General features: G+C 41.4%; 1 long non-coding RNA gene across 1 annotated transcript; it reads left to right on the top strand.

Annotated features, from left to right (window-relative positions):
* The first annotated feature begins 24,641 nt into the window (after positions 1-24,641).
* LOC147001035 (uncharacterized) lies at positions 24,642-189,104 on the top strand. The gene is made up of 6 exons (XR_015045355.1): positions 24,642-24,969; positions 50,849-51,028; positions 78,252-78,488; positions 88,942-89,038; positions 136,862-136,964; positions 189,033-189,104. It is a non-coding gene; the product is annotated as an uncharacterized LOC147001035 (long non-coding RNA).
* The last annotated feature ends 99,254 nt before the right edge of the window (positions 189,105-288,358 follow it).

Consider the following 288,358-nt stretch of genomic DNA (forward strand, 5'->3'; position numbering starts at 1 on the left):
AGACTGGGAGCTCCTACTTGTTTTCCTGGCCTGACTTTGGGTCCCAGCACCCATGTTTGGCTGGCTCGCAACTGCCTGGAATTCAAGCTTCAGGAGCTCTGATGGTTTCCTTGACCTTTGTGAGAGCCTGCACTCAATGCGCACATATTTAGGCACACACATACACCCAATCGAAAAGTAGCAAAATAAGTCGCACATTGCACAGGGCTGCATGGTTCTTTCCCCGTCTTGGATTCCTGCCGTGAGCGCAGGCTGAGACTATGTTTGTCAGTTGGTGGGTCAGACAAGTTACAGGTAACACACTATAAAAGTCTCAGTCTAGATTCTTATCTCTCTCCTCGGAACCAGACTGAGAGAAATGAAGCCACATGCTGGGTGGTGGGGCAGGCAGTCTTTGCTAAAGAAAAGGAGTTCCTGGTGACAAGGAGGAGACAGATAGGGGAGTCACAAAAGCTTTCCACCAAAAGCCTCATGTGTAAACTTAGGCCTGATAAAAATGGTATTTCTGAAATACTGAAAAGAGCCACTGAGGAATGGGAATGTGTTTGTTTTCTCAGTTAAGTGGGACTTCCCAGGGTGAGTCTGTAAAGGTTTGGTGGGTGATTACAGTTTAGTTAATTTATTAATTTTGGTCCTTTGAGAAGGGTCCCTAAGTAGCCTAGGCTGGAATTAGATGCTGAGGTTGACCTTTGTGCTCTCAAGTCCTCCATGCTGGCATCACAGGTATGCAGCACCACTCCCAGCTAGCTGAATGTATTTGGATGGAGCCTGGGTGCTGTATGTGCTTAGCTCTCTTGCGATATCCAGATGGGGAGTTTGAAGGCTGAGAGGATGCCTGTTGTGGAGGCAGCAGTGTTTCTGTGATACGGAGTAATCTAAGGATCTGAGTGACGAAATGCATTATTTTTAGAGGATGCTGCTTGAGCTACTCATGGAAGGGCTGGGGTAGGGAAATGCAAATATGACAGGATCCAGGTCAGCTTGGAGTTATCTGTCGTTGCCTGGGGGCTGGAAAAACTGGAAGGATAGATTACTCAATATGAACTTAAGCAAACCTACTTCTCCAGTTATGCCAAAAAGCTCTGCCAGGCTCACAAATCTCTCAGCCCACTTACTGAGTGTTGTAGGTTTTACAAGGAAGGTGATCTTGCTTAGAGATGTTATGAATTCAATTTTAGCTTGTGAATTTCCCTGATTCCCACCTCTTTACCTTGATTTACACTCTGTTAAGGTTTTAAGTAGGGAAACTGATATCTCTGCAAGAGTAAGAGGATGAAGTCACTTATCATGAAATTTCTTTAAACCTTTAATTATTGTAAACAAAATCCAGTTTCTTTGGAGGGTATAGTCATGTCTTCCTTTTGTGGCTGGTTGATTTGTAGTTTTTTGACTGTATGGGTTTGAGTCATGGTGTGACCTGAAAACCATAATGGGGTTATTTGACAAAGAAATGAGTACAATCCTTGGCCACACAACCGTTCTCAAACAAACAAACAAATAAATCATATTTAAGTAATGAACTAAATTAAAATTTTTTAGTACTTCAACAAGACTAGTCAGTTGGGCTGGTGAGATGGCTCATTGGTTAAGAGCACCCGACTGCTCTTCCAAAGGTCCAGAGTTCAAATCCCAGCAACCACATGGTGGCTCACAACCATCCGTAACGAGATCTGGCGCCCTCTCCTGGAGTGTCTGAAGGCAGCTACAGTGTACTTACATATAATAAATAAATCTTAAAAAAAAAAAAAAAAAAAAAAAAAGACTAGTCAGTCAGTGCTTGTTACAAACTGGAGTTTAAAGGTGGGATTCCCATGATCTCTTCCTTATGGTTCTTGCCTGTCGCTAGCCTGCTCAGAGCCCTGACCCCTCTTCAATAAAAGAAGTTTGGGGGCATATCAAACTCTTGCCAAACAGCAGGCATGTAGGAGAGACAGAGTTAGTGGATGAATTGTGAACAGTTGACCAGAGAGGCCACGTTTCTCCTGTATCTGCTGCCCAGGCAGGTATAGTCAGCCCCTAGGAAGGAGGCCTTGGCTGTTCTTTTAGAGACATAGCTCAGATGGCCTTCAACTTTGACATTCAACCTTTTCCCATAATGCCCTTCTTGTGTTGCTAACTCATTAATTAAGTCAGGATCTTATGTATCCTAGAGTGGCTCACTGGATAGTGATAAGATGGCCTTGAATGTCTGATCCCCGTAACTCCACTTCCTTTGTGGGGTTATAGGTGTGTACAAGCAGGCCTGGTTTGGTTTAGGCCAGGCTATGTTGAACCCAGGGCTTTGTACTAGTTGAGCACGGTACTAACTAAACTTAGTAAGTCACACCCACAGCCCTGGTGTCACTCTTTTAAACGCTCATGTTGTCTGAAGAAAGCTGTCTTCTTGAGCTTGTTCCTAAATTCTGGCAAAGGATCCATGAGTTAGCATCATGCCCTGAATACCCATGATTCCACTGGTGTTGGCACCTAGCTCATGTACCATTCTCAAAGGAAGATCTTTAAAAGTCAGCGTTTTGGGTTTTTGGTTTTTTTTTTTTTTAATTAAAAAAAAAATTGAAATAAAAATATGCTTGTTTTTTGCCCTGGATGGATGAACTGGCGTAGAGGCAAGGCCAGTCTTTGAAATCTATAGGTGTCCGGTTGCAGGAGCAACCCCACTGACCCCACCACATTAGTAATGGTCTGCAAGACTTGCTCTGCCAACAGGCCTGGCTGGGTGTGCACAGATGGTGCCAGGTGCAGAAAATGACTGCCCGGCCCTTCAATAAGGCCTAGGCTCTGGCTTCCACCTCCAGGGAACAGCCCAGACTGAGACTAGGTTGTTTGCAGACCTGGTCCTGCTTAATGTCTACAAAACCAGTCAGGGGGTGTTCCTCCCCCCATTACTTAAGTAATGCTTTATTGTCATAGTTAGGTCCTTCCTGAGCTGTTAGGCATCTGGGACTTTTACAGGGTCTTATGGCCTTGGGGTTGCTCCACAAGGGAATTTGAAACTAGTACTGATCTCATTCCAGGGAGCCAAGTATAATGCCCTGCTTGTTTTCCTAGAGCCATTTAGCATAAGGAAAATGTGAGTGTGTGCTCGGGGTGGGGGCAGGGAGGACTTTTCAGAGTCTGAGTAATCAACTTAACTCAGGGGTAAAATGAATTTTATTCTACCAGGCAGCACACATGGGCCTGGTCTTTCTCGCTACCCTGTTTCTGAGCTATCCAGGATACCCCAAGAGCTTACATAGTCAACACTCCTAGTGTGGGGTCAGGAATGGAAAGGATGACTGTGTTCCCCAAAGATGGGAAAGAAAAGGACCTCGTTAACATTCAGCCATTGGAAACTGTGAGCCCAGCTTCCTAATTAGCAGTTTTATTCTTTGAAAATTCAGCTTTCATTGCATCACCCTGAAGCTAAAGGAAAAATGCACAGGCCTGAAATATCTCTCCCTCAGCTGTAATTGAGCTAGTGGGAGATGTTCTGGAAAAGTCCTGATGTAGCATGGGATGGTGGTGTGGGTGCCTGTCATTGGAGAAGCAATAGTGGACCATCCTGGGTTCTGAGTTTTATTATTATTGTTGTTGTTGTTGTTTTTTGTTTTAAGGTTTTATTTTATTTTTAATCATGTGTCTTTGTGTTCTTGTGTGGATTTGAGATTGTGAGTGCAGTGATTGCTGAGGCCAATAGGGGGCACTAGACACCCTTGATCAGGAGTTAAAAATGGATGTGAACTCCTGATGTGGGTGTTGGGAACTGCATCCCAGAAGTCTGTAAGAGCAGCATGCTTTTACCTGTACCATCTTTCTGGTCCACTGCTTGGATTCTGTTTTGTCCTTTTTCTTTTTCTTTTCCTTTACTCTCCATGCTTCCCTCTCTGTTGGCTTTTATGTCTCCATCTAGGTTGGTATTGCCATTGTACCTTGCTCCTAACTTGGCCATGAATTTTTGGATTAGTGGGTGAAATAGCTTACTAAATGTTTTATTCTGGAGGAATTTCTATTGGAGGAGCCACAGTCATGAAACATGAGCATGTTTTTTAAGGATGTGACCTGACAAAGGTTTACAAAAGTTTCATTAAGTGAATATAGTTTCTTTTTCATCCTGATGATGTGAACACACAGATCCTGTGCCCACACGGCTGTGCTTTTGGAATTGGAATAAAGAAGCATGGTCTAGAAGGACGCAGAGGGAGGGGACCTTTCTGAGCTTGCTGGTGGTGGGGGTGGGCAATACACACTGAACTACAACATGGCTTGCTAGAAGTCTGGAGAGCGCACCAGAGGATAGATGTGTAGATTTCTTGGCTGAAAGTAAAACCCAGGCATGATAGGATCAATTAGATGTGGATCAATTAGATGGAGAGAGGGACGTCAAAGGTGACTCTAAGGATGGGGCCTAGCATCTGATAGATGGTGAGACACAGTGGAGGGGTGAAGATGAGAAACTTTGCCTGAAGCAATGTGCACCGGTCCACAAGTCCTGGGGTATTGGAGTATCTGCGGCAAACTTGGAGAATGTACCCTGAGGTAGACACATATTTGGTGATGAGGCCACCAAACTCAATAAGATTGTGGGAAAGAAAGGGCAGATCTCCAAGAACAGAACTAGAAGCACACGCATGTTCCTCCCCTCTCCAGCAAGTGAGCAACTCTGTGCATTTGCCAGGGAGAGATGAATAATAAAAACTAGCAGTTGATTGTGTCCAGACCACACTTGATGAGTATGAGGAGAATTCTCAGCAGTCTTTGGGAAGGTAGGAGCAAGTGCTTGATGGTAACCCAGCAGTGGGATTTTGTGAGGCTCTGGGCCGGTCTGCAGATGCTCTCTCATTTGAACTCAGTGCCAAAACAAACTAGAACATAGAAAGCTGGGGCTTGAAGTACACAAGCAAGCATCTGCCAGTCCATTTAATAGCAGGAGCAGGAGGAGGCCAGAGGGAACATGTATCAAGGCCAACGATGAAACCTGGTCAAGAGGCCACATCAAGCTGGCTTGGCAAGCAGGCCTGGTGGCCTGGTAATTATACTGGTGCCTGCCTTACGTGGGCCTTTTCCACTGGGTTTAAAAAAGACTTTCCTCTAACTACTGGGTCTTCAAGAAGTTGGGCCACTTCTGCCTGTGGTGGTGTTTCATGTGGAGTCTGCTCTGTGCAGTGTTTGCTGATTCAGTCATAACAGCCTGAGAGTCCTGTCCTGTCCTTACCACCTCCAGACAGAGCTAACAGGAAGTTTGTGAGGACATACCATTCTGGAAGAGACCATCATAAACCATGAATCTTCATGGCTAGACTAACGCATGTGCCCTTGACCAAATCCTTCTCTTTGGAAGCACCCTTGCCCCAGGCTTCTGTTAAATATTTTGGCATAAATATTAGGGAAGGGACTCAAATGAAAGAAAATTCGTCTGGGTTTATCTTCTTTTGAATACCACAGACTGTGTGGAATTCATCAAAGAAAAGAGGTTAAATTTGGCTTGTACTTCTAGTACAAGGTTGAGGGGCTGTGTCTGGAAATGGCCTTTTAAGTTTTATTGACTTAAAAAATTCTCTTTCTCCCTCTCTCCACCCCCATGTGTGCACAGCAATGCTGGTACATGTTACAGTATTTATCTGAAAGTCAGAGATGGCTTATGGGCAACATTTCTCTTCTTCTACCCTTGGGTTCTGGGACCAAACTCAGGTCTTGGTGGACGAGCACTTTTATCTGCTTAGTCATTTTATCACTACTGGTGAGTCTTGGGATATACAGATCATGAAAAGGTAGAAAGAGAAAAAAGAGGAAGGCACAAGAGAGAGGCAAACAGCAGTCATCACTTGGTGGGAGAGAAAACAAGAGAACAGGAAGGGTCCATTTCTCTTCTTTTATAGCAACTCACTCCTGTGGGAACTAATCCACTCCAAGAGGATAGTATTAGTACCTGTAGGCACTGGACATGACCTGATTACCTTCCACTAGACCCTGCCTACCTCTTAAAGGTACCACCACCTCTATTTATTTAATTTTAATTTTATGTGTACATGTGTGCCTGAGTACTTGGCTGTGCACTATGTGCATTCAGGAACCCTTGGAGGTCAGAAGAGGGCATAACATCCTCTGGTACTGGAGTTAAAGGAGGTTGTGAGCTTCCATGCGTATGCTGGGAACAAAATTTAGATCTTCTACAAGAGCAATAAGTGTTCTTAACTGCTGAGCCATCTCTCCAGCCCCATCCTACCTTGTTTCCACAGCATCATTCCAAGGACCAGAATAAGAAGCTTTGGGGGAGATAGACCACATCCAAACCATGGCAGATTAAATGGCAAGACTTAGACCTAGAAGCTGTTAACACTGGAGCTTCCTCTGAACCGTACTTTCTACATTAAACAAAACCCATATATATTTCATCATTTATTGTGTTTGGGGGTGGAGAGGAAAACTGTGTATGTGCCATGGGACTTGTATGAAGGTCAGACACCAACCTTCAGGAGTCTGTCCTTTGACTATGTGGGTTCCAGGGATGGTGCGTTCTTTTGCCCGCTGAATCATCCAGTCAGCCCTGGATTAGTACTCTTTATGACTAGAAGCCTCATTAAGCCTCAACATTTGCCAATAGTTCTTTTTAATTTTTTAAATGCATTCTAAGCATAGTAGTGACATTAGGGAATTGAGGCTGGAGAAGTGGCTCAGCAGTTAAGAGTGATTACTGCTCTTTCAGAGAACCTGCCTTCATTTCCTAACACCCACATAGGGTAGCTCACAGATGCCCACGATTCCAGCTCCAGGTGATACCCTTTTCTGGCCTCTGTAAGCACCAGACATGTACATGGTGCACATACAAATAGGCACACATGTACACACAAATTAAAAATAAGACTTAAAAAAAAATTAGGGGAGTCTCGGAAGGAGTTCCAGGGGCTAGAGAGATGGGTCAGAGGTTAAAAGCACTGGCTGCTCTTCCAGAGGTCCTGAGTTCAATTCTCAGCAACCACATGGTGGCTTACAACCATCTGTATTAGGACCTGATGCCTTCTTCTGGTATGTGTGTCTGATGACAATGACAGTGCACTCATATACATAAGATAAATAAGTAAATCTTTAAAAAATAAAAAGGGGCTGGTGAGATGGCTCAGTGGGTAAGAGCACCCGACTGCTCTTCCGAAGGTCCAGAGTTCAAATCCCAGCAACCACATGGTGGCTCACAACCATCTGTAACAAGATCTGGCACCCTCTTCTGGAGTGTCTGAAGACAGCTACAGTATACTTACACTTAATAAATAAATAAATCTTTAAAAAAAAACTAAAAATAAAAAATAAAAAGAATTTCAAACCTTTCCCCCACTTTATTCCTACTGTACTCAGCCCCAGAATCAGCATTGAAAAGACTGGTCTTCGTATCCTTTACCAACTTAAGTTCCAGTCTAAGTAGAAATCATGGTGGTTGTTAACAGTTTGGATAGATGGATGGATGGATGATGCTGAGACTTTATTTTGGGGCAGGGGATGTATGTCTAGAACATTTAAAATGCAGTGACATTAGTAAAAGATATCTTCTATATCCCTCCATTTTGAATACTCAATCTACTGAACAATACAATGCAAATCTCTTGTTGTTTTCTTTTTATTAAGAGTCTATGAGAGCTTCATTGCAATATATTCCTTTTTTTTTTAGATTTATTTATTTTATTTTATTATATGTGAGTACACTGTAGCTGTCTTCAGACACTCCAGAAGAGGGTGTCAGATCTTGTTACAGATGGTTGTGAGCCACCATGTGGTTGCTGGGATTTGAACTCAGGACCTTCAGAAGAGCAGTAGGTGCTCTTAACCACTGAGCCATCTCATCAGCCCTCATTGCAATATATTCCTAATCACACTTGGTCCAATTAAAATAAGTATTCATTTGTCTGAAGGCAATTATCATGCTATCGATAACCCAGAAGAATTCTCAATTCATCATGAACATCGTTATGAATATCATCATCTTTGGCTGTGAACTGACTGCTTGAATTCATTGAAATATAGAAATAACCCCAAATAACTAGAACGTAACCATTCGAGTGATTAGCCTTTCTTGCCTGAGCATCTCTTTGAGAACAAACTCATGTATTGCAAGAATATATATAAAGCTTTATATTGTGGGGCATCATTTCCTGAGAATTTCCTGGGATGTATGTACATTATGCCTAACATCCTGTGGTGCTGCTTTCTGCAGCTCTGTATATGAAGGGTAATGATTAAAAACATGAGTGCATGAAAATTTCTACCCCCCTCAAATTAAGACTAAATCATCTCCATTGTATGAGAACATGGGCTACCTGCTCTCCCAGAGTGTCAGTACTAACCACAGGGTGGGGGTGGGGATTACCTGGATAGTGTGTACTGCTGCTGCACACCCTGAGATTCCCTGACTCATTTCCTGCTGCGCGCCAGTCACAAGTCCTACACCATGAGTGGTTTTCTGATTACTCTGGAATGAGCTAGAGATTTGCTTTATCAGAATGCCTTATTCAGTATCAAGGCCTGATATCCTTTATTGCACTTGCTTTTGCCAGACTAATTTATATAATATATAGATTTTTTTTTGCTTCATCTTATATATATTTGCCACGTTTGGTTGTTATCTCTTGGAAGCCTATTGTTTTCTAATGAGAGATGAAAGAGAGTGGATTGGGGGTGGTGGGGGAGTGTGTTAGATGGGGAGGGACTGAGAGGAGGGGAAACTATAATCAGGGCATATGGTATGAGAAAACAGTTTGTTTTCAATAAAAGAAAAAAAATGAAAAATAATTAAAAACTGGAGAAAAAAATTTAGGGGTTGTAAAATCTAAAAATGAGTCCTATTGCTTTTGTAGAACAAGCAGTTGGTTCTGTATTTTGAAGTCACATAGGTGACTGTACTGTCTATGCATGGTATCCAAGCCAGTTTGGTTACTTGGCAAGTGATCAATCCTCCTCCCCAGCTGTGTGTTGCCTTCCTATGTGTGTATGCCTTGTATGTGTGGTACCCATGGAAGCTAGAATTAGATATCAGATCCCCTGAAACTGAAACTACAGGTAGTTGTGAGCCACTCATAGTGGTTGCTGGGAACTGAACTCTAATTTTCCGTTAGAACAGAAAGACACTTAACCACAGAGCCATTTCTCCAGTCTTACATGTGTCCGTTAGAGCATGTGTCTATATAAATAACAATAAAGTTGGTGTTACTCTTGGAAATTTACTACCATCCTTTTTTTTTTTTTTTTTTTTTTTTTTTGGTTTTTTTGAGACAGGGTTTCTCTGTATAGCCCTGGCTGTCCTGGAACTCACTCTGTAGACCAGGCTGGCCTCGAACTCAGAAATCTGCCTGCCTCTGCCTCCCAAGTGCTGGGATTAAAGGTGTGTGCCACCACGCCCGGCCTTACCACCATCCTTTTTTTCCCCCCCATTTTATTTATTTGCCATGAAAATGTATTTTCATCTAGTATAGTTCCCATGGACCAATTTTATGCACTTCCCATTCACCCTCAGCCTTTTTTGAAAGACATTTTTTTTTCCTATCTCAGACACTAATTATTAAAATTGCATGATTTGCCAGACAAACACAACTCAGTAGTGGTTGGTATTTGAGCAACAAATCAATGAGCAAATATTGATGCAACACACATGCCACATGAGCATGACACCATCTGGGGCTCTGAACATGATTTACACAGGAAGGCAGAGCGTGTCTGCCTTTAAATGGCTCCGAGTCTAGTTAGTAGAAGACGGGTGGAAGAGCAAGAATCATCTTGAACACTCCTAAACCAGATGTTGGCCTTGTAGCATCGCCGTCCATTCTTGCATCGTGTAATTGCCGAGTGCTTGCCATAAACAGGGAAGGGTGACAAGGACTGGGGCATGGGGACCATGACCTAGTTTGCAACCTCAGGGAGCTCATAGAACACGGGTTGTCTACACAGTAAGATGTAATGAACCATCTTATGTAAGGCAGAGATGAGTGAGGTAGTTACAGAGACTGCTTATGAATAAGCTGCAGGTGTTGGTATCTGACTGCTCTAGCAATACAGTTCAATGTTAGCAACTCATTCATTCATCTGCCTTTGGATGTCTGAGGTTGTTGGGTGGGTGATGCATATACAGCACTGGAATGAATTGGGTTAGATGTGAGAGATCTGTTTAGTGATGGTGATGGTGGTGGTAATGGTGGTGATGGTGATGATTATGATCATGATGGTAGTAGTGATACGGTCTCATGAAGCTCAGGCTGGCCTTGTTGCATAGCTGATGTTGACTTTGAACCCTTGTTCCTCCTTACTGCTTCAACTTCCTGGGTGCTCAGATTATAAGAACTTTTGCCTTCAATTTTTTTTTTAATTCACCTTCTCTTGTAGATGGTGTAATGCAATTATAGCGAATGTTAGTGTTGACATTGGCATCTGTAATTCTAAAGTTGAGCTTGAAATTACAGCTTGCCAGTTGTGCAGAATGGTGCAAGTAACAGAAAGTCTGTGGGTCTCCATGTAATTTCTATTAAGAACAGATTGTACGAAATCTTTATTCATTTCCCATGAGATGTGAGGGGACAAATGAGAGAATTCATTTAAGAGGAAAATACTGGGGGAGACACAGGCTTTATACAGGTATTAGTTATTAATATTCATAGGTATAGGAGATCGATTTTTGTTAAACATTAGTCTCACGATGCTTTCCTACTTTTGAAGATAATCATGGCTGCCCATCAATGGTGCGTTAGTAATGGTGTTTAATAGTAGCGAGATAGAGACGTATTGGCCGTGTCTCACAGCTTTTGAGATTGTTAATTGATAGAGATTGTATGTCAGCTTTGTCCTTCTAGATCTCGTGCAAATTATGCTTGACCTTAAGTTTACCACGTTGAAAGAAATATGTAAAAGCAGGCTGTTTTCATGCCTTATTTTTATCTCATTGAGTGAAATTTCAAATCAAGCAATAGCAGAAACGGTTGGTTCCTTGCTATTCATTTGTTTATCCATTTGGGCCTCTTTTGAATGTTCAGTGAAGGTTGGTGTGTTTATGGTTTGTTTCTGGCTGTCATCCTAGTGCCTGGACTGTGCATTGGCTAGTAAAAGCTTCCCTGTGGATTTTTCTGAAGTCAAGGACCATGGCGACCTTGTTGAAGTTTTCCATATGTTAGAATGCACTTAGAAATATTAGTAATTTAAAAACAATGAGCTTTAGTTTCTTCTTGTCTGGGAGGTGGAAAGAAAAGCAGAAACAATGACAGTTGTGAAGCATGTGGAATAGGGAAATTTTGTATGTGAAGGAAGACCTGGGGGAGGGGGATAGCTTCCCCAAGGAGAAGATGATAGTGGTGTTTGATACACTGCATTCTTCCTCTGGAGGAGGGGCATGTTTTAGAGGACTATGCTCTGAGTATAGCAGTCATCTTTTCATCAGATTAATTGTGACTACTTGAGGAGACCCATAGTTAACTAGTAATGTTAACTAGTAACTAGTAATGATGTGGGTAGGAGTTATTTGATTCTGAGATTCTGGCTGCTTCCTCATGCATCTCCCAGGTAGCTAGAAGCAATTCTGCCTTAACTAGATGTGGCCTCCTGATCTTGGAGGTGCTACAGTGTGTAGACTGTGGTGAGGCTAACAGTGTGTAGACTGTGGTGAGGCTAATTGAAGAGGAGACTATCCATGACATCTATCCATGCTGTGGTAAAACTTTCTGGTAGTGTGCTGTCATGGGATCATTAATGTTCCTGTGTGTAACTTGTTACCCAGGCTATGTAAGGAATCCCAGTAAACGTACTGGGTCTCTGAGTTGAACTTCAGTGGAAATGCACTTTGGTTTAGTGTCCGTACCTTGCTCTAGGAGGAGAGAGACGATGCCTGTTTATATCTCCCTAGGGAAAGAGTTTCTACAACAGGCTGTTGGAATGCTTAGTTCATAGAAGAAAATTTATTTTAGAGAACAGAAAAGTAATAGAAGCTGACAAAGAGCACCAGCTTGTTCTTTCATTATCACTATACAAGAAACATTCCTGTAGCAAGGTTGCCACTGTCTTCCCTTGCTACCTTCAGATCTGTGCAGTGGTGACTGGACACTGCTCCAGTAGTGTTTGTTCCCCTGAGTTATGTGTCTCTCTGAGAGTAGAAAGAACCTCCAAGCTTGTAATAGTAAATTTTCAGATACGTGGAATCTCAATGTGTGAAATCTATGGAAAGACTTTCAACTCTAACTACACGGTCCACCCGAGACAACCTTGAAATAAAAGAGGATGTTTTCTGTGACCCACAGAAGTTTAGAAAGGCCTTCCTTTCTTCTCTCATTCTTTCAAAGCCAGATGGTCTTTTAAAAATATCTGTTTCATCCTAAAAATCGGACCATTCTCACATCCTAACATCCTTTCCCTATTCAAGAATGACCTTTCAGTCAAAGAAAGGTAATTTTTAAAAATCAAAATGTGAATTGAGTTTTTCCGTGTTCCTTTCAATATTTTATTTTGATCTACTGGTGAGCTATGGTTATATAGTTTTGTTTTCTTTGCTCACAAAAGCAAAACAAAACAAAGCAGTAAGTGCTGTGTGGTGCCAGCCAGCTCCATTCCTAAATTCACAGCCCATTTACCATCAGTCATTGTAGAAATGTTGTCTTTTCAACATTGTATAATATTTTAGATGTTTTCCAGATTGAAAGGTGATCAAGTTATGTTTTCTTGTTTTCCCAGATACTTAAAACAAGGAGGTAGATTGAACTCAATATCCAAGTTAAAAAAAAATCAGCTCAAAGAGAGCTCAGAATTGCATAGCATAAATTTTCATTCCCAAGGAACCAGATGATACTTAATGCTCTTCATGTGGCTGGGCCCACCAAAGTGGCTTATTTCCCCAGCAGGATCTACACCATTGATTTTTGTAGAGTAAATCATAACAGCCTATTAACATCCCATTATGCTGAACGTAGCTCTAAGAGGGAGCATCTACAAGGTCAGAGATCAGTAGACTTAAGGATGCACTCTTCAAAAAAGGACTGAATGGAAAATGAATGTGTGGAGCTAGCTTTATGGGAGTGTCTTGTCTTAGAACTTCTATGTGGGGTGGGATGGGGTATGTCTTGAAAAGACAAACCAAGGCCCTGTATGACTTGGTGCCAATGGAATCAGGAAACAGTAGATTATGAGAATGTCCTATTCTCATCTAGTGCTTTCAGATTGGAGATACTCTTTGAGTAGAATTGCTTGTTGAGATTTGACAGCTGGGGAGTGGTGGTGCCTTGTGTGGATTCTAACAAAATAGAATTGGTCAAGCAGGGAGAGCTGGGATAGCACAGTAAACAACAGGAGGAAGGGCTCCTGCTGTTTTAGCTATTGTCTGGGGCCAAGGAGTGATTCTTAAGTGGTGCTGGATTGAGGGTGGCAGTTGAATAGTTAGGAGGTTTCTCAATAGGATCTGGAGGATCCTGCTAGGAAAAGTACCTCCAAATTTGAGAGTTTAGTTACATTAAGAGTAAAATTTACAAGACCATTGATGTTTACTGTGAGCCAAATACTGTACTAGGTCATGAGAGCCTTCTCTGAAGACACTGCTCCAGTGAATCTGCATCTAGAAGGCTCTGCTATCTATTAACCATAGGCTTCAGAACAGTTCTGTAAACATCTGAAATGAATTTAAAGTAGATCCAACCTTACTTCTTCAAGCATGGATTAGTCATTGTTTGGGTGGAAATTGAGCAAGAAGATAAGTATCTTAAGAATGCTATAGGAAGGAGTGGTCAAACAGAAGGCTTATCAGGGGAAAATGGGGTCTGTAAAATGGAGGGAAGAGATAATTTCCTGAAGAAAAGGTGCATCACCCCTGTCACCTGCCCAGGGAAGTCAGGGACAGATAAGCACAGCAAATGGATCCACAGGGATCCACACTTAATTGGTGACCTCTGGGGAACCTTTAGCAGTCCTGGGAGGGGGAAGTTTGTTTGCAGGGAGGGGGTTGGTGGGGAAGGAAGGAAGGAAGCAGGCTTCCCTTACAGAATTATTTGGGAGTAGGAGTAGGTTAGAGAAGGGAATTGGGGTGAGTTACAGAACAGTCAGTCAGTTTCTGATTGTACAGTCTCTAAAAGTTCTTAAGCCATTCTGCCCCTTAATTTCCTTGTCTCTAAAACAAAGAATGATATTACTTGAGGGAGATAGTACCACCATATGGAGTACATTCTTACCAGATCAAAATCTTAGAGCTATAGTGAACATGCAATGATGATTTAAAAGAGCAGTTACTTGTGTGTATTTGGGAGTGTGTGTGATTGTAAGAAAATATTTTTTCTATTAGCATATGAAATATTAGATGTCATAATGGTATTTTTGAACAAAATTTGTTTTGATTGATTCTCTTCTCCCATTTGTATTCTTCTCTAGTGTCCATGAAGAAATTCCTTTCCTTCTTACCTCCCTCCCTCTCTCCCTCCCTCCCTCCCTTCCTCTCTTCTTACTCCGACTCCCCCCACCCCTTCTTTGGCATGGCCTCATTCTGTAGCTCAAGCTGCCCTGGAACTTATTATGTAGTACAGTCTGGCCTTGGACTCACGACAATCCTTCCTCTGTGGCCTCCTGAGTGTTATGGTTCCAGGTATAGTCACCACTCCCAGGTTCTTTTTAAATTTATTTTTTATGACACTAAGTGCAAAATGTATCATCTTAATTATGCAATTCAGAGGTGCAAAGTGTCTTTGTATATCCAGTTTCAGAACACAGAATCTCTGAGAACAACTAAAGAACAATCCATAATCTCCCTTCCTCTTACTCTTGTCAACCTCCATTGTACTTCTGCCCCTGTGTTTGAGTACTTTAGTACTTCCTGTGAATCTGAAGCTTAGTGACTGGCTTATTCATCTCAGCATATTATCCTCAAGGTTCGTTGGTGTTGTAGAATATTATCAAAGTGTCTGTCCCATTTTGTTCATCCATGTGATAATGGGCATTTGGATTTCTTCCACATACTGGTGATTGTTGTTATAAGTGATACCCTGTGATCATGGATATACCTATAGCTATTCTCTTTATAGAGCAAATAATGGGTTTTCTCCTCTGTTGTATGACTGGTCATGGCTGATGTGAGTTGGAATTGCATTCAGAGAGAACAAAGATGACTAACGTTCTTCCTTTAGGACATAGACTTATGGTCCACAGGATTGCTGCCCTTACGGAATTATTTTCCAGTAAAGGATTAAAGGGTTTCTCTTTAATTTCCTTTTAAAACTTACATTCTAGAGGAATGGACCTCCTTACATTCTAGAGAATCTACCTAGAGTACCCGATACCTCCTTGCCATTGTATTGGGCTACAGAAACAATTTTCCATACTGTGCAGTTTATTTGCTTACATTATAAAGAGTTAAGGCAATGCAGGATTGGGGGACTCACTTTGTAAAAGCCCTGCTGTGAGTGACTTGCAAAGCCCAGGCTCAGGAATGGGCTGGAGATGGCATCTCCCCTGAGGATGCCTACACAGGTCCTGGTGTCTCCAGCTTTTGTCTTGTTTAACAATTACTCCTTCTTTTCCCATCATGGGATCATGAGACAAGAACAGCATTGGTCTTGTCTGATTCTTAAGTCTTTTTAAGCATGGCCATTTCTGTTCTTCTGTGGGGAAGAAGTTATACTTAAGCTGGCAGCGCCAAGACTGGAGTTCTTAACTTATGCAGCATCATCAGCCCAGGAGTCTGATTGACTGTGTTCCAAGGGTTTCTTCAGACCAAGAAGAGTTCTGCCTACAGACAGTTTGGTACCTCAAGAGTGCACAGTAGAGCCTTCAGTTACTCCTCCATCTTAAGCATTTACCAACTAAATCTTCCCAAGTTTTTCTTCAGTGGCTTGTCTTTGAATCAACTGGGTGAAGAAACAGATGCAGCATGTTCTTACTATATGTTTTTATTCTGGATTAAATGGGCGGGGGGGGGGGGGGTAGGTGTAGAGGAGCTGAACTTTATGATTACTATGAGTTTGAAGGAAGTGGCTATTCAGTGTTTGATGCAGATTTCCCAGGCCCAGCTGAGTGTACATTTTCTGGTCCACCCCATCACTTGGTTTTTGAAGACAGTTTTCTTGCTCTGCCCTTCCCTTCCCTTCCCTTCCCTTCCCTTCCCTTCCCTTCCCTTCCCTTCCCTTCCCTTCCCTTCCCTTCCCTTCCCTTCCCTTCCCTTCCCTTCCCTTCCCTTCCCTTCCCTTCCCTTCCCTTCCCTTCCCTTCCCTTCCCTTCCCTCCCCTCCCCTCCCCTCCCCTCCCCTCCCCTCCCCTCCCCTCCCCTCCCCTCCCCTCCCCTCCCCTCCCCTCCCCTCCCCTCCCCTCCCCTCCCCTCCCCTCCCCTCCCCTCCCCTCCCCTCCCCTCCCCTCCCCTCCCTCCCCTTTGTGTTTGTTTGTTTGTTTGTTTTTCCCAAGACAGGGTTTCTCCTTGTAGCCCTGGCTGTCCTGGAACTCACTCTGTAGACCAGGCTGGCCTGGAACTCAGAAATCCTCCTGTCTCTGCCTCCCAAGTGCTGGGATTAAAGGCGTGCACCACCACTGCCCGGCTCCTGCTATTTTCAGATCTCCTTCCCTAGTTACCATCTAAATGCTTTCAAACCTTTAAAAAAAAAAAAAACCTAGTTCTAGGGTTTCTTAAATACAGCATCGGATGCATAAAAAGTTCCAACTCACTGAAATCCTGTAAAGGATATGGCCTTGCTGCCTTCGGGACCTCCAAAATGCAACCTTATCAGATTTTCTCTACTATTTTTTGGGGGAACAGATGGCAACTGTCTAGTCCAAAGTTGAGAATTTGGGACTTCTACTAAGGCTGGCCTGACCACTGAACACAGAGCATCATATAGACTTCTTAGTGGAGGCTGTGCGAGCCTCTGATGCCCTGTGGTCCAAATGTCTGCCTCTTTAGTATTAAGACCCTAGACCCTAAACCCTATTTGGACATGGACTAAGATGGAAGCCTTACCCCAGCCTTTCTTCCTGTGGGACTGGTTGTTACTCTCCTCAAATGGTCAGTGCTGTTATATTTATAGGCTTTTAAATGTTGGACCAGCATCTAAACAGAAGGTTTTGTTTTTGTTTTTTTGTTTGTTTGTTTGTTTTGTTTTGTTTTTTTGTTTTTTTTAAGAATAGTAACATTTGAGAAATGGTGAATCCTAGACCTTGAAGCTAAGATGGACTGAAGAGCCCAGGATCCCCTGTCTCCCTTACCTGTCCAAATATCTGTGTTCTCTGAGATCAGTGGAGTGGCACTTTGTGTAAATGTCAATTTTCTTGATGGATGAGACTATACTAGCCTTACTCTCCCCCCCCCTTTCTTATTCTTGACATTTAATGAAAGAAGAAGAGAAGGAATGGGTGAAAAGAAACCCAGAAAACAGGAAGGCATTTCTCTTGGGGAAGGCAGAGTGGATATGGAGTCTTAAGTATCATGGATGGGGCATGGGAATGGAAAGGGGTGGAGTTTTAAGCAGGACAAGGAGATAAAACCTTGTGCTCGCTGGGCTAAGTGGCGCACGCCTTTAATCCCAGCACTTGGGAGGTAGAGGCAGGCGGATTTCTGAGTTCGAGGCCAGCCTTGTCTACAAAGTGAGTTCCAGGACAGCCAGGGCTACAGAGAAACCCTGTTTCAAAGAAACAAAAAAACAAAAACCCAAAAAACAAAAATCCTTGTGCTCTCTTCCATCAGCATGTGTGTGTGTGTGCGTGTGTGTGTGTGTGTGTGTGTGTGCGCTACTTTAACCCCACCGGTTGTACAGAATACCAAATCCCGAAGCTTTAAAAGCATACAGCATATGGCACACACCTCTACTGTAGAGGCTGATGGAGAACAATTGGTACAAATTTGAGATCAAGGTGGGCTGTGTAATGAGTACTGGGCCACAGAAGACACTATCTCAAGAATAGAAAAACAAGCCAAAAACTTCATGGTAGCATACATAACAGCAACAACAATATATGATACCCCATAAGGCAGTACACACAAGCACAAAACATATAACAACAATATACAAAACAACAGCATATGCACACTTGCACATGGGTGTACACACACACAACACCACCAACACACACAGTAAAGATTTATCTTTCTTGTTAGAAGCCAAGTCTTAGTGTTTTCTACTTACTAATAGGCTCATTTTCCATCTTTTCTTCTTGTCTGTCTGTGGATCATGGTGGCCAGCTTTTCCCCCTTTTACATTTCTACCTTTTCTACCATGGTTTGCCTGTTGGGCTGATTTAACTGTTGGAGGGGGCTCAGGTTCTATCTAGATCCTTATCTAAAGCAGGTTTACGAAGGATGTAATAGCAGGCATTCTATCAGAAGGTTTGAGCCTCAAGCCATGAAGTGATGGTAGGGCCTTGGGTACCTTGACAAGCCACCGAGAAGAGGTTATTTGGGGTGTTCCTGATATATCCTAGGCAGCTGATTAGAGAGTCATATTTATGCCAGGCTGTCACTGCAGTTCAGTAATGCAGACAGGTTTTATTGTGATGAAGAGTTTTCTCGTATCCGACCCCAGATGTTTTTATTAAATACGAGGGCTGAGTGGGTTGCACATGAGCTGCTCAGCGTTTCCATGTTCTTGGTTGTAGGCTCTCCAGTGTGAGAGGTGGACACAGTGTGACACAATCTCCCAGATGTGGCTCGCTTCAGCCAGGAAGGCAAAGAGACCCCCTAACTCTCGGGAATGAAAGAGCTTGGCAATTGGCTGTGGTCTAAGAACGTTGCCAGTTTAGTGGCTGGGTGTTCTATTTGTGTGTTCAGTTCAACTGCTTACTGACTTAGCGTTCATTTGGGCATGCTTGGTCAGTTGCTAAGTCTGACAGTCGGGAGACATTTGCTTAATGCAAACAAATACATTTAGGATCCTCCACTCCGTACCCCACCCCTCACTACATTCGCCATGTTCATTGGAATAAAAATTTTGGTATAGTCTGTAACACAGTGTCTCTCTCAAACCACAGGATATGACTCCTTTGGGATTTCATATCAGATATCCTACAGATTAAATATTTACATTATAATTCATAACAGTAGCAAAATTATAGTTATAAAGTAACAATGAAATAATTTTATGGTTTGGGGGGGGTCACCACAACATGACGAGCTATATTAAAAGGTCACAGCATTAGGAAGGTTGAGAACCACTGCTATAAAGCATAGGTAAGAATGCCACCTACTTATCTCTTTATTTGTTTAAGATAGGGTCTTACATAGCATAGGCTGTTCTAAAGCTTGCTATAGTTAGGGATGACTTTGAATACCTGATCTTTTTTTAGGCTTTGTTTATCTCAGAATCCTTGTGCATCTCTAGGTATAAATGAGGTGAATTTGTCATTAAAACACTTATCTGTAATAGGATGGGAAGACAGCTTTTTGTATCTTCTTGATTGATTATAAAATGAGAATGTGTGCATTTTTAGTATAGTTTCATGTTCCTATAGGAAGATAAACAAGCTCAGGTATTTCACACACACACACACACACACACACACACACAAACACACACAAAATTTAATTGTTAACTATCCTAGATGATAACACTGACTGTTTCTGATGGTGTTTCAGGAACTTGGAGCTTTTCTCAATTTTTTTCTGTCTGTGTTTGCCATCTAGAAATATGTCAACGGTACCAGAAAGGTGAACATTAAACAGTCACTTATAGTTAAACTTGACCTTCAGTGTTGGTCTTAATTATCAGAAGTACCTCTTTTTTGAGTTACAGTTGCAAACACTTATTTATTGAAACATACCTGAATTGAAGACAGCTTTTCTAAGAGGAGATGATTTTTAAAAAATGGCTCATTAGGATGATTAGAAAGCAACATTTCCTTTTTGACTGGTTTCTATCAGGAAAAGCAAGAGAGGGCTTGGTAATGTCTGTTCTCTGAATTGCTTTCTCTCTCCTCCCAGCTGGCCAGGTTCTTTCAATGTGGCATTGAAGCCTTGAGTTGTTGTGACTCAACAAATGGACAACAACAAATGTTCTGGCTTCTTATTGGTGTCAAGCCCAGGAAACTGGCAAATGAGATGAACAGGCCCAACACTGCTGCAAGTTTTCATGAGCCAAGTGTGCCGAAGGAGCGGGCAGCTGCTGGCTTAGTCCTTCAGCACAGGAAAGCCCCTCCTCAGCTTTGAATCTGTTACTGCCCCAGGTTGAGACATGTCAGCTGTAAGATTTGGGGAACCAAGGCCCTGGAGGAACAAATTGTCTCTTTTAACATTTCAACAACCAGAACCTTTGAAAACCAAATAGAGGAAGGCAGAGAGATGTTTACTTCCCCATATAATTTTCAAATCATTGACATAGTGGTAAAACAAATATGTATGTATGTATGTGTGTATGTATTTATGTTTGTTTGTATGTATGTATGTATGTATGTATACAACATTGATATAAAATATCCATCCACAGTCCATAATAGCCTTCCACAAACACTGTTCTGAATGGGTGATAGAGTTCGTATTGGTACCTCAGGTATAAATAGGTCCCTCATTTCCAGTTTGATTTTCATATAAATCTGAGTGAAAAATAGTCTTTCCTTCTGTCCTAATTCCATCTTGGTTTGGGTATCTGTTAGGGATTTCTTCTTACCTCTCTGTCCCCCAAACTTCTTTAAAAGCTTGGGATTCACAGTTGGGTGTGGTGGTAAGTGACCATAATCCAAGCACAGGGGAGGCCCAAGGAGTTACTAGACATGTGAGGCCAACCTGGACTAGTTAGTAAGTCCCAGACGATTCCAGAATCCATAGTGAGACCCTGTCTCCAAAACCCAACCAAAGAAACATTTGTGTTGGGAGACTGCTACATTCTAATTGAAACTGAGCATATGTGGTTCGCAGTTCAGTGAAGAATTTACTATGGGAATGAGCCATTTCCTGGAAAATCGACGAAACCGGCTTCTGATTTCCCTGTGGACAAGCAGTGACTGGTAGAAGGGACTTTGGACTTAGTTGGTCTCTTTGCTCGCTGTTTTGGATTCAGAGTCACTTTGTTTATAAATCTCTTCAAACTTTTGACATAAGGTCTCTGTAACTGTGACTGGGCTGACTCTTGATGGTATTTGCTGAGTATCTCAGGCTGAACCCCGACTTGCAGCAATCCTCCTGCCTTAGCCTCTATAGTGCTGGGGATTGCATTCTTGATGCCTGGCTAATCAACCTTTTGTGTGTGTGTGTGTGTGTGTGTGTGTGTGTGTGTGTGTGTGTGTGTGCTTGTATGTGTCAGAGGATCATTTCCATGGATCTTTTATTTAGACAGAAAAATGAAACCCGAATCTCCAACCATCATTTATAAATGCCACAAACTCCTAGGCTGTCATTTTGGTTGTGGAATGCTTTCTTCCTGGCTCTGCTGTGTGCTGGCTGCATGTGTGTCTGAAGGGCATGCATTTTAAAGGCAAAGCAGATGAAGGGTGTAATTTGGTGACATTCTGCTGACTGCACTTCTTGCTGTATGTCTCTTTTAGAGACTTCACTATTTTCCCCATGGTCAGTTATTTCTTAACCCAGCTCCAGGCAGACCTTACAATTTCTCCACTCTCTTGTCCATACAAATGGCTGAAAAGATAATATAAGACACAGGTTGTCTTCTGTTACCATTAGTGATTGTGTTTTTTGACCTATATGTAAATCAGTATTTAACAAAAGACAGCCCTCTAAAAGCCATTAAATAAATTGTCTTTCTTTTGGTCTATGTCCTGCATTGATTTCTGGCTTTCAGATAGAACTCTAGCATTTAACTACTACCTCTAACTTCCTGCCTTTTAATTTTGGAGATCAAATATGGCAGAGCTTTTCAGGTGGTCATGGGGACTTTTTCTGACCTCGAATGTGGTTGGCTGGTATTACATTAAAAGGAGGATAGTAGGGAGGAGGAGGAAGAGAAGGCAGAGTGAGAGGCAGAAGGGGAGGAGTAAAAGAAGGTGGAGAAGGAAGAGGGAGAGGAGGATAAAATAGAAGGGGAGGAGGTTGTCCTCTTGGCTGTTTTAGGTAGCATGAGCCCTTGGGATTTTGAAAAGATCATGTCACAGACCGACATGCAGCTGTCTGCCTCCATTTTTAGCTAACGGCATCTTCCTGGCCTTCACAGTTCAGTGGCTTGGGAATGCAGAGCCGGGGTAGGGTGCTCCGAGGCTCCAGATGCTTCAAGTCTGACAGACACCCTGTCTGTGGTATACGTTGCCTTGTTCTTGGGGTCTAGGATCAACATTCTCCTGACCTCCCATGGTGGTCAGGGCCATGTTTACCAAGACCGGTTTCTTTCCATTTGCGCAGTGTCAACACTGAAGGCCAAACAGCCCGAGTGTGATTTAAGTTCTAAGAAACCTGTCATCCAAATAGTAATTCACACCACAGGTGAAGCTGAAGTCACCGGGCAACGAGGCTGTGTGGGTGGAGTGTGCATGGGGAGGTAACTCTGTTAAGACATGTTATATCCACTTTAACAAAATATAGTGTTGATTAGCAGGACTGAGTGTGTGTGTGTGTGTGTGTGTGTGTGCTCACTTTTATATTCAGGGTAAGATGTTGTAATATATACATTTTATTTATTTATTGTGTATGTGTATGAGCATGTGTACCACAGGGAAGGGGTGGGGGTCAAAGGACAATTTATGGGAGCTGATATTTTCTTCCCTTACTTAGCTCTTGGGGATGTAGCTCAGGCTTACTGGCAGGTGCCATTAGCAGCTGAGACTTGTTCTTACTGTGTTTCCTTGACACACCCAGAAAGTCCAAGGACTTGTCTTTTCTGTGGTCTACTTAGGACTGTTAGGGTAGGACTGTTTTGTGTTGCAAGTTCAGCCGAGCTCAGTTCATTTCTATGTAGTCAGAGAGCTCTTTGCTCTACATTCTAGGACAGATAATCTTATTAGAAAGCTCTTTAAAGTCAATGATCATTAAAAAAAATACTTAAAAGGGATGGTAGCGCATCCTTTTATTAAAAGGGTATTTTAGTTTTATTATTCTATTAAAATGTACCACAATGGTTATTATTTAAAAGAGAGTTTTATCTTCAGCCTGTGATCACAGCTGTCAAAAAATGTGTCAAAGATGTGTCTTGACATTGTTTTTCAGATCTCTGTTCTCTGCCATTGTTGGCCCTAACCCTTGAAGTGGCCATTCTGTTGAAAAGCAAGTGAGAGACTTCTCTAACGCCTTCTTCTACTTAAGCCCCACACCCTGTCACCTTTTGTCTTTATCCGGTCTGAGCATTTGTTACAAAATCTTCCTGGAGAATGAGATGACCCGGAGTAGACTCTTTCTGAGGGTCTCCAGTCTCATCTAGTGCCTGGGAGACCATCATGCTAGTATGTCTTACCTACTGGGACCGAGCCATTTGCCAGACTGATGAAACTGCAGGCTGTTGGGAAGGACAGAGCTGATAATGAAGTTGAGTTGAACCTGCCTGAGATGGTTTCTGTTGCTCGCCTGCCCTCCCTCTGTGGGTATTTTCCTGGCAAAAGCCAGGCAGATGATGTTCTTATCTCTGCAGCTGAGGGGTTTTCAACTGTGGTTAAAAGTACAGAGAACACAGTTTTGATAAAAAGACTCTCCCAAAACAAGACCAGTTGTGTCTCAAGTGAGAAATCTACCCAAACATACAAACTGGTCACAAACAAAGGTGTTTACTTCCTTTAATAAGAAAACTTAGCTACTTAGACTATGGAGGGTCATTTTTTTTATTAATGCCCACAGCGTGTAGAAATGGGTAGAGACACGATCCTGGCAAAAAGAATAGCTTCTGGTGTTTCTCTTTAAGCTTGGTGGTAAGTTTTGACTTCTAGCTTTTTGTGAACCAGTGGTATGTTAGGATGTCCCATCAGTTATCTTTTTACTCCACAGGGTTGATGGCCTAACTCTGGCTTAACACTCATGTCGGTTGCACTAATTGAAGTCACATCCAAGTGGGTCAATGCACTGAACATATCTGATATAGAAGGTCCCAAATCCTGACTTTTTCTCAATGGTTTGCTGTATAAGGCTTGCCTCCAAATAGCTGAGGACCCTTATTTGGGAAGATACGTTATGATGGTTAAGTAACAGCACAGATGTAGTTAAGGCAGCAGTTTTCATCCTATGGGTCGAGATGCCTTTGGGAAGATCAAATGGACAAAGTGTCCGAGGTGCCTACTTAACAAATGTTTCCCAGGGGTTGCCTAAGAACATTGGAAGGCACAGATATTTGCATTCCCATTCGTAAGAGCATCAAAATTACAGTTATGAAGTAGTAACAAAGCTCATTTTATGGTTTGGAGTCACCACAGCATAAGGGATTGTATTAAAGGGTCGCAGCGTTGTGAAGGTTGAGAACCACTGGGTGAAGCAGTACTTTTAAGGCATGAAGATACCTTTCTTTAGGAATGGTCTGTCTTTCTTTCTTTCTTTCTTTCTTTCTTTCTTTCTTTCTTTCTTTCTTTCTTTCTTTCTCTCTCTCTCTCTCTCTCTCTCTCTCTCTCTCTCTCTCTCTCTTTCTTTCTTTCTTTCTGTTTTGTTTTTTTGAGACAGGGTTTCTCTGTGTAGCCCTGGCTGTCCTGGAACTCACTTTGTAGACCAGGCTGGCCTCGAACTCAGAAATCCGCCTGCCTCTGCCTCCCGAGTTCTGGGATTAAAGGCGTGCGCCACCACTCCTGGCTGGGCATGGTGATTCTAAGTCCCTGTGTCCTGTGCTCTGTTTCAGATGGGAATGAGTGATGGCCATCCAGTGACCAGCTGGATCTGACTGCCTTACAAGACGCATGTGTATGATTAAGAGAGAGACATGCGTGACTCCCAGATGTACCTCCTTCCTGCCCCACAGTGTTCCTGAAGGGAGTGAGTTATGGGGTAACTTATAACACAGCAGGCTCTTCCTCAAGATAGCTCTTGTCAAAACAGGAAGACGAAACTCGGGTTTCAATGAGGAGACCACAGCTTGGGATCCTGTCTGGATGTACAAGCAGAAACATCTTCATACTTTTCCATTTCTAACCGTCATGCCTCACCCCACCCTCCCAAGGCGACATCTGCTGAGAGGTTAGTATGTCCATCTTGTTAAAGTTTGCAAACACTGTTTAATTGTGTGCCTTCCTCCTGCACTCTCTCTTCTTTCACATAGGTTGTTATGTAGCTCAGGCTGGCCTCAACTGCTTAAGTAGTTAAGGATGACCTTGAATTTTGTATCCTTCTGCCTCTGCCCTCCAATACTGTTATTACAGCAGAGCACCAGCAGTCCTGGTTTTATGTGGGGCTGGGCATTGAACCCAGGGCTTCATGTATCAGTGAAACATTCCTTGAACCATTGCTTGCAACATCCCCAGCCCTCTGCCACACTTTTTGTTTCTCAAGATTTTTATGCTTCTGGGGGCAAAAAAGAAACCTGGGTGCTGAATTACAGAACAAAGCTTTTATTGACAAAGGCCAGAGACTTAACTAACTGATAAAGGACTGAGCAAGCGCTCTTCTGCATGGAATAGGACTTACCCCTCCGGTCCTTTGTTTCTTCCAGTCTTTCCATTCCAGTGGCATGTAGTTGCACCAGTATTGTGTTCCTAAAATAGGGGTGGTGGTGGTCTCAAGTGGGTATTTTCCCTCCTGGGCTAGGGTGCAGCTCAGTGGTAGATCTACTAAGCAACCCCAAGGCCTTGGGTTACATCTCCAGCAGTAATGGAAGGGCCCTGGACTTTCTTTCCTCTTTGTATTTAGCCTAAAGAATTTACCTGGCTTTGAGAGGGTTTTTGCTAGTGTGTGTGTGTGTGAGAGTGTGTGTGTGTGTGTGTGTGCGTATGTGCACATGTGCCCTTGTGCATGTGAGAAAGTGAGAGACAAAAATAGTCAGAGAAACAGACAGACAGACACATGCCGAGAGAGCAAGCAAATACAGAACATTTGGCAGTGTTCAAGTGAACTTGTTTCCTAACCTTGTGGAGGTTTTGTGCTTCACCTTCAACTCTAAATCCTAGCTGCGGTGTTTATTGCAAGAGTTATCCTCCACTTGAAGTGTCCGCATACCCTCGGATTGCCCTCAAAGGTCCCCCCCGCACTGTCTCAGGCGAGGGAGGGAGTCCTCTGAATGGTTCTCATTGATAACGTTAGATTCCTGAACCCTGAGTTTTGAAAACGGTATTTTTTTTTAAGGTTAAAAATACCGAGTTCACCTTTCACTTTGGAAGACCCCAGCATTTGGCAGTAACTTCTTGTGTGAGAGTGTGTGACAAGGACCGGGAAGAGAGCTCCCAGCTCTTCCTTCTCCACTCCCATCTGCCCCAGGGTGACCGCAACAGCTCCGTAAATTACTGCTGCCCTTTTGAACTGACCTCCAGGTTCAGGAGATGTAAATATTGATGGCCTTGACACAGCCCACCCCAGCCCTGGTATGCACTCTGCTCAGGATATGAAATCTCTCCAGCTAACTGAAGACAGGTGGGCACTGGATTCTCAGCCACCCATAATTCTGAGCCAACCTGCCCTATTCCTGTCTCTACTTTGGCACAAAGCAAAGAACTGACTCTCTCTCTCTCTCTCTCTCTCTTTCTCTCTCTCTCTCTCTTTCTCTCTCTTCAGGTGTGCATTCTCTCAGGTTTTTTTTTGTTGTTGTTGTTGTTTTTGTTTGTTTGTTTGTTTTTTTCGAGACAGAGTTTCTCTGTATAGCTCTGGCTGTCCTGGAACTCACTTTGTAGACGAGGCTGGCCTCGAAGTCAGAAATCCTTCTGCCTCTGCCTCCCGAGTGCTGGGATTAAAGGCGTGTGCCACTACGCCGGGCTATCCTCTCAGTTCTTTAGCCATCTTCATTGTATATTGGGCTCCTGTGAGTCTAGACCTTAATAAGTTGGCTCCTAGGACACATGTTATGTAAGAGAAAACTTCTAGATATCTTTAAAATTTGAAATCCAGGAAGCCAGCACTACCACCAGCATGGTGCTGTAGAATGGTTTAGGCCTTGCTTTAGCCTCTTTCTAGAATGGTGATCTTAGGCAAATTGTTTAGCATCTCTGTTTCAGTTTCTTTAATTATAAGATGAAAATCATCACAATACTTACCTTGCCTTATTATTCCCTTTGTTGTCGTTGTCATCATTGTTTCCTCCTCCTCCTCCTCCTCCCCCTCCCCCTTACCCCTTCTCCTCCTCCTCTTCCTCCCCATCATCATCATCATCATCTCCTTTGAGTAGAGGAAAGTTTCATGTGACCCAGGCTGGCCTCCAGTGCTTATATAGTTGAGGATGGCCTTGTACTCCTGATCCTCCACCTTGCAAGCAAGTAAGTGCTAGGATTTCAGGTGTGCACCACAAAGTGTAAATCCTTTTCACTCTAAAATTATTACTTAACTAGTTTTTTTTTAATCTGTGTGCTCATGCATTTGCCCTAGCATGTGAGACAGGTCCAGGGAGGTCAGAGGACAATTTGGGGAGTCATTTCTGTCCTTCCACCTCAGGTTCAAGTAATTAACGGTCTTGCTCAGTAAGAGCCTTTACCAGCTAGGCTGGCCTTCCTTTCTTTGTTTTTGAAAGGATTGAAGGGGAGCCATCCACTGTAGTAGTAAATATTTCTTTAATAAACACTAAGCTGTCAGGGCTCCTGTGTCCATGAGAGTAATACACAAGAGTGGTAATGCCCACAGCCTAGAACCATCCTCAATGAATGGATCCCGGCTCCTGGAGCTGATGCTTCATTACATAGAAATTGTTGGCACCGGGGTGGGGGTGGGGTGTATATAGTGCTGAGTTTTCAGAAAGGGTTTAATGAGTTTGATGTGCATTAAGAAGGGGAATATTGCAATACTTGCTTGGTTGAATTGCCAGGTATTATCAGTAGTCCTGGTTGATAAAGACCTGAGGGGCTGCAGACTGAGTCAGAGAGGCGCTTCTGTAGGGACTGGGATAGCATGCTACTTTTTCACTGAGAAACAAGGGCATGCGCAGACAGTACTCACCCATCTCTCTGTCAGAACATCTGTCTATGTATTACCTAAGCAGTTAGGCCCACCACGAAGGGGGGTTGGGGATTTAGAATGGAGAAGAAAAAGGGCTGAACAAGTTTGCAGAGAAAACCCCAACAGTTTTTCAAAGCAGACTTAGTAGCCAGTTGCTAAGCCCTGTGCTCTTGTCTTCTAGAAACAAAACCCAAAACCTGAAGCTGAAATAAGAAGCTGGATATGTTCCAGGGAAACCCAGCAGTCAGGCTTCCGAGTCTCAGATTCGAAAGGGGAAAAAGAAAAATCCATTTTGCAAAGTAACTTCTTACACTGATTGCTAGCTGTTAGTGTTTGACGGGCAGGTCCTGAAGCATTAACTGATTGAATTCTCCAGTCCTGCATGGTTATAATGGTGGCCTCCCTCTGCTGCTCTGTGCTTCTAAATTCGTGTGTGGATACAGGAGATACGCGCTCAGTGAGGAGGGGTGAGAAAGAGGTAGCATTTTAGTTGAAATATTGTTTATTGATTGCTTATGTTTTATAGCAGCTAATAAATTGTCCAGCTCCTGACACCCCGCCTTCCCTGACCCCTGTGCCCAATCCTCCCATTCTAGACATAGTGGGTCCACAGACACACTGTGGGATAGTGGTTGATGTTATCATTCTTTCTCACACCCCAGCATCCTGTCTCTTTCCCTTTGGCACTGGGGACTGCCTTATTTCTTTTCCTGTCTTCCATAAACTACTTTGAGGGCAAAGTAACTTAAGAGAGAAAGGGTTTATTATGCCCATGGTTCAAGGGCATAGTCTATCGTAGCAGGGAAGCAATGGCATCAGGAGTTAGAGGCAGCTGCTCACATCACATTTACAATTAAAAAAAAAGAAAAGCAGACGGTGATGAATGCCAGCTGCTGTTCAGCTGCCTTTCTCCAGCACAGCCCAGGGGCCCAGCCATGAGCTGTGCCACCCACAGTGAGCAGATCTTCTCATCCCTGTTAATGCCATCACACCAACCCCACAGGCTTCCTGTCTCCCAGGTGATGATGCTGCATCCTGTCAGGTTGGCAGTTGACACTAACCACCTCGGGACAGCCACAGTTTGTGCTTCCCTTGAGAGTGAGAGAATCGTCTAACTCTCCCACTGAACTGTCTTTGACTGCTTTGTTTTTAAACCTAGGAGTTCCCAGCTCCACAGCTCTGGTTTCAGGGAGCAGTGGACCCCTCTGTCTGGTTGGTACTTAGGTACTTAGCATCCCGCCTTCCACTCTGCACTCACATGCCTCTAGGCAAATGACCTCCTGCGGATGTGGGTGGCAAGCATTGGTAGAAATCAAGCTCTTTAGAGAAAACAGGGTTCTGGAAGGTAGAGGGTATTCAGCCCATCTGTGGCAGGGTACCACATGTATGCAGTGCTGGCTGGTCTGTGGCTGATGAAATGAGTGTGCTGAAGAAAAAGAGATGAGGTAGAGGAGGGACCATCAACCAAGACTTGGGATTTCATCTAAGACAAAAGGAAGAAATTAAAAGCATGGTGAAGATGAGGTATTTTCCAAGAGTAGCCCTTTACTTTCTATTGAACTCAAGGAACAATGCGTATTCATTCATTGGTAGGCAATTTAGGGTAATGGAATGTGGACAATTTCTGATTTCACCTCCTTGCCTCCTGTTGGGTCAGTGCTGCCTTTTGTTGTTTAAAAAAAAAATGGGTGGGGGGTGGGGTGGGGGTGGGGCGTGGGGGTGGGGGGCTAAGAAAGAAAGCAAGTGAAATGCTTTCCAGATCTGATAACTTCTGAGATCTCAGGAGAACACTCTGGCTCAGGTCCCAGGATGAGGTCACACCGTCTGCTGTTAAATTTATGTTGAGATGTCAACCACACCAAAGGCTGCCTGCCATGATCCCTCTGCTGTCGTCTATCAGGGTGGAAGGAATGGTTCTTGGGTCAGTTCTGTGTGTGCCCTGTGACTGCCCAGACCTGCTTAGAAGGGTAGCCTATTCACAGTGTAAAAGACATTAAGTATTCTTTTCTGTTGACTGCTGTACAACTTTTATGTCATGAAATTCAAATCTTTTATCTCCTCTACCTTGTAAAACCTTTATGCAAATGTTTTAATTTCTCCTTTACCTGGTGAAACCTTTTTTTTTTTTACACAAAGGCCCAGCTGCTTTCTCTAAACTTCAGTGACTGAAGTGGCTCACCCCTTCCCCTTCCCTCTTTCCTTCTTTTTCTTTGTTCTGATTCTTTTAAAACTAGCCAGCTGTGGAAGACTGTGAAGTCAGAGTCCAGCCAATGGGGGAAAGTCAGTTACTACCTGTGTTATAATGAAGACCAAGTGCAGTTCTTGTCCCTGTGTGGGTTGGGTCCTGGTCCACCTTTCTCAGGGACTCCTGTACAACTCATACAGCACTCAGCAGAAAAGTGGCCTTGTTGAGTGGCTGTCACTCTCTGCTTGTGTGTTCCTCTTTGTAAAACTGAGGCCACTCCGTTTCTAACAGTGAGCATTGTGGGTATTTTCTTTTTCAACTGATAGTTTTAAATTTGAGACATTTTTGATGGGGGTGTGACTGGCCTTGTGGATTGGGCCTTTTCTGTGATACTGAACATGGATGAACATGTCTGAATAGGCCTGGAGGCCTGGTAGGGTTGCTTCCATCAGTGTTGTTTTGTGATTGTCTGTGTATTTTGGGGAAAGACCTCTTCTTCTGGTTAACTATGCATTAATATGAAGCATTGAAGGCAAACTGCCGTACCCATGCCTTATGTATAATCAAAGCACAGAGTAGCTGGTGAGTGTTAGGCTTGGGGAGGGAAAGGGGAAGAAGAGTTTGAGAGAGAGAGAGAGAGAGAAGTGCTGAATGGAACTGCCCTTCTGGCAAGAGCTTTACTAGTGGGCAGGTGATGGGCAGCCCAGGAAAACAGAGGCTTCAGTCCTACCTAGCTGAGCAAGTTGTCTACTTTTAGGGTTTCTGAGGGTGTATGTGTACCTGTGTGTGTGTGTGTGTGTGTGTGTGTGTGTGTGTGTAAGCAGGCTTGGTTAATATTTGACCTATGCTATGTGACAGAGGTGAGGAAGCAGGGGTCATGTAACTCAGGCTAGATGTCCTGTATCATACCTTTCCCCTCTCGGTCAGAAAGTGGAGCTTGGTTAATGTGTAGCCTGTAAGAGATAGCTATTGTCAGGCTGCCTCTAGCCCCTCCTCCTCAGGAGGTGTGGGTGGATGGGGGTCAGGGGAGATAGGAATGTACCTATCTTGCTTCTAGATGTGTTTTCTGCTTAGGGCCTGGTTCTGATGATGTGGTAGCACAGTCCTGTCGTTACATCTAGTTGGAGAGCTGTGGTAGGAAGATTCCTTGAGTCCAGAAATTTGAATTGGTCTGGGCACCCTAGAAAGAGGCTATATTATTTATCCAACCAACCATACATATACATGTATGCATATACTACATATATGTATATGGTACCGATGTTCACAGAAACTAGCATTTATTGAGAGCTTATTTTACCCTTTACAGCATTCTAAAAGCCTATGAAATATTTTCAGCATATGCAGATTGGGCCACTAACTCTTGTATGGAGCTTAAGGAACAGAGAAGTAGACAGAGGCATGCACAGAAGATGAATATACCAGTCATGACACAATGGGCTGCAAGCTTAGTAGCAAACTGAATTTGTTAATGTGCTCCCTCCTAATACTTGCCCACAGAAATTCGAAGGGGAGGGGAGGGGAGGGGAGGGGAGGGGAGGGGAGGGGAGGGGAGGGGAGGAAGAGTGTTTGATGCGAACCAAGCTTGGAAATGTGTTACAAGAGGAGTGTGCTGACACTTTCATGGCTAATTCTCCAGTTGAATTAGGATCACAGGTGATCATGTTGAAAACAAGAGAAATCGAACTGTGTTAAAAGGAAGAATGAAACACGAATGAGAACAGGTTTGTCCAAGCACACGCACCATGTTGAATATACGCAGTGGTAACTAACCACCTCTGAGATGGTGAGGTTGGTAAGAAAAGGTAGCCTGGGTAACCATGAAGAATGATGTCATTTACGACTCCATAGCTAGTTTAATACCTTGGATATTAGTCCTTGGCTTCTGATGGGTAGAGGTCACTGGGAGGGTCCAGGTAGGCAGAGGAGGCAGTGGAAGAGTTTGCCATGACTGGAATGTGGCCATCATGAGCTACAGTTGGCTCTGTGAGCCATCTCCTGGGGGAGCCCATGGTATTGCTCATGGTCTTGGCGTGTGTGTGTGTGTGTGTGTGTGTGTGTGTGTGTGTGAAACCAGAGGGAAGAGCACAGACCCTTAGGGAAATAGGAAATGGCTAGGGACTTCAACTGTCCTTCAGTCTTGTATGTGTGGGGGAAGAGGAAGTCAGTGAGTGGCCTTTAGTGGAGTCCTAGGAGTTTCCTTACCCCTCTGGCTCCCTCTCCGTAAAACTCTTAAGCAAGTAAAATTGACCTTATTGGACTCTTTTGAAATTGAAATAGGTTCAAATAAAAGGCTAGTCTTGGTGCCTATAGTCATTCCAAAAGGGAGGTTCCTGATGTCATTGATGGAGTGAGATCAATGAGTGGCTTAAAGTATACAGTTTCTAGTTCACCTCACTTCATGGTGACCTAGCTACGAATCTCATCTCAGGGAGACTGAGATGAAACTTGGATAGAAAGGATACATACAATTGGAAAAGGAGTTAGTTGGTAATATCTAGGTTTGTTTGTCCATCTCTCTAGCCCAGGATTACCTTTAGAGCTGCTTCCCAAACATTTAGATGCTCTCTGCTGAGAAAAGCCAGCACAGCATTCAGAGATCTGCCCTTACAGAGTTAAGCATCCTGGCACACCATTGGCAGCAAGGAGGAGTTCTGTGATCTGTCTGCCCATTGGTAGATTCCTCTCTGCAAGCTGTCCTCATCGACCCAGAGTCCCAGCTAGGTGTTTAGCGTATTACCATGGGACTTTGTACTTTCCTTCTTAATAATTCTTTTTTCTTTTGTGACTGAATCCTACACTTTAAGCTGGTCTCACCAGAAACTTACTCTATAGTCAGTCCAGGCTTACCTCAAACTATTCATTATCCTGTCTTAGCCTTCCAGGTACTAGGATCACAGCTGTGTGCCACCATGTTCCACAGCTGTGTGCTACCATGCCCATTTCTTAAAATCCTATTTTATTTTCTTGAGGTACTGTCTCATGCAGCCAGGGCTTAACCTCAAACTCAGTATGTAGCTGGAGATAACATTGGACTCCCTGTCTCTACTTTTGGATATGGATTCTGTATCTGGTAAAAATAATCAAAAAAGAATCTCTGGTAGTATACAGTTTTGTTTGCTGATTGAGTATTGTCTAGCTCTACTGTAAGGTCTTTGAGAGTGTGTCTACTAATTTTTCTTCCTTTAAGTGATGTTTTACCATTAAATAAAAGTCTTTATGCTGACCATGGTGGCATACGCCTACCATCTCAGCTCTTGGGAGGTTGAAGTAGAAACTTTGCCAAAAGTCTGAAGCCAATCTTTGTACTACAGTGCAAGATCCTGTCTCCAAAGAAAACCAAACCCATTTTTATTTCAGTTTTGATGTACTAAGGCTATGTAGCAAGCATTCCACTGCCGGGCCCATCTCCAACCCCTTCTGTTAATCTCTTTGAACCTCAGTTTCCTTGTCTGTGAAACAGTGACTTAATAAAGAGGCAGGTCAGAGGTCAGCGGGTGCAGTAAGCACTTATGAATGCTAGTTACCGTGACAATAGATACAAGAACTTAATACACACTTGCTGTTCTTAGGACATTAAGGTAACAACAGCTCCTAGCTGCCCCTCACCAGCTCCTCAGTCCCCTATTAGTGAGCTGCCCCAACCCCTTTAGACTGACTGCCTCTGGGACACTTACCTTCTGCTAAAAGCCCATGAACCCAATCTCCAGGGCTTTGTATTGATCCCATCTAGTCCCGGGAGAATATGCTAATCATCTTTGCTAAGTGCTTTTGGCCAAAGGTGTAAAAAGCCTGATTCCATTTGGGTTGTAAAAAAGAAAACCGCTGAAATTTCTGCCATGGAATTTGTGATTATGGACTTTGCATCTTGAAAGGCAGTAGTATCTCAGATTTAATGATAAGCCATTTTCAGTGCAGTATTCATAATTTCTTTTTATGACCTCTCTGGTCGAAAGAACTGCAGTAGGGTATAGATTTCCGTAGTGTACTATTTAATTTCTATAAAAAATTATGCAAATCATTTCTTTCTTTCTGTATCAGCTGGTATGGCTTTTGGGGGCAAGGGTGTTTAAAGCTATTCATTTGCAAGAAGTAAAACTCTTAAAGAATGGTACTTAGGCTGTCAGCGTGCCTCAGTTTCTTCTTCAGTGAATATAACCCTGGCCAGCTGCATACCTCCCTGGAGCACTGGGATGAATAGCTCTGAACTTGTAAAGTACTTTAAATGTTTGGGATGAAAGGGTCCCTGTAAGTACAGGTCTTAGGAAGGTATTATATGTGGTCTTTTAAAACTGCCGTGCAGCCTGTTTGGCAGGAACGTTAATGCACTTTTGGGTTTAGAGTTGTAAGGATATACATTGAGGAGCCTCAGGCTTCATCTTGTGAGTTCTTGAGGCAATGTGTCTCCACTTGCTTCTCCACTGCAAAGGTTCTGTCTGCAGCGCAGGTACCTGCAAGTGTGCACATGTGGAGCCGCCCTGTAGATGACAGGCTGCCTGAGTGCTCTGGTGTTGAGAAAGCTCAGGCTGTTAGTGAGAGGAGGGGCCATGAGGTTCTCTTAGTACCCCTTGGGGCTGCTCTAATCATATATATGGTGAGGGAGGGAGGGAGAGAGGGAGGAAAGGAGAGAAACAGAACACAAACACATGTACTTTAAAACTGGAATGCCGAGGGAAAGTTTTGTCTCATGGTGACTTGTGGTCTGGATTTTTCAGTTAGTGGGCCCAGTGCCATCGGGGTTTTCCAGGGCTACCCTGAAACTCAGTTTCCCTGTCAGCCAACCTCACCTCTAATATTTGTGCTACCCAAAGCCGGAATATAAATGGAGACCCAGATACATCTAAATGTTGATAAATTGACAAGCTAAAGAACTACCAAACAAAGTATGCATGAAAATGCTGCTACGCGCTCAGAACTGTACCTTTACATGGAATGAAGGCCAGCTTTGAATTCTGAGTTTTCAGACTTGTAAGATCCCCTGAACTTCTAGATGGTGTGGCCAGATGAAGGGATGATTCTTCAAGTTTCTGTGTGATCTATATTCTACTCAATGGTCGGTAAAATGTATGTGTACACAAATACACACACACACACACAGAAAGAGAGAGAGAGAGAGAGAGAGAGAGAGAGAGAGAGAGAGAGAGAGAGAGAGAGAGAGAGAGAGTTGTTTATTTATTTGAATCTGAGGCAGGGTTTCATTCTTGAGCCCCAGTTGGCCTCAAACTTACTATGTAGGCCCGGGTGTTATCAAACTTCTGGTAGTTCTCCTGCCTTGGCCTCCTGAGTACTGGGATTGTGCCTCAGGGAGTTGTTTATTGAGGAGGAGATCTCTGTGGCCACTGTGCCTGAGGAAATTTCTTAATATGCTGATTCGTAAGCTCATTCAGGCTGGTGGAGTTGAGAACTTCTTGGTCCTAAGACCTGGCACCTGAGCCTGAAGAGGATCTAGGGTTTCTGGTGTGTGTGTGTGTGTGTGTGTGTGTGTGTGTGTGTGTTCTTAGCACACAGAGCTGTTGCCCGTAGCCAGGGTCAGCACTGACGATAGAACTGTATATAGGTTAGTAAAGAGTCTTCCTCCAAGTGCTAGGATCGTAGGTGTGCACCACCATGTGGGGTTTATGTGGTAGCCATGCTAAGTATTGAACCTAGGACTTCATACATGCTAGAAAAGTTCTGCAGATGACATTGAGCTGCATCTCTAGCTCATGAGCATTTTTTTAGAGAGTACATGCAACTATGCTTTCAGAAAGGTTAATATATAAAGTATAAAAAATGTTCTTAGCAGACTAGGTAAATCATGTCCACATTTATCAATGATGAGAGTACTTATTCACACAAATACCTGTGGATGAAATAAGTTCTTTCCCCTCTCCCTGACTCCTTCAGTGGAGTAGAGGCAAGTTGTCCCTGAACCCTGCTGTGCGTGTCCTTGTGGTCCAGCTGACTTCTCCTGATGATCTGTTCATGAAGAGACCAGTAGTAATTATTATCTCAGCTACCGGAAGGCTGCTGAGAAATACCAGGTGGGTCTGGATGTAAACTAATGGTGAAACCCCACAAGGAAAAAGTCACCTCCCCCTCTGCCTTTCTTCTCTTCAACTCAATGCATTTTAAAAGTCTTTTGGTTCTGATAAATACATGTTATTTGATCTCCTGTTAAAGGGCCTACCCTTCCTGGTTTGGGACAAATCCTTCCCTGAAGCAAAGAGACACCTTGGCTGTTGCCACCTCTTTGTGGTGGCAATTGTGTGTTAGTTTGTTTTGATAATCCAAAATGGAATAGAATTGCTGGATGGAGAGGTATAGCGAATATTTTTGATAATCGTGAACTTTTGCTGTTTGTAGAAGAGTCAGCCAGTTCTCATTAAAGTTTTCACAATCTGCTACTCCATGTTGGTTGTCTCTGTGAATATGGCTCTTCAATTATTCTGTTTTACTATACTTTTTTTATCTGCTATATTAACTGGAATCTACAGATACAGGTTAATTTTTGCCAGTAAGCTACACACTGTGGTGAAATCCTTAAAAAAAAAAAAGTAGAAAGAAGATTGCTGACCGGAATTTATGATTTTTGCTAATTAAAAAAAGGTAAAACAACCAATTTTGGGTTTCCTTTCGACCATGTTGATAGACGCTAAGCAGGTTGTTCAGGGCTCTGGGTCTTCTCTTTCTCTCCCTCTCCCCTTCCCTTTATTCATCTGGGATGGAGCCCAGGGCCTCATCATGCAAGGCAAGCAGTCTACCATGGAGCTGGATCCCTGGCCCTGGCTCCTTTTTTATTGTTGTTGGGTTTTTGTTTGTTTGTTTGTTTTTTGTTTTTTTTTTAGATAGTATTTCTCTGTATAGCCCCAGTGGCCGTCTAATCACATGCTTTGTAGACCAGGCTGGCCACAAACTCAGAGATCCACCTGCCTCTGCCTATTGAATGCCTCTCACATGCCACCATGACTGCCTGGTGGCTCTTTTTATTTTCTCTAACGTTATTATTATTATTAATGTTGTACTAACATTTCTTTTGAGTTTAAATTTCAGTGATGAATACCAGGCCCTTTGTTTGAAGCCGCAGAGTTTCTATAACCTAGCTCTGCATTGTATTTGTTTAAGAGCCTTGGTTTGTTACTTCTAAAGTCAGTGTGGTGGTAGGTGCTTTTATTCCCTACTAGGGCCAGGAGAAGCACTTAGGTTAGGATTCTGAGACTACCTTGAGCAATATAGTACAAGTCTAAAGATGAATGCAAGAATAAATGCACATGTCCTGATTATCAGTCAGTATTCTAGTTTAGTTAGCCTAGGTATGGCCTTTGGACACACACACACACTTTGCTCTTTTGCCTGCATGTATGCCTGTGAATCATGTATGTACCCAGTGTCCTCCCCGGCTAGAAGAAGGTGTCAGGTACCACAGGGCTAGACTTACAGTTTGTTGTGAATCATCATGTAGGTGCTGGGAATTTAGCCCAGGTTGTTCGGAAGAACAGCCAGGGTCCTTAACCACTGTGCCATCTCTCCAGCCCTTGGATATATATAGTTTATATACGTCCCCTTCAGTATTTTCTGTTGACCAGGAAGAATTGAGAACCACTGGTTGCTATCAGGTATTTGTATTGGAGAGGGTGTTATAGATCACTGAGAATTCAGGAAGGCTCTGGATTTTGTCTTCAGACTGCTGTAAATATACATTAACTGAAGAACTATATCTCACAGGTAAATAATATGCCACATATGTTCAATAAGCCTCAATTAAAAGGCCTCTGAACCAGAAATCCTTTTGGAGAGTTTTTTTTTTTTAAACAAATTTTACTAATCCACTCATCACTACAAAGAGGATGGCATTGCAATGATTGCTTATGTGCCTGGGGGAAAATTCCAATTGTTGGGGATCTCATAGACCTAAAATTGAGGGAACTGAGAAATCATGGCAATAAGAGAATCAGTCTCTCTCTTGTTCTCTTGATCTCTCACTCTTGTGCTCTCGCTTTCTCTCTCTCTCTCTCTCTCTCTCTCTCTCTCTCTCTCTCTCTCTCTCTCTCTCTCTCTCTCGCTGGTTTTGGCCTTATTTACTGAGATTTGACCTTTCTGATAAGTTTCTTGACTTCTCTGGAATGCAGAGTTGGGGATACTAATATTTGCCACCAGGTAATATTTGTTCAGAGATGTGAGAACCTGGGCCATTAGTTGACTGCAAGTGTGATCATTAACAGGACCCAGGAAAATGTTGCCAGAGATAATGACACCTTTGTTGTCACTGACACCCCACCCCACTCCATGGCACTGGAGGAAAAAAATGCTATTTGTTTTCCTATCAGGAAGGGAATTTGGCAATAATCAAGAGGCTGCATTCTTTCTAATAGCTTCTTCCTGTGCTTGAGAGGTTCTTTCTCCCATGGAAAGATAAAAACACTTGGCCGGGGATTAAGTTGTTCCATCTTCTGTCACTAAGTCCTTAAGTCCGAAGGAGCCTCTACGTCCTCCTGCCTTCTCTTTTGAAAGGTGTTTATTGTGTGGTGATCACTTAAGAAGGGAGAGGACAAGCAGAAACCACACCAGCGCTTTCCCAAGGAAGGAAGATTCTGCATCCTGTCCTTTGGAAAGCAGATAACTATATTTCTTATAGAGGATGATAGTGGTAGACAGTTGTAGATTCCACTTCCATAAACTGTACCGGGGATTTATGTAGATAGCTATGTGTTCATTGGTTGGATCGAGACTGGGTATTACAAGCAATTAAAACAAAACAAACAAACAAAAAAAAAACCCAAAAACCAAACCTGTTCCTGGATCGTCAAATGTTTTGTAATCAAATGTCTACCCTTTGTTTTTGGTTATACTCTCTTTGATTGCTGCTTTGTTCTGGCTGAAGCCTAGTCACTGCTAGCCTCCTTGTCACCTCCTTAGGATGGAGATGGCAGCGAGAGAAATGTTTGGCTGAGAAAGGATCCATGCTAGTTCTCTTGTAAAGCATTTCAAGTTATCCCTAACCTCCCAAACCTCTTGCCACATAAATACCTCTCCCTCTCTTTTTTTACTAAGGATGTTTGAGAAAACCACATGGAAACCTATTGTTTAATAACACACACACACACACACACACAAACACAGTTTAATTGGAGATAACCTTATACAGGGCTAACTCCTCCAAGAAGCCATGGACTGCAAAATAAAAAGCCTAGAGCCAGATGTGAGATACCTCCTCTTCATATATATATATGAAGAGGAGGTATCTCAAAAAGTATATATATATATATATATATATATACTTTTTTTTTTTTTGTCTCCTAGAACTTGATGGTAAGACCTTATTGCTGAAGAATCACACACTTTGGTTACAGGACATGAAAAAACAAATGATATTTTAACTGACTAGGAAGCTCCTCTTTGCTGACTAGCTCTCATAATCCTGGCCGGGGAAGTGGGAGAGAAAAAAGGCCATCAATAATCTTGCCTAGCTGTGAAGCCTGTGAACTACATTAATGACTAGTTTGGGAAGCTATGCTCAGGTGTGCAATAGTCTAGGCTTGAATGTTATGAAGGCAAGGAACCGCCTTCTGATCGGTTTTTAAAGGCTGCTCCACAGGAAATAATGCATTCCCGGTTCTGTAAATCTGGCCAAGAACCCAAGGTTGGGGAACTGACAGGCCACAGGGGTGAATCTATTACTGTTATCACTATTAAAGTGACAGAGTATGAAAATGCCCTCTAGATTAGTGTCTCTGTACCCATAAACTAGTGCAGCTGTTAAGTCTCATCACAGGCGTTTCTTTATGGAGCAGATGGTGTTTAAGGGAGAAACTCACAACTGGTAAAATAGAGAAAGTAAGCGTCAGTGAAGTGCTTAGCTACAAATGGGATGTCTGTATCCCTCTCATCTCCGAGGTCCCAGACTTTATCAGAAGAGAGGGAAGAAGGAGTTAAGAGCCAGAGGAAGGACTGGGCTAACACAGTGTCTTCTGGACCTGGACTATTGCACTCATGAACTAACTCACAGTTGCTGTAGCTGCCTGCACAAGATCCAACCAGTCAACATCCCAACACAGAGATGGGCTCGACAATACATGACTTCTTAGGGAGGGAGAATCGGTTTTCCGGTCTACAAATCGTGTTCCAGTGGGTGCCCATATACCCATGTGTGTATTGGTAGCACAAACTAGACTCAGTCAATTACTAAATGAGAAAAAATAAGAGGACACAAAATCGGGAGTAGGTAGTGAGCTGGGGTGGATCTGGAAAGAGGTAAGGGAGAAGCTGGTGATGGCTTTCATCAAAATATCTCATAAGCAGTTCTTAAAGAACGAATACAAATTTTTAAAAGAGATCATGTTGATAGGATTTTGTACAACAGCCTCTGGAGCGCAGACTGCTTTGCAATGGAGTATTTCCTCGTGTTTATGGGACCTGGATTTTGAAATGACCAAATTGGGCACATAGTATCTATCCAGAGGGAAGCAGGTGTTCTTTCCGTGTTGTCAGGAAGAGTGTAGCTCTGTCTGGGGTGGGTACCATAGGCCTGGTCCTGTTTGTCTTCTGGTCTCACTTCCTGTTGCTCTGTAGTTGACCTGGAACGGGCACCTGATACGACATCATCCGGGAATGCTGCTAGTGTGTGGGTTTTTTTTTTTTTTTCCACAGTAGATTTTTATAAGTTATTTTTCTCTTTCAAAACAGACAATTTTGGTTTATGTTGCATACCCTATAGGTATGTCTGGCTGTTTCTGATGAGTGAGCCATTGTCCTCCTGGTTACTTCCTTCCAAGAAAGTGTCTGTTGCTATGCTATGCATTTCAATCATCTTTATTAGACCACAGCCTGAAAACCTTTAGGGCAAGTCAGAGAGGCTCTATCGGCTGCCTTCTCGCAGTCCCTGGAAGACAGGCTGAACCAGATCCAGTAGTTGAGATTGCCGTGTTTTTCGAGATTCCTTTAGTGATTATCAAGCATTTTATTTAGAATCGTTTCTTAGGGGAGGGGAACAGTCTCCAGGTGTTGTCTTTCTCCCCAAGAGCATCTATCTTTTGGGGAAGCACCACTAGCAGGACCACTTTGCTTAATGAATGAATGAGACAGAGCAGCTCAGGTCAGGTCAGGCATATGGCGCTCCCAGACACTGTTCTTTTGTATCCTTGGCCCCTTGAAATCTTTCACAACCATAGAATATTTTTGTTAGGATGCGCACTACCACTGTGTACAGTTTCACATGTTTGCTGCTGTTGGCTCTTCTGGGTTCTAGCAGTGGGTGAATGCTTATTTTCTTACAGCTTTGGCCTGGTGCCTCTCTTACATCACTATTGGCTCTTGAGGAACGAGGCTCTGCCAGAGTCCCTTTGCTCTTTCCCCTCTACCACAGGTCCCTGCCAGCTGCTTTACACACTTAGACTGAGCTGCTTGGACTTGGATGCCCTAGAGTGAGTGCCAGACAGGAAGGCATTTCCCCCAGGTTCCTTGTAATATTTCCCTCTTTCTCTGGTTTTGATTTTTCACCTACTCTTTCACTATTAAAAATGAAAAACTTTCTTCTGTGTTTTATCTTAGAATGATCTGCCAGAGGAGGAGTTAATGGGTGGGCAGACACACACACACAGACACACACACAGATAGAGTGTGGGCGGTAAACAGGATGATGTGCCATGGTTTTGATTAGGATTTTGATTTGGGGGCTCAGTTTAGCAGTGGTTAGAACGCTGTGTAGGATGGACTGGACTGCAGGCAGGCTTGTTTATCAAGGTGTTCCCCACAGGTAGGGGAATTCTGTGTAGCTATTGACTTTTCTGGCAATTCTGTAGGAAAAATGTTGTGCAGGCTCTTTGAAATAATAGGCACTTTAGAATTAAGCATTAAATTAGTTTTCAGCCAGTGCTTACTAAGAAGCCTTTTTTTTTTTAATGATAAAAATGAAAGCTGTATCTCCAGTATTTGATTTCTTCTATCCCCTGGACTTCTGCAAAAGCTGGAAATCCCTGACTCCTAAACCTTTATCTTCATGTGTTAAAAAAATGAAATACTATTTTTTGCATGTCTCAGTGTGTGCACATGTATGTATATGCACTCCTGCCATTGTATTTATGTAGCTAGGACAAGTTGGGGGAGTGTGGTCTTTCCTTCCATTGTGTGCAGGCTGGAGATCAAACTCCAACTGTCAGGCTTGACAGTGGCTTGACTCCCTGGGCTAGCTCGCCAGCCCCTCCTTCATTCTTTTCAACTGTCTTAAAAGTGTCTCTTTGTCTGTATGGTACTGTGACAAGCCTCTATCTTCCTGTCTAGGCATAACATGTCAAACTTGACCATGCTCAAAGCTCCTCTTCCTTCTTTACACAGCCTCTTCCCCATGCCCAGGATCCTCCATTGCCTAAACAGGAAGGCAAACCCATGTGTCTTTATCCACACAACCAATCTTTTGTCATTTTCTTTAGTACATATCATTGGAAATAATATTTTTCTCTGTTTTCATGGTTATTATTTAGTTCATTTCTTTATTATTCCTTGCCAGGAATAAGAGGAGATACTGCCTGATCTCAGACTTAGGGTGTTTGAGCAAACATCTATCACTCTCCTACCTTGCCCCGAAGCCTTGAATATAGCTAGATCCTTGAGTTTTCCATGTCCTTTGGTACCCCACCCCTCCTCCTCACATGTGCCTTCACTTCTAGTGTTAGTAGGAAATCATGCCTTGCCATGCTCTCTCTATGACTGGACCAGTCCTATGTTGAACTCACCCCCTTCTCTTTTCTTAGGCATCTCCTGCCCACTTAAAAGCTAAGCCCAACTTTCTTTCCTATGGAGCTTTGTCAATTTGAATTTGTCTGTGGCCCCTTTGTGGTAGCAAACATCATATTAAACTGTAGTTATTTGTTTGTGTGCTTGTCTTCTCTGCAGAATTGGGTATTTCTCATAAGAGTGATGAGTGTATAATATATCTGGCACTCAGCAGACAGAAAAACGTTTGTTGAATGAATGGATTCGTGAGGATGATGGCCCTGGTTGTGAGATTTCCCCCTTATCTATTTATCTATCTATCTATCTATCTATCTATCTATCTATCTATCTATCTATCTATTTGCTTGCAGATCATGGTAAAAATTCTCAATTTTATGTATATTAGTAGTACAGTCATTATTTACTACTAGTCCTATTTTCCCTTTGCATTTAAAATGGCTATATTCCTAATGCTTGAAAACAAGAGTAGACTTTAATGTTTAAGTCTGGGGAGGGGTTAGGACAGTTGGAGTGGGAGTTTCCTGAGGGAATAAAAAAAAAAACCAAAAACCAAAAAAAAAAAAAAAAAAAAAAAAATCAAAAAACAAAAAAACAAATCCCCAAATCCCAGAAATACTGGTAATATCCACACTTAGTATTGAAATCAATCTTAACTAACTTCTTTATATATTTTAATTAAATATCGCAGTTCTGAATCCTAACTTTATGAAAGATGAGCTTTATATCTTCTAGATTAGAAAGCCTCATCTCCATTTCAGGAGTGTGAAAGTCGTTCATCTTTTAGAATCTGAGGACTTTCCAGTCATGATGTTGAAGCTCAACCACCGCACGGATGGACGGGGCAGACTGGTTCAGGTCAAGATGTCTAGAATCCCAGCACTGAGTTTCATTTTATTGTGTTGTTCTTTAATTAATAGCATTTTCAGTGAGTAGTAGTTCTAAGTCAATAGCCCTGGTATTATCATTCTTCTAAAAGTCCACTGTTTCCTCTTCCCATATAACATGACAGTCACGGAACAGGGTTCCATATCACGGAGCAGGCCGTAGGACTGGTCCATATGTGAATGGTCCCATGACATTTACTGTTGTATCAGTGGTCATATCTTTTCAGGCCTTGTCACACCTGCAGATCAGGGCATCTCACAGCCTTTGTCAGAGAAGCTGCTTCTTGCAGTAAAGGGCAATTAGCATAGAACCTTCAACTGAAAATCCCCTTTGCCCTCCCCCCCTCTCTCTGCTCACCAACCCACCCACTCCTGCTTCCTGGCCCTGGCATTCCTCTATACTGGTGCATAGAACCTTCACAGGACCAAGAGCCTCTCCTCCCGTTGATCGATGACTAGGCCACCCTCTGCTACGTATGCAGCTAGAGCTATGAGTCCCATCATGAGTTTTCTTTGATAGATGGTTTAGCCCAAGGGAGCTCTGGGGGGTACTGGTTACTTCATATTTTTGTTATTCCTAGGGGGCTGCAAACCCCTTCAACTCCTTGGGTACTTTCTCTAGCTCCTTCATTGGGGATCCTGTGCCATGTCCAATGGATGGGTGTGAGAAAGCCAGCATTCTTTAATGATGTTCACTGATACTCTTGCAACTAATTGGACAGGGACTAGGGCTGTAGAAATGGCTCAGAGGTTAAGAATGCTCTCAGTTCTTCCAGAAGCCCCAGGTTTAATTCCCCACACCCACTGTCTCTTACTCCAATTCTAGGGGACTCAATGTGTTCTTCTGACCTCAGTGGGCCCTGCATGCATGTGGTATACCAACATACACACAGGCAAGTTTGGCCACACAAACAAGGCTTGATTGGAAAACAGAAGAGAGTACGGATGATTCAAAGTTGGGTTGGAATGGAGCGAAGGGTGGAGAGGATGGTTATGGGAAGCATTGGGTGTGGATATATTCAAAATGTATTGCCCAAAATTCTCAGAGGAATAATAAAAAATAGTTTTAAACTAAACACAGCATTTAACACTTAGAAAGACAGTAGAATGTAAAATGATAGATAAACCAAGGAGATGTAGTCTTATTATAATGTTCCCATTTAGGACCTGACGAGGCATACATGTTGATTTTTAATTTCTGACCATGTGTAGACCTCTTGTTGGCATCTAGTTTAATCGTATCATCCCGTGACCTGAGAACATGTATGGTAGAATAAAAAATTTGTCGAGGTGGTTTGTTGCTGTTTTCTTGGAATTTTAGTTCTGACCTGTTTTGTTGAATATTTCTTTTACTGTAAAAAAAATTAATGCTTTTTGCTGGGGTTGGCTGGAGTGTACATACCAACTAGTTCCAGTTGGGTGTTTTGACAGTTCTCAGCTTATGTTTCTTCTTCTCTATTTTGGTTGTAGCTGTAGACTTGGTTGGTAGGCTTTAAAGAGAATTTTGTCCATGTATTTTAAACCATGTATAGGTACATTTATGTGTAGGATCTTCATCTCAGAATTTCTTTTTTAATTGGGTGATATTTCTACTTAATTCTGGGGATTTCATTTGTTCTAAAGTTGACCTTGTCTCTTATTGACACAGCTGTTTATTTCAATTTTTTTAAACTTAAAAATAATAATCTTTGTACTTCAGAATAGTTGTAGATTTCACATGTAAGTGCATGAGCAATACAGGGCATAATGTGGATTCCTTACCCAACAAAATCTGTTGGTAGTAACATGCAGCATGGCAGCATACCAGGTAATGACATTAATCAACAAATAACTGCTATTATTTAAATTTTCCACTTCTCAGGACTCTGTTGGCCTCTGTATCTCTCTTCTGGGTATGTCTATATTTGTATGCATGTAGTTGACAGGACTTTATTGGACAGATAGCCTTGTGTATCTGCTGCACCATTGAGGTCCAAAGCATCCCATTCTGTCACATCTCTTCCCTTGGTCTTTTATGACTCTGTCCATCTCACTCTCTCTCCCTGGATTCTGGTAACAAGTGATGTTTTCATTTCTGTGCTTTTCCCTTCCTGTAGTATAAACTGTGTTATAAGGCACCTGGCTGTTTAAGATTGCCTTTTCCCTCTGTGTCCTAGACTTAGCTGACTTGTGTGTTTTGATAACTTGTTCAGGACCATTGTTGAGTACTTTCCCAAGGCTTAGTTTCATGAGAATCATCTAAGCTGTTTTCTGGAGTAGCCGAATCACTTTATATCCCATCTGCAGGGTACATGTGATCCAGTGTGCTGCATAGTTTCCAGGACTTTTCACTATACTTTAACTGCTTTGATAGGTGGATTGCAACATCATGTTGTGGGTTTCGTTTGCATTTTGCTGATGGCTAATAATATTTACATGTGCTTGTTTACTCCCCGTATGTCTTCCACAGAAATGTCTGTTTATGTCTTTTGCTATTTTTTTCTGTATTCTATTGTGTTTATATTGTATCTTTATATTCATGTGAATTCTTTTAAACAATCTATCCATAAACCTACTTATAAATAGTATATAGTTATTTCTGTCTTAGTCTCGTGTGTGTGTGTTGTATGGTCAAGTGTAATGGAAGACAAAGAAGTAACTGAGGTAGAGATGTCCACTCTCCACAGTGTTAGCAGACCTGAGCTAAATAGCTTAGAGTTATTGCTTTGACAATCCCACAGACAGCCTCACCCCTGTCTGGCTTTGCTAACCTCTCCCTTTTAGCACTGTTTCCTGGGTTCTAGCTAGATTAGGTCTGCCTAGAGGCCTCTGCTGCTAGTTTATTTGTGGTTTGAGCTCCTAGGCCTTTCCTGATTTGTTATTCACATCCCTGAGTTTCCCAGTCATCATGTTTCTTCTGTTCAGGCTTGGTAGTTCTCTCTAATGGAGAGATAAGTAAAGTTGTTTATTACATCTGACTCAGAAACCAGAGTCTGACCTGCCCTAAGCGAACACAGGGGACAGCTGCTTCCTTCTTCTCTAAGGCAATCAACCAGCCATGGGTACCATCGTCATATTTATATGGTCATGAGCTCTACATGATTTTAGGCATGCTGAATTATGAAATATACATATATTTCATGTATGTATTCGATAACAATGGAGACATCTGTGAGGAAGCAGTAAACTAGAAACGGATATGACATATATCACACATACACAGTGACAGTTCAGGCAGTCTTTACCTCAGGGTCATTCTCCAGTTGTTATAGAATTGTCTTCTACTCAGGGATCATCGTTCAGTCTTTAATCTGCCATTCCTATTGCCAGGACCAATTCAAGGATGTGTGCACTTAATATTTGAGACAGAAATTTTATTTCTTCTGTTTTCATGTTTTACATTCTAGGCAATTAAGAGAGAGAAACCCCATCGTTATTCAGGTATTAGAAAACTAGGAATATTTTATCTATTTTTCAAAGGGAACCAAAGCAGAGAGTGTGTGCTTACGTCTTGAGTCATGGGTCATTCAAGAGTCCCAAGTATATCCAACAGAACGCGGTGGAATGCAGGGAACTGGGTTACAACCTTTAAAAAGACAGGAGGCATAAATGAATGGCAGAGGCAGGTACCCAGATGGTGCTCTGATTGCCAGTGGCTGAATGCATACTCCTGTGCCCAGCACTGGCCCATCAGCAGCCAGAGGAGACTGCAGCTCTTTGTTCTGCCACAGATGCCCGTGTCAAAAAGCACATGTCTCACACCATCTTCCAGTTTCATATAAGCACCTCTGTTCACTTAGAATCCTGTTGGCTAAGGAATCTGATACATACAGGTTCCAGGTTTCAAGCCCTGTACTGGTTAGAGTCTAGAAAAAAAAGAGGGGTCCTGGTTCTTATTATAAATGCATAGCTCAGGGCCATCTCTTCGTTTGGCTTTAATTGTATCATGTGTCTGGTAAACAAGATTCTGGGCTGCATGAGATGGAAATAGGTTTCATATTCATTTATAGTCAGTAGACTGTGGCACAGCGCTTGTGTTTGCATAGTGTTCTTTTCATGTAATGCTAACCTAAAGACCAGGCCCCCACCCCCTTTTGAATGGTTTTATTTGCCTCTGCTCAGTTCCAGTGTCACCAGCTGAAGAATGTGGACTTTTCCTCTTTAGTTCTTGAGCTAGGGAAATCTAAAACTATATTTCTTGGCTGGGGCGGGGGGTTGGTTGGTAAGACCTGAGTTTCTTTAAAAAAAAAAACAAAAACCCAGGTCTAGAGATTGTAACTGCAGTCCAGGAGAAGCAGAGATAGGAGGATACCTGGGCCTTGATGGCCAATCATCCTAGTTTGTTTGGATGAGCTCCAAGCCAATGAGAGGCCCTATCTCAAAAACAGTAGGCTGTACCCAAGGAATGGGAGCTAGGGTTGTCCTGTGAACTGTACACACACACACACACACACACACACACACACACACACATGCGCGCATACACACATCACCTATAGATACATGAACATACACCACATCCACACAATTTAAGACTCCTGGTCATTGTATCTAACAGGTGTCTGAGCAAAGTTTGATTTTGTAAAAGATGAGAACTTTGAAGGCATAACTACATGCAGGCCAGTCAGTTCCCTTCGGTGCAGAAGGCTGTTGTATGTAGTTTGTGCATTTCTTGTTAATGGAATCAGACCAGACGTTTCCATCTCATCTCCCCAGATGCAGGGGAGACAGATCAGAACAGTCTGTTAACATACAAAGGAAGGAGAAATCACCCTATTGCTTTTAAGAAGTTCCCTCAAAGGGCCATCTGTTGAACATTTGATTCCCAGTACTTGGTATTCTTAGGACATGGCAGATCCTTTAAGAGGAGGACCCTATTGGGAGGTGGTTAGGTCATGGAATGAACACAGCTTTGATGAGTATCTTGGGACCCCAGCCCCTTGCTCTCTTTCATTTACTGGCTGTTTCAGGGTGAGGAGCTTTCCCCATCATGTGACCCCACTGTGATATGCTGCCTTGCCATAGACTCCAAGCCCCCAAGCCAGCTTGCTGGACTGAAGTCTAGAAAACTGAGCCCAAAGGTACTTTGCCTCTTTTCAGATTACTTCATCTCAAGTATTTGTTACAGGCCAAGAAAGCTAACATGCCCATGTTCCCCCTGCCCTCCAGCTACTTAACTACTTGGGATGTTTTGCTGTGTTCTTCTCTGGTCTTTTCAAATCATTCTTTTAATGTTATGCGTAGCTTTGAGCAGATGATTGGAATTTCATTGGCGTTCTTTTTAATGCTCTGTATTTCACTAACTAGTTTTATGCTCTGATTCACATTCCTCTGTCATTGGACACTCCTGCTTCACCCTTATAAACAACCCTGTGTAGCATGCTGTGGTAAATGCTGTCACACCTGTAATGTAAAATTCTAGAATCTGTTAGGGTCAAGGAAACTCAGCGTTACTTTTCTTTTAAATTTAACCTTAAAGGAAGATGTGTGATTGATACTTAATTTTTTCATTTAGTCAGGGCTTAGGTTGTTTTTAGCACTTTAGCAAGCATCCTCAAGACTTCCTTGGGGAAGACAGAGTTTAAATTATACATATACAGAATATCATTGTATTAATATTCATTTGTGCCTCTCCTGTTTTCTTCTTTCCTTTCTGAACATCATGTTGGCCAAAGTCAAGATGTTACCATTTTAATTTTACTCATCAAATGATGTAGCTGGAGCAGGAAATGTCCTCCATGGGCTCCTGTATTGGGAGCTTGGTTGCCAGACAGCAGGTTTGAACATTATTGGATCACAGGGGTTCTCCCTTCATGAATCAATTAACCAATTGGTGGGCTAGCACTGTGCTGAGGTGGAGCCTAGTGGGAGGAGTCAGTGCCATCCAGCCGGTCTTGGGTCCAGTGTCTTATCCTGGCCTCTCTCTTCTCTCTCTCTTCTTATAGTTGGATTGCTTTCCCACACTGTGTTAGCTGTTTTGCCCCAGGTCCAAACAGTGTTATCCACCAAAGACAGGCTCAAGGCATGAGCCCAGAAGAATCCCTTTTCCTTTTAAATGTGTTTGCTACAGCATCAAAACACATAAAGATTGCACCGCCTAAATTCCAGTGGCATGATTTCAGATACTTAGTAGCTATGTCAGTGGCAATTGCTTAATTTCAGGTTTAGCTTTTGCCGAGAAGATGTGAAGATCGTTGTATGAGTCTCATGGGTGTGTATGCAATTACACTTTCCTTTTTAAGCCAAGAGAGGATTCTTTGGGCTCACATTTTGAGGTGACATAGCATGTTATGAGCAGGAAGGTCTATGGTAGAGTCCCTGGTAGCGGGATCTGCTGGATGTAGCTCTGTACATGTGGCCCTGGAAGCAGAGAACCATCAGGAAGCTGATGACTCAGTGGTTAAGAGTGTTTGCTCCTGTTCTTTCAGAGGACACACACACGGACGGACACACACACACACACACACACACACATACACACAACTTACAGAAAAAAGAAAGAAAACAAGGCCCAACCAGCCCCAGTGACCAGTTAGGTCAGAGCTCCTAAAGGTTCTATAACCCTCCTAATGCAGGGACATAGCCACAGACCTAGTGTTAAACACAGGAACCTGTGGGGACATTCCAAGGCACACTTCTGTATGTACCTTTGTGTCTCTTGTGTTCCACAGATATTTCCATCTTCTCTTTGGATGAACGTTTTCAAGTTTTTTCTTTCTTGCTACCTTTCACCCACTCCCTGCCTCATCGTTTTGTCCTGTAGCTGTAGGACTTGTGATGAGTAGGTTTCAGTGTACCCTAGTCAGATCCATCAGCCTTTTCTGTCACAGCCTGTCATTTGTATTCTCTGTATGATTTTTTTTAAATATAAAATTCTAAATGATAAGAGTGTGTCTCCTGTGTTATTTTTCTGGAAGCTTTGTAGGTTTATCATCACAATTAGACTTTCTGTCAGTCTGGAATTGGCTTCATGTATCCTAGGAAGTAAAGATTTTCCTTATAGATGGATAAAAATATAGAATCAAGGTTTCATTGTATGTAGCATATTAGCATCCTTTCTTAATTGCCTTTGCAAGGGTGTCCAACACCCTTTTCATAGTGCAACACAGTATTGCCATCTAAAAGTTGCTACTTGAGAACCACATCATTGAACTACCAATTTTCTTTTTTAAGAGTAAAATTATAGTTTTAAGTCAGTTGACACTTTTGTGTTGTGCTTCATTCATAGGTGTTTTTAAACACATGTGGCATGCAGGCTGCAGATTGGACACACTTGCTGACGCACTGTTTCTCAACCTGTGGGTCCAGGCCCCTTTGGGGGTGGAAGAATCTTTCTCACAGGGTTGCATAAAATCATCGGAAATCACAGATATTTACATTATGATTCATAACTGCAGCAAAATTACAGGTAAGTGGCAATGAAGATAATTTTTTGATGGGGGTCAGAACAACATGAAGAACTGTATGAAAAGGTTGCAGCTTTGGGAACGTTGAGAAGCACTGCTAGGGCATCACTGGTCAGGTCCATGCCCTGAATGCCTGTGCCTGTCTTTTAATTTAAGATTCTAGCGGGGATGTCCCGTTCATACCTGTAGACCAAACCCACTCAGTAGTACCACTTTCACATGACTTCCAGGGAATTTGTCATTCAGATCATGGCTCCATATATCAACAAGGGATACACATGGCTAGATTCTAGAACATTGCTCCAAAGCTCACTTTGTGTGATTGGCTTGTCATTATTTGAAAGGCAATTAAAAAAAATAAAACAAAAAACCTCAGCCACTGCCTGAATGTAGATAGATTAGCTAAATCCATATGTTATTTCTTCTTTTTACCAGGGGTTTAGTAGATGTACTGTCTGGGGTTGCTGTCAACTTGACACAGCTGCAGTCATCAGAGAGGAAGGAGCTTCAGTTGAGGAAATGCTTCCATGAGATCCAGGTGGAAGGCATTTTCTCAATTAGTGATCAAGAGGGGGAGGGTCCAGCGCTTTGTGGGTGGGCCATTGCTGGGCTGGTGGTCCTGGGATCTGTAAGAAAGCAGGCTGAGCAAGGCAGGGGAAGGAAGTCAGTAAACAGCACCCCTCCAATGGCTTCTGCATCAGCTTCTGCCTCCAGGTTCCTGCTTTGTTTGAGTTCCTGTCCTGACTTCCTTTGATGATGAACAGCAAGGTGTAAGTGTAAGCCGAATAAACAAACCCTTTTGTCCCGAGACTAAGACAGTAGAGCGAGCTTATAATTCCTTAATCTTATAATTCTTTAACGTGAAAGAGATCTAGGGAAGCTAGTGGGGCGAATTAGGGTTGGGTTTAAGCTGGGCATGGTTGCACATATCTGCAATCTCGGTACTCAGGAAGCCGAGACAGGAGGATTGCCTAGAGTTCCAGTCCAGAATGGGCTACAAAATGAGACTCTGTTTTACATCCCAAATGAAACAGGAGCAGATGTACACAAAGTAGCCGTTTAAAACCAGCCACTAGGCAGCTTTGAAAGTGGACTAAGAGGCCGAGGAGGTTTTATTTCAGGAAACTGATTTTAAAACCATCCATTTCCCCTCCGTATATGTGTATCCTGTAATTTTGCTTTTGAAACCTTCCAGTGAGCCTCTTTCACCAAAGAGCATTGGTGCATCATATTTTCTCACATCCCAAGATGAACTCCCAGGAAAAAGAATAAAGAATTGACTGAAATTTGCTACATTTAAAAAATAATGATGGAAAAGAAGATGAAAGACAGGGCACACAATGCTCTGAAGGGCTGAGGGCTCTCCTCTCTGCCCAACGTGGCCTGCGTGAGCTTGTACTTTTGCTAAAGCTTAACTAAATTGTTTAGACATCTCTAATGGCTGGGTATCCATCTACTGTACCTAGCTGATTCATGTGCTGATTTCCAAAGATCAGTCCTTTAATTACTTTGTATGAAGCGAGAGTGGCTAATTTTGTGCTAACAATTGCTGTGTGAGGTTCTCGGCAGCCTAGGGAGATAAAAAAATATCAATTTCCCCAAGAAAAGAGCTCTCCAGTCTGTGAAATACAGTGGAACTCAGTTCCATAACTGTTCCAGCTACAACACTGGCAATTTATGGAGCCATTTTTCCTTTTATTTTCTTCCACAAACCATCCAGCATGTTATGAAGACAGGGATATTACGGGCTTGAGAGAAGGAAGCAGAGGCTCAGGGATTTTGAGGACTTGGGCCCAGAGGCATTCAGTAAGAAAGCGGTAATAATAAGAGCCCCAGTGTGTGGAGTGTGCTGGGCTTTCTGAGTACTTTTAGAAGTGCTTTCCACATATTAAAAATTTAAATGTTCACATTAGTCCTGGGAGGGAGGCACTGCTATCATCACATTTTACTCCTGGGGACGCTGAGGCACAAATATGCTAACTAACATATTTGAGATCTTGGGAAGTGTGGAGCCCAGATGTACTTGGCCTAGGTTTTTTGTTTGTTTGTTTTTGTTTTGTTTTTTTTACAGTGATATAGTCCTTACCCATGCATTTGGCTTTTGGTTCAGGGCTCAAGATGCTCACAACAATGCCCCATAGCTGTGTAGCTCACAAGGATGAGTGTGGATGGAGTTGGGTAGCCCACTTGGTTCAGCGCTCAGGACCATTAGTGTATGTTTTAACCCCGTGTCTAACACCAAGAGAAGGGAGTGGGCTGATGCCTCTTGACCTGATCTGAATTCAGATCTAATTCCATTTCCACGACTTGTCTTTGTTCACTCCTCACTCCCACCGGCTCATTGCTGTTCCTGGGTCTCCCTCCCTGGGTCAGGCAGCCCTGTTCACTGTTACTATCCGCTCCTTTGGAGCTGTGTGTAGGTGGTACCTGTGACTGGCAATGCCCTTCTGAAACCCACAGAATTCATTGCTCCTGTTAAACATTCCCACAGGGCCCACATGGCTCTGTGGTTTCTGTATTCTCACACCTGAGTATGTGTGTTGATACTGTGTTCTCAAGCACTCTACATCAGATGCTTGAGGCAGCAGGTTCTTGGGTTTTTTCTTTTTCTTTTTGCTTTGTTTGTTTGTTTTTTGTTTTGTTTTTAATATGAGTACATGGTAGCTGTCTTCAGACACAGCAGAAGAGAGCATCAGATCCCATTACAGGTGGTTGTGAGCTACCATGAGATTCGCAAGGATTTGAACTCAGGACCCTTGGAAGAGCCGTCAGTGCTCTTAACCTCTGAGCCATCTCTCCATCCCTGTTTTGTTTTGTTTTAATGCTGTCTGTCTGTCTGTCTGTCTGTCTGTCTGTCTTTGTGTGAGTGTGTGCCATGATGTGTTTGTAGAGGTCAGACGACTTTTTTTTTTTTTAATTTATTTACATCCCAAACCCTGCTCCCCCTCCAGGCCCTTCCCTCACAGAGCCCCTCCCTTTCTCCTCTGAGTGTGTCTCCCCCTCCCCTCCACAGTCTCAGTCAAATTTGGCTCTTCAGAGGACAACTTTGTAAGATTCAGTTCTCTCCTTCTAGTCTGTATTCTGAGGCAAGGTCTCTATTGTTTCTGTGTTTGTGTGGGACAGTCCTCTAGTCTCTGTGTCCTATTTCATCCTATTTCACCATAGGGTGTCTGGGACTAGGACTGAAGACTGCCCCCATGGCACTAACTGTTGTACATGTGTTCTGGGGATGAACTCAGGTGGTCAGAGTTGTGGGGCAGGCATGCTTCGCCCACTGGCCCATTTAGTCAGCCTGAGGCAAACTTCCGTCCCCTTCATTTTCATACATTTCCACTTCTTTTATAGTCTAGCTTGGCTTCAGATGCATCTTCTTTCTGTGTTTACGTCCCCTGAGAGGAACTTTCCTATACCTAAGTGCTCAAGGCTGATTCTATGTGCACTGTGTGCATTCTGTCACACACAAGTCTCCTTCCTTGTCAGAGCCTTCCCAGAAGGCTGTTGTTCAGCATCCTTAGTTGCTCGTTTGTTTGTTTGTTTGTTTGTTTATTTATTTATTTTACTACACCTCTTTTTGTTGGTTTTGTTTTGTTGAGAAAGGGCTTCTCTGTGTAACAGCACTGGCTTAGGACTCAATTTGTAAACCAGGCTGACCTCTGGCTCACAGAGATCTGCCTGTCTCTGCCTCTTGAGTGCTGGGATTAAAGGTATGAGCCACCATGCCTGGCACAGTATACCCATTTTAAAATTGGCTTATTATATTGTCTGAATAATAGTATTTGTTTTTTTTTCCTTTCCTTTTTCTTTTCTTTTCTTTTTTCTTTTTCTATTTTCTTTTTGAGCTAGGCTGGTCTTGAACTCAGTTTGTAGTTGGCCTTGAACTTCTGAAGCTCTCCCCTCTGTCTCTTAGGAGTTGGGATTATAACCAGGTGCTGTCATGCCTAACTTAACATGTCACTGTTTTATTAGCATTGAAGTTACTTCTTAACAAAAAAGTACTTTGAGGAACATTGAGATTATTTTTCTTTTGAATCTATCCAGTTCTAAATACAAAAATCTACATACAATTTTCCTTTATTTTTAACAGTCATTTTATAACCTTTTGTTGAATTTCTAAAACTTTTTACTGTGAGTTTCTGTGGTTAATACATTATTTTTTTCCTTCTACATTTCTTTATTATTTGAGCCAAGCAAGACTCACAGTGAAGCCCAGATGGACTTGGAACTTACCTGCTTCAGACTGGCCTCAAGTTCATGGCAGTCCTCCTGCCTCAGCCTCCCAAGTATGAGATGAGAGGTGTGACCTTCCATACGTAGCCCTTCTACTAGATGTAGAATTATTTAGCACTTTATCTAAATTATATCTGAATTATTTAAGAATTTTCAATGATTTTGAATTTTTAATGTACATGAGACCCTAATTAACCTCTAGTTAATTCTACTAAATTTTAGATTATGTGAATCTATTGTGTAGACAGCTTACACTTTTTATGATTTTACCATTTTTACTATTATTACTGTTTACACGTTTTGTTATCTTATAATTGATACTTTCTACTATTTTTACTATTATTACTGTTCCTACTTATTACTTTATGCCATTGGATAGAACTTTTAGTACAATGTTCCCCAAGTTCACAGAGCTGTATCTGTTAAATTATGCATTCTGATACACTGCGGTACAAATCTACTTACCTTTATACTCATTTAGTAGTAAATGCAGCACATTTGAGGCATAATTCATTGGGTTTTAAAGATATATTTCTTTGTCCCTCCCTCCTCCCCTTCCTCCCTTCATTTTTTCCTGTCTGTCTTTCTTACTTTCCATTCTTCCCCCCTCCCTGTCTTCTGTAATTCATCCTCTTTAACAACTAAACCATGTACTGTCGCAGAGTATACTGTGTGTACAATTCCCCACTGGTAAGTTTTGCATCTGGAAACAGTGTTAAAATTTAATTTAGTCTACAAATTAAATGCAGTGTATACCACTGCACATGTATTTATAGATTTATATTATGGTTTAAGGAAACATTCTCCAAATAAGCCTCCCTCTCAGTCAGAAGATAAACTTCAAATGATATGTATATTGAATCACATACTAATAGAGGGACTCTTCGTGAGCTTGCCATCCAACCATGACCAATTAATGGCTCATTGAGTCTCGTATACCGTACACGCTCCCCTTCTGCAAATGGGATGTTTACAAGCCAGTCGCAGATATTATGACATTCATCCTGAAATATTTCATGGTTCATCTTAAGAATATAAGGTCTGCTTTTAGAAACTCAAAAATACCATTATGTTTTTAACAATTAGCAGCAATTCCTTAATTGTAGCACAGATACATAGTTCTCAAATGTCTGACTCAGTAAGAAAATTTCTTTACATCTTTGTTGTTTTAATACAGATGCAACTAACACCTCCTTGCAGCTACTTAATATGTCTTTTAGACTTTGATTAATCTGTGGGCCCCACCTCTCTCCACATTCATCTTTCAGTTTTTCTGTTGAAGAAAGCCTGTGATGAATTTTCCTTTTTTTTTAAAAATTTTTATTTAAGATTTGCTAATGACATCTTGTTGTTTTACTCATTTTATGTCCTGTAAACTGGCAGCTAGTTGTCAAGCTGTGCTGTCCAGTCAGATGCCCACTAGCCCTGTGGAACTCCTGTAAACTAAATACAAACCAAGGTGCAAATTGAGTTCCTTAGTGGCCCTGGGAGCATTTGGGCAGCTGAATGGCCACATGTGGCAGTGGGGACCCTTTGGATGGCATCATTATAGAGGCTTGATCTGGAGGCTGGCTGGGACCTCTGGTTTCTTTCTTTCTTCTTCCCATAGCAAGATCAATGTACTGGGGACATTGCAGTCTTCTATCTGTGAGAGGGAGGACCGTCCAGTATACAGCCGATCACAAATGGCTACCGAGTCTTTGCTGAGTTCTGGTCCAGGTCTTTCCCTGATGAGAATCTCCCTGCAACCTAAGCCAGTGCTCCCACAAAGGGAGTCAGAGAGGGGGCTGGGAGGGGAGCAAATAACAGTCTCCTGTAATCAGCATTTTATTACCATCCTCAGGAAGTAGGAATAGGAAAAAAAAAGTGGGTTGGAGCAAGGAAAGTTAATTATGTGAGGTTGTTTGACAGGAAATTACTAAATACAAACAGACAGAAGAAGCACATTTGAAAGCAGGGTAGGAAATCTCAAGTCACTCCACTGGGTGCTTTCAGACCCCAAAGCAAGTTCTGAAAATAGTAGATTAAACAAAAGCTATCTTATCTGGTAAAAGCATTTCAAAGGCAAAGGGGAATTTATATATTGGGCAGCTCGTCTTAAAATAAACCGATTTTGTTGATAGTACTGCAAATTTAATTGTGGGAAATCCCCTTCAGATGTCTAAATTTACTTTGTAAATGTTTTGAATTTATTTTGAGTTTGACATTTCAGCTCTGTGAAGGAAGGTGTGTGTGTGTCTGTGTGTATCTGTGTGTCTGTCTATTTATCTGTGTCTCTCTGTATGCATTGCATCTCTGTGTGTGTGTGTCTGTGTTTGTGTGTCTGTTCTTGAATCTCTGTCCGTCTCTGTGTGTATGTCTAGATGTAGATGTTTCTAAGTTTCTATGCCTATATGTATATGTCTATATGTTTATAGGTATGTTTATATACTTATATGTATGTCTGTATGTATATCTATGTGTATGTTTGTGTGTATGTGTGTGTTAGTGGGTGTGTCTCTGTGTGTGTGTGTATATATATATATGTGTGTGTTTGTGTGCTCATTTTACCCTGTAAAGTCATGCATATCTGAATTAAACGAAAACTATTTATATTTATGTTCCTTTGCAACATTTCAACATTCTTGTGAGCTTACTCCCCCCCCCCCCTTTTGGTTTTTCGAGACAAGGTTTCTCTGTGTAGCCCTGGCTGTCCTGAAACTCATTCTGTAGACCAGATTGGCCTTGAACTCAGAAATTCGCCTGCCTCTGCCTCCCAAGTGCTGGAATTAAAGGCATGCACCACCACTGCCTGGCTGTGAGCTTATTCCTAATTATAATTCCAAGGACACTGTATCAGCCAGCCACAAAGAACCAAGAAAGTGTTATCTAAACTATTTATTTTCAAACTTTATATATTTGAAATACTTTACTTTTTCTGTAATTATTAGCCTCATTTTATCTAGATGGCTGTGAAGTAAATGGACAACATTTTGATCATTGTTGCAGGTAAACGGTGTTTTCATTTAAAGGACTGAGTAACTGGGACATGGAACCTTCTAGCCTGATTTACATTTGGCCTTCTAAGGGTCAGCTTTTGGAATCTCAGATGGGAGGAAGAGAGAGGACTGCTGAATAAGCTGACCCTTTTAATGAAGGTTGTCATTTTTTAAAAACTAAAATTCTATATGCACGGACACGCACATATGGACATAATTATCTATGGTGTTTCTAAGCAAAAGATGAAGACAGCTTATTTTCTGAATCTTTAGAGTGGGATTCTTTCAAGGCATTTTTTTAATAGTTGAAATGAGTTATATCGTAGAAACTGGACGGCTGGAAAATTGCACAGTCTGTGGGTAAAGTTACACATTCCATGCTAGTTCAAAGAGACAGTAGTATTTTGAAAACATCAATGGAGCTCAAAGTCTGCATTCCTTTTGAGGGGCCAGCACCTGTGGGAGGAAGGCAGGCTGTTCCCATTTGACCTTCAGCTGGGTAGCAGGGAGAGGTACTTCAGAGATTGTAATGGTTATGTAGGGACCTTTCTATGTGCCAGTGTCTCCCGAATGCACCTGCCCAGCCCCTGTGGTCAGAGGGGGAAAACAAGGCGACAGGCAGAAATAGTCGAGGCATTCTTCCCACCCTTTGCTGCTGAGAGCTTGCATTGCAGACTGCTGAATCCCAAGGTGATAGATGGTGGGTGGAGGAGATGTGAAAGCTGCCACACAGCCCGCTGAGCAATCACGCTGCCATTTCCCAGGTCCTGGGAAAGCCCGGGCAGAGATATTAGCACACTTAGCCTGAGTCCTCTGTGAGTAGTCTTCAAGAATAAAGACTTCATTGATGTTACAGATGGATTCTCATCATGCATGAATAATTCCTGAGCGTGGAATTAGCTGCCTGGAGTGGTAATTCCCCTCCTTTAGACCACTCCTGTTACTCCAGCAGTTGCTTGTAGTTCCTGAAGAACTAAATGTGCAATTCAGTGGCTCTGCATGGAATATTCCTTCTGAATATGGTGTGAGTTAGCTCACAAAGTTGTCTGTGATTCATTGATTGTGCATTCTTTTGTTCCACAATCACTTCCGGGTTGTCTGTGATAAGGCAGGGCATGAGGTCAAGGTTGGAAATGAGTCGCTGGCCCTCATACAATGTACATGCTCAAATGTACATTCATAGACTCATACACAGGCACACAAACACTGGATGTGACGTTGAGGCTGGAAATGCATTCTTGCCCCTCCCCATGGACCTAGTAGCTTATAGTCATGGTGCCTTGTAATCCCCCATACGCTAGTTTTGTGAGAGCTGACAGGTTTTTTGGTTTTTTGTTTTCCCTTTGGTGGTAAAATGGTTCTAGGTATTTATTTATCTGTATCTATCTATTTGGTTTTGCCAGACAGGGTTTCTCGTTGTAGCACTGGCTGTCTTGGAACTCCCTCTTTAGACCAGGTTGGTCTCAGGCTCAGAGATCTGCCTGCCTCTGCTTCCTGAGTGCCAAGTGGTTTTACTTATTTATTCTTAACATTTATTTTTATAATGTGTGTGTGCGAGAAGAGGGAGGGAGGGACGGAGTGAGAGAGGGAGGGAAATGGATGTGTAGATACCAGTGGAAACCAGAAGAGGGTTGTTAGAGCTTCTGGCACTTGCCTGTTGGTATCCTTTATAGGTGCTGGGAACTGAACTCAGGTTCTCTGTGAGACCAGCAAATGCTCTTGTTCTTCTCTCCAGCTCTGGTTAAATATTTTTATTTCTGTGACCCAACTTTGTGCTCCTGTGAATTCCGGAGTATGGCTGGAGCAGTCAAACAGCTTAGCTGTTTATGGGAAAGTTAGAATCAGTGTTTTGATTCCCCGTGGGGCTGCTTTTCCTCAGTTTCTACCACTGTGTATCTTCACCCTCTTCCTGCCTCTCAGTTTCCTGAGACTTGGGAAAGCATGGATTTCCACAGATGTTGGAAAATCTTCAAACTGTGCCGAGCTATGGTCTTCAACACAGAGGAGCATTGTTCTGCTTGCTCCTTTGCTAACCCCAGCCCTGAGGCAACTATGGTGATTTTCCTTTGGCTTTCTGAACTTCAGAACTGTGGTTCAGATCTGTATGACTTAAGATGAGTCCTCCACATTCAGTTTTCCTGGTAATGTCATTGGTCTCAGCCACTGTGTCTGGTATCTGTTTTTGTAAACAAGCATCACATTAGAACATGGTCAGGTTTCTCTATGTCTTTAGCTATCTATGGGCTGTAGGATGCAGCTAACTCATCAGGGCACAGTCTGGCTTACAGAGTCCCAAATACTTGCTACCTAGCTCACCTTCATAGAAACATATAAACGCAATAGCCTTTCTCTCTGTCTGTCTCTCTCTTTCTTTCTTTCTCTCTTCACAGAAACATAAACTTAAAAGCCTTCCTCTGTGTGTGTGTGTGTCTGGATATATACTTTGAATTTTTAAAAGAATTATATATGAATACATGGTAGTGATCTTCAGACACACCAGAAAAGGGCATCAAATCCCAGTACAGATGGTTGTGAGCCACCATGAGGTTGCTGAGAATTGAACTCATGACCTCTGGAAGAGCAGTGAGTGCTCTTCACCTATGAACTATCTTTCCAGACATCATCACCATCACCATCTTCTTCTTCTTCTTCTTCTTCTTCTTCTTCTTCTTCTTCTTCTTCTTCTTCTTCTTCTTCTTCTTCTTCTCCTCCTCCTCCTCCTCCTCCTCCTCCTCCTCCTCCTTTTCCTCCTCCTCCTCCTCCTCCTCCTCTTCTTCTTCTTCTTCTTCTTCTTCTTCTTCTTCTTCTTCTTCTTCTTCTTCTTCTTCTTCTTCTCCTTCTCCTTCTCCTCCTCCTCCTTTTCCTCCTCCTCCTCTTCCTCTTCTTTCTTCTTCTTCTTCTTCTTCTTCTTCTTCTTCTTCTTCTTCTTCTTCTTCTTTCTTCTTCTTCTTTCTTCTTCTTTTTTTTTTTTTTTCAAAGACAGGGTTTCACTGTAAAACCCAGGCTAGCCATGAATTCATGGCAGTCCTCTTGCCTCATTCTCCCAGTAATGGAATTACAGCACTGTGCCCTACTCTAGATTTTAAGATATGTTGCAATATAATGCATGAACTTTCTTTTACAAACTAATAGTTTAGCCCCTTGCCCCTTAGTGTTAGTCTATGGTGTGTGTGTGTATCAAAGGTTGATATGAATGTCTTCTTCAATTGCTTTGGATCTTACATTTTGAGATAGAGTCTCCCACAGGACCTGGAATTCAATGATTCCCCTAGGCTGGCTGGCCAGCAGGTTCCATGGAGTCTCTGGTCCCCACTTCTGCAGTCCTGCGAGTAGAATACCCATAGTCCCTGGCTTTTCTTCCCACTGTGGATGCTGGAGCCCAAACTCAGCTTCTCGTGCTGGTATAGCAATGCACTTGACCAGCTGAGCTCTCTCTCCTGCCTCTTGTCTGAGGAAGGGGAGTTGTCAGTGTGCAATGCTCCTGATACCTGCCCTGTACAGAACAGGGTGTGGCAGTCAGACTCCCAGCCCTTTGCTGGAGTTCATGTCTGCTGGCTAGGTGCACAGTTGAGCACCCTGCATTGCTAATGAGGCATTGTTTTGTCTTACTGGGTGCCTGGTCCTGTGGACCTTGAGCTCTTGTCAGGGTGAAGTCGAAGGTTCCATCTGTGGAACGCGAGCCCAAACAGGCATCCATCCAGTGGCTCTTTGATTTAGGACTTGCCTCCAGAAATGTAAGAAATCAATTTCATTGTTTGTAAAGTACCCAATCTAGGGAATCTAAGGGCTTTTTTTTTTTTTTTTTTTTTTTTAGCAGTAACAGACTCTCACACTAGTGGTGTGTTTTTCCTTTGGCAGGGTGTTTGAAGCCTCTGAAGATGGTCTGTGAGTTATAGTCCAGAAAATGGTGACTGGTGGGTGGGCCCCAGTCAACACAGTCTGACCTTCCCTACCTCAGGGTGCTCCCTTAAGCTCTGGATTGTTGGCCAGTGGAAACACCAGGCAGGTAGGCAGCTTCCTCTGAAGGTCAGCTCAGTGCAGGGTTTGTCCCTCCCAGAGCAGTTGTTCACCATCCCCCTTCCCCCCTTCTCAGGCTTTCTTGTTTCCTGGCCCTGCCTTCCTTTCCTTGGTGGTGTCTACCTGTCCCTGTGGCACTTCATAGCACCCTTTCATTCTTCCCAAGGGATTTTTATAATTATTAGAGATAAAGACAGGAAGTCTGTAATGAAGTACCAACTCTCATGTGTGCCAGATTCTCTCTCCACCTCCCTCTCCCTCCACCTCCCCTCCCCCCTCCCCCAGACACAGAGACAGACAGACAGACAGACAGACATGCATCAAAGGGCAGCCTCAGAGTTGTGCTGATGAGGGCTCTTTTCCCAGGCCGCCCACATCCTGCCCACTGCAGTAGATAGACCAAGTGGGGCTCAGCACACTGTTCAGGGACACTGCTTTTGCTCAGGAATTCAGGACTCTGCCTGGCTGTATGGGAATGTTAGCTCACATCTGTTCATAAACAGCTCCAGGAGGCCCGGGTTAAATTACTACAGACCATGGCCAGCCCTTCCCCAGTAATCCTCTAAAGATGGCAGGTAAAGATAGACCGAGGAGGGGCAGGGCCTTGTCTAACAGCCCTGTATCAAATAGCCAGAGAGCTGGAGAGTCTGGTTGCTCCAGGAATACCCTAATCTTGATTGTATTGTTTTTCCTGTCCCAGAAGGGAGGGTTTACTCTGGGAGGTGGGAGGAGTGTCAGGGCTGGGGTTGCTGGCACCCTGTAAGGAAAACCCACAGACAGCTTGTTCCATTTGGAAGTCTCAGCAGAAATGGCCAGTGGACAGGCATGTCCCTGTTCCTAATCCTTCTTGCAACTGTGGGACACACACAGGCTGGCAAGTGTCCTGGAGCTGCAGGGGAGGGGCTGCTGACAGTAGGGAGGGAAACCGACTTTGGGCATTGTGGTGTTCTGGAATCATTATCCGAGTGCACACAGTGCAGGTGACCACAGGTGGGACAGGGGTGCATGTGTTCCCTCTCCTGTTGTGTTGGCCGCACTCAGAAATGTCCACAACAGCTCAGGGATTTATACTTCCTGTCCGGCCTCTCAGGGCTTCTGTGGATATACTTAGCAATTACAATACTGGTTTGGGAATTTCCCTAGGATGGGCCAGGACTTGTTTCCAAAATAACACCTTTCAAAGCAGCCAGAGCCTTTAAAAAATTAGATAATTGTGTGATATTTATAAAACGAATTACATTGTGTTAACAATGTCTGTGCAGATGGTTCCGAGGCTGCAGTAAATAACACCTTATGATTCATTAAGGGCAGCCAGAGAAAGGGCTTTCTAAAAGAGTTATTACTGCACAGCTGAGTCTTTACCCGCCCCCCCTCCGCCCCCCCCCCCCAAAGTAGTCAACTCTCAAAGTAGATAAGTACATTTGTGAGGCAGAATGATTAGCCATGGTGTGCAGGGGGTGGGGGTGGAGTGGGGAACACGGTCGGATTGTCCAGATTCATTCACTCACACACAAGTGTTGTAAACATGCTTAGCACTGCGTACCAAGAGTTAGAAAGATGATGTTGTGTCCCTCCTGCTGGTGAGGGAGGCAGATGTATAAACAGATAATTGTCTTAGAGTGAGTTAAGTGCTAACAGACGTGGGGAAGAAATGTCATAATGCTATGAGGGCTATCAGTTTACATTGGAGTTGGGGAGGGGGAACAGTAGCTCCTCCGAGGATGCCACATTTGAGAAATATGCGAGGAGGGAGAATTCTGTAAACAGAGAAATGGGCTTCCTTAGGATTCTCTTATTAACTTTGTAGTACCCCAGGACCTTTGCACATGTTCAAGTTGTCCTGTATCTATGGGGTGTGTGTGTGTGTGTGTGTGCTTGTGTGCAACGCAGTGGGTACGGAAGTCAGAAGATAATCTCTGGTGTTGGTTTTCACCATCCACCCTGTTTGAGGCAGGGTCTGTTCTGGTTTCCTGCAGCTGCATAGACCACACTAGCTGACCCACCCACTTCCAGGATTCTCCCAACCCTGTCTGCCAGGAGCTCTGGGATTATAGGCCCACACGACCATGGCCCACTTTCTTTGGGTTCTGGGAGTTGGAAGTCAGGCCCTCAGCCTTGTGTGTGAGTGTCTCCTCACTGAGCCACTTCCATCTTGTCCCTACTGGCTCCTGTTGTCACCTCATGTCCTGTCATCGGACTGGCTTACCTTTGCTGCTCCTAATCCACCTGCTTGGAAAACTTTTTTTTTTTTTTTTAAACCTGGTTCCACCTGACAGAAACCGGATGCTGTGTTAACTTCTTCTCAGGAGCTCCTGACTTCTCAGGCTCAAGATCAAGTCCCCTGCCTCACTCACCAGGTGCTTCTCCTTTCTATCATTAGCAGGAATACATTTTCCCTATTTGCATGCTTATTTGCATAATGTGCTTTTTCAACAGACAGAGCCTGCCTCTCTTTGTTCAACCTTTTTTTTTTTTCCTTCCAGATAAACATTTGTTAAATGCATTGGATGAAGGGCATTGCAGTTGTGTAAACAGCACCAGTCGGAGAATACCTAGTGGCTAGGTTTTGTGGTTTGAATCTCAAGTATTCCCACCATGTTTGTGCCTTAGATGCCTGTTGGATCCAACAGCATTGGATCAGCTAATGGCATTGATATTTCGAGACTGAGGGACCCTGAGGTTGTAGGACGTAGTTGGCATAAGTAACTCACTTGGGATGAACCTTTGAAGGCTGCACCTGCCTCTGGTTCTGTTCCTCCTTTTGGTCTTCTGTGATGAGAACAGCCACTGCAACCCTTCTGCACTGTCCCAGGTTGGGCTGTGTGCCATGCCTTTTCTCCGTGATGTACCTGCACTGTGAAACCGTGAGCCCCAAAGAAGTTTTTCCTCTCTCCGTTGCTCTGTCCCAGCACTGTAAGAGTAGCTAGTGCTCTAGGCATGCTGGATCTTGAGGTGTGTGGTTTGTAGAAGGATGAAGATTAACCTGTTGAAGATGCTTTGAAGATCTAAGTCTCTGTTTATATATTAACTCATTTAATATTTTTATGTATTAAGAGAAAGATCAAAGGTCTACCTCTTAATTACTAAATTATCGTTATCAGGTAATATAAGTTGATACGTGGTAATAAAGTATTATCAAAATTATTTGCCAGAGGCCTTTTGTCTTAGATATGTTCTTTTAAAATTGTAGTCTGGGCTGAGCAGGTCTAGGACTTCCCACTATGACAGAAGACCTGAGTGTGATCCCCAAGATCCAGAAGAAAGGAAAGAAATTGACCCCCACAAATTGTCCTTTGACGTTCACACACACCATGAAACATGTGTGCCAAAATACATATACACACACACACACACACAAATACAATTAAAAACTGTGGTCAGGATGCTGGATGCTGGCCTACTTAAATGCTCACTGTATAAACTTGAGGACCTGAGTTTGAATTTCCAGTATCCGTGACACACACACACACACTGCTAGCACTGGACATGTAGAGAGAATCCCTGCAGCATCTTGGCTGTCTGGTCTTCCAGAATCCATGAGCTTAACTTTCAGTGAGAGAAAACACGGATTAAAAAGTAGAATAATAAAGCAATAGAGAAAGGTGTCAGTATGCATTTGTTGCATGTATTCAAACACAGAGAGGAACATATGCATATATGCTGTGTACAGTTACACACGAACTGTGGTCATAGAGAAAATACACCACCTGTAATTGTCCAGCGGCAAGAGTTCTCATAAGGTTAACATGACACAGATCTTCGAAATCAAGAGGCTGATTTACACAGTTTGACCTGTCAGTGTTCTTATGTGCACTGCTTTGGAAATAAAAGAGGTTGGGACAGAAGATTCTATGTCCAACACTAAGAAGTTTCAGGCTGCCTGGAGAGTAAAGAGAAGGATCTTCACATAAGGTTATCTCCTAAATGCTTCCCCTTTGCCCTTGTTCTTGGCCAGGTGGTGGGGATGTGAAGCAAACAGGCTCCTGTCCTACCTCCAGGCTGGGCTGGAGTGTTTAGGCCAGAGTTTGCAGACTGCAGTGGGACAGGACCTCCTGTGTCTGACCTCAGCAGGGAGGCTGCTTCCTGAGAGTTCTCTCTGGCCTTCACTCAGGGGGTTGAGTGCAGCTTTCATGAGTCCAGTATTGCAAGAAGCAATCAAAGATGCAAACAACCTCCAGTGCATTTTCCTGGCCCTGGAGACTTTGGGACTGAATACCTGCTCTGTCACTTCTGAACTCGGTGTCCTAGTCAAGGTGAGTTAATTCCCGAGTCTAACTCCTTGATTTATAACGTGAGGATGTTAGTGCAAGCCCACTTTGATGGCAAGAAATGGCAACTTAGCCTGTTGTAGATCAGGTGCTTGATAAAAGAGAAAATCTTTGGGGGGGGGGGGAACGTTCAGTTTTGCTTAAGAAAGTCTATATTCATAGGGGCTAAAAAATAATGGAGACTTTGAGTGAAAGAAAATAATTCCGCAGCTGGGGGAAATGGCTTAGCCAATAAAGTCCTTGCTATATGAGGATGAGACCTGAATTTGGATTTTTATCACCCATACATAGAAAAGTCTGCTATGGCACTGGAGACTTGTAATCCAAAGGCTTGGTAGGCAGGAGGACCCAGGAGCTTCTATTTCAGTGAAAGAATCTGTCTTGAGACATTAAGTTGGAAAATGACAGAGGTCTGTGATGACCTCTGGCTTCCACAGACATGTGCACACATATGCGTGTGCACCCTTACACAGACATACATGAGTGCATGCCCACACATGTAGAGACAGAGGAAGAAGGAGGAGGGAGGGAGAGAATGAATAGTTGGTTAAACTGGATTTTGAGATGTAATATGACTTTCAAAAAATACCCTCTTGTTGATAAGTCAATATCCCAGAAACTAGAGGACAAGGCTTAATGTTTATAAAAATAGAGGACAAATAGAGGGGGTGGTGGTAGTGGTGACTAATCTTTTTTTTTTTAAAGATTAATTCATATATATAGGAATTTTTGTCTGCGTGTCCATCTGTACACCGGAAGATGGCATCAGACAGTTGTAAGCTGCCAGTGGGTGCTGGGAATTGAACTCAGACCCTCCGGAAGAGCAGTGAGTACTCTTAACCCCTGAGCCATCTGTCCTGCCCCACTTGGGCTATTTCTAACCTGCACAGGCAACATTGGTTCATATGCCCAATCTGTTCTGCTCATCAAGAGTGAGATTCAATCTAAAGAGTATATTTCAACTGTCTTGAGATTTTTATTAAATAAATTGTTTTATTTCTTAATAAGCTAGACCTTTCTAACTCAATACTCATGGATTTTGTTTCTGGAACTTGGAAGATTTTCTGTTTCTTTTTAAAAAGTACAGTGTGTGGTTTGAAATCATTGTAGCCTTCTGCAGAAGTTTAATTCTGTGGATATTTATGCAAAGTCTTTAATGTGTAGCCCCATTGAGCTATGTGACATAAACAGAGGATGAGAGTGCAGTCTAGATATTGTTGGGTCCTAGTGAGGTTCTGCAAAGTCCAACCAAACAAATGACAATCCTGCATAAGCTTTTTGGTGCTAAGAGCAGAGTTGGTTAAGATCCCTGCTCTGGTCCTAGACCTAGCATATCCTCTGGGATGTCATAAGAAAACATTAGGACATAAAATATATTTAAATAAATGTTTCTTTCTTTTTTGTTTTTTTTTTTTCACTTTGAACTTTTTTTAAATTTATTTTTTTATTAGGTATTTTCCTCGTTTACATTTTCAATGCTATCCCAAAAGTCCCCCATACCCACCCCCCCAATCCCCTACCCACCCACTCCCCCTTTTTGGCCCTGGGGTTCCCCTGTACTGGGGCATATAAAGTTTGCAAGTCCAATGGGCCTCTCTTTGCAGTGACGGCCGACTAGGCCATCTTTTGATACATATGCAGCTAGAGACAAGAGCTCCGGGGTACTGTGTGGTCTCTCTTCCCCCACCCTGGAACCTGCTTGCTCAAGGGTGGAGTTTCCTGCTCATTCGTTCTGCCACGCCCACTGCTGGACCCTGTCGCTTTGCTGCTTGGAGGCACACACATGTTCGTCCTGCTACTGGACCCCGAGTTACTTGGCGGGAAATTGGGTTCCCTCCCCCTTCCTTTATAACTAAATGTTGGAATTAGTAAAGAGGGGCCTTGAATATGAAATCGTCTTGGCTTCATTCTCCCCCCCCCCACCCATCTAGCTTCCTCTCTTTTCAGCTTGAACTGCCATCCTCAGTTAAACCATTCCCATTACAAACTGCGGGTCGGCCGCAACAGCACTGGTTAGTTCATATTGTTTGTTCCACCTATAGGGTTGCAGTTCCCTTTAGCTCCTTGGGTAATTTCTCTAGCTCCTCCATTGGGGGCCGTGTGGTCCATCCAATAGCTGACTGTGATCATCCACTTCTGTGTTTGCTAGGCCCCGGCATAGTCTCACAAGAGACAGCTATATCTGGGTCCTTTCAGCAAAATCTTGCTAGTGTATGCAATGGTGTCAGCGTTTGGAAGCCACACACCTATGGTCACTTGATCTTTGACAAGGGAGCTAAAACCATCCAGTGGAAAAAAGACAGCATTTTCAACAAATGGTGCTGGCACAACTGGCGGTTATCATGTAGAAAAGTGCAAATTGATCCATTTCTATCTCCTTGTACTAAGGTCAAATCTAAGTGGATTAAGGAACTCCACATAAAACCAGAGACACTGAAACTTACAGAGGAGAAATTAGGGAAAAGCCTCGAAGATATGGGTACAGGGGAAAAATTCCTGAATAGAACAGCAATGGCTTGTGCTGTAAGATCGAGAATCGATAAATGGGACCTCATAAAATTGCAAAGCTTCTGCAAGGCAAAAGACACCGTCAATAAGACAAAAAGGCCACCAACAGATTGGGAAAGGATCTTTACCTATCCCAAATCGGATAGGGGACTAATATCCAATATATATAAAGAACTCAAGAAGGTGGACTCCAGAAAATCAAATAACCCCATTAAAAAATGGGGCTCAGAGCTGAACAAAGAATTCTCATCTGAGGAATACCAAATGGCTGAGAAGCACCTGAAAAGTGTTCAACATCCTTAATCATCAGGGAAATGCAAATCAAAACAACTCTGAGATTCCACTTCACTCCAGTCAGAATGGCTAAGATCAAAAATTCAGGTGACAGCAGATGCTGGCGAGGATGTGGAGAAAGAGGAACACTCCTCCATTGTTGGTGGGATTGCAAGCTTGTACAACCACTCTGGAAATCAGTCTGGTGGTTCCTCAGAAAATTGGACATAGTACTACCGGAGGATCCCGCAATACCTCTCCTGGGCATATATCCAGAAGATTTCCCAACCGGTAAGAAGGACACATGCTCCACTATGTTCATAGCAGCCTTATTTATAATAGCCAGAAGCTGGAAAGAACCCAGATGCCCCTCAACAGAGGAATGGATACAGAAAATGTGGTACATTTACACAATGGAGTACTACTCAGGTATTAAAAAAATGAATTTATGAAATCCCTAGGCAAATGGATGGACCTGGAGGGCATCATCCTGAGTGAGGTAACCCAATCACAAAGGAACTCGCACAATATGTACTCACTGATAAGTGGATATTAGCCCAAAAACTTAAGATACCCATGATATAAGATACAATTTGCTAAACGCATGAAACTTAAGAACGAAGACCAAAGTGTGGACACTTTGCCCCTTCTTAGAAATGGGAACAAAACACCCATAGAAGGAGTTACAGAGACAAAATTTGGAGCTGTGACGAAAGGATGGACCATCTAGTAAATAAACGTTTCTTAAAGGAACTTAAAATGTCTTTTGAATAAAGACAGATTTAAATTTTTCATGCTACTTATTATTAGTATATTTGCATGAATGTGGATCTGTGCTTGTATGAATGAATGATGTGTGTACTGCGGTTCATGTGACATGAGGACAAGCTGTGGAATAGGCTCTTACCTTCTACAATGAGGATACTGTAAAGTGATCTCAGGTCTTCAGGCTTGGTGGCATGGGCCTTCAGCTTCTGTCTGGCTCAGGTTTTTGGTTCCTTTAACTGGATATTAACCCTTTGTAAGTATGCATATCTGGCTACTGTTTTCCAGTAGACGATCTCTTCATTCAGTTCAACAAGCTTTCTTTTTTTTTTTTTTTTTTTCTGGGATTGTTTTCTTTCCATTCACAATTTCTTCAGACATTCTGGTAGTAAGGACTTTTTTTTTTCTTTTCTAATCATATTTAAAGTAATGTATTTATTAATTCACACCACACACACCCAATTTCCCCTTTATTTTTAAAGGATATTTTTGGATATTCTTTAAAGGATATTTAAAGGATATTCTTTGTTTTAGTTCATTGAAAGTGTTTTTTTAAATATATAGTAGTAAGTATCCTGGTTGCTGTGTCCTCGAAGAGTCTGTTGGTCTTACTATTATTCAGAAGTAGTCGTTGCCACACATACTCCTGTGTGGCTATCTTAGATATCTTGTCCCCCCTCCCCCTGCAGTTGTATGTGTGTGTGGTTTTTGTTGTTGCTAGTATATTTATTTGGTTTGCTTTAGGGTGGGGAGCAGGGTTTGGATATTTGAGACAGAGTTTCTCAATGTAGCTCTGGCTGGCCTAGAACTAGCTTTGTCTTCCCAGCTGCCCTCAAACTCAGGAGATTTGCCTGTGTCTACCTTCTGATTGGATTGAAGGCATCCCTCAGTATGCCCAACTTCATTTTCCCCACAGTTTTAAGACTTCACTTAGTTTTCCAGCAGTTTTGTTGTGATACTCTGGGTATGAATTTTCTTGTTTCTCTCATACTCAAGGTGTTTATCACATTTTGAATTTGGCTTGATTTTTTTCCATTGACTCTGGTAGGCTGTCTGACATGATCTCCTCAGAGATTGCTTTAATTCCATTCTCTGCTTTGGGGTTCCTTTTCCTTGTGTTTGAAGCTGTGTTTCAGCACTGGTGAGATTACACAGTTGCTAGTGGAGGTTGGCTGCTAAGCCTGACAACTTGAGTTTAATCTCTGGGGCCCAAACTGTGGAAGGAGAGAACTGATGTTTGTAAGTTACCCTCTGACCTCCACATATGCATTGTGGTGTATGCATGTTCATACACCACAGACACACATATACACGCTCACACAAACAACACATATACACATCCACAATACTCACACACCACATACGAAGTATAATGAAAAGACAGTGTTCCATCAGTCATATCTTCTTTTTCTCTCTATGCTTTAATTTTTAGTGGATATTTTCTTCTGCAATATCATCTGCTTCACTTTCCTCTCCTCTTTACATGATATTCAGTAGTCCTCATCCTTTGACTGTGTTCCTACCAGGGCTTATATTTCAAATCACAGAATATGTCTTTGATAATCTCATACTATATTATTTGTAGTTTGTTGTTTGATTATGAAACATATTAGTCACAGTGACTCTAAAGTTCCCATTTATTAACTGCTATGTCTCAATTCCCTATGGGTCTGTTTCTGAATTTTCTCTGGATTTTTGGCTCGTTCTTATTTTTGTAAGCATAGTTGATTCTCACGACTACAGGGGTTATTTATTAAAAACACAGAGATAGTATTTAGCTGTGGCTGATGTTACTTTCCTCTGTAGAGGAACACTTTGATCCAGGCAGGGGTTAAATTGTCCCCAAGATGCCCTTCCATTTTCCCTGAGCCCTAGTCAGTTTCCAGCTTGGGCCCCTGGAGATCCTGCTGAAAGCTTGGGTTGTTACCAGGACCTCTTCCCTCTCGAAGGCCATGAACTCTTAGGTTTTTTTTTTTTTCCCTGTGTAGCTTTGTGAGGCTGGAATAAACCCTAGTCAGCTCTCAAGTTTTTCCACCGTTTGTGGTGGAATCATCAAATGGGTTAAACACAGGTCAAATGTCAGCTCTCCACAGTGTTGACCCTTAAAGTCAAGGAGCATGACAGCCCTCCGATGGCTGTGAGTAGAACCTATTTGGTCATTTGTTTCCTTTCCTGGTCACTTCAGTCTGTGGTGGGAAGACTGGTTTGATCTAATCTCATCTACTTTATAGGAACAGAATTTGAAGGACTTTAAAAATTCAGCCTACTCTAACATGCTCTGATCCTTAATGCAGTCCTCTCATAATTTGAATTAACACACTGTTGGCCACCCTGGTTGGCACCTGGCTTATTAGAAATTCTTGATGAAGCTCTTGGAGATTTCCTTCTACAGTTATAATAAAAACACCACAGCTATATCATGTATTCATGCTTGAGACACAGCTTATATGTTTTACTTATATGATTGTATTTAAGCTTTACAACAGACAGCTGATGTCAAACATTTCAATTATATTATCCAGGTGACTTATCTGTGGGTTTATTTAGTGAAAGAATTGTGTCTGTGTTAATTTATATCTAGACAGGGAGATGAATACTCAGGGAAACGGGTATGAAGAGGAGGGAACATTGGAGAGCAATTTGAAAGTGCAGAATTTAGAGTAGGGGATTTGGTGATCAACTACTTGTAGAATAAGGAAGAGAACAATCAATTTTGGTCACTTGTTTATTAGACAAAGAACTATCTTTTTTCCAGGTCAATGAGGAGTACACAATATTAGCAGTGAGCCCTCCTTCCAGGAGGGAATGGAAGTAAGGTGGGCATGATTAGATATTTTCCAAGATACATAAGCAAACACCTCCTTACCCCATATAGGGCACCAACAAGAGATCAGAGAAAATTTTCTATTCAAGTCTAATTTGGAGAGCCAGTGAGCTTAGTTAGGGTTATTTTCAGGAGCCTGGGTAAGCCCCCCACCCCCACCCCCTCACCCCCGTGCCCAGATTATATTGGCAACTTACAAGCAGTGCACTATGAAAGAAAATGTCTTCTCCTTAGCTATCAGTATCCTCTTATATGTCCTTAGAAGCAGGGCCAGGGCCTTAATTCTTCCATATCCTTGAGGAGAGTTGAGGTCTGCCTGCATTTGGGAGGGCAGAGTCCTCCTGGAGCCCCCTCCCCTGCTTCTTGATAGAGACCTTGGTGGGCCCAATCTTGTTCCAGTCAGCTGCCAGTAGTCTCAGCTGCAGACAGCTAGAGAGGGCAATAGCTGTGTTATACTATGGCACAGTATCCACCACCACCATGTTTTAAGGAGAGCGGAAGAGAAGACAGGGCAGTCTTGAAAAACAGCCTAAAAGTAGATGTGGCTGGCACACTCTCTTCCTTCTGCCCTGCCTAGTCTATGTGGATGGCTGACTAAGTGCCAGCCTTGCACCAAGCCTGTGGTTACATCCTTACTAACTTTTTTTTTAAAAAGTCCTGTGAGATAGTTCCTCTAATGGTCCCCGTTGTATAGTCTTGTCCATTCATCAGTAAATAAAGCCCTGTCCTTAATGGAGCGATGTGGTGAATCATCAAGTTGACGGTGAGCAATGCAGTCAGACCATCAAGGTCCCAGAACTGGGCTTTCGATTTTAACTTGAAGACAACTGACCCCCAAGGTGGGGTGTGAGTGCTGCGTGGGTGGGTATCACCACTGAGGATGGAGAGTGTGAAAGACAGGGAATAGGCAGGCTTACTCCATTAGGACACAGTACACAATAAACCCATTCATTAGCACAGAACCACTGGGAAGGGAAAAGGGAGGTAGATTTGAGATTTTCAGAGTGAGAAAGGTCAAAGTTTGATGATTGTGAAGAGAGAAAAAGCTAAGGAAGACATGTCCACCTGAGGCAGATGTGGTAACTGTCCCACCTGCTCTCCTGACTACAATAGACTAGTATCTCTCGTGACCCCAGTTTTCTGCTTCCTCTTAAGTGCTGGCTTATATAGCTTTGTGATTTCTTCTTTCTCTCTTTTATCCTCTGCCCTCCACCCTTCCTACTTTACTTTCTTTATTAAAAAGATTTTCTTTATGTGTACACACTAAGTATAGCATTGATCTTTTAAGGGTACACAAACCGATTTCTTCAATCTTCTGTTGCTCCCGGGCAATGAGTCTGCTGTGTTTTGCATGGTGACTATGAGCGAATAAAATGGGAACTCACGGATGTTGTGTCAGAAATAAGTAGAAGTTACTGCAGTCCAGAGTGACAGAATGGGCGACAGCTGTCGTTGGTTGTTGGAATCATGTGATTCTCTTCCCCTTTTTCTTAAAATCTACACGGTGAGATGGCTCAGTCAGCAAAGCGATTGTCTTGCAAGTTCAAGGGCTGATTTCAATTCCTGAACATGAAAAGAACTTCCTGTGGCACTGCTTATATATAAGTCCAGTTTTGGTGTGACAGAGATAGGAGGATTCCCCCAGGACTCACTGGCCAGCCAATCTAGCCAACTTTGCAAGTTCTAGGCCTCGAGAGGACCTCTTTCAAAACACAAGGTGGATAGCTCCTGAGGAATGACAGCCTAGCCTGTGCTTTAGTGTCCTTAAAAATGCATGCACACATGCACACAGAGACACACACAAATGCACATGTATTCGCATGAACACACACACAGCGGTATGTATACACACATACTTGCATGCATGCATGCATGCATGTGTGAACACTGTGGATTTTAGTATATTTTACTCCAAGGAAAATGGTCACCTGCACAGCTGTATATTTTGAGATGGTAATAATGGCAGAAAATAACATGTCATGTATTGAGCGGTTTTCTATTTCACATAAAAATGTTTCACTCTTTTTTTTTTTCTTTTGGCAGTTGATTTTAGTGCTATGTGCCCAAGTATCTGATTGAGAAGGGTTCTGCTTAACAAAGGTTCTGGTGAATTCTAGAATACCCACCTGCCTTCCCCCCCAAAAAACCTAGACAGTGGAAGGGGAGGAAAGAGAGGAATCCCTTTATGGAGGGACTCTGCTACTTTGTAGAGGGGAGTGTTAGAGAGGCCCTAGCAGTGACAGTTCCCTTGGGAAAGCAGACCAGAAAAGCTGGATTGCAACCAACCTGGGATTCAGAAGTGGAGCTGTGGAACAGAGGGGCAGCAAAGTTTATTCATTTAGTTGTAGATTGAGATGCTTTATACAAGGAAAGAAAGGACAGTAAAAACAGGTTGCTGCCTTATCTAGAATTGAACACGATGCACTCACAAATAATGTCTATGTGGTCATTAGCCAGTAGGCAGCCCTCCCCAGAGACTCATTGTGTAGTGGAGAGGTCATAGACCCCACGGTGCCACTTCTGTCAGCTTTTGGAGGGAGACTTGCACTCTGGCCACTGTGTGTCATTTGCCTATCTCTGCTAATGCAGCAGTGTTAACATGTGCTTAATTTTTTAAGCTCCGGGGACCAGGATGGAATTGATTCTATCTGCAACTTGGTGACAAGCACACTGTTGAGGAAAAATAAATATTTACTATTCCATTTATTAGTTCTTGGCCAGTCATAAATTAAAGCTATGGAACAGCTTAAGTAGCTTTTCCCAATCCCTGGGATTTATGGCTTCTTCGGTTATCAGTTGAATGAAGGTGGACACCAGCCATTCCCTAAGATGGTGGGGCTTAAGGGAGTTTAGCTTGTCCCTTCCATCTAGCTTTGAAATGTGATGTTGATAGGGGACTGGGGACCAGGCTGTTAGTCTGAATCCTCCCCTTTCCCTTAAGTAGGCTCCAAATTTTAGATTTCATGGATGAATAACTAAACTGAGCGAGCAATTTGGGACTGTACTACATAAAAATTTGTCAATAGTTGAGGATGACAGATAGCTCCCTTGTAACCAAGACCACCTGCAATTTTTTATACTCCCACAGTATAAGCCATTCTGAAGAGATAATCAATTCTCTCATGCAGTGACTTCAGCTCATCAAGGAGGCAAACACTTTTTGGGCAGTACTAGTAAAAAACAAAAAAGTGGTAGCATACAGTGCATGTAATCAGAACTTTGGAAACTTCAGGTCACCCGAGAAAGCTAGGCTTACCTTCTCTGCCCTGATCACAAGAAGTGCAGGAGGCCCCACTTCTGTAGGCAGGAGAGGACAGATCCTCATTGTCTCGCTCCCCACGTGCAGGCTAGAATTCTCTCTCTCTCTCTCTCTCTCTCTCTCTCTCTCTCTCTCTCTCTCTCTCTCTCTCTCTCTCTCTCTCCCTCCCTCCCTCTCTCCCCCTCTCTTTCATATGTGCATACACATAGATTTTTGATAGTAGTATTTAATATATTGGATTAATGTCCTCAGAGTTTTGATCTTCAGTGCAGTTGGAGGAAACTCACTTCACTTTCACTCAAATGGCATTTCAGGCTCTGTCACTACGACAACCTGGTAATAGCAACTTGTCCTTCAGCTGCTTTCTATGTTCCAGTGAATTAAAAAAATACACTTTAATTTTGAAACTGGAACTTTTAAACGGCATCAGGTTTTCACTAAAAACATGATTATGACTTAAATGGCTTTTATTAACAGTCAGTTAATCTTATTTCTTTTTCTCATCTGGTACAAATACCACGAGGAGTGTTACGTTCCTTTTTTAGGTGTGGCACACATTAGTCATGGATGCAACTTGAGTAGTTAGTGTGATTCAGATATAGACAAAAGCCATCCAAATAGTTCTGGAACTTTGAAAAAGGGTACAGGCAGTGTACTTCATGTGCTGGCACCAGGGACCGGACAGTGAGTATGACAAGGTCCCTGGCTTATGAGCTGACATCTCAGGGTGCATGTGAACAGCTGATGTCTGTCGATAGTCCAACCCTCTTCTTGCTTTTGGAACCACTGTTTCCATATTTTGTAAATGATTGTGAATGTGGTTGATGTAAGTCAATTTTTAAAATTATTTACTTATTTATTTTTAATGTACATTTGGTGTTTGGCCTACATGTATGTCTGTGTGAGCTCTGATACTGGAGTTGTAGACAGCTGTGAGCTGACATGTGGTTCTGGGAATGGAACTCTGTAAGAGCAGCCAATGTTCTTAACCACTGAGCCATCTCTTTGATAAAAAAAAAAGTAAAATTTTAAAAATATGGGTCAAAGGTCAAATGGGAAGATGAATGTCTGTCAGCAGTGAGGGAAAGTCTCAGCTTGATGGATGCTCCGATTTCTTAGAAACCACCAATTTTTCAATTTTAGTATAATATCAAACCAACACTATCCACAGCTATCTGAAAATGCTGTTGCCTGATTTCTCATTTTGGAACTTTGTATCACCATGAAAATAGATTTTCTTTATACACTTCTGCTGAGCAAGATATGGTGCCAGATTAATAACAGCCAGTAGAAAATTCAGCTGTCTTCTATTAAGCCAGACATTTTTCTTCCCACCAATAGAAAACAATGCCCTTCTTGTTACTAAATGTTTTGAGAAAATCTCATTATTTTTATGTTTGTAAAATATTATAAAATATTAGTTTTGCTTGTAATGGGTGATAGTTAAAAGGGAATTAAACTTTTTTGTGGGTGATACTTTAAAAAGATTTAAATTTTTTTTTTGTACTATATGTATGGGTGTTTTTCCTGCATGTATTGTCTATGGACCACTTGAGGCCAGAAGAGGGCATCAAATCCCTTGGAACTGGAATTACAGCTGTTTTTTTCCTGACACATGGGTGCTGGGAATCAAAGTGAAGTTTTCAGGGAGAATAACCAGTGCACGTAACCAATGAATCATTTCTACCGACCCCTCATGTACTATGTTTTCATGAATTAATATCCTTAAATTTTTCTAAGAGCTAATATTGCCTTATATAAATCTTGTGAGAAAAATCTCATAGGATGCATGAGCAGTTTTAAAATTTATTTAGTAAAAGTATCGTGGGATGAACTGCCTTACAGCCAGTCCTCTAAAGAAATTTCTCAACAAATCTGCCTTCCAATAGGTTGAAAGTACAGTCAGTGTTGGCATTGATGAGTTGTATGGAGTCCAGGATCCTTTTGGTCTGTGTGAGGTTAGGTTTTAGGAGGTACCCTTCGGTCTAATTCAGTGGTTCAGGATTAACACAGGGTTGGTTCAGTTCCAGGGGACAAAGACAAAGGCTGACAAAGACAGGGCCATTTTCTGTGTCCCATCTTCAATGTTCCATCCTATGTTCACAGAGTCCTCTAGGTTCTGGGTTCCTGACCTCAGCTACTGATGATGGAACATTTTACCACCATTACCTGATGCTCATTCGTTATGGAAATATAACTTGCAGCCCGCAATGTGCTCAAAGGCAATCAGAAGTGCTTATCTGACTCCTTGTCTACCTGGACATGAAGAACACAGCCCCTCCTGCTTGCTCTCCTACAGGAAGCCACACCACGCCAAGTCCTCAGTCTGGAAGTGTTCTCAAGGTCACATATGTAATCTTTTTCCCCTCCAAAGCCTGAATGTCCTTAGTATTCTCAGAGATAATAGCACTAAACCCATCGGTCATCATTTTCTTGTCCTCAATTTTCTTTTTCAGCTTCATGCAATTTTATTCCTGAGGCCCTGCGATCCCTTCCCATGGAGGCTTAAGTGGCCCCATTTAGAACCAATTTTCAGCTAATATTTGATGCATTCTTTCAAAATAACCCAACCATTTTTGCTCTAGAGGCTCTGTGCTTTGGATTACATAAAACTAGAGGCCTAGAAATGGAGCGAAATGATGGGCGTGGTGTGTGTGTTGGGATGTGTTTGTTTCATAGTTGGGGGGGGTGTACAAATAGAGAAATCTTTAGAAGCTAGTGTAAGACATTTGTTTCTATAGAGTTAATTTAAGGGTGTAGTTTAGTCATTAATGGAGAAAAAGGCATAGAGCTCTTTGTTTCTCATATCACACTCGGCCTTACGGGTGAGGGTGGGCTGCACGAGTCAGGAAGGCCTAGATTTTTGTGGAGATTGTTTCCTTCCAAAGTCGCTTGGGTGTCTTATCTCTGCCCCCACCCCCAGGACCTGTAAGCTGATCCAGCTCCTATGGGTCAGACACAAGAACCATGCAAAGCTTCTTTTTTAGAAAGAGATTTTTATTCCTGCCTGACAGGCTAGACCAAAGCTCATGAGTGACAATAGCTTTGTTTTTCTCTTTTAAAGGAGAAAGGCACGCAGTGCACCTGGTATTTCATTGAGTGATTGACAGACAGAGGTATTGGACTGTGTCCATGTATGTGTGCCTGTGCATACACAGTCTTAAACACACACACACACACACACACACACACACAACTGAGGAAGAGGGAAGAAAAGCATTTTAAACATGAAGCTTTTAAGTCCATAGCTTGGTTACCAGGAGCTATGATTTTAGAAGGATATATTTTTGACCTGCCTGAAGCCTTTATGTTTCCCTGGTCTGTTTTAAGTCTTAAATTTTTTTTTTTACCCACTGTTCCCCTTTCCACACAATTATTTGGTCTTTTGTTTGTCTGCTTGTATGTGTATGTGTGTGTGTGTGTAATACTTTATTTTATTTATTTATTTTTTTAATTAGGTATTTTCCTCAATTACATTTCCAATGCTATCCAAAAAGTCCCCAATACACTCCCCCCCCCCCAGTCCTCCACCCACCACCCCCTTGGCCCTGGCATTCCCCTGTACGGGGGCATATAAAGTTGGCAAGTCCAATGGGCCTCTCTTTCCAGTGATGGCCTACTAGGCCATCTTTTGATACAAATGCAGCTAGACTCAAGAGCTCTGGGGTACTGGTTAGTTCATAATAATGATCCACCTATGGGGTTGCAGATCCCTTTAGCTCCTTGGGTACTTTCTCTAGCTCCTCCATTGGGGGCCCTGTGATCCATCCAATAGGTGACTGTGAGCATCCACTTCTGTGTTTGCTAGGCCCCGGCATTGTCTCACAAGAGACAGCTATATCTGGGTCCTTTCAGCCAAATCTTGCTAGTGTATGCAATGGTGTCAGCGTTTGGAAGCTGATTATGGGATGGATCCCTGGATATGGCAGTCTTTAGATGGTCCATCCTTTCTTCACAGCTCCAAACTTTATCTCTGTAACTCTTTCCATGGGTGTTTTGTTCCCAATACCAAGAAGGTGCACAGTGTCCACACTTTGGTCTTCGTTCTTCTTGAGTTTCATGCGTTTAACAAATTGTATCTTATATCTTGGGTATCCTAAGTTTTTGGGCTAATATCCACTTATCAGTGAGTACATATTGTGTGAGTTCCTTTGTGAATATGTTACCTCACTCAGGATGATGCCCTCCAGATCCATCCATTTGCCTAGGAATTTCATAAATTCATTCCTTTTAATACCTGAGTAGTACTCCATTGTGTAAATGTACCACATTTTCTGTATCCATTCCTCTGTTGAGGGGCATCTGGGTTCTTTCCAGCTTCTGGCTATTATAAATAAGGCTGCTATGAACATAGTGGAGCATGTGCCCTTCTTACCGGTTGGAACATCTTCTGGATATATGCCCAGGAGAGGTATTGCTGGATCCTCTGGTAGTATTATGTCCAATTTTCTGAGGAACTGCCAAACTGATTTCCAGAGTGGTTGTACAAGCTTGCAATCCCACCAACAATGAAGGAGTGTTCCTCTTTCTCCACATCCTCGCCAGCATCTGCTGTCACCTGAATTTTTGATCTTAGCCATTCTGACTGGTGTGAGGTGGAATCTCAGGGTTGTTTTGATTTGCATTTCCCTGATGATTAAGGATGTTGAACATTTTTTCAGGTGCTTCTCTGCCATTCGGTATTCCTCAGGTGAGAATTCTTTGTTCAGTTCTGAGCCCCATTTTTTAACGGGGTTATTTGATTTTCTGGAGTCCACCTTCTTGAGTTCCTTGTATATATTGGATATTAGTCCCCTATCTGATTTAGGATAGGTAAAGATCCTTTCCCAATCTGTTGGTGGTCTTTTTGTCTTATTGACAGTGTCTTTTGCCTTGCAGAAGCTTTGCAACTTTATGAGGTCCCATTTATCGATTCTCGATCTTACAGCACAAGCCTTTGCTGTTGTATTCAGGAATTTTCCCCCTGTACCCATATCTTCGAGGCTTTTCCCTACTTTCTCCTCTATAAGTTTCAGTGTCTCTGGTTTTATGTGGAGTTCCTTAATCCACTTAGATTTGACCTTGGTACAAGGAGATAGGAATGGATCAATTCGCATTCTTCTACATGATAACCGCCAGTTGTGCCAGCACCATTTGTTGAAAATGCTGTCTTTTTTTCCACTGGATGGTTTTTGCTCCCTTGTCAAAGATCAAGTGACCATAGGTATGTGGGTTGATCTCAGGGTCTTCAATTGTGTTCCATTGGTCTAGTTGTCTGTCGTTATACCAGTACCATGCAGTTTTTATCACAATTGCTCTGTAGTACAGCTTTGGGTCAGGCATGGTGATTCCACCAGAGGTTCTTTTATCCTTGAGAAGAGTTTTTGCTATCCTAGGTTTTTTGTTGTTCCAGATGAATTTGCAGATTGCCCTTTCTAATTCATTGAAGAATTGAGTTGGAATTTTGATGGGGATTGCATTGAATCTGTAGATTGCTTTTGGTAAGATAGCCATTTTTACAATGTTGATCCTGCCAATCCATGAGCATGGGAGGTTTTTCCATCTTCTGAGATCTTCTTTAATTTCTTTCTTCAGGGACTTGAAGTTCTTGTCATACAGATCTTTCACTTCCTTAGTTAGAGTCACGCCAAGGTATTTTATATTGTTTGTGACTATTGAGAAGGATGTTGTTTCCCTAATTTCCTTCTCTGCCTGTTTATCCTTTGTGTACAGAAAGGCCATTGACTTGCTTGAGTTAATTTTATATCCAGCTACTTCACCGAAGCTATTTATCAGGCTTAGGAATTCTCTGGTGGAATTTTTAGGGTCACTTATGTATACTATCATATCATCTGCAAAAAGCGATATTTTGACTTCTTCTTTTCCGATTTGTATCCCCTTGATCTCCTTTTGTTGTCTAATTGCTCTGGCTAGGACTTCAAGTACAATGTTGAATAGGTAGGGAGAGAGTGGGCAGCCTTGTCTAGTCCCTGATTTTAGAGGGATTGCTTCCAGCTTCTCACCATTTACTTTGATGTTGGCTACTGGTTTGCTGTATATTGCTTTTATCATGGTTAGGTATGGGCCTTGAATTCCTGATCTTTCCAAGACTTTTATCATGAATGGGTGTTGGATTTTGTCAAATGCTTTTTCAGCATCTAACGAGATGATCATGTGGTTTTTGTCTTTGAGTGTGTTTATATAATGGATTACATTGATGGATTTTCGTATATTGAATCATCCTTGCATCCCTGGGATGAAACCTACTTGGTCAGGATGGATGATTGTTTTGATGTGTTCTTGGATTCGGTTAGCGAGAACTTTATTTAGGATTTTTGCATCAATATTCGTAAGGGAAATTGGTCTGAAGTTCTCTATTTTTGTTGGGTCTTTATGTGGTTTAGGTATCAGAGTAATTGTGGCTTCATAGAATGAGTTGGGTAGAGTACCTTCTGTTTCTATTTTGTGGAATAGTTTGTGAAGAACTGGGATTAGTTCTTCTTTGAAGGTTTGATAGAACTCTGCACTAAACCCATCTGGTCCTAGGCTTTTTTTGGTTGGGAGACTATTAATGACTGCTTCTATTTCTTTAGGGGATATGGGACTGTTTAGATCATTAACCTGATCTTGATTTAACTTTGGTACCTGGTATCTGTCTAGAAACTTGTCCATTTCATCCAGGTTCTCCAGTTTTGTTGAGTATACCTTTTGTAGAAGGATCTGATGGTGTTTTGGATTTCTTCAGGGTCTATTGTTATGTCTCCCTTTTCATTTCTGATTTTGTTAATTAGAATACTTTCCCTATGCCCTCTAGTGAGTCTGGCTAAGGGTTTATCTATCTTGTTGATTTTCTCAACAAACCAGCTCCTCGATTGGTTGATTCTTTGAATTGTTCTTCTTGTTTCCACTTGGTTGATTTCACCCCTGAGTTTGATTATTTCCTGCCGTCTACTCCTCTTGGGTGAATTTGCTTCCTTTCGTTCTAGAGCTTTTAGGTGTGTTGTCAAGCTGCTAATGTGTGCTCTCTCTAGTTTCTTTTTGGAGGCTCAGAGCTATGAGTTTTCCTCTTAGAAATGCTTTCAATGTGTCCCATAAGTTTGGGTATGTTGTGGCTTCATTTTCATTAAACTCCAGAAAGTCCTTAATTTCTTTCTTTATTCCTTCCTTGACCAAGGTATCATTGAGAAGAGTGTTGTTTAGTTTCCATGTGTGTGTTAGCTTTCTATTATTTATTTTGTTATTGAAGATCAGTCTTAGTCCATGGTGATCTGATAGGGTGCACGGGACAATCTCAATATTTTTGTATATGTTGAGGCTTGTTTTGTGACCAATTATGTGGTCAATTTTGGAGAAGGTACCGTGAGTTGCTGAGAAGAAGGTATATCCTTTTGTTTTAGGATAAAATGTTCTGTAGATATCTGTCAGATCCATTTGTTTCATAACCTCTGTTAGTTTCACTGTGTCCCTGTTTAGTTTCTGTTTCCATGATCTGTCCATTCGTGAAAGTGGTGTGTTGAAGTCTCCCACTATTATTGTGTGAGGTGCAATGTGTGCTTTTAGCTTTACTAATGTATCTTTAATGAATGAGGCTGCCCTTGTATTTGGAGCATAGATATTCAGAATTGATAGTTCCTCTTGGAGGATTTTACCTTTGATGAGAATGAAGTGCCCTTCCTTGTCTTTTTTGATGACTTTGGGTTGGAAGTCAATCTTATCAGATATTATAATGGCTACTCCAGCTTGTTTCTTTCTACCATTTGCTTGGAAAATTGTTTTTCAGCCTTTCATTCTGAGGTAGTGTCTATCTTTTTCTCTGAGATGAGTTTCCTGTAAGCAGAAAAATGTTGGGTCCTGTTTCTGTAGCCAGCCTGTTAGTCTATGTCTTTTTATTGGGGAGTTGAGTTTATTGATATTAAGAGATATTAGGGAGAAGTAATTGTTGCTTCCTTTTATTTTTGTTGTTAGAGTTGGTGTTCTGTTTTTGTGGCTGTCTTCTTTTAGGTTTGTTGAGGGATTACCTTTTTGCTTTTTCTATGACGTGGTTTCAGTCCTTGTATTGGTTTTTTTCTGTTATTATCCTTTGAAGTGCTGGATTCGTGGAAAGATGATGTGTGAATTTGGTTTTATCGTGGAATACTTTGGTTTCTCCATCTATGGTAATTGAGAGTTTGGCTGGGTATAGTAGCCTGGGCTGGAAATTGTGTTCTCTTAGTTTCTGTATAACATCTGTCCAGGCCCTTCTGGCTTTCATAGTCTAGGGTGAAAAATCCGGTGTAATTCTGATAGGCTTGCCTTTATATGTTACTTGACCTTTTTCCCTTACTGCTTTTAGTATTCTATCTTTATTTAGTGCATTTGTTGTTCTGATTATTATGTTTTGGAAGGAATTTCTTTTCTGGTCCAGTCTATTTGGAGTTCTGTAAGCTTCTTGTATGTTCATTGGCATCTCTTTCTTTAGGTTTGGGAAGTTTTCTTCTATAATTTTGTTGAAGATATTTGCTGGTCCTTTGAGTTGAAAATCTTCATTCTCATCTACTCCTATTATCTGTAGGTTTGATCTTCTCATTTTGTCCTGGATTTCCTGGATGTTTTGAGTTAGGATCTTTTTGGATTTTGTATTTTCTTTGATTGTCGTGCCGATGTTCTCTATGGAGTCTTCTGCACCTGAGATTCTCTCTTCCATCTCTTGTATTCTGTTGCTGATCTATGCTGATCTATGGTTCCAGATTTCTTTCCTACTGTTTCTATCTCCAGTGTTGCCTCAATTTGGGTTTTCTTCATTGTCTCTACTTCCCTTTTTAGGTCTTGGATGTTTTTATTCAATTCCATCACCTGTTTGGTCTGGTTTTCCTGCAATTCTTTAATGGATTTTTGTGCTTCCTCTTTAATGTCTTCTACCTGTTTAGCAGTGTTCTCTTGTATTTTTTTAAGTGTGTTATTAAAGTCCTTCTTGATGTCCTCTACCATCATCATGAGATATGCTTTTAGATCCGGGTCTAGCTTTTCCGGTGTGTTGGGGTGCCCTGGACTGGGCGAAGTGGGAGTGCTGTGTTCTGATGATGGTGAGTGGTCTTGGTTTCTGTTAGTAAGATTATTACGTTTACCTTTCGCCATCTGGTAATCTCTGGGGTTAGTTGTTATCATTGTAACTGTTTAAAGATTGGAGCAGACTCTGTGTTCCACTCACCAGAAGTCTCAAAATCCTGTGGCGGGTGTCGTGGGTAGCTGGCGGGTGTCAGCCAACCCTGTGCTCCAGCCACTCTGGTGCTGGTCAGACCAGAAGAGGCCTGTGGCCCCACTCAGGCCGGTGTTCTGCTTCCCTAACTAATACAGTCTCAGTCCCCGCGCTCAATTGGATTGGAGCAGAAGCTGTGTTCCACTCACCAGAAGTCTCAAGATCCTGTGGGGGGTGTTGTGGGTAGCTGGCGAGTGTCAGCCGACCCTGCGCCCCAACCACCCCTGTGCTGGTCTGGCTGGAAGAGGCTTTTGGCCCTACTCTGGCAGGATTTCTGCTTCCCCAACCAAAGCAGTCTCAGGTCCTGCACGATTGGACTGGAGCAGAAGCTGTGTTCCACTCACCAGAATTCTCAAGATCCAGTGGTGGGCGTCGTGGGTAGCTGGCGGGTATCCGCTGACCCTGCACTCTAGCCACCCTGGTGCTGGTTAGACCGGAAGAGGCTTGTCGTGTAATACTTTATTATAAGGTGAAACTTACCTCTCATCCCCATGCTGTTTGATTAAAATGGACCAACTTTGGTCCTGTGGGTGGGGTCTTGATGGAGTCTTTGGAGTTTCTTCTGGGTTGGAAGAGGAATTTGGGAATTAACTAGCGATTAAGAGTTTTAGTTGGCAGCATGGGAGTTGGTTGGGTTAGAGAGTTTGTATGAGCTAGAAACTGGGGTTCCCTCCTAGTGATTAGATGAGATACAATCCAAAAGAGCAGAGGCTTAAAGCTACCTTGGTGTTCCTTGCAAATGTATAGTGAGCTCCTTTATGTTGGAGTCTGTTCAGGAAGCCACAACAAAGTGCCCTAGGCTTGGGACAAGGGACTGGTATATTTCAGTCTTCTGGAGCCCAGAAGTCTAAGATGAGGGTACAACATGGTCTACCTCTGGTAGAGATATTCCTGTGGCTTGTAGTCTGCCAACCTCTTTGATCTTAACATGGTTGTGAGTGAGAGAGAGGGGCTCTTGGCACTAGCTCTGTATATGAGGACAGATTCCTCATGACCTAATTACTCCCAAAGCTCCCATCCCCCAGACACTAGCACATCTGTGGGATAGAATTTTTCAGCATTTGAATTTTAAACAGACAAGCATTCAGTCCACAGCCATGACTGTCCCAGACTTCAAGCTGCCCTCAATCCCTGCTGCTTGTAAGGATGGCTTAGAGGATTGTTATTAATGGCAGTGTCTCCCAGAGCCTGGGCATGCTGGCTTAAGGTTTTAATCTCAGCACTTCGAAGGCAGAGGCAAGGAGGTGTCTCACAACACCTGATTTCAAGCTTTACTGTAACATACTCTCAAAACCAGTACTGGTACAAAACCAGAAACAGACCAGTAAGGTGGTACAGAGAATACAGAGATGCCCCATTCATACGTTTTGCAAAGCTTTCAAACACTGAACAAAGAGATAAACAAGGCAGCAGAATGAAGGGACCTCATTTTGCACAGGATGGCCTTAGTGTCTCCTGCGTGTCCACACTCCAGTGCTGTGCTTCTCCAGTTCTGTGAAGAATGGCTTGGCGTCATTTTGAAGATGATATTAGGTGGCACCAGCATTTCCATGACCTAATTCTACCAGGCTTGCCAAATGGGAGGTCATTTTTCTGTTGTCTTCTTCATGTATTTCTTCTGTGTTGTAACGCTTACCTGTAGAGGTCTACAGAGGTAAAAGAGTGAGTCTTAAGTTTCTATGGGTTTGGGTGGGGCATCAGGGTGAATGCTAGCATTCCATCATCATGTTTCTGATTTTTAAGTCTATTATGTCCTCAGGGACCCTCCAGTTTAGTCAGCGGTACATCACATTTCATTTGTCTAGAGTGTTAAGCATTATGCATTTTTATTAATTCCCTGCTCCTTTCTGTGGGTGATTTGCAGAGACAAATTGAATTCTCTGTTATCCTAATAAATGCTGAGTTGTCAAGGATATATGAGCATTAACAAAGTATAAAATGAAGGGGACACCAATTGGCACTGGGAGGTGAGGTTTCAACCAGAGCCTACAAAAACGAGGCATGAGAGACTAACCAGAAAGAGGAGAATTTGGAATATATATTTTCTTTTTTTCAATAATGCGGAGTTTCGCAATCATCTGTTCAGGGAGCCTCCCAGTTGGCTTAAGACATTGAGGACCAAGTTCTCGGCACAAAGGACATTTATTTGGCCTAGAGGGACAGAAGGCAGGGATAAGGGACAAAGACAGGAGACAGAGGAAGATGGAGAAGGGGAAGGGAACAAGCAAGAGGAGAGAAAAGGGGGAAGGGAGAAGGGTAAAGGGGTATTTGTTCCAGACTAGAACAAAGGACTCTGGATAGTGAGGAGGCACACATGACCCATAGGCAAATGCCAGTTTATAAAGGTAAAATAGGAAACCCTGTGTGAGCATGAGGTATTTAATTTTTATTGGGCATGTCAGTTAGGTGATCCAAAGGGGGTGTCTGATTGCTGAGTTCAGTACCTTGATAGCTGGTCCTTGGCAGTCAGCCTTGGGAGGAGGAGGAAGTGACCAAATAAGGGAATGAACCTTGGTGGCCAGTTTTAGGAATCTAATGAGTTTTTGGCAAGGCAGAGGGAATGCAGGAGGGCAAAGCCTACCAGAGCCATGCCCACCATGCCCAATGTGCTCACTATGCTCGAGCTGGCCATAGCAGCAGCACCCACTGTGTCCATGGTTACAGGACTCAGGCATCAGAAACCCTGGCATCAGAGAATTTCAGAGACATCCTAACATGGACCCAGTTGCTGACACTGCCTAAACGGTGTTTCCTCTCCGGGATTGCATCTCCATTTACTCTCTAACCATGACTAGATAGCTTTCTAAATCCAGGACTACAGTTACAGTTTTCGAGAAGTGCCACAGAATGAGAATTAACCACTTAGGATTCTTCACAGCCCTTTGGTTTCAGGATTTCCACACATGTTTAGTGTTGCATGTAATGTCAACATTCACATCCAGTGTGATTCAGAACTCACCAGAATCCCTTGGTATAAACATATTCCCACTGTCATTTTTCACCTCTTTTCCTGTTATCTTTTTTAAATTTTTCTTATTTTAGAGGAGGTCTGGCGAGGTAGCCTAGGTTGGCCTTGAACTTGCAGTTGTACCTCAGCCTTTTAACTGCTTGGATTACAGGTGTGGCATTGGGATAAGGAATAAAGGAAGCTCTGTGTGAAAGGGATCTGTTCCACACAAGCCTTATAAATATTAGCCAGTGTCTGATATGTAAAAATCACACTTTAAAGGCCCAGTGTACTCTTGGATATCTTGGATCCTTATCCATGGACTGAAGAACACCTGCCTGAAAGTATTGAAGTGCATGATAAGTGGTACACACACACACACACACACACACACACACACATGCATGTGTGCATGCGGTCAGCCCATGTGTAGTTAGGCACACTAAAGATCACAACGAATAGGACAATTAAATTAGGAATTCTTTTAAGAATTCTGACCCACTCTACTGGCCAGAGCTACAGAAGGTTAGTGCATGTATGTGGCACGCTCCTGTTTCCTACACAATTCAATTGTAATTCTGAGACGCTGCCCCCTACCCCAGGAGATAATAAAACAGTGGCTTTTCCCCCCACAGGTGGAACCATCTCGGGAGGCTGAGCTCCGAGTGAGGATGCAGATGCTTTGACATGGTCAGCTTCAGACTCGGGATCTGTCGGTGTTAGCAGCTGAAGGTATAAGCTCATTCTGTTTATTTAAATATGAGTCAATTGTTTTCTGAAGCATGGGGATAAAAATATGTGTGCTTTGATATATACAATCCACTGAATAAGTTATTTTTGGTGCACATGTATAGCGCTAAATGTCAGTTCTAGGGCCACCTGATTGTTAGGCAGATGGTTTACAACTGAGCTACAACCCCAGCCCCCAAATTTGGTTTCTTTTGTTTTTTGTTTTTTGTCTTTTGTTTTTTGTTTTTTCAAATTTGGTTTCTTATGGTTGATAAAAATCATTGTAAAATACAAATTTAAAGAAAGAGGGAGACATTTATATGTTATAGTGAATGTAGGGAACTTAAATATTGCTGAAATTCACATAGTAAGTGTCTTCATATCCACTTATGATTTTTACAGGGCTTGTAATATTATAAAATAGAAGAAAAAGAAAGTAAGGGGTATCCCACTGCAGAACTGAAGAAGCTGAGAAACTATAAGAAAGCATTGGAAAATGTAAACATTGCTTTAAAAAGCAACAGGAAGTGAATGTAGATTTGCTCACACCCTAAGAATTCAAGGATCCAAGGGGCTGAGTGGGCGGGGGTCCCTTCTCAGACAGCCCAAGTAAATTGTTCTCTACTGTTGGACATGGAAAATATTTTTGTAAAGGGTGGAAGTGAGGAATTTCCAAGTGTGTTTTATTTTCCACTTTTCTTCTCTCCTTTTCTTCACTGGGATTGTTACTGACTTCCTGCATTCAGCTCTGGCTGTCTGCTGTTCCTTGTCAAGTCACTCAGCTAGCCAAAACAGCAGCTGTAGCTGGCTCCTTCCCTCCCCTCTCTTCTCATGCACTCGTCACCAGTGGCAAGCTAGCCACATCTCAGGTCCCATTCTTGGCTCCTCAATCCCTTTCCTCTTTTGTTTTTTAAAATAAAATAATCACAATTATTTATGTATGCATGTATGTTTGTATGTGTATATATATATGTACACATATATTTATATAAACATGTGTATATATGTACATATATTTATATGTATATATGTATGTATATATGAACAGATGTATGTATGTGTGTTTGTATGTGTACATGTGCATGTGTCACTGTGTGCATGTGGAGCTCAGTAGAAATCCTGATGAATTCTGTTGCTGTCTTCTGCTATGTGGGCCCTGGGGATCAGACTCAGATCTTCTGGCTTGGGACCCAGGTACCTTTACCTGCTCATCCTCCCCTTTCTATTTGCTGTTCACCAGCCTGGGTAGTTTTCTTTCTTCCTTTCCTGTTAATTACATTTTTTTTTTTTTTTTGCCTGCTAAGCACTTCTTCCTTTGAGTTTGACTTAAGAGAAAATTCATATGCCTTATAATTTTATCTTTCTTGAATGGTGCTTAAGATTGAACCCAGGGTCCTGTTCGTGCATGACAAGTACTCTCCCACTAAGCTAAACTTGGATTCCTCATGATTTTGAAGCTTTGAGTTCAGCGGGTCTCAGAATATTTACAAAGGTTCTGTGTAAATCATTAGAGCATTTCCCATCTCCTCAAATTGAAATGATGTAGTTGCTAATGCTTATTCTTCCTACCTACCTTCCTCCAATGTTAAATCATTCGTCTAGATTTCCTCTCCTTTAGACATTTCATAGAAGCAGGAATCCCACGACTTGTGACCTTTGTGTCTGGTGTTAAGACAGTGTGTGGTTTTCCAAGCTTGTTCCTGTCTGTCTGTTGCAGCATTGTGGGTACTTCCTTCCTTACTGAGTGGGCAACTGATTTTGGAGTGTGACACTGGTATCTTTTGGAGTTTGGGCCGTTCCGTTTATCATTTGAAGAGTACTTGAGAGGCCCCTACTTTGAAACCGTTCTGAGTATACTGCTACGAACATTCTCGTGCATGTCTGTGTGTACCTAAGTGTCAAGTCCATAGGTGATAGGGTGATTCTGTGCTAAATAGTTTAAGATGCTGTCAAACCGCTTTCTTCTTTGTGCGTGGGTGTGCATGCATGCGTGTATGCAGGTCATACTTGAGTGTCTTTCTCAGGAGCTATCAACCTTGTTTTCGAGACAGTCTCTTTCAGAGGCTCCCAACCTTCCACATGCCACAACCCTTTAATACAGCTCCTCAACCAGAAAATTACTTTTGTTGCTACTTTATAACTGTAATTTTGCTACCATTATGAATCGAAATGTAAATATTGTTGGAGGTTTGCCAAAGGAGTCAGGACCCACAGGTTGAGAATCACGGTGTTAGGCTAAATTGGCTGACCCCGGAGCCACAGGCATCTGCTTCTTCCTGCTTTCCTAGGGCTGGGATTACAAATGTATACCACAATACCCAGCTTTCTACATGCATTCTGAGGATTAAATTCAGGTCTCTCATTTGTAAAGCAAGTACTTTATTTATTGATGCACCTATCTCCCCAGCCATGTAGAACCTTCACTCTGGGGTCTTACCAGCTTATTTTCCCACTGTTGATGTATGGGGGATCAACTTGGTCTCTGCCTGCCCAGCACATGTGGTTGTCTATCATTGTTTTGGCCACCCTAGTGGATACAGAACCTGTGTGCCTTGGGGGGTGAGGTCACTTCTTCTAGGGAGCTCTACTTGAGCACCCTGCCTCTCCCTCTCCCATGCGCTCCTTTTACACGGTGTGCTTATCCTTGTGATGTCTCTCATAGCACTGAATTATAATTGTCTGTTAACTTTATATTCTCTATCAGGGTGTGAATGTGTTGTAGAGGGTACTAAAATATTTCCTGTGGCATCTCCCGCATTAACATAATGCCTCATATGGTTATTTTGGTCACATTCTTTTTTCCCCCTTTAGAGGTTAGGGGAGCTTATAGGTCCAGCCTTCAGAGACTCTGTTCTCACTCGATTCTTGGGGCAGCAGAATGACAGGACTCTTCAGACCAATGCATTTTTCTGATAATACCTTTTGTTAGGGGTGGACACAGAATGTCTTGCCTGTGCATTTGACTTCTAGGACATGATATTCTCTCTACTGTTGTGCTAAGATAGTACTGTTTCTACGTTTACCAGATGTTGTTTAAAAAAACCCAGCCTGGGTGACATTAAAAAGAAAAATCCAGTAACCATCATTATTTTAATATTTTCATTAGTGTAGAGTTGTTGTGCAAAGCGAGGGGGTTCATATTGATGATTTTGATGGATTTGATCACATGCTCTGACCATATTCACTTCCCCACTGCCCATCCCTTTACCTTTTTCCTGCATCTTATCGTTTTCTTCTCTTCTCCAATTAAGCCACCTTTTTAGTTCCATGTCACATGTATAGGTGTGTGTGTGTGTGTGTGTGTGTGTGTGTGAAACTCCAGCTCCACACAGAAGAAGCATGTAGTAATTAAATTTCTGGATCTGGCTTAGTGTCTTTTATATCATGATCTTTTAGTTTAATCCATTTTTTCTTAAAAATAACATGATTATGTCTGAACTAAACTTGGTTGTGTATATATAACACATTCTCCTTATGTGTACATCTAATGATGAACACCCAGGCTATCCTATTTGACTTTTTAAAGCAAGGCTGATTGAGAACTCTCCGTTCCTTTTCTAAAATAATGCCAGTTACATACACTAGACTCAGATGGTGTTAGATATGGTGTGGAGTCAAGGTTGGGGTCCTGAATAAAGTCTGTGGATTTGAGAAGTTCTGCTGAGTGCGGCCAGTTTTGTTAAAGATGTAGGAGACAATTGATTAACATCAGTGCTGAACAGATAGGAACTGGTACTGTAGAACAAAGCTGGATGCTGCTGAATCAAACATAATTAGAGACCTTAAATATAACACTGAATTACAAAGTATATCCGACTCCAGAATTGACTCATATTAAATTATAATGTGTATAAATATGGATCCAATGACATATTCAAATTAGTTCTTTTGAGTGATTCTTCCCCAAAATATTTGATCTTAGCATCAGCATTCGGATACTTTTCTCCCTGTTATTTTTCCTCCTCTGGAGGTTTGTCTTCAAATTTTTTCCTCCATGGAATGAAGCTATGATTAGATGAGAGAGCCCTCCCCTTACTCTGTGGTGTTTTCCGTGTCTTCTCTGAAGTGTCTCCAGTCTCTTTCCTCTGGTTTTACATGCTCCTGGAACACAGAGGAAGTGGGGGAGGAAGGATGGAGAGAAACAAATGGAAGTTGGACCCAGATCAGTGAGAGCGTATCGGGTGGGGCCAAGATGAACTTGGCAGCTGTTCTTCTCCTGTTTCGCACTTGAGCACGCCTGTATTGCTGCCTGGAATTCCTCTCACATTTCCCTCATTCCTCTAAGATTTTTCTTCAGCTTTGGTAACAAACGTTAGCTTTAAATAGGAGCCAGGAATGAATACTTAAAAAAACAAATAATGTGCAAACATGCATAGAATGGTTATGTTACTGTTCTGGTCTGGCTGGTAAGGGAGGGTATGGATGCTTTTAACACAGTGCCAAAGTGGGGCAGAGTTGTGTCATTTTGGCAAATTAGTCCTTAAGACTCTATCTTACTTCCTAGATAAAATAGATACGGTGTTTTCCTATGTCTAGAGTTTTCATATCAATGCATTTAATGGCACGTGGCATGAACAAATGCTAGTGGTTTAAAAATTGTTCTCTTTCAATTCTTGAAAAAAAAATAGCTCAATAACCTTACAGTAAATATGAGTATTCTTATGAAATATTCATTCAAATCAGCTATGTATTTTATTCTATTCCTCTTGAGCTAAGATAAAACTGGCAGCTATATATTTTTGGTTATCTATATATAAATATGGTAATAAAATAGGAAGACGATTTCAACATGTAAGTTTATATAGAAGCTATAGTATGATACCCTGTGATACTATATACTTGATAAAAGTCTATTGAAAGTGGTGAGAAAAGCAAGGAACCAGAATTACTTTACTTGTGGTATTTAGTTTATACAAGTAACTGAGGATTATTTTTAAGATACGTATACATGCGTGTACACACACACACACACACACAGTCAAACATGCACAATCCTATCCAAAGAGAAAAGGTGCCATATAACCTTCTTAAAAGTCTATTCCTATTATATGAAAGAAAACAAATCACTTTTAAATTAATCTAGGTTTTAAGTAGGTATAACAATTACCCATGTACCCTACCCCCTTCACTCACCCAGCTTGTCCCCAAATTGTCTTTCCCCCTTTTGTTGTTTGAGGTCCTCCTACTGTGTTGTCAGGCTGGCTTGGGACTTACTGTATAGAACAGGATGACCTTGGACTTGCAGCAGTCCTTCTGCCTCTGACTCGCAAATTCTGGGATGAGGGTTCACTTGCATCAAACATTGTGTTTAATATCCTTAGTACAATAATCAAGGCAAAATGCTGATATCATTAGTTTATACTTCTGAAGCCTACCCTGGCCATTTTTTTTATATTTATGTTTTGTTTGTATTGATTGATTGATTCTATAGCCCAAGGTGCTCTTAACATTGAGATCCTTTTACCGAATCCTCTTGAATGGTAATAACAGATCCGTGTTACCGTGTTACCCTTCTTAGATACAGTAAAGGAAGTCAACCCTGGAGCTTGCTCCCAGGGCTTTGTACTTGCTGGGATGGCTTCCATCATCTTCCTTCCCAGTGTTTTTTGTTTGTTTCAATTTTGAGACACCGTCTCATGTAGACGGTGTTTAGCTCCAACTTTCTATGTAGCAGAGCTGACTTTGAACTTTCCATTGTTATGCCTCTACCTCCCAAGTGCTGGGATTATGGGCATGTTGTTCTTCTTAGCTTGCTCTCAATTGAGTGTGCTTTATGGGAAATCAGGATGCTTGCTGCAAGACACTGTGAAGCCATACAGCCTTTGGGTTAATGGCAGCTCTGCCCCATGTCCTCCCGAGGACCTCACTGAGTATCTAGAGGGCCATTTCTTGATCTGTGGAAGGAATACTGTAATCTTGTGAAGTCACAAGAAAAGAACCCTTTCAGGAAATTGTTGCTTTTAGGCTTGCTATCTTCCCATGGATTTCATTGAAATCTCAGTTGAATATAATGTAGTGTGTGGTCACCTCTTATCCAGTAACAAGCAGCTGTTTTAAAATAATGCTGTGAATATGCCTGCCTGTCTCCATTATCCTGGAGCAGGCGCCTCTTCTCTACCCTTTTCTGGCTTAATAGACCCAATGCCATTATTACCACTTTGTACATTTGATTTCTCTTCTAGGTAGCATTAAGCACCTTTGGCTGCTAAGCCATCTCACAGCCCTGTTTTAAATAGTTAACTATATCATTTTATAAGTGTAGTATTAATTAGAGTCCTGGCCAATGCCCACTGCAAACCTAGGCTCATGCCATTGGCCATTAAAAACTACACAAAATTTGTCGTGTAGTTTACAAGGACATGGATTGGTCATCATTCCATTGCTATGATGACATGTCTGAAAGCATCACCATATGAAGAAGAAAGACTTACTTTGGCTTGCAACCTCACTTTTGTGAGGTCACTTTGGCTCATGAGGTCTCATTTCATGGACACTTCCCTGTTGCTTTGGGCTTATAACAGCAAAATGTATCATGGTGGGAGAGTGTGGTAGAAGACACCTTTTAACCTCACGATGGCTGGGAAACTAAGAAAGATAAGATGGGTAGGTGGTTGGGGTTCCCATTATCTGCTTGAAGGACAGCCTTCCAATGGGCTAACTTCCTCCTGTAAGCCCCACCTTTTAAAAATTTCACCCCATCTCATTTTGTTCTGGGGCAATTGACCTAGCTTTTACCACACAGGCTTCTGGAGGATTTTCTGTATCTAAACTTCCCCCATTATGTTGTGCTGGTACAATACTGCTGCCTGTTCCCTGTGGCCTTGGTAACTACAGAGAGCTAGGACCATGCAGTGCGACCCGAACACCACTCCTCCTCACCTTTCTTCTTGGGCGTGTCATAAAGGTGGAGTGAGCTCTTTGCCTTGCTGAGGGCCATTTGTCCTTTAACCCAGAAAGTGTTTAATTCTGAGAAAGCGGTGTCTTAGCCAAGCTAAACACTTTCTCAAAAGGTTCAATAGCTATGCTTTGGGAGAAGAATAAAGGTGCTCTCATGAGACAGAATTTAGTTATTTTGAGGACAGAAATTCTAGTGTGCTTTGTTTTTTGTGTATTGAATAAAACCTAGTGAGGACCACGCTGTCTTGCTCTGCTGTCCACCTTCACCTCTTGCCCTCTCAGCTTGCTAATCTATTGAAATCAGCCTGTATCTTTTCACACACATCCTCTCCTGTTTTCTCACTTCCTATTTTTATGAGAAACTAACTTTGCCGTGTTTAAGGTACTTTAAGACATCCCTCTGTTTCAAAATATCCCTGCATGCATTTATGCATGGAACCTCATTTCCTGCTTTCACTTTGGCCTCAGTCAGACAAGTCAAGGCTGAAGTTGGGGTGAAAAGTTCTCTCTCCGGAAGTGTAGTCAGTGCCCAGAGCAGCTCCTCATGCCCCTCCCTATGCCCGCTCCTGGATGTGACACTTTGGAAAAGGCAACCAAGGAAAGGCATCTGCTGTGGTCTCTTTGCTGTTGGCTCTTGATCTGTTTGTGATCCTGAGCCCTTGATGAATGCGTGATACTCACAACTGGTCCAGGGACTCACTATATACTTCTAAGTGTCTGCCTCAGGGTTTTAAGGTGGAAAGTTGTAACCTGCAATCATCGTAGTTGCCAGAGATCAACACTAAAAATGAAATAGGAAACAAGAAGAGAAGAACATAGAAGTGAGGTGCCTTTGGTGTGGTTAGAGGGTGTTATCTCATAAAAATTGTGTTTGGTGGCTCTATGTGCATGTACACCTGTATACCTATACTTTCCTAGGGCTCTGATTGCTTTTGCCTGAGTCCTTGTTGGTATGTATTTGACCCCTACCATCTTTGTTCAGGCTTCACCCAAATTGTCCATGCTTGTCACTGTATGCATTGTAAAACACATTGTTACTTTGTTGTAATTGCATTTTTAATTTATATGAGTTATGGATCCCATTTATTTCTTTGTACCGCTTCCTCTGGGCATTATATTTTCAGTTGCTCTTTATTGTGTATATATCAAATTCATTTTATTCAACTGCTCATGGTATAGTCTACATTTTATTCATATTCTCCCCCAGGGCCGAGAGTCACATTTTCTCTGTATCATCTTCCCAAAAATATGACTGCTACGAGATTTTTAGATACATCCCTTATTGGAGAACACCAAAGAGTGGGTATTTTGGATCTAAACTAATGCATTTACTGTATCTTAGGGTGCAAAGGCAGATGGTGGCATGCTCGCTGGGTAATTTAAGTTTTCTTAGACCCTTCATCAGTACACACCATGCCAGCTTGAGTGTTAAATACCCACTTTCCCCACCAGCTCAGGGCATTATTAAACCTCCTACTTTTCCCTCTTTCTAAGGTGAATGTATTTGTTTTAATTTGCTTTGATTATTGATGAGTGGTTTCCTTAGACGATAATTTCTTCTATAAATTTTCTTTCACATTTATTTAAAAAATTTCCACTGAAAGTGTTCTTATATTTTTTTCCTATTTATACATTGGTACCTTTTGTATACTCAGGGAGGCCTTGCATGACTCTTCCCCATGGCAAGTGTATCTTCTTTTGATTCTTCTCTGGGAACATTGGTAATTCTGTGTGTGTGTGTGTGTGTGTGTGTGTGTGTGTGTGTGTGTGTGTGTATGTGTGTATTTCTGCCAAGGCTTGCAGGAGGAGGTCAGAGGATAACCTTGGATGCCATCCCTTCTTTGAGACTAACTGGGAATGCCTGGCCAGCTGTGGATTTTCCTGTCAGTGCCCTCTGTCTCTCCTTTAGGAGTGCTGGGCTTTACAGAGTGAACTGCTTTTATGCAAGTTCTTGAGATTTGAATTCAAGTTCCCAAACTTGTGTGGCAAGTTCCTTTACCAACGGAGCCATCTTTCCAGCCCCATTATACTGTTTATTGAAAAGAACTCTCCAATTTTGATGCAATTGCGTTGCATTGCAGTGACTATCCATTGGTATTTCTTGTTCTGTTAAAATAAGAAATCCATGGTAGGTAGAACCAAGGTTCATTTTCCATAGGCAGCCCTGTTCTGAGTGTGTGGCTACTTTTGATTCTCTGATGGGTCCCTTTGTCTTTCTCCTCTTTCAGGTTCATGCTGTTTTGCCATGATAATGTTTTAGTTTAGTTTGTTTGTATACTTAAGTCTTACTTAATTTGTTATAGCAACAGAAAACTTATTAATTTAAGCATTCTTCTAATCTCTTAGAGCTAATACATGACAAAGCTAATAATACCTATAATCCATAAAGTAATGCTAAAATAGCCACAGAAAGTGAGGATTTAGGATTGAGTTCTATATTTTTTAATTGGATTTTGGTATCCATGAACTTTTCTTCTCCATGTATATCTTTAAATATTATTAATATGTTAAAATTTCTAATTTATAATCGAATTTTAATGCAAGTTTACATCCAAATGTTAGCTTTAAAACCACTGTCTCTCCATTTATTTCATCACATTCTATGATCCTTCTTTTATTATTTCCTTTTATTTATCTATTATGTATGTATGCATGTATGCATGCATGCATGTATGTATTTATTTACCAGGGATTCTCTGTGTAGTACTGGTTGTTCTGAACTCTCTCTGTAGACTTGGCTGGCCTCAAACACAGCCTGCCCTACCTCCTGAGTGCTGGAATTGAAGGCATGCTCCACCACTGCCCAGCTAGCTGTAAACCTTCTTTTAGCGTAGTCTTCAGAGAAAAGGAGATTGCTACATTTGGATGCTGAGTGTACAGTGGCTTGTGTTTTAAGGCTTGGTCCCTGTCTTGCATTGTTGGGAGGTGGTGACATTGTTGGATGGTATGGCTTCATAGGTGGTCTGTTATTAATGGGTTATGGAACCTCGGTCTCTCTGCTTCTTCTCTCACTTCTAGGCTATGATATTAACAGTTTTGCTCTGCCACACATCTCTACTATGATATGCTTCATTGCCACAAGCCAATAGTAATAGAGTTACCCTATCATGGTACTAGAACCCTCAACACTACAAGGACAAAAAAGAAACCAACACACACACACACACATACAAAACAAACAAACAAACAAACAAAAAACAATCTTTTCTCTTTATAAGTTGATCATTTCAGGCATTTTGTTACAGCAGCAAAAATATCAAATTACATATAATTTCTTCTAAAGATCTAGGGCTAATGTATGACATAGATGAATAATACCTGTAATTCAGAAAATGATTCTAAAAAAGCTATAGAAATTGAGAATTTAGTATTTCTCATGGAAATAGTATCCTTTGAGCATATAATTTCTTCTAAGAAATATCTTAAGGATAATGTCAGGTGCCTTAACATGTCATAAGTAAGCTCATTAATTATCATGATATAGGTAAAAATTAGTCATTTAAAATTCAGTTAGACTGTAAGAGAGTCTTGAGTTGAAATCTGGTTTTGTATTCTCAATCAATGGCTTTTGCTAACAAGCCATACCCTGTATCTATTTCTCTGTAATTGCTTGGCCTTTAATCTGTGGCCTCAGTCTAGTAATTAATAATAAGGTTTGCTTTAGATTCCTGTGAAATTGGATTCTCTTCTCTCTGAGGATCACACAGACCTGCCAAAGACATAGATAGATAGGAAAAGGATTCCGATCAGTGACTTATTGGGATGTGTATGTGTGTGTATGTGTGTGTGTGAGTGAGAGACACTCATTTGTATGTATGTGTGTAAGTTGAAGCCAGAGTTCAACACTGGGTGTCTCCATTGCCGCACAGCACCCTATTTTTGGAAGCAAAGTTCCTCAGTGAATGGGAGTCTGCTAATTAAGCCAGAGTGTCTGGCTACCATGATCCAAGATCCCACTGTCTTTGAATCCTGTGCCCTGGTTTTATAGGCATGACACCTACCACACCATACTTGTTCTGTGGTGCTGGAGATCCAAACCTAGGTGTGTTGCAGCTCAGAGAGACAGGTATCCTGGCAGTTGGAGGTCAAAGACTACCACAGAGTCATACTGCACAACAAACCTCATACATGAGATTCATTGTGGAAAACACAGAAAGGTGGTAGCCTCTGCGCAGGAGAGAAGCAGCAAAGAACTTAGTGGGAGGCAGGGAATATATATGGTTTCTTGGGCACAGAGTTTTCCAGGTGGACCTATTCAGCGTGTCCTGGGATTGGTGGGATTTTGTGGCCTGATTTTCAGGTGAGCTCAGAGATTGGTGGGATTTGTGATCTGATCTTGGGGTTTTTACTCTGTAGGGCAGAGCTTGGCCACCTGTGTTTGGAGGGGCTGGGTCCTTACACATTGCAGCAAGCACTTGATTGAGTGGGACATCTTCCTCACACTTGACACAGAATTGGGAGTCGTTTTGAGCAGTTACATCTCTACAGTCAATCTGTGCTTGTGGGAGACTTTCAAGTGTGTACACAGTGGAGTTTACACATACATGTGAGCACGCTGATGATTTTTTTGAATGCTGAGGATGGCCAGCCCACCCAGCTGGGATAGACAGGGTCTGTTCGTCCTTACCTGATCTTTGTGGAGACACCCAGTGGAGACACCCAGCCTACAGAGCCTGACAGGATGCAGCTCAGAGTCATCAGAGGTGGTTCTTCCATTCTGATACACATTTCTTTTTCTTCCCATAGGGCATGTTGAAATATTGGTTTTGCTGTCTTTAACCCACCTAATTTCCCCCCAGATAAGGTAATTTGGGACAGAGATGAGTACTCTTTCTTTTTCTAGGCAGACTGTCAAACCCATAGGGAATAATTATGAGACTAATTCTTCTGTTTTAATGACATCAATTGAATAACATCAGACAGTCAAAGCCTACATGATTTCACAGCATTTTAACACTGTGCATATGAATCTAAATAACATGGCATTTCACTTGTCATTTAGAGTATGTCTGTGTAGAAGGGCTATTAAGTTATAACTAGATTTTTAAAAATGTGTGTGTGTGTGTGTATACTTTTGTATCTCTGCAATTTTGTGCTTTTTGTAGTAGCAGTGGAAGTAGCTTCATGTATTTCCTGAGTGTCAGAAAGATACTGGTCCACACCAATAGCCAACAATGATACCCTTATCAGATGACACAGAGATGTTCCCCAGCTGACAAAGCAAGAGAGTCCTTCCCACCATCAACCTAAGGCTCAAGCATCTTCTCAGTTTTTTAAAATGAGGTCCATATTTCTACCTACCCATTAGTATTTCTTTACCCAGATGTTCCATGCACTATCTCACCTGAGTTTCAAAGCCAGACCATCTTTGAATTCTTGACTGTTTAGTTGTTGGCAGTACATTTATAGGTGTCGAGGCTAAGTTTTCCCAACATCTAAGCCTCGGGTGTGGTTTGATAGTCAGTATGGGTTTCTTATACTTTCCCCTTCTTCTACTCCTGACACTTTTTTTTTTTTTTTTGAGAGGAGGCTTCTTGTAGCATAGGATGCCCTTGAATTCCCTCTGTAGCCAAAGATGACCTTGAGCTTCAGATCCTTCTGCCTCTTCTTCTGGAGTCCTTGGACTGCAGGCACACATCGCCTGCCACTCCTTCACAGTACAGGCCTCATTAGTTGGTATAGGAGCTCCTACTTTACTGTCATCCTTCCACATGCCTGACCAAAGCATACCTGGATTCTAGGGTTAAATATGATCATTTGTCATCTGTCTACCTTGTGTGATAATCTAATTTCATTTTTGTTACTGTGATAAAATATGATGATAAAGAACTTAAATGAGAAAGGGTTTGTTTTGGCTTTGATTTCAAAGTACAGTCCATGATGGCGGGAAGTTGGGGCATCTGGAGCTTGGGGCAGTCAGTCCCATTATATCTGTATTTACAGGAGAACAATGCATGCCTGTGCTGCCTGACTTCCTTTCTGCCCTTACAGAGTTTGGGATCTCCTACCCAGGGAATGGTCTGTGCACAGAGGGAAGGTCTTCCCATATCCATTAGTGACAATCAAGATAATCCCCCATGAGCAGGCCCAGAGGGACACCTTCCAAAACCTCCAGATTGTATCAAGTTTACAAGCTACATTTAATTTCTATGGACCTGCCTTTTCCCTATTCATCAAGTTTAAGCAGGATCAAAGAACTTGAAGAATTCCTCAGAGAGTTAAGGGGAAAGCTAATGTGTGAGGTCAGTATAGCCTCTGGTCAGCAAAGGGTACTCAAATCCTACTTCCCCTTGTGTGTGTTGAATGTCAATTTCTTTATTTTTTCCAGAAACTTGGCCATCTCCTTCTTGCAATTGGTCTTGGGAATGTTTGGTTTTTTTGTTTGTTTGTTTTTTTTTTTTAATTCCATCTCAGATTTTACATTCCCCAGTTAGATAACTGAATATAGTCTGCATACTCTTGCAAACTCATGATTCAGCATTCTGTATATTCTGTATATTTTTGTCCTTTTCACTGACTTTACCTAACTTAAAACATGTCTTTTTCCCCATGGCTGCACCAGAATGTAAATTGTCTATGTTCAATGATTATGCCTATAGTCTTTGCTGCTCCAGGCTAGGATAAATGAAAGAGCCTCGGATACCTTCTTGAGACTTTGGTCTTGGGACTCAGCATTCATCTACACAGTTAGCAAGTCCTTGGCTTATTCAGTATCTATAACAGTCACAGCAAGAAACGGGGAGAATAATCTTGAAATGATGAAGGTTTAACTAAGAGGCAGGTATGATTTGAGTGTGAAGTGTGCCACATGGGCTCGTGTGTTCGAACACTTGCTCACCAGTAGGTGGCACTGTTTTTGGCATGTTGTGGAACCCTTAGGAGTCCTGTCCCATGCGTGGTAAAGGAAATGGGTTGCTAGGTAGTGTTTATAGAATTTCAGATTTATAGCCTGACCCTACTTCCTATCCTGTCCATGTTCATGGTCCACAGAGATGTAACAAGCCATGCTATGGGCTTCTAGCACTAGGGATGGAGCTCCAGCCATCATCCCTCCCACTCCTGTGATGGAATATATGTCTACAGACTGTGAGCCAAAATTAAATCCTCCTTTCCTTGAGTTGTTTTGTTAGGTATTTGGTCACAGTGAGAAGAGTAGCTAATATCAAGTACCACTGTTCTAGCATGGTCTGCTTCATGCTTCAGGGACTGTTGTGAAGAGTTCATAGCAGAATTTTCTTTTGTTTAGTCAGGCAGAACTTTCTTCGTTCCTTTTTAAATTGTCATTCCATTCTTGTCTTACCTTTCTTCAGTTAGAATCCCACTTCCTGTTTGTACCTCAGCCTTCACTGTTCATGGTCATGGCACAAATTTATGTTTATCATATTTATCAGTCCTGCTTCATGTGTTCATCGACTCAGCTTTGCTAAAGACCATGCCTGGTCCTGGTCCTGCGTCTCCCCAGTCTGCCTCTCGTGGGCATGCCTCCTCACCCAGCTGAGGAGCAATGGAAGATCCACTCCATCACATTACCAGTTTTTCCACTCAATGAACAGAGTACCACTTGTGTTTGTCTCCCATTTCAAATCCAGTGTATTAAACCACAGTGCAAGCATCACACTGCCCATGCTGCAGTCCAGACTGTCTTCCATATTTCTGAGAGCTCTTCTTCCATGATACTTTTGGGCTGCCATCTATTGAATTCACTACTCTGTCTGCATCTGTCTACATCACCAAGCTACTGAGAAAGTTCTCAGTGCTGCCTCAGCTTCTGTCCGATAAGCTGGGCATTTCTTAGTGTAGCATTTTAGGCTTGTCTCAGATGAGCAGTGTTCTGTTACCATCCATGATTCCCAAATGAATCCTTTTCTCTGGACAAAGTGTTCATCTACTGACTTCTAGTGTTTCATGACAACTGTGACTCTACTTCTGCCTTCTCACACTTCTGTGAACGTGTCCTCAACTTCTCCATGCAGATCTAGGCTGAACCCACTGTCTTCCCTGGTTTATAGTTTCTCAAATGAGAAGTTCCTTCACTGTTGCTCTTAGAACATACTACCCTTTCCCCTTGAGTCTTTATTTTGTGCTGTGATCCTCACTTGCCTGTCTTTCTTCCAGTGTTACTTATCTTTAGGGGAGTATGTTCTTCCAACACTAAATTGGAGAGTACCATAAAGAAAGAAATTTTGTTTTCTTGTTTTTCAAAACAAAATATTAAATCAGGTGAAATAACAGACATCTGTAATTCTGTATTTATTTATTCACTCTGTGTGTGTGTTCAGGTTTTAGCTGTCTGTTCTCTTCTACCATGAGTTTTGAGGATCAACTTAGGTGTTCAGGCTTTCCTAAGCTAATGACAGTAGCCTCCTGATAGGCTGGGGTATGAGGACTCCCTAAACTGAATTCCCTAAACTTGGGTGGAGCTCAACCCAGGCAACCACAGAGATAATTAGAAACATAAATTTATTGTGTTGTCCATTATAGTTGATATGATGCTGTTGCCCAGTTTTATGAGTATTGGTTACATACTGTTTAGGGGTAGTTTGCTTCTGTTATCTCACCAAATTTTGCCAATCACAAACTTTTTGACATAAAACACTTACTTAGCCAAGATAAATAGAAACTTAATGCATTCAGCTTCCAGTTATAGCATTCCGATGCTGAGACTTGAGTCTTTGGGCTGACACTCATCATGACCCAAAACATCTGAAGTTCAGGGAAAAATCTCATCAAAGGAGAACAAGCTTACAAATATAACCTGACCACATGGGAACCTCCTACTAAAGGAGAGGCGAGAGGAGGCTTAGAGAGGTGGACATTACCAGAGCACAGTACCATTATTTAAATTTTTCCCACTGAGATGAAGGGCCAGCCAATTCAGTTGGCCCAGGTAATTGGAAGCATTGAAAAATAGAAAATACCATATTGATAATAGCTGAAATATGTTTTAGCCAGTGGTTTTCTACATATTTTATGAGTCAGATTTATATGGGTGTAAGTTGTTGGGTTTGGGCAGCTTGTCTTCTGTGCTGTTTTATTTATTTTTATTTTTTATTTTTGAATCACCCTGTGGGAGAAATATTGGCTTTAGGCCAGGTCAAATGAAGTGTTAGATTTCTGCTGAGTGTACAAGGACAGGGAAGTGAATATAATTTCTGAGTAATCTGCTGAGAAGCTGGAGTAATAAAACCTCAATATTTAAATTAATTTTTAATCCTACAGAGTATATATCCCCTCTCTCTGTCCCTCTCTGTCTGTGTCTATACATGTATTCACTTTTCATAAAGGTTTCCTTTTTTTTTTTTTTAAATGAATTCAAATTACTGACCTGGATCACTTACTTAAATCTTAAATAAAACCTGAATCTAAATATAGTAATAAGAGATTATACTTGCTATGCAGTTTTTGAGTATACATCATAATTTGGTATAATTTTATTATTTCACTCAGTACCATATTCAATAAGCAAGCGTGTCACAAAACTCCTGAGTGCTGAGTAAGTATGGATATCCATTTTTGATGCAGTGTCCTAAGACAGGACGAGTCTTGGAATATAATTCTAAGAAATTTAGAGCAGTCAGTGTTGTCCTCTGAGCACTGAAGTGTCAAAGAACAAAATCAGGGATTAGACTAGATTGTCCCCAAGTCTGTCATAGATGGTTGTGTCCTTTGTTATTGTTGGTTTTGTTTTACAGAACTTACTGCTAAAGTTCACTTCTTGTTTCATCAGTTTCCCTTGCAAAACAAAGATGGTATCTAACCATGTGTAAGGAATAGAAACAGCCTGTTTCTAGGGACTAGAGTGACTGCTAAGATGCCCTGGTGTCCCTGAACACACCAGACTGATCAAAACCTCCCTCTTGTTCTGCTATAAAGACATTTTTTACAGACAGGGTTGATTATAGGATAGGGCCTGTCTGGACAGAGTCACATGATCTAACAGTATGGTGGTGATTTTTTTTTCAAACTTCTATTATATGTTATTATTAAAGACAGCCCTATGGCAGCAGAGGCAGGAAAGAACCAATGTATTGTTTGCTTTCTGAATGCACAACACTGCATCTGTGGTTGATTTAGTCAGTTTGATTAGCCCTGCTTTTCAGAGACAGAAACCAAGACTTAGCAAGGTTTAACCTTGTCATGGTCACAAAAAGGAGAGCAGTAGCACTCTGTCCAGGTGTGCCTGTTTGTCCATCAGTCCTTAGCTGCTTACACTGTGGCTGCTCATATCAAGCACACCCTTGCTGTCGCTCATGGGCTCCAGCACCCTGTCATTCATGCTGTACTATGCATGTGCTGAAGTTTACTACCAGATGTTTTCTGGTGTTGTGACTTAATTAAACGTTGAATAATAACGAAGGCACACATTGGTAGGATGTGTGAAAACAGTGTTTACACCTGACAGAATCATCTCACTGTTATGTCTATCAAGGTACAAGAATGCAAATTGTTACGTGCTAGACGGAGGTGCTTTCTACTGTCTCATTCTTAAAATCAAGGCCTGACAATGTCAACCGAGGGGAATGAAGAGTTTTTCAGTTGCATTTTTCCTTCCTTAACAGTCACAAAGCAGCCCTTTTCCCACTTTCAAACATTTTCTTCCTTCACTTTGTTTTAGTTCCTAATGTCACCCTTGGAACACTTCTTTAGGTTGGTGTCTCTTGTGACTCTTTATTGTGTTCATTGGGTCATTTCTTGCCTCCTTGATGAACCTGAAAGAAGTAGCTTTGGGAAGGGAGGATTTATTTGAACTCCCAATTTGAGAGGGGACAGTTCTCATGCTGGGAAGGCATCGAGGAGTTGGCGGTGGCCTGCAGATGAGAAGGTAGGAGCATAAGGCTGTTGTTTGAATCTTGGTTGGTCAGGAGTCAGGAAGTGCAGGCTAGAACTGGACTTGGCTGGTAGACTGGAGGAAGTGTTGAGACGTGAGCCTATGGGATATTTCATATTCCAACATAATATCATGGTATCTGCATGTATGATGTTGAGAGTCCACATATGTTTGGTCTGTTTTAAATTTTAAATCCTGATTTTTTTTGTTGCATCTTTGATTTTCAAATGATTTTGACCTATTAGGCTTCACTGGTGATTTGGGACAGTGCTGTGGATCAAATCTAGGATCCTTACAGATGCTATCAAATACTCCGATCTATACTTTCAGCCTGAAAAATGATTTTTAAAATTTTTCTGATTTTAATTTCTAGGGCTCCTTTGTCTAATATGGTAGTACCAATGGTGTATTATTGTTTGAGTTTGAAGTGGAATGCATTACCAAGAGAATAAAAGTTCAGATCATCATTTATCAGCATTCCATTTCAATGTCTAGCAAGCCATATGCTTGGGACAGCCAGGTGGAAAAGTTGAGCTATACAAAATTTCCCCCATTACAGAAAATTGTAATGGACAATGATGATTGCGTTAATTTTAATGATCTGCTTTCAATGATTTGTTTATTTTGCTTAAAACATTATGAATGGATTTTTCATACCTGGGAGTCAGATCCTATGGCTAGAAGAAGACCTGAAGATCTGGGAGTGCTCTGTCGTCTCTGGAAAATATGCAATAATGTTAGCCACTATTGTTTTCTATACTTCTGAGTCTGTATTATAGTATATACATATTCTAGTATACTATATATATATATTAGATCATGTATATATAGCATTTATAGTTGCATATACTCATTGAACCTCTGTATTGCTGCTTGAGTGCATCTTTGGTAAGTGAATCTGGTAAACAGCATCCACAAGCTCACACTAGTTTAGCACAGAGTGAACACCCAGGGCATCTCGAGTTACAGAATTGTTGTGTAAAGTCTCTTTGTAGTGAGGGTGTGGTCCTACAGAAAATCATCCTTGAAAGCCATGGGGAACTCAGCTGTTTGTCTGGTGGTTGTCTGTCCAGGTTCCTTAAGGCAGGGAATGGAGACAATGGTTCAGTGTTTTCTGGAAGCATTATTGAATGTATTCTGTCTCAAGTTTGGAATACTTTGTTTAACTAGATGTTTTTCTTCACAGTGAATACAGTTTCTTTGGTATGGAATTCAGTGCTCATTGCATCTTTAACATAAGTTATAAGCTTTCCGGATTATTAAAGCTGCTTCAAGGTACATATTCAAGTGCATATGCTTCCTTTAAAAAAAAACTACTCTTCTTAATCTGCATTGCTGATTTGTCATAAGTAGTAAGAAATAGGAAGTCGGGGGATGTGTGTGCTCAAACACAATGCAAGATGACCTATTCTCTAGAGCTGGGTGACTCAAGCCTATGTCATTTGCCCAGTTGTCTCTCCTATTTTCTTTTCCTTCTCCTTTGCTTTCTCTTTCTTTTCCCTCTTCCTCTTCCTCTTCCTTTCCATCTTCCTTCTCTTCATCTTCTTCTTCTTACCCCTTCTCCTCTTCCTTCTCTCTTTGCTGAGCAAACAGAGCTATGGTTTAAAGAAAGTTGCAATCAATGCAGTTGAAGGTATTAACAGGACATTGGTGACACTGTGAATCTGGAGGATGGTTTTATTTTCCATTATTGCTGGTTATATTTTTTAAAAGTATTTTGTGAAAACAAAAACAAACATTAAACTAGGGCTGGACAGACAGTTCGATGGGTAAAGCATTCGCTACACAAGTCCAATGACCCATACCATTCTTGGAACCAACAACAGGCTGACCGTGCTGGCTCTTTTCTATAGTTGCATTAGTCTTAGAGTGATATGGGAGATGAAGACAGGAGACTCTCCTGGAAGCATGTGGGTCAGTTAGCCTGGAGTGTGCAAAGTGACCTAAAGAAGAGAGGCCTGCCTCAAAGGTACAACAGAGCAATCGAACTCCCAGAAACTTTCTTCTGACTTCCACATATGCATATATTCATCTTAGCATTCAGACTCTTATAAACACACTTACCACACACACACACACACACACACACCCCACACACATACACATACAATTAAAAAAAATAAAAACAAATATTTTTTTTGTTACACCAATCTTAATTTAAAATTGTGCCTTATATGTATAAGGTTTAATATTAATCTATTCTTGTCATGTTAGAGATGAGGCCAGGCTAGTCTAAAGCTTTCTATGTAGTACAGGCTGGCCTTGAACTCACAATTTTCCTATGTTAGTCCCCAGAGTGCTGGGATTTCAGGCCTGTGCTAGGTCAGCCTTTTTGCCCTTTAGCATACTCTGGGTCTGGAATAAACACATCAGCTCCCAGAGCCTCCACAGCCTTTCTTCCTTGAGGTCTATTTATGGAAGAGATGAAAGCAGCGGTGGCTGGCTGGGTGTCTGCGTCCAGGGATGCAATCTCAGTCTCCCGTTTATCATCCTTCTGCATGCCATCTAGAGCTACCCAGGTTGGATGAGAACTGGAAAGCTCTGGACCTCAATCACAATGGGTGTCGGGGAGTCAGTCTGGCTGATGAGCATCAGTGATATTTGCTATCCAGAAACTTTTCACTCTTTAGATTATAACCTCATCCGCTCCGGTTGCCAGGCTTAGAGTTGGCTTTTCCAAAATTGCCAGATTGTTTAGATTGCATCTGTTTTATAGGCCAGTATACTTTGAAAATAGTTTGATGATTTTAGTTAATACAGTCATCATCTCTGTTTACTTTTCTCTTTGTGTAAGTGGTTCCCTAAGACCTGGGTAGCATCTGAAGCTGCTTTTTCCTAAGAAGAGGTGGAGGGTTTTATTTTGCAAGGTAGTACATTTTAGAGTCATCATTTTCTTCTTTTGAGACAGAGTTTCATGTAGACCAAGCTGACTTAATGTATACTCACGGATGGCCTGGAACTTCTAATTCCCTTGTCTCCTTGGAGATTGCAGGTATGTACCACCATGCTAGGGTTTTTGTAATACTGAGATTGAATCCAGGGCTTCATGCAAGATAGGCAAGTATCCTAACAACCCATCTATGTCCCTGCCTAAAGTGATACTTTCAAATAATTAATGAATGAATAAATAAATAAATAAACCAAGTGGAAGTTCAGAATTGAAAAGAAAATGGGAGAGAAAAATATTTCAAAGAAGCAGTTGGCCAAATATCAGGCAGAGGCACTTTTGTAATATTAAGGTTTATAGGTTTATTTGACTAAGTAGACGAGAAGATCAGCAAACACTGATTATGTATTCTTAAAATCGTTCTAGATAATTCTCTAGAAGTGAACATAGAGGAAGGGGGTAAAAAACAAAATGGGAAGCAATGTGAAAAGCTTGGTTTAAGAAATGTAAAGTCCTTTGTTCTCAGTCCCTGCTTGGCACTGTGGATTTGGGAGAAAACAGTATGTATTTCTATTTTTATTTCACTCGATTTTCTAATCTTTCATATTTGGCCAGCTCCTTTCTGAGAACATACTGTACACATGTTCTGATGCTGTCTGAAGGCCCTCTGAGATGCAGGAGGTGATTAAAAGCTCTCACTTCTACTGAAGTGGGTGGCCAGAGAGCTGGAGCTGAGCAGCTGCCATCCCCTTGCTGAACTTTTGTCATTTATAAATTATTTTCCTTGCCATCTGGAGGAAGAATGATGCCATGGCTCAGAGAACTCTTGGAGGGGTGTGCTGATACTTAGTGCTTATGCGCATGCTCTTTACCACATTCAGCTGTGACTTGAGGGCGTGAATCCGTGAGAGCTATTTCCCTCAGTGTGCTTTGAAAGACACCACCTCCATCTATCCCAACATATCCCCTCTCTCGCTCCCTTCCAGTAACTACATCCTGCCCATTCTTGGTTCCAGTAGAAAATATACCAATCCCAGAGTCTCCTTGAGGTTTCCTGTTTGATGACATAGTCAGAAAATCCTTCTCACGTTGCCCTTGAGTTACTGCCTGCAATGTGACATAGTCTTGGTTGGCAAAACCCAGCTTCCTCCCCCATTAAAGAAACAAAACAAAAATAATACAGGTCATAAACTCAAGGTCTAAAATACATTCATATAATATCAAAGGGAAAAAAGCTGGGGCAGCAGACTGGTTGGGAGTTTCATTAATCTGAAGCTTTGTGCTGGCAGCAAAGGCCTTGCCTGATGCTTCCAGTTCATATGGCCCAGGCTGCAGAGATGCCACACCAGCAGGAGGTATCTGAACTGTTCCAGCAGCTGCTGTCAGATAGCAGTTCATGGAAAAATACCACAAACCCTTGACTCCCCAAATGGGTAGTGTTGATTTAAGTTAGCTCCTCCCCATAGCGCCCTTGGTGCCAGCCTATTTACCTAATGAGTTTTGGCCTTTGATGTCCCTCACAGAAGCTGGGAACCAGAAAGCCAGTGAAAAGAGTCAGAACTAGAGATGAGGAGATGATTTAAAATGAGAAGAGCCAAAAGATGACATCTGACATAGAAAGTGGTATTTACAAAATTTCCAAACATTAGACACTGTAAGGGGAGTACTTTAGTTGCTATGATGTAGTTAGAAGGATGGAATAGTGACATAAAAGTCAAACCAAGATTACCCTGTTTGAAAGCCAGAGGGCATTCACACTTTCACAAGCTTACATATTATTGGCATAGGATGTGAAAGATATGTTTAAATATGGATTTCCTTTGCTACTTGGAGACCCTTCCCCTGCTTTGCTTTTGTGGTAGACTGCCATTATTCTCCATTTGGGTGGCTTGGAGGAACTATCTCTTGCCTTGGATCTTAGAGATCCTCCAGCCTGGTGGCACCTGGTCAGGATGAGAACAAGGGAAAGATCCCTCCTGAGATTTTCAAGTTCTGGATGTATGGGGTTCCATGACTCTCCATCTTTCTGTAGCACCAGACTTTGGGTTTAGCTCAGGGGGAATAGGGGAAAAAGAGGACATAGAACGAATGTTAGAACTTCATCAAGAAAGCTGTCAGTTATTTTTCTTTTCTTTTTTTTTTTTAACTGTAAGTAAATCAGTTTTTATTTAATAATTTCTTTTTTTTTACATATATATAATTTTATTTCAACTTACATAATAGTATATTTAGGTAAGTATTTCTTTTATTTTCTTTTTTTTTTGATTTTTAATATTTTTATTACATATTTTCCTCAATTACATTTCCAATGCTATCCCAAAAGTCCCCCATAGCGCCCCCCACTTCCCTACCCACCCATTCCCATTCTTTTGGCCCTGGCATTCCCCTATATTGGGGCATATAAAGTTTGCAAGTCCAATGGGCCTCTCTTTCCATTGATGGCCGACTAGGCCATCTTTCGATACATATGCAGCTAGAGACAAGAGCTCCGGGGTTCTGGTTAGTACATCATGTTGTTCCAACAATAGGGTTGCAGATCCCTTTAGCTCCTTGGGTACTTTCTCTAGCTTCTCCATTGGGAGCCCTGTGATACATCCAATAGCTGACTGTGAACATCCACTCCTGTGTTTGCTAGGCCCCGGCATCGTCTCACAAGAGACAGCTATATTTGGGTCCTTTCAGCAAAATCTTGCTAGTGTATGCAATGGTGTCAGGCACGACCAGATATCAACATCTAGAATTACAATCTTTCCAAGACAAGATGCCAAAACAAAAGTACATATACAATACAGGTAGGACAGTATGTCTATACTAGAGCCCAGCAATAATATTACAGCAGGACCAGAAAATTGTAAGACAGTTGAGTCAGAAGAAAAAGCCCTTAAAAGCTCATCCGGCCGGATCAGCACCGGGGTAGCTGGAGCGCAGGGTTGCCTGACACCCGACAGCTACCCACGACCCCCGCCGCAGGATTTTGGGACTGCTGGTGAGTGGAACACAGCTTCTGCTCCAGTCCAATCACGCGGGACCTGAGACTGCTCTGGTTGGGGAGAGAGAAATCCGGCCTACATAGGGCCACAACCCTCTTCCGGTCAGAAAAGCACCGGGGCAGCTGGGGCGCAGGGTCGGCTGACACTCGCCAGTTATTTTTCTAGTTCAGTGATAAAAATGCCATGACCAAGGTAACTTTTGAAGAGAAGGCTCTAATTTGGCTTATGGTTATGACCGTTCAAGTTCATGGTGGTGAAGAGAATGTATAGCTGAGTACTTACATCTGTGTGTGTGTGTGTGTGTGTGTGTGTGTGTGTGAGAGAGAGAGAGAGAGAGAGAGAGAGAGAGAGAGAGAGAGAGAGACAAAGACAGAGAGAGAGACAGAGAGACACACAGAGAGAAACAGAGAGAGACAGAGAGACAGACAGAGAGAGAGCATACCAGGACTAGTAGGAATCTTTTGAAACCTCAGGGATCACCCTGTGACATGTCTTCACCAAGGAAACAGTGTCCTTCTAATTCTTCACACACTGTCCACCAACCAGGGGTGAAGTATTCAAATATATACATTTGTGGGGCCATTCTCTACCAGATCATCACAAGAAAGAAAGGGCTCTTGTGAATTGGAATCCTGGGACAGCACTGTCATGTGTAGTTATTCAGGTCAGAAATAATCTTGAGTATGTCCACATTGAATTTCAAGCAAGACTATATATTTCACCTCTGCTTCCTTTGTGACTTGGGAGTCTATCATGACTCCAAGAAAGAAAACAAGCAGATAGTAGGTCATTTGTACTGACTGAGAACTTCCCCATAGTCCATCAGTGACTCTCATGGACTTATGAATGACAGCTCAGAATCCTGTATTTCACGATCCACAGATCTGTTCTCCTGGCCAGTGGTTTCCTGGCCAGTCTTTGAGCGCTGACTCTCAACATACATTCTCCCAAGCCATTTAGCCCTGTACTGTGAAAATGGACCACTGGTATGAGGAAGGACCTTAGCTATCACATCGGATCAGTGAGTCTTTTTACACAGATGGCCTGCGACCAGCTGAGGGCAAAGGGCGTGATCATTCTTTTTGTTCTGAATGTAGAGTGCAGCTTGGTGCAGGGAGATCATCTCAGAAATCATAGCAGGTTGTATGTTGCAAGACATCCATGGATGGAATGATCCCTTTATAGGCCCACTAGGCCCATGCCTGAAGTTATTTCCTAGATAATGCCTCCTAATTTTTTGTCAGTTTTCTTTTACCCTGTTACCTGTGCACCTGTAGTTTTTCCTATAGCAGGGTTTGGCTGAAATGTAAAGTCTGAAGAGCTGAGGCTTGAGGTTAAGTAAAAGCTCTGCTGGTTTGGGGCTTTGTCACATCCAAGGAGTTACCTCTTTGCAGCAAGTCTATGCTCCTTGCTTTGTTTTTGTTTTTTGTTTTTTTAAATGGGAAATAAAGGGCCAGCAAGATGGCTCAGCAGGAAAAGGCATTTACTGCCAAGGTCAAGCCTCCCGCTCTCCACCCATCGTGGAAGGAGAGAAGGGATTTCCTCTGGCTCCCATATGTGCACCATGGCACGAAGGCACTCCTATGTATCCACACTCAGTATCAATACAAGCATATATATTTAAGGGAAATAAAATGTCCTCATATTTTTGCTTAGTTGTTGTGAAGATTCCTGTGTGAGCCAGCATGTAGGGATGGATTCCCCTTCCCTAAGTAGGAAAAACTACTAGCTTTATTTGGCAATATGCAATATAATATAATAAATATTCATTTATGGAGGCAGAAGGATGGAAGACAAAGCCCCACGTCTGGGACCTCCTATAGGCTGGCACTGACCAGATGGTGACAGCACCCAGGCTCACCTGTTTATTAGCCTGACATGCCGCCCACGCATTCAGCACATGCCATTACATCATGAGCTTTAAGTTGTCAGGAGGGCCCTTCTCGGATTCCCCACTTAATCCTGAATCTATCATGTCCACTATAGTTGCTCCAGCTGCTAGCCTTGTCAAAGGAGGAAATGGGGTTTGCGCTGTCCCCATGGAACCAAACCTGTCTGGCAACACTGACGCTTGCTTTTCTAAGTTGTCACGGCCCATTCTTTTAACTCTCTGCCAAAGATATTGTCCAGGATGGACAGCCAAAGCACTGGTGTCGTGTGGGATGGGACTCTGCTTTTTTGTTTTTCTGTCCTGTTGTTTTGAAAGTAGGGACTTCCTTTGCCTCCTCTTTAGTGTCCTGGTACCAACTCTGATTCCACCAGGAATTCCTACAAAGCACAATTAGGAGTAGCCTCCCTTACCTGCCAGTAGCATTCACATTGAATTCTGATGGCTCCTCTCATTTTTGCTGAGAATGCTGTGACCGAAGTATGGGTTGTGCTTGCCACTAAACCATTACCATGTTAAAGTTTTCATGCTGAAAAGGCCATAGGGATGGGTTCTGATATGTGATCAATACATTAAAAAATATAGAGTGGCTTTCAGACCCATATATAAATAAAACCAACATTGTAGAAAGTTAGTAGGGTATTATTGGTATTATAATATTTTGTTTTGTGGATGACAAAATTACAGTGTTTCACTGTTGAACAATCTAGATTTAAAGAGATATTTGGGGGCTGGAGGTGTAACTCAGCCTGTTACTTGCTTGTTTGACACACACCTAGCCTTGGATTGTGTCACCAGAATCTCATCAATCAGACATGGAAGTGCACATATGTTATCCCAGCACTTAGGAGGTGGTAGCAAGATCAGAAGTTCAAGGTCATCTTTAGGTACATAGTGAGGTCAAAGCCAGCACCTATGTGAGAGCTTGCAAGTAGACAGATGGACAGATCGACAGGCAGGCAGGAGTGTGTAGGTACGCATGCGCGCGCGTACACACACACACACACACACACACACACACACACACACGAGGGGTTGTAGATAGAGACTGAGATTGATTTGGCGTTAAAAAGCCCAAAGCCCATTTGAAGTCAGCCTGGCCTATATAATGAGTTCTAGGCTCACCAGAGTTACATAGTGATATCCTGTCTACAACAAAAAGAAAAGCAAAACAAATGATCAGAACAACAACAACAAAAGCCCAAGGGCTCCTAACTGTATGGAGTTTTTGGTTTGTTAGATTCAATGTTAAGATGAACAAGATAGTTTGAAATTTGAAATTATTTTCTCGTAATGTTTTATTCTAAATATAATAATACTACTACAAATGTCTATTTAGTAAATAAATGCTGTATTTTTGCCATGTGTTGGATGTTTGACATATTAAATCTTATATAATATAATTGCTGTGTAAGGTAGGGTTTGCAGAGAGAATGCTGGGCCTTAGGCAGCCTCTGTGAATCATGGGCAGACTGAGCAAAATTTCTGTTTAGATCTCCTGGGGTAGACACAAGGCTCTTAACCATTCTATCATGGTGTGACTTAGAGTAGTGTTAGACACTTACATTTTAAATTGCTGCTATCTAGATGACTTGTGCTGAGTAACCTCTGACCTACACCTAGTAGTGGGGATGACAGACTATTGGTGTGCTGGAATATCTATACGCTCTTGATTCAAGGACATTTCCCAATGAAACAAAGAAGCGCCTTTCTTCACTGCTGGACGACATTGCCATGTTTGTTACAAATGGGTTGGTACATGAAGGCAAGCCCTACCATTGTGTCTGGAATTGGTCATAGAGGTGGGTTAATTTCTTCAGGCCAACTCTAAAACTTCGTTTGATGAAAATAAAAACTGTGATAATAGGATTTCATGATCCATCATAACAGAAGGTGTTGCCTCTTTTTCATGCAGTAAGAATTACTGTCATCTGGGCGTGGTGGTGCACGCCTTTAATCCCAGCACTTGGGAGGCAGAGGTAAGCAGATTTCTGAGTTCGAGGCCAGCCTGGTCTACAGAGTGAGTTCCAGGACAGCCAGGGCTACACAGAGAAACCCTGTCTCGAAAAACCAAAAAAAAAAAAAAAAGAAAAAAAAAAAGAAAAAAAGAAAAAGAATTACTGTCTAGAGGTCTGAGCATATGTAGGTTAGTGGTAGGGTATCTGCCTGGTGTACAGCAGGCTGTGTGTCTGATTCCCAATGTTAGCCACAGAAGAGAAAGAAAAGAACACCTTTCCAGGACAAAGAACTTTAAGCAACTTGAATCTTCTTATTACAACACCAATCCCAGATGCCATAAAATCCCTTAGGTAGAGTGTGCTCTGTTTTCCAAGGTTTGCTTTGACATTTCAACCATTTTAATGGGGAATGTATAATATGATGTATAATAAATGTATAATAATATAATGCCTAAAAAAGGTACAGTGGCAGACCTGGCTTGCTGGCTTGAGTTTGGAATTTTTATAAGAAAGCCCCAAAGAATCTTTGGCTGCTAGAATCAGAGTCTCAAAGGTGTAGCCCAAATTAACCTTGAGCTCTCAGCCATCCTACCTCTTCAGCTTCTTGAATGCTAAGATTAAAGGCATGAGCCACCATGTCTGGCCCAAAAACATCTTTGGGAAGTGGAATTTGGGAAGCCTTGTGGACACAGTGTTTGAATCAGTAGGTACACAATCAAGCCAGCATCCTCTGCTCCCATCTTGCTATAGCCTGCTGTCATTGAACAGTAGACTTAGGGCTGGATCCATGCAGTCTTGTATAAAAAGGTGATTACTAACTCTGAAACATTTGTGATGATTGTGGCTAAAACCAGAACATACAGCTTCCACAACACTCATGGAAACACCGTTTAAAGGTTTAAAACTCTGACCCAGAATTTTTTCCGTCTGAAAGCACTGCCAAGTCAAAAATGGAGACGAGCCCAAGGGAAAGGAGGTCCAGCAACTCGCACAAATTGGGATCCCTTTCAAGGGGAGCCCCCAAGGCCTGACACTATTACTGATACTGTGGTGTACTTACAAATAGGATCCTAGCATGACTGCCCTCCTAAAGGCCCAGCAAGCAGCTGAAAGTATCAGATACAGATAATTTCACCCAACTAGTGGACAGAAGCTGGTGACCCTTGTGGTTGAATTAGGGAAAATCTGGAAGAAGCTGAGGAGGGCAACCTATAGGAAGACCAGCAATCTCAACTAACCTGGCCCTCCGAGAATGCTTAGATATTGAGCCACCAACCAGGCAGCATACACCAGCTGATATAAGGCCTCCAACACATATACAACAGTGGACTGTATGATCTATGTTCAGTCAGGGAAGATGCACCTAACCCTCAAGAGACTGGAGGCTCCCAGCAATGGCGAGGTCTGGTGAGGGGGTTGGTGGGAGGTACGACATCCTCTTGGAGACAGGGGGAGGAGGTATGGCATATGGAATAGCTAGAGGATGGACCAGGAGGTGGATAAAAACTGGACTGTTTAAAAAAAAAAAAACTAAAGAAAAAAGTTTAAAAGTTAGACCTTTAATGTCCTCTTTACTGAGCTGTTGTGCCAAGCATTTGTGGAAATTTATGTCTCTTTAGTGCATGTTCATCCTCAAGCTGAAAAAATTTAAACCATTTTTTAGCTCTTCCTTCAAGGATCCTGTGTGGCTTTTGATTTACACAAATTATATTATGTAGGTCAAATCCTTGACTAGAAACTCATCTAAATAAGGTTTACCTCGGAATCCCGTGTTTAAACAGCACTGGCAAGAAATGTGCTTAGCTCGATGGTTTCCCCTAAAGGAAGATACTCAGCGCTGAGTATTTATTTTGTTCCAGTTTTCAGGACTTTTAGATTATCCCATTTTAGGAATAGAAAAGTGGGTTCTTTTGCTTGTTTCTCCTGTGATGTATTAGGAAATGTTTGGATAAAAAGGTTTATTTTTTTATTGCACATAACCTTTAACATAATAAATCTTGTGTCTAGACAGCCTATTTTGCTGGTCAGTTTCCCATAGCCTATGTTTTAATCTTCCTTATTGATCCTTTACTATCCCCTGTCCTTGATTTCCAGAGGTAAAGTAAGTGATGAGGATTTGTTTAAAAAAAAAAAAAGGTGTGACTCTTAACATATGAATATATTTATTTCACTGTCCTTTAGTCAACTCTTGGAGTGAAAAGAATACTCATGTTCCTAAAAATTAAATTGTTTATTCATTATCCCTTGAGAAATCATGTAACCTTCACCTAATTAAAAACATTTTTTTCTTTAGTTTGTCTTTCCTCACTCGGGTACTTCTGCAAATGACTGATATCTTGAATCAACTTAGACACCATGAGCATAGCTGGGCTAAATTATGCTATTATCAACTTTATTATTTTAATTCCAAATGTAGAACCATATGCTGTGAGCCATTAACCAAGTCTCTATAATTTAAGTGGAATTGAAATCATACACAGTGTTTTCTCTGACAATAGCAGAATTAAATTAGAAGTTAATAAAAGAAAGCCAAGAAGAAAATCCCTAACATTTAGAAATTAAACAATGCACTTCTAGATAACCCACGGGTCAAAGAAGAAAGCAAAAGGGAAATTAGAATGCATTTTGAAGTAATGATAATGTATATGCAGTGTATCAAAATCTGGGAGATAAAAGTCCTGACTCTCCTTTAGATGGCAATTTATTGTTCTCAGTGATTTTGTATTAGGAGAAAAAGTAAGACTTTAGAATCATGCAAATGTATTTGGTAACATTATGAAGTGATATTTGATAATCCTGGTCATATTGATGGATGCACGCCAGCCATCCCAGCATCTGGGAAGCTAAGACAAGCAATGCGCTAAGAGTTCAAGACTAACCTGGACCACATAGGGAGCTCTAGGCCATCCTGAGGTGCCACGTGAGACCCAGGCTCAGAACAGACAAACAGAAAAGATACGAAAGATCAAAATTGGATGTGTGGTTGTCCCTGAGAGAGGGAGGCTGGCCTAGGTGGAGCGACAGATGTCCCGTGACTCTTCATTTACTTAAAATGACTGTGTTCTATTGATGACTGTTCTAGATTGAATTGTGATCTTCTGAAAAAAAACTGTATATGTACATCTCAAATCCCAGGCACATCACAGTATGAGTATGACTAAGTTATCATGAGACTTTTAGGGTAATTAAGTTACTGTGAAGCCCTAATCCAATATGACAAGAGTTCTTCAAGTCTAACCTGAAGAAGAAGAGGCAATTAAGGGATAACTCTATACAAAGCAGTGAGACATCAGAAGACATCAGCACACTCTATAATCCCAGGAATCCAGCCTTCTGTGCTGTGATTTGAGGACCACCTGATGTAAGCCCTTTTCTTATAGCAGCCTGTTCCCGTTGGTTTCTTGTCAGTTTCACAACCTACAGTCACTTGGGAAGAAGAAACCTCAGTAGACAAAAGAATCCTGCTGTTGGCTCCTGGGCTAGCAAGTTGGGTATGGGGCATTTTCTTGATTAATGATTGATGTGGGTCCTCCTCACTGTGAGTGGTGCCACCACTGGGCAGATGGTGGTGAGCTATATTTTAAAGCAGGATATACAAACAAGAGGTACGAAACTGTTATGCAGTATTGCTCTGTAGCCTCTGAATCAGCTTCTGCCTCTAGGTACCTGCCTTGAGTTCCTGCACACTTCCTTGGATAATTGAAACATGATCTGAGATTTACAAGATAACTAACCCCTTTTATCTCCATGTTTGGTCATGGTGTTTTATCATGGCTATAGCAACCAGCCTTAGTAAACTAATACTTTGAATCAACTTAACTACCATGAGTGTACTTATACTAAATTATGGTGTTGGATATTTTGTTTATTATTTTAATTACAAATGTAACAGTGTATGCTTGAGATACTAAATCAGTCTCTGTGGTTCAGTTTGCATTAAAATCCTTCAAAATAACCAGGCAGTGGTGGTGCATGCCCTTAATCGTAGCACTTGGGAGGCAGAGGAAGGTAGATCTCTCTGAGTTTGAGATGAGCTTGTCTACGGAGAGATTTCCAGGACAGCCAGGGATGCACCAAAGAGATCCTGTCTTGAAAAACAAAAACAAAATAACAACAACCAAAAATATGCAAAACCCTCTGTCTGTCTGTGTGTCTGTATGCAGGACTTTGTGTGCATGCAGGACTGGAAGACAACCTTGGGTGTTATCCTCAAGAAAGCCAGTTGCTCCTTTTGATCAGTATCGCTCAATAGCCTTATCTGTTAGGCTACTCTGCCTATCTCTACCTCTCCAGCATTAGGAATACAAACACTTAGCATCATACTCAGCTTTTTCCTTTAACTTTCATCTCTGTCTGTCTATCTGTCTGTCCATATCTATCTATCTATCTATCTATCTATCTATCTATCTATCTATCTATCTATCATCTATCTATCTATCTATCCACCCATCCACCCATCCATCAGTACTGTGGTTTAAACTTGAATTCAATGCTTGCAGATCTGCTGCTATACCAAGTGATCATTTTCCCAGCCCTGAAAAGTATTTTATGAATTTTATGTATATGGTGTGCATATGTCTGGGTACCACACCTTGTGCTTGTCGGGTCTGAAGAGGACATTGGATTCCCAGAACAGGAGCTGCAGATGGTTGGGAGCCTCCATTTTGGTCTTGGGAATAGACCCTCTCCCCCCCCCCCATATTCTGCAAGATTAGCCACTGTGTTTAACTGAGGCATCTCTTTAGTCCCTGACAACTCATTTTAAAAGATATATATATATATATCTTTTAAAATATCTTTTAACATATATATATATATATATATATATATATATATATATATATCCTTAGCTGTGTCATGAGTAATGATTTTTGTATTTAATATTTTATAAGTTAGTTGCAAATGAATAAATGTGTAATGCCATAGTGAGTCTTTATGTCAAAGCATGTTGATGACATTTTCAGGATTCCAGTGTTAATGTTTAAACACATAGGAGTGGCTGTGTGTAAATATTTTAAATTCGGTAGACACTGTGATCACTTTTCTAATTGTCTATATCTCATTGTTGTGAAGTTTGAAGAAAAGGAAATCCTGCCTAAAATTTGTGTTTCTTGTTCCTGGCACGATAGTGCGAGCTGCTAACTGTTGCCAGGGCTGTCATTGATTATTGTGATTTTGTTGCAGTTTAGTTTTCTCGAAAGGTATAGAGTGGAAGAATCAATCTTATACTGTAGATGTCCAGAAACAGGGGTGAGTTAAATTGGTTGGGAATGTGGCTGTTTCATGTTGGCCTGAGGTTAAAACATTTCAAGTGGAATTGTGAGTATCCTCCTAGGGCCAGACTTATCTCTCCTCTGCCTCCAGTTCCAACAGAGTTTTCTGCCTTTGGGGACTGGGCAACGGCAGTGACAGATAATAGAAGACAGAGTTGTTATTCCAGGACAACGTTTGCCTTCAGTACCTCATGTGGGCTTCTCCCCAGAGGCAGTAGAAGAAGAATAGAGACGAGTTACTACTTTGGAGTCAGGCTTTTGACTCAACCTGATTTGAGGCTCTGTGTGTTACCCAGGCCTTGTATGTGGGCATACACATGCATACTTCTCTGTGAACACTGACTTAGAACATCTGTAAGCATTCATTTGCAGTTGAGGATGGCATTCGTGCCCAAATTGCTACCACATGAGAAATGAAAACGACGCGGAGTGCACTCCCTCACTGAGCAGTCAGAGTTAGGGAATCTCTCAGAAAGCATTGCCTTTTCACCTCATGTGAATTCTCCTTTCATGGTTTACCTCTTTCTCCACCTCCTATTCTCACTCCTGTCCTGTCCTGCAAAGTCGCCAGGTTTCTCCTCCCGTTTCTCTTTCTCTCCTTTTCTTTTTCCACGTTTTCCATAGGACCTAGATTTTATAACCAGAAACTTGGTCTTTGAATAAACAATTATATGGGCTTTTCCAGGAATTTCCATTTAAGTGATGAATGTCTGTGGAAGGTAAGATGTGGCTCTGTAGGGAGGATGGGCATGCTGTAGGACTTCTCCTGGTGCTAGTTGAGGTGCCAGGAGAGGGAGCAGGCATGTGTGGGGAGTGTGGTCTGCTAGTTCTCCATGCAGCAGAACATCTAAGAACTTGTCTACTAGACCATGTTAGCTTCTTGCTTTCAAACATGCTCTCAATTGTTACAAAGACAATTCATAGTCATGTCTATGCCATGAATGAAACTTTAGCCCCTGTGTTCACATTTCTGCTCATCTCCACGTCATCGTTTTTGTTCTTGGCTAATGATGGGCTTGTGAATGAGTGTGTTAGTCAAGCCAGAAAGACCTGTATGCATCATCATTTTCTGATATGCATACAAGCAGGCCTAGTTAACAATGGCTGCTGGTCCTGCATTCAGACAGTTTCCACTCTGCCTGGGACAGATCAGTTGTAGGAAAACCCAACCTGTTCTATTCAATAGTATTAGTTGTGTCGGTATCTTCAAGGCTTTTCCCTACTTTCTCCTCTATAAGTTTCAGTGTCTCTGGTTTTATGTGAAGTTCCTTGATCCACTTAGACTTGACCTTAGTACAAGGAGATAGGAATGGATCAATTCGCATTCTTCTACATGTTAACAACCAGTTGTGCCAGCACCATTTGTTGAAAATGCTGTCTTTCTTCCACTGGATGTTTTTAGCTCCCTTGTCGAAGATCAAGTGACCGTAGGTGTGTGGGTTCATTTCTGGGTCTTCAATTCTATTCCATTGGTCTATTTGTCTGTCACTATACCAGTACCACGCAGTTTTTATCACAATTGCTCTGTAGTAAAGCTTTAGGTCCGGCATGGTGATTCCACCAGAGGTTCTTTTATCCTTGAGAAGAGTTTTTGCTATCCTGGGTTTTTTGTTATTCCAGATGAATTTGCAGATTGCACTTTCTAATTCGTTGAAGAATTGATTTGGAATTTTGATGGGGATTGCATTGAATCTGTAGATTGCTTTTGGCAAGATAGCCATTTTTACAATGTTGATCCTGCCAATCCATGAGCATGGGAGATCTTTCCATCTTCTGAGATCTTCTATAATTTCTTTCTTCAGAGACTTGAAGTTTTTATTATACAGATCTTTCACTTCCTTAGTTAGAGTCACGCCAAGATATTTTATATTATTTGTGACTATTGAGAAGGGTGTTGTTTCCCTAATTTCTTTCTCAGCCTGTTTATTCTTTGTGTAGAGAAAGGCCATTGATTTGTTTGAGTTAATTTTATATCCAGCTACTTCACCGAAGCTGTTTATCAGGTTTAGGAGTTCTCTGGTGGAATTTTTAGGGTCCCTTATATATACTATCATATCATCTGCAAAAAGTGATATTTTGACTTCATCTTTTCCAATTTGTATCCCTTTGATCTCCTTTTGTTGTTGAATTGCTCTGGCTAGGACTTCAAGTACAATGTTGAATAGGTATGGAGAAAGTGGACAGCCTTGTCTAGTCCCTGATTTTAGAGGGATTGCTTCAAACACAGGAGTGGATGCTCACAGTCAGCTATTGGATGTATCACAGGGCTCCCAATGGAGAAGCTAGAGAAAGTACCCAAGGAGCTGAAGGGATCTGCAACCCTATAGTTGGAACAACATGATGAACTAACCAGTACCCTGGAGCTCTTGTCTCTAGCTGCATATGTATCGAAAGATGGCCTAGTCGGCCATCAATGGAAAGAGAGGCCCATTGGACTTGCAAACTTTATATGCCCCAATATAGGGGAATGCCAGGGCCAAAAGAATGGGAATGGGTGGGTTAGGGAAGTAGGGGGCGCTATGGGGGACTTTTGGGATAGCATTGGAAATGTAATTGAGGAAAATATGTAATAAAAAATATTAAAAAAAAAGTATTAGTTGTGTCGGCCTTGTAGCCTTTAGAGAATTTTTTTTTGTATAAATTTTGTTTCTGTAGTTGTTGTATAGGCATTCCCCACTTAAGCAGTTTATTCCTACTTATGTTTCCATGAATTTTGAAACCATGATAAACTTAAGTTAGCTCTCTATATTCACAGGCTTCCATCTGCATGTTCAACCAGCAGGTCAAAAATGCAGAGAAAATTTATGTCTGTGTTGAATTTCTGAAGACTTTTTTCCCCCTGTCATTCTTCCTTAAGCCTCACACTGTAACAGTGGCCCGTGAAGGCCATACATTGTGCTACATAGTATTAGTAATGTAGAGATGGGAGAAGGTACACAAGAGGGAGGAAATAAATTACATATGAATGCTATTCCACTTGGTATGAATTTTGGTGTCAGTGGGGGATTTTGAATGTATATATGTGTGTGTGTGTGTGTGTGTGTGTGTGTGTGTGTATAATGAAATGATGAGTGTGTATACTTTAAGTCAATATTATATGAATGTCCACTTCCTATTACTGTAATGGGATACTTGATGTTCAATACTTTGTAAAGACAAGGTTTATCTAGTGCACAATTCTGAAGGCTTCAAAAGCATATATCATTGACTTTGATGAGAACCTCATGTTAGGTAATATCATAGTGACATGCAAGAGAGGTTATTTAGAGAGACAGAAGTCAGAGAGTCACAGTCTCTGGTCTTGTGGCTTCCCATTTGATCCTACATATAAACGTCTTGAGACCTCTTACTATAGGACATTGAAGGCTATACTCTTGACCCATAGACCCTTGGGGCACACAACCAGGACATATGCAAGTTACAGTAATTATAATATGAGTAAATATACATTTTATTAATTACCTATTATACATAATGAGTTAATATTATGTTAAAATGAGCAAACTGTAGTACATTATTGGAATTTAGGGAATGATGGTGTGGTTTGTGGCATAGAATGCCTAGTCATAGTGATGGCTATATTGAAATGTCATGGAGGAAGGATTGCTAGAAGGAAACCAAATGTAAGAACTGGGTGCATGAGGAGGAAGATATAAGTGTCCTGTAAATGGTTTGGCTAAATGAAGTGGAACTGGAAAGCAATGCTACCCTTACCCTCCCTCAAACTTGATCTACTTCAAGTCGCCTGTATCGCTTGCTCTTTGAGTAGGTTATGAACCAATGGAAGAACCATCCAGAAAGACTTAGTATCTTTTCTCGGCATTACTTTTAGTAAAGAACTTATAAAATGATTCATTATGAACATTGGGGTCTGTGGCAAGGCATCATGAAGCAGATTCAGACCCATTCATCCAGCTGCTGGAGAGTCTGCAGGTCACTTTGGGGGTTATGCCAGCAAGTGAAGGAAACAGGTGTTAGTAAGTAGGGAAGTGAGACAGACAGACAGACAGAGAAGAAACCTTCATTCCACAGATTGAATGCCAAATTCATGTCTTCAGTTGCTAAGGTAGTGCTGTTTATTCTGTTTTAATTTGTTTACATTTAGTGTGTGCATGTGTGTGTGTGCGTGTGTGCATGGGTGGAGATTACTTCTCTTCCACTGTGTGGGTACTGGAGATCTGTCAAGCTTGGCAACAAGGGCCAAGTGTGTTGAACTATGTTGCCTGCCTGAACTGCCTATCTTTGTATCCAGAGAGCCAGCCTTATGTCAGGTTCAGATTAAGGGACTAATATCCCCCAGTTTCTTCTATGGTCAGCACATATTTACAGGAAAAGAAGTTAAGGTAAATGCCCTCAAGATCTCTTTTAGTTTAATAAAAGGTAAAATTGGTAAGGCCTTTAAAAATAGACTTGAAAAGTTGACCTATTGGTAGTTATCCTTGTATAGAACAAACAGGGATAAAACAATGATAGCATACAGGAAAGCACATTTTAACATTCTGGGCAAAACCTCCCTACAATATTCAGCCATATTTCTGAACATGTAGAATGTATTAGTGAGACTAAAATAAAATTGGAGAGTCTCATTTTCTTTATCAAATAATAGAATCCACAGTAAATTTTATTGAATTTTGCGTATGTTTCTGTATGTGGCTGTATGCATGCATACACATTTTATTACATATATGAGAACATGTTGTATCTTACATGTTATGCACATAGTAAGAGCTCTTTCAGAATGTGTTGTGGTACTAACTTCACATGAACCAAATTTCTCCCACTGCTGTGGAGGAGAACACAGATACGGACATTTAGACCTGTATCATCACTGAAAAAGGGACCAAGGCTACTGTGGACAGCCTCGACTTCAGCACACTGACTAGAAACTGGACTAAGTTTTCAGTTCACACCGTCGCTTCAATCTTACGTTATCATCTCAGTCAGCAAAATCCCACCCCTTCCTGAAGGACCAAGGCAGACAAGGATGTGGTGACTTTTGTTGTTTTCTTTTTCTTCACTAAACGATTAAAAGCACTGAACTTGAGCATGTTGAATTATCTGCCATCAGATTATAGCTGCCTAAGGAAAATGATACAAGAAAGTTTAGAGGACACACAAAAACATGCAAGATAGGGATATTGAGTATGAATCATAAAGACTAAGAAGGAGATTGGAAGGGACACATGATAAGAGATAGCAGAAAGTAGTCCTGAGTCTCAGAGCTTTCCTTAAATGACACCTTTTGTTGAATTAAATTGCATTTATTTGACAACAAAATAACTTTTTTGAATGTGTTATTTTAAGAGAGGATTTTAAAAATGATTAATAAGATAAAGTAAATTCCATCTGTCTTTTTTTTTCTACAAAGTGTAAACTAAGGATTTTAAACTTTAGGTTTATTATGTGGCTTCTTTCTGTTTTGTCCTGGGAAGCAGAGAAAGCCACAATGCATTCCATGTTCCAAGTGACTCTAGAGTATCAAAGTGTTAAAGCACATGCAGATTAACATACGGAGAACCTCTGCAAGGAAAGTGACAGTGTCACATCTGCCCGTGACTCCATAGATATGTCAATATGAGAATCAAAACTGTGATTGTTTCCTGGATTTCCCAGCTATAGTTATTGCTTGTCTAACATTGTCACTTCACTTCCCTGTAGGAGACAGAGGGGACTTAGGGCCTGCTAAGTTTTACTTCTAATGAGCTGGACCGTAAGGTCTTCTCAGTTCTCTTTTCAATAACAAATCTATGCAATGTCACAGAGTAGCATTAAAGAGAGAGCGGTGGAGGAAGTTTTGCATTGCAGCCACAGCTGTGTTGCATTAGCTCTATGGCAGCAAGGGTGCACCTCTTACTTAGATCCCAGGGATGCAGCAGTGTTGCTAGGGACTCAGGCTTTTTGCTCTTTCAGCTGTGTTTAACGAGCTTCTTGGGTATTAGCTGCCAACTTTCCACCATCCCAACAAGAACAGCTATTACTTTATCCTCACTTGTCGAATGAGAAAACTTAGCCCTGGACAAGGCCTTGGCTAGTAAAAGAGGCACATCCCTCACAGAAACAGAGCCAGCATTTGAACCTACGCAACTTGTTCAAGAGTTTTCTCAAGTGTTTTTGCAAGAACACATTTGGATGGTCATGGAGCTGTGTCCCTGAATGGTAATTACAATTTTGAAATGGTGCAGCTAACTGCTTTTATAGTGTCTTAGCCATTGTGTAGTGGCTGCATATTGGATGTTCTTTTCATCTGGAAAGTCTAGTTTTTTGGCACACCAGCCATCTACTAAGAACACTGCAATGCATATCCTACAATAATCTCAATTCTGAGCATTTTCAATGCCATTCTGTTCATTTATATTGCATTCTATCCTGGTCTCAAATCTAAGCATTTTGTTAGATATCATGCTAGTAAGTTGTTTCATATTCTGTCTAGGTGTAGAGCACTCTATTGGTGTATGGTGAAATTTTCTTTTAGGTCTTGAATTCTGCTGGAATGTGTGCACTTTCAGTTACCTGTGATTTTTTTTTCACTAATATTGGATGCTGCCAGGTTTCCTTGTTTCCTCCACAGGAAGCTATTCTCTAGTGGCTGTTACGTATTGCTTGTGAAGTGTCATTGCGTGCTTCTTAAAAGATAGGAACCATATGAACATGCTGGAGGGTGGTTACAGTGAGTCTTGTGCCTGTACTCATAACATCTCTGACTGGAGGGGTTGGCATGAAGAAGGCATGAACCCTATGATTGCACACATTGAAACCCAGGACTCTTACTTCTTTTAAAGAGCTCAGCATGTCGCTTACTCCATTCATACTTGCGTTCTTATTCTCAAGGGATCCATGTTTGGCGATCTGAGTTGATCATGGTCTTTAGGTTCCAGCCTAGGCTAGAAGCTTTTAAGACAATAAAAGTGCCCAGGTCAGTGTTGTTGTCAGCTTCTAATTTCACACTGAAAGTCAGGCAGGACATTCACACACCCTTTGGGTAGCTATAATACACATGGTCCAATTCATCTACTTGTAGATGTCCACATATGTGCTGGAGCAAAAAATGTTGTTTTAGGTACCGTATCAACACTAAGGCCTTAGAGAATGTTCTCAGCCAGGCCCTCACTTCATTGTTAGATGGAGAAACAGGTTTACAGACCTCAGTCAGGGGTTCTTAAGGTATTTCACTGTGGTCTTTTTCTCATGTGACTCCATTTACATAGAAATGGAAAATAGGTGTGCAATGTGAAGAGCACCCCTGATATGTGGTTGGTGCCACTAGTGCACAAATCAAACATATACCAATAAGAAATAACTAAGAAGTCGATCTTAACATGATTCTTTAGTCTATATATTATTTTACCATTTTAAAGATAAACACAATTTTTCACCTAATGAGATATCTGTGCTTCTTTAGTTTTGCATAATAACTTAAATCTTGAGGCTGAAGAGACGGCTCAATGGTGAATTAAGAGCACTCTTCAAGAGGACCTGCATTCAGTTCCCAGCCCCCACACTTACAACCATCAGTAATTTCAGTTCTACCCTCTTCTGGCCTTTGAGGACACACATGTGGTGCAGAGTCATACATGCAGACAAAACACCTAGACACATCATTGTTGTCGTCATCATCAATTACAACATTTTAAAAGAGAAATAAATCTTGGCTGAGCATTTGATACTGTAGGATGAGCATCTCCCACATTTTCCTGAGTTGGTTGGTACTTAGTTTTGCATTTATCAATGCCTGGTGCATCCCACATGAGTATGTAATCCTAATTTCCACAAATTGTTGGAAATTCTATCCTTATCCCAATTCAGAAGTCAGTGAGTGATTTTTACAAAAGTCATGTCGTACCTCAAATGTCAGTTTTACAAAAGGCTTATTCTATATTTAATTCTGTGTGTTTTATCATGGTTATATAAATTCTATATTTAATTCTGTGTTTTTGATGATGGTTATATATATGCTCAGCACCCTTAGTGGCTAGAGCCATTAGTTTCAATGGAGCTGGAGTTACAGGCAGTTATAAACTGCCTGATGTGTGTGCTGGGAATTGAACCAGGGTCCTCTGAGAGAACAATATGCACTCTTAGCTGAGCTATCACTCCCAACCCTCAAACATCAATCTTTCAAATAAAATGTTCTAGCATTGTCAAACCCAAAGGTGTATTAATTCGGTACTTACATGCTGAGAAGTGACAGTAGGAAGATATGGAAGTCTTTGGTTTTTTGACTTTTTTTTTTAAATAATTAAATCATTTTGTTTCTTTAAGATTAGGAAACTTTGTATGTTTATTAAAAAACACTAGTTCATAGCATTTAGTACATAGCATTCAGCTGTTTGGAATCTGGGCTGAGGTGTTTCAGGTAGCTTTTGTTGTCTGTGGTGTGCATAATCTAGAGTGAATATGTTTTGTGTATTCAGAGCAGAGACTTCAGTGAAGTCATGTGATACACCATATTACTAGAAACACCTTGGATTCTGGATTCATTTTTGAATGGTGTATATTCAGTACACTTAACTGTTACCAGACTTTTTATGACTCTCAAAATTAGTCGTCTAATCCCTTCTCAGGTCAAAGCCCATAGTTTATGAAGCTGTTACTTGACAAACAAGCCTGTTTTGTTTGTTTGTTGTTTGTCTTTACTTTCAAAGCATAGGAAAGCGGTTACCCCTTGGGATGAGGATAACTCTAAAACAAATGCAGTACCACAGTTTCATCTCATTATGGATAGAAGGTCCCATCTTTAGTTAACGCCCACTTCCTCTATACTCCAGAACCTCCCAGCATTACTCAGAGATTGGAGCAGTGACAGAAGAGAATGGATTTTAGACAGAATCTCTGGGTGGGGTCCTGTGATGCTCTCTGCTCCTTTGCTACCATGGTTTGATGTGGAGTACATATTTACTGGGAAGAGAAGATGTCTTTATGTGTAAGTCTCACTGGAATAGGGCAGCAGCTTTTATTTTAAATGCTGAAGGAAGAAACCTACTAAAATGGTTGGAGGTGGACTTTGAAGAATCAGTGAAATGCAGGAGACAGTAAAATGCATGTAATTAAACAAAGGGTAGGTGAGCTTCACTAGAGGCAAGATTTTCTGGATAAAGAATACTATGATATAAAACGTAGCATAAATGAGAACTGATGGTATTCTTGAATATTATTAAGTACAATTTGGAGTCACATTGCTTTTTTTTTTTTTTTTTAGTCTTTGAGAAAAGGTTTCTTGTAGCCTAGACCGGCCTTGAAGTCATTGTTTAACTAAAGATGTCCTTAACTTTTTGATCTTCCTCTCTCTGTCTTCGTAAACTGGGATTACAGGTATTCTTCATCATGCCCAATTTTATGCTGTGCTTTGGCTCAAAGCTCGGGGTGTAATAAGAGCTGGTCAGACACTCTACCAACTGAATCACACTCCTAGATCAGACTGTCAAATTATTTTGTCATTGTTATTGTTTTTAATTTAAATACAAGTATTTATGATACATGTATGGATGTGCATACATGCCTGCATGTATATGCACCACATTTGTGCCTGATTTCAGTTTGTGCTATCTCTTGTACTATAATATGGATTATTTCCATCCTAGGGTACACACAGACAGGTCCCAGGGTACTTGCTTTCTCCGTATCAGTGATTGGAGAGTATAGGCTCACACTGTGCTGTGCAGGGGGAGCAGAAAGCAATGTTTTAAAAGGTGACAGTAAGAGGCAGAAAGTAGGGCTTCAGGGCTTCAGGTTTTTTTTTTTTATCACTTAAATCTTCCTCCAGCTTTCTATGGACACAGTATAGGTCTGGGCAGCCTTAAAAGATGGACCAGTCTCAATTGTTCATGTCGTCTTGAAGGTGTTGCTAGGAACTCCCTAACAAACAAAACAGAACAAAAATAAAAACATGAAAGCTAAGCAGAGCAGTTGAAGTATGTTTTCCTTGTTGATTATATTGATCAACTATATTAATATTTTTCCCACTTTATATATAATGGTCCTTTATATATAACAATACATTTTATATATTAAATAACACTATAATAGGATTTGATAAGTTGTAACGTAAGATCAAAAGGGAAAAACCTGAAGATACAATACCCTCCCCTGGAACAAAGAATATTTTTAATCACTTTTTCTAACTAGGTAATTATGAAAAGTTTATTCAGTGGCCTCTCATTCCTATTGACAATGGTAATGGCATTAAAAAGCAAGTCAAACTTTTATGATCATTACCCAAAAGACCAGCACCTGCTGGATTATTTTGTAATACAAAGAGAATTGAGTTCACAGATCTACTACAGGGTGAAGGAGGAGCAGCAGCAGCCACCGCCTCCGCCAATCTACAACTATGAGTTGAAATTAGGAAAATAAAGGATTATATCATTCTTCATGACTTGTATGTCCTTTTGACCCCACCTCACCTTTACTTTTCTAAATTTTTAGACTTTAGCCACATATATACCTGCATTGTTTATCTTAACACTAGTTTTTCCAGAAATGTTACTATCAGTGGTATGTGGTAAGGGAGAAATTCCATAGCCACCTACATTTCCTCCAACATTGTCAATCATGGGACAGTACTGAAGGAAGGGTTGACTGGAACCTGGCATAGCCCATAAGGACATGATGTGATAGGGAGGGTCCCACTACTCTGGTAGATGTGCATAAGGCTTTGAATTATGTTCCCACCATCCTGCTCTGGAAAGCCCATTCCTAAGTTTGTTTGGGTAGAACCGTGTGGTATGTCTAATCCTTCTATTTTGTGTGGTCGACTTTCAGATCATCAAAGGACCATGGACATTTGTACCTAAGAATTGTTTCTTCCTCTCACCACATTTGAAAGAAATTAGATGGAAAAGAGTTCCATTTCAGAAGATGCTCAATTGCCTTCATTGTTTTTCCATGTCTACATTTAAGACTACTTTCTTCTCTACATTTTTAAATGCGAGTCAAAGAAATATGTCTTAGTTAAACCTAACAGAAAAAATAGATCGAGAGAAATTCTAGAAGAATTAGTAGGTTAATAAACTGTTAATTATAAATTCCTTAGTTCTAATCCATTCTTTACAAATATAGCTTAAAACCTTAAAAAACAAAGATTAAAATTTATTTTGGGAGAGGGATCAACTGTGTTATAGTTGAATTTTAGAACTTATAGTACAATTTCTATTCTTTGAGAAATTTATATAATTTTTAAACCATATTTACCCCTATTCCTCGCCTTAACTTTTCCCAGATCCACCTCTATCTTCCTAGTCACCCCACTCTGATGTCTTTTTTTTGTTTGTTTGTTTTAAATTTAAGAACTTACCAACTCCAATTTGTACTGTCCATGTACTTTTGGGTATGGGGTCATCCAATGGAATGTGCTCAACCTCCCCTTAAAGAAACATGACTCTCCCTCCTCCAAAAAGTAGCAACTATGCACAGTTCCATGGGTAGCTGTAGGGGGTCATAAGCCACGCCCTACTTCCTGTTAGAATGTTATCTGACTTGATTTTGTACAAGAAAACACAGCTAGTTCCTGTGTCCAAGGTGGTCCTTCCATGTCCAGAAGACAGCATTTTGTTCAGATTCATCCTAAGTCTGCCTCTTAAAATCTTTCTGTCCCTTCTTCTTTGATGGTCCCTGACTCTTGGGGAGGTGATGTGATCTACATGTATTATTTTAGCAGATCATTCCACAGTCATTTATTCTCTGCACCTTGACTAGTTATAAATTTCTGAGTTAATCGTCTACTACAAAAAGAATGTTCTCTGTTGTGGTCTTAGAGCTGGGCTAACCTATGTGTAGAATGAAATACAAGTTTAGAGGGTAACTTGGTATTATGTCAATTTAGCAAAACAAAGGCTTATCCCTGGGGCTTGTGAACTCCCCAACTATGAGTTGTTAACCAGATTTACAGTATTGGGTTTTCGTATGGAATGGGGCTTAAATTCAAATCAGAATGTGGTTGGTTACTTCCATAGTTTTTATGCCACTATTGCGCCTGTGAACATACCTTGCCATGCCTTTTATGTGGGGATAGGGATGACAAAGTAGGATGTTGGGGAGTAAGAATATGTAACCCTAAGGATGTTTAAAAGCAATTTAGGATATTTATATTCACATAAAAAGTTTAATTTGAGTGATTCTATTTAGATGGTTATGATCATCCCAGAAAGTCATAGATTATCATATAAAAAGCCCAGTGCTGATCTGGGATGTCTGCTCTCAGTTTGTTGCTTATAGGTGTCCCAGATTTCTCTTAAAACAGTGCAGCCTATTGCCTTTGCTCTTGTTTGTCCACCAAAACGTGAAAGTAAGACCCCATTTGTAAAGACAAGACACACATTAGTCTTAGGGCATGGGTCCCTCATGGGAGGCTCCCTTCTTACTGCTTCGCTCTCAGGTGCTTGCTATACAGGTCAATGGGAGGGCAAAATCCTAAACAGTCTATTCGGTTGTTAAACCTGTAAACTGTAAAACATCAAAATGTCTTTTAAAATGGTGTCATACTTGCCAAGTGCACGTCTCAGATTTCTCCTGTAATTCTCTGAAACAGATTTAGAGCAAAATGAGGGGAAATCGGAGGGAAAAAATAGGATGATAAACTCTGATTTAAATCCTGAATTTATCGAAATAATTATGCATTTAGTCTACATTTTAAGCAGATAATCATCAGTTTCAGGAGAACCATTTTAAAAACTAAGCTTTTTGGGAGTGGCTTTCCCCAGCCTTTCTTTAGCATGCTCATTCCTTTCCTTGGTCACCCTACATGGTCAAGATTTCTTTATATCAACATGGGATCTCTCTTTAAGCTGTCCTTAGAAAGTCATGTGTGCTGCCATTCTCTTTGGGTTTGTTTGTGTCTGGTCCTCTTGGAGATTTTCAAAATAATCAAAAAACACTTATGTCATAGACAGTGTTTACTGTCTTTAACAATAGTTTACTTTAAAAAATAAGTGGTGTGTTGGAACGTGTGTATGAGAACCAATATGGATAGTAGTAGCAGACTGAGTGTGAGACACTGTAGTCATCCTGCTTGGATCTAGATCCTGGCTCTGCCATGCTCTGTGTGTGTAGCCTTAGATGACTTGGGCTAGCCTTGCTTTATGTTTCTGTAAGATAAAATCGGTGATGATATTAACTGGTGTGTGTGTGTGTGTGTGTGTGTGTGTGTTTGTGTGGTTGAATTTATGAGCTTAAAATAGGATTATTTCATATATATTAAGTGTTGAAGTTATTATTTACCACATAAATTTGTGAAGAGCATTAAACCTTTATTTTGGGGTCATAGTTCTTTTAAAAAGAATTTTCAGTTTTCCTCTGTGACTTTGAGGAAATAAAGGCTGGGCTGTACTCTTTCATTTCCAACATAGCCATTGAGACATCTCACTTGGCATATAGGACCCAATTGGTCGATGTTTTCAGATGTTTGCAGAATCCGTATCATTTAACATCAATTACTACCAAGCTCCAGTTTGTCTGTCTATTTTGATGGTCTTAGAGATGCCTCTGGCTTCATATTATCTAATAGAAGCCTGAAGGCCACCAAGGAGATCATTTGGTTTGCTTTCTTAGCTTCAGAAATCTTGTAAGGCTTTGACATGCAGCCTTGCAGTGTGTGTGGTTCTGGTCCTACTATGAGCATGGATGATGTCCCTCTTATTATAGTTATTAGTGAGAAGGCATAAATCTCAGATCTTACAGACTCATTAAGGACTTTGCTCTTTCCTTCCCTTTCCTTCTTCCCTCCCTCTCTCCCTCCCTCCCTCTCTCCCTCCCTTCCTCTTTCCCTCCCCCCTCCTCCCTCCCTTCCTTCTCCCCTTTCTTTTTTGGACATAATGTCAACAAAACGATCTGATTTGTTAACCATAATTTTTGTACATAGTCAAAGTCTATAGAACTATTACTGCTGCCAGTGGCCTTGTAATGAACACTGGGATGCGTTTAAATGGCTTTTGGTAGCTGGATGTTTGTCTTTGGAGTGGGTCAAGAACTATCATTCCTGTATAAATCCAGTCTCATCTCTGGAGTGTATCCAACTTCATCGGTTTGGAAAATTTCCTGATAGTATGTTGCTAAAATCAAAAGCTATGCTGTATGGTCAAGAGATCTCTAAATGTCCTTAGCCTCTACCCCTGAAGTCTTTCTCTAAATGGGCTCTCTGAGCTTACCAGCTTATTCTGTCTACTTTGTCTGGATAAAGAGCTCCTAACCCACCTTGAATCTTACTGCTTACACATGGCCGTAGCCTCTGCCTCTGCCATGGTTCTGCCTCTGCCATCCTTGCCTCAAGTTGAAAGGTCTTTGGGAGATTTATTTCCCAAATTAACCTCTCTTTAGTTCATTCTCTTCCCATCCCCTTTCCCTTCTTCCCTTCCTGTCTTCCCTTCATTTTTCTCATCCTTCCCTGTTCTTTCCTGCTTTCTTCTCCTTCCACCCATTTCCTCCTTCCTTCCTTCACACCCCATGAATCTTTATTTTACTTTAATCCTTTGGAATTGACTGCATACTTTGCTTATATAGGTCCCTCCTAGTCTCTAATTTTCAACTCAAGCATTTCATCTCCCTCTTACATGTCCAGTGAAAGACTCATAACACTGTCCTCTATGTCTCTCATTTCTTGCCTTGTATGACTACTTAAACTCTCATGTGAGCATTCTATAACTTCTTGAATGCATAATCCAGCCCCCCTCTTCCAGAAAATCCTTTGGAAGGCTGAGGCCAAATTATCTCTGCTCAGTTAACTTCTTTAAAAATGCCACCATTATGCAAGTCTAGAGGTGATTCTAAATCCAGTCAAGTTGACATGATTGACAAGATTAGTTGTCATAGGGTTTGAATAAGTCTTTCCAACATGATTAGTACATCTTGTTTCCCTGAAAAATGTATCTTTATTAATTTTTCTCTGATTTTTAAATCTAAGTGATCCAGGTCTATGAACACGGATTTGGTTTTCTCCTTTAGAAATCTGTACTTGCTTCCCTAGTCACATCTATCTTAGCATCCTTGGTACCTTATGATTGTGATGCTTTCTTTACAACCAAGCCATTTCCTGAGGTCACAACTGAATACCTTGTCACCTGTCTTTAGTCCATAGGTGGTGGTTTTCATTGTCTTATCAACATGGTTTTTCTCTAGGAGGAGGAGGAGGAGGAGAAAGTAAGACAGAGGGGGACAAGAGGATCAAGAGGGCACGTGGCTGAGGAGGAGGAGAACAACAACAACAACAAGAAGCTTGGTGGTAAGATCCATCTGCCCCTGAGTGTTCCTTCCTTTTCTTTCTTTGTTTCTTTCCCCTAAAATACATTTTTACTTTATTGCATTGACAGATGGGTTCTCATGTTCTCAGGCTGGTCGTTAGCTTGCTAGGCTAGCTGAGGATGATTTTGAACTGCTGACTCCTCCCTTCAGCTACCAAGTGCTGTGATTGCATGCTTATCCATGTACAGTTTAAGCAGTGCTGTGGTTCAAACCCAGGCCTTTGTGCATGTCAGGCAAGTATTGTACCAACTGAGATACATCTTAGAAATGTCTAGGGCATTTGTTTGAAGCTAGAGGAGATGGGAAGTTTTTCTTATATGTGGGTGGTTAAGTGTAATTTAAATACAGCTTAAATATTACACTTTGAGTTTATTAAAATTTCAAGGTCCTTTTTCATAGTGATGAATCAGAAGGAAGATGATGAGAGAATTCATAGCAGATGAGTTGTTCAATATTCAAACATTTATGACACTCTGTAGAATTTCAGATCCTAACATACTGTAGCTGTCACTCCTGTCTACACATTATAATCTGCACAGCAAGAGACAGACTCTCTTTGTGTGTTCTACTGGACCCTTCCATTTGAGCTTAGTATTTCAAAGACTGTTGGCATTATGTATATCCTGTCCCAGATATGATCAGTTGTCCTTCCCGATTCCCAAATTGCCCCATTCTCCAAAGCCTTCTCTAGTCCATCTCCATGTTTCTGTCTTTACATTTGTCTTTTATCAGTTTCCCTTTGCTGGCTTGCTCCTCTCAGTTGGTTGGTACTCCTTCTTGTTTCCATCGTTGTGAAATGAGCCTAATCATGTTTGTTCACTTGTTGTCTTAAAGCATGTGCCAGCCTTTCTTAGCATTTCATAATCTGTGTGCTTTATTTCTAGAATATTCCAACTCCTGTGTTCTTAGTATCTCTGATTAGATGATCTAGCCCTAGTGCTAGGTCTTGAGCTAGCTCTGTTGAGATGGATCCATTTAAATATTTTCCATCTCTCTCACCACTTCTTCTCCTCTCATCCAACTTTCAGTCTAAGTGTAGCAACTGGTCTGTACCAGTAATCTAGTGTGCCCCTGATGACCTTTGAGCTTTTGTGTGTCTTTTGTTTTCACCACTACTCGGACCCAGGCCTTTTCTGTGCCGTCCTACTCTGGCCGTTGTTCAACACTCTTCCTGTTCATTTGTGTTAACCTGACTGGTTTTCGGTTGAGTTCCTATTTCTCAGATCTGAGGAGCTGTTCTGTTTGGTCTCAACTTAAGCTTCAATGTCTTGACAATTGGTATATTTTACTATCTGACCAAGACTGGTGATTGTTGATGGTAGCCCCTAAGATCACTCAGGAGATGACTCTTTGCTTATTTTGTATGTTAATTTTTTATAGCTATCTGACAAGTTAACATAGATCTGATTCAAGACCAAGATTATGATGCTGAGGCACTGCAAGTTGTCCTGGGCAAGAGCCCTTTCCCATCTTTCAGATCCCACTGGAAGCTGACAATGGTTAGTGTGTTGCTGAGTCATTTCAAATTCTTGCTCCTGTTGGGTCACTTTGCCTGTGTTTAGTTTGATCACCTACTGCCTGCCTCTTAAAAAAGCACTCTCATGGTATAACTTAGAACTATCTTCGTATCTCAAGATGGCTACATAAATCACACACACAAAGTCTTTACCAAAAAGCCACATTCTATGGAGAGGTGGATACTCAGATAAAATCTTTGCTGTCCACTCTGACTCTATTGAGTTAGGACCAACATGGTAGAAGGAGGAAATAGAGATTTTGCAAATTGTTTTCTGATCTTTTGTGTGCATGGAGAAAATGGGTACAGGTAGCAGGGTGAGGAGAGGGAGCAGTGGGCCCTGGCTTGAGACAAACATCAGATTGGTGGGGACCGAGTTGTGAAGGCCATTCTGGAGAAGTCAGAAATGTGGTAGGAATTGAGCTAGAGAAGACAGAGGGCAAGCCATGCTCACTTAGGATTCATCAATGGCCATTAGCTTCTAGGAGTGGCAGAAAGACTCACGTAAGAGGATAAAACATGACACTGCAAGCTGAGGCACTGCCACGGGGTTACCAGTGATCTCTTTTTATATTATACTGTGTGTGTGTTATTTTTCTTTCTTTTTTATTATTAGATATTTTCTTTATATACATTTCAAATATCAAATGCTGTCCTGAAAGTTCCCTATACTCTCCCTCCCCTACCCACCCATTCCCACTTCTTGGCCCTGGCATTCCCCTGTACTGGGGCATATAAAGTTTGTAAGACTAAGGGGCCTCTCTTCCCAGTGATGGCTGACTAGGCCATCTTCTGCTACATATGCAGCTAGAGACAGAAGCTCTGGGGATACTGGTTAGTTCATATTGTTGTTCCACCTATAGGGTTGCAGACCCCTTCAACTCCTTGGGTGCTTTCTCTAGCTTCTCCATTGGGGGCCTTGGGTTCCATCTTATAGATGACTGTGAGCATCCACTTCTAAATTTGCCAAGCACTGGCATGGCCTCATACAAGGCAGCTATACCAGGGTCCTTTCATCAAAATCTTGCTGGCATATGTAATAGTGTCTGGGTTTGGTAGCTGATTATGGGATGGATCCCTGAGTGGGGTAGTCTCTGGTTAGTCCATCCTTTCATCTTAGCTCCAAACTTTGTCTCTGTAACTCCTTTCATGGGTATTTTGTTCCAGATATTCAAATAACCCTATTAAAAATGGGGTATAGAGCTAAACAAAGAATTCTCAACTGAGGAATACCGAATGGCTCAGAAGCACCTGAAAAAAATGTTCAACATCCTTAATCATCAGGGAAATGCAAATTAAAACAACCTTGAGATTCTACCTTACACCAGTCAGAATGGCTAAGATAAAAAATTCAGGTGACAGCAGATGCTGGAGAGGATGTGGAGAAAGAGGAACACTCCTCCATTGCTGGTGGGATTGCAAGCTTGTACAACCACTCTGGAAGTCAGTCTGGAGGTTCCTCAGAAAATTGGACATAATACTATCAGAAGATCCAGCAATACCTCTCCTGGGCGTATACCCAGAAGAAGTTCTAACTGGTAAGAAGGACACATGCTCCACTATGTTCATGGCAGGCTTATTTATAATAGCCAGAAACTGGAAGAAACCCAGATGTCCCTCAACAGAAGAATGGATTCAGAAAATGTGGTACATTTACACAATGGAGTACTACTCAGCTATTAAAAACAATGAATTTATGAAATTCTTGGACAAATGGATGTATCTGGAGGATATCATCCTTAGTGAGGTAACCCAATCACAAAAGAAGTCATTAGATATTTACTCACTATTAAGTGGATATTAGCCCAGAAACATAGAACACCCAAGATAAAATTTGCAAAAACATAAGAAAATCAAGAAGAGGGAAGACCAATGGGTGTGTTATTTTTCAAGTCTCCTTTCAAAAAAAAAAAAAAAAATCTCCGGGCAGTGGTGGTGCACGCCTTTAATCCCAGCGCTTGGGAAGTAGAGGCAGGTGGATTTCCGAGTTCAAGGCCAGCCTGGTCTACAGAGTTCTAGGACAGCCAGGGCTACACAGAGAAACCCTGTCTCACGGGGGAAAAATAATCTCCTCATGTGGTATTCAATTTCTTACCTTACATTGAAGGCCTCACCGGCGGGCTCCACTGTTTCAGTTAACTAGGTTTTTCCTAAAACTGCACATATGATGACATGGGAGAACTACACATATGATGACATGGGGAACTGCCTTTTCTGTGTCCTAGTGAAATACTGCTGCTTGGCAAGTTTCAAATGTTCTGATGCTTCTCTTAGCCCCGCTCCCTTTCTAGGCAGAGTGAAAACCAATCCCTCCCACCCCCTGCGTTCACCCCAGCTTTCTTTTTATACTTGTCTCAAAATCCTACCAGATTGTCTTAATGTTTTAGTTTGTCAGGGCCTTTGCTAGGCTCTGAGTTTAATGAGAACAAGGACTTGGGTATTATTTATTGTTTTATCTTGGCTTGACACGTAGCTCCTAATAAAAATTTTTTTTCTGTATAATGTTCTTAATCAATTGATCAAAATGTTAGGTTTCAATAATTCTGAACATCTTTAGATATATGTTTATTTAACATCTTCATTCTAATTTCTTTGTAGACCCACAGGTAATCTGAGTATAGCAAGTACAGCGTTTGTTTCCAATATAGATTGATTAAACGGAAATGTCTTTTATACTTTATGTCTCTTCCCTTTCTTTGTTGGGGTGGTGGTGGGGATCACCCTTCCTCTTTGTTGTGGTTTGGCTATAATATGCTTCTCCGCCCCAGACTTATGTGTTTAAAGACTTGGCCCAAACTGATGGAGGATGTGGGACCTTTAGGAAGCGAAGCCAATCTGGAGGGAGTGGGTGGTGGAATGCCTTGTGAGTAGTGACAGGCAGGCCCTCCATCTCCCCCATTCTTGTCTGTTTGTCTGCTCTTCTCTCCTAATTTCCCCAGCCAGCTGAAGGGATGCCTCACTCTTCCCCTCCTCCAGGGCACAGTGATAGGTTGGATACCCTAGGACCCACTATGCCCACCATAAACCTGTTTTTCCTTAGGTTACTTCTCCTTAGGACTTGGTAGTAACATGGAAATCACCCCACACTCCAGACTACTAACTTTATTCTCTAAGAAACTTTTCTAAGCCAGAAGCGCTACTAGGAAGACACCATGTTTCTACTTGTCTCCCTGTCCATCTAGAGTTAAGCAAGAGTTTGGAATTTCATCTCTAAGTATTTTGTGTTGTATGTTGAAACAGGACTGTTTTTCTTTCCTTTTTTTTTTTTTTTAACCCTGGGTGTATTGTTTTGTCTCAAATAGATGTGAATTTCCGAGTTTTCTTCCCTATATAGTCCCTAGGAGCTGGGGACAGGATTGCCTGGCTTTCCCTGATGGCCAGTGTGTGCCTCCAGGGGTATGCTCTGTTGCATAGCTGGCTGGCATGTGTTTCCTGTTTCTGCAGCTGCAAGTCTTTCAGACTCTTGTAGAGAGAGCTGGTATTTTATTACATTGCATGTCTCATATTTATGAGAAACTCAAAGGGCTTTGAGGATTTTCTTTCAGTATCTAATCTTCTCAGGGCTCTCTGAGGTAGGTAGCAGGAAGTGTTATCTCCATTTTGCAGATGTTACAGCAGAGGCAAAGCCCGACCTGATGAAGGTTCCACAAAAAAAATCAAGACAACCAGAGCCTTTCAACCTCCATGCTAGAGATCTTGATGGCAGATGACTTAAATTTAATTTTTAACACCTCTGTCCATTTTGGGTTTGCATGAATTTTTATTGCTGCACCAAGCATTGCAGGTATAATGCTTATTTTTTTTCTTTAAATTTTTTATTACATTTTATTTATTGTGTGCCTGTGCACCTACATGCATATATATGCATGTCCTGACTCCCATTTGGAAATTACAGGATAAGTTTTAGAAGTCAGTTTCCCCATTACAACATATAGGTCCCAGGAATCAAACTTAGGTCATCAGGATTGTTGGCAAGCACCTATACCTGCTGAGCCATCTCTGAGGCCCTGCAATACTAATTTTTCTGTCTACTGTGTTCCTGCTGAAATTCCTCATTTATTGCTCATATACTAATAAGTATGCCTTTTATATGTGTTTGCTTATATAAATAAAAATATATACTCTTAAAATAACTTAAATGTCAGGTTCAGTCAGATGACTGGTTATTTGGTTCTGAGGACTCTATGCAAGTATATATGAAATACAGCCTTATGTCATAGCTGATAATCCAGAGCTTTCTTATATATCCAGCATCCTATGTGTATATTATGTGTAGACAAGAAAACACTAGAAGATGCCATCTGAAATATGAAATGTGTGTGTGTGTGTGTGTGTATACACAATGTACAGGGCATGGTGGTGTATGCCAGTGGTCTCAGCACTGTGGAGGCTGGAGGGCCTAGAGTTTAAAACCAGCCAGGACTACTATACACAAAAACCCCATGTCAGAAAAACAAAGCCACATCCCACATCCTTCAACACCCCACCCCCTCCCCAGTCACACAAGTAAGCAAATGGAAGAAGCAGTATGCACATGGATATCAGATACTGTCAGGCACGTGAAAGAAACATTTCCTTTGGGTAATTCTTTGCCAATGATGGCATCCTGAGGGAGAGCAGATACAGTCACATACATCCCCTGCCACCCCATTGCTAAGATTCTTTTAAAAATTCATTTAGAAATCAATTAATGAAGGTTTATAAATTTATAAAACTGCTAGTGCAGTTTTAAGTCACTGTCTGGTCTTTTATAAGGAGTGCTTGCAGGGGCTTTGTTTCTCTCTTCTGTCTGATTTGGCATGTCTCTCCTTCTTTCACCAAGTGGCAATAATTATGCTCTTGCTCCCAGAAGCCTAGGAACAGGGAGTCTCTGTGGCTTTGGAATTGACTGACCTAGGCTCTTCCTACTATGGGATGGTGAATAGGCAGGTTCAGCTGCTTTAGTGGAGTCGTTGCTGAGGCCTCTGGGTGATTTTCTAAAGCCTGAGAATGGCCACACCTAAATGGAGGTTGGGAATGGCAGTGGTCCTCCCACACCCCCGAGCTCTTCCCTCCATTCTCTGTATTTAAGAGTACCACCCAGCAGCAGTGGCTTTAGCCCTGAAACCATTTGGAACCGCTGGAAGAGAGGCCACCCAGTGCTTCTGTGAGCAGCTGGGGCTGCAGGTCTTCCATTGGCCACACAGGGAATGTTCCCACTTATCTACCCTGAGTATGGGTGGCCTCCATCCTTAGGCTAATGTGATTTCTCACTGTCTGGAGGTGGGTGCTATTGTCTTTTCCAGCTTGTTGTTTGACACTCTTTTCTGAGGCTCCCATCTTCTGATGAGTGGGAGCCGGGTGGGCATTTGCTTTATCAGCTAACTCCCTCTCACTTTAAGGGCTCTGGAGTTGGCTAAAGAGATGATGACAAACCTTCCCCGGCCAGTGGCCATGGATTAGACTGTAAGTAGAGAGAACTGCTTCCTCCAAGTCCACCCAGCCTGAGAAAGATCCTCACCCTGCTTCTTTGTAAGCTGCATTTCCTTCTGCATACGACACTCCCTCTTTATGTCCCCTGGGCTGAGCCACAGGCCTTAGTGTGGCTCGCATTTGATGTCGATAGGCAGAGTTCACACCTGGAGACTGCATGGTTGAACAAGTTGGGGGATGCCGGTTTTGTCTGTCCGCTAGCAAACTGCCATTTCTAATGAACATTTTATGAAGAGGCCTCCTTCTCGCACCTCCCTCGGTTGTGCTAAAAAAGCAATGAAAACATACGAAGAACTGGATTCATGGTGTGTGCACCTGGCCTCTTTGCGAGTCTCTGCAATATGTCACGCGAGTGATACATTTCTAAAGCGCAGACATCAGGCTTGTGCACAGCAGCAGTACAGAGATGCTGGGTTTTCTACCCGATGTGGATCGAAATCCTGGAGTTTTGCGAGATTTGGCAGGCTGAGGCTGGAGTTCAGCTTTCCTTTTAAAAGGACTTTTAAACCATGTCAGTGAGTTCTCAGGGTCAGAATGACAATCAGAAACTCAATTGCAGCAATATATTTTCAGGCAATAAAATAATGTTCTTGGTTTAGGGGGGCAAGTAGGGTTTTTACTAGCTAGGGAATAAGTGATAGTGTGCTAGACAGCATTCCTACTTGGTATCATGTGTGACAACTCCTAAGTAACAGGCACTAATTTGTGCATGGGGAAAACCCAGTGATACTGAGTCCCCTATTTTGTGCAAGTCAGCACTTGCCTTACTAATGAACTCTTGTAATTGATAACATTTGCACTTTCCTCACTGATATTTTAGATTTCAACCAAGATAACAAAAATAGTCCCTGTCTCCCCTTTTAATGTCATTAGTTCATGGAAATGCAACCAAAGAGATGGAAAACAAAATTTTCTCATGTTTTACAACACAGCTCCCCCCGGGCCCCTGAGCCTAATTTGTTCTTAATAATTTTCAAAAGAGACTTTGTCTTACAGCTCCCAGCAGTCTCTGGACTGTCTGAAAGCAAGCTGCAGCCTGGTACAGGAACCCTGCCAATTTTTAGGCAGTGGAAGCCTCTGGAAAAAGTAGATTATTTTCCTCTGCAGTAGGAATGATTTAAGTTTTAGATGTGTTGTGTGCATGTGTGGGTATGGTGTTCATTTGACACAGACATACGTAGCTCCTTCTCAGCTCCCTTGGTTCTGTCTGAGTTCGTTGTGTCTTGAGTGCAGAGTCCTGACAAACAGAGGCTGTGTCTGTGGAGACACTGGACATCCTGCCTAAGCTCCAGCTCTTGTTCCAGGCCTCAGGGGACACAGCCAGACTCGTTTTCCAGCTTGCCCTGCAGCCTCACAGCCCTCACAGATTGACACAGCTGCCTTTCTGTGTGTGTGTGCATATGTGTGTGTGTGTGTGTGTGTGTGTGTGTTTGTGTGTGTGTGTGTGTAGTCTTGCCTCCAGCCTCTCATGGTGTGGGGAGAGAGAGCCGGAAGAAGTGGGAGTGCGGAGATGAATTATTCAGCCCCTGCTAAATGCCAGGCTGTGTGCTGGGTGCCTCATGTCCATCTCACTGAAAAACAAGCCATTGATCATGAGGCATCCTAGACCTTCATACCACACTTTGGAGTCCGACCACTAAAATTTGAATTATAAATTGTGCCACAGTTTCTCCACTCATTAAAGTGTGTCTATTAACAGAACCAACTGCTATTGTTTATTTTTGGGTTAAATAAATTACACTCAGAATTGTATGAAGGCCAGAAGACAGCCTGTAATGCAGTGCTTTGTCAATAAAACGCACTGTGAAACAGAAGTGAATTCACTTTATCAGTTTAAGTAGCATGGAGGACAGCTGGGGCACGATTTGAACTTGGAGCTTAGAAGGGAGACCCTGTGGGCACACTCCATTTTCTTTCTAATTATATTCCACTTCGTGTCTTGTACGCACAGGTGATATTACCCAAGAACAAACCATTGTGTCATAGGAGTCTCATTTTACTTGATACTCTCCTTGCTCAGCAAACAGTCCAAGTCTGTTGGATGTGATTGGATCAAACGGGGTCTTCAGTTACCTCTGTGGAGTCATCATGGAATTACAACACAAAGGCTGTCCATGCAGGCTTGGGAATTGGCCTGGCCATCTTCATGGTAAATCTTTTTAGGATTGAATCAATGATCTTTTTTTTCTTTAATATTTTTTTTTAATTTAAAATTTTTTTAATGCTGCTCTCTAACGACTTAAAGAAGCACCTGGGGTTCAGAATCAGTGTTCTCTGTAGTGTTTACCCCAAGCATCAGACTCACTGCCTAGCACCTCAGGTTGTCCTTCCCCATACTTCTCCTGGTGGCAGGGACAGGGGGATGTGGTTGGAAGTTGACATCTTTTATCTGCCTTGCTCATTCTGTTGGCTTTCCACCGGCTTTTCTGTTCAAAGCTTACATACTGTCTCCTCTCAATTTTGTGGCGTTGGCTTGTACCTAAGTATGTGTTGCCAACCCTCATCTCTTAAGAAGTGCTGCTGCAGCTGTGGAACCTGTTTGCAGAGCTCTTCTTAGGTGTGAGAAACATTACATTTGGTCTCCAGTAAGGAAGAAACCAGAAAGGGCTCCGTTACTTTTCCCTCAGTCCCACCCAGTAGACCTATACATATCCAGTTGATTTTGGATGGGACTTTTCAATAATATTAAGATTTCTGTAAACTACAGTGGGATTTTGTCTAAGGACACGGGGTCTTTAGGGCAAGACAGAACTATTAATAGAATGTGCATGTGTATCGTCTATTTGTTTTCCAAATGGAAATGTTTCCTTGAGGTTTTGGCATGTTCTTTGATATGTTGAAAGATGAGAAAACATCATTTTAGAAGCTCAGTACTTATACCATATTAGGAAATTTACAGTGCCTCAGATTTCACATTTAATGTTTTAATTGCCTGGTTGGGTAATAGAAAAATGTCAAGCTTCTCTCTTTCATTTCTAGTTACCACCACTTATTTTCCCCTTTGCAGTCGTGGGCTGTTGCCAGCTTCGACTTCCTGCCCTGGTCTCAGCCTGGACTGTTTGCTGAGCGAGGAGAGTGTCACGTGACATCTGAAATGAGTATCATGCCGACTTCTGACACACTGGTTTACTCTTTGGTGATACCACACATGCAGTTGTTTCCTGTACTGCTTGTAAATATCCTGGACGCGCATCTGACACTGAGCTGTGTGTCTGAAACCTTTAAGTTGCCTTTGAACTGAGGATGCTGTTCTGCAAGTGGAATAAAGCAGCCAGGAAATCAAAGGCAGTGCTGCCATCTTGGTCTGAGGGTGGTGTTTGGGAGGCAAGCCTGTGCACTGTGAAAGAAGGCAGCCAGATGCAGCTAGCTGGAGGCATAGACCCCCATGGAGTGTGGGGGTGGGCGTGGACAGGAAGAATGGAGCATTATGGTCTGCAGTTGTTTATAGCTGGTGGTTTAAGGTCTCTTGAAAGATTGAACCCTCTTCAAAATAGGGTTGAAACTTGTTCTTACTATAGCTACTTTCCCAGGTGCAAACGATGATGAAAGACTTCCTTGAAGGAATTTGTTATGGATAGAATAATCTTATGCACAAATGTATTAGATGATGAGAACTAAATCGAGAGCACATTCTAGGAAGGTGCTCTGCTATTGGGCTATATCTCCATCCCTTCTATATGGTATCATGCACAGTCGCAGGATGTAGCTGGAAAAAAGTGCTCTTAGGGAAAATTACAGGCTCTATCCCTGGACAACTGAGAATGTGGATTACTTCCATGAATGGCTATCTCTAAATATTATTTCTGCTTATCAACTAAAGTCATTATTCTCATTCTCTCTCTCTCTCTCTCTCTCTCTCTCTCTCTCTCTCTCTCGTGTGTGTGTGTGTATGTGTGTGTGTGTGTGTGTGTGTGTGTGTTACTCTTCATCTTGCTGCACCAAAATGCTTACAAGTATCAAGTAACTGAGGGAGCGGCTTATTGGCTCTCATTTGGAAGGGTTTATGAATGAAGCAAGTGGTCACATTGCATCTGCAGTTGGGAATCAGCAAGTGATGGGTGTTCTTGCTTGGCTCACTTTCTCCTATTCACTCAGTTTTGGGCATGGCCAATGGGATGGTGCTGCCTATATACAGTATGGGCCCTTCCTCTTCAACTAACCTTTTCTGGAAATGCCCTTGGAGCTTCTCTTCTGTTTGTCTCTTAGTTGTATCTTACTTGGTTTAGATCCCATCAACTTGGCAGTAGAGATCAAGCAACATATAAGTAATTATTATTAGTTTTAAGAAAACACAGATCTTGATGGATTGCCCAGGCTGGCCATGAATGCCTGGACTCAAGTGATCCTCAGACTTGAGAGTCTCCACATAACTGGGACAGCAGGTTTAAGTAGCACCTACCTCTCAATTCTAACTTTTTCTAATTGGATATTTTATTTATTTACATTTCAAATGTTGTGCCCCATGTTTCCCCTCTGAAATGCTCCCACCCCACCCCATTCCCCCTCTCCCTGCCTCTATGAGCTTGCTCACCCACCTACCCACCCACCTAATCCCACCTCATCATCCTAGCACACCCCTACACTGGAGCATTGAGCCTCCACAGGACCAAGGGCCTCCCCTCCCATTGATGCCAGATAAGGATATCCTCTGCTACATATGCAGCTGGAGCCTTGGGTCCCTCCATACATACTCTTTGGTTGGTGGTTTAGTCCCTGGTAGCTCTGGGTGTGGGTGTGGGTGGTCGTCTGGTTAGCCGATATTTTAACTCTAACTTATAACTGTATGGCAATTCATGCTCATTATCAAAAGCTGGGGAAAATGTAATAAAGGAAAAGAAAAACAAACAAAAATAATCTCATAGTCATATAATTTAAGGAAGATTTTGGGTATCTCTCCTTTTAGTACTTATTTCTAGGAAAGGGGCAGGTATATGTGTAGACTGTTGTATATGTATGTACACACATACACACACTTCTGGTCTTTTTCCTTAAACAATACAATAAATACTATATTTTGTGTAGCTCACTGAATAGTGTGTGTGCATTTAGTATATGTGAACCTTTGGCTTTCATCCACAGCTCCAGAAAATGAAGGGGAAAATCAGCATTAAATCCAGGGGTCTCATTGTTCTTCCTGATATGCCTGTGTTGCAGTTCACATTGCCACTTCCAGATGGCTTTTGTGTTCTCTTCGTGGTAGTGTAGAGATGTTAGGATTGGCTTAATGTGTTACATTCTGTTTGGGCAGCCATACTTTTTCTGAATTTCTGGTTATTTCTACCTATATTGTGTTTTTGTTTTTTAGTTTTGGTTTTGTTTTGTTGGTTTTTTTGTTTTTTGTTTTTGTTTTTTGAGGAGTAGTCTATCTTTTGAAAGGTCCCTGAATATCTCAGAATGTTGCTTAGGAAAGTTGTACTCTCTAAACACTAGTATTTCAGATTGCCTGTCTTGCAGTACTGACCCTCCTTTTATGAAATCCTTCCTTAGTGTTGCGAAGATGAATCAGTGGTTAAGAGCTTGCGCCATGGTAACATGAGGGTCTATGTTCAAATCTCCTGAACCTGAATCAAAGCAAGATCAGATCCACAAGTGCCTACAGTCCCAACTCTCTACCAGAAGGTAGAAGACAGCACAATTCTTGGAAGCTTACAGGCCAGTTAGCCTAGGGAGGGAGGGAAGAAGGGAGGGAGGAAGGGAGAGAAAGAGAAAGAGAGTGTGCACCTTGTTTAGTAAGGTAGACTAGAAGGCAAGGGTTGACACTCATAGTTGACCTCTGACCTTCATTGATGAGCCCACATTTACACAAATGAATACACTAGTAGATGCACGCATACACTCCTAATTTTACAAGAAGAATACTTTCTCATTATTTTGTATTGTTTCTTTGTAATCCCTTTTATTTGGTTGGAACATATATTTTCATGTTTTCTCTGTCACTTGGATATTGTCTGGGATACTGTATGTTTTCTGTTTTCCCACTGAGGTTTAATGATGACTTCATTGATTTGTATAGCTTTTTATCAATTTTAACTCCTTGTTGTGGACATTTAAATGTTAAATATGTATTAATAAATGGCTTATATATAATGTCAATTTTCTTTGAGTTTTTCAATATGTATATAATCTTCTCTATTTTTCAGTCTGACAACACAGCCTTCAAAGTGGTTTTTCCCTCCCTCTGTCGATATCTTTCCCTAGATCCACAGTTTTTCCCAGCTGATCTTCCCAAATTCATGGCTGGTTCCATCCTTACCTGGCCATGTTCCTCCATTCTTCACTCTTCTTGCTATGAATTTAGCAAACTGTTTCCACATATGTGTGTATTTCTCTTCCACACGATAGCCTCTGAGCCTTTATTTCTCTGTATGTGCAGAGCTCACTGAGAAAGTTTTGCAATGTTTGTTATTGCTCCATACAATAGCAGTCCATTCTCAGAGAAGTTTGGAGTTTCTGTGGTGTATTATCTATGATCACCCTGGTGGTAATTTTTTCATGTTTCAGTTTCTTCCACCATTGGCAGGCATGAGGATCATTCGGAGTGCTCCTGTTACAAGCTACCTTCCATACTTTCCCCTGGTCAATATATGTGATATGGTTTTGCATAACCAATGTTATATGTTCATCTATCACTGAATCTTGAAGCTGAAGTTGTTTGTGTTGGTGTTTTAACTACTGTTACAGAATGCTGGAGAAAATGGACCTCGAAGGAAGAAAGGTTTACTTTCTCTAACAGTTGTAGAGATCTCTATTCATGGTCATTTGACCCTGCCACCTCATCATGGCAACACAGGGCAGAGGAAAGCTTGTCACATTATGGTAGACAAGAAGCAGAGAGTGGGAGAACGGGGTCTGTGTACCACTATCCCTTCCCTTTAAGATCATACCCAAGTGGTGTACCTTTCTTCCGTCTGGCCTCATCTTTTCAAGGTCCTGTCACCTCCCAATAGCAGCATCAGCTGGACACCATCAGCTCTTGAGGTTTTGAGGGGCCACTTAAGATCCAAAAGAATATAACACAATCATAAACTGAACAGAGAGCCAATCTTCTCACACAATTTTGTTTCTTGGCAGCTGGTTTGGTGTTATTTTCTGACTTTTAATACACTTCTTGGCTTTGGTCTTTAGTACCAAATCCCATGTTGGAACCCAGACTTGCCCCTGTTCTGACCCTCCAGATTGGGCTCCAATCATTGGGGGAGTTCCTCCGTGCACTTAGGAATAGAGGACCTCACATACAAGGAAAGAGGACAGTGATGGTAGGGTGATGAGAGGAACACAGGTGGCCAGAAGAAAAGGGATTAACACTGGCTTTATATGTACAGTGTGGTCTGTTACGGATCCCAGAGCATGGCGCATGTAGGTGTGTGCTCAAAGACAGAATGTCGAGCTGTCAGAGTGAGAAGAGTCAAAAGCACCAGTCCCAGTCTTCCGGAGTCCATGCTTAATCTACACAGCTTGAAATCTACAGGTCCTAAAATCTAAAACTTTGAAGGTTGGCACAGTGCTCCACCCCCTTTACGATTTCATATACTGGAAAATCTGAAAACTGGCACTCTGAACCATTCCTACACCCAAGCCCTTTCTAACTGAGATAGTCACTTTGTAGTCACCCTTATTAGAGATCATGAATGAGAAGCAATAGCTAACGATTTCTAGGTCCAGAATGGCCAGAACAAACTTAATTGATCTCTGAACACAGTCAGTCTGTGCTGTTTGTGGAAACCCACCATTTGTTTCTAGAGCATCTGTGCATCCTATGACTAAGTTATTCTGTGACTACTGCTGTCCATATATTGGTGAATCCTTTTATTAGCCTCCTACTGGGAAGTATCCAATATGGAGAGTCACAAATTTCCACTGAGCACTTTCCATCCACAGTCTCATTTGATGTCTCTTAATGACCCGGGGCAGGTGCCCCACCCATTTCAAACCAGAGATCCCAGGTTCTTGGTGCTGGAGTAAGTCTCCCGAAACTACATGACTTGGAGGCAGCAGAAGGCTCTGCTCATTCTCATGTGTTCATTCTTTCATTCCCTACTTTTTGGTACATCCCCACAGACTGCTCCAGCAGGCTAGTCCCCAAGTTGAGGAAAAGGTAGACCAGACACCATCTTATTCTAGCTAGATAGGAGTCAGAGGACAGAACATGAAGTTCTGTCTTGGGTGATGTATAATTTCTTTTTCCATTGTTGATAAAAGGCAAGTTAAAGGAAGAGACTTCATTCTTATTCATAATTAGAGGAGTATCCAATATGGTGAGTGGCAATGGCAAGTCTGGGGGTAGCCTGGTCCTGTAGCAATGACAAGTACTCCTTTGGCTTCCTCTTTTTCCCCCCATTTTATTTGATCTGGGGCCCTACCTAATGGCACAGTGCTGACCACATCAGGATAGGTCCTCTTCTGTTCAGCATCTGGAAACACTCTCCCAGACATACCCAGAGAGTGCTGGACACTCTTGAAGGACAAGGGAGCTTTAAAAATTTTCAGAGACAGGCTTCCTGAAAAGGAACAATGTCTTAGCTGAAATATTAAGGAATGGTTACATGCTGTGTGTAGGAAACTGTAAGTAAAGGGACCAGGTGAGAGAAAGAATAAACTTACTTGGAGTTTAAAGCTCCAAGTTTTCCATCTGGTGTAGTCAACCATGGTCTGAAAATATTGTTGTTGTGCAGTGAGGAATTAAGATCCTTTGAGATGGGAGGAGGGGGGAACTGAAGCAAAGAAAAGGAGAGAGAGAGAGAGAGAGAGAGAGAGATTCCTAAAAGTAATATTCTGAAATAAAATGTATTTGTTCTAATTTATCCATTATTGTTAATCTCTTACTATGCTAACTCAAAGTTAAATGTTGTCATAGGAATGTACATATAGGAACAGCTTGGTGTGTGCACAGAGTGTGTGTACTTATAGGAAAAGCATAGTGTATATACCGAATGGGTGTGTACAGATAGGAAAATCATAGTGTGTATACAGAGGGGTGTTCACAGATAGGAATAGCATGATGTGTGCACAGAGTAGAGGTGTACATACAGGAAAAGAATGGTATATGCACAGAGTGGGTGTGTCTAAATAGGAACAGAATGATGTTTGCACACAGTGGGTGCATACATATAGGAGCACCATGGTGTGTGCACACAGTGGGTGTATACATTTAGGAGGAGCATGGTGTGTGCACACAGTGGGCAAGCACATATAGGAACAGCGTGACGTGCACAGGGTTCAATATTGTGCATGGTTCACTATCATCTGGACTATTTGTGCTTATCTCAAGCTGATAAGGGGTTCTGTGGCAACCAAAATTCATTGAATTTGCCTGCATGTGCAGTGCCACTGTGAACTGCAGTGGCTGAAGCTACACAGGAGTAGCTGATGCAGTAATCAGACTCTGGGGTGGGCACATCCTAGGGCATCAGGAGGAGCTGTCTGAAAGGCAGAGGGTGGCCAGTCAGGTGTGGTGAGACACATTCCGTTGGTGCATTGGAAAGGACAGGCTGATCATGGCAGGGCCTGTCACAGTCTGCTGAAGCAGGACCTGTAACCCAAGTAGCAGGAGGAACTTTTATTCAGCCTGTGGAGTGACGCTGTGAAGGAATTGAAACCCTTTCAAGAGCAGAGCTAAAAACAGTGGGGGAGAGGAAGTGTAATTTGCTGTCTTCCAGTTTCCTTCAGATCCAGCCTGCTGCTGACCTGTTAACCATCTCAGAGCCTGGGCTCAACATAGACTGGGCATCCACACAAACCTAGGCAAGCTTTGATTTCATTAAAATTGTATGCCCTTTTCCCTTCTGTTAATCCAACTCTTGGGCCTGAAAAACGAGCTGCTTTTTTTTTTCTTCTTTAAGTTTTGAATAATTCTAGTGTTTACACAACTAAAATTTAGTATAAAATTTTAAATTCCTGAAATACAAAATGTAGCTCAGGATCCTTTCCTAGTAGCCTGAGAGTACAAATCAAACACACACTCAAAGGTAAGGCAAAGAGGCTTTCAGAAAGCGGAAATACTTCTGTTAAGCAGGCACCTAGTATCAAAGTGGGTCAAAATAGCTCAATGTGTGGACGGGCATAGCTGAATCTTTACTTACACACTTTCCCCTAGCCCTTTCTACCTAACACTTTCAAGAAACTCCCCTGAGAGATCATGCCATCTTCCAGCAAATGCTGGTGAGTGGACTTCAGTAGGCACTGATGGGAAAGAATCCAGTGCTAAGGGTGTGGGTGGACCTCATGCAGACCCAGGTCCGCCCAGTCACTCGGTAACCCTGAACTTGGCTGCCTCACTCTTTGCTGAGGTCCCTCAGGTGGCCTCATTGTTTTTATTACCATGGTAGAAAGAATACGTGAAGCCTTGCCTGGCTGGCAGTCTCGTTGCCATGGAAACCTCCATTCCACACACCTGATTCACACATCACGCTCTGCTAAATCCAGACAGAGGTCACAGACTGGCATTTGCCCTTTGTCTCCCCTTCTTGTGTTTTCCAGGCACTGAATGGATAGAAAGAGATGGGCAGTCAGCAGCCTTGCAAGAAAGCTTTCCCGTGAAGAAGTTTGTGAATTCCAGAAAAAAAAAAATAAAGACTGGTAGCTGTGAAGGGCAAAACGGGGGGAGGGGGGTTTGCTGGGGAAGACTGTGTACATCAGAGCTTCTCCTTGCAGGCAGCCTCTGTCCTGGGTTGCATCTGAAAGTGATTTTCTGGGTTCCCGGGTGAGCGTGGAAATGAGTCTAGCAGATTCCGGAGCTTTGGCTCCTTGGGGGGTTTTCTGTCCCATTTCACTGAGTTGCCTGATAACCTCAGCGCCAGGGTGTGTGCGTCAGGATTGCAATGTGGGCTGAGGCGCACATTAGCCACAGCTGTCTATTAAGAACCAAACGATCTGATGATCTGTCTCAGAGCCTGGTTTTTCTTTGTGTCATCTATAATATTTTAGAAGGCAGACGCCATCTGTAGGATGTTCTTTTTCAGGAAAGTTAATGTGTTTGAAGAAGGCTTCCAGTTTTCCTGGGATGGTGATTATTAGTTTTTGCTTGTGTTACTCATTTGATAGATTTAGAGAAAAAGAGATGATAAAAAAAAATCAGATCATTAACCTTTCTCTATGAGAATTTCTTCTCTGTGCTTTGATTCGTAGTCTTTTGATTCTTATTTGTTTAGGTAGCACAGGGCATTGAACATATTAGGCAAATGCTCAATTACTAAACCCTATCCCCAGTCCTTGATTTTTGTTCCTAAGGTTAGATTTTAAAGACAACTTTAAAGAGAATCAAAAAGGGCATTCACAGGACATGACATCAGTCGCCACACACTGGGGTTCAGGTATCCTATGTGATTTATGGGGTATCTCAGCAGAGTCATAGCAGGGGTCTCTGCGTGTGTTCATCTCTGCTGACTCACTTCCCTTTCCTCTCATTGGTTAATGCCCCTCCATTTTGGTCAGCCTCTGTTGTCAAAGTACCCTCTAGCTTCAGCAGTACACCGGACCTGGGTTTCAAATATCACTTCCCTATATCCTTGAGCACACTACTTTATTTTATTAAATTTGGTTTATTAGTGTGTGTAGGAAAATATTGCTGTGACAGTAATCATAAACTTTAGTGTCAATGCAGTGCTGCTCTGTATCCAGGATGAATCCTGTTATGCTAGATTATTCCAGAAACAGCATTTGCCTGAAGGAATACTCTCACCATCCAAATAATTGTCATTTTCCTGATTTTGCTTATGTGGGGATATGTGCAGCTTAGTAGGTGGATGGTGGGCTGAGAGCATAAAAAGTAGAGTGCGTATATACTTTCTCTTGTCTCTGTATATCCACTGGGTCCGTTTTAGGAATCTCATTGTAGGTTCATGTTGCATAATAAGGTTTCTCTTCTCAGAAGATAGTTCAGGTAGTGGCAGGTGTGGCTCTCCCATCTCATTCTCCAAAGTTGTGGAAGAATGTGGAGAGATTCTGACCCTGACCATCTTAGTCCTGCTTTGCCTTCTGCCGTCCTTCTCCTTCCTCTTTTTTCCTCTGTATTTCCACTTCCCTTCCTTCCCTTGATGTCTCTTCTTTCTTCTCTTCCTCTTATACTTATATGGTCCGTAATTTTGGCCACTGCAAGCTCTTTAAAATGTTCAGTGGCATTAAGTAGTTAACACTGTCATGTAACCAAACATTGTCCCTGTCCTCCCCATAACTGCATCTCTTTCACGACGGAAACTGTTAAAACACTAACTCCCATTCCCACTTGACCACCAGGGCCTGAGGCCAACCATTCTTCTCTTTGTCTCTGAAATTACACTAGATATAGAAGTTGAATGATGAGCCCTTTTGACTCTGTGTGCGTGTGTGCATGTGTGTGTGTGAATTATGTATATGTGTATGTGTGCCTGTGTGAGTATGCAGGAGCCCACAGAGGCCAGAAGATGGCGTTTTAATTCTGTGGGTATTACAAACACATGTGAGCAGCCCAGTGTGGCTGCTGAGAACTAAACCCAAGTCCTCTGCAGTAGCAACAAGCTACTTGTGTGAGTGCTTACCTGCGTGGTTTTATAAAAGAAGGATCATTGGAAATCCTTTTTTCATTCAAGTTGTTCTCTCATGTGGCATTTTAGCTGTCATAAATCTATAATCTGAAATTTTAATACTTGATCGAATGCATTGTTTATTAATTAATGTTTCTGTTTTTTCCTTGGTTACCATTTCACACAGTTACTATTGTCTTTTGATGAAGAAAGTTTTAAATTTTCTTTCATGAAGTGCAATTTGTCTATATTTGTTATTGCCAGTACTCAATTTAAAACCTTCATTTTCTGACAAGAAATAGCCAGTTGGGGCTTTGTCTACCCATGATTTGGTGATACCATTTAGATTGCCTTCATACATGTATATCTTTTGGGAACCTTTTCTTGTATAAGGTGTCCATACCACCCTTCAAATGCCCTTTAATTTATCTGTGTCTCCCTGTATTCCCTCCTTTTCCACTTCCCCTCCCAACTAGATCCTCGCATTCTTCCTCCATTCATCTATATCTATTCTATTTTCCTTTCCTAGGGAGACCTATCATCCACTGCACCCCACATGCCTCCGAGTCCCCTATTCTATATCTAACACCTGTGATTCTGCAGATTGTAGTTAGTTATCATTAAGCAGATACATAACATAAATGTCCTTCTGGGTCAGAGCTACCTCACACAGGATGATCTCTTAGTTCCACTCATTTTCCTGCGAATTTCATTACTTTATTTTCTTAACAGGTGAGTGATATTCCATTGTGTAAATATAGCATATTTTCTTTATTCATTAATTTCGTGAGGAAAATTGGCCTATAATTTTCTTTCTATGTCAGGTCGTTATGTGGTTTGAGTATCAGGGCATCTGTGGCTTCATAAGAAGAAATGAACTGGGCAATGTTTCATCTGTTTCTATTTTGCGGAATAATTTGAGGAGTATTGGCATTAACTTTTCTTTGAAAGCCTCATAGAATTCTGTATTAAATTCTGTATTAAATTAATTCTGTATTAAATTCTGTATTAAAGCTACATAGAATTCTGTATTAAAGCTATTCTGTATTAGCTTAAAAAGGGCCAGAGGCTCTTTTTGGGTGGGGGACATTTTTTTTTTTTTTACTGGTTCTATTTCACTAGGGCTTATTAATTGCTTGTCTGATCTAGGCTTAACTTTACTAAGTAGTATGTATCAAGAAAATTATCCATTTCTTTTAGATTTTCCAGTTTGATGAAGTCTAGGTTTTTAATGTGTATCCTATGATTCTCTGGATTTCCTGTTTCTGTTGCAATGTTCCTGTTTTCTTTACTAATTTTGTTATTTTGTGATTTTTTTATCTGCTATTTTGTCTGTTTTTCAATTTTATTGATTTTCTTGAAGAACTTTTTTTCATTGATTCTTGATATTGTTTGTTTGTCTGTCTCCATCTTATCCATTTTAGACCAAGTTCAATTATTTCTTGCCATCTGCTATTTTGGGGCTGTGAATGCTTCTTTTTTGTTCTAGAATTTTTAGGTGTGCTGTTAGGTGCCTACTTTGACATCTCTGCAAGTTTTAAAATTTTTTTATGTAGGCACTTAGAGCTACCAGCTTGCCTCTTAGAAGTGCCTTTATTGTGCCCTCTAAATTTAAGTATGTTGTGTGGTCATCTTTCAAATTTAGAAAGTCTTTAATTTCTTTATTTCTTTTTGGCCCATTTTTGATTCAGTAGTGAATTGTTCTGTTTTGGAGAAAGTTCTATGAGTCGCTGAGAAGAAGGTGTATTCTTTTGTGTTTGGGTAAAATGTTCTATAAATATTTGTTAGGTACATTAGATTCATCACTTCAGTTAGTTTCTCCCACATCTCTTTCTTTGGCTGTTGTCTAGATAACTTCCTTCCTTCCTTCCTTCCTTCCTTCCTTCCTTCCTTCCTTCCTTCCTTCCTTTTTCCTTCCTTTCTATGTTTAACGTTTTTTATCTTATGGGCTGAGGGGATTTTCTTTTCTGGTCCAGTCTGGTTGGTGTATTGTACTCTTCTTGCCCCTTGCTAGGCATCTCCTACTTTACGTTAGGGATTATTTTTTTCCTATGATTTTGTTGAAAACATTTTTACTGGACCTTTGAGGTGGGTTTCTTTTTTTTGTCCCCTATTCATATCATTATTATATTTGATTTTCTGGATGTTTTATTCCAGAAGATTTTTTTTTTTTAAGATTTTCATTTTCTCTGATAGGGGTATCCATTTGTGTCCATTTCTTCTGTCGTGTCTGCAGTGTCTCTCTTGCAGCTCTTGTATTCTGTTGGTGAGGCTTGCTTTCTGTTTCCTATTCCTAAGGTTTTCATTTCCATGTTCTTCTGGGTTTGGGTTTTCTTTAGTGATTCAGTTTCCACTTTTCAGATCTTGAACTGTTTCATCCATTTCTTCCTCTGCTTGTTTGTGTTTTTGTAGATTTCTGTAAGCGTTTTATTCATTTCTTCATCAAAGAACCTTTTTCATATCCATAAAGTCTATTTTAAGGGCTTTTTCTTCTGACTCAACTGTCTTACAATTTTCTGGTCCTGCTGTAATATTATTGCTGGGCTCTAGTATAGACATACTGTCCTACCTGTATTGTATATGTACTTTTGTTTTGGCATCTTGTCTTGGAAAGATTGTAATTCTAGATGTTGATATCTGGTCGTGCCTGTTTTGGGAGGCTGATTTGTTCCTCTTTTTCTGTTGACTTCTCTGATTCTTAGGAGGTGGTGGGGGCTTTGTAAGCACAAAGCCTATTGGGGAGATCTTTTGGGATCCTGCTAGGTGAAGTCACTGGATGTTTTGGATCAAATGTGTTTCTGAGTATTGGAGGTTGACAGTGAGGAAGAGGGAAGGGCTTTGGCAGTGGTGAGGGTTTCCTCAGGTAAGAGGAGAACAGTGTGTTCCCCCAGGATCTGCTTAGTCCTCGGGAATGGAACCAGAAAGTGAGGAGAGGTCACAACAGGTAATCTGTCATAGATCTAGGGGTGACACTAGGGCCTTGTTCTGGCCTCTTTGTTTCTTTGGCACACTTAGCTGGCAGGTCCCCAGGGATTTTCTGCTGGAGCTGGAAGCTGAGATAATAAGGATGTGTGGCAAGGAAGGTTGGAAGAGAAGATCAGTTATTCTTCACTGCAGATGGGGGCTTAGAGGAGGAGGAAGCCACAGCAGTGGCCTGCTACAGAGCTGTGGGGCGAGAGCAGGAGATTGGATTCAGAGGAAAGGAGGGAAAATAGGAGGATTTGCGGTTAGCTTACCTGTTTGCCTGGCCAGAGTGGCCTGTAAGTTCCCATGGAATGCCTGCTGGAGTTGGGGCTGGGGAAAAAATGGTAAGTGGCTTCTCCCAGAAGATTTCCTCAAGGAGAATCAAGTGTTTGGAAGGGAAGATCTGTGTGGTCTCCTGGAGGTGGGGGAATGAAAGGGAGGGAAGGCTGGGTTGGTGGTCAGCCTCAGAGCTGAGGAGGAGAATGGGGGATTGAATTAGACAAGAAGAGGGAGAGAGGAAGACTCTCAGTTCTGCTCCCTGCTTTCCTGGCTGGAACGCTGCTTTCATCCCCCACCCCTCCTGCCAAGCTTCCCAGTACCATATAGAATAAAGTGCCTGGAGCTATCATCATTTTCTCCTTTGCTTATTGCTGCTCTGGCAGTTCTAATTAATTAATTTAATTTATTTATTTTTAAAATAGGGTTTCGCTATGTTTCTTAGTCTGGATTCACACTTGACATCTTCCTGCCTGTCACTCTGAGTGCTAGCTCATGGGCCTGTAGCACTGTGTCTAGTTTGTTCCTCATCTGAAAGGAAGATTCTTTTCAGTCTTTTTGCCATTGGTTGCAGTGGTCTGTATAGGGTTTTAATTATGCTGTGGTGATTCCCTTTGCTGCCTGGTATATGGAGTGTTTTTATCAAGAAGGATATTGGATATTGATTTTTGGTTGTTATTTTATTCTGTATTACTTGTGGGGATCATGTAAAATTTTGTCCTTTTTTCCTATTAATGTCATATATTGTCATGATTGGTTTTAGTGTCTTGAACCATCCTCCATTCCTTTTCCTTTCACCGTGCGGCTGAGCTGAGTTTGGTAATATTTCATTAGGAATTTTTGGTTTTGTTTTTCTGCATCAATGTCCCTGAGAGACATTGAGCTATAGTTTTCTATTCTACTTCTATCTATATTTCTCTCTTCTTTCTATCTGTAGCCACCCTGTCTGGCTTTGGTGTCAGGGTAATATTTAGACAATGATTTAGGAGGTGTCTAAGTTTCCTTCCATTCTTCCTCCTTAAGTTTTTTGAAAAAAGTCCATAAAAGATTGGTATGATTTCATTCTTAGATGTCAGTAGAATATTGTTCATTAAAAATCTAGTGAGTGTATTAAAAGTAATCAGATATCGGAACTTTATATTTAGAATAAGAAGAAACTTAGCAGATATAGGCATTCCAGATTTGTTATTTGTAAGCTCGCTCCTTCCTTCTTTCCTTCTTTCCTTCTTTCCTTTCCTCCTTATTTTTAATTCTTTCTTCCTTCTTTCCTCTCTGATAATTCTTTGCAGTCAGTACTGTCTTGGTCTTCTGTTCTTCCAAATCCTTACTGCAGGACTGAAGGCTGAGTCTGGCCTGCATTATGTGGCCTGGCCAACTGCCTGTCACTCTCTCATGCTTTAGGAGTTCTGATAAGAATAGTAAGCATTTTCTCACAGCAGATGACTCAGAGCTAAATGTTCTTCCAGATACAAAAGTTGCTTCCCAAAACAGCTATGCTTCGTTTGTTTTCAACCATTTTGATCTCTACTTGTTCCATGTAGATGTAAAAATACTAATGCTGATCTTAGGTCAAGTTTTAAAGTCTTTTTCCCCTTTTATCCATCCATCTCTCTGCACTTACAGCACGCTCTGAACACTGTAGTCCAATGTAAATATAATACACACCACATGAATGATTTTAAAAAGAAGAAAAGAAACAGAGACAATCCATCTTAATGGTGTATTTTATTTAACCTAACATGTAAAATGCGATTTCAATATTTAATTAATAGAAATAATTAAAGAGATGATTTAATTTATTTTTCATACATATTTCTTGAAATCTACTGTGTATTTTAAACTGATGATATATCTCTATCATAAGTCCATAAGCTTGGACTGGCCATGTGTCAAGTGCTCAAAGGCCATGTGTCTAGTAGCTATTACATTGTAAAGTCTAGAACTAGTTTATTTGGTCCTGAGGATGTAATGTTCAAAAGAGGTCAGCTCCTTACCCCTGCCTAGTGGACAGGGCAGATCAATGAAACATTTAATACTGGTGTCGAGTACCTGAGGGGGAACTGAGCACAGAGGATTGGGAGCCCAGAAAATGGGCTCAGAGTCTGACCTGTGAGCCCAGGCCTCTGGCAACAGACACAGATTGTTTCACTAAATCTCATTTCTTTGAAGTTGTCCCCTGTGGGAGGCCACTGAGCTGGAGCTTGGCACAGATCCCAGTCTGTCAAACATTGACTTTTGGCTCATACAAGGAGAGCCATTGGCAAGTTCACATTTACTTACAGGCTCTGCTCTGGCCACAAGTCAATGGGTTGGGATTTCACCATCCCAAATGTGTCTGCCTTTCACTCTGGCTTGCCTTTTGGTCTCTAGGCCAAGCTCTTTCCTGTGCTGAGGACTGCTCTTCCACCAGCCATAGCACCTTGTTCCTCTTGTACAGCACCAAGGGAGGGCCTTGGAAGTGTAATGGTGGGGTAGGAAAGCAAAACAGCATGTAGGATTTCTTCCTAGCCACATAGGCAAGAAACTCAACCTAAATTCAATGGTCCACAGACAAAAGGAGCTATTACATATACTTAGACTTCCATAGTCTAAGTATATAGTCCAGTTTCATCCTGGAATCTGTCCCAAGAGCTCTCTGACCATTAGTGGAAAGATCAATATTTGGGCTACACGCCACCTTTCCTGTCCTTACCTGCTCACTGTATTTGCCCATCTTCTCTAGGAGTTACCGAGGCCTCTGATATAGATGGCATGGCTCACGGGGTTAAACAAGTCTGTGCCTCTTCCCCAGACTCCCTGCGTGGGGTATTGCTAGAGATATGTTTACAGACACCCAGCCAGGAAGTGCCAGGGAAGAGGAGGAGCTGTTTCCACTTAGCCTCCCACCTCTTCTTGGCTTTCCTTTCTGGCATCTCCCTACAGTCCAACGAGGGATGGGAATTTGGCAGGGTGAAAGTATCTCATTGTGCTTCCTCACCCCTCCGTCTTACCTCCCTCCCAAGACTTTTGCACTGTCCAGGTCATTTACCACACAGAGCTTGCAATTTCCTTTCTTAGTGCTGATGTGGAAGAGGTTGGGAAATGTAATCCTGTCCAGGAGATGAGTGATGCATAGGAAAACAGGGTCAAATGAGGTCAGGGTCCAATGAGGTCCCCAGCTAGGATTTTACCAATTCTCCCAGGCAGCAATATGAAGGCCAGCCATGCTGCTCTGATAAGGGGGAGAGGATGGGAACTCTACCTCGCACACCTTTCTTTGTTGATATTAGAGTTAAGGTAGATAGGGAGACTCTGGAAGTCTAAGTATATGTAATAGTTCTTTTTGTCTGTGGACCATTGAATTTAGGTTGAGTTTCGTGCCTATGTAGCTAAGAGGTATTTGACAGGAACAGGGGCTACTTATCAGTGAATTTACAATAGAATAAAATGATACTCTCTTGCCCAACAACCATTAATTGACAATAGTCCCTTGTAGAGGGATCTTGTCTCATGGGCCTCTTTCCTGTCCATGGTGAAATGCTGACATTCTCAATCTTGAGTGTGTCTTATGCAGATTACCAAAGATGAAGGCAGTTCATGAGTTGCATCATATCCAGGAGATGTCTTTATGCAGCATGTCTCCCTATTCTCTGTTCTCTCCCTGACATTATTTTCACCTCATTCTCCTGTGATGTTCTCTGAACCATGGAGGAAGTGACAACTGTCCCATTTGGTGATGAGCACTGCATCACTACTTATTCTTGTCACTTATAGGTGACAAGATATTGAACACTGTCTACTGTGGTAAGCAGCTTCTCTGACTAATATTAAGAACAGTACTAGCCTATGGCTATAAGATAGAATATTTAGAGGGATTTGACAACAAGACAATTTAGCCGAAAAGATGGTAGTAGGTCCCCTGTTATGGCCTATGGTGGCCAAGGCCATGGACTCTCGACAAAATTGACAGAAACAGGCATAAGGTCCTTCCTGTAAAACAGGCCTCAAATCCAGTGGGGGTTGGGGGTCGGGTAAAACTGATTGGTTGTCCTTATAACGGTCATGCCACTATTGCATCAGAGGGCACAGAATTGCTTATCAGTTAAGATTGACAACTGGGTCAAATCGTTGATGACTCCCTGACCCCCAGCAGTCTATATAGCTACTTCTGACACTATGAAGATGAGGTTCTTAGGAAGAAGCTTCTAGCTGAGCTGTAGTTTGTTTTCTCTGAGTATGGGGTATCTTCAGCATTAGAGCCTTACTGTCAAGGTCCAGGTAGCAACACAGATCTGGGGCAATAACCTTTTAGGATCTCATTGGCCATAGGGAGGTGTTCCACAAGTAGCACTGGGGATTTTATTTAATAACCTACAGCTTCCAGGAAGAGCCTTAGTACCCACTCTTATTTCCTTTCAGTTTTTTAAATCATTTTTTGTATGTGCATGTGTGTGTGTACCTGAGTACACGTGTATGCAGGAGCCTGCAGAAGTGAAAAGAGAGATTCACTTTTCCTGTACTGGAGTTTCAGACAGGTAGGTATGTGCTGTTTGATGTGGGTGCTGTGCTGGGTCCTCAGTACCCCGCCAGAGCAGTGAACACACGACATCACTGAGCCATCTCCCTGGTCTTTTTTTTCAGGTTATCTGTTTAATAACCATATAAAATAGTGGGTTCTTCTATATGGTATGTATCTGTCTATATATCTATATCTACCTATCTTTAGTTTTATTACTCCTTCTTCTTCCATATCCTTCTAGCCTCCTCCCAGCTTGGCTTTTTCTATCTCGCCCAGTGCCCACTCCCTTTCATCTCTGATGGATTTTATTATCACTTCTCTCTGTAATAGCTCCTTTTTGTCTTTCTGTCCTTTACCATCAGTCAGTGATAATGATAAACTTATGACTAAAAAAGAAAAAAAAATCTATAGATAGGATCCGCACACAAGGGAGGCCATGTGGCATTTGTCTCTGTGGACCTAGGTTACATCATTGGAGATAACTGTCCGTATCTATCAATTTCTCCTGCAAATTTCGTAGCTTTAGTCTTCTTTACCACTGAATAAATTTCCATTGTATATAACACGTACCTTTTCCTGGAGACAAGTAAAAGATCGTTATGATGGATGGAGCCGGTGGCTGTATGCATTTTGACACCCAAATATTTTATGAATTGCTCAATTTTTCAAAATGAGTTGAGTGATATTTTGAGTTCCGTCAACAGATCAATAAGCAAAACAGAGATAGCTGGGCTTTGACACCAGTGTGGTCAGGCATTTACTGGCAGAGACCTCCTGTGCAGCACAATTGTCACCCTGGGCTTCAGTCTTGGCTCCATTGTTAATCAACACCATGCGAGTTACTCAACCTTCCTCACCCTCCCTACAGTCTGTAAAATTGCAGTGACACATTTATATTCATGGGTAAAATTGTTCATGGAAGGCATTTAGTCCATAGTGCCGCACAAATATTAAATTCAGAGGGAGCATTAATTGCTATTATTATCATTTCAGCTGAAAATGCTGTTCTGTTGGCAATAAATAGCTGCTGCTTTGTTTAGTTCTACCAGCTACAAAGCAATACATCAGTGCATTGATTGCACAATGCTTGCTTAACCTCTTTGGAAAGCTTTTTCTTTATATTTTGTCTGTGCATCACTACAGGCTGCCAGCTTAGGTGTTTCTCTGTGTCTGCTTTTTTCTGTGTGTCTCCATGTCTGTCTGTACTCCCTCGTGTGTGTGTGTGTGTGTGTGTGTGTGTGTGTGTGTGTATGTGTGTGTGTAGCCTAGTAATAGCCAAGAGATGGAACTGTCATCATAGTCTTTCCCCATAGCAAGCAAAACCCCCACAAAATTAAAGCTAGGAAAAGTTACATAATTGTTACATAAGTTACATAATTGGTTTGTATGGACAAAAGGGTGTGACGATATAAAGGTTCCTGTAGCTTCTGCTGTTCTTTGGTCCAAGATGTTGAGTAAAGATTTAGAGTTCCTACTGAGAAACTGCTCTTTAGTAGACTGCTGCTGTTGGCTTCAAAGTAAGTAAATGGGTCAGAAGTGCAAGTGGGGGAGAACTTGAGGTTTCATGAAGGAAGGTCATTATTAATGTTTCCATGGCCTTAGGAGTTTAGAGGTTGGGAGTTTAAGAAAGAGTGCTGGTTATAGGGACAAAAAGCCCACAAACATTTAGATGTGGTCAAAGGTTTGTTTCTCCATTTTTAATTTGAATCTGAAAATATGAGGTGAGGCTTCTGAATTGAGCAGCACAAGGGTCATTTCCTACCAGTCTCAATGGCCAATGCCTGTTCATAAAGGCACAGATTTAGAAAGGCCACAGGTCCTTCCCATGTTCTAATGATCCACAATTTTAATTAATTAATTAATTAATTAATTAATTATAGGCCTGGCTTCTGGAACTCACTCTTTAGACCAGGCTAGCCTCAAACACATAGAGATTCACTTGCCTCTGCCTTCAAAGTGCTAGGATTAAAGGTGTGTACCACCACTGCCCGACTACAATTTTTTTTCCGGGGGGAGGGGTAGGTAAAAAAATGCTAGGACCTTAGATTTAAAAACCTTTCTTTCAAAAATATTTCTTGAATTCCTAAATTAGAGAATTGGCAGCAATTGTGAACTGTGCTGTCCTTCCCCACCCCCATCGGCTGACCTTGTGTCCATTTTCTTCGTATTGTATAGGGAGTGACGCTATACTAATTTAGTTGGAAGGTAGGATGTACTTCCCACTGGTGGTTTGGCCCTTTTGAGCCTAAAACAAAGATAGATAAAACATTAGCATCTCCACAGTGTCCCCTAAAAGAGTGCTCTATCCATAATGCTAAGGATTCAACCCAAAGCCTAGTTCATTCTAGAATTGCAAGCATTATGCATTGTGTAATTCTTCAAGCACCGAGACACATCCTCAGCCTGCCCACATTTGTTTTTATTTCTAGCCACCTTTTTTTCCTAGAGATCCAAAAGATGTTATAAAGATAATTCGACTATCTCTATCATGGTTTAGGATATAAAGAGTTTGCGATGGTATATTATCGTAATACCCACCATTCAAGCACCTCGCTGCTCTTTAGAGAAATGAAGAGCAATAAGAATATGAACAGTTTCTTACGTGAGTATACAGGGCATAGAGCTCTTGAGATTTGGAATGTCAGATTTAAATCTAGTTCCTCCTGTTGTATACTATGCTGTGGGGAATGTTTGAAACTGTTGGCGTTCACTTTTTCTCCCTATCCCTGCTTCTTGAGATTATTGTATCAGATAAGCTGTGATGAGTGACAGTTGTCATCTGAGGGACACTTTCTGTCACATGACACTAAATAGACAGGAGGAGGAAGTGCATTGGATTAGTGGCCCGAGTAAATATTTGACATCATTCACTCCTAAATTATCAAGAGGAGCCTGGAAACCCACAATCTTCATTGTCTGACCTCTATCAACTATAATTGCACCAAGGCCCCCAAATTGCTATTGGTAAAGCAAAAATCAATAAAAGCAAAATCCAAAACCATATCCTCCTTGAGCAGCGGTTTTCATTCGTAGTGGTCAGTTGGGAGAGATTAACCTCACGTTGACCTGGAAAGCTCATTCAGGGAGGGCTTTGGTTTTTCTTTATCCTTTCTGGGAATGTCAGAGTCCCAGCTTCCTTCCTGGTAAACTGTGGGAGCTATGAACTTCTTCCTTCCCACTGCTAGCCTTTCTCACAGTCACACACTAGGAAACAGTATTTGGAAATCTAGAAGAAGAAATGGCAACGGGACAATTTCCTTCAATGCAGAGAGTTAAGCACCTTTGCAAAGCTCTGTTTTAAGCTTTCTTTCACTCTCTGACTGGAATTCAAAGAAGGACAGTCCTTCAGTTGTTTCACCTTCATCCCCTATTCTAAGTCACATTGCCTATGGAGGGGGGGTGCTTATGTTTTGCTTTTTGTTTCTGTGGATTTTGTTTGTCTGTTTTCCTATTTCTTCATTAAAGAAGAAGTTGAGCATCTGTGTTCTGTCAGTCACCCTGTGCTCAAACCAGGGTGCCGGACAGTCATTTTTTTCAGCTAGTCACACCAGAGCCCAGCAGTTTGCCCTAAAAAAATAGCTAAAGCCTCCTCTCTCTTAGGCCTTGCTTGTGCCCTTGCCCTGACACTTGCCATGTCAGGATCCTTGATTAATTATGAAGATTCATCAACATCTAACCAGGAAGGAAGGAAATTGAGTTCTTCATCAAAGTCCATCTGAAACCCAACAGTAGTGATTACATACTTGTCATCCCAGCGGTTGGGAGACTGAGGCAGCAAGATGCAAGTTCAAGGACAACCTGGACTGTATAGTGAGACAATGTCATGAAACAAGAACCTGCTTTGTTCCAGTGACTGAATGGGAATTTTAATCACAAATAAGTTGACAGATTTGGTCTTTGCTGCAGAGTAAAGTTGTAAATTTGGTATGGTAGCCTTAAATCCCTTCTTTACAAATCAGAATTCAGACTAACTCATGAAGACCATCTTTATATATTGTGATTTGTGCCTAACTGTATAATGTAGATATCTATAGCTCCTCCATTAGATGTAACACTGTTTGAATCTTGTATTGCCCAAAGAATATCATGTTATTCACGACTGACCATCCCTCTTAACATAACTGGTATTCAAACACAGCTAATTTTTCACCACTGAGTAATCTGCCCCACCCAGTGGAGGAGAGAGGTCAAGGCTGGCTGGCTCATGTAGTCAACTGCAGATCTGCAGTGAGGCAGATTTGGTATCAGATCTTTTCCTAGGTCTTTGGATCTATGTAACTGCAAAATCAATTTAGTTCATGATCAGGTATTACTTTAGAATATTTTGCAGGCTCTAGAAATGTAATTGTCTAGTCAGAATGTTCTAGGCCTTCTCTGATGGAGGGTTTGAATTACTGATCTTCCAAAGTCTGTCTTGCAACTAAACTAAGCACCCAGATCCTTCCAATAACAGGTGCTTTTGTTGGGAGTCTATGGAATCCTCTTCAGTAGAATGTAGAGAATACCCAGGTGCTTTGAAAGACAACACAACTCCAGTTAGAAGGTGGAAGTGTTCCCTTAGATAAACTTAAGTGAAGGTCTATTCCTCAGACAGATGAACAGTGAGCCAGACTCCCTTTCTTCTTGTTTTATGATAAACATTTGCAAGCCAACAGTTGGTTCTGATGAACCATCCAGGGAGCCATTAAATGCATGAGCTTTTCATTGGTTGGGAACCAGCTGAATCAAGCTGTTTATAACCGTGTGTACCTTTCCAATACAAACAGCAGTTCTGGAGTCAATCATTTTTTATGTTAGCTTACATATAGCATCACATAAAAGCCTTCTCTTTTTATTTCATGTCATCCAGATCATTAGGCATTTATATTTCCCGGTGAAGGTGGGTGATCTAGGCTGTCCTTTTTCACTGCAAATTGACATAAGCCAGAGTTTCTATATTTTATACCAGTCAACGGATAGCACTAATACTAATGTCACAAACAGGCCTCAAATTTAGGGAGTGGTATTTTAAAGCTGTTCTAACTTTCAACCTTTAAAAAGAAACAACAACAACAAAAAAACCTTTGTCTCTCTCCTTCCCCAGCATCCACGGCCTCTTTTGTGTGTGTGTGTGTGTGTGTGTGTGTGTGTGTGTATCTGTTTGTCTCACTGTGTGTCTGTATATTGACTAGAGGGTAAAATTAGGTGTCATTCTTTGCTTGCAATCTACCTTCTGTATTTGTTTATATTTATGTCATGCACTCTTACTGGCCTGGATTTCACCAGGTAGGCTGGGCTGAATGTCCAGTGCTTGCTGTCTCCCAAAAAGTCTACCATGTCTACTACCTAGATATCATGAACTGAACCTTTTGAAACTGTGAACCAAAATAAATCCTTTCTCCTTTAAATTTCCACCAGGTATTTTCATCATAGTAATGCAGAAAATCACACTTGTTTTCTTGGTCTTATTTAGTTCTCCTGATATAAAAGGTGAATCATTGTCTTCAGAGTCTATATACTGTTTCTATAGTGAAGAACACAGGCACCATAGTATGGCTTTATTTCACTATATTCAAACATATGGGAAAGAGATAGCTCTCTTTGCAGCTGACTTAATGCTGAGTGTCCCAGTGTGTTTGAGGTATTTGCATTTCAAGATAACATGGTTTATCTGTGTATTAGATATTCTCATATGTAGAAGGTTTATCAAAAATATGTTTTAATGGTAATTGTGGTGTGACTGAATCTTTTGCATAAATGTAGAAGTAGGCCCAGTGGCAGGTTGGCTAGCTCAAAGCATAGACTAGTTAGGACTGTGTTGTGTTCCTGTTACATGTGCTCCAAAGCATTGCCTGTTTGTGTACTTGCAATGTATAGTAAAGCTAATGGGAATTCAGTGAGTGTAATTCCCATCTGTGATTTCCTTACATGAATATAGATATAAAATCCATGTTAGGGAAGGTTCCACAGTGACTCAGCACATTATCAGAGTGTAAATGTGACTCACATTTTTCTACAAACTGTGCTTCAGATTTTGGGGTTTGTCCCAGGTTAGCATTATGTGGTGAAATGCTCTGGTAATGCTGACCAGACACAGGGAGCCATGGCTGACCATCAGTCATGTAATTATGAGAGGAAACAGACTGTAGCCCATATGTTGAGTATTAGGTGCCTGGTCACCTAAGGATTCTGCTTTTTGACAGTGAGTTTGTGACCCCAACCTCCTGTATTGTCTGAGGCATGGTTTCTTGCTTGTTCTTAATTCTTGAGTATAGTGATCCACCAGACCATGGGCTTCCAGAGATTTTCCTGTACCTGCCTCCCATCTTGTCATCAGTGTTCTGGCACCACTACATCTAACTTTCCATGGGTTCTGGGGATTCAAACTCAGATGGCCAGGCTTAAAGGGCAAGCGCTTTACTCAGTGAGCTATCTCCCAGTTTGGATCATCTTTTGATACTGCCTTCTAGACCCCCAATGCACTGAATCCTTTCATGGAGAAGCATCTCTCGTCTTCAAAACTGCCTTCCTTGTGTAATCAAAGCTAGGGCATGTATGAAGGTGATGGTATAAGTGGCATTTCCTGTCATCTACAGATATGCTGTGTGTACTTCTGTCTGCACACTTAGTATACACTGCTCAACAGAGCAGGCACCTTCATGGTCCCATTCAGGAGGTGAACCAGACACAGCAGGATAGATCACTCACCAAAGTTATGAACCTAGTGGGGTTTGAAGACCAGAACCATTGGCTCCATTACCACCTTGCAATACTACTCAGTGTGCCAAGTTAGTAGCCCAGGGCTCCTTGAGAACTTTGACTTGGGCTTTAGTTGGCATAGGAAGTATTTTTAGGAGTACATATCTGCTTATAAACTTGTACTTTTTCATGAATTTTAAGTAGTATGCCTTGGTTTTAGGACTATAGTTATAAACTAGAACTGGGAGGATCGTTAGAGGATAGGAAAGTGTTTCAGTGGTTTGGTCATTTAGAATAGTCTGTCAAAGTCCTCTGGGTGTCCTTCAGAATTTCAGCTGGGCGTAGTGACCCTGAATTTGTGGAGAAAGGGAGAGGATTTTGTGTTTGTATATAGTGTTCTGTTGGCCTTCAGCTAGAACCACCCTTAATGAAAAAGCAAATCTCGGGAAAGCTGGGAAAGCTGAGTTAAAGGAAATACCAAGTCAGTAGATTACCAAGGCTCAAGTTTCATGCCTATGATTTATTACGGTCTTGATCCTTGTCCTAACTTACATGAAGCAGTTTATTATTTACTGATTAGAAATTTAAGCTTTTTAATGTAATATTTGAAACAATTCTGTCTTTAGAGTTGTTTTATGTGTAACAATTAGAGGGATGTGTGTGTGTGTGTGTGTGTAAAAGATTCTTTTCATTTCAGCCCTGTTCTTTGGAACTGTTTTTTGTTGTTGTTGTTGTTGATGTTTGTTTGTTTGTTTTCTCATTCCCTTGCACTTGTTTAGCAGAAACTCTCAGAGCCGCTATGAGCCGAACCTGAAGGCATTTGGTTTCAGGTGGGTTAGTCTCCACAACGTATAAAAAGTGCAGTGTGATGGTGGTGGTTACGATTAATATTTGAGCTTAATATTCTCGTTAATCAACAGGAAGTTTGGGTAGGTACACGAGGCTAGAGATGACCAAGAGACAGCAAGGCTGGAATACCAAAGAGACAGGAAAGTGATATATCTCACCGCTAGGTTAGTAAGGCATCCCTATGGCCAGCTGTTTGACATGAAGAAGATGCTGCTGTTCAGAGCCCTTGCATGCTTTTATTTAAGTGTTGCGGGTGGGATGTGCTGAGATGTGGTGAGTACTGTTCTTCTTCTCCTCTTGCTCCTTGCTGTGTCTCCTCCTCCTACATTCTTCTTGTTCTTTGGAACAGTTGTTTCTGGTTTGTTCCACAGAAACTTACTGAGCAGCTATGAGCCAGATCTGGAGATTTCTCTTTCTCCTTCAGTGTTTCCTGTTTGGCTTGATACATTCAAATTTGCCTAGCTATATTCCTATAGAGGGAACAGGAGTAACCAAAGCCACATCCAGTGCATACCCAGTGCAGTATGCTTTCCTGTACTATTTTCTGATATTGCTTCTTGATCGTTCTCCATGAAATTCTATAGCTATTTTGTTCCATTCAAACATTTCTTTCCTTGTTGCCTAAGAACCCATCAATCACTGCTTCTCCCGGTTTTTTTTTTTTTGTTGTTGTTTTTTTTTTTTTTTTTGTGTGTGTGTGTGTGTGTGTGTGTGTGTGTGTGTGTGTGTGTGTGAGCTATCCTTCTTTATAAATATGGCAGCCCATTGCTAGTACTTGTTGGCTTAGTACCTGAAATGTACTAATTTGGGGTTTTTACTGGGACGGCAAAATATGCACATTTAACTAACTTGTAACTCCCAGGAGAGTCTTAAAGCTGCCTGTGACAAGATGTTAAATAGTTTGTGTCTGTGAGAAACTTTGCAGATGGCTCTGTATGAAGGGCATGGTATATGTTTTGACTTACTGCTTCTTCAATTATGTTCTGTAATTGAATTCAGTTGAATTTTCCATGATCTCAAGGGAAATGGTTTTCCCATTGTTAATCACAGATCTCCTCAACTGCAGTGAGGTCTGTAACTAACAAGGATCAACTGGGTAGAGTTCACTTATATTTTCATGTATGTTTACATTTGTGTGGTGTGTATGTATATATGAATATGTTCATGAGTGAGTATGAATGTGTGCATGTGTGTGTGTGTAGTATGTCAGAATGTGTTAGTACTGGTATCTCTGTGTTCATAGAGATCAGAGAGGAAGATGTCAGATACCTTGCTCTATTATTCTCTGCTCTGCTCCCTTGTGAAAGGGTCTTTCAATGAACATGGAGCTAGCCTAGCAGTCAGTAAGCTATGGTGGTCCTTCTGTTTGTGCCCTATATAGCAGTAGAGGTGTGTGTGTGTGTGTGTGTGTGTGTGTATCCATATCCAGCTTTATAGCTTCTGGAGATTTGAACTCAGATCTTCATGCTTGTATAGCAATAATTCTTCATTTTTAATCACTGAGGCATCTTTCTTATCCCAAATTTACTTATATCTATAAGAGAAACTTTGTGCACACATATTTGTTGAGAAACAAATGTCCCAGTACTGGCTAGTATAATTAAAGTGTCTGTCTGTCTGTCTAGTGTGTGTGTGCATGTGTTGCATGTTTCTCTGCTGTGTCTGTGTATGTGCATGTGAGTTCAGGCGCTCACAGAGTCCGGCAGTGTCTGATTTCCCCTGGAGCTGGACTTGGCTTAACTGATGTGGATGCTAGAAATCAAACTCGGGTCTTCTGGAAGTAGGGCTTATACTCTTAACCACTGAGCTATCTCTTTCAGCCCTACTTAAGCAATTGAATTCTAATTCCCAACTTTGCTTACCAAATTAGATAGTCATACAAACATGATTATGTAAGATAAAAGAGTGTGGTGTAAACATTATGTAAGTATGATAGCATAAATAAATACACACAGGTACGGCTGAACACACTGTTCCAATTCTAGATGATGATTTAGAGATATTATGATTAACTTCATATTTATCCTAAGGTCATTCACCTGAGGAGAAAGCACATTATTCTTGGCATACACAAAGAGCCCACATTTGGTTCTATAATTCATTCAGTGACTTAAACTTTTATAATTTATTCACTAAACCTAAGAAGCAATGTAGTGTTCCATAATGAGTGAATTTAGTGGTGTGAGTAAAATCAATGCTCGAAGGATCTGTCATTATTCAAAATGAGCTGTGGGACCGTGGCTGTGGATTTGGTGAGCCTTTTTTCCTTCTGCCTGCCTGTTGTCTTTTAGTCTCCTTCAAGCATCCTTCTTACCCTAACCCTCTGTGATGTAAGGAGAGCACTTGCAGCGAAGGAGTCTTCAGGGTGTTAATATATTACATTCAGGGTGAGAATTCTCTTCAGCATAACAACATGGATTATTTAAGCCATTTCTCGATTTCTGCCCAGGCCTGAAACCAGCCTCAGTGCCTTTTATCAAACCTTGTTGATCTCCGTGTGTTTTCTTCTGTGGATCGCACCGGGCAGGATCTTAGTTTTTCAATACATTCCTGTGGGTACAAGTGTATTGGCTGGAAGATGTTTCCTTAATTTACCCAGTTTAATAAAAATGATTTGTGCTCTTGCTCATAGTTTGGCACCTTTCAGAGAACAGAAATGGCCGGCGCCATGTGGTATTCCCTGTACCAGACTGCTGAGCCGTTCTCTCCATGCCACTAAGAGAAGCAGCATTGGGAACACGTGCAGGGTGAGGCGCCCCAGTCCCTGCTCTTCTTTAAACTGCATTTGCACAATCTCACAAGCGAACTTGCCAAGTTCAGTTTATGTCCTGGTCACCTCAGAAGGAACATTTGGAGTAAGAGTGCATGTCCAAAGTCTCCTGAGAGATTTTCTTCTGCTCTAAAGACACATCCCAGCCCATTACCCATGCAGCCCATGGTGAACAGAGTTCTTTGTACTTTGTGGATGATGTGGAGTTGAAATCTTCCACAAAACAGCAGCTGCATGGAACCTGCACCGAGCATCACAGCTGTTTCTTCTGACAGGGCAGGACATGTTCTGTGCATGCTGGGGAATGACATCTCTGTCTTGGTCTAGACAGCACCTCCTTTCTTCTTTCTTCTTCCCAGACGCTCTTGAACCAAGTGTGACTACCAAGAGGAATCCAGGGAAACCTAAGATGTTGTGCATGAAGCTCTTCCTGCAAAGCGCGCGCGCGCACACACACACACACACACACACACACAGAGCAGATCAAGGTTGGCAGAGAGTTAAGCACGTGAGCAGGCACATCATTGTGAAAGGAACAGCTACAGGAAGGGACCTTTGGCAGCTCCATCTGTTTGGCAAGACTGGGACATGACCTGAGCTTACACTGAATTACCTCACGGCAAATTATTTTTTCACCAGGCACTGTAAATGTTTTGATGACTCCACCCCACTGAGTGCTGTGCAGAGGACAGATGATACATCAAAGACCTGCTAATTAATCTCCAGGTGTGGTTGGCTCTCTGCTTTTAGGAAAGAGTTAAACCCTCAGATCAGATCCCTCCTCAGACTCTTTTATTTCAAGCTGGTGGAAGACTTATATAGAGTTGGGGTTTTTTTTTTTTTTTTTTTTGTTGTTGTTGTTTTAACTAGAGTCAATTGACTCAACACTGCTTCTCTGGTGTTTGTATTTGTGGGTGTGCTTGTGTGGGCATAGCTCTGTGACAGGTGGCCAGGATAAAGGTTTATTTTCTTTTAAAATATAAACTGCAGAGGTGGAGGCAGGCAGATCATTAGAGCTCACTGACCTGCCAGCCTAGCCCAGTGGTGAGCTCCAGGTTCACTGAGAGACCTTGGCTCAAAACAAGACAAAACAAAAATGTGGAGATTGGATGAGGATGGCATGACACCCTATATTGACATGTAGCTTTTTACATGTGTATGCATCAGAGTACCCATGGAACATACATACACACACGCGCGTGTGCGTGCACGCACACCCACACACACACACACAGATAAACTCTATGTTAACTTCTTTTAGGTTTGTATACGTCCAAACAAACAACCTTTTGGTGATTCATTAAGACTCTGTTATTTATCTTTTCTTTGTGGCTATTTTGGCAATGAATCACCCACTGAGGTCTCATGCAGTTTGGTGTTCTATGGTCTGCTGGATTCCATACTGATCCCATTTTAAACTTCTGTCTGTTGCTGTCCTCTACGTTTATGTTAAATGTAAGGAGAAGACATTTTAATAGCAGCAAGATGTTAGGGTTTGAATATGGAACACTTCTCTTCTCTGCCACACATGTGTTAAAGGTTAGGTCTTTAGAAGGTGACACTGTTTGGAAAAGATCTGGAGACTTTAGGAGGTGGGGTATGACTTGAGGAAGAAGGCCACCTGGAAAAGAGTCTTTGAAGGTATCTTCTGCTTTCCTATCTCCATCTCTCTATTTTCTATAAGATTGAGAATGAAGAGGGTTCTGTGTTACGCATTCCCACTGCTGCAGTGTTCTTGCCAAGTGTGTGTTACTAAGCAGGTACGGACAGAGTCCTCTGAAACCTGGAGCCAAAATAAACGTTTCTTCCTAGTTGTTTGTGTCAGATGTTTGCCTACTCAGTGATAAGAAAAGTATACAGACCTTAGTTGGAATCTCTTTCACCTCAATGACTGCAAAGCCATAGAGCTGAGACTGAGAGATGTTGCCAAAGTGCTTGTCACAAAAGCGTGGGGTTGTGAGTTCCCAGCCCTCCAGAGCCCATCTTTAAAAAGGCCTAACAAAGCAATACATGTTTACAATGGCGCTGGGGAGGCAGAGGACCACTTAGACTCGTTGGCTCTCCAGTAGAATTGAATACGTGAGCTCCAGGTTCAGTGAGAGATTCAGTCTCAAAAAACCAAGTGGAGAACAATAGAGAAAGACACCTAGAGCTATGATCTCTACACATATTTGTACACACAAAACCTACCCCCAGTCACATGTACATTTATGCACATACAGACCATTAAAGATCCCCTCCCCCCAAGGGAGGTTTTATTCCTGCAACAATTAACTCTCTGAAGGGTTTCCCTATCCCAGAACTGGATGTTTGGGGGATCATTGTATATTGGGGGTGGAGTCCTGTGTCCTGTAGACCCTTTCATATCAGCCTGGCCTCAGACTGTGAGATACTAACTTCCAGGTTACAGAAACATTCTTGGATTGATTCAGCTAATGGACAAGGGAGCAAAGACCTGTGAAAATGAAGGAAGGAGCCGTTGTCCTTGTTAGTTTAATACCTTCATGCTTTCCAGGGAAGCGAATCCAGAGGCTTTGGAATCTGCCAGGCAAATTCCAACCCATCTACCAATTCTCTGTTCATTACTGATGGGAATTTGAATTTACTTTAGCGTTAGACATCAATCAGAGTCACTGAGAACAAGTATTGACTTTGATGTCATTGTGAATAAAGGCTTCCCAGCTGTTTATATAGCAGGCAGGACTGCCTGTGAAGGGGATACCAGTGGAGGGTTATTTTTACGGTTCTGCTGTTTCAGTGGGAAGAGGTTGTTTGGAAGACAAGATTTAAATGTGACTCCTTATAAGATTTAAATAGCCGAGCCATGACTGGACTGAGAAAACACCACACTATAATTTAGCCATTTTTGTGAATGAAAGGTCAGTTCCATGACTGAATCCCAAGTTGCACTGAGTTCACTGTCTCTGATAGTGCTCAGATCTGTCCAGTTATCGCCTGCATTCAAATCGGTTTGAAGCCCATCTCCTCTGCTCTGACTCTTTCTCCATGTTTCCCTGGGCCTCTGGTGTAGGATGTTTGTGCTGGCAGACAAGTAGAATCCTGTCACAACTGAGACTTCACTTGAAAGGCCTACTTGTCTCTATTTCAAAATTTCCTTTTTGCGCTCTCTTCTCTCCTCACGTGAGCTTGCACACTTGCCAAATGTGTTCTGGCTGCTGCTTTCTGTCTCTTTCGGGCTTTCCGTTCCTCCTGCCCTTGTTGTTTCTTGCCTCTCTGGCCATAGAAACTGTCAGGTACCTGGGTAACAGCATCTTTCTAGTTTGGAACTGGGCTCTGTTACACCTCTCTTTAACTATCTCTGCCTGAATCTGTCTTCCTCTTTCTTTTTCTCACCCTGTTTCTGTGTCTCTCTCTGTGTGTCTCTTTCTTTCTCTCTATGTCTCTGCCTCTCTCCCTCCCCCTGCCCCCTCCCTGCCTCTCCCTCTCCCTCTCCCCCTCTCTTCCCCTCTCCCCCTCTCCCCCTCTCTCCCTCCCTCCCCTCTCATGCTTAGTGAACTTCACAGCAAATGAAGGTGAACCGTAGCCACATTGTTACTATACAGCCAACTCTAAGGAACAGATTGGGCTGAGCTTTGAACAGCTGGGGCTGGGGGTGAGTCCCCCACTCCTCTAGGAGGAGTCCCAGAACTGCCAAGTCATCAAACTTGAAGGGGAAAGGGAAGGAGAAAGGCTGTGGGGTTAGTGGTTCCTCCTACAGGTATGTTTGGTTTTGCAATCTACTTTTTTTGTTTCCAAATGTTCGCTGGTTTGTGGATCTGACAGAGACTGGATTAATTGATTTCAAGAACTGCTGTGTCTGCTATAGACTGAACCACTCAGAGGCTGAACTGTGATTTTATTGTTCATTTGCAAGCACGAAAATGTTATCGGATAAGTGTTTTTGTTAAAATGTGTGGTGCTTTCTCACCCATTGCAACTGCTGGTTATTTAAAGGAGAATTTGATACACAAATGAATCTAAATTCAACAACACTCTGTTAGAACTCTTATGGGCTTTTGGTGGGTACAATAAATGAGAAATACGTGGGCCAGGGAAGGTAACATAGAGTGGGTGCCCCAGGGAACACAAGCCACCCTTGAAATGTGTTGTATTTGTCCATTCAGTAGGTGTGGTACATGTGTGCATGTGCACTTGTGTTCTCATGTGTGCATGTGTGTCCTTCAATAACTTGCTCTAAGTTAAGTTTTTTATATAAAAGTTGCTTTACAGTTTTGATCTCACACTTGCTGCAGCTTTCCATTTTCATTGTAGGCCAAGGTTGGGTGACAGCCACTCCACACCCGTCCCGGATGGACAGGGCAAGGGTTTTTTCATGATACTCTTTCACATTGTTTTCCAAGATGAGTTCCTCCAGGAGAAGAATAAAGGATTTTCCATTGGGAAGAATCAGATTTGAGCTTAGCTTTGCTATGTCTATTTTGAGACATGTCTATTTTGAGAATTTGCTTACTGTTCAGATTCAGTTTCTTCCTGTGCAATTGGAATGTACTTGTTTACTTCATGCCATTTTTGGAAGAAGTAATATTAAGTAAAATAAAACATTGAATGTTCCTAAAATACCAATGTACACATAGACATCTCTGTGCATATATACACTTCATTTTAATTTCTGTGTTTCATAGATGAATTGATGCCAATCTTTTCTTTTTTCTTTTTGTTGTGCTATGTATTAAACCCAGGACTCAATGCAGCAAGGCAGGCACTCTACTACTGAGCCATACCTTAGATCCACTATAGATTCTAGATAGGCTCTACCTCTGAGCCATAACCCCAGCACCTCAGATAGTAGTCAGGCACTCTATAGTTGAGCCACCCTCCTAAATCCCAACTAATGGATTCAGACAGGCAGATCCTTTACTGTAGAGCCATGCCTTCAGTCCCTCCCTGACAGATCCTAGGCAAACACTATACCACTGCACTATGCGCATAATTCCTCAATAGTGTACTCTGGACAAACTACCATTGAGCCCTATGCCTAGTCTGATGCCACCCCTTTACTGGCCTACTGAAGGGGTTACAAGCATTTTTGAACATACCTATTGCCCAAGACAATGTCTTGACTCTAGGGCATGTCCCCCACATTTCTGTTTTGGTCTTTCAATATGGTGTTCTTTTGGGAATTATCCAGTAGAAACAGATGTCAAAGAGAAAGGTGGGGAGAGAACTAAAAATCTTATAGTTTAGTTCATATTAAGTATGCTCCATTAAAAAAGCAAGCAAACAAACAAAAACAACAACAAAGAAACAAAGTCAGAACTTTGCAATTTGGTATCTAAACTCCTGAACATTGTTTCCATTTGCCTATCCCCCATCATCCTGGATACCCTTAAAATGGGGTTGATAGTAACTACAGACTTAAAGGTATTCATAACCTTCATGTATTGAAGTTATAGAAGTGAGAACCCCAAATAATAATTTTCTTAAATGTAGAAGTTACATTTATTTTATTCAGCTTGAAAAACTGCATCCAAGATGTATCCTCTTTGTGCACACAAACTTTTTAAATTTCAAAGGACATTCATTGTCTATATAGATATTCTCTGTAATATCTGACTCTCGTCCTCTGTCAGAATGTTTTAAAAATGGACACTACATCAGGTGGCACATAGACTTTCCTGTTACTGTAGATGTGACTAAGAAGGGCTGGGACTGGTAGTGAGGCTCAGTAAGTAGAGTCCTTGCCCAGTATGCCCAAAGACCTTGGTTTAAGCCCAGCAGGTTCTAGAGTACGCATGATGGCCAGTGTACCAGAGTCAGAGGCAGCAGAATTAGAAGTTCAAGGGAATTCTTTGCTATGGAGGAAATTCAAAGCCAGCCTGGCTACATGATACCCTGGAGAAAGATGAGGAAGGAAAGGGAGATGGAGACAGAGAGGACAGAGAAAGAGAGAAAGGTGATTCCTCCTATTTTAATTTTTTAAGATTTTATTTCTTTTTATGTTTATGTGTGCTTGCATGAATGCCTATATTTATGTACCTTAAATATGCAGTGCCTGCAGAGGCCATAAGGTGGCACTGGTTCCTCTGGGACCGGAGTTATCAACAGTTTGTTAGCTCCCTTGTAGGTGCTGAAGATTCAACCCTGGTCTTCTGAAAGAGCCCATTCATCTCTCCAACCCTTCCTGAAAGGATGCGTTTCCTTTAGACATAGGTGTTTTACTGGAATGTATTCCATGGTTACAAGATGGTGAAAGATACCAGAGCCACTTCATTCCTATGCTTTCGAAGGTGAATAGAAAGTACGGGTGTATTTCAGTGAAATGTTCTCTAATAGAAAGTACAGTGGCCAGACCCCAAGACCAGTAGGGAGAAAAATACTCAAAAAGGATAAAAGTGACTTGCGATTTGCTCTGGTGTAGAGTTCAAAACAAAATCAGATTTTGCAGGTAGCATGAACACTTTTGAAACAAGATGGGAGAAAGTCTCACAATGTAGGGTGGAAGAGGAGAGTAAACATTGTTTTGGACCAAAGAAATTATGAATGAATAGAGAGAGGCCAATGGACCTTACAGCTGAGCCACCCCATGATCTGGCTATGGGGATTGTTTGAGTACCTTCTATGTCCACCTCATATTGTTTCTGAGCTCAGTGATAAAAGAGGGGAAATTCGGGAAGAAAAAGAGGCTTTGAGAAGGGCAAGCCTTTTGTTGGGATCACGATGGCACATTTCAGTCTAAGAAGTCATCTAGCTTGGTTCTCTGACATGATCACATTTTGTTTCTGTCACTCAGAAATACCCATTCCACACCGAGCTGAACCTAGCCATTCCACTGTGGCTTCTACTTTGGTAGCATATGCAGGTATTTTCTGCTTTATTTCCTTTGGCATTGGTCTTGCCTCTTCTCCTCCTCCTCTTCTCTGTCTCTAAAATCATGGTTACGGCCCCAAATCTCTCAGTAGAGGAACAGATGGAAGTGCAAGAAAAGTGGAGACATCGAAGCTACTCGGAGCTTCTGGGGTCATCTTCTGGGAACCTTGACAGCACACCCAGCTTCCTTGAGTGGTTTCCATGCAGACTACCAAGTAGCTTTACTGTTGACGATGCATACATTTGTTTTCAAAATAAGAGGCCTTTACGAAAAGGTCAAAAATTACTTACAGTGTGGGGAGAGGGAGGTGTTACTGTAGCCTGCCCTTAGTGTTTGCTAAAGGCCATCCAGTGTGCTCTAATAGAAACTTCCTCTCTTCCAGAGTCCAAATGATTCCGTAAGTATTGTTGTTGTTTGGGAAAATATGAAATATTTAGTCAATAAAAAGCAAAGCCTCCAGGCAAAGCTGGGAATAGTGACGTCAGTGACCTACTCACTGGAGGTGTGTGTGTGTGTGTGCGCGCACACATGTTTTTCACTTTCGGTGTTGTTTCAGAGTGAAAGCAACAGATGCTTCCTTCCCAGGCTTCTTGTTTCCTGGTTTTCAAAGCCTCTCTGTTTGTTTGGTTTTATTTTAAGGTCCAGTGTTCCTTAGTCCTTCTGAGAGGATGGGGAAGCCTGTCAGGCTATATGTGCCCCCCCTCTCTCTCTCACTAACCCACTCTTCTGTGTGTGATACCAAGTGGAAGTGTGAGGCACCACAAACTGCTTTGAGCAGAGCCCACTTCCCTTTGCCCGCAGAGTGCAAAGCACTTATACCAACATCAATCAAGGGAAACCCACAGGCTGAGCTCACACCGTTGAAGCAGGTGTGTGAGTGAGGCAGGCACACAGGATCGTGGCAATGCCCTGGCACCGTGCCCACAAATGGCAGTTACGATGGTGTGTGGGCTGTGGCTGCTGCACCCTGCAGAGCCCCCCTCCCTCATTCCCCCAAGTTTGCTCTTCTTCTGAAACACAATGAGTGGGTCCCCTACCCTTGAGTTAGCCTCCTCTGCCATTTCAGCTTTCATTCAAATTTATAAAGCAGAAGTTCTAAGGAAATATTAATTTGTTTTCTTTCTGTAGTACCTTCTGGAAAGACCCCTTTAAAATTATTCATCAAGCAAACCACTGATTTACTGAGATAAATGAAGCAAAGGTTTAAAAATGTGTTTGTTTGTGCTTGGTAGCCTGAGGTGGGAGGACCACAAGACTGAGGCCAGCCTAAGTAACCAGTGGAGACTCTGGCTCAAAATGAAAAAAAAGTAAAATCAAATAAGTGAGGACTAGGAGACCTGTTCGGTGGCAGCACGTTTGCCGAGCTGGCCTGAGACCCTGGACTCATTCCTCAGTATAACAAAACAGAAATAAGTCCATCATCCGTACATGCATAGCACATACCAAGTGCTTACATATATGACCTGTGACCATCTTCACGTGTGCATATGTATATATGCTTGTAGGTAGATTATGTGTGATACTTAAATACACAGGTGTCTATGCATACACACATATAACCTCAAACCAGGTTTAAAATCAAACTTCTACAGGTTGTGCAATAAAGAGAATATGAGAATCTAAGACAATTACACAGTGGAGATGATTTTTAAAAAGGTGGAACAAACACATGTGTGATCCAAGTGACAGTGACCTGGTCTAATCCAGGTGACAGCGGCCTGGTATAATATAGTGGCTCATGGAAATTTCTGTAAAAGTTTCCTGTCATTCCCCCCCCACCCACCCAATTTTTTATTAGGTATTTCCTTCATTTACATTTCAAATGCTATCCCAAAAGTCCCCCATACTCTCCCCCACTCTCCTACCCACCCACTCCCACTTCTTTGCCCTGGTGTTCCCCTGTACCGAGGCATATAAAGTTTGCAAAACCAAGGGGCCTCTCTTCCTAATGATGGCCAACTAGGTCATCTTCTGCTACATATGCAGCTAGAGACACAAGCTCCAGGGGGTACTGGTTAGTTCATATTGTTGTTCCACCTATAGGGTTGTAGACCCCTTTAGCTCCTTGGGTACTTTCTCTAGCTCCTCCATTGGGGGCCCTGTGTTCCATCTTATAAATGACTGTGAGCATCCACTTCTGTATTTGCCAGGCACTGGCAAAGCCTCACAAGAGACAGCTATATCATGGTCCTTTCAGCAAAATCTTGCTGGTGTACGCAATGGTGTCTGCGTTTGGAGACTGATTATGGGATGGATCCCCGGGTGCGGCAGTCTCTAGATGGTCCATCCTTTCATCTCAGCTCCAAACTTTGTCTCCTGTCATTTTAATAAAAAGTAAAAGTTGGAACTTTTGTGGTAGACACCACTGTCCCTGTCTCTGCTTACTGAAGCCAAAGTCATCCCTACTGTGCCCTTCCATACCGTGGCTGATGGTGAGACCTTGGGCCACGTCTCTTTTAAGCTGTTTGCAAAGTTCCAAATAGCAGAGAACTTTCTTGTTCTGAGCACTGGAGCAATAGGATTTGGATATAAGGGTTCCCCCACTCACCGAATTATTCCCGGATTCATGTACCAGGGTGATGACGTCACAGGCCATAAAGGCACTGGCGGCAGGTCCATCTAAAGGGAGGAATTTGAGGATGAGAGCTTCATCCTGAAGCATACAGGTTCTGGCATCTTGCTTATGGTAAATGCTGGGCCAAACACAAATGGTTCAGTTTTCTGTCTGCAGTGCCAAGACTGAGTGGCCTGACGGGAAGCACATGGTCTCTGGGAAGGTGAAAGAAGGCATGAGCGTCATGGAAACTGTGGAGCGTTTTGGGTCCAGGAATGGCAAGACCAGCAAGAAGATCACTGTTTCTGACTGTGGATGACTCTAATTCTTTGGACTTGTGGGCTTCTTACCCACCATAACAGTCTCTATATATCTCAGAAGAGTGCCCCCACCCCATCTGCTCTCAGTATCCTGAAATCTCTGCTCCCTCTGAAGTTCTTGGGGTTCCATATTTTCCTTATTCCCCATCTAGCTAGAATGCAGAATTAAGTTTATGATTATGAATAAATGCTAAATAAGAAAAAATGATAGGTCTTTAGAGATAGCTCAGCAATTAATAGGACTGGCTACTCTTCCAGAGGTGCCAGGTTTAATTCCAGCACCCACATGGCAGCTTACAAAAGTCTATAAGACCTCTTCCAGGGGAATCAACTACCTCACACATATAGGTCAAGCACTAATGTACATAAAATAAAAATAAATATTATTTTAAAAAGTGAAGGATGGAAATGGCACCCTTAGTACATTCTGCGCCTTTACAAAGTTGTTAGTTTCCAATGCTCCTGTGTGTGCTGTCAGTCATGTTACCTGCTTTCACCTGCTGCTTCATGTTCTGATGTATGTGATTTGTATCAATATATGTCCCCAGTCACTCTTTGAATGCTCAAACTGGCTAAGTTGTGGAATACAGAACAAACTCAAGGTCATTGTGTGTGCAGGAGAAAATAGACTGTTAGGGGAGACATATGCTTTATCTGGAGATAATTGTCAATGCATAAAATCAAAAGCTGTAGTATATGCATATGCGTAATGCCTGCCAACGCACATTCGTGTCAACCCTGTGGTAGCACATGCAAGAGACTTAACTATAAAATTGCTTTATCAGGAAGTTTTTTCTAATGGGTTTCTGTTACAAATGTCTAAAAAGTGCCAGGGTGATCACATGTATTTTAGCAATAATGTATAGTGAAACACCATGTTTCACATGGTATGTTAACATGGAATAAATTTCATACAATTGTGGTTTTTTCTTACATTTATTCATTTGTGCATTTGTTTTATGTGAATGTGGGCATATACATACTTGGAGTACTTATTTGGATTCCAGAGGGCAAGTTGTGGGTGTTGGTTTTCTCCTTCTACCATGTGGGTTCCAGGTATTGAACTCAGATTGTCAGGCTCGGTCACAAGTAGCTCGACCCACTGATCAGTCTTTTCAGCTTTGCTCTGTTTTCCTGAATCCAGTACACCCTGTGTGTATGGATTTCTTTACATGTAGGTATTAGGAACCATTTGGGAGTCTATGTAAACCTGAAAGTTGCTATTGCAATATTATTTAATGTTATTTTTCCCTATATATTCCTAACAATGTAATAGTAGCCATTTAGTAACTGTACTAAATACAGAAAAGTGCCAACATGAGATTAATCTATTATCAGTATATTCTTTACGTGTTACCTAGGAATATTCATCAAGGTTTGAGAAAGAGCCTCCTTTTCCTCCTTCCTCCCCTCCTTCCCTCTTTGCTTTCTTCTTTTGTTTCTTGATATAACTTTTTAAGAGACAGTGTCATTAGCTGTTGATTGATAAATTTAGCAGACTTTTGTCTACGTGTTGATGCTTGGTACTGCCAAGGGCCCATCAGATGTGCTCTTCCTGTGCAAATTGTTGAATCAGTTCACCATCAGTGTGGTTTTATTGCATAGGGCTAACACTATTGATAGGAAAACAATCCGGGTCCATGAGAAGGAAGGTTTAACAGCACCATTTTGTTTTATCTTTTCTCAGGAGTGTTTTATGTGCTCTGTCTTGTCTCCCATGGTTAACTTTTCCTGTAGTGTTGGTAGTTGACAACTCCAGTTGTCTGGAAACCTGAAAGCAAATATGGAAGCCATTGGGGTAGACCTGACACTGTTAATGAAAACTTTAAAGAATGCTTAAAAGTTGATCCACAAGAGCTTTCAAAAGTTGACCTTGCCTTATTTTGTGGGCTTTGTGCTATGAAACTCAATCTCAGTTTAATGTTCAGCAGGTGTTCTAAGGAGAGTCCCTACAAGAACTAAGACTACAGTATGATGAATACAGTATCCACCCATCTGGGAGGGTGAGATGAGACATCAATAGAACTCTGGGGTTCTGATTGTTTCATGGTATGACAGGAAAGGTTCAGGCTGAGGTAGGGATGGCTATGCAGTAATGACATGTTTCTGCTGTCCAGACTCTTTTTTTTTTCCTTAAATGATCTTGGAAATGAAACATCGTAATGACTTCTCAACCTAACAGCCTCATGTGCTGCATGAGATTGAAAGTTTAAAATTCTAGTCAGAATCAACCATGTTTTCAAAATGAAGACATTCTTTCACGAGTGCAGTTATAAAAATAGCAAAAATTCTTGAAAAGAAGCATTTGTTCTGGGTCAGCCTGAGTTTGCCAAATTCTCTCCCCCCACCCCCCACCCCCCGTCTGTTTCCATCCTCCAGTGAATCCAGAGAGTGAGCCCGTCCCCAACTCCTGCAGCCTTGCTGTGATTTCATGGGAAAATTGGTCTTCACTGTGGCCTTTTCCTGTCCTCCTCTCCTGTTAAGGCAGATATGGTGCCATTAAGTAATTGCCTTGGGACAATCTGAAATATAAACAGGGAGAAAAAGAGTCTATGCTGTTCTTGAGGCAGGAGTGGTAAAAACACTAATTCAAGCAACCACTTGCCCTTCAAATCTAAAAAAGAAAGCTTGGGAGTAGAGCGGGCTGTAGAACAATGTGTCTTTGGGCAGACTAATCTAATCACACACAGAAGCAGCCTGCTTTCTAACTTGCTGGACTACCTCCACCCTATAGTCTCCCGTGGAACAATGGATTAAGTACAGTATTTAGAGCGATTTGTTGAATCTTACTGTCTGATTTTGGCAAGTGCCAAGGAAACACAGAATATATCTTGGATGTCTTGAGCCTTCCTGGGAGGAGGCTGGAGTTTCCCCAGAGAGGCCACTTCCCACGGTGGAAAACTGGCTCAGTAGATAGCTCTGTAGGAATGTATACTTTAGAGTGCACTTAGCATGCTTCAGGATTCTGCAGCAACCATAACTGGTCTTAGATAGCTCAGGATCTCCAGAGGTCCAGTTTCTAATTTCCCTTATGTCAGTGTAGTCATTGCCTCCTGAAGGGCTGCAAACTTACAACCCACTTTTCCTGTTACATTGTGGGCCAAGTTCCTAGCATTAAAATATCCAGTTTGTGTATCAGAAGAGTGTGTGTGTGTGTGTGTGTGTGTGTGTGTGTGTGTGTGTGTAGAGGAGAGAGGGCTGGCCATGAACTCCCTATATAACTGAGTATGACCTTAAACTGCTGATCTTTTGCCTTCTCCATCTGAAGACTGTGAATACACATATGTCCCACCCTTCTCAATTCATGCGGTGTTGGGGGATTTAACCAGGACATCACTGCATGCTGGGCAATCACTCTACCAACCGAGCTTCATCTCCCGACAGACTTCTGTCGTATTTGTAATTATCATGTGAGGTCATTAGTAAACCCACAACCCACTGAAATTTTCTCATGCCCCTTCCCCCCTCCCTTTATTATGGTCCTTCAGAAATCACTTCCGAAAGCATTTAATCTTTCATAGTGTGCAGTACTTGTAACAATAGTACATTTCATTTTGAAATCTCCATGCATGTTTCTCATGCTTTCAAACACCTCATACTTAGGTTTCTTCTCTGCCCACCCTTCTTCCTCCCAGTAACCCCTTTCCTTTCCCTCAGTAGCACCCTTCTACTTTCAAGTCTGTTTTTTAAGCTTAGATACTACACATGATGGGGCGGGGGAGGGGGGGGAAGGACATGTAGTAGTTGTTTTTGTGAGTTGGGCTTATTTCACCTAATACAAAAATCTCCAATCCCACTCATTTTCCTACAAATAACAAATATTCATTCTAATTTTTCTGTATAAATAAAACTCAATTCTATATAGATACATTTTTATTATGTATTCATTTGCTGGCAGAATCTAGGCTGTTTAAATAACTTGGTTCTATGACTGTAGTTACAGAAAACATCCATGTGCACTGTATGTGTCTCTGTCTTGTGTCCATGTAGAGTCCTTGAGTTATATACCTAGAAGGTGTATTACTGTGGCGTGTAATAATTCTGTGTTTACTTTAGTTTCTTTAAGGTCTTCCATACTGATTTCTATTGTAGTCAGACTAATTTCCATTCTCATCAATGGTATATAAGGGTCTTCTCCAGTCACTTCCTACATCCTTTCTATGTTTCCTTGATAGTGGCATCTATATTGAAAATAAAGATAAAACATTTCGAGAGTCATGTTATAACCCTGTACTTAAAAACATGGCTAAAATATATATCATTATTGGGAGAACAAAACAGGTCAATTCCTTTCAGCTTTATGCATCTGACATACAATAGATTTTATTAAAACAGAATAAAAAATCTTATCAGGGTATTACCTCACATCTTGTTGCATGGTTCTTTAATGTGAATCAAGTTCTACATCTGGCTTATGTAGTTAAGAAGTTATTTATCCATGATGTTGCATGGCTTTAATCCCAGCACTCAGTATGCAGAGGCAGGGGCAGGCAGATCCTTGAGCTTAAGGACAATGTGGTCTACAAAGAGTGCTCTAGGACTGCCAGAGCAACACAGTGAAGCCCTACCTCGAGAAACAAAACGGAAGTTATTTAATCTGTTTTTGCTGTATCTATAGGATGTTGGTGGAAACATGAAGCTCAGAGGGATTTCTAGACTATGTTTGTACTGATTGGCAGGAGAGTGACAGTAGTCACAGTGTGCACCTGTCTGGCTCTCAGCAGGGTTTCCTTCCTATGAATGCTTTCGAGACTCATGGACCAACAGTAACTTGCTCCTGTTAGCTAAGATCTGCATTTTATTTTGATTTTTCTACTTTCGTTAGTTTTCAGGATGTGTTCCGGAGTCTCGTGAGTAGCACATGGCAGTTGTTGTCACCTTGGGCTGAGCCGTGAAGAATCTCACCCTCCCTTGTTGGGGATGAACTCCGGGGTTCTAAGGAGAGGTCAGCAGGTATTTCACAGACTGTTCCTGTTGGGGGATTTGTCTGATACTCTTCTCCTGATTAGACTGGGCTCTACATTCCCCCAAGGATGAGTATGGAGGCAAACACTGTTTTCTTTCTTTTTGTTTTAAATGATGTTTGTATTTATTCTTTGAGAACTTCATACAATGTATTTTGTTTATACTTTTCCCTCGTTCAATTTCTCCCTGGCCTCCACCATAACCCTCGCCAACCAAATTCACAGTCTTTCTCTCTCTTAAAACCAAGCCAAATCAACAAAAGCATGGAGAATGTTTTGTGTTGGCTACTACCCCTGAGCATGGGGCCTGCCATGAAAGTGTGGTTGATATAGGCATTGTCACTCTACTGAAGAAAACTGATTTCCCTTCTGTAAGGAACTTTCATTACAAATCACTTTTTGATGGTGGTGGTGGTAGGGTCACTTTGTATGCAGTTCCTCTCCTCCATGCTAGAATTTTGTCTACCTTGAGTTTCTGTAGGTCTTGTGTATGTGATGTCACTGCCTCTGAGTTCATATTAGAAGCAGCATCTTATCTACTTCATGCACATACTGTTAACCTTGATACTGTTACTCTAGATGTTAGCCATCATCACCCAGCTGAAGCCCTATGGTCATGTTTTTCTATTGTGAAGTCCCTATTTCTCTCTCTCTTTTTCCATGCTGAAAATCTTTGGAAGGAAGTCACTGCACTCGCTCATTACAGTGGTTGGCAGGCTTAAATGAGATGTTGAATCCATTGGCTCCAAACCCAGTGCTTCAGAAACTCTCACTAACATTAGTTATCTCTGTAGCTGCTACTCATGCACTAATCCCTTTCAAGAAGTAAACACCGGTTTTCCTGAGCACTGCTTCCTCATAGTTCAAAAGTCTCTCATCAGTATTAATTAAAAAATAAAAATGAAAACAGTGTATCAAGCCCTTCCACATGAGCTGACTGTAGACAGAGATTTTCTAGGATTCTCTATGATCACCCTAGTGTCAGCAGACTGCTAGACTGGTATCATCTTCCTGCACGTGATCCTTGAGATGGAATCAGCCATTGTGGATGGCGATGCAGGCATGGAGACCAGGGGAAAGCAATTTAGGAATGGGATCTGTGTTATGGTGATATATATGTATTTTGGTCAGGTTTGACAACTTTTGGATGCAGCTTCGGTTTCTTAGGATAAACTCTCTTTAGCACTCGTCTCTGAAATGGTTCAAGGCAGCACAGTTGTTGCCAGAGGAGCTCGCTGAGCTTGGATAGTAACACTCAGTCCTGTCTGTTGGAATAAATAAAGAACAGCTGGTCTCTTTTACAAATACCGTTGGCATGAATTTTTTATTTAAGTCTCTTAGTATATCTAGTAAACAGCCATATCTAACATGAAGAAAAGGCTCCCAAGTCTCCTTCCAAGAAATTCCCTTCACTCCGAGTTCTCCATTTATGAGTTCAGGGTGTAGGGCAGGGTTAATGACCAGAGAAGGAATGTTGGGGAAAGTAGTTGGGAGCTAGAGAAAGTAGGCTCCTCTTCTGCCTCCTCTCCCATTTAAACCTCAGCTTCTCTCTAAGACAACACATTTTTTTTTCAGACTATTTCTTGGGAAAAGGAGACTCAGAAAGGCACCTTTTGGCCATTCTCCATGTACTAGGTAGAGAGAGATTTATTCATATTAACATGATTCTCTGTACCCAGACTGCTTACTGGGAGAAAATTTCTATTCACTGTAATGGGTAGACAGTTGCAGAAAAGTCTCTTAGTCCCTTTTGAATGGCAAGTAATGACATTTGTCTTCATGTCCTAATAAGCTTAGTAGAGACTGAACACCCTTCATTTTGTTGTAGAAAACAAGAGATGTGTCCAAAGAACATAGCTAATGTTGTTCTCCTCCTCCTCCTCTTCCTCCTTTTTCTTCTTTTTGAGATAGGGTCTTGCTTACACTTAGGCTAGCTGCCAATTCAATCCTCCTGCTTCGGCACCTGCTCCCCATCACCCCAAGTCCTTTGGAACTGTAGCTCTGTATCACTACCCTTGGCAGTTAACATTCTTTTAAATAAGCAGAATGTTATCATTCTTTTAAATAGCAGAATGAGATGTTCTGTACCTGCTCAGTTAACTCACAGTGTTAAGTAGTAAAGACAAGCACTGAGCAGGCTGCAAGCCTGTATAGCAGATGTAGGTTCATGGTGTGTGTGTGTGTGTGTGTGTGTGTGTGTGTGTGTGTGTGTGTGAGTGTAAGACAGGATCTTAATGGCTAATCTCAGCTGTCAACTTGTGATTTAGACCCACTGTGGAAATCAATTTATGTCTACAAGGCTCCTTCGTAAAAAGTTGAACAGAGCTTAGAAGACCCACCTGAATGTGGCTGCACCGTCCCGTGGGTTGAGGAAACAGGAGAAAATGAGCTAAGCATGTCATGGTGGGTGCCATGTGACCAGTTGCCTCAAGCTTCTACCACCATGCCATCCTTGCCACCACGGACTATATGCTCAAACTATGAATGTAGATAAGCCCTTCTTTCTATACAGGGCTGGTTTTGTATGTTTTGTCGTGGCAATGAGTAAATTGATTAGCACGGGGCCCATAGCTAGGAGTGATGGCTCACATCCATAATTCAAGCCATTGTACATCCCTGGGGCCACTGAGGATGCGCACAGACATATTGAGAGCCCTCATCGGAGATGCTTAATGGTGTTGCACTTTTTCTGTGGAGGGCAACATGGCTGTGAGTGGCCTCAGATGGTGAGGTCCTAGCTAGCTCTTCTCAGCTAACACCTATGTTAGAGTTCCCCTTCCTTACTCCTCCCTTTCAGACTACATCAGTGGGAACACATGGTGGGTGGCCAGATTGGTGAACAGTGTGTTGTGGAAAGACCAAGACCTCCTGGCCCAGATTCTTTGAGTCAGAGAAGCTGGAAGTGAGCTCAGTTATTCTGTCCCAAGGTTCATGTAACCATTATCCAGCCTGTTCTAAGAGTGACCATTTCTATCTCTGCAGAGATGTAGTCTGGGAGGCCTGGAGTCCCATGAGATGAAGCAGAGATGTGTCCGTTTATGATGGTGGACATAGTAGGGAGTCTGTACACAGATTAAGAATGAAATGATTAAGGGTAGGGTATATACACATACTGCACACACATGTGAAATTCGTCCCAAATAACCATCTGACAGACTTTAATACCAAACTACTGACTGAGTGCCAACAAGAGTATCTTGAAGCACACAATGCTTAATTTATATTTAGGGAATTTCCGTTGCTTGTCACAGGGCTTGTAAAATTTAAACAGAAAAGAAGAGCAGCCTCAGAGAAGGTGGGTGGGGAGTGTAGAGGCCTAGGCTGTGGCTGCCAGTATTCCTTTAATGTAAAGCCACCTGAAGCCTTTTTGTTGAATAGTAAAGTAATTCCCACATGGTTTCCGCTCTTTCAAAGTCAGACCTCAGAAGTGCTGTCTGCTGTAGCCTTGGCCTCTGCTTGCCTCTTTGTCAGCTGATGCTTCCTGTCTGCTTGCTGATAGGAAGTGTAACCAAAACACACTGCTGCAGGGGAGTTCCCAGGCTGGGCTGCCTCCTCCCAACCTGGAAGAGAGGGCCACCTCGCTCCCCCAGGGGCACATGTTTCTCTGGGAGAGACTGTCCCAGTGCAGAGCCCACTCTGAAAGTGGCCACATGCTTTCTTTACTGTGAGCACATTCTAGGCACTTCTCAGTTTAGTTAGTTTTCCCCTCATCTAAAGTCTCAATTACAATAAACTTTATCCCTCTGAGGAAAATACTTTTTTGTTGTTTTTGTTTTTTGTTTTTGTTTTCCTTTGAAAGTTTGAGAAATGCTCAAAGGTCCTTAGAAGGGCAAATGCTTAGTAAATAGTAAAACCTGTGTGGCTTTCTCTGATCATTTGTACTTTCCTTACACAAATTCTACCTATGACCCAGTCTGTCCCTCACCCCTTAGAATTTATTCTTCCCTGTGTTGATGGAGTTCATGATAAACCCAGGAAACCAGTTAACAAATATAGTCCAACTGTGCACTGTTTGCTTTCCCTCCAGAACGGTGTGTCATGAGTTTGTATTAAGTGTTTATGCCATGTCCTACTGTTAATGTCCTTAAAATACCATGAGGTGATGAAGTCACCTAGGTGGTCAGAGGACTAGGATCTTGGCTCTCTCCATTGCTTGTCTAACTTTTAGAGCTATTTGTCCATTTTCAAAATGAGATCGGTGGTGCTCATCTTTCTATTTGAGTTTTAGGTTGTATATATATATATATATATATATATTTTCTTCCCACTCAAGTCACTTAAATCTTGGGAAGTCTTTCAGAGGTACAATAGGGCATACACAGAGAATATCATTTTGCCCTGACCAGTAAAGATGCTTTTGAGGCACTGCAGTCAGTCCCTGGCTTTTAGAGTGGACCAGACGAGTTTGAGAGCTCTGCACTTTGTAACACTCCCACAAGTTCCCTTGGCACCGTCATTAAATAGCCTAGTTTCCTTGTACTGTCAAATGAGAAAGAACATGTTGAGAACAGAGCCAACCTCAAGAAGAACCTGTGGCCAAAGGGTTTTCATGAGCCTCAGAAATCACTTATGGGAAACCCTATCAGGAGGAAATTATCTTATCTGCTTGAAAATTAGATGACAGATTTTGTCTCTTATATAATCTGTCCCCAAGAGGTGTTTCCTGTGTATTTCTAGAAGTTCCTTGTCTAAGATGCTAATTCAGAGCCTAGGACTCTTCTTGATTCTTAATTGTCAGTTACTTACACCATGGCTTTGAGTCAAATGGGAACAGAAGAAGCAGCCATGATCCCAGCACTAACCTATAGAAATGTCTCTGTGGTTTCAAATCTGCAACACCAAATTTGAATGCTCACATCACTGGTTGAAGTTATAATTGTTGTGGGTGTGAGTGAGCGAGTGCATGTCCTGGGTGTGTAGGTATGGGTAGGTGGGTGGGTGGAGCATTTGTGCATGAACGCACGTGGAGTTCACAGCACAGCTTTGTGAAACTGGTTCTCTCCTTTGACCATTCTGTGGGTTTCAGTTCCGGGGGATTGAACTCAGCTCATGAAGCTTTTTGTCAGGACATTTTAATCACAACACCGGGAATGAAATGAAGTAATGATCTGTGTAATTTATGAGTGAAAGATAGCCTTTCCTCCTTTGAGGTTGTCCTGTTTAATTACTACTGTGCTTCTCTTGATAACTCATGGACATGTTATATATAGCATTGCAAAAGGCACTGTTTCCTCCTTCTCTTCTCCCTCTCTTGATTTTTTTCCAACTTTTGATAATTCAAGACTATATGGATGTACCCTGCACAATCATGTCTGAATATTTCTACACTTCTTCCATTAAGCGATCACTAGTGTGTAGTATACTGGGTGCTCTACAGGTACTTCTCAGTTTACTGTGTAACTATGTTTTGATACATACAAAAATGATGTAAGGCAAAACAAACAAACAAATGACTTTAAACCACCCAACCTCCTTAGCATCATAACTTATCCACACAGTGCTCTGAGAGTATGTGTGGTTCACCCTAGCGATGATGGTGGTCAGCAGAAGTATCAGCGGGGGGGGATGGTTTGTTGTCATTGCTCAAGACAACATCAAAGTCATATAGCCCAATAAACAGTAGAATTCAAAGTTGGAAGTATGATTTTTACTGATTATATATTGCCTTCATGAGATCCTAAAGTAATGAAAACACAAGTTAGACCATCATACACACAAGGGATTATTATTGATAATGCTGTTGGTTAGAGGCAGGGTAGTATTTGTTTTGCTGTTGAGTTAAAAAATTATTTACAGACAGCTGCTCTTACATGGTAGGGAATGAAAGTGCACCTTTTCTGTTGTTGGTCTTCAGTTATAATATAAATGTAGCATTTCTCCCTCTCCTCTTCTCTCTCCAAACCCTCTCATATATGACTTAAAACTTGAATTGGAAAGCCGAGGGTTTTGTTTATAGCCTTGACCTTTTATGTAAATGTTTGTTTCTGTGTCTTGTTTAGAAGTTAATGTGATTTAGAATGGCAGACTACATTTAAAGACTTCACATTCTCACCCATGGCTTCACAATAATATACAGAATTTGACAATTTCATTCAAGGAGAACAATAGTTGGTCCTGATCCCTATATCTAAGTTTCCATACTAAAATCTGTCTTTGAGTTGAAATGTAGCTGTCTGTGTTTTGGATCAAGAAAACACAGGTAGAAGTGCTACACCATGTAGAATTACTTAATATTGGCAGTCAGCTTTTAACCAGTAAAAGTTTTATTTCTTGCAAGAACTAATTCAGAACATATAACTGCATATGACTCTTGCTATTGTGACTGGAGCTGTTAAGATAGTTTTCAGAATTAGAAACTAGAATACAGGTCTGGAGAGGTGGCTCAGAGTTTAAGAGCACTGGATGCTCTTACGGAAGACCCTGGTTCAATTCCCAGAACCCATATGCTAGCTCACAGCCATCTATCTGTAACTCCAGTTCCAGGAGATTTGACATGTTCCTCTGTCCACCAAGGACAGTAAGACTGCATATGTTAGCACTTAGGTAAAATAACCATATACAGAAAATAAAATGAAAGATAATAAAAAACAAACTAGGGTACAAACAATAAATACTCCATTGTTGGGCATTGGACTACATTGCACGCAGCTATATTTATAGTTTTTCATACTTACATTTTAAACTCAATAGATTAAAAAGTAGCTACCTTTCTTTGATTAGATAAAACCAGCTATAGCTCCAAAGAAAGCATTAAACACTCTATTGGTGGTCAGAACCCAAAGTGAAAGCATTGTCCGTAATAAAATGATATTGCCACATCTCCATGTATTATTATCTCCACTAGGTAGAATAGACATGGATAGTAGGAGGACTGGAGACAAAGCTAATCCAGTTTGTCATTTTAAGTAAAAGTAGAATTCTTTGTTTATATCCAGTGTAGATGTGCTAAATTATCTATCTATCTATCTATCTATCTATCTATCTATCTATCTATCTATGTATCATGCATCTATTATCAGTTTTCTCTGATTAAAGCAGTAATATTCTCCCAAACGTTGTATGAATACATCTCTGGGCCATATGACATTTTCTCATCTCAGGATTCATAGGCCAACGTTTTGCTAAGTTACCCAGTAGCTTTTCTTTCCTTATTGATGACAGTACATGACAGTGAATTCTCCCCTAGCTTTCAATCCAGCTCCAGTGATGAGGAGCATCTCTGAATTATTCCAGGACAAAGCAAATGTTTCTTCGCTACAGGAGGTATATGACCAGATAGAGCACCGAGAGATCAAGCAGAAAGCTTGTCCTGGGAATGCTCCTTCAGTCAGAGCTCTTAGGCAAGTTCTGTCTCCTACATGGCCCTGTCTGCTTTGTCAGCAGCCCTGCTATCTTGATCTTTATCAGGCTCCTGCTGCCGATGTCTACATTGTATTTACATTGGCTGCCTTTAATGATCATAAATAGGAAAGACATGGGCCAAGAGTGTAGTCAAGAATGCCTGCTTTGTCATTATAGGAGGTTACCACATCTCTGATGTATGGTGGGGCATGTCTTGGTTTTACCAAGCCATGCTCTTTAATTATTATTTATTTATTTTTTCTCTTATATGTATGCTTTGTCTCAGTGGATGTCTATGTACCATGTACATGCCAGGTGCCCATGAAGACCAGAAAAGGGGGTCATAATATCCTCTGCAACTGGAATTACAAATGGTTGTGGGTCTCCACGTGGGTGCTGGGAATTGAAGTTGAGTCCTCTGTCAGATCATCCAGTGCTTTTCTGAGTCATGTCTCCAGCCCCAGGTTCTCTAGTATCTATTTTCCTAAACCCTTCCACTTTAAAATAATTTTTTTGAAATATAAGATGTTAAAAATTAGGGTAATTTTTCTTAAAAATTTTTTTTCTCCAAATTGTGTTCTAAGGAGTCTCAGGGAGAAAGATGCTTCTGGTGCCCTGGAAGAGAAAGGCAAGGGAGGCAAAGGCAGAAAACCTGGACTGCCAGAAAGGAGAACAGAATGCAGCAGAGGCCTGTGTCTATGCAATAAAGATTTTTACAGTTCCTATTAGGAAAAAAAAGTCTTATGGTCACATTCTGAAAAACAGTGGTCTATGCAATCTTAAATTCTGCAATATCCTTCTTCCTCTCATATTCTAGTTGGACAATTGATTTGCTGTCATCTTCTATAACCCATTTCCTCAAACCATTTCAAAGTGAATTTTGGCCTGAGCAGATTTCTTTCATTCGTCTGTCATGCCCTCTCACTATTTTGTATCCTTTGTTACCTAGAAGCCATATGGTTAGATTTAGATTTTTGAATAGTTGAGTAACTATAGGTAGGAAGGAAGGAAGGGAGAATGGTCATGTGTGTATTTATCTGTTTGTTCCTATCATGTATTTTTAAACTATATGAATACACACAGACACACACATACACACACACACACACACACACACACACACACACACACACACACACCACTCATGCTAGGAGCCATATAAAGCAGCTTCGGTTCTTCTTTTTCATGCATGGGGGTGGGGTGGGGGGTGGGGAAGCAGCAATACTTACCAGTCATTTTTATATACTTTGGAGGCCAAGCTGGATTCTAGATGCTAACAATATAACAAAAAGCAAAAATGCAGGCTCCTCATGGGTTTTGTTTTGTGATGAAAGAAAATGAATAAAGACCAAAATAAAATGTGTAGTGTGTCATTGATGATACACATATCAGTGAGTGCAGTGCCAGATAGCAGAGGAGCTGGCCATCTTGTCAATATCCATGTGCAGAGTTACAAGCAGGCGATGCAGTGAATCTGGGAGCTTTCTCTTTAGGGCAGTGGTTCTCAACCTCCCTAATGCTTCAACCCTTTAATACAGCTTCTCATGTTGTGGTGACCTCCCAATCATAAGATTATTTTATTGCTACTTCATAACTGTAATGCTGCTACTATGATCTGACATTTGACCCCTGTGTGGAGTTGCGAACCACGGATTGGGGACCACTGATCTAGGGCCAACAAGGGAAAGGACTTGGGAGAAACAGTAATTTGCCGTGGTAGTAGAATAGTAAGGAGTGAGGGTCATACGGAAGGTTGACAGCTGGTTGCTATGATGGAGGAACCATGGGAAAAATACTGGCTTTTACTTTCTTTTAAAAATGATTCTATTTGTGCATGTGTTGCGTGTGTGTGCATGCACACACATGTGTGAGTAAGTGCCCATGGAGGTGCAAAGATATCAGAACCCCTGAAGTTGGAGTTATAGGCAGTTATGATCTTTCAGGTATAGGTGCTGGGATTGAAACTTGCACTAGAAGTAAACACCGTTACCTACTGACCTACTAAACTTGAACTAGCAGCAAACCCCATTACCTACTGACCTATCTTTCCACCCCTTGACTTCATTTTCTTTAACTACAGCAATGTGGCAAGTGACTGGATAACTAGACAAATGTCACCAATTGACCACTCTTGATGTTGGCTACAGAGCAAGCATAGGAAAACTTTTCCTGTAAAAGTCCAGATAGTACATATTTTATGTCTGACCAGCCATATCATGTCAGTGACAACTACTCAGAACTGCTATCTGCCATTCTGCTATTTTGGAATAAAAGCAACTGTTCCAATAAAATTACTTCAAAAGAAACCAAACTGGATGCAGGCTGGATTTGGTTTACATGCCATGGTTGGCCAATCTCCTGACCTAGGCCACTTGGTTTTCAGTTGTGGCTATGAGGGGTAGCTCCCACTTCCGCATCTACTATCTTATACCATACTCAGTGGAAGCTGCCATTTATTCATAATTTTTATGTATATCATTTATCTGTGCAGATCATTTGTTATTGCCTTGGAGCAATAGACAATGTAATTAATGAGTATTTATTGGCTGCTATTCAAAGGACATGTTGTTGCCAGGAGAAATAGAGTTTTCTGTATCACTTTAGGTAGTGTATATCCAGGCTAATAAGGATAGTCTCCCTGTGATAGTCATTCCAAACCCAGTTAGACCTAGTTTCTAACTTAATCTCCTCTCTGATAGACATGCCTCTACTGCCTAATTGAAATGTAGTATGGACTTCAATAACAGCAAGAAATTTGATTTTCTGTCAGACACATAAAGTCCTTTTTTAAAAAAATAAATGAAAGTTGGGGCTGGGGTGCAGCTCAGTTGGTTGAGTGTTTGCCCAGGATCCATGAAGCCCATAGCTCCATCTCCAGTAGCAAATAAACTGGTCCTGGTGACACATTGGAATAATCCCAGAACTCAGTTTTAGAGGCTGTGCCAGAGACACAATGCCATCCTCAGCTACATCGTGAACTTGAGGCCATCCTGGAAGAAATTTAGAAACAAATGCGATAAAAACATCTTATTTACACTGTTACATCAATAATATTACCCATAGAAAATTGCTGAAATACTGGACTTCTTGTTTTATATGGAATATTTGAATTTTGGCATATGATTTATATGCCACATATTCTCCCTTGGTGTCCATGACTTGTGTCTCCCCTGGATCATAAGATTTGCAGGCTCAAAATTTAGCCGTCCTAGCTGATAAATCCCCTTCTGTCACTCTGGTAACACCAGCAACCGTTTTAAAGGTAACCTGTGAAATTAATTTCCTCTTCCTTTAATCAAACCACAGGTATAGGCCACTTTAGAATATTGCCATTTAGTTCACCATAGCATGAGAGAAGCGATCACTTCCTCTACTTAGTGTAGTTTTTTTCTTCATTCCTGTTTTCTCCATTTGTATAGCTCATGTACTTACTAAATAGTGGATTGCAAAGAAACTTTAAGGCCAGTGAGATATATCAGTTGGCAAAGGTAATTACCAAGAAGCTTGGTGACCTGAGTTCAAAACTAGAAACCATACCATGGAATGAGAGAACCAATTCCCACAAGATTAACTTAGACTTCCATATATCCATTGTAGCATGTGCATTTACTTACACACACACACACACACACACACACACACACACACACACACACACACACACATACACACACACAAATACTTAAAAAGGAAAAGCTACAACTAATAAAATGTCAAAATCAAATTGCTAGGCAGGCCACTATTTTCCACTCCCAAACTGACAAGGCTTTCAGAGCCATTTAGCTTAACTTTGAAGGACATGAGTCATACTTTCTCTCCCAGCAAGCAAAGACCTTTTCTGAATGAATCCACTCAGAGCTGGTGACTCTTTAAGCCCCACTGTAGCTTGGCGATACTCGTTCTTCACCAGATATAAGTAAGTACATTTACCCGGCTATCACCAGCTCTGCTAGACATAAATTACCAGGTATTTACATAAGAAAGGAAATCATAAAAATTGCAGCCGTAAACACATTTGAATGATGAGTTTTTATGGGCGCTTGAGAAGATAAAATTGGGATTAGTTAGGGAAGCAGAAACCAGCCTGAGTAGGGCCACAGGCCTCACCCGGCCGGATCAGCGCCAGGGTAGTGGGAGCGCAGGGTTGCCTGACACCCGCCAGCTACCCACGACCCCCGCCGCAGGATTTTGGGACTGCTGGTGAGTGGAACACAGCTTCTGCTCCAGTCCAATCACGCGGGACCTGAGACTGCTCTGGTTGGGGAGAGAGAAATCCGGCCCACACAGGGCCACAACCCTCTTCCGGTCAGAAAAGCACCTGAGCAGCTGGGGCGCAGGGTCTGCTGACACTCGCCAACTGCCCACAACACCCGCCACAGGATCTTAAGACTTCTGGTGAGGGGAGCACAGCTTCTGCTCCAATCCAATCGCGCGGGACCTGAGACTGCATTAGTTAGGGAAGCAGAAACCGGCCTGAGTAGGGCCACAGGCCTCACCCGGCCGGATCAGCGCCAGGGTAGCGGGAGCGCAGGGTTGCCTGACACCCGCCAGCTACCCACGACCCCCGCCGCAGGATTTTGGGACTGCTGGTGAGTGGAACACAGCTTCTGCTCCAGTCCAATCACGCGGGACCTGAGACTGCTCTGGTTGGGGAGAGAGAAATCCGGCCCACACAGGGCCACAACCCTCTTCCGGTCAGAAAAGCACCTGAGCAGCTGGGGCGCAGGGTCTGCTGACACTCGCCAACTGCCCACAACACCCGCCACAGGATCTTAAGACTTCTGGTGAGGGGAGCACAGCTTCTGCTCCAACCCAATCGCGCGGGACCTGAGACTGCATTAGCTAGGGAAGCAGAAACCGGCCTGAGTAGGACCACAGGCCTCATCCGGCTGGATCAGCGCCGGGGTAGCGGGAGCGCAGGGTTGCCTGACACCCGCCAGCTACCCACGACCCCCGCCGCAGGATTTTGGGACTGCTGGTGAGTGGAACAGAGCTTCTGCTCCAATCCAATTGCGCAGGACCTGAGACTGCATTAGTTAGGGAAGCAGAAACCGGCCTGAGTAGGGCCACAGACCTCACCCGGCCGGATCAGCGCCAGGGTAGCGGGAGCGCAGGGTTGCCTGACACCCGCCAGCTACCCACGACCCCCGCCGCAGGATTTTGGGACTGCTGGTGAGTGGAACACAGCTTCTGCTCCAGTCCAATCACGCGGGACCTGAGACTGCTCTGGTGGGGAAGAGAGAAATCCGGCCCACACAGGGCCACAAGCCTCTTCCGGTCAGAAAAGCACCTGAGCAGCTGGGGCGCAGGGTCTGCTGACACTCGCCAACTGCCCACAACACCCGCCACAGGATCTTAAGACTTCTGGTGAGGGGAGCACAGCTTCTGCTCCAATCCAATTGCGCGGGACCTGAGACTGCATTAGTTAGGGAAGCAGAAACCAGCCTGAGTAGGGCCACAGGCCTCACCCGGCCGGATCAGCGCCAGGGTAGCGGGAGCGCAGGGTTGCCTGACACCCGCCAGCTACCCACGACCCCCGCCGCAGGATTTTGGGACTGCTGGTGAGTGGAACACAGCTTCTGCTCCAATCTTTAAATAGTGACAACGATAACAACTAACCCCAGAGATTACCAGATGGCGAAAGGTAAACGTAATAATCTTACTAACAGAAACCAAGACCACTCACCATCATCAGAACCCAGCACCCCCACTTCACCCAGTCCAGGGCACCCCAACACACCGGAAAAGCTAGACACGGATTTAAAAGCATATCTCCTGATGATGATAGAGGACTTCAAGAAGGACGTTAATAACACACTTAAAGAAATGCAGGAGAACACTGCTAAAAAGGAAGAAGACAATAAAGAGGAAGCACAAAAATCCCTTAAAGAATTGCAGGAGAACACTGCTAAAGAGTTACAAATCCTTAAAGAAAAACATGATAACATAATCAAACAGGTAGAAGTCCTTACAGAAAAACAGGAAAACACATCCAAACAGATGATGGAAATGAACAAAACCATACTAGACCTAAAAAGGGAAGTAGACACAATAAAGAAAACCCAAAATGAGGCAACACTGGAGATAGAAACCCTAGGAAAGAAATCTGGAACCATAGATGCAAGCATCAGCAACAGAATACAAGAGATGGAAGAGAGAATCTCAGGTGCAGAAGATTCCATAGAGAACATCGGCACAACAATCAAGGAAAATGGAAAATGCAAAAAGATCCTAACTCAAAACATCCAAGAAATACAGGACATAATGAGAAGACCAAACCTACGGATAATAGGAGTGGATGAGAATGAAGATTTTCAACTCAAAGGACCAGCAAACATCTTCAACAAAATTATAGAAGAAAACTTCCCAAATCTAAAGAAAGAGATGCCCATGAACATACAAGAAGCCTACAGAACTCCAAATAGACTGGATCAGAAAAGAAATACCTCCCGACACATAATAATCAGAGCAACAAATGCTCTAAATAAAGATAGAATACTAAAAGCAGTAAGAGAAAAAGGCCAAGTAACATATAAAGGCAAGCCTATCAGAATTACACCAGATTTTTCACCAGAGACTATGAAAGCCAGAAGATCCTGGACAGATGTTATACAGACACTAAAAGAACACAAATTCCAGCCCAGGCTACTATACCCAGCCAAACTCTCAATTAACATAGATGGAGAAACCAAAGTATTCCACGACAAAACCAAATTCACACATTATCTCTCCACGAATCCAGCCCTTCAAAGGATAATAACAGAAAAAAACCAATACAAGGACAGGAACCACGCCCTAGAAACAACAAGAAGGTAATCCCTCAACAAACCTAAAAGAAGACAGCCACAAGAACAAAATGCCAACTTTAACATCAAAAATAACAGGAAACACCAATTTCTTTTCCTTAATATCTCTTAATATCAATGGACTCAACTCCCCGATAAAAAGACATAGACTAACAAACTGGCTACACAAACAAGACCCAACATTTTGCTGCTTACAGGAAACTCATCTCAGAGAAAAGGATAGACACTACCTCAGAATGAAAGGCTGGAAAACAATTCTCCAAGCAAATGGCATGAAGAAACAAGCTGGAGTAGCCATTCTAATATCTGATAAGATTGACTTCCAACCCAAAGTCATTAAAAAAGACAGGGAGGGACACTTCATACTCATCAAAGGTAAAATCCTCCAAGAGGAACTATCAATCCTGAATATCTATGCTCCAAATACAAAGGCAGCCACATTCATTAAAGAAACTTTAGTAAATCTCAAAGCACACATTGCACCTCATACAATAATAGTGGGAGACTTCAACACACCACTTTCACCAATGGACAGATCATGGAAACAGAAACTAAACAGGGACACAGTGAAACTAAGAGAAATTATGAATCAAATGGATCTGGCAGATATCTACAGAACATTCTATCCTAAAACAAAAGGATATACCTTCTTCTCAGCACCTCATGGTACCTTCTCCAAAATTGACCACATAATTGGTCACAAAACAGGCCTCAACAGATATAAAAATATTGAAATTGTCCCATGCATCCTATCAGATCACCATGGACTAAGGCTGATCTTCAATAACAAAATAAATAATAGAAAGCCAACCTTCACGTGGAAACTGAACAACACTCTTCTCAATGATACCTTGGTCAAGGAAGGAATAAAGAAAGAAATTAAGGACTTTTTAGAGTTCAATGAAAATGAAGCCACAACATACCCAAACTTATGGGACGCAATGAAAGCATTTTTAAGAGGAAAACTCATAGCTCTGAGTGCCTCCAAAAGGAAACTAGAGAGAGCACACATTAGCAGCTTGACAACACACCTAAAAGCACTAGAACAAAAGGAAGCAAATTCACCCAAGAGGAGTAGACGGCAGGAAATAATCAAACTCAGGGGTGAAATCAACCAAGTGGAAACAAGAAGAACAATTCAAAGAATCAACCAATCAAGGAGCTGGTTCTTTGAGAAAATCAACAAGATAGATAAACCCTTAGCCAGACTCACTAGAGGGCACAGGGAAAGCATCCTAATTAACAAAATCAGAAATGAAAAAGGAGACATAACAACAGATCCTGAAGACATCCAAAACACCATCAGATCCTTCTACCAAAGGCTATACTCAACAAAACTGGAGAACCTGGATGAAATGGACAAGTTCCTAGACAGATACCAGGTACCAAAGTTGAATCAAGATCAGGTTAATGATCTAAACAGCCCTATATCCCCCAAAGAAATAGAAGCAGTCATTAATAGTCTCCCAACTAAAAAAAGCCCAGGACCAGATGGGTTTAGTGCAGAGTTCTATCAGACCTTCAAAGAAGATCTAATCCCAGTTCTTCACAAACTATTCCACAAAATAGAAACAGAAGGTACTCTACCCAACTCATTCTATGAAGCCACAATTACTCTGATACCTAAACCACAAAAAGACCCAACAAAGATAGAAAACTTCAGACCAATATCCCTTATGAATATTGATGCAAAAATCCTCAATAAAGTTCTTGCTAACCGAATCCAAGAACACATCAAAACAATCATCCATCCTGACCAAGTAGGTTTCATCCCAGGGATGCAGGGATGGTTCAATATACGGAAATCCATCAACGTAATCCAGTATATAAACAAACTCAAAGATAAAAACCACATGGTCATCTCCTTAGATGCGGAAAAAGCATTTGACAAGATCCAACACCCATTCATGATAAAAGTCTTGGAAAGATCAGGAATTCAAGGCCCATACCTAAACATGATAAAAGCAATCTACAGCAAACCAGTAGCCAACATCAAAGTAAATGGTGAGAAGCTTGAAGCAATCCCTCTAAAATCAGGGACTAGACAAGGCTGTCCACTTTCTCCATACCTATTCAACATTGTACTTGAAGTCCTAGCCAGAGCAATTCGACAACAAAAGGAGATCAAAGGGATACAAATTGGAAAAGAGGAAGTCAAAATATCACTGTTTGCAGATGATATGATAGTATATATAAGTGACCCTAAAAATTCCACCAGAGAACTCCTAAGCCTGATAAACAGCTTCGGTGAAGTAGCTGGATATAAAATTAACTCAAACAAATCAATGGCCTTTCTCTACACAAAGAATAAACAGGCTGAGAAAGAAATTAGGGAAACAACACCCTTCTCAATAGTCACAAATAATATAAAATATCTTGGCGTGACTCTAACTAAGGAAGTGAAAGATCTGTATAATAAAAACTTCAAGTCTCTGAAGAAAGAAATTATAGAAGATCTCAGAAGATGGAAAGATCTCCCATGCTCATGGATTGGCAGGATCAACATTGTAAAAATGGCTATCTTGCCAAAAGCAATCTACAGATTCAATGCAATCCCCATCAAAATTCCAAATCAATTCTTCAACGAATTAGAAAGTGCAATCTGCAAATTCATCTGGAATAACAAAAAACCTAGGATAGCAAAAACTCTTCTCAAGGATAAAAGAACCTCTGGTGGAATCACCATGCCGGACCTAAAGCTCTACTACAGAGCAATTGTGATAAAAACTGCATGGTACTGGTATAGTGACAGACAAATAGACCAATGGAATAGAATTGAAGACCCAGAAATGAACCCACACACCTATGGTCACTTGATCTTCGACAAGGGAGCTAAAAACATCCAGTGGAAGAAAGACAGCATTTTCAACAAATGGTGCTGGCACAACTGGTTGTTAACATGTAGAAGAATGCGAATCGATCCATTCCTATCTCCTTGTACTAAGGTCAAGTCTAAGTGGATCAAGGAACTTCACATAAAACCAGAGACACTGAAACTTATAGAGGAGAAAGTGGGGAAAAGCCTTGAAGATATGGGCACAGGGGAAAAATTCCTGAATAGAACAGTAATGGCTTGTGCTGTAAGATCGAGAATTGACAAGTGGGACCTCATGAAACTACAAAGCTTCTGCAAGGCTAAAGACACCATCAATAAGACAAAAAAACCACCAACAGATTGGGAAAGGATCTTCACCTATCCTAAATCAGATAAGGGACTAATATCCAATATATATAAAGAACTCAAGAAGGTGGACTCCAGAAAGTCAAATAACCCCATTAAAAAATGGGGCTCAGAACTGAACAAAGAATTCTCACCTGAGGAATACCGAATGGCAGAGAAGCACCTGAAAAAATGTTCAACATCCTTAATCATCAGGGAAATGCAAATCAAAACAACCCTGAGATTCCACCTCACACCAGTCAGAATGGCTAAGATCAAAAATTCAGGTGACAGCAGATGCTGGCGAGGATGTGGAGAAAGAGGAACACTCCTCCATTGTTGGTGGGATTGCAAGCTTGTACAACCACTCTGGAAATCAGTCTGGCGGTTCCTCAGAAAATTGGACATAGTACTACCGGAGGATCCAGCAATACCTCTCCTGGGCATATATCCAGAAGATGTCCCAACCGGTAAAAAGGACACATGCTCCACTATGTTCATAGCAGCCCTATTTATAATAGCCAGAAGCTGGAAAGAACCCAGATGTCCCTCAACAGAGGAATGGATACAGAAAATGTGGTACATTTACACAATGGAGTACTACTCAGCTATTAAAAAGAATGAATTTATGAAATTCCTAGCCAAATGGATGGACCTGGAGGGCATCATCTTGAGTGAAGTAACACAATCACAAAAGAACTCACACAATATGTATTCATTGATAAGTGGATATTAGCCCAAAACTTAGGATACCCAAGATATAAGATACAATTTGATAAACGCATGAAACTCAAGAAGAATGAAGACCAAAGTGTGGACACTGTGCACCTTCTTAGAATTGGGAACAAAACACCCAGGGAAGGAGCTACAGAGACAAAGTTCGTAGCTGTGATGAAAGGATGGACCATTTAGAGACTGCTGTATCCAGGGATCCGTCCCATAATCAGCTTCTAAACGCTGACACCATTGCATACACTAGCAAGATCTTGCTGAAAGGACCCTAATATAGCTGTCTCTTGTGAGACGATGCCGGGGCCTAGCAAACACAGGAGTGGATGTTCACAGTCAGCTATTGGATGTATCACAGGGCTCCCAATGGAGAAGCTAGAGAAAGTACCCAAGGAGCTAAAGGGATCTGCAACCCTATTGTTGGAACAACATGATGTACTAACCGGAACCCTGGAGCTCTTGTCTCTAGCTGCATATGTATCGAAAGATGGCCTAGTCGGCCATCAATGGAAAGAGAGGCCCATTGGACTTGCAAACTTTATATGCCCCAATATAGGGGAATGCCAGGGCCAAAAGAATGGGAATGGGTGGGTAGGGAAGTGGGGGGCGCTATGGGGGACTTTTGGGATAGTATTGGAAATGTAATTGAGGAAATTATGTAATAAAAATATTAAAAAAAAAAAAAAAAAAAAAAAAAAAAAAAAAAAAAGAGAAGATAAAATTGGGAAGTTGGGACATAGCAGGACCACAAATAAGTACCTGTTCAGTCGTTAGACCACAAATTCTGAGAATCTGATGCAAGAGGTGATTGGTAACCACTAGTAAAATCTATGTAATTATAGATTTTATAGCTGTAACCAATCCCATAAGGAGATCAGGCATGGGTATATCTTTGAAGGATATTCATACACAGGTCCTTGCTCAATCATTTTGAAGCACAAGGAAGGATTTTAAATAGTGACTGTTATGAAGGAAGGGGCTGTTTCTTTTCCCTTCTCAGTCTTTGTAGATTTGTGGATGCTTCCATTTGTCCCTAAGCCAAGTGAGGTCTACTTTTTAAAGGAGGCAACTTGGCTGATGCCAGCATAGGAGGGACAGCTTGCTTTTATGGTGTTTCGAGAGATGGAACACTTGAAGTCAGTAAAATGGGAAAACAAATTGGTCTTATTTACAGCCACATATTATAACAGCAGCAAGAAGTAACCCTTAGCCATCACCTCCTGGGTAGCTACTGGTTGAAGTGCTTTATGGGAAACTCATTTCATTCTCACGATGTGTGAGGGGGATTGCTCTTTTCCTCATTAATGTTTGAGTCATTTGCCCAGGGCCATCCAGCTAATAAGTAGTGAATCTGGGATTTCAGCCTAAGCTTTCTGGTGCCATGGTTTCTTTCCTTCATCTGTACACTAAGTAACTGTCAGTGTATATAAGGAATAGATGCTGGGAAAATGTCTTAACAACTTAATTACTATTAAGCACATAACAAATTTGAAGGAGCATGAAGTCCTTTAGAAAATCCTTAAGGAAAATGCCATATAACAGAGCACTGTGCAACTAAAACTTAGTTCTAAAAAATAGATTTCTTTTTCCTAATATCAGCTTTACTGTGAATAGAGATTATTTGTAGGGAAAACAAAGCTTAAAACCAGTGTTAAGCTGTTTTAGAAATATATACAGGAAAAATCAATAGAGGGTTGGAATATTGTATAGCAGGATATATAATCTAATACATAGTTCAGCATTGAATCTTTGCCACAGACACACTCATGTTAGAGGTGAGGATTTCAAGCATATAGAGACACTCAGAAATCCTCAAATATGCTCATTTTGAACTATTCTTGGCTCTCCCACCAAAGTAACTACAAACTTTTTATTTTGGGCGTTGATTCTGCCTTTGACCCTCTGGGCTCTGGTTTTACTTCTAGTCTAAGAGTTTCCTGTGTTTGTGCAGAGAGTAGACCAGTAGGTCTCTGAATTTGTGCTGCGTAAGTACACAATATTAATGTGAGTTCTACCCAGTAAAACCCTATGCCCATCTGATTTCTTGGACGTTGTTTTAAGCAAACATGCTAGGGTAGTGTTCTGCTCAGAGTGCTGTTTTTTCTTACTGATCTCTCTGGAGTCTTATGGGAGCTAATGGCTTCCACCCACTTGAGATTTTGCCCATCATATTATATCTTTCTTCCAAGGAACAAAAATAGAACCCCCCCCCTTTTTTTGACAGCATGGGAGACATTCTCTTGCTGCAGCTCTCCAGGAAAAAAAAAATCCCCTAATCTAAGTAGACAAACTCTTGCTGGGGATAAAAAAAAAAAAAAAAAGACTAAATGCATGTATAAACTCCAAGGAAAGCATTCTTGTTTTGTGAAGTCTTCCCTTGTGGCAAGTGTTAGGGACTTTACATACACTGATAGCAAGCAGTTAAGTTTATGGAAAGAATGAACAGCTATGAACAGCTGGACACACTGTCAAAACTGAGTGCTTTCAGCCTAACTTTTTCCCCAAGCCCTGTGTCTAGAGAAAGTTGGAGCTCTGTTAATTGACATTTTAAAGATGAGTGAGAAACATGGGTGATTGGAGTTGATTTCCTAAAAGAAGTTCTGGATCGTGAGTTTGATGTGGTAAGTTCAAAAGCAGAAAACAAATTAGCAATCATGTTGGGAACATTGGTCCTGTGCTCACCATTCTCATGTGGGGCTCACATGAATCAAGATCAATGTACAATTGGTTTGCCTGTGAGCCTGATGCCATGGCGTTTGGTTTTGTTTTATTTCATTTTTGACTCATGGTCTAAACCTGTTACACAACAAAGTCTCTCATCTTGAGAAATAATTATGAGCTGCCATTTCAGGGTTACCAGGGACACATAAAAAAAGCAAAGGTCCTTGGGTGTTTGTTTTCAACCTCAGATCAAATCAAACTGGGGTATTATTTTGGCAGCTCGTGAAGCACAAATGTGATTTTCTTTATAATGTTCTTTTATTTCTTAATTGACAGCACCGTCTCAATTATTATGAATAAACCCCTCAAGTCCATATATGATAACACATCACTACTGAAGAAATAAATACAGCCAATGAGTTATTAATACACTTGTGAGCTCTAGGCAAACACGTTGTATAAATAAGAGGTTGAGACAAACATTAGTCACTGTTCTTATCTGCGGTTCATATTAAATGTTCCTTGCTGCATTGTCTGATAAGGGGCCTTTTAAGAATTCATTAATGGCATATCTAAAATTGAGCTTGTCTGGTTGTGGAGGTGTGCACCTTTACTATCAGTACTTGGGAAGCAATACAGGCAGATCTCTATGAGTTGGAAGCCATCCTGGGCTACTTAGTGAGTTTTAGACCAGCCAGAGCAAGAAACCCTACTCCAAATTAATCAATCAACTTATTAATTAAAAATTTTACTTGACCCTCCTAGTTTTAGAAAGCTACCATGTCTTCTAAGAGAAGGTACTTGTTTATTTCATAAAGTCCAGTTATTGAAATGATTTCTCAGTTATAATTGTTTGGCTGCTATATATGCTTCCATAGGTTTCATTGGTAGCAAAAACTTGACAGCTAAACTTGATATTTTTACTTGATATATGCTTGGATATGTAGATGATTTCTGCCAATCTTAAATTCTGACAAGTAATGTTATTATAAATGGGAGACGTAATATAAATATTTTCACAGTGTCTGGGACACAATGATTGGTAAAAGATGTTATGGGTGTACACACAGAATACTTTCTGTTTATCCATTCATCCTCCAGTGGAAAGTTGAGTCTGCCTCTGTCTGTTGTGAATAGTGCTCCTGTTACTGTGTGGTACAAGTATCTGCTGTGGCCTCTTTCTCCACTTGTATCTGGCATAACCCATCCCCACCCCCACTTTGCCTCTGCCAGTAGAATCCTTGAATTCTATGACAATTATGAGATTTCTTTCTTAAGTTTCTTTGAGCTGTCTTCATATTACTTCCTTCATTTTAACATCCCTACCAACATGGAATAGAGTTCCCATTCTTCTACATCCTCCCCAGTAGTTGTTATAACATCCACTGGTGGTAGATATAAGAGGATATTGCATTGAGGGTTTTATTTGCATTTCCTCCATGACCAGAGGCATCAAGCATATTTTACATGTTCTAAGCATTTATGTATTTCCCAGAAAGTCTGCGTTTCCTCATTTTAAGTCATTTTTGTTTTAAAGTTGTAGTGTGTGTTTATGTGCGGGTGTGTGCGCGTGTGTGTTCGTGTCCTGTATATGCCTTTTCTAGGGTATGAGGTTTGCACCTGTATTTTTTCCCATTCTGCCTTTTTACTGTTGGCAGTATCCATTGATGCACAAAACATTTTAATTTTCACATTAACTTACTTTTATGTGTTATTTATTTTCAATATTGTGTCAAAGTGTTGCAAACCTGGCTTCCTTTATAAAATAGGCATGCCCTTCCTGGTTAGCTTGATCAATTCTAGCAACAACAGAAAAGGAGATGGCAATGATTATATGCAAAAAACTCTCAGAAAATAAAGGAAGATGATGTAGTCTTTATGAAACAGTTATAATTCACACACACGTAAAAGAATGAGAACATTTCAAAAAGTAGACATTCTAACAAAATGCCATGAAAAAAAATTCACAGTATGATAATGTGTCACAGTCAGGCTGGAATTGTCCTTAGAACATGAAGTAACCCTTGAAAATTCATCAATGCAGTTTAGCAAACGTATAATACATTGAGAAAAATATGATGTAAACAACACATAAAAACTGTCAACCACAAATATTTTGGAGACAATATCTCATGTATCTCACGCAAGCTTAAGACTCTCTAAGTCTTAGGAACCACCTTGAAGTAGTGGACATTTTGCCTTTTCCTCCCAAGTGCTGTACCATTCCTTTTTTTTTTTTTTCCCTTTGCTGTGCTGAGGATTGAACCCAGAGGTTTGTGCATACTAAGATGCCTCTTTACCAATTGAACTACTCATTTAGTACATGATTTTATAATAAAGTATGAAATAATTAGGAGTAGCAGAGACCTTTAGTTTGATAAAGTGAAACCAAATAACTTACAGCTAGCCTCATAATAGGGAACGGGACATATTCTCCCTGGAAGTGACACTGGGAAGGACGGCGACACTCTGATCCTTCAAAGAGTATTTCTTAGAGATCACAGCTAGTGTAATAAGAAAAGTATGTTAAGTAAAAATACTGATTGGAAGAAGAACAGTAAAGCTACTGTTGCAGTTGTTGTTTGTGGGTGACATGTTTAAATGTATAACCTTTCCTAAAGCACTTATGAAACTTAAGATTCAATAAGGTGAACAAGACTGTAGGATGTACTGGTGGTATGGAAATACAATGTATTTTACATGGTAATACCAAGAAGACAAATGATAAATTTTCATGTATAGTAGCATGGTAAAACAAAAATTTCTAGAAATACCTTTAACAAAACACATGTGAAAACATCCACATGAAATAAATTATTGTTGACAATTATTAAAATGATCTTATATGGAAAATGATGCTGCATGGAGATTGGCTTGTGAGGATTTTAGATTCATCCATAGAGTCAGTGTAATCCCAGCTGAAGCTCCACCAGGGTTTGGTTGTTTGGACATTCTTTGGGTAAATTAGATATAAAATGAACAAGACAATTTAGAAAGTGCTAGAATATCACAGTACCCTTGACACAGAGCAGAGTTGGAGGAATTATACTGTGTGCCTTTCAGACTTCTGAGGAAGTTGTGAAAACCAAAACTGTGACTCTTGACCAGAGATGCAAACCCCAAATAGATCCTAAGCTGTCAAGGGAGAAGGGATAATGTTTATAAATAATTGGAACACAGTCCCCTACCTCACACCACTCCAAAAATTTAAATTGAAATAAGTTACAAACTTAAAAATAAGAACTGACTTTATACAGTTTTCAGAAAGAAACACAGGAGAAGATCCTTACAGTTTGGGGGACAGCCAAAAGGTGGTTCACAGAAAGTAAACCTGACAAATATTGGCAAATTAGACATGATGACATTGGAAAACTTCAACTAATGAAGTCACTGCTCAGAAACCAACCAGCTATATATTTGGCAAGGATTAGTGTTCATAATATGTGAATTATTTCCATTGCCCAATAGTAGAATAACAACCCAGTTTAAAAAAATGGGTAAAAATCTTGGTCTGATACTTCTCAATGGAAAATACAGAAATATATGGTAAGCACGTGAAGTGTGCTTAAAAGTGCACAAAGCTCTCCATCAGTCATCAAGGATGCAGATGAGACCATGATGAGAGTCCCACTGAAAGGGCTCTGTGTGGAAAGTCTAACCCAGAAAGGATGGTAGTGCTGCAGGGTTTCCTACCTTTTTCATGCATTTGTATGTTCACGGGACTACTGTAGATGAAACCCCAGAAGTTTCTTCTAAAATTGATATGTATCTATTTTGAGACTGACAAGTTTACTTCATGTTCCTATGTTACTTTCCAAAGAAATACATGCCTGTTGTGTGCCGAGAAACTTGTTTGAGAATGCTTGCAGCACTTTTACTTTGGGCATTTCAAAGTAGAAATAGCCTTCAGTGTCCATCATGATCACACCACACACACACACACACACACACACACACACACAGAGAGAGAGAGAGAGAGAGAGAGAGAGAGAGAGAGAGAGAGAGAGAGAGAGAGAGAGACCCCAGCATCTGTTACAGAAACTGGAACTCACAAAGTGGGATAGACTGGCTGGCCAGTAAGCTTTAGGCATCCCTTCAGTACTAAAATTACAGATGCATGCTCCTGCCAGTTTTTGTATAGATGCTGATGATTTGAACTGAACTCCTTATGTTTGCACTTTTAAAGACTGGCTGTCTCCCCACTTTATGCATTGGGAATTTTACATGCGAAACTATCCACATTTTGACAACGTGAGCCTGAGTCTGTTGGATGAGAATGTAGGGTTTGGATGTTCAGACTGGACCTCTAGTCCATCAAGGTCAGGCCTTCACTGTTCATGTGGTTCTGTACAGCATCCCCTAACTTCCAGTTGCTATCCTTGGATCTTGCCTCCTTCTTTAGCATGAGGATTAATATGAGGTAGATATCAGTGCTGAAGCCAAAAAAATGATCAAATGCCCCCTTTTCAGTTTCATGGGGAAAAGCTTTGCTTGAGGTTACAGATCTCCATGAAGATGAAGTCAAGCCATGCCACAAAGTTCTCTTCAGTCTGTGTACACGGTCAAACCTGCTGTGCTTTGCTTACCATTGGGAGCCCCGGTTTTCATTTAGTGTGTTGTTCATGTTTAATCCATCGTCTTCAAAGTTCATAATCCAACTTTTCTTTACAGTTCTGTAAAATTCCATTTTTAAGATGTGCATTTTTATGATCTGTTTGTTTCTTGATTGACATCTAGGATGAGTTTGTTTCTTTGTTGTTGAGAATGAGGGGGGGGGAGAGAGAGAGAGAGAGAGAGAGAGAGAGAGAGAGAGAGAGAGAGAGAGAGAGAGAGAACATGTCTAGATGCTAGAGTGGCTCATAGAGTATGATACTTAATGTTGGTTGTCAGTTTGACTGGATCTCGAATCAACTAAGTCTCTCCTCTGATGCATCTGTCAGAGTTTAGGAGGTACTCTCTCCAGATACCCAGAAGTCAAAGAGCAGACCTCTACCCCTTTATGTCTATTTACCTCTACCCCTTGCCTGTGAGCACGTTTATCTTCTTGCTGCTGTGACTGCTGCTGAGACCATTGTCCACTGACTCCTATGAGAAGCAGATTCTTTACCCTTCCATGGTGAAGACCAGTACCTCCAAGCTTTCAGTGACAGGTTGAGACTGCAATACAGAAGGAAGAAAGTACTTAGAACACACATACACACTCTCTCTCTTGCTCTCTCTCTATATCTATCTATCTATCTATCTATCTATCTATCTATCTATATATATATGTATAAACATATATATATATATACACACATATACATATGTGTGTGTCTGTATATATATACACATATACACATATACACATATACACATATACACATATACACATATACACATATACACATATACACATATACACATATACACATATACATATATACATATATACATATATACATACACACAGATATAAGATCCTTATATTAAAAAGTGTGTTGTATTAGAAATATTAATGCTTTTCCACCTTCAGTTCATATTGTGGCTTTTTCTTGAAAATTAGTATTTTTCTATACCTTTGTATACTAAATGATTTGGGATGTTTTTATTGACCCTATGAATATTCGTTGTATGGAGCTGATAGGGAGATTCCTATTATACTAGTATGGAGAATGCCCCCCCCCTTTTTTTTTAGCAGTCAAGACACTTGCTTTAGGCTGCTCAGTCTCAGTTTGTGGCTCTCTAACCTTGCTATCCTGGATGGGCTCTCCTGCACATGTATAAATTTAGGGTTTAGAATGATATATATGTATACACACACATCTCTCTCTCTCTCTCTCTCTCTCTCTCTCTCTCTCTCTCTCTTCACCTATTCATCTATCTATCTATCTATCTATCTATCTATCTATCTATCTATCTAGAGAGAAGGCTAGATTCTCTGTTCCCCTCCTGACACTTTGGGGACTGGTTGATGTACACCTAGCTGAGGATTCCATCTGATACATATGAGATTCATTCTCAGAATTATGGATCCATCCCATAATTTTCAAAGATTATTCTCAAATATTGGGTCATTCCAAGCTCCTCTTGGTGGTTCCTCTTGGTGTGTTTTGTAGTTTTGTGGCATCTCCAGGTGCCTCACCAATTTGCATAAGAAAAAAATGTGAATGTATGAGTACACTGGAGAGGGGACACAGTGGTTAAGAGTTACAGAGACAAAGTTTGGAGCTGAGACGAAAGGATGGACCATCTAGAGACTGCCATATCCGGGAATCCATCCCATAATCAGCCTCCAAAAGCAGACACCATTGCATACGCCAGCAAGATTTTGCTGAAAGGACCCAGATAGAGCTGTCTCTTGTGAGACTATGCCGGGGACTAACAAACACAGAAGTGGATGCTCACAGTCAGCTATTGGGTGGATCACAGGGCCCCCAATGGAGGAGCTAGAGAAAGTATCCAAGGAGCTGAAGGGATCTGCAATCCTATAGGTAGAACAACAATATGAACTAGCCAATACCCCCACGGAGCTCATGTCTCTAGCTGCATATAAATCAGAAGATGGCCTAGTCGGCCATCAGTGAAAAGAGAGGCCCATTGGTCGTGCAAACTTTATATGCCTCAGTACAGGGGAACGCCAGGGCCAAGAAGTGGGAGTGGGTGGGTGGGGGAGCGTGTGGGGGACTTTTGGGATAGCATTGGAAATGTAAAAGAAATAAATACCCAATTAAAAAAAAAGAGTTAAGAGCACTAGCTGCCCTTCCAGAGGACCTGGGTTTAGTTCATAGCATCCACATGGCAGCTCACAACTATTCATAACTCCAGCTTCAGGGGATCCAACACTGTCACACAGACACACATGCCAGGCAAATACTAATGCACATAAAATAGAAACAAATAAATCATAAAAAATTGTTTTAAAGAAAAGAAAAAGTGAGGCAGGAAACTCATTGCTCTGTGTCTCTTTTCTAAGTTTTGACTCCTCTGTCATCTGCCTGTTTCTGCGATATATCTAGTGGTCTTTTTCTCAGACACACAGATTTTTATTAATTTAAAATCTTTGATATCTTTAATTTATTCTTTGACAATTTCACTCACATAAGCACTGTTTCCTGATCATACCCACCTACACCTCTCCTCTCTCACTCCTCTATTCCCCCCACCCCTGTAGTCCTGCCCTTTTAAAATTAATGCAATACATTAAGTTCTGTTGATGTTGCTTGCAGGACTGTTGAGTGACCTTGTTTGCTTTATCTTGTGTTGTATAAAGAACCATAACTGAGGGTTGTGAGTCTAAAAGCCATGCCATGTCCAGAGGACACCATTTCATAATTTTCTCCATTGTCTGTCTCTTCACATTCTTTCCAATCCTCTGTTCTTTGATGTTCTTAGAACCTTGGAAGGGGGTTGAGAACAGCACTGATTTATAGGTATAAACATATTTAGAGGGTAGTTTATCAGCATATCCATTTAGCAAAACAATGCTAGCATGTTTTCCTGTAAAGCCTAGAGACATGGGCTTTTGGCCAGAATTGCAGTACTAGGCATGAATTGCCTTATCTGGAGAAGGCTTCAAATTCAGTAAGTAGTACCCCATAACCTTCATGCCACCATTGAGCCAGTTCTTGCCTGGCAAGCATTTGGAATTCACTGCTGGGTGGCACCATAGTTCGCTTTCTCCTCCTGCCTGGCACCTTCTGCTGCTATGAAACCACACAGAAACCTTTCTTTAGAGCATCCAGTTCTAGTCTCTGTGAGACATGAACCACAGGAAGGTTCTTCTAGCACAATTGAAGTGTAGTCATACTGAACTATAAGAAAATTGCCTACAGGTCAAGGTCTACAGTCTGTTTTCCAAAGTTAACCAGGTCACTGTGACAGAGGGAGTGTTCCTTGGATGAGCAGGTATTCAGAGAAGGGCAAAAGTTACTGTAAATCATTTCCATTTTACACACATATCACATGCACAGAGTTAAAGACGGTAGCTGTGGTACTGATTTACCTTAGGGTGTAGATTCTGATTACACTTTCACTTACTATTTCAGAGGCTTTGAGTATGCTGGTGTGTCTTCCTTCCCTCTTAATATTATTTGTTTTTACAGTTCTCAGTATTGAACCCAGGGTGTTCCTAATGCTAGCTAAACTCTCTTGCTTGTTCCGCTTGGTCTGCAATTCTGCCCTTCCACTTAATAAGAGAAATAAAAGCTGACTTTATATGAAATACTGGAAGCCGTCAGAATCAAACTGTATATTGACAAAACTGATATTGCTGCAACATTTATCTAGTCCTTGGAGACTGTGGTGATTCAAATATGTTTTAGTTAGAAAAAAAAACTAACTTAAAAGTTAATAGTGACAGTGTTACTGTTTACAAAGTACATGTTTGGTCACTGACAACTTCTTTATGCAATTGGGTTTATGTAAAGATAAGATAGAAAAGTCAAAGATAAACTACTATTTCTGAAGGATGTGAGTCTTGAAAGTGGTGTAGTACTTCTCTTCCTTCAGGATAATCAGGGGCCAGTGTTAGCTTTGCTTTTCTGTATTTGGGGAGAAGTAGTAACCATTGCTTCTCAAGGAAGTGAAGAGCGGGGGCAGCACGGTCATTTGACGTAACAATGAAGTTAAATTGTTCTTTAAGAAATGAAGGATGTATGCTGTGAGATAAAGACCGAGATTGAGAGTTCCCATAGACTTCAGATACCCTCTGACCCTGAACTCGGTTAAGTTGCTTAAATATGACTTAGATAAGAAGCACATTACAGCTCTGATGAAAGAATTGCCTCATGGGTACTTTCCAAACAGTGATTATTCTTGTTTGACCCTTGAAATTATGGATACAAAAATAGCAGGTTTCTGAAATCACTTGTAAAATGTTGCCCCATTTTATTAGATGATTTTGTTACATAGTTATGAGATTTTTTTTAAAAAATCTGATCATTTCTATCACAGCACACTCAATGTGTTATCATTGTGAAATCAACGCATAAATTTTGCATTCAGAGAAATTACAATTTAGTGGCGTTCTCATATGTATGCATTTTTTTCACAATTCAAGATGTAAAATGATTTCCATTGTCCTTGAAAGGCCTCCTTTCCTTTCTGTTCAGTTCACTGACCTTCATCTCCCTGAGCTAACTTGCTCTGATTGGCAAGTCAAGTAGCTTGCTCTCAAAGTTCAGATGCATGGAATCACTCAGAGTGCTCTTGCTGTAGCATCTTTTGCTAGATAGATCTCTATGTGTTAGAGATCTTTTTTCCTCCCATCGCTGGGAGTGCTCAGTTGAGTCAATAGGCCTTGTCTTTTCTTCTAAATGCAGAAAAGCCATATTTGTTTGTACCACATAAACTGTAAAGAAAAGTTAAAAAATTTAAAAGTATGAAATATAAGACAATAAAAACACACCTCACATGCAAACTCTGTGTGTTTTATGAACAGTTTGAGGCAATCATTTCGACTGCAGGCCCATTTACAGGCTTCCAGGTTATTTCTTCTCCTGACTGCTCACATAAATGTTCCCATGAACTGAATCACCATAAAGACACAGCCCATCTATGTCTTCCTCTGTCTCTCTCAACATCCAGCCCTTTGCTTGGTCCAGTGGTATAGCTTGTATATTGAATGCGCCAAGTATCTGCCTTTTGTCTTGGGTATGGATGTGCCTAGTGAAAAGTTTGTTGTTTGTTTGTTTGTTTGTTTTTCCTGTGCTATGGAAACAAAACACATGCTTTGCTTTAGCAAAAAAGTTTGCAGTTCCCTTTTTGTCATAAGGCTTTTGTTTAATACATGAGCTGACTTATCCCAATTTCCTGTTTATATAGAATAGGATCACGAAGAAAATGCACATCATCAGAAACTTACAAAGGATTTCTGTTTTATTCATTTAATAACATTGTTAAAATTCACTGACGTGTCATTGAGAAAAACAACTTCGAGTGACGATAATATCCACATGTTCACGCACTCACTCTTACATCATTGTCTTTGGGTAGACAAGTCTGTAACTCAGTGTGTGGAAGACAAGCACCATTTATTTTCATGGTGGCAAAAGAGGCGATATCTGTTTTATACAATTAAAAGGCCTTGGATTTGTGTATAATTTTCATTACTCTTGGGATTTCTGTGTTGAACCAAAGGTCATTATTCTAATCATCTCAGACTGTCTTTCCCCCCCTAATAGATCTTTGCAAAGCCCATCTGTCTGCAGCTTGTGGTATAACCTTTCTTGATAGGGGCAGGATGGCAGATGGACAGCAGATGGGAGTTTTGCCCTGTTTTGTGGTTCAGAGCTTGGCCCAGGCATGAGCTGTCAGGGACTGTCAGTTTGTCCTCTCAGCTTGTGGGCTTCATCACTGCATTTGGCATTTAGCTGCAGCCTGAATTAATGCGGAGCTGGGCCAGTTATCAGCCATTGTGAGTAGTTAATGGTGATGACTATCCATTTATGAGGAGGCACCTAGTGAGTCTATAAAAAGAACTTGGTGGGAAATGTTCTTGCCACTTCATTGTGTGCTGGATCTTCAGGACCCCAGAGTCAGCTGTTTGCCAACATCATAGCCGCATAATTAGGGAAATACCACAGTCATATGGGTACTTTGCTTTTCCTCCAGGGTGATTCACTTTCTCCAGAGTTTTGTACATAGAATCATGTGGGAAAGCAGAATAGAAGGTGGCCAGACAGTGGTCGGAGGTGTGTTCTTGTTTAACTTTTTGGACATTTTCATATTCTGGAATTCTTCAATGCATTGCCCAATGAAATGGACTATTGATAATATCCTGGCTATAGCAAATGTAATTGCTACATGACCACAGCATTACAAGGTAGTTCCTGGGATAGTTAGTATTTCTTGAAGGGGAAAGAGTGTCTGTCAAAAATATGATTTCGCTTTTCCTGCACAGCTTTTAAAATTTATTTATTTTATATGTGCGCTTCAATTTTCTGCTTGGCAGGTGACACTTTATCGTAGATAGAATCCAGATTGAAGTAAACAGATGCATCTGGAGAATCTCTGTAATGGAGGCTAAGCGCTGGCAGTGACCGTGAATAAAAGACAATCAGGGGTCAGGATTGAAGCTGGGATTTTGTCATTTTGATTTGTTCATTTTCTTTCTCTCTGAGTTTTGGCACATTTATATTTGATACTCGGTGGCGCTCCATCTCAGTTTTGGCTAAGAACTAAGGAAGTTTATGTAAGCAATATGTAACTACAAATGTCTAAAACAATATCCCCAAAAGGTTGAATCCCCACAATGCCAGTCACCATCCACTTACCATGCCATTGAATTCAGCTGAAGTACTGAGCTTTGGTATGTAATTGAACTTTTGCTGTTTCAACATGTAGCTTTTCTTAGTTCTGAGGGGGTCGGGATTTTTTTTTCAATAAGTAACTAATTACAGTGCTCCAAATGATATAAGTAGCACTGGACCATTGTGTTCAAATGCATTATATTTGCATTTCATTGCATTGATTATAAACAAATATATTATAGATAGAATCTCTCTACATAAAATTTAAAGGTAATATATATGATAAATATATATCATAAGGTAACATGTGATAAATGTATGATATATATATATATATATATATATATACATACATACATGCGCGCGCACACACACACACACACACACACACACACACACACATATGAGAGACCTTTACATTCTATACTATAAGTCTTAGAAGATAGTCTATCTAAATTCTGAGTAACTCCTACACCATGGATTCCCATCTATCCCACACTTCATCGAGGTATTTTTTTAAAATCTGTGTTTCAGTTTTCTTCCATAAGTTAAAAGATTTATATTTTTAATTGGGCTTGTATTCACAAGCGAGATAATGTGTGTACATTTGTCTTATTTTAGTTTTAACTGTTCACTTGTTTACTGCTTAGAAATCTGACAGGTAGCCCAAGCTCCCCCTCCCCCTTCTTTTTTCAGTCTTGGTAGTATACCTGCGGCTTCCTTGAAACCATCTTATCTATTCTTTCTTTTAAAGGAATCTTAGAAAGGGAAAGGAACTTGTCAATGGTGTGTGCAGAAGAGCCTAGAGAGCTGCTCCCCACCCCTAGTAACTATCAACATGGGACCTGCTAACATAATTTCAACCTGAGATGTGCCTAGGATATAGTCAAGTATATTCTTTGTTGGCTTGAATAGTGGCCACGTGAAGCTGTCTTCCTGTGACTGCTGGAGCACTCCGGTCCTAGTTAGCTAACTCCCCTTAGCCATGGAGTGAAGGGATATGATGAGCTTACGGTTTGAAGCAGCACCCGTGACCTTACACTAAGAGAGAAGCTCTGCTTTGCCCCACACTAGCTTCTTTGCTCAGTCTTGTTCTTCAGCCTCTTCAGATCTTAAAAGCAAGATTAGAAGCTATGGCCTCTTCCAGAGAAAATATAAATGATCTTACATTGAACATTCTCCATAAACAGCTAACGTTTCGAGTTTAATCATCCTCAGGATTATAGTCTGCTTATGGATTACAAAGCACTTAATCTCATGTTTTAGCTCTTAGGGTTTTTTAAATTCCTCATTAGGAAAGTGGTGAGGAAATCTAAGTCACTGAGGAAAGGAATCCAAGCTCAGCACACAGGGGTTTCACCCACTGCTTCATTCTCATAGTAGCGACCACTGGACTCACAAATGCAAACTGGGAACCTGCATGGCTTCAAGAGGTTTACATTCTTGAAAAAATATTATTTATTCATTATTTTATTTTTTGGTAGGTGGTGGTGGTGGCTGTAATAGTGCTCTCTCTCTCTCTCTCTCTCTCTCTCTCTCTCTCTCTCTCTCCCTCTCTCTCTGTGTGTGTGTGTGTGTCCTCTCACATCTCACATGCTTGGAGACCAGATGGCCCATTGGTTTAGAACACTGTCTTCTCTTGCAGAAGATCTGGGTTGGAAAGGGCAGGATATGACTCCAGTTTCAAGGGATCCAATGCCTTCTGGTCTAGTTCACTGCTTGCATGTGATGCACACAGGTATAAACTGACAAGATTCCTACATATATATATAAATTTTTTAATCTTTTCAAAAATGAAATGGATGAAAATCTGGGGTCACATGACTCCTTGAACCCGAAAGAGAGAAGAGGCATAAAAGAAGGATCCAAAAGTCAACAGCACAGATAGTTAATGTGGGCAAGTTCTGCTGCCTCTGGGTGGTGAGGATGGGCCTGCCCTACCCTAGCAGGACCACATGTCCAAACACTCTGCTACGGAGGCTTCCACCAGAATATTGCTAAACTGATAAAGCTCACGTATGGATGAACAGGAGGAAGTCAGAGGAAAACTCCATTGTGTAGGTAAAAGCTTGTAGGCTTCACTCAACCCAGGCAGGATGTACATTCAAAAGAGACACCCGTACTTCAGTGTTTATTATGGTACTGTTTGCAATAGCTATGAAATCAAATCAGTCTGGGTGTTCATCAATAGGTTAATGGGTTAGAAACAAGAACCATGTTATGTATACACAATGGAATTTTTCACACATTAAAAATACGACTTTTTGCAGATGTAATAGGAGCTGGTTGTGTCAAGTAAAATAAACCAGACTCAGATATATAGTTGTGTGTGCATGTGTGTGGAGTGTGTGTTGAGGAGAAATCTTAACTGGAGAGGGTACCTATAACTTTAATTTTTCCAAATGCCTATTTTAAAAATATTTTTTACTGCTTATTTTATTTACATTTCAAATGTTATTCCCTTCCCGGTTTCCCCTCCAAAAACCCCCTATCCCAACCACCCTCCCCCACTTCTATGCAGGTGCTCTCCCACCTACTCACCTGCTCCTGCTTTACCACCCTAGCATCCCCCTATGTTGGGGCATCGAGCCTTCACAGGACCAAGGACCTTCTCTCTCATTGTTGCCAGATAAGGCCATGCTCTGCTACATATTGCAGCTGGAGCCAAGGGTCCCACCATGTGTATTTTTTGGTTGGTGGTTTAGTCCCTGGAAGCTCTGGGGGAGTCTGATTGGTTGATATTGTTGTTCTTCCTATGGGGTTGCAAACCCTTTCACCTCTTTCAGTCCTTCCTCTAACTCCTCCATTGGGGTCCCTGTGCTCAGTCCAGTGGTTAACTGTGCACATCTGTATTTATCAGGCACCTGGCGGAGCCTCTCAGGAGACAGATATATCATGCTTCTGTCAGCAAGCACTTTTTGGGATCAGTGGTAGTGACTATGTTTGGTGGCTGCGTATGGGATGACTCTCCAGATGGGACAGTCTCTGGATGGCCTTTCCTTTCATCTTTGCTCCACTCTTTGTCCCTGTATTTCCTTAAGACAGAAGTAATTCTGGGTTAATGTTTTGAGAAGGGTATGTGGCCCCATCCCTCAACCAGGGGCTATGCCTAACCACTCTATATGGTCTCTACAGGTTTTCTCTCTCCTTTGTTGGGTATTTCAGCTAATGTCATCACCGTTGATTCATTGATTCCTGGGAGCCTCTTGCTTTCCTGGTGCTTGGAACTTTTTGTTGGCTACCCAGTTCCCCATCCCCCATTGCTACACATCTCTTTTTAATTTCCTAACCCTCTGTACCTCCCCCGCATCTCCTCTCACACTGGATCTAGCCCTCCTTTTATTCCTTTCCCTCTCCTGCCCTTCCTTCCAAGTCCCTCCCACCCTTCTTAGGTGGTTTAATCTCCCTTTTAGCTCACCATCCACCAGAGGTAGTGGGAAATAAAGGATTTGGAGGTGGGGGTGGTGGACCTATTTAGAAAGGTTCTTTGGAGCCATTCTTGTCTGTGTTGTTTGGTAATCGGCAGTTCAGTTCACAGGTTAGCAGGCAGCACAATCCACTCACAAACAGTTCACGGCTACACCAGCAGTCCAAATCAGTAGAGTCGAGTTAGAAAATGGTGGTAACAGGACCTAGCAGAGACAGCCAGGCTTCAGCCTTGGCTTCAGTCAGCAAGAGGGACCAGCAGGAACACCAGGAGACATTCTTGTCTGTGCCCCTCCCAGCACAGTGTAGAACAGTGAAGGCTCAAAACTCACAAGTATTGCACAGCCAGCTTGCTCTATAAAAGCTCAGCTTATGTCACTGTTCATCAAACTTTGTTTCTACTCTCCAAACATCCTGTGTCCATGGGTCTTGCCTCAGCACGTGTGTCTGTCTCAGCTGACATCACTTTGCCAATCAGGCTGAGTCCTTGGAAGCAGCAGGAAACTGCAGCACACCACCAGAAGATTTTTGGTGCTTTCTCTTTATGGAGTTGTGACAAATGCAGCTCAACTATGCAATGTAAGGTGAACATGCATGTTGTTAGTACAGAATCCTTCATCACATGCCCTTTCACATGTACTTGCTGTAGCAGAATATCCTCTCTCCTGTGTCTTTATCAGTGAAACATTCCTTCATGCATTTGCCTTAGCCTTTCACATCTGTGTCCACTTTAACAAAATATTCCTTCACATGTTTGCCCCAGCAAAATGTCATCCAATCACCTATCTCAAGAACCCCTAATTTCTACTTCAGGGACCAGAAAATGTACTGGAATGTGCCTGCCATAAAAGCAGAAAGGGAGAGGGGACCACATAGTGAATGGGGGAATGTACTGGGAATGCCAAATAGGATGACAGAAACATATACCATAACAAAATTTATTGCATTGTCTCCCATTTAAATATCATTTTAAAAAAGAATAAGAGCAAACGTGGTGTTGTGTCCCTGTAGTTTTATCACTGGGGAGGCTTTTGAACTTTTACTTCAAGGCCAGCTTGGGGTATATGGGAAGAGCTGTGGAGGAAAAGAACCACTGTCCTGCCTCCACAGTATTCCTTGTTCTATGGGTAGAACCTGTAAACCCACAAAGAGGAACAAGAAACTTTGGGTTTTTCTTTTCAGGGTATTGGTGTAAACTTTTACATTTTGAAGAAGCTATAAAGTTCTGTCCTTAATCCCATTGCCCAGATGACAAGTGACCATCACTAGTGTGATTCCCAGTTTTCAGCCTGGAGACTAAGTCCAGAGATGTGAAAGAACTGTCCCCAAATCTCACAGCCAGTGAATAGGAAACCAGAGTTTTGTGCCCAGGTAATCTGTTGGCAGAATCCTCCTAACTTTGTGCAGTACTACAGGGGTAGGAGTGTGAGCATGTTGAAAGAATTGATGCAAAGCAGAAGAGTGGGCTCTTGGGATATTGATGGAAATGCCTACAGAAGTATGTGGTTTAGGAATCGAGGGTCATGCAGTTAAGATCACATTTAACAGGGTTGTTGAACAGGGACAGAAGATGTCAACTGGATTTAGACAATTATCTGTGACTTAAGTAGTAAGCAATTCCACTAGAATCATGATATTGAAGCCTGAATCCATTGGATACAGGGATACAGAAATGAGTGTAGAGTTAAGAAGATGCATCAGTAAAATAATCTTCACTTTCTGCTAAGTGTTTGAGTGCAAAGGGAACTGGTGCATCAGGTAAGATTGTTACAAAGTTGAGAAAGTATATGTGTGTGCATCTAATATATATGTGTGGATATATGTGCATGCTTGTTCAAGTGCATTTATGCGTATGTGTATATATGTCTGTCTTGCACCAAAGGTTTATGCCAGGCATCTTCCTTGATCACTCTCCATCTTTTTTTTTTTTTTTTTTTTGTAGCATCTCTGACTGTATCTGGAGTTCACTCCTTCTGCCTTCCTTGCTACCCAGTACTCCTTCTGCCTTCCTTGCTACCCAGTGAGCCTCAGGCATCTGCCCAACTGTGCTTCCTAAATATTGAGAAAACAGATAGGTGTTATATTTTATGCCTTACTCTTTTTCTTTTCTTTTTGAAGACATGATCTAGTTGTTTTATTTTTAGTTATTTGTGTGTGTATGTGTGATGAGGTATATACATGTGAATGCAGATGACTGTGGAGGCCAGAGGTGCTGGCTCCTCAGGATCTGGAGTTACAGGCACTGTGGCCTGCCCAACAATATACAGGTCCTCTCTGAGTCCAGTACATGCTCTTCACCATTAAGCATCTCTCCAGGTCTCTGGTGCCCGACTTTTAACACAGATGCTGGCAATCTGATCATAGAGCCCCATACTTGTCCAGCAAGCAGTTTACAATCATCTGAGCTCCAGGGGTGTGTTATATGGATAAGGTAGTTTATAAGACATGGTGAAGAATCTGGTAGGATGAGAAAAGTTCTTCATTAATAGAGAGCAAAGCAAATAAAGAAGATGGCCTAAGGAAGCTTGTATCTCTGATGTGCTTTATGGAGGTTTTCTGAAAGTACAATATTCGTGTCTTGTGAGTTGCTTATGGTACTTTAACAGATACACAACTTACTCCTTTCTAATACACTCCTTATGTGGGTTAAAGCATACTGTATTTACAAGTGCATTATTAATCTCACATTCTGACTGTAGATTTGTGTGTGTGTTTGTGTGTGTGTGTGTGTGTGTGTGTGTCAGCCAGGAATAAGTTGCTTCCTGTTTGTGGATGTGTGTTGATACACATGTGTCAGGATGTTTCAGCTGTTTGGTGACGCTGAAAGAAGCAACTGTCACTCTAATGTAAAACCTGTAGCAGACACAGCTCAATCAGCCCATTTTAACTTGACAGAGCTGAAAATGGCTTGAAAAAGAGAGCCTGAAGAACTAGGTTGAAACCCTAGCCAGTGAGCGTTTCTGGCTTCCTCCTGACTTCTCTAGATCTATTACATGGTCTAAAGGAAACTGAGGAGCATGTGAATGTCTGAGTCTGTAGCAACATCGCCTCCGGTAGTTGAAGCTTCCAGACAGCAAATGCGTGGAGAGAATATACTTAATAATGCATACATGTATCTAAGTTACCATCAACATCTTACTGTGTGTGGTGTATGAGTGCTTGGGGAGTCCAGAGGACAATGTCAGGTGGGCGTGACTTCCCTAATGTTGGAACTGGAAACTTGAGTCCTTTGGAAGAGTAGCAAACACATCTAACCTCTCACCATCTCTCTAGTGTTTCCCTACTGAAAGCCATTGAAGCATCCTATCTTTCCTTACATTTCAGCATCCCTGAGTGTGTGAGTGAGATTGTCTTCACAGGCCCATTTCCATACACCTTATGTTAGATTTCCACCATCATTACTGATACATCTCTTAATAGATATCCTCTATGTTTTTATGTTGCATTTGTGGTTTGTGCTATGCATGCCCTGGTGTCTTTGGTGAGGCCAGAGGATATCTCACAGGAATTGCTTCTCTCCTTCTACCATGTGCACCCAGGGCATCAGCCCCAGAACATTAGACTTGGTGGTGAGCACCTTGGCTTGCTAAGCCACTTTTGCAGCTGTCATGTGTTATTTTTTGACTTGGGTTGATTTGAACTCTAAACAAATGATTCACCTTTGTTTATGCCTACATGTCAAATACTAATACCTACTGGAAAAGTGATGGTTTCATTTGGAAATTGAATTGTCATTTGGAACTGTGGGTTGGCAGTCCTACTGGGTCAATGAAAGAACTTGGCCATGTTCACTGGCCATACTTGGCCTCATTTTTGCCATGTGTTTGCCAGATGCAGAAGCCGGTTCATTGCCAGAGGGCACAGAATTGTGGAGAAAAGGCTTGGAACTTGTGCCGTTGAACACACTGCATATCCTTCCTCTGCTGTTTTGGCTAGAGAAGTTTCCTTGTAGGTGTCAGGATAGTAATGAGAGAATGGAGCCTCCCTTTGGCGTCTCTTGGGCACAGAAGGAGTGTGAGTGAGAGTATGTAAATGTGTTTTTATTCGTGTATATACGTATGTATTTGTGTAAAGGCCAGAGGTCACCTGAATTCCCCTTTCATTTTTCTCCACCTTGTGTCTCACTGAACTTAGGGTTCATCAACTCAGTTAGGCTGACTGGCCAGAAAGTGCCACAGATCTGCCTGTCTCCATCCCTCCTTTTCCCCAGTCCTGGAGTTACAGACCCAGGCTGCAGTAGCTGAATTTTATGTACGTGTTGGGATCTGAGTTCAGGTTCTCCTGCCCGTGCAGAAGGAACTTTACCAGCTGAGCCAGTTCCACAGAATTTTCCAGAATGCTTCCTTGAAGCACACTGGAGAACATGGCTGCAAACAAAGGAAGATTCAAAAATGTGATCTCTACTGTGAAAAACAGTTTTGAGTGTGAGCAGCTGAACCAATGAGTTGGATAACACACACAGTCTTTGTTAAGGGCTTCTGAGTGTCCCAGGAAAGTCATTACTCAAAATGGAGAACCATGAAAGTGTCTGTATTTGTCTCAAGATAGACTCGTATGCAAAGGGTTCCAGAATTTTTGACAAATCAATCCCACAGTTAAGGGTCATATATTTATAGCTGATCAAACCCCAAGATGAATAGAGATGTCAAAATCTTGAGCATATTGGATGTTTACACATGAATAAGCAAGATGGCAGACATTGTTTTCAAGTAGACTTTTTACTTTTTTAAGCATTTGCATGTTTTTGGTTCAGCTTGTAATTTCCATATAACATTTTTTCATGTTTACATTAGCATGTAATTAGCATATATATAATTCCATGGTGGGTTATATAAATGTCTATGCTCCCCAAGAGGAAAAATGTCTGTGGGTTTTTATTTCCTTTTCTAAAATATATCTAAACTATGTTGGTATTGGGGGAATAATTGTATTTTTCTTTTTAATTAGAATTAATAGTTTAAGTGATGCAGCAGCCTATGAAGTTCGACTTCTAAATTAAAGAACTTCATGTTTCAGGAAAGGTATTTAGTTTCAGGACTTGCAGGAATAGACTTGAAATATTAATGTTAATTTATCTTTTACAACATTTGGCACTCTAAGTACTGTAGCTACTCTTTAGCTAGAGAGTCAAATATTTTAATGAAGTTTACCAATTTTATTTTTTAATGCTGTGTGTATATATGAGAGTGTGTGTTGAATTAAAAAAGAGAAATACCATTTCAGTGGATACCCCACCTTTCACCTGATAGGATGAAGGTAAGGAATGACGGTGTGTGTGTGTGTGTGTGTGTGTGTGTGTATTTGTTCAAAGGCTTTTCAAACACACACACTACATTGCCTTTGCAATTCATTTTTGGATATCTCATTTCAGTGGATCATTAATACTATAAATTAATACTGATGGTAGGAATGCATGGTTTCTCCCCCGACCCCAAACTTTTTTTATTAAATACTGAACAGTGTGTGCTGGCATGGTGGTACATGCCTTTAATCCCAGTACTCAGGAAGCAGAGGCATTGGCAAAGATTTCCGTGAATGTGAAGCCAGCCTGGTCTACACAGTGAATCCAGGCCAGGCTACAAGAAGATACTGTTGAAAACAACAATAACAACAAAATAATGAACAGATTATGAACATTTACCATGTGAACACATAAATTCTTTAATACTGTCCTAAGATGCAGAACAGAACCAATTCCTGCTGCTTCAAAGGGGAGCTGTTTGTAGCAAATGGGGATGGTTTGCAAACCAAGCAGTGGTAACACCTGAGCTAGTGTGGAAAAAAGGTAGCTCCCATGGCTTCCGTGTCACTGGGTACTATTTATGATTTATAATTTTATCATAATGGGATTTTGTGTTGATACCACTTTCTTCATCATATCTCTGCATATGTCATTGGATGACTGAATCATGAAAAAAGTGACTTGGGCACCTTGAGAATCCAGTATTTAGAATCTCACACTGAACTTCCCTAGATGCAATTGTATTTGCCTTTCTTGCCATTGTATTGTTACTTAATTGAAGTAGAGACAATTATCAGTTAACTTTCCCATCCCTGATGTAGTATTTGTTATAAGAGAATGTTGGAAATATTCAATAAATGTTAGTTGAACAATGAAGGCATTGAATGAGAAAGTATACTCTAGTGGGGGTGGTGTCTCTTGCTTCTTCTTCATGTGTGTTTGTGCATTTGAGTAAGCTCAGTTAATTCACACTGAGGACAGGAAGTCACAGACGTTGTCTGGGTACTTATATATTGCCAGTGAGAAGAACTCTGAAGTAGCAATGCAAATTGTTGAGCTTTAATTTTGTTCTGACCTCTAAGGAGTTGTGTTTAAGTGAAAATAATTTATCAACCTCAAGCCTCTACTTTTTTCATGTTCCAAATTAATTAATCTATGCCATATAATTGTTAGTCTCCAGAGCAGTGGCTCTCAATGTATAGGTCGAGACTCCTTTGGCAAATGTCTATCTCCAAAGATATTGGCATGATGATTCACCACAGTAGCAAAATTATAGTTATAAAGTAACAATGAAAATAATTTTATGGTTGAGGGGGGTCATCATAACATGAGGAACTGTATTAAAGGTTTGCAGCATTAGGAAGGTTGAGAACCATTGATCTAGAATAATATTTCCTCCTTTATTCTAGAAGTTCTTGATACCTTCCATAGTCCTATAATATCCACCCAATTTAAGAAGGTTAGATTTGAACTATTTCACAGTGTTTTTAATCTTTTTTCCTACAAATTTTGCAACCTTGGGGCTGGGTGGACCAGCCTTTGTTGCTTGAAGAAAAGGATAGGTACAATCTACATTCTAGGATGAATGTGTTCTTTCACGTGACAGAGAGGCTCCTATAAAAGGCTTTAAGACTAGGAGACATCTTTCAGATGTAATCACCTGTGCTGCTCTTTCAAAGGATCTAGGATAGGTTCCCAGTACCCAGGTAACTCAAAATTACCTGTAACTCCATCTCCAGGGAATCTGATGTCTTCTTCTGGACTCTGTGGACAGTACTTACTACGTAGAGACTTAAGTCAACTCCCTCCAAAAGGGGGATATTTAGTCTGGGGAGGTGACTTAGCCATTCAAAGCACTTGATACTCTTCTAAAGGACCTATGTCCATTCCCCAGAACTCTCACGGCAGTTCATAACCCTCTGAAACCTTTTTCTGGCCTAAAGAGGCTCTTAAGTGTGCATATCCTGCACAGATCTATATTGTACTGGCTAGTTTTGTGTCAATTTGACACAGCTGGAGTTATCACAGAGAAAGGAGCCTCCATTGAGTAAATGCCTCCATGAGATCCAGCTGTAAGACATTTTCTCAATTAGTGATCAAGTGGGGAGGGCCCCGTGTGGGTGGTTACCATCTCTGGGCTGGTGGTCTTGGGTTCTATAAAAAAGCAAGCTGAGCAAGCCAGGGAAAGCAAGTCAGTAAGAAACATCCCTCCATGCGCTCTGCATCAGCTCCTGCTTCCTGACCCGCTTGAGTTCCAGTCCTGACTTCCTTAAGTGATGAACAGCAATGTGGAAATGTAAGCTGAATAAACCCTTTCCTCCCCAACTTGCTTTTTGGTCATGATGTTTGTGCAGGAATACAAACCCTGACTAAGACAAATATGCAGGCAAAACATCCATACACATTAAAATGTAAAACAAACAGATAAACTAGAACAAAGCCCAAGGAGCCTGTAAATTGTGGATCTTTGGGGAGCACTCCAAATATAAGCTAGGGTAAAGGATGAGAAAGAAAACCCAAGCAGGGGAGACTGTCCCTTCCTTCCACTGTAGAACTTTACAGAAATACTTTTAAATGGTTCTCTAAAGCATCTTGGTACAGGCTACAGAGGCCAAAAAGGGACTATTATGAAAAGCCCTCTCCCTGCATATATGATATTGCTGTTAGGTTGGTGGTTTTGTGGGAGTGGGTGTGCCTCTGACTCTTTTGCCTGCTTTTGAGACTCCTTTCCTCCTGTTGGGTTGCCTAATGCAGCCTCTATACAATTGGTTTTTATCTCCTGGAAGCCTGCTCCTTTCTGAAAGGAAGTGGAGGGAGAGAGAGAGAGGGTGTAGGAGAGGAGAGGTAGAGTGGGTGATGGGAGTAGTAGAAGCGGTGGTTGGTATATGTTGTATGAGAGAAGAACCTATTTTCAATTAAAAAAAAAAAAACCCGGTCCATTCACTCCTTCTTCCAGTTGGTTCATGTCTCAGAGTCAGCCCAGATGTGGTGTTAGACTGAGAGAGGATCAAGTGAGTATATGTGGAAGATCTGCACAGACTCTATGGAGGGTCTCTGTAGCAAAAGCATTGGGAATCTGAGGCAGAGTCTACCGCGTGCCACTCTCAGACTGAAGCCTTCTTATTGTTCCTAAGAGTTCGGATGAGGAGTGTAGTCAGTAAAAGGGGATAAACAGAAGCAGTTTTCCTGTTCCTTTGTGGGGAGGGCTATTGCAGCCACCGTCTAAGAATGTGTAGTGAAGGCACAGGCCACTGTCAAAGGCAGGATGAACTGTGTCTTATTCCAACTGCAGCTGCCCACCCAGGATGGGCATTGACTGGAACAGATGCTTCGCTCTTCCTCACAGTGCTGCTTACACTTCCTCTTGAGATGGTGCCAGGAGCACATCAAGAGGCAGCCGCAGGGAGAGAATGGCTGGCCTCTAAACCAAAAGCCTTCCTTGCCATTGACTTTAGGTTTGCTACTCTCTGTTGCACCTAAGTTAGAAGAAGCAAACGCATAGTTCGTACTTCCTTTTATATGTTCACCACCATGTGAGAATGAAGAGCTTTGAGCAATGTGAAGTCAATTACGTGATGGGAAAAAAAACAATAAAAAAATGCTTCTTGCACATCTGTGTTATAATGAGAACATTTCAAATCAACCACACTAGTCTGGCTTCCTGTTTGTTTATAACTTACATATGTATAGTGTTCTCATTTATAATTTATGTATTTTTAACATTTTATGGTACACACTGCTCACTGTACCTTCTCCTCTCTCCTTACAGAAAAGTAACACCAAACCCTTTATGTTTGTATTTCAGGTGAAACATGGAAGCCCTCTCCAGGATGCAGCAGGTAGCTGAGGAGAAAACGAAGAATGGACAGCCCAGAGCTTAGAGCTTCCTCCCATGCTCAGGATTTACCACCAATGCCATTACATCAGCCTCTTCTTGTATGCCTCTGGAAACCACATGTGTCCTCTGTTTGTAATGGTTTGGCTATGGTTGCTGGCCCCTCTTGGACATTGTTTTCAGAACTTAAAGAAACATTGCTTTAAAGATTTATTAGAACATATTTAAAATAAAACCATCTTCTCATTTAGTATGCAATTGATTCTTCCCATTTCCTCAGTCAAAACTCATTGATCAAATTTAATTGAGAAATCCAGACATGTATATAGCATATTGGGGTTATTCCCACTCTCCCCCATATTCTCTTATCTTCCTTCCAGCCCTGACACCCTCAGTCCTCCCTATGGGCCTATTCACACACTCATGTCTTTTTGTTTTATGAACCATTGATTTTAACCAGGGCCATCTGTGTTATCATGGCTTTAGAATTATCTACTGGAGCTGGTTGGCTCAAAATAGACAAAGACTTTCCCTTCCCCCAAAGTCCATCATAGCTAGGAATTCAGTCCCACCGGTCCCCTCCCCAATCCATGATTGACTGTTAGAAAGCCCAGTTTTATACAGGCCCAGTGTAGATACCCATAGCTACCGTGAGATCACACCTGAAAATGTAAAGCCCTTTTCCCTGTCTTCCATTTCCACTTCTGTGTTCCCTGAACCCTAGATGGGATAGTATGAATGTTCTGACAATCCGACCAAGTGGTAGTATATGTGTTCACTTAGATAAAACAAAGACAATACCAATAGAAAATGTATTATAAGCCCTGCACATGCTAAAAATATATGTAGCAAATAACATTATTGTATGAATTCAGGGTCATTGCTCTATGTCAATGTCAGTGGCGTATCAGTTCCAAAGGATATATATCACTGTTAAGTTAGAAATAATCCACTCTTGCTTGTTGTACAGTGCATTTGTCCAGATAGCCTACAAAAATGTAAAAAAAAAAAAAATCAGAGTATAAAGAATATAAAGTGAATGTGCTCTGTAAGACAATTGCAAACCTTTTATGGTATCTCGTAGTACAATAGAGACTATCTCATCTCTGGCTATTTATTCAGCTTTAACACTGTAGGGAGGGATGGCTTGTCCTTTTGACTTAGACCCCTTGAAGAGCTGGGAAGCGTGCCTTTGCTACTTTTATCAAATCCAGCTATGGAAAATTAGCAATCAATACATGCCTGTAGTTGAGATCTTAGATAGATGGATGTTGTTATAATTACAAAATAGGCTATAATATTAGGTTAAGAGATTTCCCTTTTTGTATGTTTGCATAACTACATGTTACCTTTCAATGTAAGCTTTTTTATTCACATTATTAAGTCTAATTGAGTTAAGATACCAGGCAGGGTAGTGGAAAGAGATCTGCTAGATTGTCTTAAATAGCATTTTCTATTGCTGGTGTGTTCCGTAATTAGCCAGCATTGTAGATAACTCAATATATGTTCTCTAAGTGGTGCATATCAGAGAAAGTTTCTCTATCTTGTTTAAGAATATTTTCCCCTTTTGTGGTACACTGGATCATACAGAGCCTTGACCTGTCATGCAACTTACTATCTAAGAGGTTTCCTTTAGGGTATTGAGAATAGATTGGTCTTTTATATAATACTTTTAAAATCAGACTAAACCATGACTAGAATACTGTGGATTTGCATCTTAAATTATTCTGCAGTTCCTTTTATGTCTGTATGATTGGGGTTTTAATACTCAGGAATGTCTCTAGCCCAGTGGTTCTCAAGCTTTGGGTTACAACCCTTTTGGGGGGTTACATAGCTGATATCCTGCATATCAGATATTTACATTGTGATTAATAACAGTAGCAAAATTATAGTTATGAAGGAGCAATGAAGTAATTTTATGGTTGAGGGGGTCACCACAACAAGAGGAACTATATTAAAAACTTGTATTTTTAGGAAGGTTGAGAACCACAGTTCTAGCCCATATCCATTAATTGTCAAGAACAAAAGGCTATACAGTAAGTAAGCCCATATTTTTGTGTTCTTGTAGTGGAAATCCTTTTTATTGTGCATTTTATATTTGCCATCATTGGACACAAACATCACTTTTTAAAAGTGTTAAAATTACATCCATGACTTGTAATGTTAGAAAAATGTCTGCAGCATGTATACCATTTAAAATGATTTCTTGGAGTACTTGGAAGAGGGCTCTGTTGCTGTGGTACTACCTCCCAATCACAAGTATCTGAGTTCATATAATAGATATCTACCTAAAAGTCAGGTTCCATAGTTGGAGTCTTTAATTCCAGTGTTGAATTGGGTAGACACATGCAGATCCGTGGAACACATTGGTTGGCCAGGCTTGAGGAGTCCATAAACTCAAGATTCAATAAGAAGTCCTATCTCAAAAATAGGATGGAAAACACTCAAAGGAGACATCTGATGTTGGCCTTTCGCCTCATACACATGTACAGACATTTACACATACATGTATATACATCACACACAGAGACAGACAGAGAGACAGCGAGAGATAGAGACAGAGAAAGACAGAGAGAATATAAGTTTTCCTGGTATTTGTTACTACATTGGGAGACCACTTCTGATAAGAAGCCCAATTGATTGAACAGTTTTCCCAATTATTTGTTCAGTAACTCCATATGCTTAGGCTTCACATCTCACTCTTTTTCTACTGATAATGATTGCATGGTGCAACCTATATTTAAAAAGGCCTTTACCAGTGTTTAATAATTAAGAAAGTCCCTGTATTTCACACAAGTTGTTTGTAATCAGCTTAGGACCGAAACAGTGTATAACATTACTCATTTCTAGGAGACCTGTGAACACCTTGTGAAAAAGAGTACAGGGCAGACAGGAAGCATGCACTTGGTGTGAGAGCTTCCTAGTGGCTTTGTTAGGAGGGCCTTTGTATTCTTTTTATGTATTTATGTGTGATTTTGTATTATATGTGATTATTTTTCCTGATTCCTCCATTTCCACTTCCCTCCTGCATTACTGACATTTTTCCCTTTTATTTTTTGACATTTTTATGCCAAGAGAATGGTGTTAACTAGATATTAACTACACATAGCAGTATTCTCTGACTGTATGAGTGGAGTAGCCTTTAAATAGTTCTTCATTTGGATCTAAAAAGTAATATTTACTGAAAACTTTCTCTAGTTCATGTAATTTGTTAAAAGAATTATAGGCACCTCAGATTTTGGCGAACGTGTGTTCTCTGATGAGGAAGTGACTGTCCCTCTCTGTGTCATTTCCTAGTTCTGAAACCTTGTTGACACCAAGCTCCTTTGTGAAGGAGTCAACATAAAGGTCTTTGATAATGTCCCTGACTCATTATTAGTAGACACTGTATGTCTGGCTGGCACTTTTTCCCCTGTGTGGTAAAGTCAGCCTCATGTGGTGTTGCACAACTTTCCCTAACTCCTGTGCGTCAATGAGAATCAAAGGACTCCTTACAATGAAAAACAAAAGCTTGTCTTGGAGTCCCCACATGAGCAATCCCTGAGCAAGACATGGGACTTAGATTCTACAGTCAATGCTCATCGTCATTCTTTGTGCGAACTTGTCTTTTGTAAAAGTATTCTGAAATTTTTATTTTGTTTTTTTTTGGGGGGGGGAGGGGAGGTGCAGGGACAGATCTTGAAATTTTGTTATTCACTTTACATCCTGATCTCACCACCCTTCTCTCCGCCCATTCCCACTCTTACAAGTCCCTCCACCCAGTATCCCCATAGCCTTCAGAGAAGTGGAAGCTCCCCTTAGGTGCCACACCACCCTGGAACCCCCAGTTGGCAGCATAGACCGAAGCACATCTCATACTTGAGGCTCAATGAGGTAGTCCAGTTAGGGGAAAGAAACCTAATAGCAGGCAGCTGAGCCAGAGATAGCATCTTCTCCAATTGTTAGTGGACCCACATGAGGACCAGGCTGCACATCTGCCACAAATATATAGGTGGCCTAGGTTTAGCCCTTGAATGATGCTCTTTGGTTGGTGGTTCAGTCTCTGTGAGCTTCACCCCCTAAAAAAATCTTTACTGTAGGGACTCATTACCTATGGTTTGATTTCTCTCCGTGAGGGAACATTTGGAAACACATTGGATCAGGTTAATTTTGTAGGGAAGGCACTGGGTAGTCTGGTAGAAGTCCTATTCAGGCACTTAGCAGGAGGAGCACTTGTTTCATCCATTATCTAATCTCTGAGATGGAAATAACTATTTTCCTCACCGGAATGGTAATCTGTTAAAAAAAAAAAAAGCCATGGTAGAGCATAGACTCCAATTCAGAAAAAAAAGGTTCTACTGTTCCCTTGGTTTGTTTGAAAAGATTTATTTTTATTTGGTTTATATATATGTGTTTGTATTTGACACTCTGTAGGTACCTGTACAGATTAGAAGAAAGCATGAAATTCCCTGGAGCTGGGATTATATAAAATAGTGTGCCACTCTGAATCGTTGCTGGCAACCAAATTCAGCTTCTCTTGAGCTTCTCTTACCCACTGAGCCATCTCTCTTCTCCCATGGGCTCCTATTCTTAGGGGCTGGAAGAGTTCATGTCTATTGCTTGTGAGAAGGTCAAAGTGATGGTGGGACCTTTCAAAGTTTATACTATTGTGATCTCAAGGGAACTCTTATGACATTTGGCCAGCATGATATTTTGCACCATTGCTTTGCCTCTGCATGGATGTCATGCTATATGGAAAAATCTTTGTCCCTTTTACTGTGGAAATAAAAATGTTCCTGAATTTGAGCATCCTGCCACTCCTTTGGTAGTGTGTGGCTATTATGCTCTGAGTAATTTGCTTTCTCCAGCTGTTCCTGTCGCTCAGCTCCCCCTGTTTTCATTCCTCTCCTTAATGAGTGGGAAGAACAATGGTGTTTTTGACGGACACACACAAAATTTTCTTTACAAAGGGGAAAGTGTCTATGTCAAAAAAAGGGGGAGGGTGATTTATTTTAAGATGTGGAGATGTGTAGAGCAGTGTAGAAAACTATAAATAAAACCTAATGTTGGAAATGAAATGATTGTGGGGAGGACAATCCCTTTTATAACAAAATCTAATTTAGTGAAAGTGAACATGCATCCTTAGGGATGCCTTGCCTGGTCTCCATCCATCATTTCCAAACTGGTTTTGCTATCAAAACATGACTTACCAGCCTTCCTATATGGTCCAAGGTCTCCTTCACCCCAATAATTCAGCTAATGAACATTGAACAGCCAAGAACTATGTTGAGAAGAGATCCTTTTTGAAAGTTGCTATCATTAAGGTATAAGCCATATGGACTCAAGGGGTGGCAAAGCCCTGAGCAGTGTCTTGTTCATTAAGACAGACATATTTATATGAACGGTAATGATGACAGTATATCAGAGTCTACATGGTTTGAAGCAGAGTGTAGATGCAATTTGATGACGTTGACAGCCCAGCTGTAATTATGTAAATAGCACCTAGTTTTACTCTGCATCTCTCATCTCTGTGTGTATAAGGAAGAGAGAGGGTTATAGAAAATAAGTTAGTGCTAGGCAAGAGCATTCGGCTATTTATTTGTAGCTAGGACAGTATCCCGAAGCTTACATTTCTCTTGAGTTATGCTTTTATCCACCATCCCGTGGGTCTCCCAGAGGGAATATGCAAATACGTGTTCGTTGTTCAACCTGCAGCCTGTGGCAGGAATCCCAGGGTAGCTATGAATGCAGCCCGATGCATTATTAGATGACAAGGACATATCTTAGTGTCTCCTGAGAGAACCTTGGTGAAGATGCTGCATGTGCAGGAAGACTACAGCCCCCTTGCTGTTCCTGCTCGAGCTCTTCCGCTTCAGACCTTTCTGTTTGGGTTTTCCCTTATTAAGACTAATACTTTCTACTTTCCTTTTGAACACATCATCTTAAAATTGTCCTGCACGAGGACGATTCCTATGTCTAGCTACCTGTCAAGCTTTCCATCACAATGTGAAAGCATTTGATTGGTGTATTTGAAGTAAGACAGATGTCAACGGGAGTGTCACCTTGATTGATGCTAATTATGAGCCTATAATGGTTCCTCTGCTTTGGCCACTGCCTCTGCAGATTGTGATTTTTTTATGGGTAAAATAACTGCTGCTCAACAGCTTAATCATAAGTTCTGGCCTATCTTTCTTCAGTGCTTCTGTGTTCAGTCGTGTAATCCCGGAAACATACATTATCTTCGTTAAAAGCAAGGTGCAATGTTCATAAGAGTGATTAATGCATCTCTGAGGAGCCTGAAGTGTCTTTGTTGTATTCACAACTTCGGTTGTGATCACTGTGCTTTCTGGGGATTGAAGCTACCTGCAATGTTATGTATGTTATCTGGGGATCGTTGAAGATTTCCATATCGTTTCTACTTAGCACATTAACATTGTAAAATGAGCCTAAAGCTACTATGTTAGAAACACAGGATTTGTGACCTGAAGATGCCATCAGTATGTGGCAGTCACACCAGCAAAATGAAAATCAAGTTAAATTACAGGAGGGCCTTCCTTCTTGGGAGAATCTTGTTAAATAGATTTGAGGTCACTAGCTTTGAAATATCTGCTGATTAAACTGCAGTTCTTCCTGGCTGCATTTTCACAAGGCTAATATATGCTGAGCCTTTAAGCTTTTTACTCAAGCCCGGAGATGAAAGTTTTAAATAACAGAAAATACATCTAGCAACATACATATTTATGTGACAGTCAAGGTATGGATAATTTGCTTATGTAAATACAGTCCCATATATATGACACACAATAACACTTCCTTGAAACGCCCCGTTTTACTTCAGAGTACCTAGCTACAAACTAAAAGGCTGTTCTGCTGTCTTATGAGTTTGCCTCTGTACCCTTTCAGTGCACAGAATCTCATACATATTTAACACAGTACTCTGATGCTTTATAAAAACAGTGCTGACCACTGAGAAACGTGTTGTTGAACTAACATGAATATGCACCTCTATAATCTCTCTTGTTTATTTTTATTTTATATGAAGTAAGCTAGATAGAACATCAGACTTCCAAAGGAAAGCACTGAGGTACCCTTATACTTTCTTGTTGGTTTGCTGTTCAGCAACGCTGATAAGCACACTATATTAGCTCTAACTCCTACACAAAACTGCTCTCTAATTTCATTTTTGAATCATGCTCATTTTCAAATAAGAAGCGCCAGATTGCATTATAGAAAGGCAATTACTCTCCAATTGGTCCTGGCGTATAAGAGGGAACCACAGGCTTCCTCCAAGGCCAAGTTTGGGAATCTGGTTCTCTAGAAATAGCATCTACTACATATTTCTGGTAGTACAGTTATGCCATTTTTGATTAGAAAATGCCTACGTAGTAATTTTCTTTTTGGACACTTGGAAAGAGATATTAAGCTATATAGTGTTTTTAGAGGACTTTTCAGTCTATAATACTATATTAGAAAACCCTTAATGCATCTTTAGGGTACTTGCAATAATCATTTAGTGCATTGTCTTTTGTTATTGTCATAACACAGATTTAAGGGAATTGTTGGAAATGTTAGTTTTCCTATGTCCTGGTATAGTAACCAGTAGATATCACAGGTGACAACCACAGATGCCACTTTCATCACATGATCAGAGTGATAGAGTGGAAACTGTATATAGGGCTTAACCTGTCTCACAAGGAATGTCATGATAACTTTAATTTTTCCAAAACCTATTTTTAACGATGGTTCTTAAAGACTTTAACCTCCCTTTTAGCCCACCACCCACCAGAGGTAGTGGAAAAGATAGCACACAGGAAGTGGACCTGTTTAGGAATGCTTCTTTGGAGAAAATCCCACCTATGTCTGGAAATTAGCAGATCAGCTCACAGGTTAGCAGCTCAATCCACTAGTTAAACACTTCAAGGATACGTCAGCAATCTAGTTAATTAGAGATGGGATAGCAAAGATGCATCAGCAGCAGTGGTAGAGAAAGAAAGCCAGGCCTCAGCCTTGGCTCAAGTCAGCAGGAGGGACCAGGGTGAAGGGCAGCGAAGATCAGCGAAGACGTGAGACCCACAAGTGTTGCACAACTAGTTCTAGAAGTAAGCCTAGCTCAGCCTCTGTCACTGTCCACCGAGTCCTGTTTATACTCTCTCCAAACATTACTTGTCCTCCACGGGTCTTGCCTCAGCACGTGCATCCAGTCAGCTTGAATCCTCGGAATCTGCAAGAAACTGCAGCACACCACCAGAGGGTTTTTTTGTTGCTGTTGTTTTTTGTTTTTTTGGGGTTTTTTTTTTGGCATGTTTCTCTCTATGGAGTCCTAACAAATGCAGCTCAACTATGCAATACAAGGTGGATCAATACATGCATGTCATTAGCAAAGAATCCTTCAACACATTTTTTTTTCATGTGCTTGCTTTAGCAGAACATCCTTTCTTCTGTGTCTGCTTCAGCTAAACATTCCTTCACGAGTCTGACTTAGTCTTTCACCTGTGTCCATTTCAGGAAAACACTCCTTCATGTGTTTGCCCCAGCAAAACACCATCCAAACTGACTCTCCAAAGAGCCCTTAAGTTTCCACATCACATCATTCTTTTGGTGTTTTGCTCAAGCTTGTAAACATAGCTGTGGAAAACAAAGGTGTTAGAAAGCTTGAGACTAATATGGGGGACAAGACCAAATGAACTTTCTTTTGCCTGGGAAGAATATTACTTTGAGAACTTGTGGAAGTACTTGGTGTTTGGGTGACCTATACTGTTGTTAATACTCCACTAAACCCATACAAACCCTCCTGTCTCTGTCCATGCATTGCCATCATGGCAATTTGAGGATAAACATCATCTGAAATGATGATGGAGACATGGCTCAATCAGTATAGATATTGCTTCCTAAGTGTAAGAATCTAAATCCCTCCCCACATTGCGGAAAAATATCAAGCTTGGTGGTTAGGACTTGTAATCTCAGTGCTGTGTGCTGTGGAGATGGTCACAAACAGAACTCCAGACGCTTACTGGGTATCCAGTCTAGCATGCTTGTGGTAAACTCTAGGCTAATGAGCGACCCTGTCTTAATGGAGGTAGACCATGCCTGAAGAATGACACTTGGTTTTGTCTTCTGACTTACACACACACACACACACATGCATGTGAGTGTGAAAAAATAAGAAATGTCAGGAAGGGACTCTTCCATTGGTGCCACAGGAGTCTAGGCACTAGAATCTCATCGTGTGTGATCCCATGATAAGAACTGCAAATTGCTCGATTAGAGGATGCGTTAGATGTGTTGTTTAGTCTCTCTTGCTATGTGATTAGTTTCTTTTGTAGTTTTTATAAATTAACATTGGCTCCTGTATTCAACAGGACTCTCTATCCCCACCCCTGAGGACTCTGTTTAGAAATGCAGGTTAATTCTCCAAGGCTTTCAAAAGCATTTCTGCCTCATGCTACTAATTAAGATAAGCTTATCACTTTAAGTTATACCAGGAATGCAATTAGAGCTTCTAGTGAGAACTGTAGCAATCAATTTTATACAAATTATTCAGACCTGGTAAGGTAGAATACAGTTTTAATAGGACAAGTGAACATACTGTGATTTATCAGATATGATGTGGATTCAAAAACCACCTGAACGCAGCATTTGTAACCCATCATGTGGCCGGAGTCACTGGGAAGTCAGTTCTCAGCTTTTCATTGGGGGGGAGTTCATCAAACACCTTCCATTTTCCATTGTTCAGTGACCGTGATTTGGGATTTGAGAGGGATTTTTGTTTTTAGATTTGAATGGTGTCAGACATGAGAAAGTCATCCGTAGAATACAAAGCACAGATTAACAATTCCCTGCTTTTGTCTACTTAGGTGCGTGCTGTGAAGCAGCCCACAGGCCCTTGCTGTCTTTCTTTCTTTTGTGTGGCCCTTGGAGTCCAGGTGACCAGCTGACAGCATAATTAACTAATTTTCTGCGTTGTCCATTACTGCTGAGAGTATGGAGTGTTATGTCTCATCTGCCAACTGTCAGTAATTACTTATTCATTGAATGGAAACCTGCTTCCTGAGGAAGCATGCGGACTGTGAGGCCGAATGGCTCCCTAGGAGGCTGTACGTCTTCCTCCTGAGATCACCTGCAGGTCATCCTTAACTCCCCACTACAGCATAGAAATAAACTACAACACTCCTGGGTTTTCTTTTCTTAGACATCTTAAGGATGCTTTACATTTTCCCCACATTCGCTGTTTTCATGTGACATAACTGTTCCTTATTTTTATTTTTTAAAGTGTGTGTGTGTGTGTGTGTGTGTGTGTGTGTGCCCATGTATGGGCAGGCATCTAGAGGCCAGAAATGCCATCAACTTCCTTTGTGACAGGGATTCTTGTTGGCCTGGAACTCACCGACTACAAGTGCCTACCACCAGGCCTGGCTTTTTTTTTTTTTTTTTTTTTTTCTGGATTCTGAGTATTTAACTTGGGTTCTCTTGCTTGGGAGGCATGTTTCTGATACGCCATCTCCTCAGCCCCCTGGTTCTCATTGTCCCTTGTGCCTCTATTCTTCAGATTACAATTGCTTACTTTGAATTGCTTACTTTGTATATTTACTAAGTCTTCATTGTGTGCCATGCATTGTGCTAGGTATTGGGCATACTCCCAAATTTCCTACTCCCCATTATTAGGCGTATACCATCACTTCTTACCCAGTTGACCTTAAAATTCCCTTTAGTCCAATCTCTTCCATATCTTTCTCTGTATCTACTTTTCCCTGTAACTGATGACTTTCTTCTTTTCTGTCTCATAGAAAGGATGATGATTCCTCCATAAATTTGCCCTGATTATATATATATATTTTACTTATTTAGTTTTTTCTTCTTTGCTTTATTTTAATCTTACTTATTAGTCTGTGCATTTCTTTCAAACAGTGAGCATTCCTACGTCTCACTCCCAGCCATCCATTACTAATAGGCAGTGATGCTTTGGTTGTCTTATGGTGCTTATTCAAACTTCCCAGATTGCTGTTTCTTGAGAATGTGTCCTTTAGGATTCTTTCTTATCTTATTACAGTGATCTGTTTCAGGACCATCAGACCTATGATGATAAATAATCAACATTTACTTGAACATTTAGTTTAAATGAACAGAAATTAACCAGAGATAATTTCTCATTCTCCTTAGCCTGTTCTATTATTTGGTGAGAGAGAAAAGCTTGAGACAGGATTTCATGTAGCCCAGGCTAGCCTTAAACTTGCTATGTAGCTTAAGCTGCCCTTGAAGTTCTGATCCTCTGGCATCTACTTTCACAGGGCACTACTACATTGACCTCCTCTTAGCTTCCTAATAGCATATCACATTACTGTCTTTTTCATGCTTCTAGAATTTTTCAGGTTGATTGAATATGTAGTATTGTTCATATTCACTCTTGTTATTCATTCTGTTTCTTTTGCAGTAATAGTTGCTCAGGTTTTCCCTTCTGGTTTTCTTCTTTATATTAGGACCTCTCCCTCCTCTTCCTCTTCTCCCTTCCTCCTCCTTTATTCTTTCCTTGTGGAAGTTTTTATATTTTTAAATATTTGTTTATTTTATGTGTATTTTTTTCTGTGTGTATGTGCACTACATGTATATCTTGTGTCTATGGAAGTCAGGAGAAGGCATCCGATCCCCTGAAACTAGAGTCACACGTGATTGTAAGCCACCGTGTAGGTGCTGGGAACAGAATCTGGATTCTCTTCAAGAGTAACACGTGTTCTTAACCACTGAGCCATCTTAGGCACATCTTATGAGAACAGATTGCAAAGGTGAACTGGGGGTGCCTGATCCAACAGATATGCTGTATGTGTATATGTGTATTTGTAACATTTGTGATTCTCAAAGTTTGTTAAAGACCAAAACATGGTCAAGCTTCATTTGCTGGATGATGACAGCCTCGTCTAGGGTGTCCCACTCCATACACATTCTTGTTTCTGAGCTGTGTTCCCTCATGCCGAGGTGTTAATCCTGATTCCCCTTCTTACTGCCATGCTTTTCTATGGCTACTTATATCCTTCATTTTCCTGGTATGATTCATATAATTAGCCCATCATAATTCTGCCCTCTTTCTCAAAGTCCTTGTCCAACGTGCTCAATATTCCAGACATATATTTTGATATATGCTACAATGTTAACATCTGCTGCTACCCTGTCCTACATTTAATATTCTTCAATATATTTTCTCTCTTCTCTTGCAAGTTCAATTCAAGGTTAATGGTCATTTGATTTTTCAAAGCTAACAACAGAATTCTCTTTTGATCATTCTTCTGCAGTCTATGGAGAGTTTGGACCCTTTACCATTCTTCAGATGTATGATGCTGCTGCTTTCTTTCCATGAGATGACCCCTACTTGGTCTCTACTAGTGATTCTTTTTCATCTTCTAGGGCCATCTTACAACACCAACCCATCAGTGAATTGCTTTCTGACCCCAGGAAGAGTGCCTCTTGGATCCCATTGTGTTCTTAAACTTCGTTGATTTATTGAGGATGGTCCTGTGTCTTAATTTTATTCTTTTGACTCTACCATATGACATGCAGAGGATGGAAACTTTTTTTTTTTAAATCCATGCCTACTTGGTTCTCAGCACAGTGCTTCAATAGCTCTTGTTGGAGGGCAATATGCTCCCAACTTCAACTGTAGAACATTTTGGGAAAGTCAAATAATGAAATTAATCATCTAGAGCCCCCTTTTGTGACCAATTCTTGTTGGTCACAATCACAGTATTAGTTATTAATTTCCCAGCCTGAACTATTCTGAACATATCACCAGAGTGTCACAAGTGCTGGAATGTATGCTGTATACCAAAAGATCTGGATACTATATGAACAACCTACTTGAACACATAGTGTATTTTCTATGGTACACTTCTTGAAAAGACAGTTGACCATGCTGATAAGAGTTTGAGCCAGGTAAAATGTGACTTCAGATTTTCCCAATGATTTGGTACTATACTTTGAACTTTGTAAGCAGTTTTACCTGTCCTATAAAGACTGCTCTCCTCTCACTTCCCTTCTTCCTGTTTGTTATTCTTTTTTCTTGCCTTAGCTAAGACAACAGTGAACCAAAGCAATTGATCTCTCTCCTTCCTAAATTTCACATGGCCACACTTGAATAAAAGTGGCTCATCATTACCTCCTTTCTGAGACCTTACTAGATTTATTAGGAAATTTTTTAGCAATTCTCATCATAGTAAAATATATTTTTGTTCTCTATCTTATAATCCTTTTCTTTTCTAATGAGAAAACTAGGTTACAGAGAAATTAATTAATTCTTGTGGAGATTTTATTAGAGAACCTTAAGTAATTATCATACAAACTTATAGAAGCTTCTAGAAAAAAAAAAAAACAAAGCTCTGGTGCTTACTGATGTGTGTGAATGACTCAGCTTTGCCTCAGTGGGAGCAGTACTTAGGGACTGTAAAGTCACCATAGTGTCCTCGTGTTCTTCGTGTTCTTCACCAGTCTGTCCTTCTTATGCCTCTGTTTACTGTAGAGAAAGACCACAGAGATTCTTGTTCAGATGTTTATGGAAAATCTAGAAAGGAACATGAAATTCTTAAGGAGTTCATAGGAATAGCATTTTGTGTAGGGAGGGCCTTTGATGTGTTAGGCAAGTGCTCTGCCATTGAGCTACAACCTTTGAATTTTTTCCTGATTCTTGTTTCTTTATTGATAAAGGTTATTTTGTTGGTTTCTTTTGTATTGTTTTGGTTTGGTTTTTGTTTTGTGAGACGGAGTTTCTCAATGTAGCCCTGGCTGTCCTGGAACTTGCACTGTAGACCATGCTGGCCTCAGCTCACAGAAATGCACCTGCCTCTGCCTCCTGAATGCTGGGATTAAAGTTGTGTACCACAACTTGCTCGGTTCAATAAACGTTGTTCTCACAATACAGGAGAGGGGTGTGTGTTCTATGAGGTGACTCTGTAGGTAAGGAGGGTGCTTGTCACCAAGTCATATTCCTTTAATCCAAATGATAGAAGGAGAGACCTGACTCACAGGGGTTTCCCTTTGACCTTGTCATCCACAGTATAACACATAGACATGCTTGCCAGAACAAATAGATAATTAATAAAGAAATGTTATTTAAACAATGCACTGATTCTTGTATTTTTAGGTAGCTAATGGGGTGATAGACATTCTGGGGAATGTTGTTACATTTCCTGAATCCCTAAAGATTCATTTTCCTTTTCATATATGGTATTCACATCTAGGTTTTCCTAAAGAACATTTAAATCCAAGTTACTCTACTTGTTCTTGAGATAAGGCATAAAGTCTGTTCCAATGTTAAGGAGATTCATATTAAAAGCATCCAAATTAATTTTTTTGGAGGGGGTCATGCTTTATAACACCTACCCCTAATTCCCAGCTCTAGGTAAGTAGAGACAGGAAGATCACAGGTTGGAGGGCAGCTCTAGCTTGAAATACAGAGTGAGACCCCGACTTAAGAACCTAAAACCAGAAGAAGTTATTTCTGTATCTTGTCCTCACCGTTCATGACTCGTCTCAAGAGTCTATGCTTTGTTCTCAAGCCCATTTGACTTATCTTAATTTTAAGTACATCTAATGCATTTTTCTTGTAAAAGCACAAAGGTTAGCTTTCTAAAACACTGTTACGCAACAAGCTGCATATTCGAGCTTCCTGGAAGGAATTTTAGAAGTTTAGATTACTATTTCCTGGAATGGTCTATGAATCCAGAGGGAGGTGTTGCCACCTGTGTTCATGTCTATGGAATACTTACATATCCTTAATTATTGAGTATCACATATCATAGTAAGCATATTATCCATTGATCTTCTCATTGCAAGTAGTGATTTGCACCTTTAAGAGGTTTCGAGCAAAAGCTACTTTAAATGCTCCTTTTAACAATATTTCATTTCAAGACAGGTAGATCAAGGCCTCTGCTCCTGTCCTTAAAGTTGGCTTTCTTCAGAATTCAAAGTACCGTGCTCTCGGTTCACTGTGGTTCTTTGTGCCACAGTGTCTCTTGGATTTCTGCTCGCAGCTCCTCTGTATATACTCAGTGTCTTATCTTCTATCTTCCTGATGCTACCAGATGAGACTGCAGTTAAGCCCCACACCTGCTTGCTGAGTTCCAGAAGCAATCCATGGGCATCAGTTATTTATTTTCCTGCACATGTCCAGTCTTCATCTTGCAAGGACAGTGCCGGCTGACGGACACCTGCTTCTCTAAGCTTTATCTTTGTAAAAGAATTTTCTTTTGTATCTCATTGTTAAAAAACATTGTACTTTCAACCTATACATGTATGTATTGTATATTGAGTGTATTCATCCCATGATACTCTGCCCTATCTTTTCTCACCCTTTCTCCTACTAATACACACACACACACACACACACACACACACACACACACACACACAGTGCATCCAAATTCCTCTCACTCCCACCCTTTCCTATCTACCTCCCACCCTTATCCACTTTCCACTTTTCCCTGAAAGTTCCTTTTTTGTTTTCTTTTTTAACTCATCAACATTAACTAAGCCATCTGTGTTATCAGGGGCTTAGAACCATTCATTGGAACCTCTTAGGCTCACCATTAGTCATCAAACTGTAAAAAGAAACTGACTCCTTCTATATCAGACTCTATCAGTAGTCAGTATTTAAGTAAAGACAGGCTTAAAGACGTCTACATGATGTTCTCAATCTGTGAGCCTGGTGAGGATGCCTACAGTAATAATTTGGCTAAAATGAAGCCTGTAGAATTCAATAAATTCCCCTACAAATTAAAGATGCTTTGCTGTGAGTACCTCTCAAAAGTAATTTTTCTATAAATAACTGGTTGGAAAGATAACAGAGTTCCTAAATTCTAATCAAGATGGTCTTTGGAAAAAACGTGAGAGACAGAACTGAAAAAGTAGCTGTAATTTGCTAATCAGTAACATAATCAGAGTTTATCCCATTTTGAAAAAGACTATAAATATAAGCAGTGACTAAGAAGGTATAGAAATGAGTCTCAGGGCAATGTTATTGGTGCCCATGTGATGACAGTCTTGTGGAGAGTTGCTAGGTTCCTTGCATACAAACTTGAGCTTTACCAAAATAATTCTTCAAATAATTGTCTTCAGCAATCTCTTAAATCAGTAGGACTTTCGAGAGGTATTGCATACTGCTGCATTAAAAAATGTATTCTTCATTTATTTACTGTTTATGGGTGGTTTGTCTACATGCATGTCTGTATACAATATGGATGCCCAGTGCCTTTGGAGATCAGAAGAGGACATCAGATCCCCTGGGACTGGAGTTACAGATAGCGGTAAAGCATAATGGTCGGTTCTAGGAATCAAATCCAGGTCCTCTACAGGAGCAGTAAGTGATATTAACCACTGAGTCATCTCACCCACTCCTATTATTGCATTTTGAAGTATTTACATTTACAAAGTGGGGAACTAAATCGGCAGATTGTTTATTATCAAGCAATTCACCTGTAGATCTAGACTTTGTAAGTATGTGCCAGTGTTTCCAAGACCACCATCTTGGGACTGGAAAGACTAATCAGCAGTTAAGGACACCGGTTCCACTTCCAAAAGACACGTTTGATTCCCAGCACCCATATTGTGGCTCCAAACCATCTGTAACTCCAGTTATCAGAGATCTAATGCCCAGTTCTGCCTCTCATGGGAGCTACACACACACACACACACACACTGTTTATTTATTTATATATATGATGCACAGACACGGTAAACACTCATACACATAAATGAAAGACCACAGTTTTCCTATGTAGTCTGATTTTCTTTTACTTAGATCTTCTGAGAATTCACATAACATGTAGCATCCAATTTCTTTCTTCCACTTTGCAGACAATTCTTGAATACATACTCATAGCCCCTCAAAGATATTGGCCTATTTTTGTTCCCATCTACATGTTTAAGTACATCTCACCAATCTGAGCTATAGCATGAATGAAGTGCAAATAGTCACTGATCAAAGAGCAGAAGTGCCTGGTTGAATTTACAATGGCTCATCTTGTCTTAAGTGAATAGATTGATGTTTCTCTTTCACTTTGGCTTTCCATGCTTGCTGAGTAAGAGAGATTTAATTGGTTTGCTAAGAACAGGTGTCTGTCTGCTTGAAGATGTTCTTTTTTATATAAAATCCAATGGCATCTGTATGCACTTCTGTATTTGTGAGAGGGATTAATGTGTCCCTGGATATAAGAATATAAAGCATTACATTAAAATTTAATTAAATATGACTCAAATGTATATTGATAAAAACAACATCAGTGACCAGACCCACAAGTACACTGAAACAAATAGTCAAAGTCAGAGTGACTTTTAGAGGGTTGTTTGTTTTTGTAAGAGGTTGAACACAATTTGTTTAACCAGTTTCTGTTTGTTAAACATTTTTACTGTGTAGAAAGTGGGTGATGTGTGCAAAGAACTTCATGTGTTCTGTTATATTTTACTTTGGATTAATTAAATATCTGTTTCATCTAGTTCTTGTAAAGCTAAAACTAATCCTTATATATAAGGTACTCAAAGCCATGATGAGCACATATCATGCTTCTTGAATGTACAGCTGTGGTTATTTACTTCTATGTGAATCTTGTATTTGAGTCTACTGTATATTCTGCAATCTATGAACATCTTCACCATCAGCTCTACTGATACAGAATTCTGACTCAGTTTCCCACACCAAGTGCACCATGCTCTGGTGCTTCATCTCTAGTAAAAGAAAATGAATCTGACCTCTCTGGGGGAAGCAGATGAAGTTCTGAATGAGTTTGTGTTGTTGTCATGTGCAAAGTCATGTCTAGGACCCAAAGCCTCCCCAGGGTCAGGCTCAGGAAAAAGACAAATCCTTCCCTTGATTAATGAGCAGATGTGCGTATAGACATCCCAACTACAGCTTCCTCCTCTTGCATGTTTACAGCCTGAGACTGCTTCTCTGTAGAGTCCACTGACTGAGATTAGCTGAAATCCTTCCTCCTACAGCTCTTTACCTCTATACCTCCTCCTAGAGCTCTATACCTGCCTCCTCAATTCACATATTTAAAATAAATGATCCAAGATTGCAGACAGTTGCTAGTGTGTCTCCATCAGAGTGCATGGCCCATTCAGTCTGCCCCCCCCCCTCTGTGTGTGTGTGTGTGTGTGTGTTCTTTTTCATTTCCCCATCACTGCAGTCAGGTCATCTGAAAAGCCATGCAGACATAGGACCTCTCTTATTGTCTTATCTTTGAATAGACTGTCAGCCTTAGTTAGGGTTTGTATTGCTGTGAAGAGACACCATGAGCACAACTCTTATAAAGGAAAACATTTAATTCAGCTGGCTTACAGTTTCAGAGGTTTAGTCCATTATCATAGCAGAGCATAGTAGCATGCAGGCAGATGTGTTGCTGGAGAGGAGCTGAGTGTTCTATATCTGGATCCATAGCACTGTGTGCTAAGTAGACTGTGTAACACTGGCCATACTTATGGTTATAATACCACAAAGCCGCCTTCACAGTGACACACTTCCCCTGACAAGGCTATACCTATTTGAACAAAGCCACACCTCTTAATAGTGCTACTCCCTGTGGACCAAGCATTCAAACACATGAGTCTATGGGAGCCATTCCTATTTAAACCCCTACACCACCATTCTTTCATTTTCACAAGTCAGAAAGATAGATGCCACACACATGCTCCAAAACCACAGTCATGATCCTTCTTTCTCTCACTTTCAGTTTGCCACCACAGTCATTTAGTTAGGTCAACTAAATTTCCATTAAGATTCTTCCATTTCTCAGCAGTTCCATTGTCACTAACATCATGTAAACCAGGAATTCTGCTAGCTGATATCTGGAGTTCCATAAGAGATGGCCCTATTTTTATTATATCTACTCATCACCCCCAGCAAGTCCCCTGCTGTCACTACGACACTTACTTCAAAGGGTGGCCTAATCTCTCTTTGTACCAAAACTTTCCATCTTTTCCTCTTATTTTAACATTACACCTATGTTTAGATCCACCAGACCTGGCCTGTGGGGTTTACTATAATGCCCGTTGCTTAGATATGTCTGTTATCTTTATATGTATATTGGTACCTTGCTCTCTCAAATTGGGAGATCACTGTACATGGTAGGAATTTCTCCCACTGTCCTACTTACATGTGAATTTGTATGCACTTACTAAATATTACCTCAAACCTCTCTTCTTCCCAAACGCTTTTTGCTCTAGTTAGCTTCAGTGGTCAACTTGAGTTATCAAAGGAAATTTCAATTGGACTATAGACCAATTTATATGGCAATAGTCAAATTAGCCTGTGATTGTATTTGTGAGAGACTCTCTTGATTGACAAACAATTGACATGGAAAGAAGTCCATTATGGGTGGCATCATCACTAGACAGATCGGCCTGAGGTGGATAAGAAAGGTAGCTGAACATGAGCTAGTGGGTGAACCAGAGGACAAGCCAGCAGGCAACTTTTATCCATGCTTTTGAGAAAAACAACTTCCTTGAGTTACTGTTCTGACTTCCCTCAATGATAGATTATGATATGGAAGTATGAGCCAAATGAATCCTTTCCTTTCTACATTGCATTTTGCCATGTTTATCTCAGTGACAGAAAATCAAACTAAGATACATGTGTTTTCTTCCATTGTGCTATTACCCTACAGAGTATATTATCCACATTTTGTGTTGTGTTGATCATTCTCTGGAAGGATTAGAGCTCAAGAAAGCTGTTATGTTCATGAGTACAGTTTATTGCATAGAAAGGGCACACATGCAAATCAACAAAAGGAATGCATAGTGAATGATGGAGCTGAGGAAGAGTAGAGTGGCTGTAAATGTAAATGTCTCTTTTATTTCCCCAGATGAAGGGATGAGATGAGAGCCATAGCCAAGGAGCACAGAGCGTTTCTTTATACTAACTGTGGTGGTTTGAATATGCTTGCCCCAGGGAATGGCACAATTAGGAAGTGTAACCTTGTTGGAGTAGATGTGACCTTTTTGGAGGAAGTGTGTCACTGTGGGGGTGGGCTTTGAGATCCTCCTCTGAGCTACCCATGAGACAGTCTTCTCCTGACCATGTATGCATAGATGCTGCCATGCTTTCTGCCATTTTGACAATGTACTGAACCTCTGATACTGTAAGCCAGCTCTAGTTAAATGTTTTCTCAATATAAAAATTGCCTTGTTCATGGTGTCTCTTCATAGCAATGGAAACCCTAAAATACTAAGTATCCCTAGGCCTAGGCCTGGAAGCTTCTAGCCTCTGTACACTCCAATCTTCCAAGCTGACTGATTCAGTCTAGCTTCTTTCGACTTCTGACTGAAATGTTCTACTTGGCTTCATAATAACTTTAGTGATATGTTCTAATCTTCTGGCTCCTTCTCATTCTATGATCCATTTTGTCTTCACCTGTGTCTAGCTTGTTCCCTTTCTGCAAACTGTCTTTGTAAAACTGTTCTGGTAAAATTGCCACACACAAGGGCCATCCACCACACCACCCCTTATTTTCTGTCTTGGTGCTCTTAAGTAGCCTTTCTTCCTCTGCTGTTCTTGTGTGAGTTGGGCATATCCTATCTCTGACTCATTCTGTGAAATCTTTCTCTGATTCATCATTTTGTCTGCTCCTCAATTAGATATCACTTTCAAACATGGTTGCTTCCTTTTAGAAACTAACCTTACCTCCATTGTTAGGGATTAAAAGTGTATACTAAAGGCATGTCTGTATTTTAACCAGATCATACTGTAATTCAGGGCATGTCTGCATTCTAGCCAAATAATATGTTTGGATGTGATCCCTTGACAAAGCAGCCATGTTGCTGGATTAAAATTCCTCTACAAGTAGAAGCTTATTGACTTAGTCAGGGTTTTTATTCCTGCACAAACATCATGACCAAGATGCAAGTTGGGGAGGAAAGGGTTTATTCGGCTTACACTTCCACATTGCTGTTCATCACCAAGGTAGTCAGGACTGGAACTCAAGCAAGTCAGGAAGGAGGAGCTGATGCAGAGGCCATGGAGGAATGTTCTTACTGGCTTGCTTCCCCTGGCTTGCTCAGCCTGCTCTCTTATAGAACCCAAGACTTCCAGCGCAGAGATGGTCCCACCCACAAGTGGCCTTTCCCCCTTGATCACTAATTGAGAAAATGACTTACAGTTGGATCTCATGGAGGCATTTCCCCAACTGAACTTCTTTCTCTGTGATAACTCCAGCTGTGTCAAGTTGACACAAAACTAGCCAGTACACTTATAGTTACAAGTCCCATTACAACCTCAAGGACATCCTTTGTTCCCTTCTTAGCAAAATTTGTGCCTTGAAAGTGTTACAAACCAAGGAATGTCAAGGAACCTTGGTGACCATCAACTTTATTGGAGGCTAGACACACAGACAATAAACATATTAACTATTCAGCAGTGACCAGAGATGAAACTTGCATAGGATGGTCCAATGTCTCAGGCATAAGAAAACAGGTATTTCCCCATAAATCACCTTTGAGTGTAAACTATATAAAGTGGCATATAGCCTCACGTACACAACACTTTTATCTCAGCCTGCTGCTCATACATCACCTCAGAGCTAGCCAACACGATCCTGTGACCTTGGCAATATAAGAGCCTAGGCATGTATGTAAAGTTACATTTCTTGCCTAAATTTCATTGTTGCTATTTGCTTCATTAATGTCTTTCTTCCTAGAGTATAGGAGAGCAATGTTCTTTTCCCAATCTGTTGGTTGCTGTTTTGTCTTATAGACAGTGTCTTTTGCCTTATAGAAGCTTTGTAATTTTAGTCCTATTTGTCAATTCTTGATTGTAGAACATAAGCTATTAGTGTTCTGTTCAGGGAATTTTCCCCGTGCTCATGTTCTTGAGGCTCTTTCCCACTTTCTTTTCAGTTAGTTTCAGTGTATCTGGTTTTATGGAAAGGTCCTTGATCTACTTGGACTTAAGCTTTGTACAAGGATATAAGAATGGATTGATTTTCATTCTTCTACATGCTAACCACCAGTTGAAACAGCACCATTTGTTGAAAATGCTATCTTTTCTCCACTAGATGGTTTTAGCTCCTTTGTCAAAGATGAAGTGACAAAGTTGTGTCAGTTCATTTCTGGGTCTTCAATTTTATTCCATTGATCTACCTGCCTGTCACTGTACCAATACCATGCAGTTTTTATCACAATTGCTCTGTAGTACAGCTTAAGATCAGGGATGGTGATTTGGCCAGAAGTTCTTTTATTGTTGAGAATATTTTTCGCTATCCTAGGAGGGCTAATATCCAATATATACAAAGAATTCAAGAAGTTAGACTTCAGAGAACCAAATAACCCTATTTAAAAAAGGGAGCTAAACAAAGAATTCTCAGCTGAAGAGTACTGAATGGCTGAGAAGCACCTAAAGAAATGTTCAACATCCTTCATCATCAGAGAAATGCAGATCAAAAGGACCCTGAGATTCCACCTCACACCAGTCAGAATGGCTAAGATCAAAATCTCAGGTGGCAGCAGATGCTGGTGAGGATGTGGAGACAGAGGAACACTCCTCCATTGCTGGTGGGATTGCAAGCATGTACAGTCACTCTGGAAATCAGTTTGGTGGTTCCTCAGCAAATTGGACGTAGTATTACCTGAGGACCCAGCAATACCACTCTTGGTCATATACCCAGAAGATGTTCCAACATGTCATAAGAATACATGCTCCACTGTGTTCATGGCAGCCTTATTTATAATAACCAGAAGCTGAAAAGAACCCAGATGTCCCTCAACAGCGGAATGGATACAGAAAATGTGGTACATTTACACAATGGAGTACTACACAGCTATTAAAAACAGTGAATTTATGAAATTTTTAGGCAAATGGATGGAAATAGAAAATATCATCAGATAGAGCTGTCTCTTGTGAGACTATGCCAGGGCCTAGCAAACACAGAAGTGGATGCTCATAGTCAGCTATTGGATGGATCACAGGGCCCCCAATGGAGGAGCTAGAGAAAGTACCCAAGGAGCTAAAGGGATCTGCAATCCTATAGGTGGAACAACAATATGAACTAACCAGTACGCCCCTGGAGCTCGTGTCTCTAGCTGCATATGAATCAGAAAATGGCCTAGTCGGCCATCAGTGGAAAGAAAGGCCCATTGGTTGTGCAAACTTTATATGCCTCAGTACAGGGGAATGCCAGGGCCAAGAAGTGGGAGTGGGTGGGTGGGGGACTTTTGGGATAGCATTGGAAATGTAAATGAAATAAATACCCAATTAAAAAAAAAGAAAATATCATCCTGAGTGAGGTAACCCAATCACAAAAGAACACACATGGTATACACTCACTGATAAATGGATATTAGCACAGAAGCTCAGAATACCCAAGATACAATTTACAGACCACCTGAAGCTCAAGAAAAAGTAAGACCAAAGTGTGGGTGCTTTGGTCCTTCTTAGAAGGGGAAACAAAATACTCCTGGGAAGAGATACAGAGACAAAGTGTGGAGCAGATATTGAAGAAAAGGCCATCCAGAGACTGCCCTACCTGGGGATCCATCCCATATACAATCACCAAACCCAGACACTTTTGTGGATGCCAACAAGAGCTTGCTGACAGGAGCCTGATATAGCTGTCTCCTGAAAGTCTTTGCCAGTGCATGATAAATACAGAGGTGGATGCTCTCTGCCAACCATTGGACTGAGCACAGGGTCTCCAGTGGAGGAGCTAGAGAAAAGACCCAAGGAGCTGAAGGGGTTTGTAGCCCTATAGGAGGAACAACAATATGAGCCAACCAATTACCCCCTCCCCCCACCCAGGGCTTCCAGGGACTAAATCACCAATGAAAGAGTACACATGGAGGGACCCATGGCTCCAGTCATATATGTAGCAGAGGATAGCCTAGTCAGTCATCAATGGGAGAAGAGGCCCTTTATCTTGTGAAGGCTTGATGTCCCAGTGTGAGGGAATTCCAGGACCAGGAAGTGGGAGTGGGTGGATTGGTGAGCAGGGGGAGTGGAGCGGGGGTAAGGGGTTTTTGGAGGGGAACCCAGGAAAGGAGATAACATTTGAAATGTAATTAAAGAAAATATCTAATTAAAAAAGTTAAAATAATAATAATAAAAAAGGAGCAAAGTTGGTAAAGTGCTTTGTTCATTATGATGTACCTAGATCTTGGTATGGTTCCTGGCTGTCTTAGTTAGGGTTACTATTGCTGTGATGAAACACGGTAATCAAAAGCAAGTTGGTTAGGAAAGAATTTATTTAGCGTATGCCTTCACATCATAGACCATGACTGAAGTGTAGACAGGAGCTCAAACAAGGCAGGAACCTGGAAGCAAATGCTAATGAAGAGACCATAGAGGGTACTACCTAATGGCTTCCTCAGCCTACATTCTTATAGCACCAGCTCAGGAGTAGCACCCCCACAATGGACGTGGCCCTCCCCCAAACATCAATTAAGAAAACACCCAATAGATGGATCTTAGGGAGGAATTTTCTCAATTGAGGTTCTCTCTTTTCAGATGACTCTAGCTTATGTCAAGTTGATACAAAACTAGCCAGCACAATGACAGATAAGAGGTACTGTCTAAATATTTGTCAAATCAATGAATAAATGAATAAAATTTACTCATCTCTGTCTAGTTTCCGTCATATTTATAGTAAGTTCTTTTAAAAGTAGAATTTTGATGTATTCTCTGAAAACTTCATACATGTACAGAATGCACCATGACTGTTCCCCTCCCGTTTCCTCTTCCAGTTCTTTCTAGGATCCTCTACATACCTCCCTCCCATCTTTATGTTTGCTTTATGTATTTTTCTCAAGCTGCTTTTATATACTTTATTTTGGAATTTTAGCATGTATTTACTTATCCTGTTACTGATTTCGCATTGTGCTAAAAGATACCTAACAAGCTTGATGTTTTTATTTATTCAATTTAAACTTCATTTCATTTTTAAATTAGCATATAAGTGATAGGTTTCCTTGTGTTATTTCATACATACTACATTTTGATTAATCCCGCTTCTTTTCCTACCTCCTTGACCCCCAGTCCCTACTATACATTTCCTTCCCTTGTATTCTTTCTCTCATCTTCACATCACATACCACACCCATATCTATCACCCTCCCACACATTCCCATAATGCCTCTTTCTTTCTGTTTTATAGGGTCCATAAAACATGAGATTATGAAATTTGCCAGAAAATGGATGGAACTGGAAATATTGTGTCAACTGAAGTATTCCAGCCTCAGAAAGGCAACTATTACATGTTCTTTCTCATATGTGGTCCCTAGCCTCTAACTGATATTATGTATATCATATATATATGCATATATATGCATATATGTGTGAATGTGGGTATGTCTTTATTTATGTATTTATGTGAAAATGAGTGTAGATAGAGGTCCATATGCATTTATTTTATTTAGTTTTTTCTTTTGCTTCTCAGCTCTTTCCCAACTCTTCACATTCCCACCTAGCCAACTCCACACTCCTTTTCTCTGTTTCTTTAAAAAACAAACAGGCAGCCGGGTGGTGGTGGAACACACCTTTAATCCCAGCACTTGGGAGGCAGAGGGGGGCAGATTTCTGAGTTCAAGGCCAGCCTGGTCCACAGAGTGAGTTCCAGGACAGCCAGGGCTACACAGAAAAACCCTATCTGGAAAAAAACCAAACAAACAAGCAAACAATACAAAAATTACAGATTTTTAAAAATGAAGGAAAAAACACACAGGAAACACACCCAAATGTACAAAGAAAATCCATAAAATCTACAAAATTGGAAGACATACTATATAAGAAAAAAAACAGCAAGAAAATAAAAACAAAGGAATATATGGCTGAAGAGTTTACAAAACCACAACTGAGCTCATTTTGTGTTGTCCGTCTACTTTATGGGGGGCCCTTTAATTGTGGTTAATTACCCAGAGAGACTCCAGTGGAGAAAACTGTTTCTTGGCAAGCAGATGTCAGTTGCAGATAGCTTCTTGGTTAGGGATGGGAGCTCATGTCCCCTTCTCAGCCCTAGTACCCTGTCTGGCTTGAAACTGTGGATATCCTGTGCATGCTGCCACAGTCTCTGTGAGTTCATATTTGCATCAGTCCTGTTGTGTCTGGAAGGCACTGTTTTCTTGGAGTCACCTTTCCGCTCTGGCTCTTACAATCTTTTCACCTCCTCTTCCTCATAGCTCCCTGAGCCCTGAGGGGAGGGGTTTAATGAAGACATCCCATTTAGGACTGAGTGTTCCAAACTTTCTCAGTCTCTGCACATTACCCAGGTTTGGGGTCTTTGTGTCAGTTCCCATCTGACAAGAGGAAGCTTCTCTTAAGTGAGTTGCTGATCACTGGGTATAGTGAGATGTAATTAGGAGACATTTTATTTACGTGGTCTTTTAGTAGAACAGTAGTAGCTGATTGTCCTCTAACCAGTCTTGGGGTTATACTTACAGTTAACGTAGCTTCTGAATAAACTGCAGTAGGCTCCCAAAGCCCCTGCTGTGTCCCTCTACTGATTACACCTCCACACCTTCAAGTGTGACTCTTCTGCTATTTACGTTTTTTATTACATTTATTAATTTCTGGTACTTGTGTATAGAAACTCATTGTAGTCCACCAGGCTGTCCCTCAGATTTATGATGTACCAGAGACTGTCCTGAGCTGCCCTTGAACAGTTGATTCTCCTTGCTTCCACTTCACACGACCTAGTATTTCAGGCATGTGTCAGCATGCCCTGCTTCGGTTTTAAGTCATTTAAAAATGGAGAATGTTGTTTTTCAATTACTTGAAATATATGTACTCCATGTACCAAGTTATGTGATAACCTAGTAACATCGTCAAAACTTACTTCTGGAGCCTATGACGGTGATGCACACCCGCACTTGCAGCCCTGGGAGGCAGATGTGAGAATTATCTCAATTTGTAGGTCAGCCTGGGCTATACAGTGAGCTCTTGTCTCAAAGGGAAAGCAACATATTATTTCTAAAACAGTAAAGTGCTGACCCAGCCAGCACCTAGCAGAAGGATTTTAATAAATCATGTTCAACTTTGAATCCACAGTGCATTAGAAATATAGAAAGCTTCACATACATATCACTAAATAGTCTCTGGCAGACCCTCAACTCCCTACCTTCAAAGTCCTCTTGATAGCCACATACGTTGCTCTGCCCTCAGTCTATCTCCTTGGCCAAGAGTCAAAAGGCATCAGCAATGAAACTGAATACATTGTAAATAAAATTCACCTTGTTGTGATAATATTGAAATACAACCCAGAGTGTAAGGTACCTGTAAGGTCACTGTGATATAGAAATGATCACAGGAGTAGGAGGGAAGAGAGACTTTTTCTGGTTAGATGTGGTATTTTGCCCAAAGGAAATGTGACTCCTCATGGTGTGGAGTGTGGGCTGCTCGTGGTGACTTTTTTTCCAAAGAACATCGTGGAGAAAAAGAGTGAAGTGCAGAGCAACTTGCCTGTGAGTGTGGTAGACATAATCCAGTAGAAACTATTGGAAATTTTTCAATTAAAGGGTGTTTTTATTGCATAGTAAGAAGTTTCATTTTAGTCTCTGACTAATTAGTGACATTTGATCATCAGTTTTGCTCATTTATGTCCGATTAAGTATGGTCCCAGCTTATTGGAACAACTTGGGTTTGCTAGAGCATCGGTCATGGGTTGGTTTTTCTATGACTACAGGAGCCATTACATCATCCTCTAATTTAAACAAAATGATAATAATTGGGAGTGTGTGGAGTCCTGTATAATTCTATCCTGTGTGCTCATGAGTTTCTTAAAATTCTTTAGAAAGTCAGAAGCTCTGAGTCATAGCATACCCAGTTTTGAAGTAACAGGGAAAAAAATCATTAAATTAGCTAAACAAATTGTCATCGAATAGAAACAGGAGTTTTTGAGAGTGGGCGTCCAGACTGTGTGTCTGTACGATACACTTTACAAACTTAGTTTGATTAAGTTTTGTTTTTCTGAGGATATGATTCTTTTCTGTAATTATCATTCTGTTTTCTCTGACAGGCCATCAACCATTGGCTGCCCTAAGCTCCCCGTGAATTGAGTTATTCCCAATAATGCTCTACATTATGAAGACATTATTCGAGTGGCTGTCCACTGTGATCTGGTTATTTGGAGCTTTACATAAAACAGGTGGTTCTTCCATCTCATCGATATTCTTATCACTCAACATTCGCCATCTTGTTTCTTGCAGTTCATCTCACTAAGCCCAATAGTGATGTGTCTCCTTCGTGTGGTTTGCCCCCAATTTATTTGGTTCTCCATTTACTCTCTGGTCTTTCCTTTTATAAATTTCCCACATTCTTTTGTTTTCTGTCTTATCAAGGCTCCTGTTCTGCTGTTGTGCCCAAAGGTTTTGTGGTGGTTGAGTTTGTTTGGTTCTGCAAGATCATCCAGGCACCACAACTCTGAGGTTCTGTTCCTTCCAGGCTGCATCGATTTAATGCTCAGACCTACACCGGAAGCAGAGCATCTCTGACCTGTGAACCCCTGTTCCTGGTAGTGCCCACTGGTGATGTTGTTCCTGACCCTGGTAGCTAGAGTTTGACCCATTTGTTGGCTCAGACCTCATTCTCGACTCGGAGGATGCTTTACACTTGAGCATTTGTGCTACAACTAGAATCTCAAGAGCACAAGGTTCAGACCACAGTGAAGAGAAGCACCAATCTGGCCTCCTTGATTGTTCACCTTTGCGTTTTGTTGGCTTTGCCTTCCTTATCTGTAAGAAATAAAGGCGCTTGCCAAGCTCTCCTAGAAAGCACAGTTCTTTGTCCTGGACACTCCTGACATCTTGCCAATGTGGAGGAGGCTTATTTACATTACCTGTCATAGTCTCAAGCCTTGTAGACCTGCTGCCAGGCTCCCTGCTGCTTCCATAGTCCCAGCTCCACTCTCACACCTTGACTTACTTTTCTAAGTCACCTCTCAGTGATATAAGTGAAAATTTTCAACTCTTGTGTTCCACTATTGTTTTGCTTTAAAACTCTAAAAGACATCATTAAAATGGTGATTTCCAGTGTAATGTTGTCATTAGAAGTATTCCTCCTTGCATTTTGTGCCTTGTTCTCTCTCTCTCTGTCTCTGTCTCTGTCTCTGTCTCTCTCTCTCTCTCTCTCTCTCTCTCTCTCTCTCTCTCTGTGTGTGTGTGTGTGTGTGTGTGTGTGTGTGTTCAGGAAAATGCTTACATGGGGAGGACAGAGGTCAACCTCTGGTATTTTCTCAAGTGTTACCTACCTTGTTTTATGAGACAAAGTCTCCATTGGTGTGAAGCACTTGCCAATTAGGCTAGGCTGGCTGGCCAGCAAGCCTCAGGCACCTTCTTACCTCTACCCTCTAGTGCTGAGATTACAAGAATGCATCACCACATCTGGTTTTCTTTTCTTTTAAAAATTTTGTTTCAGGCCATGTGTGGTGGATGGAGCATGCCTCTAATCACAGTACTCGAGAGGAAGAGGTAATCAGATCTCTGAGTTCAAGGCCAGCCTCATCTATAAAATAAGTTCTAGGACAGCCAGGGCTGTACAGAGAAACACTGTCTCAAAAAACCAACAACAAAAAATGATTTTACTTTATCATATGTATATGTGCATCACTTGCATGCGAGTGTCCTTAACTACTGGGCCATCTCTTGAGCCTGCAATTTTTGATGTGGTTTCTGGGACCCAAATAAGCATTTTACTGACTGAAGTCGCCAGCCAACCATGTTTATTGTTTGTGTAATACCCTGAAGAGAGATTGGATAGATCCAAGAGAGGGGTCTGCTTTGATTTTGGATAAGAGAGGTTATGACTGGGCATTGGGGAGGAGGGCAATGGAAAGAAAGAAAGGAAAGATAAAACAGATCGGTGGACTAGACGGCAAGAATTCCAGAGCCGTACTGATGAGATTCACAGCCTGGCTCTTCCACCTATTGTCTGTGTGGCCTTGGTCAGTTACCTCGAACTCAGAAATCTGCTGGCCTCTGCCTCCCAAGTGCTGGGATTAAAGGCGTGTGCTACCACGCCAGGGTTTTTTGAAGTTTTTTATTAGATATTTTCTTTATTTACATTTCAAATGTTTTCCCCTTTCCTAGTTGCCCCTCCGAAAACCTTCCCCCCTCCCCCTGCTCAACAACCCACCCACTCCCGCTTCCTGGGCTCTGGCAGTTCCCTACACTGGAGCACGAGCCTTCACAGGACCAAAGGCCTCTCCTCCCATTGATGACTGACTAGGCCATCCTCTGCTACATATTTAGCTAGAGCCATGAGTTCCACCATGTGTTTTCTTTGTTTGGTGGTTTAGACCCTGGGAGCTCTGGGGGTACTGGTTAGTTCATATTGTTGTTCCCCCTTCAGCTCCTTGGGTTCTTAGCTCCTCCATTGGGGACCCTGTACTCAGTCTAATGGTTGGCTGCAAGCATCCACCTCTGTATTTGTCAGGCACTGGTGGAGCCTCTCAGGAGAGAGCTATATCAGGCTCCTATAAGCAAGCTCTTGTTGGCATCCACAAAAGTGTCTGGGTTTGGTGATTGTATATAGGAGGGATTCCCAGGTGGGGCAGTCTCTGGATGGTCATTCCTTCAATCTCTGCTCCACACTTTGTCTCTGCTCCACACATTGTCTCTATAACTCCTTCCATGGTTATTTTGTTCCCCCTCCTAAGAAGGATCAAAGTATCCACACTTTGGTGTTCCTTCTTCTTGAGTTTCATGTGGCTTGTGAATTGTATCTTAACAAGATATTCTTTAGAGTATCCTCAGCAACAAGAGGTCTTTGCTTCTGAATACAGAGTATCTGAAATTAGAGCAAGCTGCGCCTAGGAGGATAGGCCTCTCATAGTGCTTATCTCACAGTCTAAGGCAAGAGGACCTCAAGATCCGTGTCTGCTTGGGCTACAAAGTGAGCTCAAGGCCAGCCTGTATAACTCAGCGAGAAACTATCTCAAAGGAAAAGAAATGCTTGGTTTATCACAGTGGTAGAGTGCTTTACTAGTCTGTAGGAGACTCCAGCTTCAATTTTTAATGCTACAAAATCAACATGAAACAAAAACAGAGTAAACTCCTATTACAGAAAGTTATGTTAATTTCTCTGCTTTATATATTCATATAGTATATACAAGCATATAACTTTATAATATTAATTAAAATATACTTGTCATGTAGTCATCTACATAAAAATTATTTTTGAGTGTGTGTATGGGAGAGGGTATATCAAGAGCCAATGCTTGGTGATAGAGAGATAACTTAATGGTTAAAAGTATATACCTAATAAGCTTGTAGGGGACCAGAGTCTGATTCCTAGAACCCAGGTTGGCAGCTCACAGACTCCAGTCTCAGGGGGATAAGACACTCCTGGCCCCACATACCTCTGACCTGAGGAAGCTTTGCTGCTTTAGTCATGTGCATGTGGCTATCACTATAGTGATTTAATGGTTCCCTCCAAAGGTCTGCATCACTACTTAAGTAGAGATGCCATCAGTGGTGATCACTACATCTTGAAAATCTTTATTACATTGATTTCAATAAACAATTGTTTATTGCTTTTATTCATATCAAATACCAGTATGCCATTATGTCTGGAAAAACATATTACTTAGATATATCTAAAAATATCAAAAAGTATTCTACCTGTGTGTATTGGCCCTTGTCTGGATCATATGTGCATTGTGTAGCTGTGGCTGCTCATTTGGGTTCACCCACTGGAACCTTTCCATATGACTGTTGTTGGTCAGTCCCAGGGGTCTGAAGCTTTGCCTGACTCCAAGAGAGGGACTTGAGGCTGAGGCAGTGCTGTTGCCCTGTCTGCACTACAAGGAAGCTTCAAAAAATGAGAGGACTTAGAGACAGTATTACATGAATCTCCAGAGTCATAAATATCTTGGCTAATATATGGCTCGTGTTTGGCATCTTTGTTGGGAGGTTGGTCCTATGGGGCAATATTGAAAGATAGTAGAAACATTAAAAGTTATAGTCTAGCAAAAGGTAATTAGGACATGGGGGGATGCATTGGCTTCAGAAGGGACTAATGCTGACTTCAAAGAGTGGGTTAGTTTTCATGAGAGTAGACTATTATGAAAGAGGACCTTCCATCTGCAAGACATTCCCCTTCTTCTTTCCCAACTAGTATGTCATATAGCCAGTAGGCTCTCACTGGAAAACCAGCACAAGGCTGTTCTATTCATAATAACTTGTGACCCAAATGAACCTCTTTATGAAGTAACCAACATCAAATATCCTATTACAACAACAGAACATTGGCTAACCCAGGTAATTTAATTGTTGGACAATATCAAAAAGTCAGCAAGTCATGCCTCTGCTTGATACATACCGAGACTACGGAAGCCTGAACACTCTAACACTTGCTTTTCAAAGGAGAATTGATGCCTGGGCCAGAACACTGATACAATATACACAAAGAAAGCCTGGACCAAACCTGAGCCCAGATTTTGAGCATGAAACCCACCTTTCCATTTTTTTTTTTATTTTTAGTTCTTTTGATCTAAGAAAAATTACATCATCTAATAACATACTTAGTGAAAGGATCTACCATTATACTGTCAGGTTAATGTTAGGAGGGCTGGATGTGCCTTGGAAGCTCATCATGCAATTAATTTTCTTGTAATTCAAACTTTCCCAATGAGCCGACATTCCACTGATATGACCATATGCCATCACTACCCCGTCCCAGCTCAGAGCGTGAAGACTATTGCTGTCCTGAGCTACTGATGGACACGAGGCAGCTCTACTGTCAGGGCTGTACCAAAAAAAAAAATGAGAGAGAGAATAAAAATCTAGATCTTTTCAACCTAAAGGTTTTCTCTGTAGAATTAATTAAAGACATTTTTAGAAGACATTTGGATTACAGGAATGTGGCGATGATATCACATTATGACATTTATTCCTTACCAAGAAGCTCTGTAATTGATTCACCTATTCATAACTGCTATTTTACCAGAGAATAAGAATTCTAGGAGCCATAGTCAGATTTATTTAATTTACCTAATTGACATATAAAAAAGTGAAACAATTCACTTCTGATTCCTAAGTGTAATATTTATATATTTGTTTGGAGATACACGTAATGGGGGAATTTATCCAGTGTTGATGAAAATCTGTAGGAAAATGAGCCAATTGGTTACTATTTTATTATGTTAGATTAGATTACAGAATATTTTAAAAGTCATTAGCACTCTCCAGAAATAAACTGTTGAGACATTGAGGCTTGGGTGCCTATTGTTAGGCTCTCCTTTTGAAGCTGAGAAAGGACTTGGGGAGGGATAACTGACCTGCCTATGGTTTTGTAGTGGAGAAAGAGTTTGTGACAGGAGACATTGGAACCCAGAGCTTCTACTTTGTGTCTTGCAGTTTCCCCACCAGGTGGGGCTGTTTTATGTATCGTATGCAGTAAGGCTGAGATCCAGACGTCAACAGAAGGTGTGGTCACTGCCTTGCAATACACCGTGCCCTTGAGGACACTCTATTTTCCCCTGGAACATACATGCATTTACTAGTTCATTTGTATTCGCTCACTATTTTCTCCCCTTTGAACATTTTTTAAATACCATAGAGTCTAATTATAGGTAGTAATAAAGAAAAGCAAACACTCAAAGACAATGTCTAAAGATGGTAGCTGTATCACTTAGGCAGAAGGGCAGGTACAATAAGGGCCACCAATCTGATATGTCTATAAGAAGAAAGAGGGGATGTGGCTTCTAGAGTTGAAATACGTTCTGTTGGAATGAGAGAAGTGATGCGACCATCACACTGTGGGTGGATGTGCCAACAGATCACATGATCTGTTTTGTGTGACTTATCACTTAAAGCACGATGGTGCTAATTAGACTTGATGTGGGTGGAATAAAACACCCAAGAAAGCAACTTGAGGAAGGGACAATAAGTTATAATGTCAGGAGCTTTAGTCCTTCAGTGGCAGACAGGGCATGACAGAGAAGAGCAGCTCACATTCAAAGCAGCCACAGGGCAGAGGGAGAACAACTCCCTGTCCCCTTCCATCTTGTCCCCAGCCCGTGGGATGGTGCTACTTGCACTAAGGGCTGATCTTTCCATCTTAGTTAACCATCTCTTGAAAAGTCCTCAGTGACACACTCAGAGCTGACTTACTAATCCTCTAGGAGCTTCTCAGTGTAATCAAGTGTTGGTCAAGATTAATCACAACTACTGGTATTCAGAATGTATCCATCGGTTGGAAACAGAAGGTTGAGTAGACATGATGTCAAGGGAGAAAGACTTGTATGGGTGATAACAGATGTCCTGTAGTAACTGGTGGCTACAGTGTAGATGAGCCTTTAAGAATCTTAATTTAGAGTCCATAGACAGAAGGTGCATAGCTTGCTTTAACTGGGCCTTCTGGCTTAGGGCTTTTAAATACCCTATTACTGCATGCAAAAGACAGAAGCTATCATGTCTCTGCCAGGGCTCTGTGTTTTTCAATCACTGGAGGGGTTCCCTCCAAGCCTGGGTGATTATAGGGAGGAGATATTTAAAGGGCAGTATTCACAATTTAGATTTGCGGGTGCACCAGACGACCTTTAAGGTGCTTTGCAGCACCTGGGGTTTTATGGTTCTCTTTCTATTATGTGTCTATGCTGGATATGTGTGACATTGTTTGAGGCAAGCCCTGAGAATGAACAGGAGCACAGTTTGGAATGTCGATGGTGCTTACATCTATTTTGTGTTTCAATTTCTGGAAGCAGTCTTTGTCTGGGAGGCAGTTTGGTCGGTGACCTTCTGTAACATTTGGAGCCCGGCCACACTGTCTTTGTTTACTGTAAAGAGCATGGAAAACCGACTTCCTGACGGTGCTCTGTGAAGTCTAAGGTCAAACCACTCACAGGTGAACAAACACAGTCCATCTACCTTAAACTTGGCATTTGGCCTCTGTAAAATGGAACTAGGTAGCAGTGTTGGGGACCTGAAAGAGGGGAAATCTGTCCTCTGCCAGCAGCCAGCAATTAGTCATTTTGTCAGTCAGTTAGCTTTGTGAAGTGCTGATCTTAATTCAGTGACCATGTTGGGGAGTCTGGAAAACAAAGCATACAATTTAAAGTCCTTGAATCAGACAGTAAATGACCCTCTTCCCTGCTCGACATCTGTATTTTCCGGGATTACATCCAGCCTCTTTTATGATAAGACTTCACAGTAGCTGAAGTAGGTTAGCCTTCTTCCTGAAGCATATATATCCTTTTTTTTCTTTTATTAAACATTGCTAATTTTATTTCCATTAAATGCAAGCACTCTTCTTTGTCAAAGAAAAGTTCTAGCTCGGAGGAGCTTTGTGGGCATAGACAGCTCACCTTCATTTCTCCTCCTCTTCTAAGTATAGTACACTGTCTGAGGTGAGGTGACGGGTGTGTGTGTGTGTGTGTGTGTGTGTGTGTGTGTGTGTGTGTGAATTAAACAGTTACCTTGGTCAAACCTTAGGCTGGTTACTCAAAGTCAAAGTCATTTTTTTTCCAAGATTGGGTATTGTTGTTAGTATATTTAGGTTATTAGAACTTACCTGAACTGATCAAAACAAAATGGATGAGCATAAACTTGGCTTTCAATGTCTTTTTAAATAATATTTTGCCCTGCAATGTAATCTGATTCTCCAGTGTCCTAGTTAGCCCAAATTGCTCTTGAAGCCTCTTTAGAGGTGATCTACTATGCTTTTGCTAAAATATATTTGGGTATTAAGAGCTCAGTTCTTTACTGCTGATGAGAAAGATTATTAACACTCCCCCTCCCCCTCTCCAGCTATAATATGAGGCAATAACATCCCTAGTCACTTTGTGGGCCAGAGGCAGCATGTCACTGAACCTTCATTAGCTGTCCAAGGAACGAGAAACCTTCATTAATTTAGTGTTCTAGTTAGCTAAAATTGTGCAAGAAGGCTGATAAACTGCTTTTTTCCCTTTGCTCTATACATGGTATGTGAGGTTGAGTCCTTTAGCATACCTATCCCCCTGATATACATAGCCTTCTTATTAAGAAGGAGCTAACAAGGGTGGGCCTGTAGCCAAGCAGGATACAGCAAGATCAGCCTAGGTAGAAAGAAGTGGCTGAGTTATGCAGTTATAGGCTAAGCAGTTAGCCTTGAGAAACTTGTCCAGGGGTGGAGTGAAAGACAGCATAGAGTCTGTTTCTATGGTTTTAATATGATTATGAAAACCAACCCAGCAAAGCAACTTAGATATCAATGAAATATGAAATGCATGCGGATCCATGGGATCCATGTAGTGGCATTACTTTTTTTTTTTTTTTTTTAACTGCTGTGATAAAACATCATGACCCTGAGCGGTCCCAGAGACGAAGCCACCAACCAAAGAGCATACAGGGCCTGGTCTGAGGCCCCCAGCACATATGTAGCAGAGGGCTGCCTAGTCTGGCCTCAGTGAGAGAGGATGCACCTAATCCTGTAGAGACTTGATGCCCCAGGTGGGGGGATATCTAGGAGGTACCTTCTCAGAGGCTAAGGGGAAGAGGGTAGGGGGAAGACCTCTACAAGGTAGGGGAGGCAACATTTGGGGTGTAATAAAATAAAATAATTAATTAATAATGAAAACAGTACCATGATTATATGCAATTTGGGGAGAAATGGATTTATTTCAGCTTACAGTTCCATATCAGGTCAAGAACTCAAGGCATGAACCCGGAAGGAACTGAAGCAGACACCAGGGGGGAACACTGTTTATTGGTTTGCTCCTTGTGAGTTATTCAGCCTACTAATTTCTCACACAACTCAGAACCATCTGCCCAGATGGCACCATCCACAATAAGGTGCCCTTCTACATTAACTGGTAATTAGGAAAATGCACCAATAATCGTCTACAGGCCAGTCTGATTGGGGCATTTTCTCAGTTGAGGTTCCCTCATCCTACAGTATGATAGCTTGTGTCAAGTTGACATAAAACCACCCCACAAGTTCATTATCTTGAAATGTATATCTAGAGCTTGAGTTTTGGTACACATCTATAGTTTTAGCTTGGGATACTGATCCAGGAGGGCTGGGAGCTTGAATCCAGCCTGGATTACATAGGGAGTACTAAGCCAGCCAGGGCTCCACAAAAATCTCTCCTCAAGATATAAAAGAATAAATAAAATCAAAAGGAAAGGAAAATTGTACCAAGCGTCTGTCTAGCCAGCAGCCGACTTGACTGTCCTTAGTAGTCACAGCTCTTTCCTCACACAGGCCCCAGAATGCATCGCATCTCCTTCCCCAGCAGTAGCAGAGTTCAGGAGCCATTTCCGTGCCTCCCAGACAAAGACTGCTTCCAGAAATTAAAACACACATAGATGTAAGCACCGTTAACCTCCCAAACCATGCTTTTGTAAGTTCTCAGTGCAATGAGCAGTGTCACCCACATGCAGTGTAGGGACATCACAGAAAAGGTGCTATCCTGCTCTCCGTAGCTCTGACCCCTACCCTTTCCATCAATCACCTGGGTCTTGGCTCCCAGATTCGCTCTCTTACAGGTGGGCTGCTGTTCTTTAGCGTTAAGGGGAGGAGGAGGGAGACGCTTTAGAATGGGGCTCTCCTTGGTCTAGGTGCGCTTCTCTAAACTAGCTTGCTGAAACCAAGGCTGTCCTTCCTTTGTACCTGCTTCCTTTTCTCTTTCATTCAAATAATTTACCTTAAAAGTGCTTTGCTCATAGGATTGCTAAGTGAGGCAATAGATCTACAGTGCTTCCTATAGACTCTCGCATAACAAGTGCTCATTTTCAGTGATCGGAGTTGCTACTGTTGAAACTTAACCATCCACTCCAGCCTCTTGCTGGCCATTTTAGATTTCACTACAAATTGGGACCCCAAGGCACCTTTCTAGGTATTTACATAGAAGCTGTTTCTGTCTTGGAGCTTTTCCGTAGCATTTCTTCTCTGACCCACAGCTATCAGGCAAATTTAGACCCATTTACTATTTTCATGTGGAATAAAACTCAGGAATAGTTGCACTGAAGGTGATACAAGCTTAGTGCCAATAGAAAATGAGATTCAGGCCCTGTAGATATGTTTCCTGAGGGCAGAGAGAACCTCCTATGCCATTGTTCTGTAGTAATTAACAAAGCAAGACTTTGTTGTTGTTACTCAATGAAGGATCTATACAAAGTAGACCAGCTTGTTTAAATAGGTACACAAGCTGAAAGTACCATTGATTGGTAGCACATGAATATGAAGAAATCAGGGGCTAGCCTCCGTGATGGGCAAAGAGCTGTCCTGAGCATATGGACAGTGGTTTTGTATGGTGCAGACACAGCAGTTTAGTGGCAGTGGTTTGCAATCAGACACAGATAAAAAGGAGTGCAGTCTGACTCTCATGGAATGGAGAGGAATCCGAAATTCAAGGGCCACTTGTAAGGAAAGATTGTACTGAGGGAGGCGGAGAGGAAAACAGGGCTGCCGTGTCTTCCTGGAATGACTCTGCAGGGATTGGATTGGTAGAAAGTTGTCATTGGAGGAAAAGAAGACCTGCAATTGCTACACCTTGAGAACATGCCGGTCGTGTTCCACATACTACCCAGGTCTAGGTAGCCTTTTATACACAAATGCAGAGGAAGGCTCCTGTGTGTCACCCAGGCTCTTGCATTGTTAACTACAGTCAAATGACATAGGAAGTCATCACTTCACCTATTCACGAAAAGTTCTCTCAATTTGATCAGCTTGTATGATCATCTATATTTTTTCTAAAATAGTAGACTTCTACATTTCGAGAGTGCCCAAACAGACTCTATGCTTATTTTGGGATGATTGACAGAACCTGTGGACGCCAGGGTCATCACTCTCCAGTGTGTGGTCTGTACTAAACCAGTAGTAGCCACTCAGCACCTTCACAGAGGGGTATTCTGGGAAGCAGTTGTTGGTTGTCATTTTGTTGCAAAGTAAAAATATCTAAGTGGCTCAAGGACTTTGGCCAGTGTTAGAAAAACATCACCCCTATTTGCCAGCGTGAAGTGTTAGTGTAAGATGCCAATGTACAAACCAGAGACCTGTTAATTCAAAGAAACAAACACTTCCCTTGTTTTGGGTGATGACGTTTGGGGGGAGAATCTTACTGCTGTAGACACCTTTAAATAAGAAGTCAGAATTGATTTATGATCATTTTTTTTAAAACAACAAAAACTGTCTCCTCTTTTCTCCCTACAAAGGGACAAGGTTTTCCCTCTTGGGTGAATACTGCATGCATCGCTTGCCATAGAAAGGGTGCCGTCTTGGCAAGCCTCTTATTAGTCTAAAAATAAATTATTCACAATGCAGGTTCAGATACAGATTGCAAGGAGAGATAATAGAATTGGTTTTCCAAGCCTGATCATGCTCGGAAGACATGGTATGTGCTTTTCAGGAATCCACTTCAACGGAATCAGCTTTGACGAGTACACACAAGAAATAATATTGCTGCCATCCAGCTTGTGTCTGCGGAACAGCATCCTCCGCTTGTCTTCAAGGACCCAGGGTACCTCTTCATCAGTGTGCAAAAGTCCACGTTGCTCAAGCATTTCTTCTGAGATGCTGCCCTCCCATTGTTCTTTTAAGGAAATTTCTTCCTGGCAGCGTGAGAGGGGCACTGCCTCCTACCCCCCTTCTGCCTCGGCAGAACAGTTGACCACAGCAGCAGCCGACTCCGGCTCGTCATGTGCTTCCTCATGTGATGTAGGTCTGCGGCACTGTGGAGCAATCGCATTTGAGACTCGGCACTCGTGGACAGACGGGCGTTCAGGGACTGGGGAGTTTTGGAGGGGGTGGGGAGGCCAATAAACCAAGAAAACGTCAGAAATAAAAGTCGCATCAAGTATGCTGATCTCTGTATTCCTATTTTTGTTTTGAAATTTGATTTTAACTATTGTTTTTTTCTGGTTGTGTCTGTATTTTTTCCACCCCCACAGGCGCCGAGCTGCGCTGTTTTCTTTCTTTCTTTTTAATTTTTTTCTTTTTCTTTTTCTTTCTTTCTTTTTTTTTTTTCTTTTCTCGAAACTCTGAAGCCAGACTGTCTTCTTCACGGCTCCCGGGCTGCACCACTGTGGGCACATCAAGCTTCGTCTGGCTCACCTGCATGGTTCCGGCTGATTCCTGCCTGAGATGGCCCATCATACAACTAGGATCCCAGAATCTCCTGTCTGCACTCTGCGGAAGAAGGACCTACTTCAGTCTCTGGCCAGGGTCTCTCACAGCCGATGGGGTCTTGGAAGACAGGGTGAAGTTGCAGAAGACTGGGGTGGGATGCTAGAGGCATGCGAAGGGGAATTTAGGAATACTATACATCAGTGCCCACCGATGATATGCATACAGTGCGAGGGCAGCCGCCGCCCCTGCCTCACGCACCTAACCCCGGCTGCTCTCTGGGATTGTCTGAGGGGGACAACCCAGGTCTGGATGTGGTGGCATTTTTTCAGAGAGTGGAACTGAAGATGGATGAAGCAGGTACTTGTTGTGTCTGCCTGGCAGGGCAGAGCTGGAGAAATGGAAGGGGAAAAGAAGAGATGCTGACTGTCGTAAGATTGTCTGCTGCCAGCTCCGCAGTCTTAATCTAAGGAAGGATGGCATAGTGGATCTGCCAGCACGTGCATGGAGGAACTGTAAATTGCAGTGTGGATGTCCCTGGTACTGTCAAGGAAGAAACTGATGGGCTGGGTGACTATACAGTGTCCCCAGAGAAAATAGCAGCCTTGCAGCATGGATATAAGTGCATGTGCATGCGTGTAGAGACATGGAAGAGACTGTGTAACACATACACACACAGAGAGAGATGAGAGAGAGAGAGAGAGAGAGAGAGAGAGAGAGAGAGAGAGAGAGAGAGAGAGAGAGAGAGACTCTTTGCTGGGTTGGGTTTGATTACAGCCAGTGTTTTCAGCTCCTGCTCAAGACCTATTTCCTGGCTAGCCAGAAAGCTCGGCCAGAGCAGCTGCATATAGACTTTTCTTTTTAACGGCATAGCGAACCCCTTCAGTTTTAACTCCTTGAAGTTCTAAGTGCTCAGCGTTGGGCTAAGGCTCACTGTACGGTTTTGTTTTCTTCTCCTACAGAGCCCTGTAAACACAGCTGTATTCAGTATGGCAGAAAAATTCTGTCCCTTAAATAGAAATGCGATCAATTTAATCAAAATAAATGTATCCCAGATGACTCTGAGGCCAGCTGGATACCACAGGCTTCAGAAGCTAAGCGTTCAGTGGAGATGGATACAGTGTTAGATTTACATGCTTTCAAATGCTAGGATCAGCTATGCTTAATAAAGGAAATTCTTTAAGGAAAAGGGAGGGTCCTCCTGGCTCCCAGCTATAGATGGTGATCACAGGTGCTGCTGCTGATCCTGGCACTGGGGTTTGTGGCTGTCGAGCTTGCAGGGGTGTGTAGCATGAGGCAGGGCACGGCTGATGTCAGTGTGAAGAAAGCTTGCAGCCTGCTTGAGGCTGTAGGAAGGAGGAGGGTGGCCTCTCCCGTTGCCTCTGTCGGGGCTTGGCTGGTACTAGAAGCTTGTAGATCGATAAGAGTGAGCTGGGTGAACTGAGCTCTGAGCCGGGAGCAAGCAGCTTTCCCAGTTGTCATGGGGGCTCCTTTGGGACGCCTGTCTGGCCTGTCCTCCCACTGTTTGTTAGAAATTCTACAAAGCGGCTCTGTGTGCTGGATTATGTTTGGCCAGCTGTTGGTGCATTCCTGAGGGTGGGGTGGAGACAGGATCTTATTACTGTACTTCCAAACTGTAGATCTATGTGTGTGTGTGTGTGTGGGGAGAGAGAGAGAGAGAGAGAGAGAGAGAGAGAGAGAGAGAGAGAGAGAGAGAGAGAGAGAGAGAGAGAGAGAGAGAGAGAGAGTGTCAGGATGTGGTGGGGAGAGGAAAGAAACCCAAGCAAGCCTGATAATCCCTTCTCCTTCTCCAGGTTGTGCTAGAGGGGCATTCAGAAAGGCTATGAAGTGAAAGAGAGAAAGGAGAGGGTAAGAGGTGGGAGCACAGTGGAAGAGCCATGAGACAAAGCAGAACTTCAAAGCTGCAGAGACTAGCAGAATGTCAGCAGCTTGTAATTAGCGGTTCATGGTTGCGTCAGAGACTGTATCTCTCCAAGAATAACTGTGTGCTGTGTGCCACAGAGTGCAGAAGACAGTCATAACTAAGTTATCAAGCACAGTTCAAACGAGGGCAGACACATGAAGGCATTTTCTGTTTGAAAATGAAGCAGGGCTGAAGTGCACATCTCACTGGCTGGATTCTGCCTAACTTCTGGCAGGAAATGCTCAGCGTATAGGAGGGTGTTTGTTAGATCAAACAGGGGACCCATAAGCATGCAGACTGAGCATGCAAGCTCCGTCCCTGTAAAATACCGTCCCAAACAGCCCGGTACTGCACTGCTGGGGTCCTGTCTCCGTATATACCCTTCGCTTTTGTATACCGATGGAGGAAAGTTAAAAGTACACCCAAGGACATATGTCCCCATTAGATTCTAAAATCTCTACTATAGAATTAAAACTTGACTGCAGGTTCTGAGTTGTTTTGGTATTCTTAATTTATACGCGGAAGAAGCTTTCGTTGTTGCAATTATCTTGTTGGTAATCCTGTGAGAAGCGTCATACAACTATATGATGTTGAAGGGCACCTTTCCCTTCTGTCCCCTGTCTCTGTTGTCTGGAGGTGTGGGGCGTTCTCTGCAGCCTCCATGAGGAGCTGGTGGGAGGAGCTGATTGGCTAGCAGGCTCAGCGTGTTTACTCTTATTTGTTTTCAGTGCTCCTTCGCAGCGTGCATTTAGTATTTGTATTTGTGTTCATGCTGCACAATTACTACTGACCAGCTTTGTTTCTCTGCCCGAAGCGAAGTCAATTTTAGTTCAGCCCCTGCAGTTGAGTCCCTGGGCAATATGCACATATGTATTATGTTACCCATGTATGCACTTTTCCTTTTAAAAACGTGGATTAAGGAAAATTGTAGGCAAGGAGAGACGTGTATATGAAATCAATAGCTTTTTGAATCACATGTAATATAATTTAAATATACTCACTTTAAGATTGCCAAAGCCTATGTTGTCTGAGCCCAGTTAATTTACATCTTCGATTTAGTCAAGAGGTGGAACCTGCCAGATCAGAATGCTATATTCTGTGCACCCAATAGGGTGGAAGACATTATTTTGTTTGTGTTAGTTCAAACAGCTGGTCATTAATGCAGTCCCCATTTCTAGAGAGAAACGCTGGTGGACATGAATGGCTGTCTGATTAATGCTGCCCCTCGGAGGGTCCTTCACCCAGCCATGCTCCTGCAGAATAATGTAGCATGATGTGATTGCACTCTAACAGGATAGTATGTCATTGTGTCACCAAGCAATTGAGGTTATTATGGGGCAGGGCAGACAGACGGGACAGTGGGGTTACTAGACCGTAGCATTTTTAGAAATACAGGCCTGACCTACTTAGAGTTATTCTGGCAGGCAGCTGCACGGTACATAAAGTCTCCTGATAGGCTGAGGCTGTTGCTAGGGGGAATTAGCATGAATTTTTCCACACAGAGACTCAGCAACTGAATGATAAAAGCTGACTGGAATTAAAGAGATTTGGTTTAGCATTGTACAGATTGATCTGCCTCAGTTTTTTTTTTTTTCTCAAGTGCCAAGAAAGAGTGCAAAAAAAATAGAGATTTCTTTTTGTTTGTTTGTTTCTATTAGTTCTTTGACCTTCTCCTTCTCTTCCTTCTGCCCTTCATCCCCAAGAGCCAGGAGGGCAGGAGAACAGAGCAGTTATGAAATTTTGGTTAATCTCTTATTGCTGGGGTCATTGAAACCATGTTGCAAATGGCATGATATTTAAGCTTCAGGACTGCTGGGTGTGCCTAGCAGAAGGGCAGATGGGTTTTTTTGGTCCCCTGTGTAGCAAGCTGTTTTGGAGTTGGGCATGCATCTTTTATACACTGTATATTTTACACACCCTTTTCCCTTTTGGGCTTGAACAAAACATTTACATAAATTCTTTTCTATCCAAACAGATTGAAGCTTGCAATTGCTGGCTTGTTTAAAATAAGATAGTAAGATAGACAAGATTCCAGATTTAGAGTATATATATATATATATATATATATATATACACACACACACACACACACACCATTTTTTTTATTACAAAAGTATTTTTTTCTGGGCTATGTTTGTCTTTTGAAAAGTCCAGTTTGGTGTTTGTGTTCAGGGATAGAATTTAACTGCTCCCACCCCACCCTTTTTGTTTCCCAGTGTATAAAAAGCACTGTTTTGTTTGTTTGTTTTGTTTTGTTTTGCTTTGCATTTTTTTCTCTGCAGAAGAAAGTGTGGCTGTAGAATCCAGTCTGGAGACTGCTTTTCCATGTTGCTGACATGGGCACTGAGTAGAGAGAGCTCACATAATCAATTTTGCAACATGACCCACTTTCCCTCCCCAGCATCCCCAAGTGTCTGCAGTTTTAATAGCTCTTTACAAGAAGAGGATTTTTTAATAGATCATTTAAAAATAATCTGAAAGTCTATCAAGAGAAAAATTAAAGCAATGCGTATTCAAGAATACTTTGTTTTTTCCCCCTCATCTTAATTATATGCTATCTGTGGTGTTTGTGCTGAAAGTAGTTATTATCCTGTTATTTTTATTTGAAATTAATTTTTGTAAGAAAGTCCTACGAGTTCACAAGTAAACAAGGAGCTGAGGTACATAAGTACTGGAGAGGAGAAGGAAGAGTGTGCTCAGCCTGTGTTGCTGGATTTCCTGGCCATGTGTAAAGAGGCAAAAGAATATTTATTTGTGGATTTTCTTATTTCCATTTAGGTTTAAAAAGTGTTCAGAACTATGTAGATACAGGCACTGTAGTGAAAACAAAGCAAGAATAATTTAGTGGTATCTAACCCAGAAAGCTATTGATCATCCCCTTTAAAAAAATCCATTGAGTGTTGTTTATGTTTTAGACACCTTAGGAAAGAGAATGTGGTAGGGATGAATTGTGCTTTCGCTAGCTAGGAGTGTCCCCACAATAGCATTAATCATGAGGAGCTCCAAACAATAAACCATCTTTCATAATTGAATAACTGGTCAATTTATTTTTATGAACATAAAATATCCTTGGGTGTTCCTCTTTACAAAGTGATGCAGTTTTTTCTTCAAAATTGTCTTATCAAATGAATATTTTTGGCCTTTCTTCCATTGTAATTCACTTTGATTAAGTTGGCATAAAGGTACTTAAATATTTAAGTGCTAGGATATAGAAATAAAAAGTCAACTTTAAAACCCCTAAATAAGGACATATTGTAAATTAGTGTTCTTTAATACACAGATGCCTAATTTAGGGAATCTATAGCCTGTGTCCAGGTACGCATAATACTCACAATAAATGTCCATTGTTTAATGAAAAATGAGTTGGCCATATTGAATTGTTCAGTATAATCTTACTTGGATGTTTAAGTTGTTAATTTTTTCCCCTTACTTTGGTTTTCAACCATTACTAAAGAGGTAAGCATTTGGTGCGCCAACACAAACAAAGAGAACATAGTTTTGAATGTAATTTATGCTTACTTAACTTTGGCTAAACTTAACTTCTAACATTCACTTAGTGTGTGTCAATAGTATTTGCTTCCTCCACTGCCATTGATTAGACAGCCAAAGGAACAAGCACCGCACTTGTTACATTGATTATTTATTAGGTGACAATTTCTTTCTGCTCACACATTAGCTATCTTTTCCAGTTATAAGGCCCAAAATAGAGCAGTGAAGTTTGGGGGGGAATTAGATCTTAGGGGTCACTGAGTTCAGTTAGTATCCAAGTAAAATAACCTCCCTCAAATATCCTTACACACTCTGATTTCACCTAATCCCCGGAGTTTGGGGGGAAGGCCTGGGGGCTTAGCTTCCTAGTGCTTAGAGGTGATCAGCCCTTCTGATGTCACCGAGCAGCTACAGCTCTTCCAAACCATCTCAATATTGTTAAAGAACCCACAGTAAGTCAGACTGTGCCTTTGTGAAGTCATGCTAGCATATGGTAGGCCAGGGATTTTCAGCATCAGTATTTGAATAGTTAGCGTTTCAATGATCTTTAAATGCCCAAGCTGTGCTAGCTGAGATCCTGTCTGCCCCTTAGCCTGAAACCAACCCGTCTTCCTTTTCACTGCTTTCTCTTCTTAGCTCAGCATTACATGCCATTCAGTTAGATTCTCCCAAATTTCTCATCCTTCTTTTGTCCATGTGCTAGGTGCAGAGAAGTTGGTTGATTGATGAATGAATGAGCAGACTAATGATCATTCAGCTGGTTAAAAAATGAATACATTGGTGGCTATTCAGAAGGAAAAAAATCACAAATGTACAATGCAATTGGCTATACGTGGCATATTTAGTGATGAAGATCCAAGTAGTTAGGTTTTATGGGCTTCCTGATTTCTATGCAATTACTCAACTTGCCTGATATAGCTAAAAGGCAGTAATAGACAGTATATAAATGAAGGAGCCTGACTGCCTTTAAATAAAACTTTATTTATAGACACAAGCAATGGGCCGGATTTGACCTATGCACTATAGACACAGGTATATTGTCATCTATGGTAAGTTAAAGATACGACTTAAGCGTTATATACACACTCCTTAGTATATTTTTGCCTTTTTTCTTTTTTTTTTTTTTATCTTTTTTCTTCTTTTTTAGTTTACTGTAGCTGTCTTCAGATACACCAGAAGAGGGCATCGGATCCCATTACAGATGGTTGTGAGCCACCGTGTGGTTATTGAGAATTGAACTCAGGACATCTGGAAGTGCAGTCAGTGCTCTTAACCACTGAGCCATCTCTCCAGCCTCTCCTTAGTATATTTTTAAATGGAGGAAGATTTGAAAAGTTAACAAAAAGAAAGAAAGAAAGAAAGAAAGAAAGAAAGAAAGAAAGAAAGAAAGAAACAAACAAACAAACAAACAAAGAAAAGAAAGATCAGTGTGATTTATGGTCTGAACTCACTGCCAATCAACCAGGTGCTGATTCTCAGTGGTAACAGGACTAAGAGGCAACACTTTATTTTAAAACTCAAGGATTAAAGTAAATAAACCTGATTACTCTTTCTTTAGATGGTGAGACTCTTTTTTTTTTAATCTTGCAAAAATTACTGTTCTGGTGTTGGTTGCCTGGGTGTAAGAGAGACCTCATATTCTGTGTTTTAAGAGCTGGAAGGAAATCCAAAACATGACACAGAATGACTCTGCAATGGTCTGGAGAGATGGCTCAGTGATTTAGAGACTGTACTGCTCTTGAATAGGACTTGAATTCAGTTCCTAGCACCCATGTAGGACAGCATATAACTGTCTATAATTCCAACTCACAACCTTGTTCAGGACACTCTGGGCAGCAGCTTCACACATGCACATATCCACACAGAGGCACACACATACACATGATTGAAAATAAAATGACTATACCACAGCCACAACATCTTGCTGTTGTCTGGGTATTACCGTTTAATCATTACAAATACTGGACTGGGCTAACTGGCCCTCATCTCTAGAGGTGTGTGTTCTAAAGACTCCAGGGATGCCTGAAACCTCAGGATGTGCAGAGCTTGATCTACGCTGCATTTTCCACTAAAGTTTTATCATATAGATGTACTAAAGCTTCCTCTGTAAATCTGGCATAGCAATAAATCAGCAGCAAAAATTCCCGATAAGATACAATAGTTAAAATAGTGAACTAAAATAGAAATGATTTAAAATATGATGTCTTTGTGTGTGTCTGGTATATGTGGGTAACATATGCACATCTGTATGCGAAGGCCAGAGGTTGATGTGAGCTGTCTTTCTTCCCTTTTCTTCACTTTATTTTGCAGAGATAAGATCTCTCACTGAACCTGGATCTCACCAGCTAGGCAAGACTAGTGGGCCAGGAAGCTCCAGGGATCCTTCTGTCTCTGCCTCTCTACTGCTAGGAACACAGTACTGTAATCTAGGTGCTCCCATGCCCAGCTTTTCCTGTGGATTATGGGTCCACCCTGAGGTCCTCATGTTTGTGCAGCAAGCATGGGTTTGGTTTTAACTAGCCTAAAAACTCATGACTTTTTGTTTCTGGAATTTTCTGTTTAGCGTGTTAAGACTTCAACTTATCATAAAACTTTGGATAAGAGATGGCAGTATTTTAACCACCATGATCAGATCTGTCCTTCCTCTCACATCTTTGTCCTTCTTATATTGGGTAGCAATTACCTTGCAGGATGCAATATTAGGGTTCTACATTTTCAACATTCTTGCTCTATTTAAACCCCTCTCTGGCGTTTAATCCCACTTGTAATGTTTACGTTGATCTGGTATGTTTGTAGGTGGCATTAGAGGCTGTGAGCAGGATGGAGATCAAGAACTAGGTTTGGGCATTAGGAGACCCTGTGTTTCAATCTATATTTTATACCCATTAGTTGTGGCAATTGGGATACTTTAAGGCATTTCCCTAAGCTTGAACATCAATGTCACTACAAAGGTTTCATGAGCATGAGAATATGAATCAAGGTGTCTGGCCTCTTGGAAGTAGTCAGTACAATCTGGTGGCTGTTGCTTTTGGTACAACCCTTGCTCTTATAACTGGGAATGATTCTGCTTCCAAGCAAGTGTGTCGTCATCTAATATTAAGCTTTGAGATCTTGATGGGATCTTTAGGGCCCTGCTCTTTAATGGGAGGGTCATCTAGAGTATTTATTGCATAAAGTCAGATTATCAGAAATAACAACATGAAGAAAGTGCACACAGGAGCAGGGTAAACATAGAGGTATCCAGTATCCTGGACTGAATTGTGTGCTTATCCTTGCTGCTACTTTCTGAATTTTTAAAAAGTTGACATGGATTTTAGCTAATTCTCTTCAAAGAATACCCTAAACACATAGCTTCCCCCCCCTTTTTTTTTCTCTGTCTGCCTGTAAGGCCAAAGACAAATGGAAACAAAAAAGGGGCCACCCATTCTATTGCCCTAAGGCTATACTTTCATTATTTTCAAATAATGCTTCAGGCTTACCTCCTCCAGAAAACTTAGCCCGTTCCAGTGGCTTTGGAGGAACAGGGATCTGCTAGCATCCTTCATCCTTCAGTCTTGAACTGATTTTGTGCCTGGTGATAAAAAAAAAAAAAAAGGGCAGCTGCTGCCTGTCAATCACCTGACTTCTCAGGCCTGCTTTCTTTGAATCCTTTATAGCACCCAAATGTAGCTTAAGTTGGCCTGACAACAGAATTTCTGTAAAAGTGTGTTCACCTCTATGAGACTGCACATACCTCAGGCTAGAAAACTGTCTTTCTCTAATACCCAGTGGAGCCATCTGTGTGTTCTTTGTGCTCAAATAGTTGTGAAATTAATGGCTGCCATAGATTTGCCCGTTCTGTGTGTATATCCTAATCATTCATGTTACACATGTCACTTGGACTTTTGCTAAACTATTAATAGTGAATATAAATTAGTGATGAGGTTGAATCTCTCCCAGCAGTCTAAGAAAATCCCTTAAAGAGACAGGGGCCTATCCTTAGTCACAGATTCAGTTAAGTGAGACAATATACCATTTTCATACCTTTTCTAGAGTTCAGAGGCTACTCATTCTACACTTTTAGTTAGACAAGACTAAGTCTTGCTGCATGGAAGTGTAAAGGAGAAGGAAAAGTAACAAAACAGAGATTGTTCTAAAAGCAATAATAATCATTATTGTTTTGTGGGGGGAGTTTCATAAATTCATAAATGTGTATCTTATTCTGAGTGAGAAATTCTCTGTTGAAAAGCTTATTAAATGAAAAAAAAAGCATTCTGGAAACAGTTGAATCTGATACTTTCTATTTTAGCTCGTCTTTATATTTTTTTTCTTAATAAAAAGAAATCCTTTGATTGTCTCAAAGAAATGTTAGAAAAATGTTGCTTTGATGGTTTTTGAGGCCCTTTCTTCCCGGGAGCTAAGAGCATTCATATAGCAGAGGTGTGGCAGCGGGAGGGGCGGGGTGCCACTGAATGTCTCTGGTCTCCCTGGGGCTTTTCCCTTGCTATTGCCAGTGGCTACAAATGGCCACCCACCCCAGGGAAGTGAATGGAACAGCATGGGAGCCTGAGCCTCTTTGTACTCACTGCCAATTGCTAGGTGTGATTGAATATTTTGAAAGAAGCCAATAAGTAAAAATGGGCATTTAGCTAGTGCCTTTTAGAAATGATCCTTTTCCCTCTTTTTTCCCCTCCTTTTCAAATATATTTGATACCATGGCTTTGGACTCTGCCTACCTCTCTTATTATCTAAGCTATTCATCCATCCTATAATAGACACATGGTAAGTACCAGGTGGATGACATTGGGCTTAGCATGTTTTTTCCTCCTCTAACTGCTATAGATTCCTGTGTTTTGTCCTTGTTCAGTTACCAGGAGGCCCTGCTTCATCTGACTTTCCAGGCCATAGTCATTAAACTTCACAGCACAGAGGCCCCTTGGTTTTGGGGTCCAGTTACAAGCCTGAAGAATGCCAGTATTGTTTTGAGAGAATGACTGCTGGCACCTTGACGTTACTGTGTTCTCAGAGTAAAAGATACGTGTAGGTTTGCAACGTTTTAATTCTAAGGGCTCTTTTTACACCTGCTTATTGGAGAAACATTCCACAGAGCTCTGCATGTCCTGTTGTTTCAGCAGAAAACACAGTAGTAGCTGGAGTGGTGTGTGGTGATCATTAATCTTTACTAGAGTCAGTGGGCTCTTAATTAAGGAGGTATGAAGCTGTGTGTGTATGTGTGTGAGTGTTTCGTTTTTTTTTTTCTTCGTTTATTCCTCAAAACAGGCACACATCTAGAGGAGCCTCATAGAAAACTATTGATGATTTATACAGCCCATTCAAATGAGGAAGAGCAAACAGTTTGTACAGTAGAGTGTGCCTTCTCTTGACCTGTTCTCCACCGCAGAAGGATTTGGGGTTGGAGGTTGGTGGTCCTGGTGAGTACTCATTGAGGCAAACAGGGCCCACTGTGTTTCCAGATATCCCTTTGGAATTCCTCTCAAGCACCTGCAGGTAGGGGTGGTAGAGGCCTGTCCTTTCATAGCTTGCTTATTTTAAAATCAGTATTTGACAATACGAGCTTGAGTTGCTGTATTATATACCTAATCCATAAAAGTAGAACCAACTCTAATCACTTAAATCCTGGCCACAACACTATAAGACCCTTAAAAAATTAGTATTTTCCTAGGTATCATAGCTGAGTAGGTGTTGCAGTAATCAATTAAATACTCAAATTGATCTCGGTGGTGGCGTTCCTCGACACCCACCCCAGTATTCTGGGTTCCCGAATGAAAGACACACACACACACACACACACACCCTTTATATTTTGAGATGCCTAAATCAGCTCAATGACTGAGCCACTTCCTAACCACCATGTGACTAATACACCTCCCTCCGATATTCTCAAGCTATTACTTACTTGAGAATCTATATTTCATCTTTGCTGCCCTGGATCCAGTCAGGCAGCCCTCTTGGGGCCACTCTCCCCCAGCTCCTACATGGTGGCTAAGCTCTCTGTCCCACACTTTCTTAGGTGTGGCGTCTCTTCTCTCCTTCTCCCTGCATGGGGAATCTCCTTCTTCTCTCCTTTCTCTTTGTCCCTAGCCCTGGAATCCTATAAGTGCTGTCCTGTGTGCCCTGCCCAGCCATTGGCTGTTGGCATCTTTATTTACCAATCAGAACCAACTGGGTGCTAGATCTCTCAGTGTTTTATGTGAGAACGATGGATTCGTGTGCAAACAGTTTTGGGGACCCACATTAACACGTTACAAGCAGCATTAGACCAAACCCACTCCATGTAGGATTGTTGGTTGCCTTTCTTGTGACACCGTAAATGCAAGCCCTCACCGAGGGACATTTACACCAATTTCAGCTCAGACATTGTTGGGTCCCGTTTTTGAAGTCCATGGTGTCTTACCTTCCAATGGCAATGGCAACGGTTTGTACATTTTGGAAGTCTCTTTGAACAGCTCTGGCCAACAATTCTAATGAGAGTTTCTCATCTCTGTTATTGGGGTTTTGTTAGTTGGTCATTGGTTTTTGGAGAGAGGGCTATCAGGCAAGATAAGAAAAGTTCATTAAAACTATATATGTGTATTTATGGACATGCCAAATTGAACAGAGAAACGGCCATGAGGCCTTAATCCTACATAAAGAACTATAGCCAATTCAGAAAGCTGAGAATAGAGGTAGATTCCTTAGGGAGCGCCCATCAACTGCTTGTCCATGCCATGAAAACATACATACAAGTAAAATTATGCAGACTGAACAAGTTATGTTTAGAAATACATATGAATATACTTATAAGCATAAAATAATAATTAGTACATAAAGGGTTCTCAAATTTTAAGGCGAATGGGAATGGGTATTTGAAGTGTTTGGAGGAAGGAGAAGGAAAGGATAAATTAAATTAAATTATAATCTCTAAACACACACATACACATACACACACACACATACACACACACACACACACACACACACACAACCCTTAAAAAATGATTAGTATTTTCCCAGTGTGGCTCAGTTGTGCAAAGAAAGGTCCAGAATAGATGCAATCTACATCTATGTTTGTCTCTTGTCCTCTTTTTATCCTTCCTTCCATCTATTTGTATTTTAAATTTGGTACTGAATACTAGTGAGGATCTGCTTAAAATGTCCACATTGCATCTGCTTTCAGGCCATTCCATACTTATGTAGAGAACATGGACAAACACTTCAAACATTTGCTGTGCTCCTCTCTGCAGAAGCCCACCTCCCCCATTCCCAGCTTTCCTCAGTTGGCTATAGGTCTTTAGGATTTCTTGGACTTACCTCACCAACAACTTGAAAGAGGGCTTCTCAAACAAGATACTGGGGTCTTGTTAGATAGTCTATGGCTCTTGAGGAATATATATATATATATATATATATATATATATATATATATATATATATATATATGGAATAATGATATATATCATGTGATATTAGATAAATATAAAATACTATGATTACCGTTTCAAACATATTTAATGCTAATTATCCCTCCTCCTTCCTCTCTCTCCTTCTGTAGTGTCCCTCCTTGTTCCCCCATTAAAGACCTACCTTCTTCTTTCCATTTCCCTATTTGCCTGTATCTTGCATTATTTCTCTCTAGATCTCCTTTCAAAGCCTCCATGGTCCCTTTTTACTTTTCTAGTTTCTGCAGTTATTCAGATCTAAGGATTTGGGACTAGGAATGGTAGATGAGAGAGAACATTCAACATTTATTTTTCTGGGTCTGGGTTACCTCACTTTAATACTACTTTTCAAGTCCATCGATTTACCTGCAAATTTTGTGATTTTATTTTTTATTTTTAACAGCTGAATAGTATTCCACTTTTATATGTACCATCTTTGGTTATTCATTCATCAGTTAAAGGACATTTAGGGTATTTCTTTTTTCTTGCTATTGTGAACAGAGTGGCAATGAACATGGGATCCTGTATTTTTTTTGAGATCCTATAGTTTTGGAGCTGTGACCAAAGTCTCCCTTTACTTAGTCATGGCCTATGGATGGTCATGAAGTTAGGAAGGGTTTTCAAGTGTGTTAATGATATCACAGTTGAAGTTATGTCATGAAGATAGTTTATAAAGAAATTAACCTGCAGATAGTTTCCATATTAAAGGAGAGAGAAAGAAGAGTCCCAAGTCTTGGACTCTAACAGACTTCCCTACACTTTGATTTCTAGAATATCATATTGGATATGCTTATCTTGAAACTGTATTTATATTAGGGGATTTGGACGAAAACAAAAATGTGAACACATAACAAACTTTAAAATAATGAACAACAGTATTACATGACACGTCTAATGTTGTAGCCATTTGCCTTGTCCAGGCTACTGACTGCTGAGAACTGTAAATATATTAGCTACTGGCTACTGTATATTGGAATACTGTAGAGTGGAAACGTGGCTGTACAGATGGGATACTCTGTAAGGATAAAATGTTCTTTAGTGTCTAACAACTTATCATGAAAGAAGTGTGAAGTAATCAAGCTAAATATTAATGATGGTATTAAAAGTGGTCAATGGTACAACATTAGTATTTTTGGTACATTTGTTACAATTTTTAGGATTAATGTTTGTTCTATTCATATTTATTTTAGTTTTATTTCCTTTTGAGATGGGATTTCATAAAGCCCAGACTAGTATTGAGGTAATTTTGTAGGCAGCAATAACCTTGAACTTCTGGTCCTCTTCCTGCCTTCATCATGTGAGTGGATTGTGTGTGGATGCAGATGCACACAGAGATTCATGTTGGGGCTTGAACCCAGGGCTTCATGAGTGCTGGAAAATCACTCTCCCAACTGAGATATATCACCAACTCAGTTTTGCTTTTGTTCTAAAATGTGGCTTCTAATATCTACTTATAAGTAAACACATGCCATGCTTTTCTTTCTGGGTCTAGGTTACCTAATTAAGGATGATTTTTTTTCCCAGTTCCATCCATTTGTCTGTAAATTCCATGATGCAGTTTTTAAAAAACAGCTGAGTAATACTCTGTTGTGTAACTGTACCACATTTTAAAATTCTTTCCTCATATATTACATCTTAACCACAGTTTTCCCTCCCTCCCCTTCCTCTGGTTTCTTCAGCCATCTCCCCTCTCTCCCAGATACACCTCCCCTCCAGAGGGAAACCAACCAAACATGGTATAACAAGCTACAATAAAAACAGGCATTTACTGTCACATCAAGGCTGGACAATGCAACCCAGTGGGAGGAAGAGGGTCTCACAAGTAGGAAAACGAGTCCAAGACAGCACCTACTCCCGCTGTTAGGATTCCCACAAGAACACCAAGCTACACATCCATAACATATAGCAGAGAATCTAGGTCATATCCCTACAGGTTCTTTGATCTCTGACTC

Source organism: Mus caroli, unplaced genomic scaffold (genome assembly GCF_978045245.1).
Source record: "Mus caroli unplaced genomic scaffold, Mus_caroli_1 scaffold_15, whole genome shotgun sequence".
In the NCBI taxonomy this organism is placed as follows: domain Eukaryota; kingdom Metazoa; phylum Chordata; class Mammalia; order Rodentia; family Muridae; genus Mus; species Mus caroli.